Source organism: Neolamprologus multifasciatus, chromosome 3 (genome assembly GCF_963576455.1).
Source record: "Neolamprologus multifasciatus chromosome 3, fNeoMul1.2, whole genome shotgun sequence".
NCBI classification, from domain to species: Eukaryota; Metazoa; Chordata; class Actinopteri; order Cichliformes; family Cichlidae; genus Neolamprologus; species Neolamprologus multifasciatus.
The window spans coordinates 32,107,181-32,395,538 of NC_140441.1; the positions used below are offsets into that span (position 1 = coordinate 32,107,181).

Sequence of the window (288,358 nt, forward strand, 5' to 3'; positions counted from 1 at the left end):
ATCCCTTTATTCATCCCATATTCTACGCACATCCCGCGCGCTTCATCAGAGTGACAGATTAGGTTCTGCCTGTTTCTTCCCTGATAATTTTCTTTATTAAACTCGTTCCCTCACTTTCTCTGACTTCTCTCAGTGTTTGTAAAGAGTTTAGGACTGGGAATACTGGGAATGTTCGCACGCCAACTAAACCCGCTTCTGCTTATTCTCCTCGCGTCTCTCTCCGTGTTGTGTCCGTTCCTTGCCTCATCTCAGAGTTAAAGTTGCTGCACATCTTCCCAACACGCACCTCATCTCGTCTCGTGTCTCCCGCGTAACAATGATTTAATCCCGCTCACTCAGCTGACCTTTTAAAATTGAGCGCCGGGTGGTTTATCTCTTTCTTGAGCCCCCAGAATACAGTTTTATCAATGACACGCAGGAGCGCGAGGATTGGGGGGCGGGGTGGGTTGCGGGAGCTGCTTCATTCCAAAGAAAATGACTGGCTTCAATTAGGTCCGCAGACATTACCTGTTACATAACACGGAGGCAGAGTGGAGACCCTGACCCGCAGCACGGATGCAAAAGGTCATTCGTACAGTGAGGGGGCGCATTTTGCTCTGCGGTCTCATTGTTTCAGGTCATTTATCAAACCACATTTAAACTCTGTTTTCTGTCTTTGCATCTTTAACCACACGTGTGTCTTTTTTCACGAATCCTCTTTTCTCTTCACCCTTTCCCCTCTTTTCTCCATCTCCGAAACCTGCACTCCAGACCGAGACTCACAGAGCCAAACTCTCATTTCTCCTTTCTTTCATCGGGTCTTTCCCCTCTCGCTCTCAGACAGCGGCTTAATGCTGCCGCCTAGCGGAGGAGAATCACATGACCCGCGAGTCAGACATGGAAAGGGGTGAAGAGCAAATGATAGATAAGAAAAAACTGTGTCAAGTTTTTCCTTTCATCGTGAGAGCATCAAAAGTTTAGTCCTGCATCATTACACACTTGAAACTCACTGCTCAGCACGCACACACACGCGGAAATGCACTGATATCTCATAAAATATCTGCTGACAACAGGAAACTTCAAACATGTGTGAGAGGACAAAATGAGTTAATCATTTCTTGAAATCCCAATAAAATGCTTACATTCAGGATCTCAGTATTAGCTTGAACTCATATGTAGGGCAGCAGCAGCTTTATGTCATAAACCCAAAGTCACCACAGTGCTGAATCATTTCACACAGAGATCTGATCCAATAAACTCCAGGAAGACAACAATAAAAACAAAAATAAAAACAGATTTTTGGATTTCATTCTGTTCTTTGCTTCTTCATTTTATTGTGGCGTCTAGCTTCAATGTACAGTTTGGAGAGTTTAAATGCAAACCCATCAATCAAGCAGAAGGTTTGATTTTGACATTTGAATGACATTCCTGAGAAGACTGTTTGTCCAGTTTCTTTGTTTCTGTAACTGCAGCTATTCAAAGTTTCAGTTTCTGTGAGCAGTTTAATAAGTTTCCCCAATCAGCCAATCACATGGCAGAAAAGCACTTAGGCACAAACCTGGAATCAACATTAAGAATAAAGGTGATTTCAGTGACCGTGAATGGTCATGGTTGTTGGTGCTGGGATATTCCCACACAACCAGCAATAGGGGTTAAAAAGAAAGGGCTGAAAAAGAGAAAATATCTGGTGAGCAGCTTTGTTGATCACAGGGTTCAGATGAGAATCAGGCTGCTTCAAGCTCAACACAAATAACCACTTGTTGCAACTAAGGTAAGGAGAAGAGCATCAAACCTTGAAGCAGATGGGCTGCAGCAGCAGAAGACCATTGGATGCATTCCTGCCGCCTATAAATAGGAAACTGAGGCTACAACTCACACTGGCTCAACAGATGAAGATTTCTAACAACCTTTTGTACTCAGAGGGCCTCCACAGTCACAGCCTCAGATGTGTTCAGCAACTTGTTGAAGGTTAGCCATGAAGAATTAAAGCAGTTCAGAAGGCAAAAGGAGCTCCAACTTGGTACTGGTGACGTGTAACTCATGAGTTTTCACAGCACCTTTGGCAGACGAGCAAAAAACATGATTCTCAGAAGGCAAATTAGATTAGAAAGACAAACATTAAGGCAAAACAAGTTTAAATGACACGACTATGCAAGATTTCAATTTTAATAAACACACCCTTATAAATAAACATACTATAGAAGCAATAAGTAAAAATCAAAGCCAGTTAAAGTTGTAATAGAAAATGAAAAGGGGATAAAAACAATATTAAACAAAAAAAGGAAACCAGTTTATACTGAAATAAAGATGAATATAAAAGCATGAGGACAAACGTACGCAGTGACATAAACGTGCCTCTCTGCGTATCTAACTCTTAACAAACATGCCTGAAGGTCTAATCCACACACAGAGTTACAAATGATGCACGTTTATGTATTTGAATATAAAGTTCAGAGGGTTTAAGAAGCTGTTGTGCTGTTACTCTAACATGTGTTTCCTATTTTCACTTGTAGATGGTTTTTATTTCACAGTTGTTTTTCACCTGCCGTCACGCCAGTTTCACAACAAAACACCCGAAATTTGACCTCAGACTGAACTCTAGATTAGAACACCCTAACCCGCATACGATTGCCAAACTGCTGAATCAGAGCTGCTTTGAAACTGACTTTAGGCTAAGTAAAGGGAGTGTCAGCACCATGGACAGAGTCGCAGCACTGCAGATTGACAGGATCAAACGCTTCGTGTTACTTAAACAGCACAGAGTTAAAAAATGGATGGGAAAGTCCGAGCTCACGAGTTTCTAAACAGAAACAGCGAGATCAGTGAACGGCTTTACTTTTAGTCTCCTTGTTATTTCAGCCTGCAGCCAAAACTGGACCGCATGCCATCCATGCTTATTATCTTGGACTGTTTGTTTGTTTCAGTTAAAATTCAGCTTCATATCCCAAGCAGAGATTCCTCACAGTGATTATGGGCAGTAGTGATGTAATATTCACTGCTGGCAGCACAGAGGAAACCACGATAGCACAGAAAAATGCTCCCAGCACATCGTATATTGTTTGAGACAGATGCATGTGTGCTCAGCAGAATGAATTAAGTTTGTTCCTAATTTCAAATCTTCAGGTTTCCTGAAGATTTATGTTTGCATTTTGAAACTCTTTCTGATCACTTCTGCAGAATTTGGCTGAATCTGAGCAGAGAGTATAGCCCAGTACACGACACAATTAGTCCAGCTACACCTGTCAGCAGTCACACCGTCAATAACACTAGTGAGTTTTATCATAATTTGTAATGAAATAACAAGGAAACAGGCATCACCTGGCCCTGAAACTGCTTGTCAGTTAATCATGGTATTCTCACCTCCGTAGTATTATTGATTTTTATAATTGAGCCATTTGTATATATTAGTGCTATTTCCTAAATGTGTAAACTCTGTAAACATATTGTATTATTTAATACAATATGTTATTTCGCAGTAACTCCTAAACAGCGATTGCAGTACTTTAGTTAAATCCCTTGAATTAAAGCTGGAAGTCTGTACTTTCTGAAAGTCTGAACCCACTTAAAACCCACTTTAAAAACCCACTGTGGTGCTGTACAGAGGACAATATGCAAAAATAGGGTCAAACACATCTGGGCCTGACCACATACTGTAGGTGAGTAATTAATTGAAGAGGAACTGTGAGACCAGAGACCTTCCAATTCTGGGAAACCTCAGTCATGTGAAACTGGTTTCAGTATCTCAGGGTTTTTTTAAAAAAAAAAACAGCAACCCTTTCACCTCCACCTTTTTCCACACCTTAAAAGAAAAAAAAGCAGGAAAACAACAACAGTGGTTTCTTCTGTTAGAGTCCTATGTTTTTTAATCCCATCCATCCACCCCAGCCTCCTCCTGGTGTGGACTTTGTGGCTCTAAAATATAATCTGACCTTCTTCTTTGTTGCCGTCACACATGAGTGATCGCTAAGGTGTCTCACTTGACCACAGAGGGTCATTTATGATTAATACATGAGCAAACACACCACACAGTAAATGTCATCATCATTTTTTCTTCTGTGATACAAGTTATGCAATGTAATGATGTCACAAATGCAGTATTATTATATTATTACATACACGAAAATTACACATATATGCCAATAAAGAGAAAGTATTTTAAATCCAATTGACCATCTTTGTAAAGTTTTGGTTGTTTAAAGGAGTTTTTAGAGGGGGAAGAAAATGAGTAGGAGTGCAGATGAAGTTGCTCTGATTCAAAGTTGATTCACAGCTTTGTGGTGTGACTCTGATTGAACACAGTGAGGCAATGAGTGAGGAACGTTGATTGAAATAGTTCCTGAACAAGTAAATCACTGCCCTCCTGAACATCCTCTGTGGGTGACCTCATTCGCTCGACTGCGAGGTCGGGACCTCTTGTATAATGTTTCAGACTTCCAGTGTTTGATTTGGTGCTGCTTAACCCCGTTAAAGCTGTTATGCGTGTAAGACAGATAATTACCCATTTCATGTGGCTGCAGCGTAAGCGTATGTGTGTGTCTTTCGTTGTATAAGCACAGAGGCCTTATCTTTACATTCCACAACTATGTCCATTTAAGCTTTTAACGCTCTACCTAAACACACACAGCCGCTTGCCTCAGTTAGCCCGAGCAGAAACAATGTGGGTGCGCAACATACAGAAAAGTGTGTGTGTAAGTCCTGACGTGTTTCTGCTCAACAGCTATTTTCAATTTCCTCTGACCCTGGAACAACCTTTTACAGCCAAGGTGGCTTTAGAGGGCTTAGCGGGGCACAGGGAGTGAACACAAGCGCCCACACATGCAGAAAAGCGAAGCGGGGAGCAGAATTTTACTGATGTGTACCTTTATTTTAAAACTGTACACAAAACTCTTCTCGATTTCGAGTCTGTCTCAGGTATCTCCTAGAAGTGTTCGCTTCATCATATTCACATGATGAGTCTCTCTTTCCTCATCACATGCACATACAGAGTTGCGCAAAACTCTTGAGCCACCACTCATGTCTTCAAATTTGTGTCCAGTGAGAAAGACTTTCTCGGGGGGTTTTTTTTTGTTTTTGAGAGACTTGAAACTGATCTATGAATCATTCAAGAATAAAAAAAAAAAGGTACCAAACACAAGGGATGAACAGGTGTCATGTCTTTGCAAAGAACTAAATGATGTGTGTTTTTAATTTGTACCTTCAAGCCCTTTCTTACCAGCAGCCCATTGTAAAAGCACATTTTTTTGTTCCCATTTCTTTAGTTGAATCTATGACATTTGACATTTTTCATAGATTCAAGTATAAAAAATATTGCACAATGTGTTTGGTCAGTGTTCATTTTTAAGCTTTCCCCCATTTAGATGTTCACTGTACTCTCAATGATGAGTTTTAACACCAATATATAAATACGTGCGTGCTTTGATGACCATTAGAATCCTAACTGGATTTTTCCAAGTGTGTTGCTATTAAAGTGATCACCTGTGCTAATTTCTGATGTGAACCCAGTCATTTTGTTTTGCAAACAGGCCTGAAATATCACAGAAACTGCTCAGTAGGCATCCAATGGGAAAAGAGTTAAAGCTTTTGGACCCAAAATAAGCAGCAAAACAATGAATTGCAAGAAAAACAGCGAAGGCTTGATTTGTAAAACTGAACATTGACCCAGTATTTTGAAACAGGATAGAGGGGAGTAGAGAGTGAGACTGCAAAGACAGTTTGGAATGACCTCATTTTCTCACATACAAAAACAGAGATAGTCGTTTCCATCACAGCGTTCGCTTCCTGCTGATTAACTTAGCAATGCTTCCCCTTTTCACAAAGTTGAAGAGTCAGTCGGTCTTTAGGTCACTTTGGTAAATTTTGCATTCAATAGAAACAATTTGTCCACTGTATTTAATATGTATAATATATGTATAATGGATGATATAGTGTATTTAGAAAACTATTTGAAGCACTTTTCCATCCAGCTAACTGCAGCTTTTTAAAATTTAACTATATCTGACTTAAAGTTTTCATTTGCCACTAGCATTTTATTGAATCTCTCCATCTTTACTGGTGACTTATCCAGCATTATATTACATATTTAAATTATTTCTCAGTTGCTTTAAGCTAATGTATTTCCTTTTAACTACCTGATCAAACTTTTTTGTTCCATTTAGTGTTTTTATGAGTCAGCGGGGACATGTTTTTTTGTTTGTTTTGTTTTTTGATTCATTTAATTATTTTTAATTAAATGAATCTATTTAGTGAGGTTTCCTGTAGGGGTGTGGGAATGAGTGATTTAAGTGATTAGACATTGGTTATACAAGGACACACACACACACACACACACACAGTGCATATTTATCTACAACGGCACCCCGGGTGACCTTACAAGCTGAATACAGTATCCGTTCAGCAAGCATGACATCACCACTTACTGCCTGCAGACACTCACACAAATCAGATTTACAGTAACCTGCTGATTTACAGGCAACACCGCCAGATTTACAGCCTCTGAGACTTAATAAGGACACAAATAACACCCAGAAACTAACCTGCATTCTTCTGAACATGAGACGTTTGCATGATCCGCTTGTTGTTTGCTGTTGTATTTTTTTATTTTTTTTTTTTGTAATATGTGGGTGTTCAAAACAAAATCAGGGGAGGGAATTACCGAAAATCCCAGCCGGTGAGACTGGTCTCAGCCTTAGGCTTGCTATTATCTGCTGATGGAGCACCAGCTATTTTCGAATTAGGGGGAAATTTAGGCAAGTTTGGCATGCAGAAGTGACGATAGTTTGTTGGGTGCCTTGCCAAAAGATGTTGGATAACATTTAACCTCTTCGGTGCTGACAGACTAGTGTAGGAAGGAGTTTACAGAGAATTTACTCTAATAGAAAATCCAATGGTTTTACATTAAATTCTTTATACAGATGGTACTACTTCTGTGTGAAAAATGTAGATTGCACAAAGTTCCCGGGTTGTTCTTTGGGGCTAAAGAGGGCACATGCTTGAAGATGTGAAGAAACTAGCATCAACTTTCCTTTTTGCAACCATTCTGTATTGGATGGCTTAATTATCTCACAGGTATGGGATAGGTGTGTATGGCTGTTTAGTTTTGCATGTGCATGGGCTGTGTACATAAAAGATGGGTGTAGCTTCTACGTCTGTAAAGTGAGGCCAATCTGGAGGTGTCTAAAATCATATTTTTTTAATGGCCAGCAGGAGATGAACCCTGTAGCTAAAAAAAGACTTCTCATCGTATATAAGCCTTTAATTTTAATTTAAAGCACCACACGAGTGTTTCTATTGGAAAATTCAAGTTTTGAAGGGTTAAACGGGTAAATGAAAAGAACTAAAAGTTAATTTGGGCATTATAACTGTGGAAAAAGATGATCATCGGAAAAGCCTTTATTATATTAATTTTAAATGAGCTAGTAAGCCTTCTGATATGTAATCACAGGCTGTGCCAATTAGCTTTGCACATTTTTTCATCATTTGAACTCTTAGGTAACCTCCATTAACAAAATAAGAGCTGTGTGTAGCACAGCAGGCGGCTGCAGACCTGTGGTAATGGATGAAACAATAAAAGGACCGGGCAGAAGTGGGAAGACAACAACACGGTGGAACAAGCAGAAACAGACAGATTAAAGCTGCTCAGTAGTTACAGATGTGGCTGATGTTCTGTTCTGTTCATTTTAGTGGAGGGACAGAGGTTTTCCACGTGGCACTTTTTGTTTTGGATCTCCATATGAGCGTTGAATCGAATTAATTAGCTATGCTGATAACAAACCATGTCCTCATGTGCCGTTCTCGGTGTTAATAAACACTTGGATGTCACATTAAAGACGGCTGATCCAGAGTTTAAAGTTCAGGAGAGGTCAGCAGTCTGCTTTTTATTACCAAGATAATAATCCAATTTATTAAAAGCACTTTTCAAAACAACACATTCAGATAAGTTGTATTCGCGAGTCAAACACATAACCTTCTCGTCATCTGTTATATATTGAGGACCCAAGCCTTTAAGACGGCTGAAGCTGAACACACGACTGATTCTGGAGACGAGTCTCACAAGAAGAAGAAGAGAACTATCTGTGCTGTGTTTGATGCCTGCAGGGTACAGGGTCAGTGACTAAGTGTGGTTAAACAGTCCAAGGTTTTATGCGGATTCCTTGAAGTAATTAAATACAAAGTGCCCTTCCTGCTCCACAAATTTTCTGGATCGGGACTTGTGGAAGACTTCTGAATAAAACTAGGATGTGGGTTTCTAAGCTGCCCCTCAAGGTCGCTGTGTGACAACTTAATTAGAGCTTCAGCTCATCAGAACTCTAAGCTTCTAGTCTTGGCTGCATATTTGTTAGAAGGGAAGATGTAAAAATCTGCTCAATTCACTTATTTAATACTTTAAAAAATGCCTTTTTTTTAAATCGGAAAGCTGTACATTTGAACTCTTACATTTGGCTGAGGGATGTGAGTGCATGATTTTCTGTTTGTTCAGTCTGTCCTGCTGATGAGCTTGTCACTAATTTATTCACAGTCATATTTAGGGTCCTGCTTGACAGTTAAAGTCAGTTCTAAGTTGGCGGATGCAGATAAAACAAGCTAAATACTCCAGTGGGCAGACTGTACGCATGTCCTTCAAAGGAAAATTGTGACATTAACTCAAAATCCTAACCAACAACTCATCCAACCACTCACTCAGGTCCAGGTCGGTTGAATCATCCATCTGAATATTGCTGGCCACCTCCTCCACTTCCTCTGGGGCAACACTGAGCCATTCCCAAACCGGCCAGGAGACATAATCTCTCCAGCATGTCTTGAGTGCACCCCTTGTTCTCTTCCCATTTTGATATGCCCAAAAACTGTCACCTAGGAGGTGTTCGGGAAACATCCTGATCAAATGCCCAACTCATCGCAACTGGCTTCTATTGATGTGGAGGAATGATGAAGCTCCTCGCAGCTCTCTCTTCAACATATAGGCATCTGTAGATGCAGATGACAGACTCCACACTCACCTCACTCGTGAACAAGAATCTCTTCTGAAGCTTTGTATGTCAGTAGATTGTGAATTTAGTTTTGTCTTTGTTTTGTTTTTAGAAGGTTTATTTTTATTTTTGAGTTTCAGGTTTATTTATTTACTTGGTTGATGGTTATATTTACCACACAATTTTGGAAATATTGATTGTATTGATCAGTGTGATGTGTTATACCTTACATATATAGTGCAACAAACCTAAAGGTTTCTAAAAAAAAAAAAAAAAAAAGTAAAGAAAGAAAAAGTAAAAGTAGATCCCAGCGTTGCAGTACAAAGAAATGTTCATAATGTTGTAAGTCTGCATTTCACATGGGGGAAAAGGACAAAACTTAATGAAGGTTCATTAAGTTTATTATGATTGTTGTGATCCATCTGACATCCAGATGTGTGCAGAAGCCGGTCCAGAGGCAAGTTTGGTAACCAGGATCTGTATGTGAATAATTTTTTTTGTTTGTGACTTTAAAAAAAAGATTTTAAAATAGTTTTGAATTATGTTGAGAAGTACACATTTTAAGTCAAGTGAGATGATTGATTCCACCCTCATACCTAACTGTGACGCTGCAGCCAGCAAACACATGTTTCTAAACAAGGAAATGGCTTGCCTCAGGCCGTTTTCACACATGCACCACAGCTTTGAAGTAGACAGTACCCAGCAGAGCTTTATGTGAAAATGCAGTAGACCAGAAAAAGTTTTTGCTCTGCTAGGTCCCAAGGACAAAGCCCACAAAATGACCCTTGGGTCCATAGTGCAGGGTGTCTTCATGTCACAGTTCCTTTCACTGAAACCAGGCAGTGCTTTTATTACTCTCACTGTAACTCATGTCTGATATGACAAAGGACTATTGGGGACAACGTTACAACTCAGTTCTCCCAGCAGTGTGTTCTTGAAAAGAGCTTTAGTGAACTTCAGTGAGCTTTGAAATCATTAATTATAGGTGCACGTTAACATTTCACAAAACCAGTTTAGCCATTACTCTCTCTCCAGTTTTGTAGCCTTTTTGTGAAGAGATTAGAGAACAGAACTTTTTTCATGTTGATAAGAGCCAGATGATGTAATCTGGGCATCTGATTGGGATGATTAGGCTCTTGGGCACCTTTTTTTAGGCACACCCAACTTGGAGGATACTCCATGATGGACTCAGGACCTTATAGATTATACAGCTCTTGTCACTTCAGGAATCCCCTGAAGTACATCTGGAAAACTTGACTTCAGATAAGCAGAATGGATTGATGGATGGATCCATTAATTAACTGTAACTCTTGACCAATTGCTCATTAAGAAGCACCTCTAATCTCTATGTTAAACACATGAGACTCTTTAATCGTTAAGAATCTGACTGAAACCTCTGATTCGTGCAGAAATACAACATCTGTTGTGATGTTTTGCTGTTTTGAGAAGAGCCTCTAACTTTTTTTGCCGTCGGGAGCTCCACAGGGAGTCTTTATGCTACTGGTCGGGCAGAGGATGGTTTAAATTAACTCAAAGTCGTCTTGTGTTAGAGTGCGAGTGAGAAACAGACAGACCTTAATCCGCCCTCGTCAGATGCCATGGCGACATCTGATGATGCAACAAAAACAGAGGGATTCATGTATTTCCTTTGAAGTGACAAATAAACCCTCTGATGAAAAGGGAGAAGCCAGAGAAAAGAGTGACGCTGGGAAGCCAGAAAGGGAGCATAAACATATTTTTCTGACAGAATAAGTGATCAATGACAAGCACCAACAAGGCGTGGAGGGGAAAATATGACAACAGTGGTGCCATAGAGGGATCAGAACTGAACATGTACTGGAGGTTTCTCTGGTACAGACCAGACTGAGACCAATGAACGAAATTTAGAACAAGAAATGCCAGTGTTTATTCTCTGTCTACCCAGTTTGTCTGGTTTCCTCTAAACTAGTACTTAATCACTCCTCCCTACCATGTTATTTTCTCTTTAAGTCAGCTTTTTTGTGGTGCTTCTCTTTGTATTTTCTTTTCATTTGCATTCCTCCCATGCTGTTTCTTTCCCCATCCTTTCTTCTTTCTCCATCATCTTATCAGCCACTTTCACACAGTCCAGCAAACAGTCTTCCTGCCTCCAGTTTAGAACCCAGTCTCTTTTTAAATAGGTCAAGTTTTTCGAAATACGGACGATTTGTTTAGTTTCCAAGTACCTCTTTAGTCTGGCACCAAGTTAGCATTAGCTGACTTCTGACAGAGGGCACATTCGAGCTGAGGATGATGCGATAAAACAGGTAGGGTTTGCAGTAGTTTTATCTGACCAGTTTTCTCTGCATTCTTCAGGTAATGGGTCATACTGGTGTTTAGCTGTGGTCTGCTCCAGATAAGAAAGTATTCAACGTTCCCTCTTCTTAAATGTTATCTTCTGTGCTGTGAATCAGTGCCTTTGATGCATCATATCATAATAAAAATCCCTCAATCTGTGCTCATGAGAGCTTTAAAGGTTGTGTCTGTGTTGGTAAATGAGAGCAACATAAATAAGTACAAAGTAATGAGTATAACAAATTATTCACAACATCTTTGCAGCTTTTTTGTATATTGCACTACTGTTGGATAATGTCACCAAATCTAGATCCACAGCAGAACTTGCTTCACAGTGCACGAGTACTGTCTGAAACTGATGTTCTGTGCCATAAAAGTGTGGAGCGCCCACTCGGGATGAGTTGCAGCCCTAGATGGGGGAGTTTAAGTATCTTGGGAGTTTCCCAAGTGAGGCGAAAGTTGAGAGACAGATGAACTGGTGTGGTATCAGCAGAGAGGGGATTCTGTAATTGTCTGTTGGTGTAAGGTGATAACTCACCATAAAAAAACAATCTACCAGTTGATCTACATACCCTCCACCTATGGTCATGATCTGTGGATAGTGACCAAAAGAATGAGTTCGCAGATACAAGTGGCAGAATTGAGTTTCCTCTGAAGAGTTTCTGGCCTCTCAAAGTAGAAAAGGAGCCAGGTGAGGTTGTTCAGGGTGTTTTAAGCATCTCCTACCGGGCAGAGGCTCCATAGACCCAATAGTCGTAAAGACTCAGTAGGTAGGAGGTGAGTCTCTCCTTAGAGTGCTGCCCTTGTGACCCAGACCCACATAGGAGGCAGAAGCTGGATGGATGAATACTAACAAATTAGTATGATCCAAAAACAATTACAAAGCTCGGGAATTTTTGGATCATTGTCCTACTGCATAACCAAAGTGAAATCAGGTGTTAGCTTCACACCAAATTTAACCTTATTTTCGTTCATCAATTCACAGAGTATTTCCCCCAAAGTCTTGGGGATCATCAAGATGTTTTTCAGCAAATGTGAGACGAGTCTTTGTGTTCTTTTTGGTCAGCAGTGGTTTTCTTCTTGAATTCTCTCATGGGTGCCACTTTTGCTCAGTCCCCTTCTCACTGTTCAATCATGAACTCTGACATTAAGTGAGAGAAGTGAGGTCTGCAGGTCTTTAGATGTTGTTCGCCATTCTGCTGTGATCTCCTGGATGAGTCAGCGATGCGCTCTTGGAGTAATTTGGTAGGTCGACTACTCCTGGGAAGTAGGAGTAGTGAGTAATGAGAACTCCATTATCCACAAATGGAGTTCTCTCTATTTGTGGATAATTTCTCTCACTGTGGTTCACTGAAGTCCCAAAGCCTTGAAAATGGCTTTGTAACCTTTTCCAAACTGATAAATATCAATAACTTTGTTTCTCGGTTGTTGTTCTAGGTCGTGGCATGATGTGTTGCTTTTTGAGATCTTTTAGCCTGCTTTACCTTGTCAGACAGGTTCTATTTAAATAATTTCTTGATTGTTAATCAGGCCTGTGTTAAAATAAACTCAGCTTTCCAAAATGTGTGGTTAATCACAGTTAATTCAAGATTTAACAAAGGAGGCAATTACTTTTTATACAAGGTCAGGTTTAGATTTTAGATTTTTTTTTCATGAAACATTTTAGGGGGACAAAGATGCAAAGCAAAGCAATCAGGACGGGGACAAATGCTTTTCAGAGCACTTTATATGTTTATATCTTGAGTTAGTCAGGTGCTTATCAGCATCAACTTCCATGGAATAAACAGTGAAGCATCTCCGTGTAATTGTAAATGTTGGCAGAGATTAGAGCATTTTGCTCATAGAGATGCGGTGGACATTTACTGTAAAATCAGCCCCTTGCCATTGACTGGAAATTACAACCTGATTTAAACTTGTAAAATCTTTTAACTAAGGTAAGTTGTGGTCATGGCTCTGTTTATGGAAATGCAATAAATTCACCAAAGACCCGAAATAACTTTTTTATATAAAACTAGTTTTCTCTCACTCTTTCTGGATCCCTCTCTGTCTCTCTCCCTCTTGCTCTGATGGATGGTGTGGATTAGTGTGACAGATCGTCTGACCGCAGACTGGTGTTTTACTGGGCAGCTCCAAAGAGATCGTTACCCCGCTGCTCCACACTGACATATCTGTAAAATGTCTCGGAGTGTCAGATCTCCTGCTGACAGTCGCCCCGCTTGGTGCCAATGAGACGAAACGCACATTGCAAAACTATTAGTCTGCACTGCACAGGGGGTCGCAGTGTGTCCATGTGTGTGTGAGAGAGAGACACTGGGCGTTTGTACAGCCAACAACCCATTTCCCACAAACGTCATGAGTTGCACATGTACACAACACACTCTTTAGTTCTGACACACACTGTTGTTAATCAGCGGTTTATAGATAACACATGTAGCACCAGTTCACCATGATGACATATCGCTGTCAGCTAGAAAACACAGTTCATTAGGTCAGCCTGGTCTACCATCAGGTGAGTTCATGGTAATGGAAGAGTGCGTTTGTGTGTATGTATGAGTGCATTCAATCATTCATTAGTGTATTGTGTGTGGTTATGAGATTGTATTTTGGGTTTTATGAGTGTATCTCACTTAAACAGTCATTCTGGGGGGTTTTAGGTGAAAAGCCGAATCAGGACATCTGGGCTCAATGACTCGCTTTTTGTGCATTTGGCTGCCTTCTGTAACTTTGTTTCTCTGTGATTGTGTTTTAATGTTTATGTCTCACACTTTTGGTGTATCTCATCATGAGTGGTGGGAAAAGTTCAAGTGGATTCTGTCAGGGTTCCTGGGTCGGTGACCCAGTGTTTTCAGTTTTCCCACATCAATGTTTTCACTTCCTGTTTTTTCCCCGTGTCAGCTTGTCTCTCGTGTCATTAGTCAGATTATGTTCAGCTCTGTACTCACCTGTTTCCAATCATTGTTGTCATTCAACCTGTGTATTTAAGTTCCTCGGTTTCACCAGTTCTTTGTCGTGTCATTGATGTTCGTGTGATATTGTCCTTCCCGTGTGTTCTCTTAGTTCAGTCAGCCATTCAGTGATCCAGCCAGTCAGTGTCCGTTCACCCTCTGTTCATCCACTCCTTATAATAAACCTTCACCAGTCTTCACCTACCTGTGAGTCCTGCGTTTGGGTTCCTTCTTCCTCGCCTCCACACAACGCCTGACAGATTCTTTTGATTGCTGTGAAAAAGTACAGAGTTACTGTCAACGGTAACAACAAAAACAGGAAGCTGTTCTCATTTAGAGGAAGGACCAGTTTAAAGAAACCTGTGGGACTTTTCTGAATTTAATCTTGGAATTTTTAGATGTTCACATTAGATGAGGTCAAATTTTCAGATAATCAAATATACGTATATAAAAAAATAAAAAAAAACCTCGGGCTCAAAAGCTCGGACTTGAGACTGCTTTATATGCCTTGGTTTCCAATTACTTTCTATGCATCTGACAGATTTCCTTATTAGGTCATTTACTGCAGATTAAGTACAAGCACTGAAGCCAGGCTTTACTCATTGCCAGGGTTTAAAACAACACTTTAGTCAAAGTTATGTAACTGGTTACATCATTATTGAAACCTTGTTGTCACTCCCAACCCATCATTTTTCATTACTAATGAAGGTATTGATATTGAATTGATAGTGTAGTGAATTGAGTTGTTTAAAATACATATTTTTTTTAAATCCACCCTCTTCCGCTTATCCTTGTCAGGGTTTGGGGGGGCGGGGGGAGGGGGGGGTACACCCTGGACAGTTCACCAGTCTGTCAAAGTGCTAACACATAGAGAGAGACAACCATTTGCACTCTTATTCACACTTATGGCCAATTTAGAGTTTCCAATTAACCTATCCCCACTAACTGCATGTCTTTGGACTGGAAGCAAGCCAGAGTACCCAGAGAGAACCCACGTAAACATGGGGAGAACATGCAAACTCCACAGAGAAAGACCCCAGCCTGATGGTGAAATTGAACTCAGGACCTTCTTGCTGTGAGGCAACAGTGCTAGGTATATTTTTTCATTTTTTTAGAAATGAAAGAATTAGGGGTGAGACTCGATAAAAAAAATTAATTGCAGTTAATCGCACAAGAAAATTTGCCCCAAAGTGCAAATGTTTCTTTTAATTTAAAAGGGTTTTATTGGGCAACAGAATCAAATAATAGACATGGACATGAATATTGTATACTCAAGCACTTTTAATTTCTGGGGGGACTGGAGCATTTAACTTGCATTTCAATTCAAAACAGTAAAACAAAAATAATCCCTGGCCAAAATTGGGCAGACTTAAAAGAGACAATAGAGACAATAGATACAATACCATTTTCAAAATGGTATTGTATCTAAATAATAATAATAATGATACAAATTTCAACATAAAGTGCAGTTTTTCTTAAAAAAACAAAAAAAAACAAGGCAGAAACATGAAAGGTTATTTGACCAGCTTCACCTTTAAACTCTGAGTAACCTTAGCCCAAATTATTTTGTACATTAGGCTAAACCATCAAACATTTTAGTGCAAAAAATATCATCTCTACACTGTTCTTGCAGCAGGGCCTCGAGGCTGGTCCAAACCTCTTCTCACTCTCCCCTTGCAAGACACTTTAAGTTCTTAAAGCGTGGGTCAAGCACAATAGCTATCTTGAGCCACTGATGGTTGAGTGTAGTTACATGTTGATAGGTCCTTTGTGAAGGCAGTCTTAAATTTCACCATGTAGTTTGAGTCATCATCAGAGACCATGGTGTGATGCAGGTGGCAGAAAGCAGGTAAAACCACTGAACATGACACATATGTCTCACCTCCAAAAAGCTCAGTCACAAACCTGTAGTAGACAGTTCAAGAAAGTAATTATTAATCTACACAATAACTGTAACTACAGAGCTTTTTGGAGAAACAGTAACAATAAGTTAAAATATAGTTTTATTTATCTGCATGGCTCAAGGACACTCGCCAGCGTTTGGAGTTTTACCAGCTCTGATGGAGTTAAAATGACTTGTTTGTGCTTTTGTATGTCTAAAGCAGCAAGAACAGCCTCTTGATTCTTTGGTAGACATGAAACCATATTCAGTGTTGCTGGGGTTTGCAGAGGATGGTTTTAAAAAAGAGAAAATATCCAGTGAGGAGCAGTTCGGTTGCTGATGCCAGGAGTCAGAGGAGAACAGCTACAGTACTTTAAGCTGTAACTCAAATAATCACTTGTTGCAACTAAGATTTACAAAATAGCATCTCTGAATGCGCAAGAAAATCAGCTACAGCAGCAAAAGACCACACTGGGTGCAACTCCTGTAAACTAAGAACAGGAAGTTAAGGCTACAATTTACAGAGGTTTACTGAAAATGAGGAAATTTGGTCGATGAGATTTTTTCATTACCGAGCAGTTGAAAAAGGTAAAGGTATGTGGTGAGTGTATGTGATTATACCAAAATCCTGGTACAAAGCACTGCAGTTTCAAATTTTGCATTTCAAATTAGACTTGATGTCTGGCTGTATCATACATTCCTCATGTCCTGGTGGCTAAATGAACAATGAGAGTCAAACGTTAAATTTAATTCAGGTCCAGGAAGCTACATGAACATCTACAAAGTAATCCAAACACTCTGTCTTGTGTTTTGCTGACATTTTTCCAAACACAGCTGATGACTCAAAGACCACTAACACACACTCTGCACTTAATTTATCACAATCTAACAATAATAATAAAACACCACAAATTAGCAATAAACACACTTGTTCTGTGTTCACTAATGCTGCTCATTTCCCAGAAATCATGACGGTAATCAGTTAGTCAGTTTCCCAGCTGGATCGCCGTGTCTCTTTCAAATGTACACACACACACATGTGCACACACACACACATGTGCGCACACACACACACACACACAAACGTGCACATACATTTCCGAAAATTTCCCCAGAGAGGCCTGTATCGAATCAGATCTAAAACGGCAATTACAGTAATGCCGCCTGACACTTTAATGTTTTTTGCATTCACCGTGAATACCAGGGGGAAAATCCAGCAAGCACATACACACACGCACAGACACACACATATTAAATGTATTTGCTTCTTTACGAGGACCCTGCATTTGATATCATGAGTTTATTTATAACCCTAATTGTAACAAACAATAATATCACTGTGAAAAAATGTCCTCTCAAAATCTGAAAATTCTAACTAGTAGTCCTCATAGAGACACACACACACACACACACACACACAACATAACAATCTTCAGAAGCACAGAGCGATCAGGACTCTGCTAAGCCCTAATAATGGGCTCCATTATAATTCAGTTTTCTTCATATGTGGTCAGGAAGAAAAAAGGAATGACAACCTGGCAGGACACCGCTCTCTCTCTCTCTCACACACACAGTAGTCATCTTTCAGCGAAGAGGAGAATTTGCTGGTCAAGCCGCAGCTATTTTTGGGGAGGGATATTAGTAAAACACACTGCAAATGTCAGCTAAAAGAGATGATGAGATAGGAGATGAAAAGACAGAGAAGAATGAAGCAGAGGAGGAACAGGATGGAAGAGGAGCTTCAGAGCAGTGGACCACAGGCATCCAGAGAGAGACAGGGAGACGAATAATGTGGTCGCCTTACATCTCAGGGGACATTTCCAATTTTAAATCAAGTTACTTTAACAAATATTTTCTGGTGTGGTTGTGTATTGTGTCCAAGTCAGACCAGAATATTTTATCCTCATTAAATTAAACAGGCTAGGCTTGTCAGGGGTTGCTGAGTGGAGGCGAGGAAGTGACCCAAACGCAGGACTCGTGGATAGTTAGGTGAAGGTTGATGTTTATTGCGATGGAGTGAACAAACAGAACAGAGGTAGGAAATGGCTGGCTGGCTGGACGACTGAATGAAGGACTGACTGACTGACGGACGGACGGACTGACTGAACAAACGACAACGTAACATCAATGACACGACAAAGAACGAGTAGAAACAGAAGACTTAAATACACAGACTGATGAGGATGATAATGAGAGACCGGTGAGTACACAGCTGAACATAATCTGGCTAATGGCACGAGACGAGCTGACACAGGAACAAACAGGAAGTGAAACAGGCAGTGGCAAAATAAACTGAACATGAACAAAACTGAAAGCACTGGGTCGATGACCCAGGAACCCTGACAAGGCTGGGCAGATTTGAAAAGCAGCAACAAGTAGCGAACTGGATTCAACAGCACCAAGAACACAAGAAGTGTAGAGAAGAAGAGAAGGGCAACTTATTTTAGAAAGATTGTGGGGAAATGAGAAAGCTCACAGGAAAGGACTCGTCTACCAATTTCAGTCAGAGCCCTCATGTGAAATAACAGCTGCAGATAGTCATGTGGCTCTTCTCCTGAGTCTTTCCTAACTGTATAGATGAAACAAAAAGGTTATGGTTGAGTCAAAATTCAATTCAATTTTATTTATATAGTGCCAAATCACAACAATAGTCACCTCAAGGTGCTTTATATTGTAAGGTAGACCTGAACAATAATACATACACAGGAAAACCCAACAATCACATGACCCCCTATGAGCAAGCACTTTGGCGACAGTGGGAAGGAAAAACTCCCTTTTAACAGGAAGAAACCTCCAGCAGAACCAGGCTCAGGGAGGGGCGGGGCCATCTACTGCGACCAGCTGAGGTGAGAGAAGGAAGACAGGATAAAGACATGCTGTGGAAGAGAGACAGAGATTAATAGCTTCTCCCTCCCAGTCTACTTTTAAATACTCTATGAACAACAAGTAAGCCTGCAGTGAAAGAGAACGAAGTGCTCTAATGAGGTGATATGGTACTACAAGGTCATTAAGATAAGATGGGGTCTGATTATTCAAGACCTTGTATTTGAGGAGCAGGATTTTGAATTCAATTCTGGATTTAAGAGGAAACCAATGAAGGGAAGCCAAAACAGTAACTCACAGTAACACTTCTTGTCAGTTTTTCTGTAATAACCTTTTTTTATGTTGTGTGAGAGAAAGACAAAGAATCCTGGGTAAAAATCAGTGTGACAATTATTTAAAAGCAGAGATGCCATTTTTTTAATTGGTCTGTGCAATTAAAGAGTCAATCAAAAGCAGAAGTTGAAAACGTGGACAGCAAAGATTTATGACGGTTTCAGGACTTTTACAATAACAAGTACAAATGTACCTATGAGCACATGCCTGAAACGGCCTGATTTTCTGAAACAAGAGATTTCTATTTTTTTAAGATAATATTTGTTGGTTTCTAAACAACAGATAGTCTTTTCCATTTCCATTCCAGAAAATAGGCTAATGCTAATGCTAACAGTGGTTGAAAACTCCATCTTTAGGTAGCTTTTCAATACCTAAAAACTGTTAAAAAAAATAGTGATGCACCTGCAGACTCTTGAATCAACACACATTTAGTAAATGTCATGTTGCGCATGAGAAAAGGTACATGATATTATCACTTCAAACCAACTCAATAAATAGATCAGTATCAGTATGTTGTTCATCCCAACAAAGAGCTAAAAAACATGCTAGCTTGGGAGTCACTGCACTGAGTGCTCCGATTGCCACTGGGACCACTGTTACCTTCACCCTACACATTTTCTCGAGCTCTTCTCTGAGCCCTTGGTATTTCTAAAGCTTCTCGTGTTCCTTCTTCCTGATATTGCTGTCATTCGGAACCGCTACGTCTATCACTACGGCCGTCTTACTCTGCTTGTCCCCCACCATGTCCGGTTGGTTAGCCATCACTAGTTTCTCCATCTGTATCTGGAAGTCCCACAGGATCTTAGCTCGGTTATTCTTGACCACCCTAGGGGGCGTCTCCCATTTTGACCTCGGGACTTCCAGACCATACTCGCCACAGATGTTTCTGTATACAGAAACATCCCTTTCTTGGATGTCCGCCACTGTAACTATCACCCTGTTAGGGAGGTTGCTGTGTCCTGCTCTTAGCTCCACTAGCGACTGAGGATTGCCGTTATCAATTGTGTCCTTCTCCCAGATTCTCTTCCAGTATTGCGCCGTCTGTAGCGTTGGTGGGGCTGTTCATATTCATATTGTCCCCTTGCCATTGAGAGTACACCATGGAAGCTCAGTGGAGTACAGCTTTATCCTCCTGCCTTCTGTCTTTCTGGTATAGCTCTTCAAGCGGCTGGCCAAGGCTGTGACTCTTTACTTGCACTTTAGTCTGTTTAAATGTACTATTGAAAAAAACTTGACTTGTCTTTAATAGTAGGGGAGGGGCTTAGCAATTAGTTAATGGTTAAACATAAATATTTGTGGGTTTAAAATATGTCAAATGTAAGATGTAGAACTTAGAAAAAATTAACTGAAAGCAACATAAGAATGATGTCTTAATTAAAGGTTTCTGTTAAGCTTCAAAAACATTCTTGCTTTACTTTTACCACCTAAAATTTTTGCAGAATGCTATAAATGATTTATAGGTAAACAATGATTGGAACAAAAATGTTCCAGAAAAATAAAAGAGAACATACTAAAAATAAAAAAAAACACAGAACTTAAAATCACAGCGACAAAGGAGCAAGAGTGAAAGTTACTCGCACACCTACACACAGATGGTGTTTCCTTAACCTTTGACCCCTCAGGCTCATCAATAACCGGGAGGCCAGGAGAAGTGTGTGTGCTGTCTCATCCATCTTCATTAGGCTTCTGTGTGTTTGTTATAGCGGCACTGATGTGCTAACCTTCACACACAGGATTGATTTATACAGGGACGTACACTGACAAAACAAACTTGCAGCCTTTTCTCTGATTTACCGTAAGTCTGTTGCTTCTTTTAGCTTTTTTGGTTATTTTGAAAGCTTGATGGAACTAAAATGTAAAACCAGCTGTGCAAGAAACACACAGACACAGAGATCAACCACATATTGTGTCTGTTTTCTCTCCATATCTTCTTTTTATCGCCTCTCTTTGTTTGGAGGAAGGAACATGAACACACTGATGTCTGATTAACTGATTATTTAACTCAGGATATGCAAACCAGAACCGAAGCAGGAAGAGATAGTGATGCTGAAAGCCATGTCACCACATGCACATGTGACAAAGACTTCCTCCTTTGTTTTCTTTCCTTACATTCAGTGCATTTGACTCACCTCAGACTGAGTCTGAATGACTGCTGCCCAGATTTTTACATCACAAATTGTAAATAAATTAATGAAGAAATTCCCGATCACTGGAAAGAAATGTTTTTCCACCATGATTCAAAATTTTGATGTTTTTAATCTAAAAATATGGAGTTATTAACTTAAATTTTGGAGGTAACCTGTAACTTCCACTTTGGTCACAATTTTTTCCATTTGTGTTTTTTTTTTTTTAATTGATTTTTTCTTCAGTGACAGAAATAAGCTTCAATTCAAAATTCATTTATTAATTTAAATAAAAAAATAAAAAATAAATTTGTTGGTTTGTTGGTAATTGGTTTGTTTTTGTTTGTTTTTATTTAAGGAATGATATTGTTTCACTTTTCAGTGTCAAGTTGGAAATAAATAATGAATCATGGAAATTTTTATTAGAACACCAACAGCATCTTCTTCCAGTCATGTTTTTAAGGCGGACTCGTTTTAATTAAAATGACTCTGACTTCTATGTGCAGCTCACTCTGCAGGGATTGAGTTAGTTTTTTTTCTTGTTTGGTTTTGCTCAGAATTTTATCCACCCTCTTATATATTGTTTTCACCTTTTTCTTTTTCTTAATACATCATTGTGGTTCTCTCACTATCCTTATCTTTTCTTGTCTTGACTACGCGATATCTGTCTGGTAAGATACTCACAGTCTCAGGTTCTCATCCCGGCCTTGCCGCATTGGTCCATTTGATTGACCTTTGTTTTTATTGTTTATTTTATTTTATTTTCAGTTGTTACATACGGGACAGACATGAAGGGAAAGAAAAACAGCCAGGAAGAGGAACGGTGATAAAGGGCACAAAACAAAAAAGAGGTGGGGGACAAAAACTACATATATATATATCAATCACCTGTAGAGAGAGAAAAAAAACAAGCAAAAACAAGCAAAAAAGAGAGTGATATAATAAACAACATCATCGCAATAATCTATGTGTATATAACAGTAAATACTAAATATTGAATATTATTGTACAGCATGTAAGATCGATAGTGCACAGTGTGCTTTGAGGTGTCGTTTGTGTGTGTGAGCACCCGTGTGTACACCTGTGAGCATGAACACGCTTGTATTTAAAAGGTTCCTTGATGTAATGATCTGCTAGAGGGTGTAGGGGCCACAGCCCCGTCCTCCAGGGCATGAAGCAGGTATGGAGGAGATCCAGGCTCCAGACATCCAGAGACCCTCAGAACACAAGAGACCAAGGAAGACCAACAGAGGGGCAGCCGCGCCACTATCCCGGAAAGAGCTGAGGAGAGCCCCAGATGAGGGGTCACTCAGCAGCTGCGGAGCAGAAGCCAGGGGGGGTTGCAGTGACGTGCCCGTGAGCTCCACTAGCATCCAGCTGTGCCAGAGTGTACCGAGCCCCAGGCCCAGAGGCCGAGGGCACCCCACCCCCCGAAGGGGCCCGACCGAGCCACAGGTGCCGGGCCTTGACAAGCAGCCACTGGGAGTGAGCCGGTGCATACCTGAACTTTATGACTGGGAGGGAGTTTTATGATCAAACTGTGTTGTGTGAATAGCATTTCTCTAAAGACATCCCATCATCTTAATTTTCCATGCGACAAACATACAATCTTCACATTTAAAGTATATAAAGAACGTGGTAGAGCACAGGAATGTTTCTCTACTAAACAAACGCTACCCTTAAACTTGCGTTTGAGAGTAGCGTTTGGGTTTTGTGTTGTTGTTTTCAATGCCCCTGGTAAGCTGTTGTGAAGCCCTTTGGGATTTATATCTTGAATGTTGCCATAGAAATAATGTTTTACTTGCTTACTAAGAAGCCTTGTCACGGGATGAGAGGTGGGGTACACTCCCCTGCAACAAGGTACCTGCCCTTTTGCAGTGCTAATGTATAGAGACAAACAACCATTCATGCTCACATTCACACCTACAACCACTTTAGACTCACCAGTTAGCCTTCAGTTGCATTCTCAATCATCCAGGTAAGTAAATCCCCAAAAGTTGATTCTGTTCATCTGGATGTAGCGTTTTCAGTAGGAGAAACGTTTCGTCAGAGACTGAAGAAGTCACTTGGATGAGTGACGAAACGTCAAACATAAGGTCTGGGGGCCAGATTCGGCCTGCCAAAGACGCCAATCCAGCCCACTGGACGGCTTTGGAAAATTCAATTCAATTCAGTTATATAGCGCCAAACAACAACAGTTGCCTCAATGCCCTTTAGAATGTAAAATAAAGATGCTTCAAAAATGTGACAGAGGGCATACATTTTAGTACTGATAAATACACCCTCGCACTCAACCCCGTGCTATTCATACTACACCAAACTAACTTGGTAATAATTGAAAAATTAAAAGACAGACAATTTCCTGTTTTTGCTACTGTAGAAATTTCCATTTTTCTTTAGAGAAAAAAAGGTTTCACAGCTTGTCCTGCTCACAAAGACCTCCTCCATAGGCATCCATGCATCACTAAAGTAATTAAATAATAAATAAAATATTAAAAATCAGAAATGTCCTCTTTATTCACAACCAACTACAGAAATGTATGATTTTTACAGTGGAGTCACAGCAAAGAAAAACAAGGGCATATTCTGCCATATAACAAAAAGTTTTATATAACTACGGGACAGGGTTGGCAAAGAACTACCATAGTTTTCGGGTCATAAGCCGCTACTTTTTTCCCACACTGTGAACACTGCGGCTTATACTGACATGCGGCTAATGCATATTTTTTATCATGCGGCCTAAAACATTTTGCCTGGTAACAGTAGACCAATAAAATTGATGAGTAGTATATACGGTATATATTTTTACCGGTTGTTAAGAGACGTTGTAATGTTGTTTGTGCACTGTTCCATAAAAAAAACATAAGCAACGGAATTTGTGTGTTACCGATACGTACGTATACTTAAAGGTAGCCGTGTTACAGGCACTGTTCGAGGAAAAAAAGCATTTGCAGTATGTATTTTTGTATGTTACCATAACGTTTATGTTACCATGTTGATGTTACCTTACAGATTAAATTAAACGTTAAAAATCCTCACGTGTAATATTTCTGTGTAAATATCCCATATTACAAGTGAAACGCATGGGGCTTAAAATCCGGTGCAGCCTGTACAAGTACAACATTGATTTTCTTTCTAAAATTAGAGCATGCGGCTTTTAATCAGGTGCGCTCTGTAGTCCGGGAATTACAGTAATAGAATTTTTTTATATTACAGTTTAAGCCCAAAGTTGTGGAGACAGATTCTTTAAAATTTACTAGAGCATCATTTCATTATTGTGTAGAAAACTGAGACGTGCTGTTTAAACATCTTTATGTTGACAGAAAGGCAGAAACGTTTCACTGACATAAATAAAATATAAATAAAGGAGGGAGGGAAGCAAGACTTCTTCCTCAGGCTTTCCTTCCTCTCCTCTTTCATGCTCCTGGCTGATTTGTGTTTGGGGGAAGTTATTCTAGTTTGTTATAAAATAACTTCCTGTTTCTATATTTAGCTCTCGCCAATTGAACCTGAGCATCACAGACACAATGTGATCTGATAAAAATTAGTGTAAAGATGAACAGATTGTGCAGCGAAGAGTGTTTGAGAGAAACTGATAACAGATGCTCTGACCTCGTGTGAACCCCTGCTGTCTGTAGCTCTCAGAGATCTGAAACTGGCAGAGAAATGGTAAAAATAAAGAAAAGGTTGATGAGCTGAAGGAAGGAAGGAAAGATTTAAGTAACAGAGATTCAGAGGCCTGACAGAGGTCTCTTTGAAACAAAATAATAGTAGTGTGCAAGAAATTAATGAATAAGTAGGATGAAAGGGGAAACTTTAAGACTTATGAGACCTCCACTTACAACTGCATTTCAGCGTGTTGTGGATTTCCACCACATCAGGTACAAATGATCCAAACAAGAATACGTTAGCATGTTATGAATGACTGTGTGTCCTTTTAATTGCATTTAGATGCAACTAATCTGCAGTACATTTGGAAGGAAATGTGATTAAGGCCTAACTGTGTCCTCCCACAGTCTCTCAGAGCTTTATTAGTTATCCACAAGTCTCTGTAGGTGTCGATGTAAGCGATCTGTCTCTCTAGATGAGATATTATACACTCCAGCGCGGTGATACGTTAGTTTAATCAGGCATGCCATGAGGTGCTAACAGGCCCACCAACAGTCAATAAATAAGACAGACTGAAGAGGTTCCAGTGTTGTCACAACTAAAATGCAGTTGCAGCTAATGAATGCAGGGAAATGTGTGTTCCTTCTGATATATTGCCTTTGGGTCAGTTAAGTTATGTAGTCTATAAGTAAGTTAAGTATGTCCTAATTTTATCTGTTTAATACTATTTGTTTGTTACAACCAACTCTTGGCTTCCTGTCTTTGTTTTCTTAAAAGAAATCCCTGGGTGAAGCAAGTTCAGTGTCCCTGATGGTAACCCTTCACAGGATACTATATATGTGTATGTATATATATATATATATATATAAAATCAGAACCACAACCTTTCCCCCTAAAACTACTCAGTTCTCCTCGACCACACAGGGACAGGGCGGGTCATGAAACGTGGGAGATCAGTTAGACCACCAGGGATGAATATCCTTCCTGATGCCTTGAAGTTTGTGATGCTCTTGACATAATTGTTGTTAAAAAATAATAATAGTTTTGAGAACCATTGTTTCAAGGCCTCATATTAAAGTGCATCTGTTATGCTTTTCCTTATGTTTTTTCACATCACTCCTGTGAAAAAGTATTTGCCCCCTTCCTGATTTTGTAGTTTTTTGCATGTTTTAGGTCATCAAACTCATTTTATTATTAGACAGAGATAGCCCGAGTAAATTAAAAATCAATTTTTAAAACAATAATTTTGTTTATTAAGAAAAAAGAAAGCTATCCAAGCTTCCTGACCCTTTGTTAAAAAGTAATTGCCCCTAAACCTGGTTGTGCCACCCTGGGCAATAAGAACTTTAGTTAAGCATTAACTCTCAGTGAGTCAAGACTTTTGGCCGACTAATCTTTGCAGAATTGTTTTAATTCAGAAACGCTGGAGGGTTTGAGATCGTGTTAAGGTATCTCAATCAGATTAAGGTTTGGTCAACACATCAGCGCGGTTAGCTCGTTAACGCGTTAGCACCGTGCAGCCCCTCACACGAGATTTGCCGCGTTAATGCGGTTTAATTCAGACTAGTATATGTTTGCGTATAGGATTTTTGATGTCATGTTTGTTTTTATAGTCTTTAAATAAGGTGTCCACAGAGATAGATAGTGCTTCCTTAATTGACTCATCATCTGTAAAATGTTTAGTTTGTGCTTTGCTATATGGTGACTCATACAAAATGATGCCTCTATAGAAGCTTTTAGTATTTCTGCGGACCTAGTAAGCAGCTGCTGTTGTGTCTTTAATCCAACTGTAACTCGGTGACTTTGGCGGAGCGCAGAGCGCTTTTAGGCGGAGGTATCCTTTGAATTTTGGGTGGGCCATAGCATGATGTCATTCCAGGTTGCCTTTGTTTTTTTTCTTCAGCGCAACTGCTTGGGTGCAAAGCAGGCACACTGGTCTGTCATTGACTAAAGTGAATTAAAACTCATACTCCCATTCTGACTGAAAGTAGTAGGTTTTAAACTTTTTCCGAACGCCATCTGCCATCTTACGCTGCTACATGGCTTGTAGTTTCAGCCAAATGACCGTCTCTGTATCTTTGCTTGTAAAAAACTGAACATTTAACAGTGTTTCCTGAAAACCCTCTCCTGTCTGATCATTTCCTGATAACATTTACATTTACAATAATTGATTACACAGCAGTGGAGAGTAGACTTTATCAAAGTAGATGTCTTTCTGAAAGCGCTGTAACTAAGTTTAAGAATATAATCCACCCACTGTTATCATCGTCAATGCCCTGTACCAACACAGAGCAGAGCAGCTATCTGAACGCTACCCCAACAGAGGTCGATTATCTTGTTAATAATTTCACCTCCTCACTACGTACGACTCTGGATACTGTAGCTCCAGTGAAAACTAAGGTCTCTAATCAGAAGTACCTGACCCCGTGGTATAATTCTCAAACACGTACCCTAAAGCAGATGACTCGTAATCTGGAGAGGAAATGGCGTGTCACAAATTTAGAGGATCATCATTTAGCCTGGAGAAATAGTTTGTTGCTTTATAAGAAAGCCCTCCGCAAAGCCAGAACATCTTACTATTCGTCACTGATTGAAGAAAATAAGAACAACCCCAGGTTTCTCTTCAGCACTGTAGCCAGGCTGACAAAAAGTCAGAGCTCTTTTGAGCCAACCATCCCTTTAACGTTAACTAGTGATGACTTCATGAACTTCTTCACAAATAAAATTTTTATCATTAGAGAAAAAATTACCAATAATCATCCCACAGATGTAATATTATCTACAGCTACTCTTAGTACCATTGATGTTAAGTTAGACTCTTTTTCTCCAATTGATCTTTCTGAGTTAACTTCAATAATTACTTCCTCCAAACCATCAACGTGTCTTTTAGACCCCATTCCTACAAAACTGCTCAAAGAAGTCCTGCCATTAATTAATTCTTCGATCTTATATATGATCAACCTATCTCTAATAATCGGCTATGTACCACAGGCCTTCAAGGTGGCAGTAGTTAAACCTTTACTCAAAAAGCCATCTCTAGACCCAGCAGTCTTAGCTAATTATAGGCCAATCTCCAACCTTCCTTTCATATCAAAAATCCTTGAAAGAGTAGTTGTCAAACAGCTAACAGATCATCTGCAGAGGAATGGTTTATTTGAAGAGTTTCAGTCAGGTTTCAGAGCTCATCACAGCACAGAAACAGCTTTAGTGAAGGTTACAAATGATCTTCTTATGGCCTCTGACAGTGGACTCATCTCTGTGCTTGTCCTGCTAGACCTTAGTGCCGCATTCGATACTGTTGACCATAATATCCTATTAGAGCGATTAGAACAAGCAGATGGCCGCCCCTCCCTGAGCCTGGTTCTGCCGGAGGTTTCTTCCTGTTAAAAGGGAGTTTTTCCTTCCCACTGTCGCCAAAGTGCTTGCTCATAGGGGGTCATATGATTGTTGGGTTTTTCTCTGTATCTATGAAGCGCCTTGAGGTGACTTTTGTTGTGATTTGGCGCTATATAAATAAAATTGAATTGAATTGAATTGAATTGAATTGAAATCAGTACGGTGACCCAATCAAACATCACACATTCAGACATCATGAGCCAATCAGTCACGGGGACGGTAGAGTGACACATTATAAAGTAAACAGATTGGCTGTGGATGGGAAAAAAACTTGTGGTGAAGTTAGTGGTGACCTAACTTCTGATAGGTTAAAATAATATATCAGCATTCTTAAATGCTTTGCGATCTACTTTGACACAAAGAACGTTGGCAACTCCTGTTATAGTGCAATAACAAAAATCTAGAGGTGGAAATGTCCCCTTAAGTATTTGGAATTTATCCTGAATAGAAAAAGACTGAAAAAGCAGCAACACTGCCTCATTGGAGTATATAATGACTGAAATTATGGTATATTTTCTCTCCTAGTAGCAGCTTTGAAAGGATTTTGTACACTGACACATATATCTAATCTTCAGCCAGCTCCTTTCTCCGAGCTTTTGATGTGGTTGGCTCCTCTTAAAACGACAAAAGACAGCAGAGGAAATGTGAAGATTGTTTTATTAAAGCCTGGATGCTCATGTGTGCGTTTGAGGAAAAGATCTGCTTCTTCTCACACTTGCCAGACCACATGAATCTGAGACAAACCACTGTCAGAGGAGTATTAATGAGATAACACACACTCTCACACACACACTTGAGTTTGCACTATTATCAGACACTCTAGCAAGGTTTAGTGCATGCCCTGCAGAAAAAGACACTGATTGCACAAGCCTGTCCATCTCTTCACTTATTCTGTTTCCTTCTCTTTAAGGCTAATATTTCTTGCCGTTTTTCAAAGCTAAACCCAAACAAAACCCTTTTTTGGATGGATCTTACAATCTGTGAGAAAACATCGTGTTAGCAGGATTACTGAAAAGGTTTTATAGATGGACTGGCACAGGAATTTATTTTACCAGACCGAACTTCAGGAAGCAAGGATTTGTTGGATTTTTTACAACAGTGGGGCAAAACTAGACATTTATTATGATAGCTTTACAATAACATATGAAATTGAACCAAGTAAATTCAGCAATGCTGTCTTGATAGTCTCAACAAAATACCACACACTAATCCAGTTAAAGATATTCTTCTTAACGTGGAGGCTCAGTTCATCCATTCACATCATTGGGAGATTTTTTTGCCTAAGAAAAGCTATGTAGTCTAAAATTGCTTATATTAGAGATCAGGGTCGATTTCAAACCAAGTGAACCAGGGCTGAAAAAGCTGCAGTTCTTCCAGTGACCACTTGAGGCTGGCTACGATAGCCATAAAGTCTCCCATGCTAAAAGTGCCCAATTTTGCAGCATTAAACAGCACAAAGAATAAAGAGTTCTGATTAGAGTCCCCCTTCATTACAACATTTAGTGGCCACTTTGATTGACTACTGGCAGTCATAGCTAGTCGGCATCACTTCCCCAAGCAGATTGACCTTCGAACTGGACATTTTGACTGTTGCACCATTTCTTGTGGAATTAAATGAAAAATAATTAATTTGCTGTGAAGTGCAGAGTAGGGATGTCACAGTACTGGGAATTTAGTAGTCGCTATCAGTACCAGTAGAGTTACACGATTCCTGATACCAAAATAGTGCATGTCCCACATACGTAAACATGAACATCTTCATTAAAAAGTCATTATAAAACACAGAGTGTGGCTAACATTATTTAATGTTAATGTTAGCCACACTCTGTGTTTTATAAACAAACGTTTCAGCCTGTGGATCACAGTTGATTTCCCAACAATTAAACTGCAAAACTAACATTTTACATTCTTATAGCATATTCTGAGTGCTATTAAGTGACCTACTTCCAGCTTGTTCTCCCAGTTGTTCTACTGGAGCTTCTCTTGGACGGCAGGTCTGTGTTTCTGCTGCATGATAATAATGTTGAGCAGGGTATTGCAGGAAAAGAGCATCAGTTTTACTTGAGTGTAGGTAACAATATATATGGACATAATGAAAATTCCACTGCAAATAATAATAATGATCACTTTTCTGACACTCAAAGCCTTTCTGAATAAAAGAACTGATCTCCAGTAGAGTAGATGCACATTAAGATAACCCATACAGGAAGACAGGGAGTATGTGTGATGTGCAAATATAACTGGAAGAAGCTTCAAATGAGCACTTTTGCTCAGAGCCATCTGTGTTTCAACACTTGGCAACCAAACAGTGACCCAAAGAACGCTGCTACAAGGAATCAGAGAGAGGAACTAAAATCTGGAGAGTCAGCTACTGTGAGCTCATAAAACGAAGGCTGACTGACTCAATGCAAAAATCTGCAAATTTCATTAGAAAAAACAGAAGCTGCCTCTTTGTTATTTTGGTTAGGAACGGTTAAGAAGTCACAGAGCGGGAAGGATGAAAAAGAGGAACTTTTCAGAAAATACTGTACGTGCAGCTGAGGAGTGTTCAAGAAGTTCATGCTCTGGAAAAATGTGAATAAACACAGAATGCAGTGATTTGCAAATGATGTCGAATCTATATTTGATTGAAAACAACACAGAGATGATGTGCTGCTGCACCGCCTGTTAATCTAACAACAATGTAAGCACTTTGGACCTCAGGAGACCAAGCACTGAAGCTGGCTGAAGAAAGGATTTCAGCTGCTCTGTGGTTCACAGGCTCCTGATCTAAAACGTTTTCAGCAAGTGAGCTCAAACTCTTTAACTACACAGACTGCTGGATAGAGTGCAGAATGCGGTTTAGCATAGTCTTCCTGAAATAAGCAAGAACTTCCTGAAATGGATGCCTGGATGTCAGTAGATGTCAAAAATTACCAATGCCACGTGCACTAATGTGCTGCCACACAGTGACATGTGCTGGCTTTTGAGCTATGTGTTGACTAGCAGATGTTCTGTCTCTTCCCTTTAGCCCGGAATATTTCTTGATCAGATCACAGGACAGTTTTCTGCTTCTGCCCATCTTAAAACCAGAGATGGACTTAATATACTGAATACACATGCAGCACACATGATCTTAGTGATGATGAAAAAATCATAAAAGCATTTTCAGCATTTTTACAAGTGATGATTGTGACATTTGGAAAGATTTGCATGTGTGCAAGAAAACAGCTGCATTTCTCAATCTTGTTTATGTCCGTTATTTTTTTGTTTTGGTCCTATTTAATTCAGTTCAACTCAATTATTTATACAGCAGCAAATCACAACAACAGTTGCCTCAAGGCCTACTATAATACAAAGAATACAGAGAAAACCTCAACAATCATATGACCCACTGTGAGCAAGTGCTTTGGCGACAGTGGGAAGGAAAACCTCCAGCAGAATTGCCTTAAAGTAAGTTTTAACTTGTATGTGTAGATACAAAATTAAATGGTGTGCACTGATCATGATTTACTGAAGTGTTCTTGAGCCCAAGCGGTGATTTTCACCTCAGAGACACATCAGGTTTTAATGCAGTGCCGCCTGAGACAGTGGCACTGACAAAAAGACTTGTTAACATGTTAAGATTTTAATTTTGAGTGCCTAGAATGGTCACGATTAGAAACGAGCACATCAGAGGGACTGCTCAGTTTGACATGGTTCGGACATGTGCAGAAGACGGATAGTGGATGGTGAAGATGGAGCTGCCAGGCAGCAGAGGAGAGCACAGAGGTGGTTCGTGGTTGTGGTGAAGGAGGACATGCAGAGGGTTGGTGTAACAGGAGGATGCCAAGAATAGGATGATATGGAGGTTGATCACTGCGGTGGGGCCTAAAATTTTGCATCTGTCAGCAGTGCGTTTGTTGTCCTGACTGAGTCGCAATAAGAAGTCTATGTCAGTGAGCAATAATTTGTGAGTAATGCATTTCAATAGGAAGTCATTTTGTATTATAAGCACGTACATTTTTCAGAAAAAGCAGTCACCATCACCATGGCAACCAAGTAAACAAGTTTTTAACAGATGTTGCAGCTGTTATATTTTATTTCAACACAGATGTTTTTTTTCACCCCTAAATGTAATCAAACAAATGAAATTATAATTAATCCTGAAAAAATCAGAAAATGCTGAAGGAGACTGTCTGACCATCAGACCATGCTCTGAAGGTCAGGCTCACTTGGGTTATGCAGCAGCTTTTGGAGGTTGTTTGTTGTTCAGGCATCACTTTAACAGGCCATTCATGCTGAAAAACCTTCCCGTGTGCATGAATTAAAAGAATTCAGCAAAAACAAACCGTCCGGTTCATCCACAGTGATTTCACTCACCACCAGTGTTGGTCAAGTTACTTAAAGTAATTAGTAACTAATTACTGAGGTCAACAATCAGAAACAGACTGCAAAAATGACATCCATGAGAGAGCTCAAGGAGAACCACTGTTGGCCAAGAAGAACACAAAGTCTCAACTAACATTTAGCGAAAAAACTTTTGGGAAAATATTCAGTGGACTGATGAGACAAAACTGGAACTTTTTGTAAGGTTTGAGACCCGTTACATCTGCAATAAACTAAAACAGCATTTCATAAACAGAACATAAAACCAGCAGTCAAACATGGTGTGATGGTTTGAGGCTGCTTTGCTGCTTCAGGACAACTTGTTGTAATTGATGAAACCATGAATTTTGCTCTCTACCAGAAAATCCTGAAGGAGAATGTCTGACCATCAGTTCTGACCTCTAAAGGTCAGGCTCACTTGGGTTATGCATCAGGTTTTGGAGGTTGTTTGTTGTTCTGGATTTAAGTCTGATTGAGATCCTTCGACGTGACCTTTAACAGGCTGTTCATGCTGAAAAACCTTCCTGTGTACGTGAGTTAAAAGAATTTTGCAAAGAGTGAGACGGTTCCTCCACAGTGATGTGAAAGACTCGTTGCCAGTTATCACAAATTGCAGTTCTTACTACCAGGGGTTGCACAACCAGGAACATACAATGAATCAGTAAATGAGAGGTCATGACTATCTCATGAATTCCTGTGGATCTGTTTTGGGATTTTGTGTCTATTCAGCAGTTATTTTTTCTGATTTTTGTTCCTTTTTCCTTTTATGAAAATATTTATCTGAATCATTTAACACCATAACCTGCATAATTCTTATATTGTTAATGTTATAATTCACATTTAAATCACCCATGTTAATAACCAGATTTTTGTTTTTTAATGATTATTAAATGTTTCTGAGCAGATGCACAAGACAAATGGTACTGATACAGTGCTTTATCCCATGACTTTGGTCCACTCTTCTTTACAACACCACATCAGTTCATTAAAGTTCATTCATTTATGCACAGCTCTCTGAATGTTCCACTGCAGCATTTCCATCAGGTTTCTTCTTTTTCAGTCACTCTGCTATAGATTTGTTGCTGTGCTTATGCTGTTGCATGACTTAGCTTAGGCCATGCTTTAGCTGTCAGACAGACGGCTTCAAATTTGAGTCTAGAATATTTCAGTATACAGAGAAGTTTATGGTTGACTCAATGACTGCAAGGTGCCAAGCCCCATGGTTGAAAACAAAGTCCAAATCATCAGACCTCCACCACAGATATCTGTACTTTGGACTTTGGTGTCATCAGTCCAGAAGACATTATTTCACAAGTCTTGTGGTCTGTTCAGATGAAACTTGGCAGCAGAGCTTAAGATTTGCATTCCTTTTTCAAAAGAGGCTTTGTCCTGGAAGTTCGTCCGAAAAGCCTGTAGAGTCGGAGATTGTTGCATTGTAATACCCCCATCAGCCTTTTTACATCTAAGGGGTAAATGATTATGTAGCTTCAAGCGACAAAAGAAACTTGAGCAAACAAAATGTTCAACAGTTTTTCATTTATTCCATATTCATCTGTTGGCATTTGTCATAATTGTATTAGTATTTTGTTTCATTCATTAGTGGTTTAATACAACAGCGTGTACAGTGTCTCAATAACAACATCTGCTTTACAAAAAAACAAATTAGCAACAACATCTGCAGTGCGTGGACTCTGGATACCGATACAGTTTTTAGTAAATTAAAACGGGGACAGTGGCACTAACACAAAAATGTATTTATTATGTCTTAAAGTAAACAATATAAATTGACCATCATACTTTGATTAGCTAGGCTTGACCTCAGCTAATCTGAATGACTAAACTGCACCTCTCCACAGTGTTTGTACTTTCTGATGTATTTTTAATGAAATTATCTGACATATATTTTATGACCTGCTGTGTGCTGTAACATTTCCTGGAAGTTTGAGTGAAGCCTTTTATTACTCTGTTATTTAGCATTATTTATCTCTTTGTCTAATGCTGGCTAGCATTAGCTGTTAGTTTAGCACTCCACCTAGTAACTGGGGAAAAAAAAAAAGAGCTATGTGACTACAAAAAACCCAACATAGTAGCAACTAAATTTTTAATGCTTTCAAATGCTTAGTCCAAAATCAAGAGGTGGTACCACAGTGTCAATGTCCATCTTTTACATACAGTCTATTACAATTACATTAGGAATACTGAGAACTGTTTTGCAGATCTCTTATAGCTGTGAGAAAATCTTTTTTATAATAAAGGTAGTTTTTGTGAATGTAGTAGATGCCCAGCTGTCTTAAATAAAAGAAAATAGCCTTCAGTTGTTTAGAAAATGCAAAGCAGTCATAAACTGTGCAAGTCCAGGGTATTAACATAAAAGCTTCAAAACAGCATCATAAATAATATAGCAGAAAAGAAAGCAGAGCAAACGCAGCCTGGAAAATAAAAGGAAATTTTGCAGATTTTTAGTTAATTTTTTTTTTGTGAAGAATGAAGTGTTTCCAGAGTCCAATCACCACAGCTGAGGACGGCTGCTTTACTGGCAGGAAAAACAACAAAATACAGCAAAAGGCACATTCAATAACGACGGCCTCGTTCCCTTTCTAAAAAAACAAACAAACAACAACAACAAAAACACCCCCCCCCCCCCCCCAAAAAAAAGATACACAGCTAATAATGAATCAAAAAACCTAAAAAAAAAAAAAAAAAAAAAAAAGTATTAAAAAAAAAAGCACAGTGCTGCCATGCACAAGAGAAACAACATACTCATGAGCATGGGAAGGAAGACACTTTTTCCCTTCAGACACCCACCCACACCAGGTTAGCATTCCCTTTATAAATCCCTATGTATAATCCCTATATGATTAACGCACACACACCTGCTGCAGTTTCTTCCAATGTCATTATTGCACCCGAGTTCAACAAAGAAAAGTTATACAAAGAGTGAAAAGACCGTTAGTTTCAAAGACGATCTAGTGTGAAAGGAATTAAGTATTGTGCTTCAATTATTTAAGCTTGTGTGTAAAAGTAGCCGCACTGCACACACTCACACACAGAGCTTGGCATGTTCATGGAAGACACACATCTGTCTACAGCGGTTTATATACAAATCTTTCCAAACCACGTGGCAAGCAAACTACACGTTTTATAGCAAGTTGCAATGTTGAAGCATTACCCCCCCCCCACCCTTTGTTGAGACCTAGTTTTTGTAATACATTACAACAAAGAAAACACCCAAGCCATGTCCCTTCCATTCCAAATCAAGTTTCACTTAAAAGGTAGAGGGAATGGGTTGCCATGTTGGGAGACCCCACCACCATCACTCACTCACACACACACACGCACACACACACCTTTAAATCCCCCAACATGCACTGTGCTACCAAAGGAAATAAGGTTGCCAAATCAAGTTTCAAGTGTCTGCAGGTTGTATATACTAAGAGGGGAAATGGGTTACCAAGCTGCGCCAATATCCCCCCTTTTGTTAGAAGATAAAGGCAGTAACATTCTGTTCATTTTCACTAATATCTTGTTTTTGTTTTCAGTGCTTTTCCAGCTTTTTCACAACCTTAAAAAAACAGAAAGACATTCAGCCATGGGAGGCGACCCTCTGTGATGTACATTCAATGCGTTGTTATCACGCCACAGTGATGGAGAGTGATGCGGAAGACATCAAAGGCCGGGTGAGGATGGGTGGCTTAACCGGCCCGGCTCAGTCTGAGAAGGACTGAAGGGGAAAATGGGAATTGAGCACAAAAATACAACCTGCTTCAACGTTTCTTGTACACAATTCCCTCACAAAACTTTTAAGCCAAAATTAACTCTCATTCCCACTAAGCAGACCCACAAATGGATCGATAGCAACCATCCAGCTACTAGAAACGTATTTTTCAAGCTTCAAAGATGACGGAGAGCATTTGATCTGAGAGCAGTGGATAACAGCATGTGTAGAATTATTTGTAATGTTACATTTTTTTCCTTTTAGCTGCATGATAAAAAAGAAATGATCAATTTCATTATCACTTGTTCTCCTAAAGAGACCAAAGTCAGAATCCTTCCAGGCTGAAGAACATCAGTTAAAGGCAGAAGTTGGTGATGATGTAGATTTTTTCTTGAACATCGTGAGGTTTAAGGCAGAGCCAAAGAAAATACACTAGTTCTCTGTAACTGGGGTTACAGAGCCAGAAAACAAACTTGTAAATATACTTTGTGTTAAGATATCGGTACCATAACTTTTCTGAAACTGTAAAATCAAAGCTGTCAATTTACTGTTCAGTCTCTATTCCTAGCTTCATCTGCTGCCTTGAGCTGCGGAAAATGTCAGAAAGGAGGCAATCGTGCAGAAATGAGCTCCCTTCCAAAGGCTGTCTGCGCTCTCCCTTAGAGACAGATTGAGGAGCTCGGTCATTCAACTACACTCCTGTACAATGAAAGGAGCCAGTTGAGATGGTTGAGCTATCTGATAGGAGGGAGAGTTTGTCTCTCAGCTTGGGAACACGGAAGTGTCCGCCAAGAAGAGCTGGAGGAGCTGGCTGGGGAGAGGGAGGTCTGGGTGTCTCTGCTTAGACCGCAGCCCACATGACCGATTCTGGATAAGCTGCAGAAAATAGATGGATTGACGTTTTCTGGTTTCTGTTTCTACTGACCAAACAGTCTGAAGACAATTAAGCCTTAATTGTTGGACTGCAAACAATGCCTGGGGCAGAGAACATGAAGCCCAGATATCAAAGAGCTACAACAGAAGTCCCAAAAACATTAAGCTTGAAGCCAAAATCGTCAGGTAATAGCTGACGGGCTTCTAGATTTCCTCCTCATCAACGAATACCATGAAAGACCAAAACCAACAATCTATTAATCTATCGTTTGGTAACTAAAGACTACTGAGACGATCATTGGTGGAAATCAGTGGGAAATATTATTGAACTTTAAAAAACACAAGGCTCAGCAGGTTTCTGCCATTTATTGCAAATGGCTCTAATAGACGAGTAAACAGTGTTAGAAAGATGAGTTTGTTTTGATCTTTTTCTGTACTAAAGAAAAATATAACATGGCACCAGACTTCTGTTTATAAGTCGGTAGGACGTGTGGACACGGAATTACATTTTGAGAAGCCTGTATGGTTATCTAACCAGATCCAGATGGCTGGATTAAAACTGAACTTTCAGGATGTACTACATTGCTTTTAAAAGGATGTCATTCCAGCTAACATGCTACTCTGGACAGTTTCTTACATGGTTGTCTTCAGCCAAAATGTAACCACTAACACTACTGCAAGCTTATCATCCAGTGTGCTTTTTCCAGTTTTAGACTGCCTAATTTGTTGTTGCTTTTTGAAGTTTTTTTTTTTTTTTTAAACTTAAGGTGCATACACCAGCCTCGTGGGGTTGTTGGCCAATTGTGTGGCTTGCTTTAGGTGTGGTGCTGCGCGATGAGGTTGCGTAGCTGCTTGATGATGGTGTCGATGAGCTTCTGCCTGTCTCTATCAGTCTTCCTGAACTGGGCGAAGACGTTGTTCTTCCTGCTCGTCTCCTTCATCCTGGAGATGGGATTGTGGGTGGGTGGGTTGGGGGTTGGGGGGGAGAGATAAACAGAGAGGAAAGAAGAGCAAAGCAGAAATAAAAAAGATTTTAAAGAAATCAATCAGGGACAAAAGAGGATCAATATTCACTGGGCTGTTCATTTCATGTAATCAGGAAAACACAGGTTTACGAGCATGCTCAGAACAAGCACACATCCCTGCTAAGGTCGCCTATTTGAGAAGAAAAAACCTTCATTGTCACATGTGTATCTCAGCATGTATTTTTTTTTGTATTTTTTAGCTGAACACTGGAGCGTTACGGACCTCCAGGTCCAAGTTCGGGGGCCCAGCAGACCAGACTAACCCCAGTAGGGTGCTTCCTCATGGGCAAAGAGAGACCACCAGGCCTGGCTATCTGAAGAGAAAAGGCTGTCCCTAATTAAGGTGCTCTGCCGCACAATGAATGAGAACATGTTTGTGCGTGTGTATGACCATTTGTTTTTTGTTTCTTGCCTCAAGTCTTAAAAGTGTGTATTTACTTTCAGGTTTCTGTGTGAAAGCTTTTAGAGGCGGTGATCCACAAAGTCAGATTATAACTTTTTGAGTTCATGCAGGTTGTCTGTGTGGTTATCTTCCCTATTTTCATATCAGCTCGGGCTCTATGATCAGGCCCTACACTGATGGTACACAGATACAGGATGCGGGTGGTGTTGTAGCGATAACATCCTATGGTTAACAGCCATGGCGATAAACATCAGTATCATCACGACATGAGTTTATGTTCTCAGGATGTGTGAGAGTGAGTAATACGGAAGGTGAGATTACCTTCTTCCTTTTAAAAAAGGGTGTGTGCAAACAGCTTTAGTAAACCTGAGTACTGGTCTTGGTGTAAGTACATGCCTCAAACAAGCATCACACACACACACACACACACACACACACACACACACACACACACACACGATACTCACGGCTTAAACAACCTGTCAAGAACATGAAGGAGGACAGGAGACAGAAAAGAGCAGATGGAGGAAAAGGTGGATGAAGTTCAAAAGTTCAATGAGATTTGATGTAGGAATGCTGCTGGATTTCCACTGATCTGAAGTTGGCTTTCTCATTAAAGGAGCTCTGCATAACCCACAAACCCAAAACCCATCCATTAACATACATTGTATTTTCCCACTTCCTCATTTCCAATTTATATTGCATGTTTGTCATACTTGAATATTTCAGGTCATTAGATAAGATAACCACAGTAAATGCAAAATGCAATTTTAAATGATGATTTAGTTTATTAAAGGAAAACATTATCCAAACCTACATGGGTTGTGAGAAAGTCATTGTTCCCCTAAATCTAATAACTGACTAGAGTTGTTGCTGCCAGGGCCAGCACAATCAAGCATTTGTGTTAATTGTCAATGCGTCTCTTCTCTGTGGAGGAATTTTGGTCCACTCTTCATTGCAGAATTGTATGAACATCCTGTTTTAAGTCACAGCAAAGCATCTAAATCTCACTTAAGTCCAAACTTTGACCGGGCCTCTTCTTCATTTTGTTTGAGCCTTTCAGAGGTGGACTCGCTGATGTGTTTTGGATCCTTGTTCTATTGCATAACCCACGTGAGCCTGAGATTCAGGACACAAACTGATGGTTGGACATTCTCCTTCAGGATTTTCTGGTACAGAGCAGACATCGTGGTTCCATCAATTACAGCAAAATGTCCTGAAGCAGCCCCAGACCTTCACAGTACCACCACCATGTATGACTGCTGGTATGATGGTCTGTTTATGAAATACTGTGTTACACCACATGTAACCGGACTCAAACCTTACAAAAAGTTTGTCTCGTCAGTCCACAGAATATTTTCTCAAAAGTCTTGTTTTTTGGCAAATGTGAGACGACTCTTTATGTTCTTTGTGGTCAGCAGTGATTTTCTCTTTGGAACTTTCCTCCAGGCTCTTTCTGATTGTTGAATCATGCAGTTCTTTAGACGTTGCTCTGGGTTCTTTTGTGATCTCATGGATGAGTCGTCATTGTGTTCTTGGGAAGGTTCACCATCATTCCCTGAAATCCCAAAGCCTTGAAGTAGCTTTGTATCCCTTTCCAGACTAACAGACATCAATGACTTTGTTTTTCAGCTGTTTCTTTACATTTGACATTTAAGTGATTTCTCTATTCAACAGTTCTTGCAGTAATTCGGCGTGGGTATGTGAAACTAAACTCAGCTTTCCAAAACATGTGGGTACTCAAAGTTGACGTATTCAAACAGGGTCAGGTAGATCTGGATAGAATTTTTTCCTTAATATATGAAATCATCATTTAAAAACTGCATTTTGTATTTTTGTAATGGGTTATCTTTGCCTAATGTTGACATTTGTTTGATGATCTGAAAAATGTAAGTGTTACAAAAATGCAAACAAAAACATCTGCCTAAGAAATCAGGAAGGGGGCAAAATCAACAGTTTGCCCTTCCAGGTCATCTCCTTGTGCAACTTTCACTGCTGTCTGATCCCATTCCCAACACATGTACATCTGTAACCGGACAAACATCAACTTCTGTGTAAAATCAACGTGACTTTAATACTTATATATCAAGGACAAGGGCTGGTTGTGAGAACTAGGTTTCACTATGAAATACCACAAATGAATGTCAATGGAAGAGTCCAAAATGTCCAAGCCTAATGTTGGGGGTACAGGGTCAGAAATTATTTTTCTTTCTTTTTAGACACTTTTAGGTTTGCGAACTACAAAAAAATAAAAAATAAATATATAAAATAAACAAATGGATCAGACTGTTGTAGAACATGGAGTTGTCTGAGGCACAATCCAGATTTGGCTCCAAGAAACTTAATCCTCTCCACTAAAATAAAACTGTGCTGGGACACTGAAGGGGATCCAGCACACATCACAAGCGCTCAAGCTCAGAGTGGGACCTCCACTGATCTACAACTGCAAACATGCTGGATGTGATGCAGACCTTGATAAGGAAATCAGCCAAATTTGAGCCAGGCAGGGTTTAAATTTTTATGTGTGTGGGGGGGGGGGAGAACTAACCAAAATGTTGACGTTTTATCAATAGAATGAAGTTTATGAAAATTCATAAAACTTAAAGTGAGGGCTTCAACTTTTTTGTGAGATTAATTAACATGAAATTAACAGTAGTATAAAGCTGAGAAAACAAGGAAACCCTCACATTTAAGAAGCTGGAATCAGAAACTGTTTGGTCAGTTAATGGCAAAACAAGGATTTGAGTCATCCAAAAAATGAGGCAACAGAAAAATAGATTAACAGTAATTTGTGAATCCCAGAATGATGAATCACTACTCACTTCTCCAGCAGTGCCAGTGCAGTGTGTGGGTTGACTCTCAGGTATTTGCAGGTGGGTTTGCCGTAATCAGCCAGGTAGGTTGACCAATCCCACTGGGTGAACAAATCCAGTAACTAGAAAAAAAAAGTCAGAGGAAGAACGTGAGATTTAGGGAGTGTTTCTGTTTTACTCATAGGAAGATCTCAGATTTTGGAGATGATAAATTATCCATTGAGCAGTGATGAAAGAAACACCAGCAGATCACTGATTCACTCACTAACCCACCAACATGTTGTGTAACAGCTGGCGCCCACTTCAAAAACCAGGGAAATATGAACCTGTAGCAACTTTGAAGATAAATATGTGGTGTTTTATACAACCACGATGTACTCAGATGGATTCAGAGCCAAAAGTTTGTCTTGTGAACAGATGTGTGGCGCTTCCATAACCACATTTATCACAGCTTTTCTGGCCTTCTTTGCTCAGCTAGGCACCCCCACACCACCCCCTCACTCTCAGCAGTGATAATCACGTTCATCACGACCTTGCTGTCGCATCTATGCCACTAGGTTAGTATATCAGACATGAGTGATACAAGGTATGCTCAGAAATACAGGATTGGGAGTGTAAGTAATAGAGGTGCGGCTCGCTGTAAAAATCACACCAACTGTGCTCTCCTTGATAAAGGCTGGCAGGTGCGATCACGTCTCAATCGCAACTTTCAAAAACTTTACAAAGCTCAGAGGTGTCGATTTCATTTAAAGTAGTGGGTTGGACCAGTGAAATTCCCCTTGGTGTCAGTGTAAAGATTAAAGATTATTAAGACATTAGAAAAGCTGTAAAACTTATGAAAACAGTTTTGAGTAGAAAATTTCTGCCTCCTTCACATTTTATATCTCACATTTGGTGAAAAAAAATCTACATATGTGACACTAAAAAAGAGCACTGCGCACTAACTCCACATTAGCACATTAAAACCTCATCCCATGATTCCACCATGCTGGTGAAATCATGTTTGGAGCTCCTCTGTTCTGGTTCAACAAAACCTAGAACCCCACAGATGACGGTGAACCCGTTAGTCTTGCTGGGTAGTACACCCCTCTGAAGACTGCTCAAAAACCGTGATGAACTGAAGAGACCAAGAGAGAAATGGTCAAAAATTCCCGCTGCCGACCAGCTCCCTTTAGTTGCCACAGGAAACCTCATGATGTTGCTGTTTGCGTCCAGACTGCACTGTGAGTTATTACTCAGTGTGATTAATAAGAACATTAAAAGCACATTTGTTTGTGGGTTACTGCTTTAGTCAGATTATGCTTGCTTGCAAGTGCCACTTGTGATGAAGATCAGTCCGCATGTTATATGAGTAACCACTTGTGAAGTCCTGGTAACTCCAAAGGAAATAGTATTAAGTTCTGGCACTTGCAGCTTGTGCCAACGTAATGCGGATGTTTATGTTTTCAGCACTTAAAAAATGACCAAATCGTCTCAAGAAACCTTTAAGTTCCCCACATGGAGACATTTTTACATTTAGGTAAATAAAAGCAACAAAGCCAAGAAAGTAAATGGCAAACGGGTCAAGGGAAAGGAAAGAAAAGCAACAAGCTGGAGAGGTTGAGTCTTCTTTGGAATGGCCCACATTTCAAACAGTTGCATAACCTGCTGCTGCCCTGCTGAACTCTACCTAACACACACACGCACACACACACGCACGCACACACACACACACGCACACACACAGAGAGAGAGAGAGAGAGAGAGAGAGAGAGAGAGAAACAGGCCCAGGCAGGCAGACCCGTAAGCCTGCAGACATTCACACACGCCGTCTCTCTATCTCTGTCTGTAAAACACACACACATATGAGCAGGAGCCCCAGTGAACTCTGGGTAACACCAAACACAGATCCAGAGAGAGAAACCATATGTGAGCAAGGGATGAGAGAAGAAGAGGAGGAGGTGGAGGAATGGAGTACAGAGAGATGGAGAGCAAAACCACATGTGAGGAAAGGGGGAGAGAAAATGAGGGAGAGTAAAGATGGAAGGAGACACAGATGGAGAGGAATGGATAACAGCGCTTACAGAAAGAGGGAGAGGGTAAAGGAAGGGCAGATGAAGATGGATAGATAAGACTAAGAGAAGGGGATAGACCGGAGTTAGCTGATGAAGGTGCCCCGGCAGGCGACCGGGGAAAACAGAACGGATGACAGAGGACACGAGAGAAATTAAGTGAAGTGAAAAATCTGTGAAAGTCACTGGCTTGTACTGCTGCTTTCTCAGCGTTCACATCTGTAACTATGGTCCTGACGTTTACGAAAACTGTGCTTCACCTCACAGAAACTCCTGCATGGAATCGTTAATCATCCAGTTAGTCCCTATTGTACATAGGATTATTTTTACAAGTTCCCTGGAGGGTCCTTTATCTTTTCTTAATTCTTCTTTATACTCAAGTCAGAGAGACACTATTTATTCAATCCAACACGCATTTTTGTGTTTGTATAATCAGAACGTCGAGCTGTCATGGATGTGCTTTCAGCCTTCCACTGAGTTTAACTCCATTAGATTTCACACACTTAGAAACTTGGTTTTGTACCACTGAACTGTGCGGTGACTTCGTATAGCGCTGCTGTTTGTTATTTTTGACATGAACCTCTGCTGGAGACTTAGAACCCTTCCCCCCATGCAATCCCCGATGGCAGCAGCCTCCTGCAGCAGCCTCCTGCAGCAGCCTCCTGCAGCAGGACAGTGGATTTAGGAAAGATATCAAAGAACCCGAGGCTGTCAAACTCTCTGGATCTCTCCAGACTCTGTCCTACAAAAAGCCCTGGAGCAGACCCAAGATGCTGCAAAGTTTATGTCTCTGGGCTGGTTTGGGAACACCTTGGTGTCCACCCAGACAAAGAGGAGGTGGTCAGGAAGAGGTAGGACTTAGATTCTTGCCCACGCAATCCAAACACACCTAAGTATTGATGGCTGCTGCGGTGCAGCAACGGCACCGTGTCAGACTAGCTAGCAGCTTGTGTTGCTATTATAAACAGTGCTAACAGCAGTACTGTAGAACCACACTGCGCTGCTGACATCTATTTACGTCACCACTCGTTCTTTAACATCGCTGACTGAGAAAGAAAGGGGCGTGGCCCTGGTAAGGGACTGGTGGTGTTGTAACACCTTTGAACCGACAGGTAACTGCTGTTGTACATTAATAAAATAACTCATGTAACGGCAGAGCATTCGTGGTCAGCAACTTCTAAACATTACAACACTGACTAGTCTTGGACATGTCTGTACAGTATTTAACACCAGAGCTGTCGATGAACTTGCTGACTCAAAAATGTGAGTGGATGATGTAACAAGTTGCTACATCTCTGCGATGTGATAAAACGGCCCAAATGAAACAAGAATTTACTGGGTGTTCAGTTACTTCTTTATCTGGGAACTGAACTCATACAATCAAACCAATAAAGACAAGACCAGCTGAACAGTGCCTGCTTCAGTCAGTAGTAAAATAGATGGCCTTACAGACCACCATAAGCCACGACTCCACATGCATTCATACAGGGCTTTACCTTTGACACACAGACTTAAGACTATCTTGGCCAAGGACACTTCAACATACGGACTGGATTGAATCAGTGCTTTTCCAATTACTGGACGAGCCTCTCTGCCTCCTGAGCCACAGCCGCTCGTGCTTTAGACACATGGAAGTTTCCTTTCATAAAGACCCAGAATTTGAAGACTGCTGTGGGATTACTGAGTTATTACAGTGTATTTACTTTCCAATTAAGAATTGCTTTTGTCTTATTTTGAATTCACGCCACCTTTATTTCCAGAGCAGGTTCAGTTCAGTTTTTATTATTTAAAAACACTTTTTTTCTTTCGGTTTCATTATTACTTTGTTTTCCTAATTATTTTTAAATGGAGCATATGTTTTTAGAAGTACAGACCAGAAAAGCTGACAGCACTTTATGAAGCTCACAATCGTGTAAACACCTTGAGAGTGAATCAAGAAATACACCAAATCATCATGAGGTGGGCTGTGATGACAAATTTGACCAACCTGACAAACTAAAGCGAAACACATTTGCTATATTATTATTATTAAATTATAGTGATTTTTGTGAGCACAAATTGAAGTTTTGCTTTAACTTTAACATGCCCGGGTGTGCCACCGAGCTATTAAACAGCTATAAACTAACTGGATCAGGAGGAGTTGCCTAACTAACCACCAAAACTGATTGTTTTAATATAAATATTTATTCTCTTCTACAGCCTGTCAGGTATATGATTGATCTGTTTTATTGATTAGCCTTTCTTTAAGTGTTCCCCTTTATTTTGTGCCATAGAATGTGAGACTTTATCAAAATATGAAGCACTTTGTCACTGTGCTTTTAAAATGCCATAAAAAAGTTATTATTATTATTATTATTATTATTATTTTACGTCATATGTGTAGTAAGTGAAAGTAGTCCTTGAAGCTGCATCTTTATCTGTATTTTTGTTTAAAGGTCATGGCTTCTACCTGACTTCACCTCTTCAGAGTTATTCCTGAAAACAGGAAACATCCTAAATATTTTCTCAAATGGTTCAACCTGGCTTCGCAAGACAAGCGATTCTGTTGGACTCCCCCCTTCCTTTCCTCCCTCCTTTGACCCCCTCCCAACTTCTCCTATCGCTGCTTTCTGCTCCTTTCCTTCCACCCTCTGGCCTTTTCACTTCTGCGCTCAGCTCTCTCTACTTTGTCCCCGAGTTCACCCTTGCACGGCCGAGGTTTGACCTGCTAATCCTCCCATATAAACAAACACACACACACACACACACACACACACACACACACGTGAGGGCAGTTAAAGCACAAATATTATTTGATGATTAGGTGCCGATACAAGTGTGTGCACAGTGTTCACATAAACTGTCTCAGTATTATATAATATTGTTTGTCAGGCTGTTTCCATCTACTTGTGTGCAGGAAGTTATTTGTGCACACGCACCTTGCTTTGTGTATGTATGTCTGCACTGCTTGTATGTCTGTATTTGTGGGGACCGCATGCACACTATTCTTCACTTTAACACAGATGTTTAAAAGGCTTTTTTGGGTTCAAAGTTATTGTTGAAGGTGTTGGAGGATGAGCTTTGTGCTCAAAGACACAGCACATCTGTACTTGTTTCTGAGGAACATACAAGGTAAAAGGCATGTGGGATAAACACATACTTTAGCTGCCTGTTTACAGGAAGTAACGCCCCCCCCCCCACACACACACACAGCAAAGAAGACACACGCCACCATGCATCCATAGATGGATAAGCTGCTGGCTGAGATCCGTGAGATTTTCATTTTATCTGACAGCAAATCACTGTCTTCACTCTGCAATCACGCTCTGCGCATCAGTCTTCCTTTATCTCTTGCTTTCTTCTCCCACCCACTTTCTTTTTTGTATCAGAGATAAAAGGAAAATAAACCTGCACAAAATTTCCTGTTAGGCATGAGGATTGCAGAGGACAAGAGAAAGAAAAAAGCAGTGAGGAGGACAAAGACTAGGAAGGAGAGAAGAACAGGACCACAGACCATACACAAGATCCCACATTGGTTAGCAAAGTCCCTTCAACCTTTCAAACTTTGAGTTCAGGGTTTTTACTGCAGGCACGTTGGTGTGTTTGAAACCTGACATGATGAGGGATCGACCTAAAAGCAATGACACTGTGGGCTAGTTGGCAAATGTATACTGTAAGGTAAAGACCCTCCCCAAGCCTCAGGTTTCTTCCTGTTAAAGGGGAGTTTTTCCTTCCTACTATCACCAAGTGCTTGCTCATAGGGACTCATCTTACTGTTGGGGTTTTCTCTCTATTATTTTAGTGTCTTTTTCTTAAAATATAAAGCACCTTGAGGCAACTATAGTTGTTGTTATCTGGTGCTATAAAAGTAAAACTGTCTTCAGTCTGCTAGTTTTCCACTCATATTCTTTTAAATGCAACAGAAAAAATTAGTATGGGGAGCGTCACAGACAGGATGGAATAAAAATCTGCTGCAAAAACAAACCTTTAGCTTCATCGTAACATTAACAGCTGTGACTTTTTTTAGGCAAAACATCTCATGTGAGGAAGGGCAGCATTTGGGTGCACACGTAAAATTACGGCTATTTGTCTTCAACTTTGGTACCTCAGGTGCTGATCTGAGTAAAATTAAGAGTAGTAATGTGGGATAAAAGGGATAAAAATTAAGAAAAGGGAGAAATCAGGGCAGCAGGGAAAGTTTTTGAGTGAACCTCAGTTTGGATGACAAACTTTATTTATACGTCACTTTTCTTTGCAAATTTGCACCAAGGAAAAAAAAAAACAGTCTAACCCAAACATCGATTAGGGGGGTGACACAGGAGTGAGGAGTGGAGGGCACGAACAGTAGGAGAAGTTCAACAAGAAGGGAGGACAGCCGGAGGAGGAGGCAGATAAGACTGATGAAAATGGAAAAGAGACGGAGAAAGAAAGAAAAAAGTGTGTATGGGGGTGGGGGAGTGTGGGCTGTCAAAAAAACAAAAAAAACGAAACCCAGCCACACGCGAGCCAGCAGGTCCTTCACACACACACACACACACACACACACCTGACCCTTGATTCACCCTAAACACACACACAGAAAACGGCAGGTCTCTCGCTTCACCTCTAGCTGAACTTCTCTCTCCGTCTCGCTCTCCCTCTCTCACCTCGCTGTGACCTCCCCCACGCTATCGCTGCTGTCTCCTCACACACACACAGATTATTGCTTCCTCTTATTCTTCTGGGGGGTGGGCAGAATAACAGTGATGTGTTGCCCTCACATTTCTTGTTTGTTTTCTCTCATTTCTTCTCCGCTAATGGGCTTCTTTTACTTCTCGTAATCCCTCACCCACAAACCCCCTTCCCTCCCTCTGTCTCCACCCCTCCCCCTTTCTCTCTCTCTCTCATCTGTTTCTACAAACTCCATGCCCTCCATCCTTTCTTTCCCTCGTTATCCCTCCTTTTTCGTGTCCTCACCAGCTTTTGTCACTTCCATCTCTTTCATCCTCCTCATTTAACCCAACTTCCATTCTTCACCCACCTTTTTACTCTCCCCATCACTCTCCCTGTGTTCTCCTCCCCTTCTTTCAGCCCTCTCTACCTCCTCAAACTTTTCACTTGCTACTTCAACTTCCTCACATCCATCCCCATCTTTTCCCTTCTCCCTTTCTCCCAAGTTAACTTGACCCATACACTCCCCCGTTTACATCTTTCCTCGATTCCCCTCACCATCCGCAGATTTGTCTACGCTCCCCTCTTCCCCCTCCTCCTCTTCTTCAGTGTTTAGCAGACTTGTTAATGGTTATTCCGGCTGCGGGCAGGATTTATTTGTTTGGGACCGTTGGGGAATTGCCGTGTTCCCGTTGCTAATGGCCAAACGTCAGGGTCACCCAGAATTCATCATGTTTACACACACACACACACACACACACACACACACACACACACACACAGGTTGTGATTATGTAATGTTTCGGCTATGAAGAAAACAAATTTGTGACCCAGCGGTGTGAACTTAGTATCATTCATCTTTACACAGGAGAGGAAAATGAATAAAAATGCACCATCTTGGATAATAAGTAACGCTTTCTAACTTTTCATCCCTTGCTCTTTAAGCTCCAGTGCTCTTACTCCCTCTCCCTGTACACTCGTCTCACAGCTCTATTAGCTCTCTGTGCCCCTCAAAATTTGACAGGCGAGAGGTCAAAGGTTGCTAAAAGCAGGGAAAGTGCACCAGGCTTTTATCAAGAAAAGCAGCCCTTTTGGCACCGTCCATCTCCACAATCCAAATCTACCGCCCTCATCCATCATGCGTCAATCACCCAATGTGAAATCACTCTTGTCTTTATTCCCAGTGAAGTGCTGTTAAAAGCAAGAGCGGCACTGTTGAGATCCCTGTTACAGGAATAAAGTGGAATTAGCATCCAGGCTGCACGTACAGTGCTGGAAAAAAGTATTTACTCTCTTCCAGATTTCATATCTCTTTGCATATTTGTCACACGTGTTTCAGATCAAACACATTTTAATAATCTACAAAGATAACCCAAGTAAATACAAAATGCAGTTTTTAAATGATGTTTACATTCATAAAGGAGAAACAGTTATCCAAACCTACTTGCTCTCTAAACCTAATGACTGGTTGTGCCACCCTTGGCAGCAAGAACAGCAATCAAGCATTTGTGATAACTGTTTTTTCCTTCGACTCATCACAGTGAGGAATTTTGGTCCACTTTTCATTCAATTCAGAGAGAGGGTTTTTGAGCATGACTGTGATGTCAAACTTTAGTCTTGGACTAGGCCTCTCCTTCATTTTAATTGTTTGAGCCTTTCAGAGGTGGACTTGCTGGTGTGTTCCTCCTGCATAACCCAAGGTTAAACTATTAGTTTGTGTCTTTGAGCTTCAGGACACAAACTAATAGTTGAACCTTTTTCTTGAGGATTTTCTGGTGCAGAGCAGAATTCATGGTTTTATCAAATACAGCACGTCATCCTGATTCAACAAAGCAGCCCCAGACCATCACAGTACCACCACCATGTTTGACTGTTGGTATGATGTTCAATCTGTGAAATGCTGCGTTGGTTTTACATTAGAATTAAACTAGATTAGACTCAAATTTTCTTTTGTCCACAGAATATTTGTCAAATTCTTTTGGATCATCAAGATGTTTTTTGGCAAATGTGAGATGACCTCTGTGTTCTTTTTAATTAGCAGAGGCTTTCTCCCACGGACGCCATTTTTGCCCAGACTCTTTCTTATTGTTGAATTGTGATGCCGACCTTATATTGGTAGGTCAGTCACTTCTGGGAAGGTTCACCACTGTTCCATGTTTTCTCCATTTGTGGATAATTTCTCTCACTGTGGTCCATTGGAGTACCAAAGCCTTAAAAATGGCTTTTGGTTTTTCTAGGTCATGGCATGATGTGTTGCGATCTTTTAGCGTGCTTCACTTTATCAGACAGGCTCTACTTAAGTAATTTCTTGATTGAACAGGCAATAAGTAGGCTTGAGTGTGGCTAGTGAAATTAAACTAAGCTTTCCAAAACAATTTGATTATTAACAAACCAATTACGTTTTCACAGCACTATATAATCTCTCTCTCTTATCTGCTTGTGGGAGAAAGTGAAAGATTTTTGTTATCTAACATTTTACTTTCAGCAGATTAAAAGGTCAAAGGTTAGCAAAGCAGAGAAAATGCTTCAAATTGTTCCAAGGCTAAATTGTTTCCTTTGACACCTGTCCATCACCAGCTTCATCGCTAAGTCCTCTTTTCACTTAAAAGTTCAAAGGTCACCATCAGCACACAAAGACCACCCCCACACCTGTCAGTTAGGTCTGTGCGTCCGAAGTATGTTTAAGGTCAGACAGAAGAGAAAAAAGGAGGCGAGGACATGCTGGCTATTTGAGGCGGAAAATAATGAGGGAGCATCTCGACACCTGCCCATCACGGTGGTCGTCCTGTCCGAGAACGCAGTTTTTAACTTCAGCATGAAAAACAACAGCAGCTGTCTGTCATCCTTCAGCTCCTTGCTTTCTTCCTGACACAATCCATATTTTTTGCTTCCACTCTGCACCAGATTTTAGGGTTAAAGGTGAGAAGTGGAGCAGAATTTGGAAGCGCACCCACGGACCCCACAATCCGAGATGGTAGCAATGCACATGATCAAAAACCTTTGGGGTGACTGTTGGTGACGCTTGCACCGATCCTCATGTTCCTCTGGTTGTCTCTGGTTTTTGTCACTTAAGAAATACTCCCAAGTTAAGTGCCACTGTGTCTCACTCTGAACTGCAGATTGTTATTCATACATTTATTGAAATCCGTCGTTCATTTGTTTAAGCAAACTCACTAGAAGGTTTGCAAGTTATTCAGAGCGTCGCTTCGAGGTTACTCTCATGTCACACTGTTGCTAATTCCACAAGGTCATGTGATCAGGGTCTGCTGGCCGTGCAGCTACGAGGCTGAGAACTAAAGGAAGCAGAGCTTTTGCAGTAGCAGCCTCCAGACTCTTAAACTTTCTTTCTCTTCTAAATACAAACAAGTTCAAACCTCATCTTCTTAAACTTGCTTGTGTGTGTTTTTTGTTATAATGATTTTACATTTAGCATTTTTATTATGAAGCACTTTATAATTTTTTATTGTGTCACGTGTGTGACCTTGCTAAGAGGAGAACAAATCCTTGCTTTTAAGTGTTGTATTACTGGAATGTGCTCAAATCGGGAGTGATGTCACTCTCAGCTCCGGCATCCGACTTCCGGATATAAAGCAGCATTAACTGCATTAATAGGCCAGTTATCCCTTTGAAGGTGAGAGTCATCGACCCCACCCTGTAATAACGTTGTGATGGCTAGTGCGACCCACATGGTGTGAATTGAGGTGTGGGTCATTACTGTCACAGGGGCTCAGCAATCTTTAGACATGAAGAAGCCTCCAGAATAAGAGATTAAATTCATGAACCTGAAAGAAGTCCCAGCCCAGGTGCCTTCGTACAAGTGTTTAACTCTTTACACCATGTGCACAACATTTGACGACCTCCCCAGTAACGTTAATGACGTGTTTTGAGACCTCTGTATATATCAATAAAGAGATGGTTTGAAGAGCATTAGAATAGTTTCCAGGTTTTTCCAAGGGTACCTAAATAGGCAGAGACCCCCCCTCACCAACGTCTGGCACAAACCCATTCATTTTATTCTAGGCCTGAAATATGACAGAAACCACTTCAAGGGTTACTCCTAGTAGGCTGTTAAGGGTTAAAACCTTAAGAAAACTCTTAGGCTGTTTTGTGAATGGATGGTTCATTAAATGTGAACATTTTAAAACGTGATTATTTACACTAAAAGAAACATACGTTTAGAGTTGTCATTTGTGCAGTGGGTTTATTAGTTTGGCAGACTTGAAATAAGCCTGCATATGACCCATAGATTGGGAGTCTGGCAGTTCTGCATTACAGCACTAAATGATCACATTTGTGAAGCCAATATGGCTGGAAGCCTTTTTTTTTTTTTGTTCTTTTGCTTTAAAGTGAATAATGATCTATCATCAAAAACACATAAAAGGTTTTACATTCAAACCATGTAACAATGAACATACAAATATCCTGCCGTGGTTGGGTTTTTTTAGTCTGGAAATAATATATTTTCATTATCATTTCGGAGGAAAAATGCTTCTTCTGATTCGTCAGAGCCCAGGGTGATATCCTTCATTTGGTTGTTTTGTCTGAAAAACAATCCTAAAGCCCCCAGAAGATTTCATTGAAATAATTTGAAACAGACAAAAGCAGCTGTGAGAAGCTGCAGGGAGAAAATCTATTGATGATTTTAGCACCAATGTCCCATCCAGTGTGAGAAAGTCCGCTTAGACACCAGCGTGCTCAATCTTATCTGCCACAGAGTCCCACTGACAATCTGCAGGAAAACCCTTAAGTCAGCTCTTGACTTCTGTAAGTAAGAAGTCAAAGGTCATATGCAGAGGTTATACTGACTAGCTACTAGCACCTCCACTTTTACTTATTTAAGTGCCAAACAGAAACTTATTCCTCTTGGTTTCTTTTTTGTTGTCGTATTCAACCAACATTTGTTTCTAACTTCATGTCAGCATGTGAAAGGCCCTCCATCACTGCTTACACATAACCCCGTACCCTCCAGCTCGAACACTATCGCTCAATCTCGAGCTATGAATGGAATGAAGCACACTTGGATGTTTATCGCTTCGCAACAGGGAACTAATTTCACTTTCTTACTGCAGGGCCAGGAGTTAAATTAAAACCAAAAGCTTGTATCTTTGTACATCTGCCTGCTGCTTCATTTCCACAGCCGCAGCACGCTGCTGCCAGTGACCACAACGTAGCACAACCTCCGCTGTGATACTGCTTTGCTGTGCGCACTGCACTTCATTAATCCACTGCAGGTCGACTGCTCGCCATGTGCACGAAGCAAAGTGCAGATAAAATCCTGATACGTTATCACTCCCTGAGGGAAGCTATCTTATGCTTCCCCCACACGCACACAGAGACGCCAGAAGTGTGCTAGAGAAGCTTGCTCAAAAGCACTTTAATCATGCTAGATGTATGCCATACAGGAGGATTTGAATCTGACTGATATTCAGATAGAATATGGTTTAAATTTGGTCAGTGACCCATTCCTGGCTCTTGCCAGTAAATGAATAATGAACAGAAGCCGCAGCAAATGGATAAAATTGATTTTCTGACCTGCTTATCTTACAGAAGATTGATGTACACAAGTATTTTTTAATCAGCCTGCTCATGTTAGCACACTTACAACACTCATATAAGTAAATGAATGCTTGGACTGGAAGTAGTCGATGACGAGGAATATCAATCCACAAATTTTCCACTTTTCGGACACTAACCAAACTAGCAGCCTAGTGAGAAGCTGCAAGTGGCTTACTATTGGTAATCACGGTTCTTACAGCTGGAGGCAAAATGAGATTTTTAAGATCTTCTTTTTTCATGTCACTCTGAATGAAATTTAACATCAACTGCACAATAATTGAAATTGAAGGGGAAAAAAACCCATCAGTGATTAGGGATTTGGATGCCAACTGCTTGGTTTCGTGGTTTGGTCGAGGCTCCGGATAAACATTAACACAACATCAACAACAAGTTGATTTGCAATGTTATGGGCTAATCCGCACTCCCTGATGTAGATCATATCATCCGAAACGCATGCAAATCAGGCTGGGTTCAGTGTCTAAAACTAATCACTGATTGTTGTCGTTTTAAACACTGACATAGAAACGGGTCACAAAGCACGATTGGTGCCTACGGTGAAAGGCAGTAAGCCTGTTCCCTTATTGGAAAGAAATCTCTACAGTTACCTGCCATTTCATGCTGTTTGATGAACAAACATGGATATTTTCTTGAATTAATGAAATTCAACGGGAAAATCTTTATATCAACATTGGAAGGTGCAGGATGTGGGGCACCTTGAGGAAAACTCACTTCTTCACATACTACTCTCCCTGATACTGCTTTTAGTTGGGTGGAACAGCCCTAATCTACATTTTCCCATTTCGTCACTAGGAAGGCAGAAAGGAAACAGTGCATCGGCTCTGGTGATCCCAGTTGCAAAACATAATGAGTGTTGATGGTTCAGCAAACCTGCTTGGTGATATTAATGCCAGGGGCTTTTGGGTAAACTACTTAAATTACTTTGAATGTCTCAGAATTTCTCAAGCCTTAAAAAAGCCTTTGTTTTTTAGGTTAATGAATTCAATGTTTAGGTTTTTCTTTTTTAAAGAGACACAAAAAATATTTTCACAATAATAAAAAAAAAGAAACTATATGAATGAGTCAACTGCTGTATTTGTGTCACAGAGTCACAAGTACTGGAAAAAAATGTGACCAGCATTAAATGGTTTTAATTCACCATTAAACACGCTGTTTGTTCAGACAGCCGTTTCTTTTAGACCAGTTTCAGTAATGTTTTATATCCTTATACTCACTACAAAGACAAATACAGCTCCTAAACATACTGTGATCTGCTGAGGATGACTGTGAAATGCAGTTTTTGGTTTCCTGGTCATGCTACAAGCTGCTTTTTTACTGCACAAGCCTTTACCAGTGAAGAGAACCCTCTGAATGGACTCACTGTGCTTCCACTGCAGGGATAAAGGTCTGCTCAGGGGGATGGTACTTTCTGAAAGTTCAGAAGCATTAAACTCTGGGTGTGTGGCATGCAATCGAGAACATTTCTTAGTGCTTGCAGCATTTCAGCCACTCACTGAATCATTTCCATCATTAGCTGGTAAAAAAAATGTTTACTTTAAGGTATATTGCACAAATTGTTAACGTAAACAACCTTCTAGAATCATTATTGGGTCAGTGAGCCAGCAGGCTGGAGAAGGAGGCCGAGCAGGAGTGGTGGGGTGAGGTAAGGAATGAATGAACAAGAGGGAGCTACGTTAGAGGAAACGAGGAATGGATGCATTGGGGGAAGCTTGGGGTTCGGTATCTTGCCCGAAGATACCACAAGAAATCACCAAGATTCAGATTGGTAGACAAACTGCTCTACTTCCTGAGGCTCAGCAGGCTGTGGCTCAGAGTATTAGGATGATGGTCTTTGTTCTTGGGAGTAAAAGCAAAACCATGGCTGTGGAAAGCCAGCTACTGTTTAAAAAGAAAAACAAACAAAAAAACCTTTCATGCGCAGACAGAAAAGCCAGTCAGTAAAGGGTTGCAGTTCAGAGATGTCCTGATGTAATTTCAGACCAGTGAACAGAAAACTGCTGCAAAAGCACACAAAACACAGAAGAAGCTGAAAATAAATGCAACAAAAGTGACAGAAATTGAAACAAGCAAAGGATTGCACCGAGACACTGATTATCCCCATGTTGATATTGTTCCTGCGTCATCATCATGTTGGTCCGGGACCAACAACAACTGTCCAATCATATTGTTGTGATGTCAGAGTTTCAATGTGGAGGAAAAAGAAAAGAAAAAAAGACTTTGTTCACATAAAAAGTCTTCTGTAACAAATAGCAAACTTTTGAAGTGTTTATTAATTTATACAATATAATAACTATTATCAATTTATGCTTGCTGTTAGCCAAAATTGGGCTACTCACAGTTGTTTCCTAGTGGCAATTTTTAAAAGCATTAGCCAAGTTCTTGGATGCTAACTGAATGCTCAGACAACTTGGTCATTTTCAATGCTGATCCTGGACCAGCATTATTATGATGATGTAGGAAGAACACCAATATGGAGATATTATCGTGCCTGAGACATACTTGAAAGAAGTGTGATAATTCAAGCTAACGTGTGTTCTCTAATGTACATAAATGTTTGCTATTAGTTGTTTGCCGGAGCTGTCCCATCGCGTTATTGTCTCCCCTAAGTCACTTCTGTTGTGTTTTATGAGCTTTTTATGTTTTTTTAATGTGCTTTCGGTGTTTGACCTACTTCCCTTTTGTTTTACTCAACTTGTGTTGCCTTTTGTGTGCTTTTGCAACTAATAAATTACACTTCTGAACTTGAAGTGCGTTTGACCTCCTCGGGCCACCAAGATAGGCAGGAGAAAGCAGAACTTCTGGAGGAAACGCACTGAAGCACAAGAAGAAGATGTCATGCATCTTCCTGCTTCCTGTAAGGCGACAGTGCTGCAGAGCTTTCTCAAGTTCAACAACACAATATAGCAAGAGGAATGGGAACACGTCTGCCAAATGAATTATGCTTCTGAACTCTGAGCTACCCTAAAAGAACGAGCTTTTCAGGATCCGTCCCCTCCTTCCTCTCATCTTTCATCTTGTCCTTGTCCCCACCTTTTCTCTCACCTATTCATCCTCCCTTGTTCTTCGTCAGGAGTGTTAGAGAAGTTGTGTGACCTGCTTTAAAAAAAGTGAGAGGACTCGAATGGAATCACTGCTGGAGAAAAGGAAAAAAAGAAACAAAAATGAGAGAAGGGTGCTGGTGGTTCAACCAGGGGTCTGCGCTGTCAATTAGACACTGCACAGACGGAGAGAGGGCGAGCGAGAGACATACATGGACAGAGATGAAGTGGGGAGAGAGAGCCAGAGAGAGAGAATGAGAGGAGGTAAATGAGAGGGACGAGAGAAAACTCAAAAAGAATGATTGGGGGAATATTACAGGACTGGAGGAGCAAGGGAAAGGAGGGAGAGCAGGAGGTCAGGCGGAGGGTAACTAGATGTTACGGAGGAGGAAGAACGAGTGAGTGAGAAACAGGGAGACGATAAACAAGTGCAGGCTGAAGTCAAGAGGGGCCTGCTGGGAGCTGCTCTGTGCGCTGATAAAGCAAATAAAGACAGAATACTCCAAAACAAACAGGGCTAGAAAAACAGCAGCTTTTAGCTGCACTCTGAGCTCAGTTTAGATTCAGGCACTTTTTCAAAAAGGTCGATTCAAACTCAGCCACTTTCTTAAAGTCAATTTGGGTCCACACACACTTATTTTTAGAGGTTAATCCTGGGTCAGGAGTTCATGTGAGGTTTGTCCATTTATTAGACTTTGATAAGAGTCTCGATACAACGCTGCACTGCAATTCCTTCAAATTTTCTATGCAGACCGAGTCCCTTTAAATGAATTTAATAACATATTTTTACCATAGCTGCTCCAAAAAACAGCATGAACCAACTCTGTGTTATAGCCTGACTAAAACACAGACCCTTAACAGAAGATGGTCCTGGTCTGGTTAAAAGAAAACTTCAGAGAGATTTGCCTATGACAAGAATGTGATCTGCCCTCAATCTGGCCCAAAGACCATGTGTATGCTGCAGGTTTGAACTAAACGTCCTGTGTTAAAGTAAAAAAATTGGAGTTCCTAGCATGCTACACGTAGATTTACCTGAAATATTAATCAAATAAATATAAATCAATAAATCAAATCACTCAATCAATCCGGTGTTTTTCACTTTACAAGGTGTAGTATCCAGGATAGTGGAGGGGGATGGTGGCGAGACATAGGAGACATCTTGTGTTTAAATAGTGTGATTTTCAATTATGAAGGTGGAATGCAGGCTGAATAGTGGCTATCTGACCAAATTCTCATAGGCTACACAATTTCCAGAGTTACCGAACTCCACACGTTATGGAATAAGGTTTCAACACTGACATGTAATCCACTGCAGCTCATCTACTCTTCCCTTATTGGTGCTTTAGATGTTGCAAATGTATCAAATAGTACATTTCAGTATGTTTGGTCTAATAATCATCTCACACCATAGCAGCAGCTACACCCAAGCTGTAACACCTCTCCTCTATAAAGGAAGTTTAAGTTCAAGTGAAATTTCCTTTGGGCTGCTGCAGACATAGTGATTTTATGAATGATGAAATAAGATTACAATAAGTCATAAAACATATCTTCAGAGGATCTTTAAAGAAAAAACCAAGAGGAGTAACATTTTTGAGAAAGGTTTACTAAATTTAGAAGAGCTCATCATGAAAACTCTTCATTTTAGTCAATTTACTCGATAGTGCTGTTGTTTTTGCTGTTATTCTTTATATTAGTCTCAACATTTCTTCATGTCCATAAAAGTTATTTTAACCCGTTTCAGTTAACTTTAAAGCGTCGTCATTAAGGACTTAGTATCAGGACAAAAGTATCTGGTAACATGGTGTTTTTAGTCTAAAAGCAGACAGTTAGGCTACGTTCACACTGCAGGCGAAAGCGCATCAAATCCAATTTTTTTGACCCTATGCGACCCATATCCGATCATGGTATGACAGTGTAAAAACAGCACAAATCCGATATTTTCAAATCCGATCTGGGTCACTTTCGTATGTGGTACTGAATCCGATAAATATCCGATGTTTTAGAAAGCGACTGCTGTTTGAACGGTCAGGTCGCATTAAATCTGTCTTTTACGTCACCGACACAAGACTAGGGATGGGTACCGGTATCCGGTGCCATGATGGCACCGGTTCTGACATAAACGGTAGTAACCAGACCGAAAAGCAGCGCACATTTCGGTGCTTTATTTCGGTGCTTTTTTTCCTGAGCTGTGATACACTTTCTTCTTCCTTACATTTGTATTGGCGGTTGGCAAACAACTGAAAGGTGCATTACCGCCACCAACTGGTATGGAATGATACACTTTGGATTCTAGCCAATCATTTTAAGTTTCCGAGGATAGTAGGCGGGTCCAGGTACGTACGTTCTTTTAGAGCAGAGCTACAGATTAAAAATGTCCAAGGCGAAGCGGTCAAAAGTCTGGCTGTACTTCACAGCAAAAGATGCAAACTCAGCAGCTGCAACAAGTGCTTTAAGCTGATACTGTGATACTGTCAAAGAAGGTAACACCTCAAATCTGATGAAACACCTGGCGACGCATAGTGTTTTTTTTTAAAGCCGAGAAATGCGCCGTATTTGATAGCTTGCTGCGAGACCTCACACCGAGCACATCTACTGCTTGTGGGTTGCCTGTTATCGGACCCGGAATTAGCAACATCCCCCAAAAACCCGAAGAGGAGAGTCCTGGCCCCTAGCCCTGCCAGTGTAGCAGAAATGATGAGGATGATGACGGCAGCAGCAGCCGTTCTTCTCTGCGTGAGTAGCTTAATGTTGTTCGTGTGTAATTTACGTTGAGTAGGCTAACCACGTTATTACATTAATGCATGTAAGGTGAACAGCAAACACCATCATAGCTACATGCAGCTGTCTTCTTGTTTGATGGCAGATACTCCCTTCACCCTGGCCAAAAAGGCTAAAATGACCAAAGAAAAAGTGGAAAACAGTTAAACATGAGAGGTTTTTGGACAAAGTTTGTGTTTTTTTCCATTGTTTAAGCACTGCTTCCAGCCAAGAATGATACCATATATGCCCCATAGCTGCAGAAAAGGCTAACATTGTTATCTTTTTACAAAAAAACAGCTGAACATGAGAGGTTTTTGGACCACTTTTGTGTTTTCCATTCTTTAAGCACCGGTTTGAGCACCGTTTAAGCACCGGCACCGTTTCAAAAGTACCGGTTTGGCACCAGTATCAGATAAAACCTAAACGATACCCATCCCTACACAAGACAGAAGCCAATTATCAGCGCCAAAGAAGCGCCCGAGAAGACATCGCGAACGCTTCCTGGCCATCCAGTGTAGATGTTAGTGAAACTGTTGGGAAGACAACGTTGGAGAAACGTGAACATTTTATTTATACAGTATAATCTGCAGATTCTGACAGAAATCTGCAACTATCCTTTGAAGCACCTCTCCTCTAAAACAGCAATAAGGATCATTATTAGGTTATTTACATTATTATGTAAATAACAAAATAACAAACATAAAGTCCAAAGTCTTTATATTAACGGCCATCTGTCAAACAATATTGTTTGCTCTGGATCTAAACAGAGTGCGTTGTGTGTGAAGTCTTCTTTTGCGCATGCGGGCCGCTTTGAGGGTTCACACTAGAGCGTGTTTGCTGTCGCATTTTATTTGTAGTGTGAACGAGCAGACCAAAAAATCGGATTTGATCAAAAAATCGGAATTGAGCATTAAGACCTGCAGTGTGAACGTAGCCTTTGTGAGGTAGGAAACAAAATGTTAAAAGTATAAAAATAAATAAATATATAAATCTGAGATATTTTAGTCAGCTGGAGCCGCTTCTCCCAAACTGTGAATAAGGAAACCTAAAGGTAAATCTGAAGATGTCCCGACCTCCAAAAAGCCACTGCTGGGTTAAACTGGAACACGTGACAAAGGCTCGCGAGCATGTGCATACAATTAGACAAATTTCAGTGGCCCCCGGACTGGTCTTCAAAAGATGATTTAACTGCTGTGAAAAATCTAATTTGCAGATCCAGGAAAATGAGACTTCACAGCATCACTCTGCAGCTCCCCTCCCCCTCCCCCCGAACAACAGGAAACAGTTGAAAGGTGAGAGCTGTTGGAGGGTTTTTCGGTTTGACCACAGAATGACCGCAGTCGCACTCTCTCACACACAGGAAGGGGTGTAGATGTAGGTCATATCGGAGGAGACTGACGGAGAGGTTGGGACTGATAACGCAGAACAATGACCTGACCGGGTCACAGCGCGGCCACTGTATGTGCATATTAAAAACAAAATATATACAAAAGGCACTTCAGCGTTCTGCGTGTGCGCGTCTGCATCTGTGACTGCGTGCGTGAAGCTATTTATCAAAGTCTGAGAGAGCTCACGGTGTGTTTGCGTTCATCAGAGTTTGAGCCACCTTGACCCCCCCCCCCCCCCCAATTTCTGACCGCTACTTGACCATTGGTCGGAAGTAGAGAGCCAGCGCTCCCCACCCCGTCCAATCAGGTCAGTGAATAGCTCCTGCTGCCGTGACCACTGCCTGACCTGCTGTCACGCCGATAAAGCTGGCCACAGACAGGACAGGAAGTTGAGACAGGGGCCGAGAAACACACGCTCATACACATACACACACTTAAGTGACCGTTCCCAGATAAATAACAGCTTACACTCATAAATCCGCAGATATGGACGCACTCGCGTCTGAGCAGCAGCCGCTTTTTGCTGCGTTATCTCGAGCACAACAGGATCGCAGGCTGCTTTATTATGGTCTGAACCTGTCGGAAGAGGGGAAGAGCAGAAATGTGTGTGCGTGAAGCAAAGAGGCAGGACAGGTGTATACGGCAGACTTTCAGTGTTTGTGGAAAAGGAGAAAATCTGTGTGAGAGACAGATCCATCAGATAAGCATCTTTTGGGGGGGGGGGGGGGGGGGGGGAGGCTGACGGCAGATTCTCGCCCCTCCCAGGCACCACTACTTATCCCGCTGACCTTATATTGCACTTATTGTAAACCGTGTGAATGCGTGCTTCTGTGTTTGACTGAAACATCAGCCCCCATGATGCCCAGCAATCACGCTTTAAGGCAGAAATTTAGAGAAAGTGGAGGAAGAGCAGATGAGACCATCAGAGACAGAGCCAGTGAGAGGGAAATTACTCCTCACAACCGGTGGATGACCTAAAGGTTTAGGGCACTAAAGTAGGAAGACTGTAAGCACCAACTCATTTTGCCTTCAACTGCTATCGATATTGCATGCAACATTTTTTTGAAATCACTCGAAAGTAGAGCTGCAGTCATATTTTGCATTTTCTCTTTTTTTTTCTTTAGTTGTTTTCATGCCAAAAGTGATTTAATCTCCATAGATTTGAAGGCACTTGCGGCCTTTGGGCTTGGAAACTGGTGAAAATAACTTTGTGTAACCAGAGATCCAGCTTTTACAGAGATCTTCCACCAACCCCCGAATGTTTTAAGAAAACAAAACAAAAAAATTAAGGTTTCAAAAAGGAGTCCAAAACCACAGAATCATGTTTACAGCATTAAAAACCACATAACCTGCTTATCAAGTTAATATTTCACAACAAAAAGTCAGCAGATTAAGTTTTAACTTCATAAGATCAGTGACACAAAACATGGGGGAAACATAGGACAAAGTTTCCGCAAGAAAACCAGGACGAGCTTGTGTGGTTACACGGCAAGTCTCTCAAGCTGTTGGCCATCATCACGGAGGACTATTTGCTGTATTTGAGAGTTTTTAGAGGACCAACAAAAGCAACGTTTCAGAGCACCCCCCCGTTTCCACACCCAAGTTTGCACGCATGGATGTCCACTACCAGCAAATGTGTTGCTGCATTTTGTGCAAACTGCTCGCATCCCTGTTTTTGTTTGTGTGTCGGCCTCTGCACGCTCATTCTTCCAAAAGATCGGCAGGCGAGCATTTAGATGTCCGTCTGCTGCTCATCCTCTCTTCGGCCCCTTTCTTCTCCGCTCATCCCGCTCTTTCACCCCTCTCCACTCCTCTATTCATCCCCCCTTCTGTGACCGGTCAAACGGATGAAGAGAAGTGTCAGCCTCCCGATGAGAGAGAGAGAGGGAGCGAGGTAGAGAGACAGAGGGAGAGACCAGTGGAGAGAGAGACCACCCTGTCCGTCCGTTCGACTCGCCGTATCACTTTCACCTGACTGCACTCTTTCACTTGCAATCCCTCGCTTTTTTGCTCCATTCCGTCAACTTTTTTTTTTCACACATTCATGTCTCGTTTTGTCACTCGTTGAGTTCAGAATCGGGCCAGAATGCTTTCTCTCTTTTCCACTTCCATCTCCTCCCGTCATCTTCCTTTGGACTCATTCATCTCCTCCTCATCAAGTCTTGCGCATCAACTTTCCCCCTCATTTCCGCCTTTCTGTTAAGATTTTTGTACTTTCGCCATCTCTGCCTTTTCTCCCACCACCCCTTACATTCATCTTCCTTACGTGCTCGTCCTCTCCTCTTTCCCCATCAGTCTGGGTCTGGTGAGGAGTTGAAAGGTCAGAGGTGAACCTGTTGCATGTGCGGTCATTGCTGCTCAACCCTAACACACACACACACACACACACACACACGCACGCACGCACGCACGCACGCACGGTTCACCCTGGTCTTGTCAGCAGTCCCTTTCCTGACTCTGACCTGTCTCTCTCTCACACACACACACTCTCTTAAAAACACACACACACACACGCCCAAGTTGCAGCTGTCCCAGCGTGACCACAGTTCTTAGGAATGTGATGGTAGCAGATTTTTCTGTCTCCTTCCACTCCTCTGACCTCGTCTATCTCTTCCTGTCCTCATCCTCACCTCTGTCCTACCCTTCTCTTAATCCTTCACTTTCTCTTTACCTTTTGCCTCACATCGCCCTCCCCGGCATCTTTCTCTTGTGTGAAAACATCGCAAAGAGTGAAGAGAGGTCACCAAATAAGCAAGCCTCAGCATAAGACCTGGTAAAACGTTGCAATAAACGTGTAAACAGGGTCAACAGCTCAAAAGTAATTTGAGGTAGGAAAGCGTTGAGTTCATATGGAGTCTTGCTTTTCAGTTTCCAGCCAATGAAGGGTGTCAAAGCAGTAAGCACAAACATTAAAAAGCAAATGGGAACATAAAGCAGCTTCAGGAATGTCTAGTTCCCGTGCACTAGTAGGTCTTTCTTTCCTTTCTACTGTTTCTGTTTGCATAAAATTTACAGCATATAAATTTAACATTTCATATATGATATGTTAAATCTTGTTCCTGACTAAACTAAGTCTTTTTAGTTTCATTCATTATTTTCGTATTTATTTTGTTCTGAATTTGAGTTTCAGTAAGTTTTTATGATTTAAAACTGTCTTTAATTTCTTATCAGGATTATTATTGTGATCAATAATATTTTTGCTCTATATTGCTGTCATTAATTACAATCATCCTTATAACCATTATATCAGCAGCAGCATCAGGATAAAACAGTGGTCAAAAATTTCCAGAATTACAATCACCAATATTATTATTATTAGTAGTAGTTTTAGGATTATAAGCACATTTTAACATTACAGAACTATTACAAACGAACAACACTTGGGTAGGTAGTTTACTCACACCTGACTGTGGTTGACAAATTTGCTCAAAGTGACATGAAACAAAAATATTTAATAAAAGATTTCAGCTTGTCCTGCTTTTCTTGTTGCATCTCCAGCTCCTGTCCTGTTGTTGCTTTGCTAAAAATAAAATTAAGAAAGTAAAATGGAAAACAAAAACAAAAACAATTTATTTCAGTTAAATTGTGTTTTTCCTAAATATAAAACTGAACTAAAAACCATAAGAAAGAAAAAAGAAGACCATCTACCCACCCAATCATCTATCTACCTACCTATATATCCACCTTCATTACTATATCTATCTGGATACTTAACTATCAGCCTACCTACCAACTCACCTACTCAGCGCATAATAATGTAAGAAAACCCCTGCTTTTGCTCTTTCTACCTTACTTGCTCTACCTCAGAACATTTACTTAACCCAACATCATGCGCTCCTTTCCTTCTCTCTCATTCCTCCCCCCATATGGGTGTAGTTTTCAGGTCAACTTGGCTAAAGACAGACTGTGGATCAAACTTCGAGAAATAAATCACACTGACATATTACAGGCTTAGCAGTAGCTAAAATGAAAATCCATTTATCCCCGTCTCGAGGACTGAAGTAAAAACTTTGCCAAAACTAAGGAGAAACCTGATATGATCAACACAAAGTTTCGGGTTAACGATGTGAGCATAAACAAAGTTACTAAGACAATATGGTTGTGAGGGATTATTTCCTGCAGGAGCGTATCACGTTTGAAAGGAAGCGGGAGCGTTAAGTAGCATGTGCACTTCAGTGGGGAACAATGAGTCGACAAACAAACTGTGGTGGAATCAAGTGAAGGCTTCCTGCCGTGTTGATGGACGACCTTGTTCTGTACAAATTGTTTTTCTTACTGATACAACAGGCCTGAATGAGAGCCAACAGCTTTTCTCCGAGGAAGAAACAAACCCTCGTTTTTTGAAACTTCGTGAAATTTAATCCACTACGTGCGGTTATTGTCATGTAGTCGTGCCATGAATAAAAGCTTAATCAGGGTTATTTTCCAAGTCTCCAACTTCTGAACTGGGATAAACAGCGTATGCATTTATAACGTTAGTCAAGCCAGGCTTGGTTTAGTCATCTGTTTTAAAAAAAACAAAAACTTAATTTAGCAAACTTTTTGCTTAATTTAAAGTTAAAGCGCACATTTAAAGGAGAGGATGCTTTGTTTTTCTTAAATGTGACATTATTAGACACTTCAAATCCAAACTTTGAAAAAAAGATGGGTAAAAGAAAACAAGACAGAGGAAAGCAAAACGCAAAAAGTAAGATTAATACAAACAGCTTCATGTATCCGAGATATGAGGTCATGAGGTAATGCTGCAGCATCAACGTCATTTGTATTTTGTGTTTTTTTTTGGAAATGAAAGTCTCTCTGAGGACTTTCACAGTTAATTGGCCTACACAGTTAATTTTATACTGTTATCATTCGCTATCATCTTTAATGGGTTTAATCTTCACGAAAGAAACATAATGACAGCAGAAATTACAAGGACTGCACCGGGGGTATGAGGTGACAGAGTTCCTAAAACTGTTAAGACGATCAAAATAGCAAGTTCAGAAAAATAATACAACTTCTGATACATTCAGCTTGTGTTTTCCATATCTTCGTTTCTTTCCATCACTCCTTCTCTTTTTCCAAACTTCTCTCCCGTCTCCCTCCCACTGCTCTGTCAGTCTGGGTTAGGAGGAGGTGAGATGGAGGTTTCCTCTCCCACTGGGCCTCATTGCCTCCCTTAGCTTGTGTACTGCCTCCACATACACACACAGAGGGGGAGAATCTGCTATCCTGTCACTGGATAATCGCTACTGGCCACGCCAGTCAATCTACACACACACACACAAAGTTGGGATAAGGGGAGCAGTCGTCATGCTGTGACATGTTGCTTTTGGAGAGTGAGGGGGGGACGCCTCGTGAGGTAATGCTCGGGATGGACGCGAGCGTCAGACACAGGGCAGACGGCACTGACAGTCTGCACGACTGTGTGTGTGCTTAAAAAGGGAACTGGGTGATATGTTGACCGCTGAAATCCAGCACGTGAATTGGTGAATTGGCGGACGGAGAGACAGAATAATTTAAGGAAGACGGTGACAAATACAAGGGAAAGAACTACAAGTTGGGGAAGGAGTGAGAAGGACAGCGACAGGGAATGAAGTTAAAGGGAATGAAAAAGTGCCAGTAAGTGAAGCACAGAGCAGATGAAACAAAGAACATCGAAGTGAGAATTCAAATTTTTAGTTAGTAGTTTTACTTAGTCGTCTCCTGTGTTGTGTGATTAATGTCAGCTTTTTCTTATTTTGCCCCAGCTATGTTTTCTCTGGATTAGTCTCCAGTTTGTTTAAAAACCTTAGTTTGCCCTAATGTTGCACATTTTGCTGTTTTCACCAAATAAAAATTTGTTGTTGTTTATTCACTCTAACATCCGAGTCTGTATTTTGGGCTTGCATTCCACTTACATGTGAAAATATAATGTTGCAATGTTGGACTCTCATATGAAACATGACCATTGGACCTCTAAACTGGAGAAACCAAGCAGCCACTCACCTCAGCAGAACATGACTCATCTGCACCTAAAGGTTAAAGGTTACCCGTTTAAGCGTGCCAATGTTCTGGCTCACTGTGAACAACCATCACTGAACAGAGGGGGTGGTACGACACAAACTGTTTTCCACCTACAATCCACTTTTGAGATCCTTTCTCAGGTGCCTTAACCCCCACTCACATTTTGCGTCAGGTGACCTCAATAGGTCGCATAATAAAGTGAGGCAAAGTCAGTTGTTTCACTACGAAACCTCATTTTTTCGAACGCTGGCTCATGCGATCAAGCACATGATTAATAGCGGGTCAGCTACCTTCTAGGGCAGTGGTCCCCAACCTTTTTTGCGCCACGGACCGGTTTATGCCCGACAATATTTTCACGGACCAGCCTTTAAGGTGTTGCGGATAAATACAACAAAATAAAACTAGTACCGGTACCAAAAAAAAGAAGATTTATTCATAACACACGTGAAAAGACCTAGGAAAACCAAGTTAACGATAAAAACGATAAAAACGATAACAAAATAACGCTGAAAACCGATAAAAGCCCTGAAAACCATACATTTCACACCTGAGCCTCAACTCTCGCGGCCCGGTACCAAACGACTCACGGACTGGTGCCTGTCCGAGGCCCGGGGGTTGGGGACCGTTGTTCTAGGGGACAATCCCCACTAGTGTTTAAATATCCGGGACTCTCCACCCTTTTCTTTTAGAACTGAAGAAGCCTCTTGGATGAAAGAAGTCCAGTCTCCTTTTCCAAACTCTTAAAAACACATTAACAACGTTTCAAATCTCTGTGGGGCAAAACCTTAATAGGGTCACAATCAGGGAAGACCCATCTCCTTTTAAACATTTTGGGAGGGGGAGCCAATCAGCAGAAAGCTGACTTAAAAGGAGACAGAGGATGAACTTAAGGCCCAATTATTAAACAAATATGGATGATTTAGAACTGGGAATCATGCAACGCTACATTAGTAGAATCCTAAAATAAAAATATGGAGTTGGTCAACTTTCAACTGCACTGCCCTGTGGCCCCCCCATCGGCGGCTGAACTGGGTAAGCAGTTAAAAAAAAAATGGATGGACAGATGGTTTAAAAGGAAAAAAAAACAAAAGGGGAAAGAAATGACATTTTATTTTTTAAGGAGATGAATGGATGGAATTTGACTGTCTGTGGTCAACCGAAGGAATGAAACCAATCGCACACACACAGACGGGAGAGGGCTGAAGGTGGAAGAATGCATGCCTGGCGTATGAACGAGTGGAGAAGGGGATGAGTGGAACTCCACTGTTGCAAGCGGTTTTTTGGGGGGACGCCACACCGCAACACAAACACACACCAGAGGGCCAGCCAAAGGTTTGAAGCAACCACAGACTTCTGAATGTTCTAAATATAGGAGGATTGATAGGATCTGTGGAAAAGTACAACCTGGGGATTGAATACACACACCAACACAATCAGCCTCCTACGCTCACCAAATTATTTAGCAATCACAGGGAAGAGGAGAAAGCTGCTGACAACTTAGATAAGCTTGTTGTTACAGTGAATCAGCCTTTTTCTAGACAGCCTTGAGTAGTGTGCCATGAAAATGTGAATTCTGGCTGGTGTGACACTGCCCTTTTTTTCCCTTTCTTTTTTTTGGTGATTTTGCAGATAAAAGCATGAACTTGTCTTGTTTGGAGCCTGCAGTGGTTTCACTGTGGGACTCAAAGTTGGAAAATTCTGAATACTAAAAGTGACAGTTTCTTTCTTTGTTTAAGTTAATTTGATGCATAGCTGCTTAAAGAAGGCAATGCACCCAACACAAATCAACCTTATCAACCCAAATCTTTGGGAAAACTCCACCACTGCCTTGTCCCAGGTCCAGGATGAGAGAGGAGGAGGGTTGGGCATGGGACCAACAACCGCACTCTATAAACAGCTAACTGCTACAGAAGCATCGATGACAAACTCACAGCGAAGCGCTGGCAGGCAGCATCGATGGCCTACGCTCCAGGGGGAGGCTAAGGGCCTAACTAACGTCATTGTGTCCAACTTTGCATGTACACTAGCAGCTACAGGATCACACAAACACGTCAGGGTTTTGCCAGAAGCAGGGGGTAGAAATCACCATCTTTGTGGCTGAAATATCAAAATTTCAATTTACAGAGGGCGGATAGTCGATATATTAGGCAAAGGGTGTTGAATATGTAAGAGTCAGGCAAGAGGAAGACCACAGAGAAAATTCATGGATGTAGTGCAGGAAAACATGCAGAGAGTTGGAGTGACCTGGGAGTATAGCAGGGATAGGGAGGGATGGAGTCAGATGACCCAATTTTGTGACCTCTAGAGGGAGCAGCAGGAAGAAGAAGAAGAAAAGGACAAACACACTTACAGGGGCTTCCAGACATATGAAAATGCACAAAAAAGTTTACGATCTATGTAATCCTTTTCTCAAGCTGTCAAATGGAAAGAGTCTTTACCAGGTCAACTTTGGAACCCTGGGTCTTATGTTTGAATCATTTTGCACTGTATAAAGAATAGAAAAACTTTACTTTTCTCATGTTTCTCTCTTCATTTTGTCACAATAAAAAAAGGACGTATTTCTGACCAAACACAAATAACTCGAGACCTCGTGCCTTCAGGAATCAGTAGGATACCATTTAATTTTGGGGGGTATTGACTGAAATATGTCTGCAGCACTGACTATTGAAAAATCCCAAATGCTTATTACTGATTTATTTAAAAAAGGGCCAGCTGAAAACACTTGATAGAGCATATAAGATTATTGCTTCCAGCTAAATTTTGGCAGTCGACAGCGCCTTGACAGGGATCCTTCTTCTCAGATCGGACAAAAAGTTTACACATGTACGTCTATTATATCTTTACATGGAGACTTGTAAGTCTTTTGTCCCACATGGCCTTTTTTTCAATCCTCACAGTGGCTATCTGCTCCAAAATGCAGATACTGAGTTAAAAACAGGCTGTACTTTTAAGAAAATGCTTAATGGTGTTTTTTGCAGGTAATTTTTTGCAGGTATGACATATGTCTGAGCTGCCCGTTTACATCGATTGTACGCGCTCGGTGTGTGTGTCCATCCAAGTATCTAAAAGTGCTTAAGTGTGTGTGTCCTGGGGGAACTCCTGTCTCGGCCCTGTCCCAGGACCCCGGATCCTTCCAGAACACCGGGACCCGACCACCCAACAAACGGACCCGTCAGCGTGATTTATCGGCCATTCAAAAATCAGGTCACACACACAAACACACACAGACATATTGCACAAAGACCCGCACACACTCACAGAGCGCCAACATACGAAAGTCGACACAGGAAAATGAAAAATCGACCCTCGCACAAACACACAAGAAAAGATGCGCTCGGGCAGATGTGTACACACCGATGTCACGTATGAAAGCTCGTTCAGAGCTTTGGGGGGGAAAGGAATGCTCTTTCTTTTGATATAAGAAGAATGGTGAGGAAAAACAAAGGAGGAGAGAGATATAAAAGAGTGAAGGAGCTGAATAACGCTAAAAGAGTCAACTGATTCTGATCACTGACAAAGGAGGAGGATGGAGCTGAAGGAAGAGGACGAGGTAGCGGGCAGTGGGAGCAAAATGGGGAAAGAGCGGAGGAGAGAAGAGAGAAGAAGGAGGGGGGGGGTAGCTGAAGTAAACATCAATGCTGGATGAATGCAATTTTTTCTTTTCTCATTCTCCCCATCTTCCCCCCTTCCTTCTCCTCCTCCGAGTGAGAGGACAAGAGGCACTGCATCATCCCGACAGGCGGAGAAAGAGAAGAGAGGGAGAGAGAAAGAGGGATTGTGACGGAGGGATAAAGGGCTATCCGTCTCTGTCTGTCACCTCATTCATCGTCCCCTGCTCCGTCCTGCCGGCCCATCCGTCATCCGCTGTCACACACACACACACACACACACACACAAAAATACAAACACACACTTTCCACCAACTTTCACACACTCAACAACAACAAACACACATCAAAGGCGAGCACAAACTTTGACTCCCTCTCCGCCCTGTTTCACACATTCACTGGACTGACACACACACACACACACACACACACACACACACACACAGCAACTATGACAAACACGCAGCAGCCAGAAAAGCCACACACAAACTTTTTAGTCGGGCTCTCCGCCCCGTTTCACACATTCAGCGATGACACAGACACACAAACGGCGCTTCAGTTTCACACACTCTGCGGCGACTCACGAACGCGCCAGAGCCTCGGAAACGGCAACGGCAAACACAAGTTTGCGTGCTCTCGCGCACGTACGTGGGCGCCGGCTTGCCAAATGCTTTTTCGCGAAGTTAATATGTGACATCGACACACACACACAACTTTGCCTAGCGTCCTGGATTCTCATCGGGGTTGTCCAGTTCTGTCCCCCGCTCTGTTTTTCCCAGGATCCAAAAACAAGACGCCCACAGCACACAATCGGGCCGCTTCCTGTACTCGACTATTTCTCAGCATCCGGCTCGCGGACCCACTTTATTGCCACAGGGCGCAGTATGAAGGCCGCTTCAGCGACATGTTTTGAAAGTCAGAAACTAGGCAAAAGAGACAACACGGGACACGTCACTAATGCTAAAACCAGCCCTAAACACTGGCCTTGATCCTGACAGCTATATTGTGTGTTCCATCTTCTCATATACACAAACTGAGGCTGAAGTTGTTTTTTTGTGGTTGCAACGGAAGTTTAATTTTTACACTCTACAAAAATGGGACGAACTTTTAATGTTTTTCTTTTAAAGCAAATCGATGAATAGCACACTGGAGCAACTCCATCATATTGATGTAGAGAGATCATTACGGGAGATCTTCAAAGAGGTTAGAGGTTAAGTTAAAGACCAAAAACAATTATAGACAGAAACCCAACAATCCACTGGTCTCCAGTGAGCGAGCATTTGGTGACAGCAGGGACATAAAGAGTAAACAGGAGGAATCTTCAGATCGGGGTCTTTGCAGATAAGATGTTTGAACCTTTCACCACAGTAAAGCATCAGTTGTTCGTTACAACATTCAGCTTTCCCGTTTTTTCTCTCGAAACATCGTCACTTCCTCGCAATGAATGTGTGAGGAATTTGATGAGAGATGAGGCAGCAGTAGAGATATGTTAGATGTTAGAAACTTCCAGATAAGCACAGTAAGTAAACAAAAGGGTGGGAAAAGCAAGGACGACTGGGATGTGGGATAAAAAAAAAAAAGAGAGAGAGAGAAAACGAAGAAGGAATAAAATCAGAAAACCAAATGAAGGGTGAAGATGAAGATGAGGAGGGCTGAGGGGAGTGTGAGGGAGGATGGGAGAAGGATGAAAAGGACAAGGAAGTGGGGGAGGAGGAGGCAGAAAAAAAGATAGTGGGGTAAATAAAAAAATAAAGAAAAAAAAACACACAGAAAGAGAAAACGAAGGAGAGAGGACCACGAGGGAGACAAAGACCTACTTGTCTCAAGTCACTGAAGGCCAGAAGCAACGTGTCACCCTGGAAGCCTGCGACCGGGCCGGCTCTGGCAAAACCTGTGGGAAAATACAAACCCGCCACCCCCAGTCCACCCCCGGAGAGAGGGAAGAGAGGAGGAGGAGGAAAAAAAAATAAGAGGGTGAAAAACAGAATAATAAAAGACCTGGTCGGATTTGCTATGCATCGGGATAGATTGGCAGACAAATGACAGCCTGGAGAGGAGGGGGAAGGAGGGAGGAGAGGAAAGGGGAGGGCAGGGTGTTAGAGTCATGTCGCTAGGTCTTGCTGAAAAAGAGTGTGTGCGTGCCTGTGAAAGTGTGTGTGTTTGGGGTGATGCAGACTTGGTGAAAGTGAAGGAGATAATGTCAGAGTTTTAAGGCTAGCGTGCGTGTGTGTGTGTGTGTGCGCGCATTGCTTGTACAGGGCTTAGCTGTTCGATTTTGAACTCAGACGTGAGGCCTGTGTGTGCGCGTCAGGGTCGTACGGAGTGTGAACTAGGGTCTTGGCGTCAGTTGGCTCCGTAAACAAGCTGAAGCGAGGGAATGAGAGGAGAGGAAAGAGGAGCGCCGTGGTGTAGAGAGGGAGCCAGAGCCAGCCTGTAGCTAATCTCTTTTACCTCAGGACACACACAGAAGCACAAGGCCATACACACTACAGCACTGATTACACGCCCGCCGTCTTCACTGACCCCAGAGACACACACACACACGTCCTGCACATAAACTTTGAAGCCATCGCCTAAGCTAACCTTTTAAACGATTCTTCCATCCAAACTCTGTTAAACTTTCTCTTAATTTCTCTCTCTGCCGTCACTTAACAGGCACTGGTCTTGGCAGCAGCAACAGATCTATTACCACTCGCTCCCTTTTGAATATTTCAAATTAGTGACAAATCAAACCTGTTCTCTATCGCTCTTCAAGGGAAACGAAACAGGAAACCCATCACACCGGCTGTTCCTCCAGGTTTAGTGTTAGCAGACAGCAGTGCTTTGGGTACGTGGAGGCGCAGCCACTCGAGCAAAGCTTTCGCAACTTAAAAAGCCGGCCACAGCCCTGTTTCACACCACCTGTTCAGCGTTTTCCTGCCCAATGCCGCTACACTTTATACAACCAGAGTAGCATGTTGGCTTGTTTTGTGCATTCAAACTTCCACACATCTTTTAACTTGCAATCATTGCTGCCAATGGACACGGGCAACATCTCTTTCACTACTAGTGATAACTGGCATGCAGTGCCAGTTGAACTGCCTCAATGAACCCTTTAGGGCACAGCTGTTGAACTCCAGGCCTCGAGGGTCGGTGTCCTGCAGGTTTTATTTGTGTCCTTGATCCAACACAGCTGATTTGAATGGTTAAATTACCTCCTCAACATGTCCTGCAGTTCTCCAGAGGCCTGGTAATGAGCTAATCATGTGATTCAGGTGTGTTGACCCAGGGTGAGATCTGAAACCTGCAGGACACCGGCCCTCGAGGCCTGGAGTTCGACACCCCTGCTTTAGGGTCTGCTCAAGTCCAAGTGACATAAATTTCATCGTCAGACAGTGAGCACTAGTGTCCTTGTGGACATTCGCATGCCTACCTGTATTACAGTGCACCAGTTATCCACGCACTCCTGGATACCTTCTCAAGCGGACTTAAAGGAAGTACAATCTACGCCTAAGGTGGTGCACTTTCACAACAGAGAGGGGAGTCACTGTACAGCCAACCATCCATCCAGACCTCCACCCTAAGGTGTTTTGTTGTGTCTCAGTGGCTTCCCTGCTCTTTGTTGTTGGGTTCAAGAAATGGTCAGATTCTTGAAAATCCCTGATTCTTCTCATGGTTTTCTTTTAGCGAGTAGATAACCATCCTGGAGGATATAATACATTTATGTTCATCTCAAACATACATTTTAAATACCTGCTTTGAACACGCAGCACCTTCTACCTTTGATTCTAACTCCCACGCTTCATTTGTTTCCTCCTTTCATCTCTGGATGTATTTCCCTGTAATATTTATATCTTTTCTTCGTGTCTTCGCTCCCTTCTTCACCTTTGAACACGTCAAAGCTACAGCATCATTTGTAGTACAAAAAAATGACTTAGTTCTTTAACCTAGGTGCCGTGGCTTGTGCGCTTTACAAAAATGACTGGCCCTCTACATGTCCATGCGCAAACTGGAAACGAACTAAGGCAGCTTGGCGATGGCTTTCGAGAAACTGACTCTTTCCTAACTTGTTCATTTTTGTATTTTTCACCTAGCATATACAAGATAATGGGAAAGCACAAGCCTGCATCCTCCGTGGCTCATAAATCAGGTTTCCATCCTGGGTAGTTTTGAGGTCAGGATTACGGATGCCCTGTTTTTCATCCTCGACTTTAACGTTTTTCATTTTATTCTCACTTTATCTATCTCCATGCTCTGCTTCTTTCTCTTAAGCCCCATCCACACATAAAACAATTCACTCGACGGGATTCACTTTGTAGCTGCCAGCTGGTGGCTGCTGTGGATAAACTCCAGACGCTAGTTTCCCACCCTGTCACACGTCCATCTACAGTACCCGTCCCTCCCATTGGCTTTGCTTCAGGGTAGAAATTAGTTTAACCGATGTCCATCCACTCTGTGGCAGCGACAGTCATTGCAACAAGTCACTGACAGCCTCTGGTCAACGGCTGGGTTTGAACGCTTGCTGCCCGCTGTGCCATGCTCGTAGCTTCACACTCTCATCCTCAACTCTTTTTCCTTCTCTCCATCAATGCTCCTCTGCTTCTCTCAGAATCCGACATCTCCTCCCTTTTCCTCCCCACACTCCCCCGGTGATTGCATTCATTCATCTGTACCTTCCTTTTTCTCTTTATCCCTCGCCATCCTGAAATTCCTCCCTTTATTCAAACTCTAATCCCTCTTTCTTGTGCTCTCTTCCTTCACTTCCTCCTTTTTTTTTATTTAAACCTCACTGTTAATTTTCATTTAATCCCTCCTCTCATCCATGCTTTCTGCTCTTCCGTCCGTCTCATGTGCCCTCCTTCTGATTTTCATTTGATTAATTTCACAGCTCTTCCATTTAATCCCATTTTCTTTGTTCACCTGTCCCTCACCCGAAATCTGTTCTGTCCTTTCATTTTACCCATTTACCCACTCATTATTCCACTTTTTGCTTAAAGTTTTCTTCTTGTTGCTCTTGAACATTTAACACTTTTGTTAGTCATATTCCTGTTTTCACCGCACTCGTGCAGTGACTTTTTAAAAAAGACTTTTAAAAAAAGCTTCAAAAGCTCTAGATTAAGTGTATTTATTGAAACACAATAAAGATCCTTATTTGCCCCCATTTCTTCCACTCAAACTGTCCATGCATCTTAAACTTCTCATTTCATCCCCCTTTCCCGTTCCTCTTCTTCCTTTTTTAGTACTTTCTCCTAATATTTAACCCCCCTTTCCCACCACCGCCGCATCATTCTGTCTTGCATTTTTACTCTCCCACTTAAATTTTTAACTCATCTTCCACTTTCCTTTTCTTCCATCCATCTACTGTACCATCAGCTCCACTTTTTTCCCAGTTTGACTCCCACCCCTCCCAATCCATTCTGAAAAACTAACTCTGTAACCTGCTAACCCCTCCGCAGCACTGCATGCATGTCACTGCACATCACATCACCCACACGCTCTCAGTGACTCTAAGAACCTTGATCATGTAAAAACCGCGCCAGCGACGCGTCTCGCTCTTTCATTCCCTGCCCGCCTTTATCTGCAAGCTCTGCATCTTTGTGGCTCTGAACCAAGGAGAAGGAGAAGGGAGAGGAAAGAAAGAAATGAGGAAGAGAGGGGGAGAGCCAGGAGGATGATGGGAAGGAGAGAGGAGGCTGGAGACAAGGAGGAGAGTAAGGAGACATTCGAGGAAAAAAAAGGAAAAAATTCAGGATTTTTAGAGAAGGGATTATCGAAGATGCTTTCCCTCAACCATGCAATTGGTTGTTCCATAGCGCCCCCTGTGCTCTCAGATGCAAAGTGCAAACATGGCCTACTTCCAGCTCATTTCATAAACGTGGTCTCGTGTGATTAATGTCTTTGTGCGACTCCAAGACTTAGTTCAAAGAAAAATGCACTTCATGTTAAGGAGATGTGCCTCCTCACTTTAATTTGGGTTAAAAAGTACATGTGTGCATTTGTGAGTGTGTGAATGAAAAACAAAGTGGAACAAAGAAAAATGAAAGAGAAAGAAGAAACTGACAAAGAAGAGAACGCACAGAGGTGAAGAAAACAGTAATCTGACAAAACATTTATCTTCTTAATTCGTGTGTCAACATAAATCAAACGTCCAACCATAAACTTTGTAACGTTTGCAGAAAAGTGACATAAACGATCATTCTGAAGAAAAAAAACCCAAAAAGACACAAAACCTTTTCACATATTTCGGGAAAAAAAAATTTCTTCAACACAAAAACCCACTAATGAAATGCCCAAACATCTGCAATGCATCACTCACTCTCACACTCCTTCACGTCGGTGTCGAGCTGGTGCAGAGCGCCCATGGAGATCTGTCGGACCTCCGGGTCAAGCAGGAGCTGCATGAGGGACGTGGAGATGTGCTTACAGGACGACATGCACGCAGTCTGTGCTACTTTACCCTGAGAAAGAGAGAGAAGACACAAGGAAAGAAGAAAGGAGTGAAGTGAGGATGCTGCATTTTCTTCTCTTGATTTCTAACCAGAAATGTAAAATGTGTCATTTTTCACTGCTAAACTGAGCTCTCATATCTCATAACCAAGTGATTGGATGTGCATCAGAAGTTAATGAGGGTGATCTCTGCCTGTGCAGCTACAAAATGTGCCCACAAACTAAACAACTCAAAATTTCAGCTTGTTTAGTATCAGTTTGATCCCAGTTTTGTACAGCAGGTGAAACACTTGTTTTATTTGTGACTGTATGCAAAAACAGAACTAAGGAAGCTGTGATCCACACCGATGCATGGACATTAACAGATGTATGCACAGTTCAGATGCTCTTTGTCACAGGATGTTTTTTTAACATACACCCACACACAGCGACAAAGACGTGTACTAGGGGTGGGTTTTTATAATCGATTTATCGATTAAAATCGATTCTGGCTTGGATAACGTAAAATCGATTCATTAAAATCCTGAATCGATTTTTTAATATAAATTTATTTTGCCCGAAATGCCAGAATCTCTGGTGAAATCTCACAAAATTTCAACAACCACCAAACAGCTAAGACAGTAAATGAGAGCAGGAACACGGATTCTGCACAAAGACTTAAACACACAGCGCGGACCCGCGGATCAGAATCAGTGAGATGTCGCCTTTCTCACAGTCGGGGCTGAAAGCCGACAGTGCGCTGATTCTGATCTGTCGGCGGTCCGCGCTTTGTGTTCACGCCCTTTATGCTCTGATTCTAAAGCTGTTAGTTTTATCTCTCTCCAAACAATATTGACCGAACCAGCAGCAAAAGAAGATCCAAACTAGGCTTCACATAAACAACGTCATGAATTCACTCTGACTTTTATTGTTTTGCTTCGACCATGATGCACAGCTCTCTCTCGCATGCTCGCTCTCTTGCGCTCTCTCTCCCTCTCCCTCTCTGTACTGTTTTCTGAATTATTCGCTTGCTTGTTACGCACAAGTCTACCGTTGTTTACAGCGCTGTCGGCTGACGGGGTTTTTTTTCGTTTTATATACTTCCGAAAATAAAACCTAATTTCTGCCGTTCAATACCGAACAAATTTAAACTTTTTAAAATTATGCAAAATGCAAAATGCTCAGCCTTGTCTCTAATAAAACCGCTGTAACTTCAGAGGTAATGTTCATGTGTTGATTAATGGTTTTCTTTCGTTTTTGATCTACTGCAGAATATTTTTATAAAATCCCAGAACAGAAAAATCACCTTCATGTTTTTCTGTGTTTTATCTTCAGCTACTTTGACACAAAGGCCTCTGCTGTGATGCTCACACCTTTGATAAAGTCTTGGTGTGTCAGCTTCCTTTTTATAGATACAAAAATATGTAAATGTACTGATCTGAATTATAATATTTCTGACTGTCAAAATTTCCCAGATTCAAATCAAAGTGAATCGAATCGAATTAAATCGAATCGAATCGAATTAAATCGAATCGTGGATCGAATCGATTCGGGACCCTGTGAATCGGAATTGAATCGATTCTAGAAATCAGTGACGATACCCAGCCCTAACGTGTACTGCATTCAGAACGATGAAGTGGCATAATAAAAGACAGGGGATAAGGAAGTGCATGACAAAACATTAATATAGAAACAACTTTGACTGGGTTTGATTTTCTGATTGTATATACAGTGGGGCAAAAAAGTATTTAGTCAGCCACCGATTGTGCAAGTTCCCCCACTTAAAATGATGACAGAGGTCAGTAATTTGCACCAGAGGTACACTTCAACTGTGAGAGACAGAATGTGAAAAAAAAATCCATGAATTCACATGGTAGGATTTGTAAAGAATTTATTCGTAAATCAGGGTGGAAAATAAGTATTTGGTCAATAACAAAAATACAACTCAATACTTTGTAACATAACCTTTGTTGGCAATAACAGAGGTCAAACGTTTACTATAGGTCTTTACCAGGTTTGCACACACAGTAGCTGGTATTTTGGCCCATTCCTCCATGCAGATCTTCTCAAGAGCAGTGATGTTTTGGGGCTGTCGCCGAGCAACACGGACTTTCAACTCCCGCCACAGATTTTCTATGGGGTTGAGGTCTGGAGACTGGCTAGGCCACTCCAGGACTTTCAAATGCTTCTTACGGAGCCACTCCTTTGTTGCCCGGGCGGTGTGTTTTGGATGATTGTCATGTTGGAAGACCCAGCCTCGTTTCATCTTCAAAGTTCTCACTGATGGAAGGAGGTTTTGGCTCAAAATCTCACGATACTTGGCCCCATTCATTCTGTCCTTAACACGGATCAATCGTCCTGTCCCCTTGGCAGAAAAACAGCCCCATAGCATGATGTTTCCACCCCCATGCTTCACAGTAGGTATGGTGTTCTTGGGATGCAACTCAGTATTCTTCTTCCTCCAAACACGACGAGTTGAGTTTATACCAAAAAGTTCTACTTTGGTTTCATCTGACCACATGACATTCTCCCAATCCTCTGCTGTATCATCCATGTGCTCTCTGGCAAACTTCAGACGGGCCTGGACATGCACTGGCTTCAGCAGCGGAACACGTCTGGCACTGCGGGATTTGATTCCCTGCCGTTGTAGTGTGTTACTGATGGTGACCTTTGTTACTTTGGTCCCAGCTCTCTGCAGGTCATTCACCAGGTCCCCCCGTGTGGTTCTGGGATCTTTGCTCACCGTTCTCATGATCATTTTGACCCCACGGGATGAGATCTTGCGTGGAGCCCCAGATCGAGGGAGATTATCAGTGGTCTTGTATGTCTTCCATTTTCTGATGATTGCTCCCACAGTTGATTTTTTCACACCAAGCTGCTTGCCTATTGTAGATTCACTCTTCCCAGTCTGGTGCAGGTCTACAATTCTTTTCCTGGTGTCCTTCGAAAGCTCTTTGGTCTTGGCCATGGCGGAGTTTGGAGTCTGACTGGTTGAGGCTGTGGACGGGTGTCTTTTATACAGATGATGAGGTCAAACAGGTGCCATTCATACAGGTAACGAGTGGGGGACAGAAAAGCTTCTTACAGAAGACGTTACAGGTCTGTGAGAGCCAGGGATTTTCCTTGTTTGAGGTGACCAAATACTTATTTTCCACCCTGATTTACGAATAAATTCTTTACAAATCCTACCATGTGAATTCATGGATTTTTTTTTTCACATTCTGTCTCTCACAGTTGAAGTGTACCTCTGGTGCAAATTACTGACCTCTGTCATCATTTTAAGTGGGGGAACTTGCACAATCGGTGGCTGACTAAATACTTTTTTGCCCCACTGTATGTATATATATATATATATATATATATATATATATATATATATATATATATATATATATGTATGTGTGTGTGTGTGTGTGTGTGTGTGTGTGTGTGTGTGTGTGTGTGTGTGTGTGTGTGTGTGGGGTCTCAGTGACAAGCTGTGGCCTCGAGTTTGACCTCTATGACTGCATACCAACAACATGAAGCAAAGAGATGAAAAGGGGGAAGAAGTGGTAAAGGGTTTTTAAAAGAGCAAAAGTTCAGTGGGAACTGAGAAAGAAAAGGGGAAATCTAGAGCTTGAGAAGATGATTAGTTTTCTTGTAATTTTTAAATAAACAATTTGTATGATTTAATTCCTCTTTCCTGAGTACCATCAACATAGTTTTGATGAGATGTTGCTTTGAGAGAACTACTGAGAAAAAAAAAAGGGAAATCAAGTCTATTAAAAGATCATCTTAACCTTGTAAACTCTGAGTGAAACGCCGAGCAGAGGAAGTTTCCCTGAAAGGCCTGATTACACATATTAATCCTGACGTGACTTTGATGTGTCCGGCTGACACCAACGCACTTTAGGGGTGATTAATAAGAAACGCGGGGCCTTTCATTTCAAGCCCTGCATATTTAATTACCTTCATTAATCACACAGTGAAGCTAAACACACATGTATACATGCAGCATGTGCAAATACACACACACACAACATTTATATTTGTGTGAAGCATGAAGGTGCTGGTGTGAACCTAGTGTTTATACAGCTCTAATCACACATGTGACTCTGTTTCCTTGTGTCATTTGCAAATATTTATACACAGCGAATAAATTGTTGATATCTTCCTGCGATTGTTAGCGTGCATTCGATGTCAATTTAATTGAATTTTAGTTGTTATAGCAAAACTCAGGACATTGACCCCCTGACCTCCATGAACACATAAAACATTATGCTAAAACATAAGGAATCACAGCTAGCAGATAGACGATGGTATCAAAATCTACTTTGACCAGCCGGCAATCACACTGTGGGCCAAAACACACTGCAAGTTTTCTCCACTGAATTCTCAGAAACCAGATGAAACATCAGGGCACCAATTCCTGTTTCTATTCCTCTACGCGCCGTAAACTGTTAACCTTGACCGATATATCAGCGGGGGCCGTTAGCAGCCACATGCTGATAAATCTGTATCTGCATTTATAACGGCTCAATTTGTTCCTCCGCTCGTTACCAATAGAGATATTTGGTGATTTAAAAATCCCATGTTCCAATATATAGGCTCCCCCCCCCCCCGCTTGCAGACACACGAAAAATAAACACTTCCCCAGCGCTTGTGACATGAAGGTAAAATTTAGCTGGACTTCACTGCATATGCAATAGATGCTGCACAAAAAAAGGGGGAAATTATTTCATTTAATTCATATGTCAGGAATTATTTAATCAGTAAGGATTTTAATCGGGGCTACATAATCACATTATAATAATAAGTTTCTATGAACGGCCCAAATTACAAATACTTGATCACATCTTTAAAAAAACCCAAAAGACAACACAGCAAAAACCTCAAAGACACTATCGAGGGCTGTCCATGGATGTTCCTGCAGCATGATTTTGTAGAGGGAAATTAACTGGCATCGATCCTTAAAAACATCAGACAACCTGAGGAGCAATTTCAGCAGCAGATCCCTTCAGCCTCGCTGTATGACGACACCAGAGGTCGTTCCTTCCTGCTCATCAGACTCTACACATACTGAACTGGACTCCATCACTTTTTGTACACCACAACGTACATGTGCACCTACAATACCTGTAAAATCCTTTTAGTAACATTAGTGTTAATCTTAACTCTTTATTTATCCCTCCATTTCTACATTTCATTTCATACGGTTGCTTTGTTGTCTGTTTTGGCTGTGTGTACGCCGCTATGACAACTCAATTTCCCTCTAAGATTAATAAAGCTTCTCCGAATGCAAATTTAAGCAGTTCTAAATGTGAGGAAGTTACTCCTGTCAGGTCTCCAGGTCTACTATTCATTTCTGCTTTTGGATAGTGGTTCATGGAGAAAAAACCCTTTTCTTTTCTCAGACGTTGAAAACAGGAGACACTCACTTTTTAAGTCCATCAAGTGGCTTTTGTTTCCTGCAGCGAAGGTAATCACAGAACCAGTTAACCTAACCAGCATGTCTTTGCACCCTGATGCAAACATGAAAACTTGATTCAGAAAGACTCAAATTCAAACACAGGACCCTCTTGCTGTGAGGGGACAGTGCTAACCACCACTGTGTGAATGCTCTCATTTGTATATATTAAAAACAAAAAAACAAAAACGGAAGCATAAACACATTTCTAATCATAACTTTAATATCAGCGTTGTTTTTCTGCACACTGTCCACACAATCTGGCGTCTAGACTGGGATGGAAACCTGCAGCGAATGTCCAAGCATTAATGAATGTACGAAACAAGCAGCACAGCACATTAATTATCCTTTCAATTGATCCCCTAGTAAAAATCCTGAGTAATGGCTGAGCTCCCAGACTTTTCCTATGGCTGAAAATACCCTCCCACTGATTCCCAAATACATCCAGGAAATGTGAAATTAAGGAAAAACAAAATAGAACATTAACAGACACATTAGTTAAAATTATTGGCTGTCATTAAGCAACGATTTAATCAAGACATTTTTATTTTAATGACACACTTTAATACAATTTCCTCTGTTTTCCAGGCAGCAGCTCAACTCACTGCCGCTGTAATAAAACGGTTTCCCCTCAGAGATCCATAAAATTCATCTTATCTTATATAACAAACCCGACAGCAGCAAGAAAGAGAAAAGAAAAAAAGATCTAATTGTAGCTGCACATGAACTGAGGTCCAAGTCAGGAAAGAGTCTGGAGAGCCTTCACCTCACAGGGAAAATCAAATTATACACAAGGCACACACGTGCAAGCACATATGTTCGAGAAACACACACCTACGACTGGCCGGATATCCTCCAATACGACGCTGGCCTCTGAACTCTGCGTGCACACAAACACAGAGATACAGTGTTCGCACAACCTCGGGGGTCAATTATCATCGGGTGAGACTGAGCGTGAAATGAGCTAATTCTATTTACATGTCCTAAGCAAGGAATATCTGACACACACACACACACACACACACACACACACGTAGGTCTTTCTGACAAAAATGGCGTTGCCTTGGACTTCAGTACAGACAACTGGGAACGATTAGCCTGAGGCACAGTGGAGAGGAGGAAGGAGAGGAAAGTATAAGATGGTAAAGGAAAGGGGGTGAAAAGAAAAGGTGAGGGAAAGTGTGGAAGGTTGGGATTAAAAAAAATAAAAGGAGTGACAATTGAAGGGAAATGTGGGGAAAGGAATGGAAAAGAAAGAAAGGATGATTAGAGGTAAGGAATGACTAGGAAAGAAAAGATAAAGGCAGGAAAGAGAAGACGAGCACAGGTGACAAGGTAGCAAAGGGGGAAGGAAAAGTTAAAAAGAAAAAGGGTGGGAACAAAAACAGAAGAAAAACAAAAGAAAAGCTGCTGAAAAGTGACAAAAGTTAGAACAAAGTAGGAAAGGGTGATGAAAAAAGAAGGAAAATAGGAGGACAGAGAAAAACAAGAACAGGTGAGCTGGGGAGAGGAGGAAAGGAACGATTAGGACAGCTGGAAGATGTAAATTTAAATAGATGTGATCAAAGGAAGAATGAAAAGGAGTACTGGTGAGGAAGTAAATGAAGAAGAAAGGGAAAAGAAAACAAGAAAAATGTGAAAAAGTGAAGAATTGAAAGAAATTAAGGAAAGGAAATGCAGGTAGCGAGGTGAAATAAGGCAAGGATGGAAAGAAGGAAAGAAAAGAAGAGGATGCAAAATATGAGGGGAGGTGAGCAAAGGAAAGGTGAGGTGAGGACAGGAATGAAAGGAAAGGATTCAAGAACATAAATATGTAGAGAAGAGGAGGTGGGAGAGAAGTTAGTAAGGAAGGAAGAGAGCCAAGAAAAGGAAATCAGAAAAACAAGTGATGCTTCTCCTCCATCCTCCCACCTCCATCCCTCCTCCTAACTAACGAGAGACGTTCATCAAAGAGCTCATTAAAATCTACTCAGCGCCTAACGGCTGAACAAATAGACAGAAAGAAAGAGCAGGCCAGGTGGAGGGAACGAGGTGAGGGGAAAGGATGGGGACGAGACTGGCGGGGTCAGGCGGAGAGACAGACGACGGGTGGTGGTGAGTAATCAAGAAAGAGGAAGGAAGAGGAGGAATGCACAGTTGAAAAAAACCAAACATCTGCTCGTCCCACTGTTCAGGATATGAAAATTCACCTTCAGGTGCTTTCGCACACGCATTAATCTCCGTCGTTAATATTTAATCGTTTTTATGTGCGGGAAATCTACAAATCGCTCTACGCTGTGATAAACCTGCCGTTTGCTTCCTTCCAACAACTAACAGCAGAGAAAGTGGAGAAAGGCCTAGTGTTGCTTCACTAGGCCTGTGTGAGGGGAAATGATGGGTATGTGACACATGCTAGTGCCACATTAACAATAACACATCCAACTGTGAGTTTGACCACCTGATATTCAATACTTATGTTCACAGCCCTACTGCTAACAGTTTCCATCTAGTCAGGTAATGTCCACCCTAAATGCTTCCATAGGGATTAAGGAGGTAAATAGCAGCCAAGTCCTGCTAATCAATGCATTTAATTAACTGATCATCAGCAGATGTGAGTAGCTCTATAAAAGGTACTCACAGTACACAATGCCACAATATTCCCAGGAACTAGCCCAAGTACTACATCTCTGACTCTAAAGGGCTCAGTTAGCATGGCAAATGTTAAAGTTTGTGACACTACAATTAAAAAATGCCGGACAAATATGGCTTGTTTGAATGGATTGTCAGCAGAAAGGCCCTGCAGCACGACTTAGGCTTGCAAAGTTGCATATGAACAAACTACAAGGCTTCTGGAACAATGTCCTTTGGGCAGAAGAGACCAGACTGGAGATGTTGGGCCATAATGAACAACAACACATCTGGAGAAAACCAAACACAGCATATCAGCAGAAACACTTCATACCAACTATCAGCACGGAGGTGGAGGCGTGATGATTTGGACACCTTGCAGTCATTGAGTAGGCCATGAATTTCTCTCTATAAGAAGTATTCTATAGCAGGAATGTTAAAGTCATTTTACATTGTGAGTCACATGCAGAGCCAGACCAGTAAAACTCCCCAATGTCTGTCTGTCACTGTAAATGCATTTAACTACACATTTAATTCCCCAGAAGTGTTAATATGAGGAAAAGAAGTGTGATTTCAACAGCATGTCTCAGTTTTTCTACACAAATAAAGGTGTAAAAATACAGAACAAAGTTCTGGCAGCTCATATATTTCTATAGTAGAAAGACTATCTACTACTTCACTTTAGTATAGTATGAATGCCTGCGGAGGAGATCTTTATCAATAGGAAAAGTTGTAAAACCTATGAAAAATCTACTAATCACTATGTACTTAACTGACAAATGTACATCTGGTGTCAATACTAGAGACACAGTTATTTGATCGGTGAATATAAATTTATATTAAAGCCCCTAAAAAAAAGTTTAGTTTTTTTTTTTTTTTTTTTTAAATATCTGGCTTATGTTGATTGTCAGCTTCCAGCAAAGCAAACTTGAGAAGAAAGTGCTCAGGTTATTCATGGTCTTGCTTTGTGGGGGTCAATAAATGTGTAAGTGTGGCCACATGTATTACTCCAGCAGTGACTGAGGCAGAACAGGTACCTGAATACAGGCCAAATAAACAATGATTTTCCCTTCATTTAATCTTAGATCGTGTTCAAGCTAAATTTAATCAGTTACTTTTAATAAAAACATTCATGTTTATGGATCTGTTAGAAGAACCAGAGCCTCATATGTAAAAGCGTTCAGCTTCATAGACTCATGTGCAACTCCCCCCCTTTTTTTTGGACAGAGCTTGTTTTTGAAGTGCTCCCATCTGAATTCAACTGCAGTCTCATAATGCTAAAAGCAGGTTGAGTTATAAACACAACAGCACCGTAAGTCAGCGCTTCACAACGCCACAAACGCACTGATTCACAACTCCTGGAACTGATTCGACATGGTGTATAATATGCTCTCCATCCATCCAGAAACCTGTCAATCATACGAACAGCCACGCAGGGCAGCCAAAAGTCAAGAGGTGGGATCACAGCAATAAATAAATAAATAAATAAAATAAAATAATGACACTGCAGAGCGACACCCGGCTGTAGTGCTGCTTCACTTAAATCTGCGACTGGGGGATACGAGATTGAGCGCTCCGGGTAAATCTGAAGGGTTACAGGTGCTTATTCTGATTAATGACCTGAAAAAAAAGACTATAAAAGGGGGAATATACTGATGTGTCTGAGACCGTGCAGGGTGCAGGCCCAGGTTAAGGCTTGTGGAACAATCACAGATTTCTGCACCAGGCAGGTATTTGTTCATGTCACTCAAGAAACACCACAAAAATGAAGTCTGGGCTTTTGTGCATTTTTGTGAGTGATTTTTTCCTTCTTTTCTTTGACTGTAACCTTGACACACAGACACACAGACACACAGAACCAATGCAAGCAGCTTTACTTCAAGGACTACAAACCACATTTGATCTGACAGACACCAGGGTTGGAAATTTCTTTTGTCTTTTGAAGCGGCTGGTAAACACATTCTTCACATTGGCCTTTTCCCTTTGTTTCATTAGAGCCTGTTTTAGAAATCTGAAGAAAGTGAGTACCAGACATCAGGCTTGGGCGGTATCCATCCTTTCATACCTTCCTGACATCACACAGGGTGTTTTTAATGGCACACAGTGGCCTTTGTACAGCTTTTGTACGGTTGTCTTTGTACACCACCACCACAGTGTATTGTAAATTAAACATAATCAAAATATGTGATTGAAGTGCTGACTTTTAGCTTTAATTCAAAGGGTTTTACAAACATTTTGTATCAACTCTTTGGGAATTACACATTTTTTTCTGCAGTTGTTCATCTTTAGAGGCTCAAACTTAATGTGACAATTGACGGGTGGTTTCATGGCCAGGTGAGATATGTTCTCTTGTGATTTTGTGATAAATGAAGCAGATATGACATCTGAAGTTTATTCTAAATGTCGAGTTTGTATTTATAGCTTTTTACTATGATTTTAAATCTGACCGCCGTTAAGCGAAAAACACCCAAATAAACCAATCAGTGAAAACTTCAAAACTGTAATTCCCTGGACTTCGAACAATCATCTATGCACTGCCTTTAGTAAGTCCAGAATGGGGCAGCTCGTCTTTTAACTGGTATTAAAAAGCATGAACACATCACCTCGGCCTCTCACCCCTTCTTTAGCTTCCTGTCTGTTTTAGAATTGATTTTAAGATTTCATTGCTTACTTTTAAGGTTTTCAACAGACTTGCATGTTTGTATCAGTCTGAGCCATTTCACACTGATAAACCTGTAAACGCTGCAGTTATCTTACCAGTTCCTCTAACGCACACCTAAAACCAAGAGGTGATTGAGCTTTTACAGCAGCAGCACCAAATCCATGGAATAATCTACCTCTCCGTATCCACACAGCTCAGACAATACACTCATTTAAATCTTTATTCGCCTTGTCATTTGGTTCCAGTGCAACATCCTTAGATTATTGCATTTTGTGTTATAAATGTATTTTATTTTTATCTTATGTTATTCATTGTGTTTTAAATGTTCTGTTTCGTGCTCAAGTGTTCTGGATTTTAGTGCAATGTTTGATGGTGCTATACAATTTTAATGTACAGCTCTTTGGTTAACTCTATTGTTTTAAATATGGTATATAAATAAATTTGACCTTGTGCAGCAGCCAAACGGCTCATTGTTAAAAAGAAATGAAGGCACTGGCCAGCTGAGCAAATCACTGGCTACACTAAAGACCACAACGGTCAGATTAGACTTTGCTAGAAAACATCTAAAACATGTTAGACAAATGAATCTAAGATTAACTTGTATCTGAATGATGGGAAGAGAAAAATACAGAGGATGACAGAAACAGCTCGTGATGCAAAGCTATACTATGCATCTAACATGGTGAAGGCTGTGTTATGGTGTGGTATGGTATGGTAAGCGTCTATGGCTGTCAGTGGAACTGTGCCACTAGTGTTTATTGATGATGTAACTGCTGATAGAAGCAGCAGAATGAGTTAGTAAGAAGCGATTCTTTCTGCTCGTATTCTACTAAATGCTGCAAAACTGATTAGACAGAGCTTCACAGCGCAAATGGATAACGAACCAAAGCATAAGTTACCCAAGAGTTTCCAAGGCAAAGAAAAGGACATTCTTCAATGGCCTTTTGTTTTTATGTTCTGGCATTTGTTGTGAAGCAGTTTGCGATAAATATCACACAATGTATTTATTCAAATAGAATAAAATTCAATTACTTAGTGCTCCGGACTAAAAAACAAAAAAAGGAAAATGCTTGAATTTCACTCAGCAAAGCTGACACACACTTCTTGGATCGTCTGTACCACACAGCAAGCCATAACGTTAGTCAGCTAACCCATTGGACAGTGGAAAAGCTGGGTGCTTCAACTGGGAGATAGACCAGGGGAAGGAACATCAGCGAGTTTTTCCCAAAGAAACGCCCAGTGCTTAAAACAGAATAGGCTAAGGCGATTAACGAGCATCTTTCACATTACACTCTGACTTTAACAAAATCAACCCAACAGTCAGAAACAACCTTCCGCTGTCTCTCATTGGATGATGATGATTATGATGGGTCTGTGTAGTCACCACCAACACTCGTGCATGTAGAAGGACATTGACCTGTGCCCTGGTTATATAAGGAGGTGTGACATTAAATCATTGCTTGACGGATTTATAATGAATCTCAGAATAATATTATTAATTTATTGAGTCAATGAGGAATTTATACAATAACTCTTTGACCATAACTGATCCCTGACATCATTGTCCATGTTTGATCTCCAAGTCTGTGTCCTCAACAGAGTACAAAACAACTTTTTAAAAGCAAGCAATCCGCACAGCTTCTTCCTTTCTGCCTGTTTGGCTGCCTCACTTTTATCAACTGGACTAAACCCCAAAATACTCCCAAGTTACTGGTTACTAACTTGCAATTGACAACTTTCACAACTTTTTAATACAGGACTGTTGGGTTTTTTTTGGACAACATTGAAGGAAATTACATAACTTCCTCAGGGATTAATAAAGTATGCTGATTCGGAAAACAAACTGCAAATTTCTAAAATTCTATACTAAAATACCTTCTTTACTAATACACATCGATACCGCCCAAGCGTACCAGATATGCTCTAGTCAAGATTGGATAACTCTCAGATAGAGAGTTAACTATCAACTGTTTATACACAGTTATAATACATAACAAAGGTTTCATACTATGACTGAACCTACAACAAAATGACAATTTAACCTGCCAAAATATGTGGTTCAGTAGTACAAACAGAATTGTTCCCCCATTTCCTTCCCTGGTTGGGACAGAGATAACACCGATTCAGGCAAACGTGCATCACTCTCTTTTCATCTTGCATGCTGGTCGATGCGTTCTAGTGAGGAGATTTAAGGTCAGGGTTGAGGGGTTAACAAGGTGAGTCAGGGGTTTGTAAACATCACTCCATCACAACAGCAGCCCAGATACTCACCGGTAAGGTAGCGTGTTCTATGGGTGTTCCCTAAAGCAAGAAACATAAACCAGGATATTTAGCACAGGGCAAAGCATCAGAAGTCATGTGTTCTTAATGGAAGGAGAGAGAAAAAAAAAAAAAAGAGTGGAAGGAGTATATAATGGCTGCCTGGAAACAATCCTCCTTAATCAAATCACTGCAAGGACATTGGCAGCTTTTTCTACCTCAGTGTGTGTATATATTACACACGGGCCCTCGAGATGAAGCTAATCTGGCTTTAACTGGCACTTTGTGCAACGTGCTGAAGCACCACGCAGATCTGGTGGACACAACGGCGGCAGCAGTGGCCAAAACATCGCAGAACACTACAGAAAAATGATCTAAGTGCCCATAAACCATAAAACCGAAGGGTTGTTGGCCCAAAGTTTGCTCTCCAATATTCATGTGACTGTTTTCACTCCAGAGGACTTTTCACGTCGTCCTCCTTCTGCTTTTAAAATTTGAGCCCAATTCGATTATGATCCTTTTTCTAAGTAGACGTAGTATTAGTTTTTGGATAAAGGAAATGCTTTCCTTTCTAGGAACTGAAACTGAGGCATGAGACGAGTAAGTGTAATCTTTCCTGTAGCTGTTCGGGAAATATGAGCCAAGTACCTTTAGAGCCTTTACATTTAATACTAATAGGTTTAGAGCTGTTTAAACAGCTGACACAAGCATGTGCAAAAATATAGCGACCTGATCACTGCAGGAATGTTTCTGTAACATGCTGCTCCTTCACTCCATAAATATCGGATTGGGGTTTGTATGTTTGTGCTGTTTTCAATGTCCTTACTGTTGGCTGTATAACATCCAGGATTTTATATTTGGATGCTTTATTTCCTTCCCATTATCGTCCATCAAATCGTCTGCTTCAAAGCTTGGAAATGGTGCAATATATTTAAAAAAGGATCATTCACAGTATTCCACCAAGTAAAATCCATGAGTGGGAAGCACTGCGAAGCCCTGAACTTGAGTTCATGAGTTGAAGCTGGTCTTAATTTGGTTGATGATCTAAGGTCGTCCAGAAAATTGTGGCTTTGAAAGTGTATGACAGTCAAAGTACAGGAAGTCTGTAATAATCTAATTTAATTAGTTTAACAATTTAATTCAGATTGGCTTTCAGTACTAATACTAGAAGCCATTAAAAGCGTTTTAGATGTTATTTTGTGGACTTGGAGAAGACATTGGACTGCATCCCTCAGTGAATCCTATGGGGTTTAATAGTTGATTGTACAGTATTGGGTTTCATGCTATGTGCTATTTGGTCCATGTAAAAATACAGAGAAAACTGGCTTCACATCGCCACCAATAAGTTACTCATACTGGGCTCATAACGTCTATGGACAAAATTTCAGGCACAGCTAAAGATCAGAGAACATCCTAAAGATCACGTCTGCTTCCTGCAGATGATGTGGTCGACATGGCTTCATCAAGCAACGACTTCCAATTTGCACCAGGATGGCTTGATTGGGATGCGAATGAGCATCTGCAAGTCTGAGGCCACAGCTGTCAGCCAGAAAAGGGTGAAGTGCTGGTTCAGGGTTGAAGATTCAAGTATCTAGGTGTCTCGTTAATGAATTGGGGAAAGTGGTTAGATAGACCTACAGTGATGTGCTGGAAAAGAGCCAGTTGAGCTGGACTGGACCAACTGAGATGCTTCCTTGGTGAGGTTTTTGGGTAGTGTGCAAAAATGACGACACACTCTGGAAAAATCAACAGAAAGCATCTTTTGGCTGCATACCTTTGTACCACCCCAGAAGCAGGAGGTTTAGATATCTCTTTTAAATGCTGCTGCTCCCTACTCGCATAGACCCAGACACACAGTAGGACATGAATAAAGGGGCAGTATAAACGTATTTGTTAATTTATGCCCCTATAAACCTGTTTACGCACTTTAGTAGTATCCAATTCATTTCTGTGAAACCTTACTCTTTCACACAATCACCTCTTAATCTAGGAGGTCATACCACCCAGCATCATAGGTTCATAGCATCTGATCTGCTTAGGAGGCCCCACACTGGGTGTTAAAGTGTGTGCGCGATGGGGTCATGTCCAGGGCTTGTGGGGGTGCAGAAACAGCCTCTTACAAATGCTAGAAAACACTTGGCGCGTACATGTGTGGGTGCTTATGGCCTTGTGACCCTCTGGGATTAAATCTGCGTGCAAAATCACCTTAAAGCTAATGTGTGTGTGTCCATGTGTGAGCGTATTTCTGTGTGTGTAGGCTCTCAAATCTGTTTGTGTGCTTAAATGATCAAAACAGCTGATACAAAATCCAATTTCAGGCTTTAAAATTCAGTTTTTGTTTGTCATTAAAAGCTGAGCGGTTAATCCCACTTTACTTTTTAAATTAACCCAAAACAGTAGATTCAGAGTGGGAACAACATAGCTGGGATATTAAGCTCTGTCCGCTTTTCTGCTCAGCATGCAGTACAATGCCCCTCTATTTTCTTCAGTTCCTTCTGAAGGCTTTGTATAAACGATGAACGTAGCGAACATGATGCCATCCACACATTTTGGCCGTTACCATCTTGTTTATTTGAAACTGGAAAGTGAGCATATTTGGACAACAGTGCAGTGCTGCGACATTAGCACTGATTTGAGGTTTGGCTAGTGAAAAACAGAGCAGACACTAGACCCACTGCTTTTACAGCCTCGTCCAGTTAACCTCGAGTAACTGCCCGTCTCCTGGCATCTCCTCTGCACTCTTGAGACTGTGCAGGGAGACACAGCACACCTTCTTACAACAGCACGTAAAGTACTAGAGAAGCTGAATATCTGTGCAACCTGAATGGGCTTAAGGCGAACTCGTGCTACTAGTAGTGAAAAAGCCACTAACAATAAGGAAAGTTGGAGGGGAAAATGGAAAGAGCAATGATGTGTGGCCACCATCTGCAAACCATTGTCTTTTTTGGAAGGATGTCCTGTCGTCGCCTTTCCAGTCATTGCTGTCACTTTTATTTGCACCAAAGCAACTCAAATGGATTCACAATGGCTTCTGCTTCCTAGTGTGGGACTGGTATGCCTGAACTTTAACCCTACTTAGTGTAGGTTTCACAGTCATGATCAAGCATTCCTTTCATTTTCTTTGAACAGTATAATTATTTCTTTCCACTTTAGAAACACTGTAAAATGTGAAAAATTGCGCTGTGATATCCTGACTTGAAGTGTAATGTCATTAAAGTTGGGGCATGGGGCGATCGTGGCTGAAGAGTTGGGAGTTCGCCTTGTAATTGGAAGGTTGCCGGTTCGAGCCCCGGCTCGGACAATCTCAGTCGTTGGGTCCTTGGGCAAGACACTTCACCTACCGCCTACTGGTGTTGGTCAGAAGGGCCGATGGCGCGATATGGCAGCCTCGCTTCTGTCAGTCTGCCCCAGGGCAGCTGTGGCTACAACTGTAGCTTGCCTCCACCAGTGTGTGAATGTGAGAGTGAATGGGTGGATGACTGGATGTGTAAAGCGCTTTGGGGTCCCTAGGCGGGACTAGTAAAAGCGCTATACAAATACAGGCCATTTACCATTAAAGTTGGGCAGCAGCATCACTAGCCTTAGTCTGTATATAATCTAGTGGTCCTGACCTAACCAGCTCACCCTTTAATAAGCTTAGCAGATCCCATGTTAACGACCTAACCTGTAACAAGCTGATCCTTTAACGAAGTAAAGCAGATTGTGCTGCCCTGTGATGCGTCATGCTAACACGAAGCGAGACGGACAAATGAACACAACAGCACACACAGAGCGTGTAGCCGAGAGTAAATACACCACGTGTGAAACACAGTGCTACTAAACCCCCTTTTTGTAATTTAGAAACATCTCACATTAATCTCACACTGTGAGGCTGCTTTATGATGACCTTAGGACGACCTCATGTCTTGGGCACAGGAAGCAATAGTCCTCTCTTCCTAGTGAGATCGATTCTCGTAATGGTGGCCAAATTCACAGCAGAGCCCTGAACGAGTTCAGTTTCATGATCATTAATATGCAAATTGTTGTTGCCATCGATCTGTGGCCATGACTACTGTTCACAGAGAGTTGGGGACGGCTGCAAGCACAACACTGTAAGACGGTGAGAGATGTTCTCTTAAGGCCTCTCTCTGTTGTACCGTCTGCTTAGCAGGTGGTTGTTTCATCTCTCTGATAAACACTTTAATCACCCACATATTGTGAACACTACAACATCCACCATACCTGCTGCTAAACCGAAGCACGCTGTATACACTTAGGATGTCAACTTAGTTAGTTCTGGCCAACAACACCCAAACCTGCCAGAATCCCCAAGTTTTGTACATTTGTTTCTGTAGCAGTTTGATTACATTTGGGATTCATCTTTAAAAACTTTTTAAGAAAGCTTATCATTTTTACTCCTCACTTAGTTTTTAAAACTTTACATTCTCCGCCTCTTCTTTTACTTAAATTCATTTTAGGTTATAATTTAATCACTGTCTGCTGTAGGACAGCACGATTGTTAGCACAGTTTTATCACAGAAAGAAGGTCCTGGGTGTCTGAGTGGGTTGTCTCGTGGTACTCTGGTTTCCTCCCACAGTTCAAAGACATGCAGTTAGTGAGATTAGGTTCACTGGTGAATCTAAAATGTAATCTTATGTGTGGAATGTGAGTGTGAATGACTGTACGTCTCTCTGTGTTAGCCTGCGACAGACTGGTAACCTGTCAGGGTGTACTGATCTCGCCTGCTCTCGCCCTGCGGCAGCTGGACTCCAGCCCCACAATCCTGACCTGGATAAACTGGATGGAAAATGGATGGATGGAGCACTGTTATAGTTATTTAGTTCTTTATATTTGCAGATTTCCTTAGTTGTGCTTAATGGCTCGATTCTCTGTTCTGGTGTTCCAATGCTGTAAAGTCTATAGTGTGTGTGTGTGTGTGTGTGTGTGTGTGTGTGTGTGTGTGTGTGTGTGTGTGTGTGTGTGTGTGTGTGTGTGTATTCATGTGTTTACTAACAGGCAGATTGGTGAAGACACTGAAGGTGCTCTTAAGAAAAGCAATCAGATCAATCAGGTAGTCGCTGGCAGCCAGATTCTCGCCTCCGGGCACCGCAGCCATCCAGTCGTAATCAGCCAGCTGCAGGAACTGGTCAATCTTTGCATTCAGGCTGGTGTAGATCTCCGCCTCTGCAGCATGACGAGCATCCTGCAAGAGAAGATTGTAACCAACAGAGAATTTAAAAAAGAAAAGGAAAAAAAGGAAAAGTATCATAGAATTTACAAACTGGAGACACGTGTGTGCCTTCGTGTTGCAGACAGACAATGCATGGCACAATAAATAAACTGTGTGGAAAGGAGGACAAAGAAAAGAAGAATGGGGGAATAAAGAAAAAGTAAAACAGCTGGGGAGAAACGAGGAGACAGAGGAAGAAAGAGCAGCCTTACCTTAAAGGTGGAGGTGCCGTACAGCTTGGTAGCATTTACTGTGTCAGGAGGAACATTGGTTATGTTTGATATGAACTCCTCCAGGAAGTGGCAGCTCTGCTCCAGGTGAGTGGTGTTAATGATCACCTGCACCAACTACACAAACAGGACAAACATGTAGCCGGTCATCTTTGGATTCTTTCTCCTTTTGTTGCGTAGCCGATAGTTCTTTTTTCCTCACATTTTTTCACAATGTGTCATCTTTTGCAAGTGGAACACATTGAAAAGTTCGACCTTTTTTTCCAGCATGTGGGCAATTTTTCGATGAAATAGGCCGAGAGCTCGCCAAAGAGCCAAATATCAAACGCACAACCAAATTTAAAAGTATGTCTCCTGTGGACCGTGTGGGATATGTTTGCCACGTTTACTGATATTTCTTAGGTTAAAAAGTACAAACGTTTACTTGATTTATGGCTTTAATCGTGAATTTTTATGCGTTAATCAAATCCAAACTGCAATACGTGCAATGACAGGAGCAAACGGGTGTGCAAATGTATTCACATTCTGCAACAATCAGTCTAGTGACTTCCTCATAAGCCTTAATTTGAACAACAAATAGAGCTTTGTGATTCTTAGATGAACTTGTTTAATAAAGGATGCAGACGTGCTGAATTTTCCATAACACGTCGTCTTATCATTACATCCTGTCCCCGTGAATTAATGATGTTTGTGCTCTAGTGTAGCCGCTGAGCATGAAAATAAACAGCAACGGAAAGTGGAAAATATTAAATCATTACTTCACATCACATTCTGCAGCGATGGGACAACAATAACAGTGGGCCGAAAAGAGGAAATGTCTGTTTTTGGGAAAGTAAATGAGCTGGAAATGCTGAGAATCGCCATTTTGAGTAAGAGAACTACTCTGAAGTTGTGCAAGCGACTTTAGAGTAACATGTTCACTCTGAGAAGGTTATTACAAGTGTCAGGGGTGACAAAGAAAACAACATAATAAAAGATAGAATCAAAAACATAAGACTTCACTTGTTTACTGGCTCACATCACTGCAAAAATCCACCATTCAGAGGCCATTATTGTAACACCTCAAAGTCTAATGAGCATTTGTTCAGTAGATCTCTGTCTCCATCTCTTCATAATTTCACTGTCATTACTGGCAATTATTTGTTCTCTCGACTAGAGCAGCTTTGCATGAGTCCCAGCTCAGAATAATCCTTGTTTATCTTATAGTGGGTCTTGGTGCAGCTCCTCTGTTTATCCTGTCTGACACAAGCTGCTTTAGCTCCTCTTACTTTGCAGACAGCAGGGTGGGCCCCACTGCTGGGACCGAAACTATGTTCAGTGAATAGGGTTTTTCGACCCCACTGCACATGCTTCTGACTGCAATTCAACGTCATCCCTGTTTTTGTTGTTAGATACAGAAATAAAAGACAGAAATTGTTGAGGATGAAGTAAGACTTTTTTTTAAGTTGTTAAAAGTTTCTTACTATGTGAAAGCCAGCTAGGAGTTACTTGAAGCTCTTTTCTGAACCTCATTATAGAACAAAATAACTGGGTGTGCATCAGAAGTTAGTGAGGGTCAGCTCTACCTGTGCAGCTACCCTTCAAAAAAACCCAGAAACTACTGTAATGGTAGTTTCGTTTCTTCTAATTGGCTGCCGGCTCCAAACATATATTGCACAGTCTTTAGTCTACAATAAAAAGTGCTGTGAGGTGAATGTTGTTGTCATTTGACACTATATAAATAAATGTATTCTCTTGTTTGTCAAATTCAGGTAAAAAACTAAACAAAACAAAAAAGAGATGGAAAGCGTCAAAACGCTCAACTTATGTCAACTTTAATTCTGCTTCTATGGTTTTTGGTCAGATGAAAATATTAAATCCAAAGTAGGAGAACAGAAACTCCCCACATCTTCCTCAGTTCAGAAAAATGTCTGACCTTTTGGAGTGACCATTGTGGTTTTATCTGTCCACTTTTTTTGGAAAAATACACACACACACACACACACACACACACACATTACCTCTGCCAGTCCGACATTCTTCTTCTTAATGGCGTACTGCAGACAGTGGCTAAGAGTTCTGGTCAACAGCAGATTTGTCGACTTGCGGATCATATCGTCCACCTCTGTGGAGCTGAGAAAAACACATACATAATAAATACATAAGCGAAGAGAACGCGAGAGAGTTTGTGACTGTGCAGAAGCGATTTCTTCCATTTCTTGCAGAGAGCTGCTACGCCCGAAAGCCAGTACAAACAGTTTAAGTGAATTTCTCTGTCTGCGACTCTCTCCATTTGGGAAAAAGTCTAAATGTCAGCCAACTCTAACAAGTACATTACCATGTTATGAGCTGTCAGGCTCATTAAAACTCTAACGCCATCCTAAATGCCTTGATAAGACTTCAGCTTTAAACTTGCCAACCAAAAACTGGTCATTTAGGACTCATGATTCCTAAATGTATGACCATAGAATATCACACAAATCAAACTTTTTCCTCCAAATTCTTAAAATTCTTAAAACTTTAATAGTTGTAAAATTACCAGCTGTGCTCAGCCAGTGGACCTAACTCTGAAATGAGCTCAAATTTCCTATTAAAATAAATGTTTGATGGCAGAAAAATCAGACCCACTTAACGAATCTCCGACATACTATCAGTTTTGTTATGTTTGAAATGCGGGTGATGTTTGGTGAAGAAACCCAGACAATTTTCTGCACAATTTTGGGGGGTCCAGTAAAGTTTTTTATGGCAGGGTGTCTCTTTCTCTGGCCTCCTGTTTAATAACAACACGTTCCTAGAAACAACTACACAAAAAGTCGTGTGACTTCGGGCTTGGTGTGATAGACAAAAGGTTGCGTGTACAGACAGAAGAGAGGTCGTAACCCATGAGAGACCAGAGGTAAAACACACAGTATTAGAAGATGATGCACGCTCTTGCAGGAAAAGGTCAGGGGAGGTCAAAAACAAGCCGCACAGGCAGAGATAATCACTGTGAATGAAAGCAATCGCTTTCTCCTGCTGAGGGATGATGAACAATCTGTGTTTGTGTGTGTGTTTTATTTTCTGTGTTTGAATCCAGAGCCCTGTGGGCAACAAATACATTCCAACTGAATCAGTAAATTGTCTGTGCTTGGAATTCAACACACATGCACACTGAGTTGCCTGAGGGAGAGCGAAAGCTGGAATTCCAAACTCACTGCTTTTCCAAAAAAGCAGAGGAATCCTAAAAACATTCCGACAATTCGGAGCAAAGGTTGCGGGGGGTGGTGGAGGAAGACAGAAAAAAAATTCCTGGAGCGGCAGAAGTGCCGAGTGGACAGAAATGGTGGAGAGTGGCAAAAAGTCAATGTATGCTGGTGAACTCAACGAAACACGTGCATACATATACAAATATAGACACACCGCAGAGCTGGGATTGAGTTTCATTGTATTTATGCTGCCATCAGTCACAATAAATGCACGGCGGTCTGCGCTGTCAAAGGGAAGCCAGAAGTCTTCAGATGAGGCGTGTTTACAGCACGCCCAGGAGGTATTTTCTAAAAATACACAGGCAGGAGCATCAGCGATGACAACACCGAAAAAAATGAACGCAGTCAGCAGTGAAAACTGCAACGGGCTGAATGCACACAAAACACTGTGGACGTTCAAACGTGTGGCAGTAAGTAACTGTGCCACGTAGCACTCCCTACATTTAATAAAAGAACCAACTGTGGTAACCAATTTGCCAGCCAAGTAAACTCTGCTCTCCCTCTGTGTCTTTCTGCTGACGCGTGTGTGTGTGTGTGTGTGTGTGTGTGTGTGTGTGTGTGTGTGTGTAACCGCCACCAGCGTGCGTCTCACAAACTACAATGGCAAACTAAAAGCATTCCAGTCGTGCTTCACTGGCTCCCCAGCACAACTCTCTGGATCATCCGTCACTGAATCAGCAGATTTCATACCACATTACGTCCCAGCAGCTCGCAAAGCAACCGAAAATGATGCTGAGAAACAGAAAAGCTGCTATGATGTCACCGAGAGCAAAAATCAGACGTGTTTCAGTCAGTCTGATTGTGAACTGCAGCTCAACACACCACAGATATGAAAGTCTGATGAGCTTCTCTGCTTATTAGGTCTCTGCGTATTAAAAGTTGCAACTGTCTGCTCAGGGAGTTGCAACTTTTTTGACATCCAGTCTTGCGTTTACAGCTACACTACATAGGTCATAGGTAATCTTTTCATACAGCACTTATATATTGATGAGGTATTCTGGTTCATAAATAGAGGGTGTCTATCTGCAGAGGTGCGTTTGACACATAAGGTTTTATGCTCTGTATATCGATCCGTCTGTCCATTCAGCAGGCACTGCAGGGGTTTGGTGCCTTGTGCACTAGGCACATGGCCCTGGCAGGCAGAACAGTAGTTGCCAAGAATTTGAAAATAACTACCTTGCTTATATTTTGTATTTATATTCTATAGTCAAAGGAGCTTGCAAAGAAAAGCGTCTGGACTTCTTTAAGTTACTTGAAGACGTTTCACCTCTCATCCGAGAGGCTTCTTCAGTTCTAAGGTCAAATGGTGAAGAGTCCCAGATATAAACCTGGTGGGAGTGTCCCCCCCACAAAGGGACAAAAGGACCCCCTGATGATCCTCTAATCGCCTGAGCCAAGGTGTGGAACTGGGTGTGGGTCCCAATCAGCCAGAGTTTCGGGTGAGTTCATTGTGAAACCTGGCCCCACCTTATCATGCGAATTCCTGAGGTCAGATGGCCCAGGGTGTGAGTGGGCGTTAAGGCGTCTGGGAAGGGATCTCAAAACTGGATTATAGATGGCAGAGAGTTGGTGTCGTAAACCACCGCCTCTGTTCAAAGATGGTCGCTCACAGTGGACATAGATGGCTTCTTTCACTCCTCTTTCAAACCATCTGTCCTCTCTGTCCAAAATGTGAACATTGGCATCCTCGAAAGAGTGTCCTTTATCCTTAAGATGCAGATGGACAGCTGAATCTTGTCCTGTGGAGGTGGCTCTTCTGTGTTGTGCCATGCGCTTGTGAAACCACATACATGCACATACCTTCCCAGAGATTGCACATATATATTATTAGTACAACAAACAAAAGAATGAATGAAGAGACAAACGATTATTAAAGGTCATGAACTGACTCTACAATATATATAAAGAACGTGCTAACTTTAGATTCTGCCTACATTTAGGCCAATAACTACTCATAACTAAATCCTAGTTGGGTTACTAACATTGTAACATAAAAAATTTGACATAAAGTTCCACAGAGATGCTTAATTCTCCCCCACCTAAAGATAAAAGCCAATTATAGCTTGTAACAGCTTGAAGATTGTAGTCTTCTGACATTCACAGTTAATCGCAAATGAAAATCTGCAGGTTATCTGACGACAGTGTTGGGTAAGTTACTTTAAAAAAGTAATTAATTACTAATTACTTAATCAATATTGTATTTAAAATACTTAACTAATTACTGTGTCTGAAAAGTAACTTAATTACTCAATAAGTAATTTAACTAAATACTTCTTAAAATCCCTATAAACCTTGAGTGGACAAACAAGAGAAATTAAACTCTTTAAATAATTTTTTTTTAAAGACGGAGACTCTACAGTTCGCAGCGGTAGCATCTCTTCCACAATGTAGCCTGCAATCATTTTTTTAAGCTCACCTTCAGACGCTTTCTGTGCTGCTGAAGTAAAATCACGTTTTGCCTGCTTAGCAGGAGTTGCCGCGGTGTTATCCATGGATGATGAACAAGGATCAGTCAGAAGTGTTCGTCTATGCTGTCGTGTCAGGCGCTTCAGTAGATTACTCCTGCTATTAACAGCAGCCGATAGTTTTTACATATTACTGTAAGGTTCTTGTCTGCTGGTTTCAGAAAGGTGAAGAGACGGGAATATGTCCATTTCATAAAACAGCCACTCGCTTCAGCCGAGTCCGACATCTTTAGAATACGACTATGCAGCAAACTGGCGCAAAATGACGTGCAGCTGCACTACAGCGATGTTAAAGCGGCAGTTTCCTTTAGAAGATAAATTATTGAAATTAAATAATGATATTCAGCGAGTTTAATTATTTTACAATGTAACGCAAGTACATTGTAAGTAACTGTAATTAAAATACCTAAAAATGAACAGTAATCAGTAATTTAATTACAGTAATGCGTTACTTAATAATGCGTTACACCCAACACTGTCTGACGATATATTACATCTGCTTTCTTTATAAATTTTTTTATGTAACAAACAAGATGGATCTTTTCCATGCTGAAATGCTATCTGGCGATTCATCACTAGGAATTATATCTAGCGTCACTTAGATAAATTTGATTAATTTCTTCTTGCAGGCCTCTACAATTTAGAAAGATTTCCATATAACACCTCTAATTGTTCTCTAATGCCGTGTTACTTCCCACGATCCATTTCACGGACTCTATCTAATTGCATCCAGAAACATTGTCTACATTGTCTACATCTGTTGTTAACACCCCCTGGAAATCAAAAATGGGTTGAGGCAATCCAGACTATTTGCATTCACACATTTGTCACGGTAAACTTCCAACTGACTGATGTCAAAGAACTACTCAGCTCTCCCGGTCTCAAACATAAGCATGTGCTCATGCCTGTTGTTATCGTGCCAGCACTGCTCTGGAAATATTACCACTCTGACGTCCACAGCGGCTTAAGTGTTTGCAATCAAATACCTGCCTGTGAACAAGACTGACATCTACAGCTTAATTTTGAATCACTTGATTGTATTTGTGGGGAAAATGTGGCCAATAAGTGTTGACATTTTCATCTACAATCGCCTCTGTTTTCTTTCCAGTCTTTACCTCAAATGGGCTGGCTGAGCATGCATGCTGTTTCTCAGCAACACACTTGTTCATATTCACAGTTTGACAGATTCACACCCACAGTCTTCTTCCACTGGACCGGCTCATGGGCATCTGTGTGGCAGCAGTTCTCATTTTCACCTTCCAGACTGTTCTCCAACTGGTTCATCATGAGCTCCACCATCCTCTAGCTAACAGCTCCCACTGATCTACCTCTAGGCTACAGGTTGATGTCTTTCGCACATATTTTCATGCCAACATCACCTCATCTCCTTCTCCTCCAAAAACGTCACAAACTTGCACAGCCTTCATCACTCAGGCTCCTGCCAGTCCAACACTCAGGTCTTTGTCAGGCCCATAATTATGTCTTAGTTGTCTGCTTTAGCTACCTTGGCACGATAGACTATACAATCATTTCCAAACAGAATATAAATAATAGAATTTCTGAGGTAGTACTGCAATAGTTCAAACAACAGCCTCCTATACACGTATCATCCAAGGGTCTGACATGTTCAATCCAAAGTGTTTTTTTGAGTTCGACAGACATCCAGACAAAAAGCAAAAAGCCTCTTTGTACCTGATATTACCTGAACAGGCATAATGAACTCATATCTAATAGTGAACGCGAAGAACTTTGGATAAACTGATAAATGGGATTATTAATAACTTGCAGAACTACACCTAAAAAGTACAGCTGCTCCAAATAAATTAGTTCTTAGAGCTTATCATACTTATCTTTGAACACAAATATAATTGTTTTGTGCATGCAAGTCCACTGATACGTGAAAATATACAGAGTAATGCCAGAGAAAATGCTTTCCAACTTAAGATCTCTTAAACACAGACACCAACTGGGAAGACAAAGTAACAAAAAAGAATAGTGACAGAGCTAAGACCATCATTTTTTTTTTTAATGAATGCTGCAGTGAACAGATGCTGCAGATGTGGGATGGAAGATATGACAAACTGGGGAGAAGGTGATGCAAGAGCTTGAAAATCAGCACCAGTACAACGTCAGTCTGTATTTGAGTCATTGGAAAGGCAGGTTTGTCTTTTACTAGATGCTTTGATAACACAGATTGAGTAGTTACGATTCACTAGTTAGTTCTAAAGTCAACAGTGCTAGAAAACTCTGCAAAATACTGGCAACAGCAACTAGGACTCCTCACCCTCCTACCAGATGGTATCCTAAGTGACTTCCTTCTCAAGTAATTGCATACACAAGATTTTCAAATGACAAGTGAACTGACCTTAAGGTCAAGGTCACTGAGATTCAAACAGAGATTTTTAGTAGATATCAATTTGAAACCACCGATATATGTCCACACCTAACACACCGATAAGTTTGACCATATCAGCCAGGGCTTATAGAGAGCTGACTGGTCCATAACAGCTGTGGCTTTTGAACAGTAGGCAACATATTTTCCATCTTGGGGAATCATCAAGATTTGTTTTTGGCAAATGTGAGATGAACTAGGGCTGGGCGATATGACCCAAAATTCATATCTCGATATTTTTTACCTGGACGGCGATATAAGATATATATCTCGATATATTTTTTTAAAGCCATAAAGTAAGAACAAAAAGAGAGTTCTTAGTCAAAGCTGTGTCCCAGATGTCACACAGGCACTTTTATTAACATAGAGCGTAGATGTACATAAAATTTACTCAAAAATAAATTATCAGCATTTATTAAATAATAATGCTCCATAAATAAAAGAAAACAATGTTGTTTTTGTGCATAACAAAAAGCTCACAATTGTGCAGTCAAAATGTAAACTAACAGACGATGAGCATAATAACAAAGACAGATTTCACAGCTGCTCTGTTCCCAAGTTCTACTGCGTGACTGACAGCCTTGAGTTTGAAATCCTCGTCGTAACCATGTCTCTTAACAGGTGCCATTTATGGTCCTTATACACAGTAGGGTAATATTACGTTGAAGCACAGTACGTATCACTCCGCGAGGCTCCTCGGTAGCCGTAATGCTCTGACAATCCATCAACCGGTGCAGCACCGTAGCTTACCAAAGTCGTACTAAAACATTTTTTGACAGATTGCTGAGCGCTGTGTACCACATAAAATCGGTTCGCGGCCATCAAGCACAACCAGAATTCATACATAAGGCGCGCTGTCAGCTTTTGAGAAAATGAAAGGATTTTAGGCTGTGCAGCGCCTCTGGGCTGCATGGCGTTAGCGTGGTTAGCTCGTTAGCGTGGTTAGCTAGCTAACACATTGATGGCGTCCAGCCCCACACACGGGGCGATGCGCAGTAACTCGTTAACGGAGATTTGCCGTGTCCATCTTGTCTCTGCCTGCAGGTGAAGCGATGGGGGAGGAGGGGGAGTTGTGTTCAGTGAAGGAGAGGCGAGGCCGAGTAACGTTGTGTAAAGAGAAAAGTGGACGAAAGAGAGGCAAATTTGCGGCTCCACAAGTATAATTATAACGTAACATAGACTATATCGATATAAAGGATATTGTCACATCTTATATCTCGTTTAAAAATATATCGATATTTTTTAAAAACTCGATATATCGCCCAGCTCTAAGATGAACCTTTGTATTATTTTGGTTTGACAGTGGGTTTGTCCTTGAAACTCTTCCATGGATGCCATTTTTGCTTAACTATTTCAATGTACTAATGTGCAATGTTTTTTTGTTTTCTTTTACAACATCCTGGATAAGTCGTCGATGTTTTCTTGGAGTAATTTTGGAAGCCCATTCACTCCTGGGAAGGTTCACAACTGTTCAACTTTTCTCCATTTGTGGATAATTAATTAAAACAAAGCTCAGCTCTCTCTATTTATTCAGGGGTAAATACTTTTTCACAGCAAATGAACATGTTTGAATTCCTGGAATGCATAGATTTTTGAACTAGTAGGTAATGGTTCCCATGCAAGTCAAATAAGTATGTCATGACCTCAATTTGTTAGTCAGAACAGTCAGTATAGCTCAGTTGTCACCTCCAGGTTTTATAAAACATGAAACAAAATGATGGTGATTGGCAAAATGTTCAAATTGTAGCTTAAAAGAGGTAGTTTCCATAATAGTGAGTAACATCACAGTGGGTAGATCCAGTTTTTATTTAAAGTCTATTGTGCGGAAATGCAGAACTATTGGGTAAATGTTTCGATATTTGAACTTGGACCAAAGTGGTGGCTTTTTACCCAAGGCTAAAAATGTCATCCTTATAGCTACTATGCCAGCTTGCCTGAAACACACAAGTCTAGAACAACAGGAGAAGACAAGCACACATGGAGGCACTAAAGTACACTTGCGCATATGCATGCAAGTGTACCCACTTTCCACCAAATTATAAAAGTGAACAGAGGTTACGGTCAGAGGTCGGAGTGTGGGGGGTGCTTGGGATCAGTGACCAAAATCCTGCACCATCATCCCGTCTGCTTCCGGATCTGTGTATCCATGTATATGTCTGTTTGAAACAGGCAGGAAGGCATGCCACTGCAGTAACCAGATAGCAGGGCACGACCATAAAAAAAAATAAAAAAAATCCAGCCAGGTCAAACAGTGGAGTCATTACTCTGATTGAGAAGAGCGATTAATGCTGTCTCGTCAGCAAGAGACCAGAAAGAAACTTTTACTTGAAAAACATCTGTCGGGAACATTTTGACAGGTTCAGACACAAGAGTCCAGATGTGCACACAGAATCATTTCAACTGTCCAATAACTCTGACCAAAGCAGACTGTATTTGTAGGAACGAGTCCTCAACAAATACAGAAGAATACTACTTCTACTATTTGTGCTCCAGTGAATTCTGCTCATGCTTTCAATTTTTAGCATTTCAGAGAGTTCATATGCTCTAGAAAGTGCCAGAGACACAGGCTTCTTCAGCTTGATTCATTTTCACACAGATCTGTGGCAGAGATCTCTGTCTCTAACACAAACACAAAACTATTTTGCTTTTCTAAACCGATGACTTTAATTAGATGCCTTGGACTTTCTTTTTTCTTTTTCCCCATCCCCAATCATCCCTGCTCCTGCCGTCGTCTCCTTTTTCCCCCGGTCACGGATCAATGGCACCTCCCGAATTCCCAGCCCCCAGGGAGAATCAACTGATGCACACATACGCACAAGGAGCAACTAAACATTCGTAGAGCTTCGTCTACAGAAGCAGACAAGAGCACAAAAATATTAAAGCTATACAACTCAAAGAGTTACAGGTACAAACAAAAAATGTTATTCATTTGGAACGCACAACGCAAATCGGAACATGACTCTAATAATGTGTTTCAAATTGAAGGACCCAGAGTCCGTGTTATTCTGGAAGTGAATGTTCAGTTCTTTGTTCTGCTTTTTCAAGCTCAAAGTGAGGACCTTTAGCTTTTACATTAAGCGGAAAATTTGTTGTGTGTGTGTTTGTGTGTGTGTGTCTGGCTGAGGCCCAGGCCTGCTGAATCCCTCTGGACAGCGGAAGTTGTTTCCTGATTGCTCCTCTTCTCAGTAGAAAAGTAGCTGCATTGTTTTAGTTAATTCTTCCATCAACCATAACCCACACACACGCTTACCATTTAACCTTTTCAGAACAGAAGCTGCATTTGATTGCAGAGTTGTGGCCCTGTGTGTGTGTGTGTGTGTGTGTGTGTGTGTGTGTGTGTGTGTGTGTGTGTGTGTGTGTGTGTGTGTGTGTGTGTGTGTGTGTGTGTGTGAGAGAGCATGCTGTATCCCACACGAGCCAGATCTAATGAGACAAAAACCCCTGGTCAGAATGGAAAGAACCAATCAACCAAACGGTGTCTGCTGTCTGCTGAGTGTTTGTGTGTACGTGTCAGTGGGAATGAATGGGAGAAGGTGTGCAGGCATTGAAGTTTGTGGTCAATCTGAATCGTTTGAGCTGCAACAATTGATCCTGACCTGGTGAAAATATTTGCCTGAATAAAAAAATATATAAATATGAATAATTGCTCACACAAAAGCCCATTTCAATGACTTTTGAACGATTTTTTATAAGTACTACAGACTACAGATAGTTACCCAACTAAATGGTAGAGACTGATGAGTCCGCATCAGTGTGCAGTCATTGCAAATGCAGATTTTGTTATTACTAAAGACAGCTAATACAATCAGCTCTCATCTAAATCTTTTACTGTAAATGATTTTTGTGAGGTGATGAGAGACGACATTTTGTAGGTGAAGTGATGAGTTTTCTGGACATTTATGCTTCAGCAGGAAATTTGCACAGTAGCTACGCTGTAACCACGATCTCCCCTGAAACACTGGGCTATAAGTTGCACCTTCCTAGAAATGTAACTACAACTTGGGTGGACGCAACTCCCAACAATCCCGACTACTTTTTCCCCCCAGAGTTTTGGAATTTTTCAGTCAGAGAATAACAATCATCTCCTCAACATGAGGAATAAGAATCATAGCATCAATATAAGGACTCATAAACAGCAGCAAATTCCTGGGGTGAGATTTTTGAAACGATCAGAACGGACGTAAGTGAATGTAAAAAGAAGTGGAAAACCTAAATATGATTGCCCCCAGGGAACAAAATAAACCACAGCAAAGAGCAATTTCGGGGGGGGGGGGAGTCCTAGCATTCTGTTTGTTTCTATTGTTTCTATTCGTCTAAAGTCTGAATCAAGCTCAAATCAGACCTTAGCGACTGAACAGCTTCAGTCTATTTTTCCATATATTTTTTGAGCTTCTCTTACAGAGTGAATAATGTGGGGTGTAAACTATTTAAATGAATCACAAGGACATCATTTGATAAGACAATAAATTCTTCTTCTTTTGTGCTACCAGGAATGTATAACTATTTGGAATGATGTGGGAGATGATCAGAGCGTAACTAGTGGATATGAAAATGCTGTGTGCGTGAGGTTTAACACAGAGACCTGCATATTTATCTATTTCATTTGTATTTCCTTTTGGGAAGCTTCATTATAGCATCAGATCTATTCGACAATACTGTGCACAAAAGTCTTGAACAACACCTCATTTCTTTATTTTGTGCCAAACAGGGAAAAACGGCTGCACTATGCCAAATTACACAAGAACATTAGTGGCAACAGGTCTTACAGAGGGATGAATTCAAACTTGGGCCAACATTAGTGAAGCAATGTGGGATCATCTTGACAAAGAACAGACCAAAAGTCAGCCAACATCCAAAGAAGAACTTTGAATATCCTTCAAGTAGTCTGGAGAACTACTTAAAGACATCACAAGAAAGCTAAGAGAGTTCAGGCTTTATTGAAGAATAAAAGGTGGCCGTACTAAATATTGACTTTCAAGCTCTTCTCAAATATATACAATTGATACGTGCGCAAGACTTTTGCGCAGTAATGTACATTTAAATGTGTACCAACACAGATTTATTGAAGTGACTCATATCTGGAGCTACAATCCTTTCTGAATCTTGTAAACCACGACTGTCACTGAATGCATTTCACTGTTTGCTTGCTGCCCACAGAAAAATCAGATTCAAGGTGAACAGAACAAATCTATTCACCTTTAGCCTGCTGTCCTTAATCAGTGTTGCCATGCTGTTTATAGAAGCATCTGTAAAGTCAAAAGCACTAAACTCTGACAACAGGACTGTCAGTGGCAGAGGAGTGTATGCATGCAGCGCATGTACCTGAGATGAAGGTCCTCAGAGTATTTCAGACAAGCGTAGATGAACTCTTTCAGCTGGCAGTAGACTTTTGGCACAAACTCTGAGAAGGGAAGCTTCTTTGGGAAGGGAAGCTGGAGGAAATGGTGCGAAAAATAAGAGATTAAGTGAGATTTTACTCAAACTTTAATTCACATACTGCACAAAAGCTAACTTGAGGAAGTTCAAGCACAGAGGTCGTTTTTTCTTGAGAGTTCCTAAAGGGAAGAAGCTTTTGCATCGAAGAAATTAAACTGACATAACTGCACGAAGCAACATGCAGCACTTTTCCTGGTATATTTTCTCTTTTTGCACACTTTTATATTGTCTATGTTCTCTACCTTTTCCAGTTCGGGGTCTTGAAAGGGACACTGGGAAGTGTATTGTCTGTACTCCTCCTCCGTTGAGACTGGGATTGGACTGTAGTTGTCCTGGTCTATCACCTGCCTGCAGAGGGCAAAGAAACAAATAAATCAAAGGTAAATAACTTCCCATCTTCTCCAAAGAGGTCAACACACACCCACACCCACAGAGGATACATATAAACAATCATCCCATTGGGGGTCGTTTTAATTCTTGAGGTTTTCTTACCACCCTGCCCTCTTTCACCACCCCCGCGTCTTTTTGGCACTCCAGAGTTCGGACGTTCCAGCGTTCCATGGAGAGGCCGTGAACCGGAGCGCGCTCTCTCCCTCTCCCCAACAATACAACACAAAATTCCTGTGGCTTCCACGATGTGTGTGTGTGTGTGTGTGTGTGTGTGTGTGTGTGTGTGTGTGTGTGTGTGTGTGTGTGTGTGTGTGTGAGAAAGAGAAAGATGGAGGAAGGAGAGAGGGAGTGTGTGTTTGTTTGTCCGTTCTCACTGCTGCAAGTCCCACTGGTGTCATTGGACAAAAGCGGTGCTGAAACAATGGCACGTTTAGCCCGAATACAAACACGCACTCTCACACTCAGAGTTTTGTAGGGGGTAGTACCCATTGAAGGGCAGAGAATGTTCCGGACGTTGTTTTAAAACACTTCCTCCCTCTGGCTGGTTGTAAAACTTCAAAACCAGGACGTTTCCCACAGACATGCGCTGCTGCACAAATATGTGTGTGTGTGTACGAGCTTCATGACCTTATCGTTAGAGAGGTGAAGGTCAGTGCGGCACACACTGGAGTATTTAGAACCCAGCTACTGAAAAACAGCTATCAGGAGAGCGTGGAAACAAAACGTTCGCTACCTGAAGGTGACATTCCATCTCTTGAGTAAGATTTCTCCGTACTGCTCCCTCATCTCCAGCAGCATGTCAAACAGCTGAGACACAGGGAAACCATAACCCTGCAGAAGGGAAAGAAGAGCAGCTGCATGTGAAACCATGGTAAATGGTCTGGTTCTTATATGGCACTTTTCTGCTCTGAGCACTCAAATGGTTAACACAACTTGCCTCATTCACCCAATTCACACAATATGTTTGTTTTTTTTAACATATGTGCTTCTATCTAATATTCACACACATTCATACTCCGATGGATGCATCGGAGAGCAATTTTGGGGTTACTATCTTGTCCAAGGATATTTCCACGGAGATTGGAGCAGACAGACAAGCCCAAATATTCATGCCTCCACCACTGTGCTTGACAGTTGGTATGAGGTGTTTATGCTGATATGCTGTGTTTGGGTTTCTCCAGATGTGGCACATGTGGTTTGCTAAGATGCAACTTTGCAAACTTAAGATGTGCTGTTCTTTTTAGAGGGAAGTGGCTTTGTTCTGGCAAACCTTCTAAGCAAGCCATACTTGTTTAGTCTTTTTGTAACTGCGCTGTTATGAGCTAACTGAGGCTCGTAAAGTCTAAGCTGCAGCTCTTGGGTTTTTTGCAGTTTCTCTGAGCATTGAACGATCTGACCTTGGGGTGTTTTTACTGGGACATGTTCCTGGGAAGATTGTGACAGCACATAGCTGGCTAACATGGCTGCTGTCTGACAAGACTTCGGTCTAGGAGGACTTTAAGTTGATACAGGTGGATGAGATTAAACACATAATTATTTGATTTTTCAAAACAATATTTTGCATCAAATGTCTGAAATGTCAAAATAAAGACTGATGGAAGGACCAATTAAAATGAGGTTGGAAACCAACATGCCTTCAACATAAGACAGAGTGTGGTATAAAGAAAACCCATGGTATAGTTTCCTCTCTGCTGGAAGAAATACAGAAGAATTCCAAAAAATAATAATAAAATAAAACAGAAACGCCCTCAAACATAAACAATGAGTAGAAATTTAGCCATTCAGCAGCACTTCATCTCTGTACATGAATGACTTTTGGACATCGAACCACACATTCATCATTCGCCGCCTTTAATGTGCCTCACTCTTCTCTGAATGTTTCTCCCATCCGGTTTTCACCCACATCCCCTCTATCTCCCCTTCATCCTCTCATACATCACACTCAATCCATCCAGGCTAGTTCATAAATACAGCCAGAAAATAAATGGATGGAGCGCAAACTGACAGCACATGATTAAGGTCCATTTCTAAAAACGGACGAATTAAGACAGAAAGTCTCTTTTTTTAAGAGACTGGCAGCAGTCTGTTTTTTAAAAACTACCAAACATGCTTTGAACAAGAATCACGGGCCTCTGGGGTCAAATATCTTAGGAGACATGTGCCAAGATAACTGAACAAGAAGTACAAAAACACAACAGCATTTCATATAGCGTGATGCGAAAGGGAACGAGAGGATTTCCTTCCTTTTGAAGTGAAATATTAGGAATTAATCACACACATACCTGCAGAGTATCAGCAAACAGGACAATGAGGTTCTTCAGATCCAGCACCAGGTCAGGGTCGTCACAGTATGACTAAGGAAACAGGAGGGAGGGGTGTGTCTGTGTCATTTCAGACTTTTGTGGAAACATGCATTTCGTATTTAATGAGTGTGTGTGATTCGCCTCACAGAGTGCGTCCTCAGGGCAGCGACTATTTTGGACAGCGCCAACTCCCAGAGCTCCTCTACGTATGCTCTGTTGACCAAACACTGTGTGGTGTGCAGGACGTGATCCTCCACAACAAAGAAGCTGCAAGTGAGGAGAACAGAGAGACAGATGGAATTACTTAGGCAGTTTGGTAAATATACCTAATCACGCTCCTGCCAAAAGTAAGACGAGGAGAACAATACGACTCCTGCTGGAGCCAGGACATGGTTAGCTTAGCTTTGCATAAATACTGAGTACCGGGCTATGTCCAAATCCACCTAGCTCACTGAAGCGCACTAATTTGCATGTTATATTACAGTTCAATATGCACAAAAACCAGGAGGTTAGGTGCCAGAGTGTTTCTACCATTACCATCCAAGAAATAGCTTGGCCTGAAACCTCCAGCGCAACAGCAAATTGTCCTTGTTACACTTCAGATTTTGTACAAATTAAATAAATGAGATATAACTTGAAAAATATTTGAGTAGGAGTGTTTCCTGGATTCAAATTGGATTCGTCTTAGGTGCACTTTGGAAGGGATATACAAACAGATTTAAAGGGACAGTCCACCCGTAAATCAGATTCACATATTTGGCAGAATACTGAGCTGCAGTGACATTTATCCTTTAGACTGTTCTGGAGTTGGCTGCCCAGTTTCTGATATATGTGCTGTAGAGAAGTCTGCCTCCTCTTGAATGTTACAGAACTGAATTGTGCTTTCTGTTTACTCCCCTACGCACCACAAAAAACTAAAAAAAGACCTAAAACCTTAGCAGCAATGTCACAAATCAAAGCCAGTGATACAAAACCTTCCACAGACGTTGTTCTAATCCCTTTTGTGCAGGAGCTACTTTTCTTCTGTTCAACTAGACCTGAAAACCAGTGGAAACGTGCAACTGGCAAAACACTGAAGCAGCTGACGGGAGATGCCACTAATGTTTCCGTGCCATTTCTTACAGATTTTGTTGCGGCAAATCAAATATGACAGTTAAAAGAAGTTGACTTGTTACTATTCAGAACAAGGTCTTTAGAAAGAAGACTAAACATGAAACATGTTCAGCCTGGACAAGATGCTGCGTCTATGGAGACACACGATTTTAAATGTCACATGGAGTAAAGTCAGTTTCATCAACTCCCTCCAATTAGGACAAGCTGGTTCATCAGGTGGCAACACATCTCACTGTATGGAAGTCTTCCCAATACCTGTTTAATTATTTAGCCAACCGATAAAGTTCAAAGGTTACATGGATATTACTGGTGTAAGCTCTAGAGATGTCACCAAAACTCATAATGAAATTCTAGTACTAGTTCCTTTTGATAAGGTATACAGCAATTCTCTTCGGACGGAATACGGCAGCACACGGTGTTCTAGGTTATCCTGTAGACGGCGAAGACAATGACGACGGAAAAAGATGGAAAAAAAAAAAAAAAGAAACAAGACAAGGACGAGTTAAGCAGCTGGAGACTAAGCAGATGAAAAAAAAAGGCCAAGAAGACAACAAAGATAAAGAAGAAGGCCAGAAAAAACTACTTGTGGAAGACGACAACAAGTCCAGCTGTGTGTTAGCTGTACTCAGACTCATTGGTAAGAAAGACCGAGTTGGCTTTGGAACTATTTTGTCTTGGAGGATCGAGTGATACTGATTCTAATACTGCCTCTTGCAAATATAACAGTACTGTCATGTTTTCCGGACCAAGGTTAGAAATACTTTTACATAAGCGAAGCAGTTAAAAGACCAGGATCTAGATTAGGTTTCAGTTTATTAATCCATCTGCTGCTCTTGACAATAACTGTATTTTCCATCATGTCAAACAGAGAAATGTGAAATCTGGTTTTCATAAAAATAAAGCTGCTGATCTTTTCTATGACAAATGGTTTTCTTTGGTTCATCTTTCTCTTTATGATCCATTTTTTTTCTACAAGATGTTTTTGTGGGAAACAATCCTTAAAATCAACTGCAAAGTGAATTAAAAATAATTAGGCAATAGGAACGCAAATGAAAACATGTTTCTGGACTGCAGAGGAAATGACTGTTCAGAGATATCACCAATCTCAAATAAAAGAAAAACACTTGTGTGGCTTATTTTCACCTTGAGATTACTTTGGGATGGTTCGAGTCAATTCTGACAACTTTTCCAGAAGAGCTGCCATGTTTCTCCGATTTAAAATCATTTGCAAGTGCAAATGACAGCCAGGCAAACGGCACATTCGCCCAGCCAGGCGTGCGAGGATGCTGATATCTGAGCACAGCAACAAACCCGTCAGTCACACGTTGTGCTGCTGTCTTGAAATGATGCCTGTGTGAAACGGATCAAATCGCCTGCAAAGTGACTTTGGTTTACATCCACTGACAACACGTCTAACTCAAACCAGTGCCCACCGAGCATTGCCAGGCCACAATGAGCCGCACTGTGGTCGGATCAGTGGCTATGCATGGTTACTTTTCTCTTTGCTATTACTGAAGGGAATAAATATGATGAGATTCACTCTTCAACAGATTTTTACTTTTTCCAGCTTTTTCTTTATGTAAGAAACTAAAAGATTTGTGCACTTTTTTATGGAAGACCAAGCAGCACCGTCTACCTGTTTTGTACCACAGCGGAACAAAGCACAAATTTCCCTAGAAATTCAACTCATTGAGAAATGCTTTAAAAGCATCAACCAGAAAACACTTTGGTACAAATTCTGATTTTAAATGTACCACATCCATGAAAGTGATTTAACCTGATTTAGACACGCAATTATTAGGTCAATCCAACTTACATATTCGATTTTTTTATCCCGTCCTATGGACAACTTTCTCCAAGCTGTTCCTCCTTCCATGAAGGAAAAGATGATGCTGCAGCTGCTGGTATAAGCCCTTTTAAGCTCTACTCATGTAACTGCCCATCTACTGGTATCTCCTCCTCACCTGAGACTGTGCTAGCAGAGACAGCAAACTTGTTGGCATGTAAGCATGTGCAACCTGTATGCCCTCCTGGTAGCAACTCATGGTAGCAGCAGGGAGAAGGACACTAATACCAAACCCAAGATAAGAAGATAAGGACAGTGACTGTCCACCACCTGCAATCCATTTTCTAGAGGATTGTCCTGTTGTTACTTCTCCAGAGCAACTCTGTCACTTTGATTTGCTCCAAAGAAGCAAAAAATTGCCTCACCATACTTCAAACTTCTTAACAGGACACACTGATATCGCTGAATTTTAACTGAGTTATTGTTGCACTCTGATGATCAGGTGTTGCATTCATTTTTTTGAACAGCGTACATACGTTTTTATTAGTTGACCCATTTTTTAACTTACAACTGAGTTCATTACATTAATATATATTTCTCTGTTTGCTTATTCATTGGCTCATCAGTGGACGGTATCATTTTCAAATGGATGAGCCGAGCGCCTCTGCTCTCTAATGAGTGTCTCCTGGAGGCAGCCATTTATATTGTGAGAAATCTTCAGTTAGTAAATTGGAAGACAAACATGGCATGAAGATTTTTAAAAATAAATTTTGATGTAATTTAATGCATCCATTTAATCTTTTTTGTTGTTGTTATTTTGGCAGTTTCAGCCCCCATAAGTTTCCTCATAAACACGCAGTTACTAATTAAACATATATAATAACTCTGGTTTTGTGGACATGCACAACTATTACATAAAAATATAAATGCAGATATTAAAGGAAGCTTAGTTGGAGTTATTTTGAAGTGTTTAATGTCAACAGAGAGAGCAGATGAAAGAATATTTGGGTGGGAGACATGGATGAAGAAGCACTAGTGGATAACAGACAAAGGATGGCACTTTCCAGCACTTCAGATGGGAATAACAGACCTGAGGGTGAGTGCATGAGCCTGAGCTGATGTCCAGTGTTTATAGAAGCGTCTGCTCCAGCAAGACAGACAGAAGGAATAACAGCAACACGCCAACCGCCATCACACACACACACTATCAATCCTCACTGCTGCGTGCATGTGAGGGAGAAAGAGCGGACGTGTGTGTAGACGCAACATAGAAGTGGGACGGAGTGACGGATGAGAGGACAGTAAAGAAAAGGAGGAGGATGGGGTGTGAGTGGGAAAAAAAGGGGGCAGGAATAACAGCTGGAGAGGAGGGAAGATGAAAAGATGTCAAACGGTCAAAAGTCACTCAGAAGAAATGAAATGAGGTGCTGTTAAATGCTGAATGTTTGCTTTCACTCAAACGTTCCTCCGCCTCTGCCAAGGTACACAGAAATCTCACAATGACCGGGCGGATGGTTGGTCGGAGGAAATCTGTTACGAGCCATTTTGAAAATATTTACAAATATTTCTAAACAGACGTTTTCATTCTGATGTTTTGGCAAAAGTTCACTTTCAATTAGGGTGAAATTAAAGAAGGAAATTAGAAAAACTTCAAGGGGTAGGAAATAAATAAAAGCGGGTGGACGAACTTACCCAACAATCTGATTGAAGTACCGCCGGTATCCCTCCAGAGTTTCATGCTAGAAATAAATAACAACACAAAGGCCAAACAGAGGGAGAAACAGGGAGGGAGTCCAACAGCAGAGGAAATAAAGTTACTAATAATGTGAAAATATACAAATATCAGAATAACAGGAAACAAACTTATACCAGAGAAAATCAACCGATTACTCAAATATATGCATAAATTCTTTGTTTTCATCTGTTCATCATTTTCAAGTGGCAGAGACATTGACTGTAATTCTATGTGAGGTTGTCGTATTTTTCATCATAACAATTTTGTCCAACCACTGTTTATCTACTTGTTTACAGGATAAAGGGTGCAGGCTTTATAATAGAGTCCTGCAACAGGAGGGTAATTACATTTAATTTCAGTGTATTTAATGATCGCCTTCAAAATAAAAGCTACAAATCTTGAAACCCTCCGGTTGTAGCAGTAAGGCAAAAGCTTTACTTTGAAGGTGAATGTTCTCAGTTTCTGGTTTGTGTTGCACTTTCCGCAGTTTCATTTCGTTGGGCAAGTATTTGCCTTTTGTTCTCAACACTAAACAAACTCATCAGTCCTCAGTTTATCATGTTTCTGTGATCTTTCTACCTTAAGCCCAATTATAAGGTGTCCAAAACAATCATGAGAAGGTTTTTTGACCAGTTTAACCAGTAGAGTAGTATTTGACCAGTAGAAAGTCAGCCACCACAGGCCAACATGTTGGGGTATATATTGGTGGTTGCCAGGGGGTCACTAGCCAGTCTAGTCCTGTGTGACTGAGGCCTTGGCTGCTAAAACAGCTTGAGAGTGTGTGCAGGGCTAGGGTGGAGTCAGTGTAGTTAGGAGTGTGTGGACATAACAGTGCATCGAATAACACACAAAGTGAGGGTGCGGGGTCATACCATGTTAGAGTGGGGCTGCAGTACGAGACGGGCCTGTTTCCTCCTTTGCTTTCTGTAGTAGTTCTCAAACACATCACGCAAACCCTAAAAACACAAACTGGAGGTAAGAACGGCTGCACGGATGGACTGCAAGTACAGCCTGTGAAGCGCCAACAACAGAAGCATACAACCCAGTGTTTCAGGTTAATCGAGGTTGGTAGACAACAGGGGAAGAACTCATGTAATGAGGTACAAAATCAAAAGGGTAGACCCACATGAGGATGGAGAAGGTCATGTTAGTGCATACGTGAGTAAGAGAGAGATAGGGAAGCTGCCTTTGATGGCTGGCTAGCGTCACCGCTCAGATATCAAACTAAAAAGTACCCACGCAAGAGACACAGAATCGGCTGTCTAAACTTGACCATCTCGTATCTGTTCCTCCCATTTCACTGAAGCTCTCTCTCCCTTATCTCTGTTGTGCTAAGATAGACCACAAGTCTTTCTCTCTTTCTCTCACACACACACACGTATCCAGATCCCACAGTAACCGGTGAGCTCAGAGATAAAGGCCCAGGAGTGGGCAGATAACATGACAAGCTCCCTGAGCTACTGACCAGACCAGCGCACGTATATCTACCCAGCTGACGTTACTGTTGTAGGAGATCAGATACAGGAATAAAAATGCACCACAAACACAAAAACACCACTGTTTTACCAACTTTGACATTTGTCAGCTTCAAAAATAAATGAATACACTTTGTCTTTAATTATGACAACACAACTGCTCTGTTGGAAACATAGGGTGCCAGCATTGCTCATGGCAAAAAGCAACAGCGTCACCAGGCAGTATAATATGCTCCATCGTAAAATAAAACCTGCTCAGGAACAGCTCTGTGAGCACCGACCCAAATGCCACAGAGCATCTATTGGATACCCTGGAACAAGTCCAGTCCTCGAGGCCTAACCCCACTGCCAATCACCTGGTCCCAGAAAACACACAGACTGAGTGTGTGCTGTGTTGATGCTAGCCCTCCATCTGGGATCAGACAAACGATGTTGAAGGCGTCCCTCCTCACGGTACAGTTTCTTTTGAGAAATATGAAATTTGTAAATTCAGAAATTACATTTATGTTCATGTTCCCTGCAATCCATTGCCCCAGTTATTTAAAGAGATAGGAATTTAATGATCAATATCACGATTAGCTTCCAACGTTATACTTTAACCAATTCTCTAATGCTGCAGTCACATTAGTTGTGATCTCATCATATTTGAAACAGCCGCTTTGAAGACAGGTCTGCAACAACTGCCACCTTCAATCCGATTTCGGTGCATCATGACGGCAATGAAATGGCGACAAGAGTCAGTCTGCTGTTCGTTTCTGATTGGATGTGCCACTGCCTTAAAAGTAGCGATTAAAATGGTCGCCACAATTACCTGCGATCAGTCGCCAAATATGAATATAATACGATGGCCGTCATATTTTGACTCTAGTGTCACTGAGCCATAAAGGACAGTTTCCTTTCTTGCTCTCCGTCTGTTGCCCTTTTGTATTTCTAAGGTTTGCAAACAACCTTGTCCTTCATGCTGTATCTGTCCGTGCTCCTTTTCAAAACTTAAAGAAAAAAGAATATCAACAAAAAAGTATTTGTTAAAAAAAAAATTAAGATCTAAAGTGCTGTATGTGAAAAATCGAGTGGATTTTGGCATCATGTTCAGCTACACTCTTTAGTCGTTCCCTGGATTAAACCGTGCCCTTTGAAAACAAAGACACCAACAAAACAATGTGGTGAATACAGCTCTCCCTGGTAGTGTGTCAGAACTAGGTTGAGCTTGTTTGGAGGTGACAAAACTGTGTTTTTTAATTCCCAGTTTGACCCTCAGTGGAACAATGTGTATTCAACAAATGAGAGGCATCAAACCGCTGTGAACTCTGCATTATACAGCGCTCGCTGTCCCTGAGAGAGCGTGAGCACGGGGTGAGAAACACGGGCTGAGATCAGTACGTGTGTTTGTGCGACAATATAACATCACCAGAGAAGGTGAGGAGAGAGAAACAAAACAGAGAGGAGCTGAAAGAGAGAAGAACACCAGCAGGCGGAGCTAGCAGAGAATCAAAGAAAGAACGGATCAGACGTGAATAAATTACAACAACATGAACCCGACCAAAAACCTGCTAACAAAGAAAGACAGAAATGTTTCTAGTAACTGCTCACAGACTATTTATGTTCATGGCACCAGCTTTCTTCTGATTGGCTGCCCCACACAAACAGAGGGTGTGAGGAACTGGTGGGTGGGGCTTGTCTACTCCTGGCTCTATACTGTCTGAGATGACCATACTGAGAATGTACCTGTTCACACACCAACTTCATTATGTGAATCTTTGTTTTATATGCACATCTGCCAATCAGCAGTGTAATTACAACAAAAAAGTATAACAAGCAGGTTCCCCTCATAAATAAACTACTACATTCTCCCACTGGACTGAGCGTGACTGAGCACAAGTTTTCCACCTTTACTGAAGTAAACACATCTGCTTGCTAAAGGTCAAGAAGTCAGTCTTTTTTCACCTTTTTGATCTCTTTATAGACATTTTCCTCCACTATAGCCCAACATCCCATCACCCTGACCCCTTTATTTGAAACTTCAGCACATGTTTATTATTTATTATTAAGTATCCAACACTAAGAGTGTATACATGAAATAGACTTTTCATTTCTTTTTAAGTCTTTGAGAAAACACTGTTTGATTTCTAGTCTCAGTCATTAGTTTTATATCGTATTCAATACAAAAAAAATTCATTTAGCAAATGTATAGCTCTTATCACAGTCAAATTGCCCTCTACACCCCTGTCTCCCTTTAAGAAAGGTAAAGAAGAACGATTTTGCAACTTTACATCTCTGGCAGGTTTTTCCAAACCGGAGGGGTAAGAAAGAAGGGAATGAAGCTTCAGCAATCTGTGAGAGTGACCGAGTCGGACCGCAATTGTTGGAGAGAGGCTAACTTCCACTGTGTGATTGCCAATCGGCGCTCAGAGGTTGAAGGCGTTGCATGCTCAACCTCCACAACTATTTGGTGGCACCAGCGTAGGTAGTAGGGCTGAGCATGTGACCCAAATGCTGTGAGGCTATTGCAGAGGCCTGGATGTTTTGATGCGTGCAACAGCTTTCCTGTCAACTCAGAACTGTCCTGTCAAACTAAAGGCTAAAAAGTCCAGAAAAAAATACTTCAATCTCCAAGCAGCTACATGTTTTTCCTAGTTGCAAAGAGGATGCTCGACTATTTTTACTTTATTTAAGAAAAACAAGCTGAGAAGGAGCAGAAGTAGTTGGTTAGAAGCAAGGGAACTTTCAAAATAAAAGACCTACTAGATGAATTGCCTGTATATGTTAATGCTCTCTAAAATAGTTTTTTTTTTTTTTTTTTTTTACAGACTCAAGGAGCAGCTGCTTTGTTCCAGCTGTCGTGCTGTAGCTCAGAGTTCCCAGTCTGACCGGTTTGATGGACTGGCTGCTACCGCCGCTCACCTCGCCTCTCCTGCCCCTCGTCTCTGCCCGACGCGCTGGGCTTCAGGCCCGTGTTTACATCCATCGCAGCTCTGCCCACATTTGTCAACGTGCGGTACGTGTGCAAGTGTAACAAAGGAGTATTGTTCGGGCTCGCCGCTGCTCCACAGCGGGTGGAAAATTGTGGGCCTTAAAAGTGGAAAAGGGAAAGAGGGGAGAAGAGTGGATAGTGGAGGGGGGGGTAGGTCTTGATTGCAAATGGGATTCCACGTCCAGGTTTGCTAGAAAAATAAATGAAAGTGCTACAAGCGTGTGCCTGTGGAAGTACAAGACATTCTCAAACATTTAACAATCAGACTGTGTGTGTGTGTGTGTGTGGGGGTTATTTTCTGATATTAAATCCACATCTCCACCCGACAGCTTGTCATTCAAAGCGCCGCAACACAGCTTATTTTAACACACAAAACAGTTTGAGTGTGTCTGATCTTGTGTCCTTTCTGCATTTTAATAGAAACGCAAACAAAATATCATCAAATGGCAGCAGCAGGAGGAGAAAGGAGAAGGAGGGGGAACATAAATGACTAAGAGTGTGTGACCCCGAAGGTTCAGGGGTCAATCCTTTCAACACCTTCCCGAGCAGCAGCGTGCTCCTTTCCTCCCCCCTTTTTCTTCATCTCGAGTGCTTCATTCCTCCTTTCTCATCCATCCTCCCCTCTCTTGTCTCACTGCATTTTCACCCTCGTCTTCCTGTTTTTGCCCTTTTAACCTCCCCGTGACCTCCCTCTGCTCCCTACTCTCTGCAACAGCTTATCTCCAATCAGCTGATTGAGGCCTCAGCAACATACAGCAGGGCTGGTTCATATGCTGCTGAGGCTCTAATGACTGAGATTTGTGGAAAATTCTTATTTCCTTCCACTTTTCACTCCTCCTGCTTAGCCTCCACATCTCAATGCTCCCTTCTTCCCTTCCTGTGACCCCCACTCTTCTCATAACCTTCCTCTCTGATTGCCTCTTCCACATCATTAAGGGTTCAGTTCAGCTTTAAGGGGTCAGTAAGATGAGAAAGATCACCATATGGTAGTTCTCCTCCCTCCCCACGGACCAATAACACCTCACCTGTTACTTGATTCAACCAATCAGATGCCGACCACTCCCTCTAGAAGCAGTATATTTTATTTTGGGGAATTTATTGAGCTATTTATGCCACAGATCCACTTTATTGTACTTTTCTACCATTATTTATTTTGTTGTATTTCTTATTTACCTATACTTCCTACATTTGCTGTATTTTCATATTGATTTTACTCATTAAGCATTTTCACTTTATTTGTTAACTGAATTTATTTTACTTACATTGTGTGACTGTCCCTATAAAGCACCTTGACGTGAGCTCTGTTTATAAATTAATTTTGTTTTGTTGTATTCTGTTCTGTTGCCCAGTTCTATTTCATTTAAGCCATTTCGTTGTAGGTTGTGTTTTCATTTTGGCCGCTGTGACACAGCAAATTTCCATCCTCAGCTTGGCATCAGATTTTTTTTTTTTTCAAAAGATGGAGATTTTTCTCCAAGTCCTCCTCGTCCCTCAATCTGTAGCATCTTTTGTTGCAACAACTTTCTGCACTCCATCCATGAACCTCCTCTGAGGTCTTAGTCATTTCATCCTGCCTGGCAGCTCCATCTTCCAATAAATACATCATCCTTCTGCCTCTCTAACTCCGTCTCCAAATCCATCAAGTTGTCCTTCAGTTGTACTCATGTCTTGTTCATTCTGGTCACTCGGAGTGAAGATCTTGGCATCTTGACCTCTCATCTTTTTGTCAGTGCCACAGTCTCCAAATCATACATCATAGCGGGAACAATGATACCGTCCTGTAAAAAATAGCAGCAAATCACCCCTCAAACTCTTCTCTACCCATCCCACCCTGCCCGCACTCTCTTTTTCATCTCTCTTGTGGACTGTTCCTTGGTTTGCATGGCTGACCCCAGCTATTTAATCTTAATCTCTTAATCCCCCCCCCCCCGGAAAGCTCAGCTCGGTGCCATAAATGAGTGGTTCTTACACCTAGCTCATTCTTCACAGGGTCACTGATATCTTTCAGTTTTACTTTATACACAGTTATTCAGATTTTTTCCACATGTGGTTACATCATTACAGAAACTGTAGATCTGTAGTACAGCACTTCATGCAAATACACTTTTCCTTACCTTGTCATATACACACCAGGGCCAAAACACACAAATCTGTCCTACACAGTGGCTCGGGCAGTCACTGATGGGTGATGTGATTTAACGTGACGATCGAAAAAAAAAAATTGCTAATTAGGTTTATGCAGCCCTGCAACACTGACTACAGAAACAAAAAATAAATGACAGATTTATGAACCTATCCAGCTCAAAATACACGAACCAGTCTGTATACATATACATTTTAAAAATGTATGTAGAGTAAAAAAAACCTGCAGCAGTCCACTTGGCTTCCCTATTGTGCTACATTATATATTTTATATATTTTTTCATGGCCTTTCCTTCTTTACTTCTGCTGCAGGTTTTTCCTTAAAAGGGCCCTAAAAAAACAAGTTTTTAGAACTGTAATCTTTGCCTTAAGGGGACATGCAGTGTTTTAAGTTAAATGAGGGAAACCGTCCAGCTTCACACAAACATTTAAAGCCAGAAAAGTGTTTGTGTGTTTATACTTTCTTCACCCACATCGTCACCTGTCTAAACCTTCTGTAACCTCTCTCTCTTTGTTTCTCCTCCACCATCGTGCCCTGCTTAACCTTTCTTTAACCTCAGCCTTGCTTTTCTACTCCCTCACTCTTTTGCCCGTTCACTTTCTCCTTCCTGTCAGAGTTCATGCACTTCCTGTCCCCCTGTCATACCACGACCCTCTGGCTGTGCTGGCCTGATAACGTCCCCTACAAAGTCCTACAAACTCACAAATGCAAACAAACGCACACTCACACAGAGAACCTGAATGCACAGCTAACCCATTCGTGGCACCTCCACCCATGTCACTTTCACTCTAAGTGAGACGAGACACGCAGGGTTCTCTCTGCAGTCTGGTTGGAGCGAAGCCAGGCTCGAGCTGGAGGCCCCGTCGTACCGAAGTCGTTTACCCCCTCTGTGCCAGGTCACCCTCAGAGCTGGGCACAAGCAGATTCTGACATTTAAGCAAAAGAAGCGGGCCTCCTCATTATCGCTGGCTGTAGTAGGCGATGAAGAGGATGATGCTGCAAACCACTGAGCAGGGCTGAATGATGTCAATAATCACATCTCATGAATATATGGAGAAATACATGAGCCAAACATGATATTTGGAGGCTCTGTCATGTTTTGGAGCTATGCTTCAGTCAGTGGTGTAAAATATAAAGAAATGAAAGTAGGTTTAATACTTTTGCACAATATGATGAGCTGAACACAGGGTAGGAAAGAAAAGGAGAAAATTCAGCCCCGATCTCATGAGGCCAAGCACTGCTGGTCTGCCTCTGGTGACAGAGTCAAAGCTGACTGTCACATGGCACTGACACTGGGCCACTCTGGAGTCAAAGGCAGCTGTTAATAATCCTTCTCGAGCTTCATCTGCAGAACCTGTGTAGGTTTGACCTCCTTTATGTGGACGCTGTGGACCAAAAGCTTCCTTTTAGTCATGTCAGCTCGAGCTGAACTAAACAGCTAGTAGATTTAAGCTTTTAGGGAACAACGTGAGCCCAGCGCTCCAAAGGAAAGGAGTGAGCTTTGTAACCAAAGGAGAGCAGAAAAGCATCTTGTTTTCATAAAGCTAAAACCATAAATCACCCAGCCCTGATGTAGGCAGAACAAAGTCAGTATAAAGGATGCAACAAACAACATTGTTACTTCAGTCAATCACATGCACAGGGAACACAGGCAGATACACCTTTACGAGCTGATCAGAAAGGAGTTGCGGCTTCACTTAAGCTGGAAAACTGAAGCGCTCGTGGATGGAGGAAAGAGAAACAGCTCTGCATCTTTGATTTGAGAAAAAAGAAAAAAAGAGCACAGAAGAAATAAAACAGAAAATGAGAAAATGAACTCACCAGCACAGTGTAGATATGCAGACAGCGGTAAACTGGAGAGAAATCCACCAAGTCCTGAGCTCCTGGGACCTGCAGGGGGGAACAATTTGCACAGTTCACATGTTCAGTTCATAAACTGCAATCAACCAGCCCGTCTTCAGTTGTCTTTCACAAGTTTTGGCAACACCTGTTTTGGTTAAAGCCAAGCAAAGTAAAACCAAACCTGAGATTCTAACCAGAGAGAAAGCGAGAGACAAAGATGGCAACGAGGGGCAAGACAGAGACAAATGATTGTGTTTGTGAAACAGACGAGGGAAATGTGAACGGCAAGAATAAAACAGGCCGCGTCCCTAATAATGAACAGCCTCCAACCTCAATAAAACTTAAATGGCAGAGCAAAACAATTAATTAGTTACCAGGCTGCAAACACATTTACTTCTGCTATAAAGCTGTTAATTCTAACAAAGGAGTCAGTGGAGATGATTTTTGTGAGCTGGCCTCAAGTGGCCACTAGAGGAACTGCAGGTTTTGGCATGTCTCAATTTTCCAGACCTGGAGGCTGCAACTTTGCTTTAACAGACACAGTATCTAATTTTTTTCCTCACTGTAAGATTAGACAAATTTAGAATATAAGTTTTAGGGTTTTTTTTATTAATTTAATTTCATTATATTTTCTAAGATATTTTACCTGCACAAAGGGTAAAACAAACAGTACAATTGCTCATTGAAATAACTTAATGTGGAGGATCATCACGGAAAGATTCAAGGTGGTATCAGTTGTGCTTAAACAAGGATATTTATATTTAAAACAAACAAACAAAACAAAACAAAACAGGCACTTCCTGTGAAACAGACTGAATAATTCACAGCCATAAGTTTAAAACTGATCTCAGAGCTTGCTGCTCCATTTGCTTGAAGTTCTCTAAACCCTGGACTTTGTTCAGCTGTGCTTCCCCCTGCTGCCATCCATGACTCACTTTATTCATCTTTTATTAAACTACATATTCATCACAACTAGCCACCTCTGGTTCATCTTATATCAGCCTTCATAACAAAAGACAAATAATGAATAAGCCCATTTTAGGAAAAAGCCATGAAATATGAATTGACACAGTTTCAATTTACCAAAGTCAGATGATTTTTAAAGCAACCCGTTTGGCGTTTCTAGTGTTAGTGGCACTGGATACTGGAGGTTTTAACTATCATGGAGTGGCTGTGACTGAGGAGATGGTGCAGGTCACAGGCAGGTTGGTGGTTCGATCTTTGGCTGCTACAGTCTGCATGCCAAAGCATCCTTGGGCAAGATACTGAACCCAGAGTTTCTTCCAATGCATTCATCAGAGTGTGAATGAGCCATTTTGTTCTACTTTCAGGTGAAAAAGTGCCAAATAAGAACCGGTCCATTTACTACTCACTGACAATCACTGAATTATTCTATTTGTGCTGGTTAGGATGCTTTTAACATCATGCAGATTAGGTTTAATTAACAGAACTGAGACAAAGTACGGGTATAAATACTGGCAGAAACAGATCAACACTCAATTCAAACTTCTCATATGTCACTGCCATCTGAAGTAAACTGAAGCTTTCAGGGAGTCTTCTGTTACGAGTTACTCATACCTCTTTTTCTTAGCATCTATCCCTCGATCTAACCATCATTCCAGTCCCTCCTCCCTGCCCACATCCTCTGTCCCCTGCCCTTTTGCATTCTGTAAAAATCACTAGAGGAAAAGCACAATGCCAGCTTTGATGTAACCGCACACAAACAAGGGTCCCAAAACAATAAGAGCAAGAACAAAAAAACAAAACCAAAGAGTTGTACCATTTAAAGACAAAGGAAGAGCTGAGAATTAGAAGGGGGGGGTGAGAGAGAGAATACAAACACAGGCAGGTAAAACGTAAAGACAACCAAAAATGACTCAAAAGGCAGAGGTGGAAAGAAAAAGAGGATGAACAAAACCAGTGGAAGCAGATGAAAAACATAAAGGTGAGAAACAAGCCAAAAGAAACAAGAATTAGAAGATAAGGTAAAGGAGTGAGAAACAAACATGGGGGATGGTTGTAAATGAAGGGAAGTAGAAGAAGTGATGCAGAGGCAGGGTTGGCGTGAGGAGACGTGACACTGATGGTTGGCATCGCTGCAGCCAGCGGCGCCAACGCGGTCGTAACCCTGACGGCCACGGGGTCAGGTCTTTGTTCGAGCCAAGGTTTTCCTGTGAAGAAGGTTGAGTCAAGTTTACAGGACATAAATAAAGCCAAGGGGACGACAGGGACCTTAAAACAGAATGGCAGCACAGGGGTGACAAGTTCAGCTCTATTCTCTCCTTAACCTCATTGTACTTTATTTTCCCCGAGCAAGAACAACAAAAGGCTCCAAAAAGGAACTCTGATCCCGCGAGGGATGACTTGAAGAGTTCAGTGTCAAAATGCTTTGTGCCCGCTTTGCTGCCCTGACACGACTTCCACAAGTTCATAGTATTTGAACATTTTTCTCCAAACGTAACTGTGTGCCGGCGGGTTTTTTGTTGTACGATATGTGGACAGCATGAGGAAGTCCCCAGTTCTCAATGTTTGTAGCTCAAAAATGAAGGTGTGTTCCCACCATTCCTATAAGGGCATCTTCACACCTTCACAGCTCATTTACTCCGATCTGAATCAGTTGATGGGTTTGTAAACTTGTAGCCTTTCACTGTGCTTTGTTTTCTTTTCACACAGAAAAATCCAAGTGAACCTTAAGCGAACGAAAATGCGTCACTGAAAACAACGTGAGAATGCTCAATCAGCTTACTGTCCAGATGTGCCTGGACCGGAGAAACAAAAGTGAATACATTCGGATGGTGCTGTGTTCTGGACTTTTGGAGAACATGAATTTCACAGCTAGCTGCTAGCCTGTACAGACCTTCTTTCTTTCTTTTTTTCCCCTGCAGACTCGGCACAAGTAAACTGCACCAAGGGAGACAACGAACCAGAGTTTAGTTTAAACCAGGAGTGGGGAACTCCAGGGCCTGCCACGCAGGTTTTAGATCTCACCCCGGGTCAACACACCTGAATCACATGATTAGTTCATTGCCAGCCTCTGGAGAACTTCAAGACATGTTCAGGAGGTCATTTAAATCAGCTGTGTTGGATCAAGGACACATTTAAAACCTTCAGGACACCGGCCTGGAGTTCCCCACAGACTAAGAAAAACCCACACACCTTTACATGTCCCAGCCGACAGAATAAAATGGAATGCTGAGACATTTTTTCCTCCTTCCTTCTTTGTTGTGTTCATATTTTTTTCCAGCAGCAAACATATTTGCTCCTGACGTTTTTCCACTTTGTTGTACATTTTAGTAGTTTCAGAAATCACCCACCAAGAATTTGCTGTGAGTCCTTACATTGATGCTATGGTTCCTTATATTAAGATGGTAGTTGTTGTTCTATCAAAGATTATTTCAAAAACTGTGTTAAAACATAGGTGGAAAAGCACAGCTATAATCAATAGTACTGAACAGGCTACTCAAAATAGTGGCGGGCTGCATCGACCTGATGTGCAGTTACATTTCTAGGGCGATGCATGTCAGATCATGGTGTAGCTGCAGCATAGATTTCCCCCTGAAGCACAAATCTCCAGTCTGTGAGTCCCACCCAATTTTGTTTTGTTCTTTTTGTATAGTAATAAAAAAAATAAGAATAAAATATCCAACACCAGTTTTTGTTTCTGTTACTCTGAATAACAGATATTAAACTGGTGGACTAAAACTCTAAACTATCATGTCTCATACATATATCTCATGATTTTAAAGCTCAAAGTTAGTCACAGATAGAAGGGGAAAAAAACAAAAGAAACTTTGGCTTTTGTTTGTGAGACTTTTACTTGGCGTGAACTGCGTGCGTGTGGCTGCACTTTTAAACAGAAGTTTAACAAGTTTTTTACCCCTGAAAATTTCATATGGCTGTCATTTCTGCAGGAAAAAATATAGAAGTAAAAGAGTCGTATTTCAATCCAACCCCATCTAATTTGGAGCATGGAACAATTTCACAGTCTGACAGTAATATACTGCACGGCTTCACTAAATGCACTTAAATACACTTAAGCTGTTATACACGACAATCAGGTGATTCTGAGGCAGCCAGATGGGAACTTTTTCAGATTTGCCTAATTTCATAAGGAGTGCCCTCGCTGTGAATTAACATGTCATTTGTTCCGTGCTCGGGTGGGAGGATAAGCTGGAGACATGATCTAGCCTGTTATGGAGCTGCGATGTTATGAAACTGCGTACGTGTGGCAGAAATATAAAAAAGCTTTTCAGACTTTATTTTAGGGCAAAGTCATCTAACTTTTAAAGGTTTGGGGTTTTTTTGTTTTTTTAAATCAGATCTGACTGCTGCTTCTATTCAAAAATGCAGTTATGTTTTGCTTCCTCTTCACATAAATAGGTTGCCTGTTCTTGTTAACCTGAAATAAGCGCCTGGAGATGTTGCCAAGATGGCTGCCAAGTGGCGAGACGCGCGCCTATGAGGAGACTGTTTCGAGTGTCTCAAGCTGGACACACACTTAATGACTGTCGGGCCAATTACAGATGCAATTTGGGCGCACTGACTGACCGGTCGGACCGGGTCTGCTCCAGCTGGGCTCGGTCACAGTTTACATTCAGATGATCAAGTCATGATGAGTGAGTGTGTGTGTGCGTTTGTGTGTAGACTATTCTTAATTCTTAAAGGAGTCACTGCCAGCTGTCAGCATTAAGATGTTTATTTAGAGCATGTTTAATATTGGCGACACAGTCAAATGTTCAATGACAGCGTTGATGTGTTCCTTCCTCGGCCGCCTGTCCAGAGCTTTTATTTACAGGCGCTTCAGCAGTTAGCAGAAGCTTTATTCTTATTCCCTCAACAGATTTAAGAAGCCTTCAGCTGATATACTCCCTTTTCACTTTGTTTTTCTAAACAGGCTTTTTTTATCTTCTTTTTAAATATCATGTAACAACTAAATTGTTACCGAGGCTCTCGCCTTTTTAAAAGGTGCAGCAGTGTCACCTTTTATCTAAACAGACACGAACACCCGCAAAAAAAATAAATAAATAAATAAATAAATAAAAAACCACACACACACACACACACACACACACACACACAAAAAAAAAAAAAAACAGCTCTTTAGTGGCACTAGTCCTGTATCAGGGTATGCTGTAACATCACTCGCTCCACCTTTAATGAGCTTCAGGAACTGTATGAAGCGAAGGCCCTTGCAAGATCACCCTCCATCATTTGGACCCTCTTCGTCTTTTACATTCCAGAATTCCAGATGCTTCCATCAAGGACAAGATTTGGTTTTCCTAAATGTAGGACTAACAGATTCAGATATTCATTTGTTCTATCCACTGTTGCTCTTTAAACAGTGGATAGAACAAAACCATGACAGCACTTCCGCCGTGTTTTACAGATCAGATCGCTGTAGATTCTCACTGTTGTAACTTTGATCTCATTCAAATATACTAACAGGGATTTGAACCTAAAACTTTAAATTTGAATTCATCAATAAGACATGTTGTCCTTGATTTTCAGTCCAGTTCTTATGCAATTTGGCAAACCTCAGTCTTTTTTCCCTGTTCCACTTCCTTAAGAATTCTTCTTGACAGCCATCCTTCCGCTGAGACCATTCCTGATGAGGTTTCAGGGACCAGCAGACAGATCAACGAAGGGCCAGATGGATCCCTCAGGTCCTGTGTCGGGTCTTTGCTGGATTTTTTCCTGTTTCTTAAGGACATGACTTCCAGATACTGTTCATCTGCTGAAGACATTTCTGAGTACGAATATTTCTTTTCTCCTTCATTTGTCCAGTTTTCTTACATTTGTTTTATGACACACTGCATGCCATGTTGACATACGCCAAGTTTTTAGCTAATTGCTCTTTGGGAATCACCTTGGTGTGCCTGTCAGACTGTTATCTTTGGCATTTTTGTAGATTCAACTAAAAAAAATGGGAACAACTGATTTGTTTTTACAACAGGCTGCTAGGAACAAAGTGCCGAAATTTAAAATTTAATTTTCCTAAGTTGTCATTTTTGGTTCAACAAACAAAAAGCACATTCCTCTGAAAGTTGTCAGGTACAAAGACTGGACTGAAAACGACTGAAAAAAGTTGAAGGCCAAAGTCCAAAGAACTGCAGAATTATTTCTCAAGACTTTAAAAGCTTACAAGCATCTCTGGATCCTTGGAAACAACATAAGAAGAAATGAGGCATGGCCGAAGACTTTTGCACAACACTGTCTGTCTGTATTTATTATGTTGGACTTCTACAAAACAAGCTGCCATGGGGACATTAAAGTTTCACTGTACTGAGGTGTAGAAAGTCTTTAAGCTTCCGAAAATTACTTTTGTACACACAGCGCAACACAGATTCTAAATATCAGAACACTCCAGAAAACAATCACTCTCAGGCCAAACAAGACTTCAGTGTCGACATTAACCTTAAGATCACAACTTCCAAACCACGCAGCAGCTCTCCTCAGCCTTGTAAATATGCACAGAAGTTACACATAATTGCAAAAGCTGGGAGAAGCACCACAGTGATCATCTTATTGGAGACCAAAGAATTTGAACTATTTTAACTCTCAGTGATCCGTCTGTGTTTGTTTGCTTTTAGGATCTAAAGAAGCATTTGGATTCGGAAATCTCTAAAGGCATTAGACTTAACAAGCGGACCACAAAACATCCAGCTGCATTTTCACAGTAAATGTTGGCTCTTATTATTTATTTGTTGGTTTGCCCACTGGCAGAGAGCCCAGTCATTACTTTATGATCTTTCAGCAAGTTTTTTTTTATAAATTGTTTTTATCCTCCGCTGTTTGATTTGCGCTCCTTTCCCTTTCAAAGACTAGAATCTGCTCCAGACCATGGGAACAGTCTTTTGAATATGTTGAATACTTTGGTACAATGTTTTGAGCAGTAGTTGTATTTGAGCGTGCGCCCAGTATAAGCTGGTTTATGTGGGCTACGTGCTGCAGTGGGATGAATGTTCGCTCTCCGGAAACATCAGAAATGTCACCTGGGCCGGACCTAATGACTTCAGACTACTGGGACTGAAGAAACATTTGCAGTCAATGTGGAAGGAAAAGGAAATGAATGGAAAGAAAAAGAAGACAAAAAAAAAAGAGAGAAAGAGTCACGTAGAAAAAGCGGCATAAGCCTTGGGCGAGAAGAGGACACATGGAAGAGATGAAAGGACAGAAAGACTAAAAACTGACTAACAACAAAGAAAACGCAGCAGGAAGCAAGTAAAACTGAGGCCACACTGAAGGATAATCAGACTTCAAACGAAATTGGTCCAGCCTGCCAATCTTAGGGGAAACCCACGGTCAGGATTGGCAACAATTATCTGACTGTTTAAGGGGTTTTAAAAATGAATGTCAGCTCGCTTGGAAACAAGTCTGAGCTGCCAGGCGACTCATGTACCCCGCCATGGGGACGAGATCAGAGACGATTCTGGACCAATCTGAGATGAATGGGATGCACTGGATCTACAAACGTATCAGTACAGAGATGTTTGTTTCATCAAATAAGGTGAAGCCAGATAATTGGAGGCTGCGTGTTGTCTTGATTTAGTGTGTGTGTTTGCAGTTTTCTCACTTCATCTTCCTCCTCTTCATCCTCCACATCCAGAACTCCCATGTCGTGTTCTGACAGCAGGTTGACACCCATTCCAGCCCGAATCGCCGCCGGTGCCGCCTTTCTGCCGCGCCGGCCGAGTAGGACCCTCGGCTGAGGAGAGACGGAGCTGTCCAGTGAGCGCTGTAGCTGGGCCTGGAGAACAAAACAGAAAAGCAGATGAGAACTCCATGGAGGGTCAACGGATTATTTTAAACCTGCATTGTTTGGTTCATTTCAGTTACTTCCTACATTTCCCAGAATCTCTTTTAAGTCAGACAGACGAGAATTTGCATTTAGGCGCTGGCGCAACTTCAGAGCAAAACAATGGAAGCTCTTTGATTTTCACGCTCTGACACCAAAACCAGATGTTGTCTGATAACACTCTGTCTGCAATAAGACTCCTCACGTGCAACAACTTTTATAGGGGACTGAGCAGAAAACAAACCCAGGAAAATTTCAAAAAACACAAACTGCTTTCAGACACTAACGGGGAAATGGTATTAATCCAACTCAGCATGTGAGCAATAAATGCTCGGTTGATTGCTCACAGTACCCCCCCCTCGTTTTAGGAACATTTCGGGAAAAATGTCAGAAATTGTGGACGGTGTTGTGAGGTCACCGGTTTAGACCTTTTGAGCCACTCCTCGTCCCATTGGAAATGGCCAATAAAAGTGATCTACCAAAGCAGCCTAAGAATACACAGGAGGGAAAATAGCAGGCCAGGAAGGGAAGGACAGGAAGGATGAGGAGTCGATGAAAACAAAGCACGTAAAATTAGTGCTCGAGACATAAAAGTGCAGACAGGGACAGATTACATTTCTGACCTGTGCTTTTGCTCGACAACGCCTTCAATTCAGCTCTTCCTTAAACTCAAGCTTACCAAAAAAATAAAAAATAAAAAATTTGGAGGACAAAAACGGTCCGAAAAATAAAACAGGAAGGACTCCGAAAGCACAAATCTTCTCTGAGCAGCATTTACTTCTAATGAAATAGTATTTCATTTTGCATGTATTCCTTTTATTTTCCTTGTTCTCTTTAAATACATGCACAAAATACCAAAAAAACCAACCTTCTTGTTACAGGTAAGGGATACAAAACTGATATAGAAAATACCCAGTGGCCAGCAGATCTCTCTGCAAAAATGCTTTGTTGATACAGGAAGAGAATGGCCCGATTTGTGTTTCTGTCAGCGCAAAACAAAGTAACTCAAATAAGCTCTCAAGACAACCAAATACACAAGAGCATCTCTGAAAGCACAACACGTCAAACCTTGAAGCTGCGTCTAGCTTTGTGACCTACACACAAGTCACAAAGCTCAGGAACTGGTTTCTTGAACATTACAATGAGTTCACGCTATTCAACATGGCTCCGCAGTCACCAGATCTCACTTCAACAGCGAACCTTTGCAATGTGGTAGAACAGGAGATTCACATTAAGGATGTGCAGCATGATGCTATCACGTCTGTATGGACCAAAATCTCCGTGGAATCTTTCCAGCATCTCCTTGAACCTCTGCCACGAAGAATTAAGGCAGCTCTGAACGCACAACTCAAAAACTATACCTAATAAAATGTCCTGTGAGGGTCACATTACTTCTTTTGTCAGTGCAACACAAACACACACGTGTGCAGCATATACAGCTGCATTTGGTTAATGTCCAACTCATCCTGTCATTTAAGTTTCTCAAAAACGTGGTCATTTAAAAGAAGGTGGGGTAAAACAGAGCAGGAAATGGAAAAGTCTACCTGGAAAGATTACCAAACAATGCCATGTGTAATGTCATTTCTGATGCTAATTGTGTCCTGCGTCTACATCGCTGTTCGGGGATTACTGTGGGAAGTGATACATTCATCTCCCTGAGCGGCAGTGCTCGATGATGAGCTCTAAAAATAAAAATACTAAAAAACAGGAAGTTTTAGTTAGAAATTAATGGAAGCTGGTCTCCATAACAGAGTGAAAACAGAGCCGCGGTCACTCCAGAGGTGGCCAAGTCTTTGTCAGGACCACGCTGGTAGGAGATCATCCTCTTGCACTTCCACATACAAATAAAACTGATCTGAGGTCTTTAGTCATTTATGTCTACATGGGCCTGATGTGCATTTTGAACTCTTTAACATGACCACCAATCGCCTTTCTTCGAAATCCTCCTCCAGTCGGGCCTCGGGCGCAGCATGGTCGCCAACATTTTTCTGTGGGAAAACCCTCAGAAATGAGGTCAGCATGCCTTTCCATCCACACCCAAATCCGCATTGGGCTACTTTTGAAAAACCTATGCAAACACCTTCCTTGATCACTGGCGCCAACACGTAGGCTGCCTTGTGCGCTTAAATGTGTCGAATGGAGCGTCAATAAAGACGTCATACACATCAAAATGCTTCGTTTTGGGATGTTAATGCAAGGTTAATGAGAAAAACTGTTGCGGACACGAGGGCAGATAGGCACAAACCCAGAAGAGCACAATATCAGAGATGCTTGTGTATGAACACAATGCCATCTTTGATCTAATGCCCAAACACAAACAAACACGCACACACACACACACACAGAAGACAAGTGAGTCATGGAGGACAATAAGAACAAACTAAATCAGGAAAGTGTCGTTCGGCTGCAGGAGGAGCTTAGGCCTAACGCTGAGGAATGTGCCGAGCTCTGAGTGTTTTCTCTAATTACTTTACATCGAATTAAATCAAAATGCTGAAAGAACAACAGGATGAGAAACTCAAGATGGCGAGAACCGCAGAGTGAAGAGTCCTGTTGCCTCTGCGAATCATTTCTTTATAATTGTTCAAATACTCAGAAATGTACAACTTAACATAGCTCGACCACAAAAGACAGCAACCTGTGAATGGCGGAGAAAAGAGAAGAGGTTTTCAGCGACGTCAGCACCTGCGTCAAAGTAACTCGGCGCGGCGGTCGAGTCGGGCTCCGGAATTCTTCAGCAGGTGCATCCATGCCCGCTAACATTACTGTATACACACTCACCCGACCATTCACTCTTAACCGGGAAGCCTTTTTAACCCCGTCTTTTGTTGTGTTTTTTTCTTTGGGAACGGAATTCGGTACGGCGCTTGAAGCACAAGTGTGGGAATGTGCGTCATCTGCGGCGCAAAAAAGCCATGAGAAACTGGGACGCAGTTACAGGAGGGAAACATGGGAGGCATGGGGAGTGGAGCAGATGGAAAACGAACAGTAGGAGTTGGGAAGAAAAGGATAGAGAAATGGGAAAGGTGGCGAGGAGGAAGACAGGTTTGGAATACATGATGGCATTGGAGTGAGAAAAAAATAAAAACTGTACAAAAGGAAGGAAGCACAGCATTTGGGATCAGCCACACTATAATGGTTTAAAGTAAAATCACTTTAAATACTTTTTAAATGATCGGAAATTACTCTGTGGAAACGAAAGGAGGGCAGTCCTGACTTAAATATGTGGCTGAGGTGAGTCGATGTCTCTGAGTGCATTTGCAAACGAAGTGGGCAAACTGAGAAACACTGTAAGTGAAAGAGCAAAGATGCTGTGATGCGTTTGGTGACAAGTGGCTTCAACGGGTTGTTTGTTGTGGGGGTGGGCCGAGGGACATGTGTGTAAAATCTACATTGATTTCTCCCACAAAAAATGTAACCAAAGTGACGGCGCATGTTTGGAAAACATGGTCGTATCTACAAAAAAATAAAAAAATAAACAATCACTGAAAATGTAAAAGTAATGCTGTTAACAATAAATGTAAAATTGTTTCCAAGATTGCTCGTTATCCTTTGAAAAATGTGTTTGTGGGATCCAAGAAATCTTTAAAAAGCTCTGAATGAAGCGCTCTCATAGGGAGCATTTAAAGAGCAGCTAATGGAGCCGCTTTTAACTGACCAATTGTTTGATTGCCTGAACGATCCCTTAGTTATGCAGCTAATAAGGTCTGTAAAATGTGACAGTGTAGAGTCAAGTGAACAAGGCCCCAGTTACTAGAGACCAGTCTGCAACAATCTGGCAACCACTAAAAATATTCACTCCCCAACCGCCTGGAGAGTGGCAGCTGGAGGTTGATTGGAAACAGATTGCTCAGTGACCCCAAAGAAGCCACCAGTGCTAGGGGAGAATCTGCATCCCCCAATCAGATGACAAAAACCTCCTTGTGACTGTTTTACCATGGGCAAGTGTGGCAGCTTGCTTGGTTTGCGTGGAACAAGGCATCTTATCTGCAAACACTCATAAGCTACTCGCCGAGCTGTGGTAACACTTGAGAAGCATGTGGCAAACTGGAAACTGAAACCATTCGCCTTCAAAGTAAAGGCTGTCTCCTTTGAAAAGTGTTGGCTGCAACTCTAAGGCACAACTTTTACTCCAAAGACCAACAGCCACCAATCCCAGTTTCCCACTTTTTCCAAGTTTTACTGCTGCTCAGGTAGCAGTTAGCGAGTATTTGTAGTCAAACTACCATCATCCACTTAAACTACAGCTGACCACAGCGAACATAAGGTGGTTTTTGATGCAGCACCTTGATTGCGACCAGCGTTGGGTGCAACGCATCCCTCCTAACATGTTCCCTTTTCCTTGCTGCACAAATGTGATACAATGAGCTGATGTCATTTCGTATGCGGAGGAAGAAAACGGTGCCGTGATCCACATAAGTGGCGATATGGACAAAAGACAAGAGCGCAATAGTAAAGTGTGACATGCATCCTGGACCCAAAAAGCTGCATTACACTGGTAACAAAACTTCGGCTGTTTGCAAGCACCTGCACAGATGGCATGCTCTGTGTTAGCATGCTAACACAGAGCTAGCCAAGAGCCCGGGGCTGAGTGTTCGCCAACAGTGATGTTGGCAGTGATGACTAGTCAGTCTCGTAGTCTCTATTTCTACCAGATATATGTGTAGGACATCATACAAAACATCTCTACAGGCTTTCAGTAACAGTTTCTTCTCGAATCCCTCCCCTTTCAACAGGTCACGGCAGATCACTGCCCCTCCCTGGGCAAGGTTCAATTGGAGGTTTGCCCCCCGTTGCAGGGCAAGTTCTTCCTTCCCACAGTCACCGAGAGCTGTGCTCACAGGGGACATCATTTCAATATTGAACTAAATAGTTTTAAAGGCTACTGAAATTATGAAAAAAACTAGTACAAATCTATTCAAAAGGACCTCCAAACCTCACTAAAACCACATTAAACTTGTTTATTTTTATTTGGTTTTGGTGAAGAAAAGCTGGCAGGCTTGCCGCACAGGAGAAAGTCTGAAAATCCAACCTCAAACTTCACAAAATGTACCCATCGAATTAAGTCTAGAGAGAATGAGTATCAAAAGGTTAGAGTTAAAAGGAAAAATTGAGCAAAGATGAGCAGGAAAAGTTGACGCTATGATAACATTTTACTAATCCTTTTTTTTAGTATTCATTTGGCATTTTGTTCAGTATTGGAAAAACAATCCTGATAATACTCAAAATAACATAAGAATCAAATTGCTACTCTGTACAGAAAAATACTCCGTAACAAATGACTCGGATAAGGATCGAAGCTAAAACCTGACTGGGGCATCCCTACTATAGATCACTTTTTGGCAGACAGTCGGCCAGCCAGAAATAATGGTGTCTGATGGCAGTGAACTGTGGTGCATTATTCGGCAGACAACACACACACACAGGGTCCAGACTGGGTGACACAGCAGCCCATAACAGTTTATTTTCGTTCCCCTTGTGATGGTTCAATACACCGACCCAGCGTGCGCCCTCAGCCACCCTCGTTGCACGCACACGCATGTGTGTGTTCAGTAACTAGATACAGGTAATCAATCTTCTTCCACTTCACAGGACCAGGAATCTGTTTCCCATTAGTGTGTACGAGTGTGTGTGCGCCTACTGAATACACAGCAGAAGCTTCAGACTCGTCCTCTGTTGAAAGCGAACACAAGAAACAGAAAAACAAGAGGAACAAGAGAATGAAGAAGGGAGGCAGGGAGATGGAAAGATGAGGAGGTGGAAAGAAAGGACGAGAGACAGACATGGAGATTTTGAGGAGGAAGGGTATGATGGGACAGCAAGACAAAAAGAGAGACATGACAAATGACAGGGGAGTTATGGGAGAATGACAAAGGCAGATGATTCTGGCTAATTCCACTCCCTTGGTTCTCTTTTAAAAGGACCTATTATGCTTTACTTATTTTCTGTCATATACATGCTGTTATAGTTCTGATGCTCATATTAAGCTCACAGTCACTACTGTTTTAGACTTTATAAATAGAAATAAAGAATATTCTACTTATAAATATACACTTATTATTGTGTAGTTAATGCATTCTCATGAACTTAGAATTAATCCATTAACAACTGATCCCGTAGGAGCAGGTCGAGACGGACATCGCTGTTCCACCTGATCACGTTTTATGTACATGGCTGAAGATCAGCCACAAATATATTATCGATGTTGCCATTATTTATCAGCAGATTAAACATGTGATTCATGTCTCCCCATCTCCGCACAACTGACAAAATAACTAGCTAAAAAAAAAAATCAAATAAAACCAGCAGCTAGTTATAAGCTATAGTTGTGTCAACTAATGTTAGGCTCATGTCCTAAAAAATAAAATATTTCACTTTACCTCAAATAAACAGTTTGATTACATTATCACATCTTGTGAAAGTTTGCTCAACAGGTGTCCAAACTAAACAAGACCTACTTCAAAGTAAGTTTCACTAATGCTAGCTATCAGCAGCTAACAGAGGCTAACAGAGGCTAGCAGCAGCGCTTGCCGACAGAAAACTTCAGGATACCCTAAACTAGGGGACCCTAACCTTTTTTGCACCACAGACTGGTTTGTCCGACAACATTTTCACGGACCAGCCTTTAAGGTGTTGTAGATAAATACAACAAAATAAAACCAGTACTGGTAGCAAAAAAAAAGATATTTATTCATAACACACGGGAAAAGACCCAGGGAAACACAGTTAACGATAAAAACGATTAAAAACCTAACAATTAAAAACCCCGAAAACCATAAATTTCACACCTGAGCCTCAACTCTCGTAACCTGGTCACAAACGACTCATGGACCAGTACCAGTCCATGGCCCCGGTGTTGGGGACCCCTGCCCTAAACTATCATTAGACAAAAGCGAGCTTCGCTGACTTGTATCGCTTCTCACCTGTCAAACTGACAGCTGAGGTAAACGATGGACTGAAAGCCTAAACTCACTCCCAGAGATTTTGGAAGTTATTTGAAGGTAAAAGCATAAAGTACAGCAAAAAGATTTAATTGTTGCATATCCTTTGTCACATTTGACAAAATTTCAGACTGCTCTACGCACTAATTTTTCCCCACTCCTGATTTTGTATGACATGCGATTGAGAGGGATACACCGTGTAAACCCTCTCTTTACAAGGGCTTCCAGCGAGGGAGAGGAGGGACAAATAAGGATTATTTGGAATTGTCAGTCATGCAAAGCTACTCTACAAGATTTAAATCAATCTCTGGTGTAAACAGCGAATGGACTGAATAAGTGTCCTGCTATTTGATGTGTTTTGACTGCATACGCAGGTTCAAAACTTGAAAAGGTCCATCTTATATTTATAGAACTCCAGGCTTCAGTGAAACGGCTTCACTAAAGGCGTGCTTTTTGTAATGAAATACCAATTTTTTTGTCCCATCTTCCTCAGTCTCTCGTCAGCTTCCTGTCATCTTTTTTGGCTCTCAGCATCCTTCTGCTACTCTTTTTCAGATATCTCCCTTACCTCTTCATCTCCTCCTACTAACTTCTACATCTTTTTTCCTGCCCCTCATCCATCATAATCACTCCCGATAATTCCCCACTTTCCTCTTCTTGTTTCTATACATCTAAACCCCCCCCCCCAACTTTATTCTTCTTTAACCATCTTCTACTTTTTTCTTTGATCCTCCCTCTTCTTCTTCTTTCCTCTTCCTCCACTTCCATGGGCATGTGGCAGCAGACAATAGCTCCATTGTAAGCCATTTGCACTCCTCAATCTCCTCCACCTCTTCTTTCCCCCCAGATCTATTTATTTTCACATCCTTGGTTGAGGGAGTTGTAACGACGGCCGCGTAGAGAGCTGGAGCTAATTTGGAACAGAGCGCAGCAGAGAGACACACTGTCTGAGGGAGAAAGAGATGGAGTGACAGAAAAAATGGAAGCAGAACAAGAAGAAAGAGTGAAGGAGAGACAGAGGAGGAAGGGAAGGAAGGGAAGAACGTCTACTTTGCTTGTGCACATTCAGTCCCAAACACACACACAGTTACGACTGAGGGTGTGTGTGTGTGTGTGTGTGTTCTGAGCCAAACATTTGATACAACAACATAATCCCAGTATCAGTATCAGTTCTGCTGGACTGCTGGGGTTTCCATAATCTTCCTTGTAATTAGTGGTTAGGGGAGTAAGTGGTTAGCTTCTTCAGTGACTGCAAGTGGATTTTCTACGTCAGTGACTCTCAAATTGTGGTCCAAGGACCCCCCACCCAAAGGTCACTGAAGGGTTGTTAGCTGGCAGATGTTATAAATGGGGACTGCTTGTGCGTAATCATAATTTCTATTTAATGTCCATCACCTCCTTCCTCAGAGAGAAAATAAATACGTTCTCCCACAAAGATGTGACAAATTGAAGGAAAACTACTATAAAAGGTTCTTTGTGAAGTGCTGGATCAACAGCAACATCTTTCCACAGCAATGGCAGCTGTCTAAAAGGTCACTCTGAAAACTCAAGTGAAGTTCAAATAGTTTGGAAATCCTCAGACCATGCACTGACCCCTGTGACCTGCTCTGGGTGTTTGTTGTTGTTTTTTCTAGATGGTAACCTTTAAAACTAACTGCCAACCAGAAGCAGCAAGATTATGAAGCGAGATCCTCTAGTGACATCTAGAGGACAAAAAAAGTAAATAATGTATGTTAACTCCCCCCCCCCAGAGGGCTTCAAACTACCACCTAATACATGCACAGTAAGGTGTCTGTAAAACAATGTGAACATCTGATAGCTTCTCACCTGTAGGAAATGTTTAACAAACTCTCTGAATCTTTTTTTCTTCCCAATAAGAAGCAAATATAGCCTGCCTGAGTGCATGAGTCTTTTCAAGTAATTTAAAGTCAAATACTTTTATAACACAACTTTATTCTTGTAGTGATTGTTGTGAAAAAATGATTTCAGCTTCATCTGCTGTTCTTTTTATCCAAGAGGCTTCTTCCCTTCTTAACATACTGACTGCCCCCTGTGCTACCACTCGTCCATTCAGTAGACTCACCTATGGCATCAATTCGTAAAGCTCACTGGTATTCACAGTCTGATTCTTTTGGACACTAGCCACAGGTCGAGGCCATAAAACGTAGATGACAGGTTAATCTGCAGCTTCGCTTTGAATTTCAGCTCTCTCTTCACCACAACTGGCTGATAAAGCAAACACTGCACCTTACTTCCCTCACTCCTGAACAAGACCCAGAGATGCTTTAACTATTCCACTTCAGACAGCAAAACATTCCCAACCCAGCTGAGCCAAGCCAAGGGATATAATCCATCCAGCGTGTCCTGGGTCTACTCTGGACCCAAGTAACCAGCAGAAAACCTAAAGCTGGGTGCCATTGACTGATCTTTGGTAAAAATGGCATTTATCTTTGAGATTGTAGAGAACTTAGATTTACTATATAATATTACATTTACTGTTGAATTGAAATACATCTGTGGGTATCTGTATTTAAGTTGCAGGTTGATTGAACGGCTGCTGTTTTGGATGGGCCGGCAGAAGAGCGGTGCACCACTGCTGACCAGCGCTAATGAGGGAAGTAATTATTAGAATGTAAAACAGAAGCAAATGTGCAGCGTGCTTTTCTGAGCCTCCATCCACTCGTACGTCTGTCGTGAACCACTCCTTCATCATTCCCATCCCTTCCCTTTATCCTGCACTTCCATGGAACAACATTCCCCAAATAATGGAAGCCCGCAAATAAACAAGGAGGCCTTCACTCTGAGCTACGGATACCACAAGAGAACATAAAACACACAGACATATAGAACTTCCTTAGCCTTGAAGAAAAACAAAACAAAACAATGAGGTAAGTGGAGAAAAGCTGCACACACATCTTTGTGCGTGCATGTGTGCGTGCATGTGTGCGTGCATGTGTGCGTGCATGTTCCTTGACAAGCCAACGTACTTGCTTACTGGCAGTGGAACCACAGAGCAACACGCGCACGCACAGAGGCTGCTTCCAATTATCAGACAGAAAAGATGAAAAACAAAAATCAGTTGTAGGATGAAGTCAGTTAGACAGGCAGTACATACAGTCTTTATCAAAAACACCAAACGACGTTACACACCAGACGATTTCACAAAATCTGTGAAATGTTAAGAACATTCATATTTTTGGACTTCCCTACCCTTAATGCAGCCGCTCACACCGACCACATACTGTCACAGGATAAATATAGTTTTTTCCCATCAAGTTAGATTTTTTCAGATTTTCACGTGAGAATAAAACGATCTGACCAATCAGATCAGTGCATTTGGCAACAACTGCATTCATAGCATGCAGTGCTGAATGTACGACGTTGTGAAAATACTATTTTACCTCAGATACACAGCTAGATGCTGCTCTGGGTCAATCGGCTCTCTGAAATCCTTTCTGTGCCTCCTTAGACGTGATCAGTGTGTATGTAACAAGTTCACATCTAGAAAAACTGTGTTATTTCTTCACAATATACCCTGTGGGTAAAGGCCTAAACCACATTTTATTCAAATTTCTAGCTGTTTGCACCATGTGAAACTTTTGCTACCCAAGTTTGCTCTTTTGACTAAGTAAATGATTTATAACCTAAAAACTGAGCCTTAACTATCAAACAGGTCTTGACATTGAAAGCCTATTTCAAGGTGAAGACAGGCTGAATGTCCTCACTTTGCCAAAAGATTTTGAAAAGCAGAGTTCTGTCCACTTTTGGCACATTGCTGTGCTCTGTTGTTAGCTCCAATATCTCCTGAGCACCAGATAAAGCCAGAAGATTAAGTTAAGGTTTAAAAATGGTCCTCAAAAACACACCTGATACAAACCCTAACCTCTGAAAACAATTGTTGAAAGTGTCACCTTTTATATTATGTAACTCGAAAACAGAAGCAGATCTCTAAAATATGATGAATATAGGCAGATTTATTACCCCTGTTTCACTCATTCCAGGGGTAGTCCAAGAACACACACAGCTCCTGTAATACCCTGTACTCACCTTTACAACATTTATCTGTGTGAATCTTGAACTTTAAGATGTCAAACTGACTGCTCCATCAGTTTAATAATGATAAAAACTCCAATAGGCTTCCAAGAAATGGTCAATCCATCACAACCCACAGAGCGCTACCATCACAGCAGAGTGAAGGTTTCTGGCACAGTTCAGAACCCACTAACAAAACACATCTAGTTTGTGGCTGTTTGGCTGCTGTAATACATTTTTCTGCTCTTCTCTCTGTATAAGTAGATGTATCCCTAATATGGTCCTCTCAGTCAAAAGGCCACACCCATCTGTAGTTTAAATCTTTTGTTTGGGAGGGGCAGCCAATCAGAATGAAGTTGGAAAAGAGAAAGAGATGAGGATCTCCACCAAGGCCCAGAATGAGATAAATGAGGATTGCTTTGAACTGTAAATCACGCAAAGCTACTCTAACACAGTGCAAGAATAAATACACAGAGCCACATTTAATAAATCTGTCATCTCCTGTGAATGAGAGCATGTCAGCTGAACTTTCTCAGCCCAATGTGTTTCTGGGTGCTTGTGTACCTGTTTCATGGCGGTCTGGCCTATCTTATCCGAGTGTTTCCGAATGCTCTCCAGGAAGTCTCTCAGCTGTGACATGGCCGTGTCGCGGATCTGTATCCTCAGTTTGGGGATGTTTTCAGCCATGATGGAGCAGAACCGGTACTGACCCGCTTTGGGAAGACACGTCTGTTCCAGCTGTTCTAACGTTCGCAGCGCGGGGTAGTACCTACAGAGACAAAGCATTTGGAAAAGTGCAGTCAGCTTGTTTGTTCAATCACTCAGTGAGCTGGTTTGAAAGTTCAGGATGAAGTCTGACTCGTCTCAAGCCAAACTTTGTTTTTTTTTTCAGCTTTCACGCCTGAACGCAGCTAATCTGGTTTCGTTTTGAACATCTTAATTTCCACTTGCAAAACTGACAGACACACAGATGCATGACCAAAAAACACCCAACCCAACAACCTAGGAGTGCTCGCACACACAGAAATAAACACACTCCGATACACCTCACGGAGATTTGGCAGCACAGAAATCCCCCAGACACTTCAGCCCACTTCACTCCACTGCATCGCTCAAACACAGGCTCTCCCTCTCGAGGAGCGTTCGCTTTTGGCTGACCTCCTCCTGCTCTCTGAGAGCCCAGCAGCCGCGGGACAGGGAGACGGGGAAAAATACACAAACAAAATGACAAATTTATGACCAGCCAAGACTCCTATCTAGAGGCAGCCCGAGGACAGAGAAGGGGAAGAAAGAAGCAGAGAAATTGTCTCAGCTGCTCAAGGAAGTGCTCTGGCTCCATCTTGTGGCTGCCAGCAAGCAAAAATCTACATGATCCAAGAAGGATGTGAAGTTATACAGATATATACTATACAGTAGTAGCTCTGACAAAACAGCAGTTTTCCCCACATTTGGAATGAGAACAGCACGATACCTTTAGAAAATATATTCACATCAACAAAGAAAAAGTCTTGATGATTACCGTTTGGCCCTCATCTGCTCCTGAAGTCTGCTGTACATCTCAAGAACTGGAAGGAAAGAAGGGAAAAAAACAGTAGTCCAAGAAAGGAAACTCATGCTTAATCACCTCGGGAAGGAAATCTCAGGAAATTGATTGCATCCATTCAAATGTAGCATCATCCTGACATTCACTCGTGAAAAATAGGTTTCACAACTCCGACAGTAAGCCCACATCAGTGCCAATAACGATGAAGTCATAACTGGAAGTAAAGACTTTGAAGAGTGGTTTTTATTTTTCCAAAAAGAGCTTTCAAACAGTTGCTTACCTCCCTCTACATTTCAACTGTGTATCTCTGAGCTTCATTAACATGGAAGCAAAAACTGACACAATCGTGCACTTGGGGTTACAACTCTGCTGCGGTGCCGGCAGATGTGACATCATTATCACCACACGCTGCCAGTAAGCACGCAAGCGGTGAGAATACTTGCGTTTGTATATGTGCATATGGGAGAAATTTGAAAACACTAGAACAAAACTTCCCGGTTGTGCTCAGGGCACGACTCCTGTGTTAAACCGAACTTCATATGTGCACAGGAAACCAAAGCAAGGGAGCTCATCTTTTGTTATTTGTAGCTGGGGCTGCAAAGCCATTTGCTCCCCTCATTTTGGGTGAGACCTAGAAAACCCACACATTTTCACCCGACCTAATGTATGTGCAGAAATTTCAAGCATGTTTACTGACTCAAAACTATGATTAATCTTCTAAAACAATAATAAACAGAGCAGATACAATAAAGGGGGATTCACACCGAGTGTTTGGGTGTTACCTGGTAGACAGTGCGTCAGTTTGTCTATCGTGGTGGCGATGTTTCTCTGTTGCACCCGACACTGTCTGAGCTCCTCCATGGAGGTGGTGAGCTAAATAGCAGGAGGAAGATGTGATGAGAGCAACATCAGTGAGGACGTAAGCAGAAGCCTGCAGGACTTCTCAGTGTGAACCTGTGAGCTTTTACCTCTTTGCCATTTTCCTGAAGATGCCTGTTAGTCTCAGTCACCTGACTCTGAGAGACACAATGGAGGAAGACATTCATTCAGATGCTTTACAGTCAAGTGCTCGCCATCGTACCTGTGACGCAGACCTCACCGGCATGCCTTACCTTCAACTTCTGCGCCTCTCCTCGCACTTTCAGCAGCTCCGTGATGGAGTCCACGAACCCCTGGAAGTGATGGTTGCACATCTTCTCGATCTCTCGGTCATGGTTCCTGATCCGAGCATCCAGCTTCTCCATGAACAGGCCATGCTCCTGACCATCGTACACCGACCTGAAGACGAACAAGAAGAAAAGAAAAAGAAGACTGCTGGTAAGAAGGACCGCAAAATATTCTGTTTATTTTTAAAGTCATTTAAGTCATTTTAAATTCTAAGAGTACTTTTATTTAGGACCAACAGTGACACAAAACTTTGTTTTTTTAATAATCCTCCTGCTGTAACCTGCTCCCTGAAGGAGTCACCACAGCAGATCGTCTGCCTCCATCTCACCCTATCCCACCATCCTCCTGTCACACTAACCCTCTGCATGTCCTCCTTCACTACAGTCTTCTATCCAAAGCATAGCTCCACCTCTCTCCACAGAGACTCCTGCCTGACCTCATCTGTCAGACTTTTCATCATCACTGCAAACAAGGAGGAGCTGAGAGCTGATCCCTGATGTAATTGTACCCCCACCTTAACCCATGTAACACACCACTCTATTGTCTCATACATGTCCTGCACCACCCTCACAGTGAAGCTCCTTCTGATCTGCTCTGCACTTCTCCATCAACAACTCACCTTTCTTCTTAACCTAGCTTCAACAAACCTTTCCTACAGCGTCTGTGGCTCATCAGTTGATGATGACACATTAATATTGTATTAAAATAATTAATAATAAAGTATTAAATGATTCAAAGTTTGCCTATAACGGAAAATGAAATGGGATAGTCAATAGTAAGGGAAAGTCTACTAATACAGATGGAGTTACATAGAGTTAAATATAAATTTACATTTCAGCTAAATTTATTTATCTCTAAATGTATTTTTGGTATTATTCTCAATTAATTTAAATAATTCATTTACCTGATTCTTTATGTTTTGCAGTATTGTCATTCATACATTTTTTGTGGCTTCACTGATCCCAAGAAATCAGGTGCTCAGGTCACATGATGTTGGAGATCAACTAAACACATCATCCTAGTGTTTATCAGACTCGCCATGAGGGCGCTCACCTACACAGCGCAGTGTTGGCAGCAGAGCAGCTGATTTTACAAAGAAACACAAACCTGATAAAACCTGGAAGAGGTTTCACACACACACACACACACACAGGCTCTAGAGTGCAACCAATGGTCCAACTAAAAAAAAAAAATCCTAGCTCGCACCGGTGTGACCAGCAGCTGTTCGAGTCTGTGTGGTCAACAACATTACACCCCTATCGTGGTCTAAACCAATCAGAGATAGTCAGGGGCGGGAACTCTGATTGGCCGTGTTCCAGATATTCCTGTAGTCCTTCGTGTGTATGTTTGAAAGTGCAGGTAGATAGAGAGAGGTGAGTAGCTTGAATAAAGCGATATCGATTCATTAAATCCTGAATCAACTTTTAAATATAAATGTGTTTTGCCAGAAACGCCAGAATCTCAGGTTAAAGCTCACAAAACAACTTCAACAACCACCAAACAGCAAATGAGAGAGCAAGTAAACAGATTCCACACAAAGACGCATCAGAATCAGCTTTCTCTCAGCCCCGACGGCGTGTCCGTAGGGTGAGAAAGCCAACAGCTCACTTATTCTGATGCGTCGGGTCCGCGCTGTGTTTACGTCTTTTTTGCGTTACATTCTGAGCTGCAGGTTTCGTCTCTCTCCAACCAAAATTCACTGAACCAGCAGCAAAAGAAGCAGAAAACTACGCTTCACATTTGATAACATCATCATTAATTCCCTCCTACTTTTGCTGTTTTGCTTCCATCACGATAAAAATCACACTTCCTGCACAGCTCTCACTCTCTCTGTGTACATCAAGAACAGTTTCCCGTCTCAAATCTCTGTTTTCCGCATTATTCATTCGCTTATTACCCACCAGTCTACCGTTGTTTACAGTGCTGTCAGCCGCTGTCTATTTTTTTTATATATACCTCAAATGACCTCCGACAGGAAAGCCTGTTCTGCTGTTCAGTACTAAAGAAATTTAAACTTTTTAAAATTATGCAAAATTGCAGAATATTTTTAAGGTTATGTGCTATAAAAAGTCAGGCCAGGAAAATCTCCTGTTTATCTCGTCTTTTTCCGTTTTATCCTCAGTTACTTTGACACAAAGGTATCTGCTGTGGTGATCACACCTCTGATGAAGCCTCACATGTATCAGTACTGATAAGTAGGGATGGGTACCGGTATCCGGTGCCATGATGGCACCGGTTCTGACATAAACGGTAGTAACCAGACCGAAAAGCAGCGCACATTTCGGTGCTTTATTTCGGTGCTTTTTTTTCCTGAGCTGTGGTACACTTTCTTCTTCCTTACATTTATATTGGCGGTTGGCAAACAACTGAAAGGTGCATTACCGCCACCAACTGGTATGGAATGATACACTTTAGATTCTAGCCAATCATTTTACGTTTCCGGATAGTAGGCGGGTCCATGTACGTACGTTCTTTTAGAGCAGAGCTACAGATTAAAAATGCCCAAGGCGAAGCGGTCAAAAGTCTGGCTGTACTTCACAGCAAAATATGCAAACTCAGCAGCCTGCAACAAGTGCTTTAAGCTGATACTGTCAAAGAAGGTAACACCTCAAATCCGATGAAACACCTGGCGACGGATAGCGTTTTTTTTAAAAGCCGAAAAATGCGCCGTATTTGATAGCTTGCTGCAAGACCTCACACCAGCGCATCGACTGCGGGTGGGTTGCCTGTTATCGGACCCGGAGTTAGCAACATCCCCCAAAAACCCGAAGAGGAGAGTCCTGGCCCCTAGCCCTGCCAGTGTAGCAGAAATGATGACGGATGATGATGGCAGCAGCAGCTGTTCTTCTCTGCGTGAGTAGCTTAGTAGGCTAACCACGTTATTAAATTAATGCATGTAAGGTGAACTAGCAAACACCGTCATAGTTACATGCAGCTGTCTTCTTGTTTGATGGCAGATACTCCCTTCACCCTGGCCAAAAAGGCTAAAATGACCAAAGAAAAAGTGGGAAACAGCTAAACATGAGAGGTTTTTGGACAAAGTTTGTGTTTTTTCCATTGATTAAGCACTGCTTCCAGCCAAGAGTGATACCATAAATCCCCTATAGCTGCAGAAAAGGCTAACATTGTTATCTTTTTACAAAAAAACAGCTGAACATAAGATGTTTTTGGACCAATTTTGTGTTCTCCATTCTTTAAGCACCGGTTTGAGCACCGGTTTGAGCACCGTTTAAGCACCGGCACCGTTTCAAAAGTACCGGTTTGGCACCGGTATCGGATAAAACCTAAACGATACCCATCCCTACTGATAAGTGATTAGAATTATAATATTTCTGACTGTCTGAGGCAAAATCGAATCAGCAAACAGGTCGTCAGAGGAGGCAGAGATGATGATTAAGTTTAACATCGTCTACAATACTACCACAGAGTGCCAAAGCACCTTTTCAGTAACGTATCTTTCTTGTAGAACTTTGCTCCAAATAAAGAACTTTAACTAACAATCTTGTTAACACAATCATTTACAATGATTATCTTTATGGACAGCAATAAATAAAATCCAAAAAGAAGCAAGCATCCTGTTTGAGAATCCCTTATTGAGGCTTAAAATTTATCTTAAATGTGTTTTTAAGAATCTGTTTCTCCCCGATGCTCAGGAGGAAAAGGCCCCGTTGCCATGAGCAATGCTATTTTTTTACATCAACAACCAGATCATTTATATCCCCTAACAAATCCTCCTCCAAAGCAGGTCCAACCAATGAATAACCTTCATAACACGTCGAACCCACAGTTAAATCTGAACTTAGCTCACTAAGCCTGAAAGCTTCAAACGTGCACTTTTTCTTCCCTCTGTCTCTTTTGATCTGAAAACTAATTAATCCTAAACCTGCCAACCTTTATCGGCTATGATAGCATTCAGGAAAGAATCAAAGCATTAACCGTGCACAGGTTCCTGCTTCTTCTAAAAGAAGAACAGTAAAGAAAACAACTGCATCTCCTCTAAATCTCCAGTAGAGGTCGCTTGTAATCCAGCATCATTCACAGCTGGGGTTGACCATAGCAGCTTCCAGTTCACCACATTGCTCCAGGGCTTATGGGCAGTCTGTGCTGTGATTTTTAGCTCAAACAGTCAAATTACTGATAAATTCTCCTCATATGCATAAAATGTTTTAATCATGTTTAAAAAAAAACGACACTAATGTGGGCAGTTTGCTTAATGTACTCACCGAATATATGTCTTCTGTCTTTGGACTGCTGGTCAAACAAAAACAAAACTAATAACTGCATGTTTTCTATTTTATTCCCATGTGTGATTGTTGGGAAACTTTGCAGCTTCACTGTGCAAACTGTATATTTTCCATTTACCATGCTATTCACTCTAGAAAAATGACACAGTAACTGTGCCCCTGATTATACTCATTATTAAAGATCACACAGCTATTAAACGGTAACTACCCAGTTTTTCTACAGTCAAAGCAGTTCAGCTCAAATGTTGTTTTCAGCTCACTACAAACTAAAGCGGTGCTGGCAGTGACACAGGAGGATTAATAAAGCAAAATACCTCTTATCCACACTTTGTTTTCCCCTGTAAAGGCAGGGCGCACAGCATGGAAGGCTCCAAAGACAAAGAGTTGGGCTGAATGCTGTGATCATTTCTTTAACAACATGAAAATCCTGAAAAGCCACACAAAATTTTTGCAAGATTTACACGATGACGTACTTATCCTGAAAGTCTGGGACAATGCTGATGTTTAAATCACAGGCTGTAAATAAAAGAGGACCAAAGCCAGGGGTGCACATAAGTGGTCCGCAGGTGCGCATGAGCTGTCAAAATAAAAATAAAAAACGTGCACCCGATAAGAAGTTGCAACGCGCGTTTGCGTACATAAGATTTTCTGGAGGAGGACAGACATTTGTTTAGAACTCTTGAAGATGTTGAAGAAGCTCCTTTAAGCAATTACTTTGGTGTTCCTCCACCTCCAAAGCAATGTCCAAAGGAGTCCGAACTGCAAAAGAAGCGCGTGTGGTGTGCGTTTTTTTGGGGTTTTTTTTTTTTTTTTTGGGGGGGGGGGGGGGGGGGTGTTTGACAGCGCATGCACAACTGTGGACCACTTATGTGCACCCCTGACCATAGCTCTCAGGTTTTATAAGTGGATGAAATCTACATCCTCTGTAATGGTCAAGAGGGGGCAATTTTTGTTAAAGCCCTACCTGGCCCCCTGGCTAAACATTGCTAGACCCGCCCCTGCACAGTTAACAGCTGTCAGCTACATAGAAAAGGATCCTGGTGTAGAAAGTAACATTAAATAAATTGTAGCAACAGCTTATCAAGCGTAAACGTGCTGCTGTTGTTCAACTGCTGGTTTCCTCTTTCTGGCGCAATGTGGGCGATAAACAAACAAAAGAGACGGACTCACGACAGAAAAGCCGTTCAGCTGATCATTGATCAGTTTCATGATTGAAGTAGCAGCAGGAGAGGTAGAGAATGAGAGGCTACATATCAGTTGTGAAGCTTAACATGGCAATGCTTCACAAACATTCAGAGATGAACTTACACACTTGCTTTACTTCTCTAGGATAACTTTCTCAGAGATTAAAAGCCGGTTTGGAAGCACGTAGCGAGGCTCCAAATGCTCAACCAGACCGCCGACAGGTCTCGCACACCACAGCCGCTCTATCACGTGATGCATACTCTTCTGACGTGCTACGGTTATGAGCTGGGTCACACTATGTCTGAAGTTTTGTGAGGTGCTTTTCTGATAGTTAATGTATACGATTTCCGATCCAGTAATTTAGGTCAGTGTCAGACGGATACATAAGATCAGATCGGTCCATCTATAATAAGAACACAAAGTTTCAGTGAGCATCATCATGTCATGAGACACTTTATAAAGCAACCTGTTAGGTATTAAATCGCTGCCATCTATAATTCATCATTAATGTTACGATATATATAAGTTTAATATCTTCTTCATTTTACATGCTTATACTGAACAAAAAACGACATTAGCAAATTTGTTATGTTAATTGCAATGCAATTAAAAATAAGAAAAAGTAATTTATTGATCTAACAACAAAAGAGAAGGAATGGAAATTTAGCCATTTCAGAAACAACGAAGTAAAAGAGAATTTTTACAAAAGACACAAAAGGAACTATAAATGTTAAAATGAAAAGTGACTTGACAGTGAAGAGAGTGAACCTGGCATGTTTGATGGAGATTTAGCGCAGCTGTTCAGTTCAGAAACAGAGGATGAGGACTTCAATGGGTTTGATTGATGACGATTACCGATAAAATAAATGTGAATACCAAACTCAGTTTTGCTCCCGCTCTATTTTTAAATACGCACACTTGTATGCTTGTGTGTGCTGTTGTTGTAAGGCGGACGTAGTAGAGGACACCACGAGAACGTTAAAGGGCGAAGTGTGGGCGTAGATTGTATATAAAACCCGCGCCCTATAATCAGGTGTGCCTTATGTGTGTGTGAAATACAGTAATGGCACACATAACTGAGACTGCGCCTTTTAGTACGGTGCGTCTTATGGTCGTGACAATACGGTATAAATGTTAAAATGAAAAGAGCAGATGATTACGATCTGTTGTGCAGTATCATATTATAAAAAGTCAATGCATAAGGTATGAAAGACTTCCTCTATCCATCCTTGGGGCAACTGTTAATACAGATTTTTGGCAGATATTTCAATGAGTTTGAAATAAAATAAATAAATAAATACTCAGATTACTACCAGGAAACCAGCAAATGCGTGCCTTTTTTCCTGTAGGTCAGTCAGTACATGTCTAGCTTACATTTTATACAATCTAACTACAGCCTGCAACAAACCACACAAAACCATAAAACTGGATTCATAGATTTAAAATGAAGCACGCCTCCATTCGCCCGACCTCAAGAGGACAGATGTAGAAAAATCTCATGTTATTTCTGTGTAATAATGAACAGCACTTCCTGTGTTTTTTCCCCTTCCTGAAGCAGCAAACACAGACACACACACACAAACACACCTGTGTACAGCTAACAATCCCCCTCCTTCCTCCTGCAGACCAGGAAATGCCCAGCATGTACAGCAGGGTCTGACGTCACTAACTGCTTTCTTTAGATGCACTCATACAAACATAATAAAGCCCTGCCTTTGGCAAACACTTAGGCAAACTGCCACCTCCTAATGAAACCAGAGCAGAAAACAAAGTAAAAACAAGGGCAGTGATAAATAAACAGACTGCTGAGGGTAGATGCAGTCGGAAGGGAGGACATTGGTCCACTCCTAGTTTTTCTACCTTGGGGATGAGGAAAATCCCTTCGGCCTTTCATGTCTATAACTCACATATTTGTTTTTCCTCAGTGCTTTGGGGGGGGGGAGGCAGTTCACAAGAACTATAACACAAGCCACAGCAGCATGTGCCCTTTTTTTGGTGGCAATAGTGGAAAGTTTTCACTTTATGCTCTTGTGAATTCTCCAAACAATGGCTGGTTTCCTGTGTGTACAAACTAAGATTAGCATGTTAGCACATCTGCAGTGCCTGGTTAGCACATCTGCAGTGCCTGGTAAGAGTCTCTCACTCACTCATTGCCTGGTGGTGTCCGCCGAAGTCACTGATTCATCAACATCAACAAAAAAGTTAATTTTCTCTGTATTTCTTTGTGTAGAAATATTTGATTTTCACCTCTTTAGGTCCCTTCAGAAAAGGAAAACTGGACACTTCCAACATGATAAGCTTCTAAAACCACTTAAAATACTCAAACACTGGCTACTTTTACATTACATAGTTCTCATAGGACAATTTAAGTGTTCCTTTTTTAATCTACTCTGACCATCATAGTTAACAGCTCAAAACGACACTACCACCATAACCTGTGATGGAGGAAACAAGTACTACTTCATTTTTGGTGTAATCTGATAGAGCGCAGCACGTCTAACACTTCCCTCTAAATCGTTCGGGACTTGAGTGTCTGTATCCACATTACTGTGCATCCTGATATCTTATCTTAGTATTTTCATGTATTTGTGATGACATGACATGAAGATCTTGCGATGGCCAGGCTCCATCTCTGTTATACCGCTTCCTTTATCTGACAGACATCCATAAATGCTCTGATGTAATTCATTTCAGTGCATGAAAGGTCAGAGCTAGTCTTGAGGCTTCCGCAGGTCTGTTAGTGATGTTTCACTACAAAGCAATGTAGTGATTAGAAGCAAGGATTCAATATAATCTATGGTGTGACTGCTCTCTCTCTCTCTCTCACACACACTCTCACCTCTGTTTGGGCCACTGACCGTGTTTCCCAAACACACTGGCTGTAATGGACCCTCAATAATGAGTAGCACAGCTCTTTTCACATTAAAAACAACAGAAGTGCTTTTACCGCCCGTGTGGACAGTTTTACTCAGCAACACCACCACATAAATTAGGAGGCCACTTAAAAATAAATGAAATAAATTAGCTGTCTGTGCATTCCTGTGAAAAACATTTCACAGGTTTCTATGCATAAACTGAGTCCATGTTTGCTGCTGTTACAGGAACTAAGAGGGTGCTAATCAGATGTACTTGATTAACTGATGAAAGTGTAAGCACCTCTTTAAAAGCTGAAGTTTTGGTAGTTTACTGGTTTGGAGCATTCAGCTGTGTTAACAACACCGCAGTCTTCTCAGGAGTGGATTTCATTGGAAATTCAGCCAAAGGCCAGACTGTGCAATGCTCAGAGAGACTGCAACAAACCCAAGAGCTAAGAACAAATAGCTCATACCAGCTGTCAAGCACAGTGGTGGAGGGGTGTTGATTTGCTCTGCAGCCACAGGACCTGAACACCTAGTAGTTACTGAGCTGACCATGAAATCCTGTCTAGCAAAGTATCCTAGGGTCAAATGTGAGGCTGTTTGTTGTTCATGCAACAGTACAATGACCCCCAAGCACAGCAGCAAATCTACATGAGAACGGCTGAAAAAGAAGAATCAAGGTGAAGGATTGAAATGCTGTGCTGGGACCTTATGAGAGCTGTGCATAAATTAATGCCTGCCTGCACAGAATCCTGTGAAAACTCACTGAACTGTATGCAGATAAGATGCCAGCTGTTTAAAAAAAATTGAGATTTCTTGTAACCTTTGCTGTGACATGGGCTCTCTCTCTTTCTAACAGCAGTACCTGCAAAATGAAGGGTGTCGTCAGCATGAAGGCATAACAGCACACCACATTTAGTTATTCAGTTATTAAATGACTTACTAATAGTTTTTAAATACAAATCAACTCATACATTAGTCTGCATTCTTCTAAACGTTACGTTGAGCCATTGTAAGTGGAAATTGACAATTAAATTAATCCTATAATGTTAAAAATACTGTAACATATCACATGCAAGTTAATATGCATTTGCTGCTGCATCAGAGAAACCATTACCCATTACACTATGAAGAGATGAGGGCTGCTCATATAGATGCAAATTATAAGAGGCGTACGCAGAGTGAAAACAAGCTCACAATAAAGACGGGGAAAAGGGAAGCTGTGGTTCCCAAAGCGTAAAAGTTTGGTAGAAGTTCAACAAAGCTGCTCTCAGTTATGACATCATTGTAAACAGCTGCTCTGTGTGTGTGTGTGTGTGTGTGTGTGTGTGTGTGTGTGTGTGTGTGTGTGTGTGTGTGTGTGTGTGTCTTCTATCCAAAGATCTTTGGAGAGGAGTTTGCCGACTGCTCGACAGCTAGCTAAATAGGATCTTAACCCACTTAAGACGTGCAGCAAACCCCTGATTGTGTGTGTGTGTGTGTTTCAAGTGCAGAATGATGACTCAGCAGGGTGTGTGTGGATCCATGTGTACATGATCTAACAAGCTTGTGGTGGATTCCTCCCACTCTTCTCTGACTAGTTGAACCCTTGAGACGGAGACTTTCTCAGAGTGTGTTAGTTTTCAGTGGAAGACGTTAGTGAGGACACAGAAAACAAACAGATGACCAAGAACGTCTCCTCCAGAGAGCTTTCACTCCTTCCCAGTATGAACTACAAGCCACACAATAGTGTTCAGTGCCTCTTTTCCACACACAGCTTTTATTTGGGCGGGCTGCCCAGGTATACTAACACTGGCCCAGGGTACGTTTGGTGACTCATTTTTCCTTCTTTTTTCTCATTTCCCCATCTGCAGTAGATTAACTGGTGTTCCTCATATTTCGAAAGCTCAGTTGCTGCAGCTGCAGCTAGCTGTGACCCTCTCTAGAGCACACATGGCCAAAAGACGACCATCTTAATCTGACTTCTGACATCATGAAAGGGTCATCCCATCTTAAATGACCATGGCCCTTCTGCTCAACCATCTCAGATGATCTCAGATTAATTATGTTAGTAAATAACACTAAACCTACTTTGTGACAATAAACAACAGTGTGAATATCAGATGCTCGTCCTCCCATGGACGGACTTAAATATCATCAGGGCTTTGTCCAGTGATAATCTGACACAGATGGCTTACAGTATCTGCTGGCATTGTGTTAAATTAATAAGCTGTGTTCCTCTTTGTGAGGAACAGACTGGCAACCATTTATTTTTATGTATACAATGTTAACATGAGGTTTGACTTAAACAGTTTTCCTAAATGTTCAAAATAAAACAAAAATGCAAAGAACGTTTATTTTAGTAAAATAATAAATGAGAACAGGACGAAAATAATTAAAAGCATTAATGAAATTCTTTTTCAAAATAAAAGCTGCTGGTGAAGTCAGACCGAAGCTGCTGACAGTTTCCTGTTTGAAACCGGTGCACTGCTGCCAATGAGAGGCCTTGTAAATGAACAGTTTTCATCACAACACCTCGAATGAGCATCATTGCAGATTTTATTTTAGCCCAACACCAACACAGCTGAGCCAAATGTCGTTTGGCGCTGTAGTTTAACATGCAGCTCATGCAGTCTCACGGCTGAACATCCAGCACAAAGACTGAGCCTCTCTGTCATATTTGAAATAAACACCTGCAGCCCAATAAGGAAAAAGCATTTTCCATGACTTTACAGTAGGAAAACCACAAAATGAGCACATGTGTAAAGGTTCCCTGTCATTAATGGCTAAATCTGACAAACCTCCCCACCGGCATGCTGTTAAACACAGGGTGGAGCTCAGCACACATACACGACTTTTTAAAAGCCTCTTCAGCTCAGGATGAGCTGGACAACTCTCAGATGCACTCAGCTGTTTCTGAAGAAATAAACATGAGCAATGCAACCTCCACGGGCATTGAACACACAAAAAAATCTGCAGAAATCCAAGCTCAATATTCTCAGCTGACGCAGACAGAAACTTAAGACTTAAATTGACTGCAGTGCTATGTAATCTGTTTATATGAGCTCCTGATAATCTGAACAGATTTAATGAGGAACAACAATGAACTTGAACAAACTTTTGTGAAAAAACACAAACAAAAGAACAAAAAGGCTGTTATTCAGTGTGTGTGTGTGTGTGTGTGTGTGTGTGTGTGTGTGTGTGTGTGTGCGCAATGTCTAATGCGACGGTCATTGCATTAGAGAAGAGCTCTGTCATGATACAGCAGCACTTCTACACAATGTCACTCATTCATTAGCCTCACTTTAACCTTTTCATAGCCAGCGCTGTTCTTGCCCGTCTGTGTTTATGCAAGTTGTAAAGCAAGAGTGCATCCCAGCATAACTGCCTTTTAGCAAGGCAGGAAATCCCTCACTGAGCAAATATGCAGTTGGTGCATAAAGCCATTTGCAGACATTTAAATACGGCTAAAATTCAGCTGAACATCATTATAGTGTTGATGTCATTTACTGTAAATCTGATACTAATTTAACCAACAGCAATGTAGGGGAAAAATTCAACACAAGCAAAAATTAGATCGGGGAACATTGTTTTTTTATAAAAATAAATCAATCAATCTATCAATAACTGAAACTTAATCTGGATTTTGGTACGGTGATAATGACCTTTTCCCAGGTGCCAAAGTGACATTTTTAAATCTGTTCTGGCTAACAGACAGACATCAACAGTGAAAGTGATGGAAATGTTCCTCTGTAACAATCACAAAGTCCCTGAGGGGGGTGTTTTCACGCATCAGCACAGAGAGTGACAGCCTAACAGTCACAGAAATCTCTCGGGGTTTCCACCAGCACACAGCAAGCCCTGCAGCGCCAAGCAGCTTTCTTTTAAAGCTACACTTGTTTTTAAGCTACAATTTAATGTGAAAATAGTTGGACAGTTCACCAGTGACATCTTTAAAATGTAAACACTCTCTAGGAAAACAGCAAGGTGATATAAGTGCTCTCTACCCTCAAGTATAGCAGGAGAAAGTTCACTGATGTCGGACAAGAGGGTCTGGCTTGGTGTGGGCCCTTCAGGCTTTTCTACACTTAACTCATCACACCGTGCATCTATGGGCATTGCTCGGTGCACTGGGGCACAGTCATGATAGAACATTAAATAGACTTTCCCCATAGTTTTCCCACAAAGCAGAGAATTGTTTACGATGTCTTGATTTCCTTTCGCTGGACCTCAGGGAGCCCAGACCCCCACAGCTCCGGTCGAGCAGGTAACCTTATCCTAACATTTGCCAAACCCAGGCTCCTCCAACTACCAGATAGAGGAGAGAGCTTGGTCAAGTCACAGAACACAGGACCACTGCGTTGGAGTCCACTGCCAGCATGTTTTACACTGCTCCACCTTACATTTGGCACCCAGCACCCTGTTTTTGTGCTGATGTTAATGCCAGAGGAGGTTTGGAGCTCTGCAGTTCTTGAGTCAGTAGAGTGTTGATGACACACACACTCTGAAAGTTGCAGTGGTTCCTAAATGCCTCCACTTTGCAATAATAACACTTACAGCTGTTCATGGAATATCTAGGAGGGAAGAATTTTCACAGACTGACTTGTTGCAACAGTGGCATCTAGGGCCGGGCCATATCATACCGTTCACGGTAATACCGGTATAGTGTTGGGCAACGATAAGAAAATGAAATATCGCGATAGAATATGGGTAAAACGCGCATGTGCAGTGCCTTTGTTTTCATATGCACATGGTGGAAAAAGCAAGGTGGCAACGGAGAATGAGAAGGGTAAAAGCAGATCGTTGAATGAAACAGATGAACCAGAATTGGTTTCTAAAAATGCTGCAACTTCAGTGGTGTGGAACTGGTTTAGCTTTAGAGCATGCTAGCAGGCCGTCGTTATTACCGTCTTTTTTGGAAAATACGGCACACTTAAAATCAATCCTTTGATTTTTCTGAAAATTGACAGTGGCCCTTATAATCCTGTATGCCTTATGTATGAATTCTGGTTGTGTTTACTGACCTTGAAACGATTTTATGTACACAACGCTCAAAAATCTGTCAAATGTTTTAGTACGACTTTGCTAAGCTACGAACCCGCACTGCTTGATGGATTGTCGGAGCATTACGGCTATCGTAGGTAGGGATGGGTACTGGTATCCGGTGCCATTATGGCACATAAACGGTAATAACCAGACCAAAAAGCAGCGTACACTTCGGTGCTTTTTTGGTGCTTTTTTTTTCCTGAGATGTCATACGCTTTGGATTCTAGCCAATCATTTTAACTTTCTGAGGATAGTAGGCAGGCCCAGGTACGTACGTTCTTTTAGAGCAGAGCTACAGATTAAAAACGCCCAAGGCGAAGCAGTCAAAAGTCTGGCTGTACTTCACAGCAAAAGATGCAAACTCAGCAGCCTGCAACAAGTGCTTTAAGCTGATACTGTGATACTATCAAAGGAGGTAACACCTCAAATCCGATGAAACACCTGGCGACGCATAGCGTTTTTTTTGTTTTAAAAGCTGAGAAATGCACTGTATTTGATAGCTTGCTGCAGGACCGCACACCGAGCACATCTACTACGGGTGGGTTGCCTGTTATCGGACCCGGAGTTAGCAACGTCCCCCAAAAACCCGAAGAGGAGAGTCCTGGCCCCTAGCCCTGCCAGTGTAGCAGAAATGATGGCGGATGATGATGGCAGCAGCAGCCGTTCTTCTCTGCGTGAGTAGCTTAATGTTGTTCGTGTGTAATTTACATTGAGTAGGATAACCACGTTATTACATTAATGTATGTAAGGTGAACTAGCAAACATCATCATAGCTACATGCGGCTGTCTTCTTGTTCGATGGCAGATACTCCCTTCACCCTGGCCACAAAGGCTAAAATGTCCAAAGAAAAAGTGGAAAACAGTTAAACATGAGAGGTTTTTGGACAAAGTTTTTGTTTTTTCCATTGTTTAAGCACTGCTTCCAGCCAAGAGTGATACCATATATGCCCTATAGCTGCAGAAAAGGCTAACATTGTTATCTTTTACAAAAAAAAAAACAGCTAAACATGAGAGGTTTTAGCACAAAGTTTGTGTTTTCCATTGTTTAAGCACCGGTTTGAGCACCGTTTAAGCACCAACACCGTTTCATAAGTACCGGTTTGGCACCGGTATCGGATAAAACCTTAACGATGCCCATCCCTAATCGTAGGCAGGAGCCTCGCGGAGTTATACGTACTGTGCTTCAACATAATATTACCATACCATAGGATAACCTCTTTAAGTTTTGTGGATATTCTACATGGTTATGCTGAGGACATGTCAGCCAATTTCCACTGGAAATGCCTTTTGGTTAAACTGTCAGCAAGGAATTTGCATTTGCACTGTTACATTATATATAACTATACTATATAACTTTGATGCACATAAAAAACAGCTGCTTGTTTAAGTGCAATTTCATTGATGGGGCTTTTTGCACTAATAAAGTTGTGGAGTTGTAAAGTATTTTGTCTGTGTGTCAATTATATCGTCAGTTATATTGTTATTGCAAATTTTTAAATGTATATCGTGATAAATATTTTTGGTCATATCGCCCTGCTCTAGTGGCATCCATGCTTAAATTCAGTGAGCTCGTTAGAGCACCCCACTCTCACTGACATTTGTAAAGGCACACTGCATGGATCTTACTACTTATCTTATACACCTGTGACAATGACACTGAAAACACCTGAATTAAAAGATGAACTAGTGTCGCCCAATACCACACTCCATAGAGTTTATATCCACAATACCCAACACTGATAATCAAATCCTGATTTTTATTTTTTTTTTAAGTGATTAAATACTTTCTGTTCAAGCCATGGGTTAACTTATGTTTCACATTTAAATAGTTCTTTAATAAACACACACCGCCAGTGTTTGACATTGTCCGCAATATTCTGCCCCTTTCTAAACGTTTCCTGTTTTTGTGCGTTTAGACGTGGTCACCAGTTCTCATCCCATTTCAATGCTTTCATATCACACATTGTGACACAACCTCAGCAAGCTCCCCGAGCATTCAGTAAAGCTGATACTTCATATTTAAAGTAAGGAAAAAAGTTTAAACCCCAAACGCCCTCAAGAAGGAACATAGAAGCCTCAAAAGAGATTTTAAGCCTTGGATGTCATTTACAAGCTGTTTGAGTCCATTGTCCTTTTACGGCTGTCAAAAAATATTTTATATTAAACTGAAAATGATGAGGAAATAAGGAAAAAAATATCAGCAATAAAAATATGAAGCTGGATACCCACGAGCAAAATTACATCGCTGCTGGGGTGGGATTAATGGAGTGCAATGCACCTGCAACACAGCTTAGTGTTTATGTCAAAGTCAAATGGGTGGAGCGATCACTGACTCAGACACACAATGGGCAGTGTAAGGAGAGACGGAGGGAGAGGTGTGAATGACTTAGCCTGACATAATTAGAGAAAATAAGTGAATGGAGGTCAGCTAAAGGTAAACAGTTGATTTTTTTCTTGTTTGAATTTTCTTTTGTTCTACGAATGTTTTCACATAGTTTTAAATGGGCTAATTATACACATGAGATAATTATCCAACTGTGATCAAAAGTTGATTGCACAGGTCGCCTGATAGGAGGCAACTTTTCTGCAAATCTCTCAAAGAGATTGTCAATGGTTCGTAAATAATTGTGTCAACAATAATAATATCCAACATGCTGCCATCAGTCTGAACGAGGACGAGCACAACTCGAGGGGACTCGACTCAGCTGGCTGCCACCTGGTTATATTTCTATAAAGCGGGAAGACTGCCAAGCCCCTACGTGAGCTTGACGATTTATCACATTTCATTGCTGTATTGTCAGAAACAGATTGGATCTAATTGCCAACTTGACCCCTTTCAGTAAGCTCCGCCTCATGGCAACATTTATGGCATGTTTTAGTGACAGTGCTGGCGTGCTTGAGAATCTCGTTTTGAAAAAAACTGACGTGAAATAAATTTGTGTTATTGTAGAAAACCGATACAGACATAGTTTAACTTTGAGAACATAATTTGCAGTTGAAAAAAAAGGTGATAAATAGTAATGTGTGTAACTGCAATACTCAGAATATCACAAAATGTAAGAAACTGCAATAACGTCATATTCGACGTGTCTGAGGATTCCCAACTTTAATTTTATAACGGTCCAGTTATGTGTGTTTTGTTTTACAGTTTCTTTGCTTTAAAAATAATTTTTGAAAACTTATTTTGGAATCAATTTTGACAGCACTGCTTTCCCAAACTTCTTTCAACCGCTGGGGGCTCCAAAAATATGCTTCGAGAGGCTCAAAGTACATTTTAGGGGTTTGGGTGGGGGTGGGGGGTAAAGAAAAGTATTTACTAGAAAAAGCAACAAAGTACTCTGAGAAACAACGAAGAACAAACGATACTTGGGAGCTTCCTTTTCACGCATCACTCTTTAAGCTTTCACCTCATGGTCAAGGATGCCAGCAGAAGCTACTGAAATTTTAATAAAGGCAGCTGAAACACTAAATGAGATTCCTGGCACACAAAGTGGGATTTCTACCATGAATTTTGAGCTTTTGTTCCACTAAACTTTAATAAAATCTTCAAGCTATACAAACAGTTGCTTTAGCTGATGTTGTAATTTATTAACAATATCAACAATCTTCACTGTAATGTCCAGCCCAGTAGTGGCCACAACAACCTCAATGAATATTTTGATTGGACTGTCTGGGCTTCACTAACCCATTAGCATCAAGGTTAAACAACCACCCATCGATCTTTTTAAGAGCTCATCCAGTTCAGGGTCGAGGATGAGCCGGAGCCTATCCCAGCTGTCACAGAGCAAAAAGCAGATTGAACAGGCCTAAATACGCGCACACACACACACTGCCAGTATTTTAGTATTTATCCACAGCATTTCAGTCTTGAGTGAATGTTGTAACCTGAGGGAGTTGTCTGGTTGCTCATGGTTGCTCCAGTCATATTTATGCTGTCAGGGAGGAATACTGCAGCTAGCCTCGACCTGCACACAAGCGCTGCATTCACACACGCATGCACACACTCACGCACACACAGACACACACTCACGCACACACACCTCTCACTGCCAATCTGATTTTTCCAGGCTCTTTCTGGGGATTTTAATCCTGGGAAAGTTAAGTGGAGGCTGAATAACAGCCAGAAGTTAGAAAAGGTTGCAGAAGATGTAGCCCAATCAAAAGTTTAAGAAGTTTACTTTTCAAAACTGAATTAAGAGATTAAAGTAATAAAGCCCCAACAGATTTGTCGACATAACCGACAGTCCAATAGTTCATTACCAGATGTGGTAGGTATCTTTTACTGTTTTATATCCCTTTTTAAAAAAAAAAAAAAATCCCTGTAGAATATCTGCACTTACCAAAAACAAAATGCTTCTTTGGAAAGTTTCATTTCCCACTGCATACATGCAAACTTGACAACTTCCTTCCTTTGCATTTGCAAACAAAACTCCCTCTTTTAGGCATCTCTGGACTAAATTTAACTCGCAATGAATACAACAGCTCCAAAATTAGACTGTGCCGGTGTATTTTCAGAGTGTTGAGCGCACACAAGTTGAAGTGGAAATACTGAGAAGTCGGACACAGGAGATGAAACGTCACCCAGGAGGGAAAAAAAAGAATATAAAAAGGCAGACAAACGCGGCAACCGGAGGTGTCGCACAAAGTTGCCAAGTCATTTTAGCAACAGGATCTGGAGAGGACTGATAAACACACATGCTCTTTCTCTCTCTCTCTCTCTCTCTCTCTCTTATGCACACATACACAAACAAACAAACAAACAAACACACACACACACACACACACACACAAACACACAGCGGAGGTGCCCTGAATAACAAGTTTAAACAGGACTTGTGATGACCAGAAGAGCCCAACGTAGAGGAATAAGAGGGGAAAAACACCTTTGATAAGCCTTTGGTAGCCTGCAGCATTTCCCCTCTTCATTCACTGCCTGTTTCCTCTCTGGACAATCAGGGCAAACACCACTGGTCAGGAACAAAGCTGCTTCACAGAGGCCACTCAAAGGCCACATTTTGTAGAAGATCCCTTATGGTCTCGTTGTGTTTTACACCTCTAATCTGAAAGCTGAAGAAACACGAGTGTGTACCCATTCCAGGTGCAAAATGAAGCATCCTCCTCCATTCCCTGCTAATATGATTGAGCAAACCAAAACAAAAAGGGGAGCAAGGTAATCTTTTAAGTGTAGCTTCTACTAAATTATTGATAAAGACACTAAACGGTCAATAAGAAGCATGACAACCATCAGCACGTGCCTCTCTGTTGCTCGGGGAGGGTTTGGACTGAGCCTCTGTCTTCATTCATTGACACATGCTGGGTTTGTCACGGCTGCTGCACTTGACACTCCTTGATAAAGCTGCTGCTAACAGCAAAGGGCAAAAACACTCACCCCCTCCATACAGAATAAAGTTTACTAACCCTGCCCTGACAAGTTCACAGAGCCACACGGGTAACACGAACGGTTCGGCCACGGGAAAACAGGCTTGTGCCCCCGTGTGTGCCGAATGTCAATTAATTAGCACAGTTAGCTTAATGTTAGCCAAAGTTGTTGAAATTCCTGTGGACGACTTGCCGAAACTTCTGCAACAAAGCCAAACAACCCGCCTTGAGAAGAAAACGTGAAGCCAGTAAAGACAGCCGGCAGTCAGGACTGTTCAGGTTCACACGCTATATGTTCAAACTGCAAATTAGCTAGCTTTAATGTTTGCTAAAGTTAGCCGGCTAGCTGTCCGATAATGGAAGCAGACGGGTTAAAGTTTTGAGCAAGCTCCGGGAGTCTCTGGATCAGCGCTAGTCGCAGCCAGCTAGCCGCGGCTCCCGTAAGCTGAGTGACGCTGCTGCTCCCCCAGCCGTGGAGTGGGGACTGACTCACCGAAGTGTCGGTCCGATACAGTTGGTGTCTGTGCTCTCGATTTCCCGCAGGATACGTTCGTGCTCAGCGGCTGTCTCCAAACTCGCCATCCTGCATGTTGCTCCGGACGGTTCCGAGCTGAGCTGAACAGACTCGCCGGGATCTGTGCGTCACGGCAGGAGGAACCACAGGGTTGGCTTGATATTTTAACCGAGCAGCCCGAGTGAGCGGAGCTTTCCTCTTTGTCGGGAAGAAGGGACGTTGTGTTGTGAGGAGCGGCGACCTGTAGAGTGTTAATGTTGTTAAAAGAGTTTAAAGAGTGACATTTGCGGTTTTAACTAAAACAACCGATTTAAATCGGTTAAATTGAGCACTGGAATTTTCAGTCCCCTACTTGGTTTGATAAAATAAACTAGATTTTTACTCCCCTTTTTAAATGTTGTTTTACTTCTGATTCAAGATTGAAGACTCTTTGTTGTCATTATGTAAACATAACATAGCATAACAATACAATAAATAAATAATAACAATCACTTTTATTTGTTGGCACCTTTTAAACCCCTCACGGTCATCAACATTAAATAAAATTTAAAATCGAAAAATGTGTTTTGAGCATTCATCTCCAGTTTGGCATCTTAATCAAAAATAACAATAATGTGTTGACTGTTTTTTAACTTTTGTAAAACAGTCAATTTGCAGGAAATCAATAAAAATAACCAAAATTTTACTATTTGACCAAAATGATCCATTAAAAGGGTGAAAATTGCAGTGAAGCCATTTATTTGAGTATAATGGCTATAATGTTTGACACCCCTGATCTAGGACAACATGGCGATAAGATATACTGTATAAGACCTTTCACCTCTAATGCGGGTAGGATCTGAAAATGGCTACCTCCATGAAGTACATCGTGATGTTTTATGTCGTGTGTCGCCTTCAATTTCACATTCAGTTCGTCAGTATCAGTCCCTTCTAGAGGCTACCTGCAAGGACATGTCTTTCTTTGTCTTTATTTATACATCCCAGACACTCTTACTGCAAAGCTGCATTGCTTTAGGACGGAGGACAGGCCTTGGGATTACATGGAGAGTGAAGAGTATATTGAAAGGTATGGAAGCAATCTAGTGTGGGCTGACTACAGGAGGAACCACAAAGGAGACATCCCCCCTCATAAGACTTGTAATACTTGCATTAGAGGTGACAACATATGCGGAAACCCCTGCCCAATTTGTTGTGATCCAAACATTCACCATCAGAATGTCAAGTTGTTGCAGCAATTCATTAGTCCCCACACTGGAATGGTGTTGGATTCCACTCGAACTGGTGTGTATATGAAACAGCAGAAGAAGCTAAATGAGGCAATTAACACAGCACAAGATCACGGCTTACTTCCTTTTCAGATTCAATATGTGGGATTTTTTAGGGGAGGACTACTCCAATTCCCATGATGCTGTGGGCTCCACACCACCACCCCCATCCTTTACTTTAGATGACAATTGGTATAAATGATATGGGGAAATACTTCCTGATGAGAATGAAGTGGCTAAAGTCAAGAAGACATATAAGGCTTAATTAAAGTGATCGAGGCACTGATCATGCTGTCACAAAGAGACCTATTGCAAAACTTATTTGGTTTTTAGCCCCTGAGATGTTTTTTCTACAGGTGTGCACAAAGTTGTACAATAAACCACAATGAAAAATTGAAAAAAAAAAATACTGTATAAGTTGTAAGTACGCCCACTTTCGTTGACCTAAAAATAATAATAGAACCAAATACAAAAACATTTTAACTTTATCCATTCCTCCTTACACATGAAAATTAATAAATACAACAACAACTACAATAATAATAATAATAATAATAATAATAATAATAATAATAATAATAATAACTGATTACAGCCACATTTTATTATGTGGCAGATTCAGACATATGCACATGCATATCTTCTTCAGTGATATCATGTGTTGGCCTCTTACTTCTGTTAATTCTGATATTGTTTCTTTCTTGCATTTCTATTGTTTGATTGTTTGTTTTTTAAAGTTCCTTTATTTCATATTTCGCTTTGTCTAATTTCACAGGAACGTATGTGTGACTTATTTATACTATATGCCTTTATTTCTGAGGGGTTTTACATCTAAGTGACCTCATATGTAATTTCCTAATATGTGTTTGTGCCTGTGAAGCCCTTTGAACATCCATATATGACAATGGCCTATATACAAACGAAACAAACTGAAAACTCAAGTTTTAATAATTTTCCCGGAAACAAAAAGGTGGGCGTGACCACCGTGTCCTTTCTCGAGCTTAAACCGAAACAAGACTTCCTTTGATATTTTCAAGATAAAACCACAAGTATAGTCTGGCCTCGCATCTTTTAGCTCTTTTATTTAATTTCAGTCTAATTTTGCTGTATCTCCAACATAATGCAGTTTTTAAGCTTTTTTGTACTCCACGGTCTATATGTGTGCTTTTAAAAGGGGGAGCAATGCTTTTATTTTGTAGGCATACTTGCTTACTCAGACTGCAGGTGTCAGTCTGAGTAAACCTTTCGGATCTGACGCTACTCATTGTGCCTGCTGTCGGAAGAGTGAGGGAGCGAGAGAAGTTAAGATGGAGGTAAAAAAACAAAAAAAAACAAAACAGAAGAATAAAGACAATTTGAAGCGATCTGTTTGAATACGAGTGAAGATTGTCCGGTTGATAATTTGTGTTAACATGAAATGTCAGTGGTTCGCTAGGCTGGATGAGCCCGCAGCACTTTGCACATGGATCAGAGTCCATGCAGCGATAACGGGAACAAGCTGTGAAAACTCAGCATTTTAATTGCGCTGTTGTTGCAAATAAAACTTTAGTTTGTTTTTAGTTTAATTGTGCAGCTTTTGCCAACTTTATTTTAACTCGCGCATACACATAAACACAGGCGGCGTGGATCTGCTTGACTGTGTCTGTGCCACCTGCTGAGGGCAACTCTTGGACTTCAATCATTAAGACATTTGAATAGCATTTCCACAGATTCGCACGCATGCCTCGTTTTGTAGCTTGTATGAGGATAAACGGCATCTCAGTTGTGTCTTTTGAGGCTGATCAAAAACACATATTCTATGTGGGGTTTTTTTTTTCATTTTTATTTTTTATCTCTTTCTATTTCAGCCCCAGAAGAAGTTGATCAACTCAGCAGAGAGTTGCGTGGACGACGCCCTCCTCGGCCTCGTCAGGGCCTCCGCAGGCCTCTCTCTGCTAAAGGGCCACAGGGTCGTGCTTCGGTCTGACCTTGAAAACCTCAAGGGAAAAGTGGCCCTCCTCTCTGGAGGGGGATCGGGCCACGAGCCCGCACACGCAGGTAAGACTTTATTCCTTTACACATATACATGAGATGCTTCTGATTACCTCAGCTCTGATTTCTCCTCCTTGTATCCTCAGGTTTTATCGGAGCAGGGATGCTGTCGGCGGCTGTTGCAGGAGGAGTGTTTGCATCGCCGCCTCCTGGCAGTGTCCTTGCTGCCATTCTCTCCTTGCACAATGCAGGCAATGTGTCCTTCAGTTTTCCATGTGTGTGTGTGTCTGTGAGGGTTGGTAGTGCATATATAATCACTGATCTTATCTGTTTAATAAAACCAGTGCTTGCAAAGTGCAGTGTGGTGCAACTCTTTAAAAAAAAAAAAAGTCTAACTGTTGATTTGATTTGAAGTTTGACCTTTTACATTTGATCCTTTTGCCAAAATGGTTCACTGATCTCGCCCTGTGACAGTGCTGCACTGTTGCCGTCGTTAACGCTGCACCTTATAAAAATTTGGTGGCCACTTCCTTTCAGTGAGGAAAAATCTGTGTCCATGGTGATTGCATTATTTTTGTAAGCAGTCACAGAGGGTCCAACACCTTCACCCACCTGGTGTGAAGTAACCTGTCTGCAACGGACAGACTCAGACTGTCTTCAGTCAGTCTCACAGTTTGCAAATAAGTGCATGCAGATTGCCAGCATGTTGCAGTAGGGTGGCAGTGGTGGAATCGACTCAACTGGATGCCAGCTGGTTATATTTGAGTTATATTCCTGTGCAAAATCAAAGGTTACTGAGCACCTGTGTTAGTCTGCAGATAAATTACTATCCCGCAGCAACTACTGGGAGGCAGAGCCTTCAGCTTTCAGGCCCCTCTTCTGTGGAACCAGCTCTCAGTTTGGATGCAGGAGACAGACACTGTCTCTTCTTTTAAGATTAGGCTTAAAACTTTCCTTTTTGGCAAAACATAGAGTTAGGATTGCAACAGGTGACCCTGAATCCTTCTCCTAGTTACACTGCAATAGGTGTAACCTGCTGGCCCCAAAAAGAAGGATAAGGACAACAAAGTGATGTTGGTGAGAACAGATGCTCGTCATAACCCCAGATCAGCTACGGCTGTATCTGGCAGAAGGGAGCAAAGACTGTATATAAAAGACTGAGACACACTTTATACTAATGGTTAGCAAGCTGGAGTTGTGAGTGCGTATCTGACTGAGAAACTGAGGATGCTGTTCATAGGGTAGCGACCCATCAGTCACAAACTAGAGAGTCAAAGCCATAACTAAAAGTGTTTGCTGAGGTCAGAGGGTTCGTTGTGCAGCCAAAGCAGTTGTCCCCTGGTGGCCATTAGAGAGAATGCAGTTTTTAAGATACATAGACCTAAAAGCTATGTCCATCTTTTATATACTGTCTGTGGCCTGCTGCAAGCTTTTTCTTTTTTTTTTATATTTTTTTCAATATCCAATGAACTAACAACAGTCTTCCCACCCAGGAGCTTCTGGGGTCCTTCTCATTGTGAAGAACTACACAGGTGACCGCCTTAACTTTGGATTGGCTGCAGAGCAAGCTCGTAACCAGGGCGTTGCTGTTGACATGGTGATAGTTGCGGAAGACTGCGCTTTTGACCAACCAAGTAAGGCTGGAAGAAGAGGCTTGTGTGGCACTGTCTTCATACATAAGGTACACAACAACAGCTTAATAGAGGTGTTATTTACTCTGGAAACAGCTCAACTTGGACCAGTACAAGTGTATCCTGAGTTAAAAGGGTTATAATATTATATCACTGTGCTCATTTTTTTATGGTACAAATGCTGTTATAAAGCTGCATGAGGCAGATTTGTCCTGTCTGCCGGTTCATACATGCCAACCTTCCCTATTTTTCTGGGAGAATTCTGAATTTCAGTGCCCCCCCCCCCCCCCCCCCCCCCGAGTCACCATTCTCCCGAATTTCTCCTGATTTTCCACCTGGACAACAAAAATGAAAAATCATATCCCAGAATTCATAGCTCAGCCCAGCCAATTCCAGTTTCCAACAATGGTGGCAGCTACTTAGTTTTAATATTACTCTTATTATTCTTTCTGGGTCGCAAAATAAACTTTTAGCATATTTTCAGGCGAGAATGTAGCTGTGTAAACGTCAAATAACTGAGTGGCGAGAACAGCAAACTCCCGGCACGTTTTCAAGCCCCTGCGGTCTTTCGCTACTCAGGTTAAACATGATATATAAGTCACTTTTAGATAACCTAAAAATGTTATTGTTTGACTTTTTTTTCAGTGTTTTATTTGTTCCTGAGAAAATCCATTTGGCTGAGATTAAAGTTACTAGATTAGATTAAATAAAACTTCCTCTGGGGTTTTCACATAACTGAATAAACGTCAAACACAAAACTGACTAAACAGAAGTGTGAGATGGTCGAGAATTTACGCCAGCATCCAGTTATATTTAGATAGCAAGGAGCAGACGGCAGTTTCACTCCACCGAGAGAGCTCGTGACGTAATTCTGAAGGCTAGACCGTCACAGTTGCTCACTTCCGGCCTACCCGGCTTTTGGAGGACCCGGCCCACTGTGACCACGAAGGCTGGGTCCTCAGGTGGATGCAGCCTCTCAATTTGGACAGCCCCAGCTGGGGGACAGTAATAACAGTGACATTTAACTTACTTTAAATAAATAATTTAATATAAATAAACACTGTAAAATTCAAGTTTTTTTGGATATGTATATATATATACACCAACACCCCCCCCCCCCCCCCCCCTTTGGCTCCCTAATTCTGAGGTCTCAAGGCTGGCAAGTATGTGCTGGTTACTGATCTTGCAAAGAAGAAACTGTGAAACTGTTCTCTTAATAATAATTTTTTTTAAAAAAAGGAAAAGCAAAAACAAATCTTAAAATGTATGGAGGACTAAAACTGCCAACATCAAACATGAATTAAATGTATAATATGCCCTTAAATGTGTCTAATTTAATTAAAAAATAATTAGGCAATAATTCATTCATAAACTCTTTTTAATTTACCCTGTAATTATTCATTTTTCCCACGTAATTATTTTTTGTAATACATATTTTTATTAGAACCACAATAATAATGTCACATTTTATTAAACCCTCCATGTTTTTTTCTACTGAATGAAGCTCTTTTGTGTATTTCTCTTTATATATTATTATTTGTATTTATTTATTTTACCTTTATTGTTGTGAGCAGTGTTGGGACTAACGCGTTATTAAGTAACGCGTTACAGTAACTACGTTATTATTGTGGTAAGGAGCACGGTAACTAGTTATTATGCCAAAATCAGGAATGCGTTAGTCATTACTGGGATTTACATAGGGTCGTTACTCGTTACTTCGTGTGGTGGTTATCACGGAGCTTCCACAGATTCTGTAACATTAGCAAGTGTTGGAGGCAGCAGGTGGATGAGGGAAAGGGGACGCAGAATGAAAAGAGACCCGAGGCAGCTGCAGGTCCGAGTGTGAACTGAACTTCAGGTAAGAAGTTATGACCTGCAGTCTATCTGGGTCAGATATAAACCAAGTTTAGGTGGAGTTTATTTTTGTTATTCTGACTTTTTCCGTACTGCGTACTAGCTAGCATGACGGAGTTTCTATACAGCTGGGTGGGTGCTATGAAGTTAATGATGTTGAACTTTACTTTGTTCATAAGTTATTAGAGTTGCCAACAATCCCATCTGGTATTCAGAGAAAATATTACGCGTTTCTTATTGAGGTGAAAAGGAACAGTTTGTCCCGTAATTCAGCTACAGTGAAAAAGGCACAAAGCTTGAGTTATTCTGTGTCTTTGCTGCACAGCTGCCTCTTCTTCTTTCATTCTCCCCCCTCCCTCTCCCGTTTCTACTTCAATCATGAAAACTGATCAATGATCAGCTGATCGGCTCTCTTGTTTGTTTATCGCCCACTTTGCGCCAGAAAGAGGAAACCAGCCGATGTCGCGTTAAACAACAGCAGCACATTTAAGCTTGATCAGCTGTTGTAAGAATTTATTTAATATTAATTTCTAGTATCAGCTGATGTTTGCTGGAGCCACAGCTGTAAAAGCTGCTGGTCATGATGTCGGCTTGGTTATCTGGTGAGAGGGAAACATGAAGATGAAACCAGGAGATGTCCTTACTGAATCATCACAGCTGAACAGGTGATGGAGAAACAGGTTTACCTTTTAGGTGACATGAATGAGTTGAAGGGAAGTTATGAACTGTTTCTGAGAGACAGATAACCCCAGGATCCTTTTTTAGGTAGCTGACAGCTGGTAACTGTGCAGGGGCGGATCTAGCAAAGTTTTGCCAGGGGGGCCAGGTAGGGCATTAACAGGGAGAGGGGGACACAAAGAAATACTTTTCTTCCTTATTCTCATTTAAAATGTCTAGCTTTTAAAAAATAATTATCTGAATCTTACAACAAACGATTGATAGATTGATACATATATACCATCAGAACAGTGTACATCACTGTCACAACAGCGTTTGTTTTCATTCAAAGGCTTTATGATTTTTCCTATAATGGTGGGCCGGTCTCTAGTCAGAATGCCTGGGCCGATTTTTTGTCCCCGTCCAGCCCTGTATGCAGCTCATCTGCAGTCTGGTGTTACCTACATCTTCCTATTCAGAAGGCAGAATTTCAGAGTTCTGAGTACAATCAAAGCACCACGACTGCAGTTTTTGTGTTGGATGTAAAAAGAGCACATGACGCTGTGACGTAGGCTAGAATCATGGCAGCGGTCAATGATGGTCCAGGCGTGGGATTTCTCTTGTGGAAATATGCACATTATTTTTTCCTTTCTATTGGTAGGTGGCACAGTGCACTTGTGGCAAGTAAGCAAGCTAGAAGACTGGCAAAGTTATGGAAGCAACACATTAACAAAAGAATTCTGAGTAAAACCAAAGTTACTTTCCCTAGTAACTAGTTACTTTGAAAGTAACGAGTAACTTGAAGTAACTGAGTTACTTTTGATAGAAGTAACTAGTATGTAACTAAGTTACTAATTTAAAGTAACTTACCCAACACTGGTTGTGAGTCATTTTATGATATTGTATTTTGTTGATCTAGGTTGTTGGAACAGGAAAGTAAACACCATCTTATGAACTTAAGCAGAAACCATGAATTTGTATATTTTGCACCAGCCTCGTGTCATTGATGCTTTTATTAGATTTTTGTAGTATTTTTCTTGCCTTTAAACATGTGGTCTCTCGCTCTGTTAGCTGGCTGGTGCTTTAGCAGAAGAGGGCTGCTCATTGGATCAGATTGTTTCCAAGGTGACGGAGATTTTAAAGGGGATCGGTGAGTCGCGCTTTCTTTTGTTTGTTTTTTTTAATACATTTAATACTTTCTGGGAACACTGGAATACTTTTCTTAATGATGTTTCTGTTTTACTCCAGGCACTCTGGGGGTGAGTCTGTCTCCATGCAGCGTTCCCGGCTGCCTGCCTTCCTTCGATCTACCGCCAGGAGACATGGAGGTCGGGCTGGGTGAGGGATGATTAGAGGAGGATGGAAAAGGTGGAGTTGTGAGAGCAGGAGAAAGAGAGTGGCAGAATATGGAGAGCAGCCTTTTGGGCTGACACCAGTTATCTAGACTTTTATTTCCAGAACTAAACTTCCACCCGAGCTAATGAATACTTTTTACATTTTTTTTTTTGTGACAAATGATTTAAAACCAGATCATCGTTAGAATGGCCAATCTCCATCTTTGACTTTCTCTGCAGATGTGAGATCATGTTAGTGATATTTTAGAGAAAATGACTGAATTGCACCATCTAGTGGTGTGCAAGAGCAGTTAAGAGCAGCAAAATGGTATAAGTGAAGCATAAAATAGTGTTTCCAAAGAATTCATTCAGTCAAATGGTGAGACGGGGGTGTCAGAATTTCAGCATGTTAAAAAACTCAAGTTGGGTGTCTTTAATCTGAGTGGAGTTTTCTATTCAATTCATAAAACTGGAGGAAATTCACTTGTAACAGCTGAGAAAATGATGGAAACTCTTATCGAACCATTCTAAAGATGCACAGATGGACAGAGCACAGGAGACGAAAATGAAATAACGGCCAGTGTTTTCTTTATATTTTCAGGTATCCACGGGGAACCTGGAATAAAGAGGTCAAAGGTGAGTCGGATTTGAACCTTAACAGCCTGAATGTGCTTTTAACATCAGGCTGTATGGCTCAGTTTCTGTTGATCTTCTCCCTCAGGTTGCCTCTGCTGATGAGGTGGTCAAGACAATGATAGACCACATGACCAACCCAAGCAGCCAATCGCATCTGCCGCTGAAATCAGGTTCACTAAATGACATCGATCATGTATCATGCTGACCGTTAGTACGGCTGCTCTCCATGTGTGTGTTTTTTCCCTCTTTCCTACAGGAGACAGTGTGGTTGTGTGCGTGAACAACCTTGGAGCTCTGTCTTGCCTAGAGATGGCTGTGGTGACTAGATCGGCGATCATCTGCCTGGGTAAGTGTGTGTCTGTGTGTGTGTGAGGTAAGCATTTAACCATACCTAGGTGGGTCCTACTGTGCTTCTCTCACATGATCACCATTTTAACTTCCGAAAACATTTAAACCTTGATGTTTAATATACAGGAAAATAAATACCTGCATCTCACTACACCCTGTGAGCTAAAATATCATCCATGTAAAACATAACCTTGTCTCTTTTATTTTTCATAGTTCACGAATGGCAGTTTTTGTGAGTAGCTAGACTAACTAAAAGAAACCACAGTGGAACTGTTAATAAATGCTGTTTAATAACATTTTTTATTAGCACTTAGCATGAGCTAAGATGTAATTTGATTGGCTGGTTTTGGTGGGTGGGGGAACAGCACGATCATTCGATAATCTGGAATATGATTGGTGTTTTTTATAGAAAGCCGTGGAGTGGTGGTTGCCAGGGTGATGTCTGGGTTGTTCATGACCTCTCTGGAGATGGCAGGAGTGTCACTGACCCTGATGAGGGCTGACAAGGAAACACTGAGGCTGATAGGTAAGTGTTCAAACACATAGCTTTGTTTTTCTAAACTTGTGAGGGCCTTTGTCATAACATCACAGTGTATTTAGAGCTTCAGAACTTCAAACTTCAGAAGCTTCAAAGTGAATGCTTACATGATCGACATGGCAGCAGCAACCAGTTAGTCAGCTCTTTGGCATGAACAGCAAGAGGCAAACAACTAATCCAGTGGTCTAAAGAGCTTGGAAAGAAGCTGTACCAACATGTACCTACTTTCTGCATCTTTGAAGCAAGGAACTACTACTGGGCAGGAAAGATAACCGAGTGATGTATGACACAAGTTGGGATGGTCTCTTGGAGGTGTTTTCAAAGAAACTTCAGATTCAAAGATCATTAGCTGAAGTTATTAGGCTGTGTCACCACTTTGCCAAAGTCTGGAGGAAGACCCTCTGTCACCCTCACGAGACTGATTTGGATGTTCAGGAACAACCCAGAAATCATCAAAGCGAGTTATAAACTGGAACCTGCTGGAACACCAGCGTGTTTGTCCACAGTGAAGCGAGTTTTACATCTTCATGGATTGAGAGGGTACAGCCCAAGAAGGAAGATCCTGTGCCAAAATTTACATCTTCAAGCTTGACTGAAATTTAAAACTACCCAAATGGACAAGCCAAATGCCTTCTGAAGAAATGCCTTATGATTAGAAGAGGCAAAGATTGAGCTATTTGGCCACAGAGAGATGTTTGGAGGAGTAAAGGTGAGGCTTTCAAAGCTTAAAACACTGTATGACACTATGACATCTCTGAGGGTGTTTTGCTACTGGTGGTACTGGTACATTGGATAAAGTGGATGGAATAATGAAGAAGGAGTACCTCTAAGTTCTTTAACTTCCCTTCAAATTGACAGCTAGGTGGTTGAAACTTGGACACAGTTGGTTTAAAAATTGGTTTAAATTGATAAAGCAGGCTAAAAGTAAGCTTTTGGAGTGAGCTTCCCGAAGCCCCAACCTCAGCCCTGTTGAAAATTTGTGGACTATGCTTGAAAGCTGCGGCCATGTCAGGAAACCAACCAATTCAAATGAACTCCACCAATTCTACCAAAAAGAATGATCAAATATCATGCTAGAATTATGCCAGAAGCTTGTTGATGGCTACTCTGAGTGTGAAAACCCAAAATACCCAAACCCAACCCAAAAATCACGATGTCATAAGTCACTGGACACTGTGAACATCCACGGTCACCACTTCATGCATAATGGACCTTCCATGTGTATGGACATGTGCAGGTATATATGTATGTATATGTATACATATGTATATTTAGTGTGTACGTGTGTGTGTGTGTGTGTGTGTGTGTGTGTACATGTCTATACATAGGAATAGTAGTGGTACAATAGTTATGTCAAGCTATATAGTTTATGTCTTGCATATTTCCAACCATATCCATAATTACATACTGTGTATGCTACCATTGTATATAGTGTATTATCTTCATTTTTTTCATTGATTGTACTTATTTGTATTTTTGTATTTCCTTCTGATATCTGTACCTGAGCTGAGGTGACGCAAAAATTTCCCCGTTGTGGGATCAATAAAGTCTTATCTTATCTCTCTCTTAAATAAATTCAGACTTTTGCACCCAGTTCTTGATTTCTCATTAGATTTAAATTAAGTTATTAGATTTATGCTGTACAATTATTCTACCCTGGAAAAGGACTGTTTCAAAGTAATCATTAAATCCAAACTTAGCAGGACTTTCATCCCCAAGATGAGTGAATTTTAACTTCTGATAGAACCACATAAATAAGCACTCTCATATGGGTTCAGAGACACAGATTTAAATGATAAATAAATTTGTTACTAATGAAAAAAAACACACCTCCTTTGTCCCATCAAGATGCTAAGACTACTGCCCCTGCCTGGCCAAACCTCAGCAATGTGTGTTTGAGTGGACGCAGCTACATCACAGAACCACAAACAACCATCAAACGGCCACAAGATGAGAAGCACTCTGAAGGTTAGTTCATGAGCTTTTTGTGTATGTGTATTGCAATCAATTATTGTAATGCATTACTTATTCAAGGCTTATAATTGAACATGTTTAAAACTTGTTTATCTGCATGAAATTGAAACAGGATGAACAAGAGGAAACCAACAAATTGTGACAGACAAACACATCTGTGCATGTAGTGCTAGAAAATCCTTAGTATTGTAATAACAGAAATAGATGAGTTCAATTTTAGTCCTTTTACTATTTAATAAGGGCATGTACGGGCCATTAGTAGAATGTCAGCTAAAATGATGATGTCTTTTCCCTCTTTTAATAGAGGGCTTTATATGTTGTAGAGGTGCTGTCAGAGAGGGCATATTGGACATTCCAGTTAGGACACATAACATCCATTAACTTTTACTCTCTAGCCCAGTATATAATTTCTGATCTATATATTAATAAAATAGTTTTGGCTTTTTTATATGGAAGTTTGTTTTGTTATTCTTGTCAGGACCACTTAGTCCTGTGATGCATAAAGCCTTGGAGAAGATTTGCTCCACTCTGTTGGAAAAGCAGGAGGAACTCAATTCCCTTGATCGTGCTTCCGGGGATGGAGACTGTGGTAATACTCACGCTCAGGCTGCTAGAGGTAAGAAACTGTGATTACTATCTTCAGTAGCCTAAAGAGGAACTTGTAAAAATAGTGAAGATACTTGTTCAGCCATTCAGGAGTGGCTTCAAGGACATGTGGTCCCCGGTTGCCCCGGGAAGCTGTTATCGGTTGTTGCTGGATTGGTGCAGGAGAAAATGGGCGGGTCTTCAGGAGCGGTGGGTTTATTGATTTAAGTGGTGTTTGATTGCAGTATTCTGTCTTAATCAGCACAAGCACATGTACTAATGCTCAGTTTATTTCAGTTGTACAGTCTGTTCCTCACTGCGGCAGCCGGTCATGTGACCGAGGGGCGGAGCAATGCTGCAGCCTGGGCCACTGCTATGAATGCTGGGACAGAAGCAATGAAAAAGTAAGGGTTGGTAACATTTTCATGTCTGTATTTATTTCAAAGTCCACTTTTTTTTTTAGTCTTCTTCATATGGCCATTTAACTGCTGTTCCAGAGTTTTTGATCTTATGATCAGCACTGTTGGTGTGCTGCTCTCCAGTTGGTTTAAAAGAAACTTCGTTTATTCATTACTACAGTCGCATCATCAGCAAAGGCTATACTTGCCTTCCAGTCTGAAAGCTCTGGAATATCCTTACATTTAACTTTCGAATTAATGCTCTCAGGTCCCATATTATTTGCCAACCTGGCAGGTGTGCGGTAGCCTTTCAGTGTCATGCTCCTCCAAAAGTCCAACACTGAGTTGACTTCATCAGGTCTTTCGCCTGATGAAGCTTTAAGTTACAACATTCAGAACATAGTTAATATTAGCAGGGAATTTCACTACATCTCCTGGTTTATAACACAATGCAAAAATACCAAGTTCAGTTCTGGATTCATGTAAGTCACTTTATCTTGTATCCTCTGCAAAAATCCAGTATTCTTCCCTGTCAGATTTGGACAGCCATTGTCTACAACAACTGCAAGTTTCTTCCTTTTCAGACCCAGCTTATCCCAGCATACAGTTAGGTCCTTGAACAAACAAACAAATGACTAGCTGTCATAGTCCATTTTTGCATTGCTGCTAGCTCCTGTTATCTCAAAAGTACAAAGATGAATAAGTGGGCTGTTAGTGTATGTCACAACTCAAGGAGAATAAAAGTCAAGGAAGAGATATGTGCAAATTGTCTGCATTGTTTTTCAACCAAACCTCCAGATTTCTGTGCAATGGCCAGGTCGGACTTAAATGTTGACTTTCTTGCAGATATGGTGGTGCCGCCCCTGGAGACAGAACAATGGTAAGATTTTTGTCCCCCAAATCTCATTTAATCTGAATTACCTAATTTATGAAAAGTGTCTTTAACAGTGAACTTTCTTTGTTTCTCTTACCTTGTAGCTGGATGCTTTGTGCCCTGCAGTTGATGAACTGATTAAGCTGGCCACAGCTCCATCTGGTGGAGACATGGCTGTACTGCAAAGTGCTGTGAAGGTATGGTGCCACCTGGTGTTGATGTGGTTGCACTGCTCACTCAGCAGATTTTTCTACATAATGTTCCTTTTGCTTCGGTCTCCACAGAAAGCTGCTTCAGGAGCGGAGGCAACTCGTGACCTTAAAGCAAGGGCTGGGAGAGCCAGCTACATCTCACCCAACCTGGTTAGCCTGCCAGACCCTGGTGCTGTAGCTGTGGCAACCATCTTGAAAGCTATTCTGGAGGTGCTAGAGGGGCGAAAGTGATGCAGCCACCAGGATAAGAGTAGAGGGCTAATGCTACCTAAACAAAACTGTGATGCAAGAGTGATTATCATTTAAAATATTTTGATTTTGTGATGCATATTTTACATTTTTGGAAGCTATTTTTCACACTATACACAAAGTAAGTCATTACAAGCTGTTAAACTGAGTTTACGAAACAAAAGGATGTAACAAATTATGGCAGCAGTGCAAAGATGTATAGCAAAAATCAAGAAAAATAACTTGGGTATTGTCTCTAAAACATATTCCATTGAAAACTGAATCATATGAACAGCAGGAGACTTTTGTAGCAGAAGGGAATATTCATAGTTTCTACTAATAAAGGAAAAATCTATTAATAGATTGGTGTTAGTGATTTTGGTATTTGTTATTAAAAAAGCAAGATCCATTTATCCATTTTTCTGATCTGGGATCACAGGGATTACTGGCATTCCAGAGAAGCCCTACTCTGAGTCCATCTCTTGAAAGGCCAAACTCTTCACTCTGTCTCTAAGGGAGAGCCCAGCTTTTTTCACTTTGTGATCAGATGCTCCATCACCGTTTCTTCCTGCTGCAGCGATGATCTTTGTTTGTGTGATTGATATCAGTATGATTCAGATAATTAGTGAAGATAAATGTTTGGGAAATTCTTCTGTTGCATTTCCTGCTATGTGATGTGCAGTAAAGATAATCCTAAAGGCTGCAATACAGCAGCTTTTAAAGTGAGGCCACAACTCGTGCACACTAAGATGATCGCTTTCATGCAGCACATAATCTGTTGCCAGGTCTGTAGACCTTTTTATTATTGTTCAGATACATGTTTGTTCTTCACACAACACAACTTTTATAGCAGCAGCATTCATAGTTCATTGGTGGGTTTAACACCTCCTATGGTTAAAGGTTCAAAAGGTTCAGGATGTGATGATATGAAAGGAAACTATTATTAACATGAAGATGATCTGCATTCATCTGTGCATGCATTCATGCAAACATCCATCATCCATGCATGCATGCAATCATCTACCCATACAATATCCATCCATGCATCTCCATAGTAATCCATGTATCCAACCATGTATGCATCATCCATCCATCTACACATCTATCCATGATTCATGCATGCATCATCTGTCTACCTACCTATCCATGTATCCATCTACCCTTTGATTTCTGTCAGTCTGTTTGTCTGTCCGTACGGTGTTATCTTCATATTCAACTCTGGGTCCTGAAGGGAGTTGGAGCAGCTGCTTCTTTTATATATTTTTAATTTTAAATATGAAGCTCTTATCTTTCTTGTTCCACTGTGTGGCATAATACAGATTAAATGTAGTTTAGATTCCAGTGCAGTAGGACAGTCCTGATATAATAAAGTAACTGAGACATATTATGTGTACATATAGATATAATGTGTGCTTTAACAGCACACACCCACTCCCTGTCCTCTTGCACACAGTGAAAATGAGTGGACATGGTTCAACAACCGTCTCGTGACTCTCAGTCTGTAAAGATTTTTCTCTTTGATGATTAAAACGTGCAGATAAAGTCTTTTTCTTGTCTTCCTTGCTTCCTTTCAAACTTCGTTTCACACTGTGTCAAAGAAAAAAACAAAACAAAACAAAAAAAAAACCCAGCTCTGCACCGACTTCCTGACACACATGCACAAAGTGTTGCTGTTTAGACTTTGAACACGCCCACACTCTCACACACATTAGAAACATGCTTCATGAAACGCTTTCAGTTTGAGCGACACCGCTGCACTCAGACCGCTGCAAAGGTATTTCTTTTCTTATTGTATTGTGTGTGTGTGTATCCACGATAAAACTATTGTTACAGCTTTTATTTTCAGGCGTGAGTCGTGTATTTTTAATTTAGCTAACTTTTGATTAAATGTTTTGGACTCAAGTTTCCAAACGTGATATTCACCTGCTTTATCCACTTTTCAAAATTGAATCTATGTGCAAGTATGTATAAAGAATTCATTTACTAACAGATACAACAGATGGGATTAATTTGTCGTTTAGGAAAACAGACACCCACTGGATGCTTTATTAGCTGCACCAGTCCATTTACCTTCATAGTAAATGTATACAGTAACTGTTCTACTCTACCCGAGCACTCAAAGTGCTTTATATAACGTGCCTCATTCACCCTCACCCCACATTTTAAAAAGTGCTTTCTATCAAATACTTTCATAAATTGATGGTGAGCAACATAGTATCTTGCCCAAATATATTGGGCATGCACACTGGAGCAACCAGGGACTGAACCACAAACCTTCCTATTAGTAGATGACCTGCTCTAGCTCCTGAGGAACAACCATCCCACTGGGTTGGGCACACTCTTGTCCTTTAGAACAATTTTAATTGTTCATGGCACAGATTCATGAAGATGCTGGAATCTTCATGAATCTATGATGTGAATCTCCTGTTCCACTACATCTCAAAGGTGCTCTATTGTTCTCACATATGGTGACTTTGGAGGCCTCTTGGGTACAATGAACTCGCTGTAATCTTCAAGAAACCAGTTTAAGATTATCCTGATCTTTGTGACATGGTGTATTATTCTGCACCTTGCACCTTTAGGCAAGTGTAGTTGTGATTTGGTGTTATATAAATAAAATAAAATTGACTTGAAAAATTGAATTGTCCTGGACACAGGCATCAGAAGAGGGGTGCAGTGTGGTCATAAAATGATAGGCATGGCCAGGAATAATACTGATGCAGGCTGTGGTTTTTAAATGATGCTCACTTGGGGCCCAAATGTGCCCAATACCATTATACCAGCACCACCAGACGGAAGTATTAATACAATGCATCGATCTGTGCATCCATGTTCATGTAACACCAACTTTTGACTGCCATTTGAATTTTGCCACAGAAATCAAGACTCATCAGACCAGGCAACATTTTTCCATTTCTTATTGTCTGTTTTTGGCGCTATATAAATAACATTGAATTAAACCTGCTTCAAGGTTCCTTGTTAATTCAGAAATGCTCTTCTGCATACTTTGGTTGTAATGAGTGTTTATTTGAGGTACTATTGTCTCTGGTCATTCTTCTCTGACCTCTGACATCAACAAGGCCCAGAGAACTGCTGCTCACTATATATTTTCCCTTTCAGAGTATTCTCTGTAAACCACAGAGATCACTGTGCAGTAAAATACCAGCAGATTAGCAGTTTCTGAAATACTTAGACCAGCGGTCTCCAACCTTTTTTGCGCCACGGACCGGTTTATGCCCGACATTATTTTCACGGACCGGCCTTTAAGGTGTCGCGGATAAATACAACAAAATAAGATTTATTCATAACACACGTGAAAAGACCCAGGAAAACCGAGTTAACGATAAAAACGATAACAAAATAACGCTGAAAACCGATAAAAACCCTGAAAACCATACATTTCACACCTGATCCTCAACTCTCACGGCCCGGTACCAAACGACTCACGGACCGGTACCGGTCCGAGGCCCAGGGGTTGGGGACCGCTGACTTAGACCACCCTGTCCAGCACAAATAATCATACAACATTCAAAGTTTCTCAAATCACCTTTCTTCTTCATTCAGATGCAGTTTAGCAGCTTTACTGAATTAAACTGGGTGACAGGTGTATCCCACCAGAGGTCCTTTTTATGAAAGGCTAGAAAGTAGTTCAGGTACCCAACTGATGCAAACCTTGAAACTAACCTGCAAAAGCTGCAGAAACTCTGCTGCACATGTGTGAAGTATGCAGCTCAACTTGTTTGGTCCCGGTTGCCAAGATCGACCTATTTATAGAGCAACCTGGAGTGATTTAGAGAGCTGATAACCTCTGAGCATAACTGAGGTTGTGAGGTTTAGGGAAGCAAAAATAAGGAAATGATTTCCCGGGCATGCACAACTTGCTGTGTGAAAATGCAAATAAGCTCCTTAAGTAATTTAAGTGAGAGCATTTGCTTATGTTGACTCATTAGTACTTTTTGCCTTCATATTGAGCAGCACAGAGGTGCCGACCTCTGTCTTTTGTATTTTATTTGCTGTGTGTTTGTGTCACAGGAATAGAGAAAACGCTGTCTTACTTGCTGTGCATTCTTGACTTTCTGAGTCAGGAGTACTTGTAAAACAAAGCTTGTATAAAGTGGAGAAAAGGGTCAGACTTTGGTGTGTTATTTTAAGTTGTTGTTTACGTTATCGTCCTTTAATTATAGCAAGCTCAAAATAAGTATAACTCGACCCTCTTGGGTTGATGTGACTTTTTTTGAAGCAATGAGTTTGCATAAGTAGAGCTAATGTTGCGGTTCAGCCCGCTCTTGTTTCAAAATGGCTTTCAGCGAAAACTCAGTATGTTTCTAATCCAAATGCTGTCAGAACAAAATGCTCCAGAGATCTTCAGGATTTTCTACCTACAATCTAAAAAAAAACCCCTTTAAATCTCTGTGATGGTGAGTAATTCATAGCAAAATGCACAATTTCATTTCTAAAGTAAAGCTCGTGTGGTTCGTTTTAGATTACTTACGTTTGAATCTTTTTTTGAGAGCAAATCTTGCTCTTAAAAATGATACCTAAGATTACCTTCAGTTTTTTTTGATGACCATGAACTATAAGCTCACCATGACACAGTAAAAACCTTTCCTTTTAGAATCTTTTTGAGTCCCTCTGCTCTTAAAATGTACCTGGTTAAAGTTCCATCTGAAAAAAGCAAACAAAAAAAAAAAAAACAGCCAGAAAAAAGACACCTTTAATATAAAGCAACTTTAATGTAAAAAAAAAATTCATGCTTAGATGAGGATTTCTGGTTGTCATCAGTGCAGATAGCTGCTGTCTTGATAAACTGAATGTCTGCTTCGTGAATAAATTTGGAGGAAACATGGTTCAAAACAGTTCACAACATAGAGCTGTGAAAATATGAAGAACACAGAAAAATGTGAACTTTTAAAATTTCTACTCTTCATGTGCTGAAATCAGACACAACAACAGTATGGCTAGCAGCTGCTATACACTAAAAACAGTTTTTACCTTTAAGTCTTAAAACTTTCCTTTTTAAACTTTTCCAAAGAAATTTTTGAAAATAAACTGACTGACGTCGTCATTTTCATTTTCTGGGTGTAACATGGGGTGCACAATCTAAGGATCATGAACTTTTAATGATAAAAAAAATAGAAATTGCGCACATTTTTATTGTGAAACAAGAAAGAAGGAAATGTTCTCAAAACATTTGTCTGAAAACATAAATTACCATATTTATCTGACCAATCACTCTGAGTATCCACAGAGTCATCCTTAGTTTTTCCTTTTTGCTTTAGTTAAGGTCCACGTAGAAGAAATTTAGCTGGTCACTAAAGTACACGTCAAAAACCTCACATTTCTCAAGGCATCGTGTTAATCAGCAGCAGGATAGTGCAGTCATATCAGGGCAGGGCGGTGCAGCGGTTTGGCTGTCGGCTCACAGGAAGCCTTTCTGTGTGGAGCTTGCATGTTTTCTCTGCAGCTTCTCGTTGGTTTCCTTCAGGTGCTCCTTCCTCCTCCCACAGTCCAAACACATGCATGTTAGGTGCTTTTTGGGTTTTTTGCTTTAAAATAATGTGCAGGTTTTTATTTTATAGGCTTTTGAGATCATTTTGGAGTCACATTAGAGCTGTTTGGGGGTTTTGGTTGGGGGTGTGAGATTATGGTTTGACCTCTTTAACACTCATTAGTCTGTAGCCTGCTCTGTGACTGCCACCATGCTCTGATTAAAAACAATCTAAATCTGGTTAATAATTTAACAGTTCTCAGAACTTTAAACCATTTCATTTCCTTCACGTTGACCTCAATGGCATTGGCTCTGTGCTCTAGTTTCAGTGTCTGCAGCCATACTTCAAACAAACAAACCAAACCTGAAGAAAAATGCAACTTTTATTCCTTCTTCACATTCAAGAAGCCATTACTTCTCATGTTTTCTCATTTCTTCCCTGTTCTTATAACAGGAAGTGTTTTACTGAGGCACCTGTTAACAAGAAAAATAACCAAACCAAAGGAACAGCTGCTGTGGTGACAACGCACTGACAATGCCAGGAAGCTCGTCTACCATAATCATGAAGCTGATATGTCAGCTTTTCTCGCTTTCTTTGTCCCCATTATCTGATTCATTTGTCTCTTAAAGATAAAAACCCAAAGAGATTGTGGGTCTTTTAAATGGTGTCGCAATCAATTTAAATTAATATCTGTGTGTTGCAGATGGAGTTTGCTTGCAGCCATGTTGTTTGCAACTGGAGTCCAGATGGACCAGGTGAGTTTCTTAAAGTGTATCTTCGCCAATGTGACAAATAATGCTCATGCTTGCTTTAGTTAGAACTTTTCAAGTACATTAAGCCGGTGAAATGTTGACATCTTTGACCCCGAGTTGCAGAACAATCTGCGTCTGTTTGTACTAAGTGCCACCAAAAAGGAAGAGAGCGTGCATAACTGCTTAAACCTGTTATAACGAAGGGTTTTTCCTCCAACTACAGGCGTTTTTCCTATGGGGCCCGAGTATGACAACATAGTGCCAGTAAAACAACAAGCAGGTAATTTTCTCACTCATGCACTTGCAAAAAATGTGCACAAGCATGCAGCTCTCATCACGCTGATGGTGATGAACCGTTGCTTTTTTCTGGCCAGAGCGTTGATTAAATTCTCAAGAGCATTGCAGTGAAATAACAGGAAAGCATATTAAGTAGTAATGTGTGTGTGTGTGTGTGTGTGTGTGTGTGTGTGTGTGTGTGTGTGTGTGTGTGTGTGGGCATGCTTGCAAATGCAAGACAGACAAAGAGACGAACTGTGTAGGAGATGTAAAGATAGAGGTTCAACAAGGGAAAGTCCACACAGAGAAAAAGATGTCAGATAGCTCTAATTACCAAGTGTGACAGTTAATGCTGATAAAACTAAAAAATCAGTCCAAATCAGTCTGGCTCCACCCCCATTGCCAGTAAAATTGCATTTCTCACCAACACAAATCAATTTCAGTGAAATTAATGTAAGAAATAAAGTAAATATTCCACATATCAAGTATTAACGCAGATCATAAAAAAAGTCAAGATTTGTATTATTTGTTCTGCAGATAGATAGTAAATGGTTGGATAAGCACAACAGAATGGATGGATGGTGACAGATGGCCTGTAGAATTTTTTCTGAGTTCCTCAGCCCTTAAAATGTTGTTGGTTGAAGTTCAATCAGAAGAATATAACTAAAAGACAGCATTTATTATAAAACAGCTTTCATATTTGCAGATAGATAGATGGATGGATAGATGGATATTAGGTCTCACAGTGAACGCTTTTATGACTTTTTGGCATTGATGTCACATGACTGTCAATGGTTTGGATCGTTTTGCAATGGTTTATGTGGTTCTTATGGTCCAGTGTGGTCCAGTGTGGTCGCAGGCATTCCCCATGTGATGGCCACTGATGACAATTTGCATATTGACGACTGCCAAATCTACGCCACGGCCCATTGTTAGTGGTGCTAGGTTCAGATCATTTTGCAATGGTTTATGTGGTTGAGGAAAGCTGCAGTCAGCTGAGATGGATGCAGTCACTTGGATCAGTGAAGAAATGTTGAGGCGAAAAGAATAAACTTTCTGGGATTTCCTTGCCTGGATTATTGAGCATGCATTAAGACATTATTACTTTGGATTGTTTTCAGACTTCATGTTGCATTACTTCTAGGATTAATTCTGATTTCACTCCCAGTTTAGTTTCACTTTCACTTAGTCTTTGGTTAGGTAAGGGAACCAACATTATATGATTAGATTGGGGAAAAAGTCCCCTCTACTTCACCAGACTGAAAATCAGCAGCATGAAGTTTAAACTTTTTGGTTCAAATTTACATCAATAGGTATGGATAAGGTACAACACTGAGTGTTTCTTGTCTTGTGTTTCTACGGTGTATTGACAGACATACAGGCTTGTGCTGGGGTGTTTTTTTCTGTTCTCAAACTGTTCTCCCATTAGCAGCTCAGTCTGAGTGGAGTTTTTTTCCCTCTTCCTCTCACCTCATGTTATGAATTTTGTTGTTTTTTCCTATCAGCCTACCTCTCTGACATGTCTTCCCAATGTGATGTTTGTGTAAAGTTTGGTCAGAGGGCTCCTTTGTAAGTGTGCATGCGCCATTAGCGTGCTGCCTGCTGTAACCTATAATTTCCTTCGGGATTAATAAAGTATTCTGATTCTGATTCTGATTTAAAATCTGTAAGACAGGGTGGAGGCTCAGTCATGGTTTGCGGCTGTATATCAACCAGAGGTGTTAAGCTCATTTTCATGCAGAAAAAAATGAAGCCGCTGCACGTCAGATGCTATCCAGAATGTACTGCATGTGCATCTTGACAGACAACAGAGCAAAAGTGAGCCAACATCCAATGTTCTTGAGGAAGACTAGAGAACTATTCCAGAAGAAATGACAAGAAAGCTCAGAGAGTTCACACTGTGTTGAAGAATAAAAGTGGCCACACAAAATAGTGACTTTCAAGCTTTTTTGTACACTTTGCACAAACCCTATTTTTGCCTTACATCAACAGGAATAAATCATGGCTTCTGTTTCTGTTTATTCAATTAAAGATAAAGGAAATAGTACTGAAATTAGTACGATTACTGTCAGCTGATTAAAAAGCTCCTGGGTTTCCTAAAAAGGACTGACATTCATGCTAATATATAGCTGACAGTTAGTATACAAGGAATAAACAATACAGAGTAGAAATGTGATAACTAAACTAAAGGGCAAGTGTGACCACCTGACTAATGTAATATTTTTGTTTGTTTGTTTGTTTGCTTGTTTTTAAGGAGAGTGAATTTTAAATTTACAAATCAAAATTTAAAGACACAAAATCAGCTGTTAATTTTCACAATCTTTGATTGGATCAGCTGTAGCCATTTCCTTTAGGTCCATGGGTTGGTGGAAGTTTTATTCTGATAGACTTTTAATGTTTTAAGACAAGTTTTGAAAGAAGATTTTAAAAGGATCTCACATATGCACATCAGATAATGACTGCAGTGAGGTAATAAAGCCATAGCCTGGACTCTCCATGTCCTAGAGAATGGGTCACTTGATACGTTTTGCTTTTGTAGGCTATTTATTTAGTGTTTCCTTGTTACTTCAGATGAGGTTCCTCCACCGCTGCCCCCTCGTCGAATGAGGAAACCTCGGCCTACTTCTCTTCCTCTTTACAACAATTCCTCCCTCGAGCCTCCATCTGCTCCGACCTCCCTCCCTCCTCCTGTTCCTCCCAGACGTGAGTTTGATTTGCCTGTCTTTCCTTATGTTTTATATTTGATATTTAATCTTTCTCTCTCATTTCCTTTTCGTGTTTCATCAGTTGACAAGCTGGAAGGATTAACCAGGTTGAAGGCCAACGTCAACGTTGTCTCACTCAATGTTGGAAAACTGGTTGACATCAGTCAAGGTCAGGGGTCACACACATGCAAACACACTTCCTTCCAAGTTTTTTTGGGCTTTTATTAATCTCTTTTCTTTCTTTGCTTATCAGACTCAGGCATGGAGACTTTTCAAAGGCCAGTGATTTGTGGGAAATGTAGTGCTGCTTTGTCATGTCTCAGTTCATTACAGAAGAACGTGAGTGGTAATTTAATTCCCGAATTTTTTATTTCTTTGGACTCAACCAATTGATTAACTGGTTTCCACTGGACAAAGGTAGTTGAAACAAACAAAAGCAAATCCTCTTCTTCTTGCGCAGGTTTGGCGATGTGAGTTCTGTGGATATGAAAATAGTGTAGACGAAAGTTTAGCTGCTTTGTGCATTGGCCAGCGAGCCGGTGTGCGCAGTGATGACCTTTACCTGCCCAGACAGAGTGAAGACGACTATCAGAACTTGGAGGACACGCTAGTTGTTTTCTGCGTGGACACTTCTGGCAGCATGAGCGTTACTACAGAGGTGTGTGGATTGCGTTATTCAGACACACTACGGGTAAAATTCCTGCAGTCATTGTTTATCAAAAGCTGGAGGCTACCCTTGTGGTTGATCTCGTCTGTGCAGTCTTGTCTCTGCCAAGTCTTGTTTTTTGCTCAGATGCAACTTTATTTACTTTTTATTTATTTATTTTTTTTAGACAGAGAGAGAGAGAAAAGGGTTTCTTCTGGCAATCCTTCCAAACAAGCCATACTTGTTCAGTCTTTTTCTAATGGCACTGTCAAGATTTTTTATATTTAACATGCTAACTCAGTCTGAGATGCACCTCTCGAGTTTCTTGCAGTTTATGTAAGCACTGCACAATCTGTTCTTCGGGTGAACTTACTGGGACATCCACTCTTAAAAAGATTGGTAACATATAGCTAAATACCAAAATGTCTGCTGTCATCGAGGTGCCTACACTCACTTGTTATCAGTTAAACAAGTGTAATTAATTAGCAGCACCTGGCTGCTACTTACCTTCTGAATACCTGTAGTAGCAGTAAAGAGACATTCAGTTTTCCATAGTTGAAACCTCTTTTCCACATGATTGTAGGTTAATTAAATCACAATAAAACTCCATTTGAAATGTTCAGTCTTATCATGTTTGCTCTGCTTTAGGTTCCATCAAGCAATGGATCTGTAACATACGTATCCAGACTAGAGGTGAGAGGATAATTTGTTGTGGTTTGATTGGCTGGGCTGCATTGACATAATCATTTTGTTTTAAAGTTTGTACTGTTCACAGGGTATGCAGGACGCCCTCTACAGGGCACTATTCACCATAAAGCAACGGTCCCCTCATCGGAGGGTGGCTCTGGTGACATTTAACGATGAGGTAGGAGATGTAGCAGTAGTAGTAGTATTAATTATAACACTGATTCTTGTATGCTGCTTTTTTGAATCTTTCTTTTTTTTTGTGACCATTTAAATACAAATATAAGTGTTATCCCATCCAACTAGCATGTAGTAAAAGATTGTAAAAGGTGTTTAGTATTCATTATGTCTTTGGACCCCAGAAATCACAATGAGAACAAATCATTATGGTTGATTCAGACTGAACCTGGGGTCCTTATCAGGAGTGGGGATGCTAAAGCTTTAGATATTTTGCTGTCTATATTGCTACCTTAAAACAACAACAACAAAAACTTTTTTTTTTTTTACCTTTTACTCTACTGTTACATTTTTGGTTTTAGTTCCATGCGATCTTTCTCATTTTTTGAGTAGAATAGAATAGAAAAGCCCTTTATTGTCTTTCCTATGGTTTTGTCTTTTTTTGGCCAATTTTAATCTATATGAATATATAATCGTGTCACTCAAGATACAATGAATATTTAGTTGCATTGCTCTATGTTGCTATAACTAAGTACATTGCTCCAGTTTTACCTCAATGTTGTAAAATAGAAAAATCAGTGGAGCAGATCATAAGACGTCCTTGTTCATAGAACCAGACTTATAAAGTCCATTGAATCCCTTATTTATCACTACATGAGAGAATTTTAAATGTTTTCCTGTTTTTGTCCCCTTTGGACATTGCATAATTGACAGTTATGTAGCCTGCCCCACAAAAACAAGAGGACTTCCTGTTTACCATGATGAACTGTCATGCTCTGTAGAAGATGGCTCTTCAGCAGACAGGAGGGAGAAGCAATCTGCCCTCATCTGCCAGAGAATTTTTTTTTTTGTCAAAATTTGAATTAAATGTTGAAGACATTAAATAAAGAAGACCTTATAAATCTCCCGACCCACCCTGCAGTACTCTAACTATATTCTGCTGGTTTCACAGGTTGTAATATATGGTGATGGTACTAGTGCTCCTATCACACTCAGGGATTGGGCGCTAGTTGACTACGACCATATATGGGAAAAGGGTGTGACTTACCACATCCCACACTGTATCGCTGAGACCTACAACCACCTAATACAGAGGGTCAAAGAGTAAGTGTTAGAAGTGTTTTAGAAACATGGAAGAATGCTCTGTACAGTCTGAAACACTCTTTGTTTTCTCCACATCTCTGACTCTAGACTCAGGGAACATGGAGCCACGTGTCTCGGTCCCGCAGCATTAGCCTCCGTTGCTATGGCTTCAAGGTACCCCGGGTCAAAAGTGAGTAAATGTGAAAGTCTCTAAATGAGTGGTCAGATATTTTACTACGGTGTGATTGGGACGACTGAGTGGTGTGACTGTCACCACTATTAACAAGAACCTTGCGGCTGTTGTGATTTACAGGTCATTTTATGTACTGATGGCAAAGCAAACATCGGACTGGGAGAGATGGAGCAAGCTCCCTCTCTGACTCCTTCTGCCTTTACTCCATATTTCTATACTCAGCTGGCTCTAGATGCGGTACAGAAGGGGTAAGGGCTCACATGCATGCACAAAGTTGTTGAGCATTTGTCACTGTTTAATTGCGTTAACCATGTCTCTGGTGAACAATCATTTACCTGCCACACAAGAGTCTGCCTTGAAGTCAGACAGGCACCACCTCTGCTCCTAAACACAGCAGCTGACAAGAATAGTCCTGTTTTGCTTTGCAGATTTAAGTGTAAACTTCATCCTGTCCTCTTCGAGTATTGAAATTGTGTGGTATTTAGAGATATTCCTGTCAAATATTGATCGTGGGTGATTGTGGCTCAAGAGTTGGGAGTTTGCCTTGTAATCAGAAGGTTGCCGGTTCGAGCCCCGGCACTGACAGTCTCGGTCGTTGTGTCCTTGGGACAGACACTTCACCCGTTGCCTACTGGTGGTGGTCAGAGGGCCCGGTGGCGCCAGTGTCCGGCAGCCTCGCCTCTGTCAGTGCGCCCCAGGGTGGCTGTGGCTACAAAGTAGCTTGCCATCACCAATGGGTGGATGACTGGATGTGTAAAGCGCTATACAAATACAGGCCATTTACCATTTCAAATCTTTTACTTTTTTCTGTTTACAGAGTATATTTGTTTTAATTTTAATTACACAGTCCCGACCAAAAGTTTATGAACACTTGAAAAATGGCAAAAAAAATCATATTTTGCATGGTTGGATCTTAACAAGGTTCCTGACAGAACAGATTCAAGTGCAGACTGTGTAATTAAAGCAAAAGATTTTTATTTTCAACACCACCTGTTCATAAGTTTAGGACCGCCTGCCTTTAAAAGGCCAAATTTGTGCAAAAATGTGGGTTCATTGTCATTTTCCGTCAGATAGTCACACTGTCATGATGTTCTGATGGCAAAGGCAAAAAACTTCCCTTTTTGAACGTGGTCGGGTTGTTGAACTGCATAAGCAGGGTCTCTCGGAGCATGCCATCGCCTCTGAGGTGGGACAGTCATTTGGAATTTCTTAAATGATCCTGGGGGTTATGGAACAAAAAAATCAAGTGGAAGACCCAAAACAATTTCACCAGCACTGGATCCAATTGGCTGTCCGTCAAGACACTGGACAATCCCCGAACCAAATTAAGGCCGTTACTGGTGCCAACTGCAGCCCCCTAACCATCAGACGGCATCTAATTTGAAGGGCTTCAAAAACAAAAAACGTTTTCAATGGTATCGTCTCCTTGAATGCCACAGAACTGACCATGTGGACTTTGCAAGAGAGAACCAAACATGGGACATTGAAAGGTGGAATAAAGTTTTATTCTCTGATGAAATTTTTTTTTAACCTTGATGGTCCTGATGGTTTCCAACGCTACTGGCATGACAAGTAGATCCAACCTTAGATGTTTTCTATGCATCACAGTGGAGGGGACACAATAATGGTCTGGGGTGATTTTTCCTTCAGTTTAACAATGGAGCTTGTGCAGAGGCATCAAACGGCCACTGGTGGCCACTGATTTCTGTTTTGGGGGCAATTACAGTTTTTTTTTTTTTTTTTTGGAGGTGTGGTCCTAAACTTTTGATCAGCTGTAAAACAGCCTTTTTCAGTTTAAGCATTGTTTTCAATAAATTATGCATATTCAAAAAACCTCCCATTTCTTCTTATTGCATGTTGAAGCTCTACTTGAAACCTTGTTAAGATCCAGCCATGCAAAATATGATTTGTTTTGCCATTTTTCAAGTATTCTTAAACTTTTGATTGGGATTGTAAAAATAAAACCGTCAGTCAAAATAAAACAGTGGAAAAACAAAAAGAAAAAAAAGATATGCTTGTGAGCGAGAGGTTCACAATGACCAGAATCTGGAACAGAACAAAGACGTCAACATCTGGTGAAGTTTAAGAGCCTTTACTCCAGTGCAAATCAGTTGACTTGTAGGTTATCAGCACAAAAAAGTCACTTTGTTGGGATAAACAAAGTAAAAACTGGAAACATATGCTTTGTTCTGGAGTAGAAATGGAGAATTACTACTAAGACTTGGTTCATTTTACAGCTACATGCTACAGTTTGTACACTCTTTTGTATACTCTTTGCACAGGTACTCTACAGCATTCCAGAATTCAGACTCACCTGGCTACAGCAGGGTGTCTAGCTCAAACCTTTGAACTTTTCACATCTGCATAAACTGAGCACATCAGCCACAAAACCTGTCTAATTCTGTGAAAAACATATCTCTTTCTTTCCTTTTTCAGAGTCATAATATCAGTAATGACTTTTGAAGGGACAGACTGTCGCCTGGCTGATATTGGTAAACTGGCAGATGCTACGGGAGGAAGAGTGAGATAGACACAAATTAATTCACACAAGCAAACACAAAGAAGAACATATTGCTGTAACTCTTGCTCCTTGGCTTGCACAGGTAAATATTGTCAGCATTGGCACGGTAGCAAGAGAGATTCAATCGGTCTCCGAAGATAACGTCCTAGCTACAGGAGTCAAAGCAACCCTGCTCGCTTCTGATGGAGTGTGAGTGGCAACGTAAAAACACTGCCACATAAACATTTTACATACTCGATTGCATGTTAGTCTAATAACAATAATAATATAGAGTGGTGCAGTGGTATCCAAAATATTAATTTACTTTGTTTCCTTCTTTTATTTTCACTCTTCTCTCTCTTTCACTTTAGGTACTTTCCATATGAGGATGAAAACAATCACAAACTGGTAAGAGAGATTGGGAATGTCACCAAAGGTCTGGAGATCACCTTCCAGTTTGCTGTAAAACCTGATTTTATGGAATGTAGGTCAACTCTGCTGTATTATTACTGCTTAAAAATTATTTGTAGTGCAGAAAGCATTTAATAAAATCAACCAAAGTCTAATGTATTTTGTATTCACCAGTTTTTCTCCAGAAAGGAACGCTTCCATTCCAACTGCAGCTCAGCTTCAAGACCAGAGACCAACACAGAATCACTCGCATCCTCACTGAACAGCGACCAGCAACTACCTGCAGGTAAAAAGCTGGAACTGGGTGTTAAATACTTTTAGAATCATTAACTTAAATGTGTTCCAGTTAATCATAAAAGATATTTATATTTATTTAATTTCATCTTCTTTATCTGTCTGTCTGAAGTCGGATTTTTGCAGGTAGACTTAACATGGCAGTGCTCGATGTTCACTGCGCACAGCTCTGTGCCAGTTTAACCATGGAGGGTAAAGTGCAGGAGGCACAAAGGCAGCTGAAAGCACAGCAAGACCTGCTACAACAAGTCAGGTATGAGTTTTGTAGAGGATACATGGAGAAAAAGGTAATAATGAATGCACATATGAGAGATTCAGTAGCCGGCTATTAAGGCCCTGATAATGTATGCTGCATGCTATTGTTGTGATGAATCCTGTAAAAAGTCAATTTGGTGAATTGGGTCCTAAGTCAGTGAAAGCCAGACCGAAATCTGTTTTTACTTCAAGCATTTTTATTATTATGTTTTATACAAAATTTATAACAAATGTGAAGAAGTAGAGTAAGTTCTACTTTGTAGAAGTGACAAAAAGTGGTTAAAACAACTCTATATAGATCCCAGATAATATAGCTACTGTTTTCTGCAACATTTGGCCACACAGTGTTTCAGGAATTAAATTTGAGACACCACATGCATAAAATGGTCATTAAACTTTATCATACAGAGAAAAGGAGCTCGAGTTCTCCTAAAAACAAACTAACTTACCTTAGTATTCTCTTATATAGACCAAACGTAAAGTGTTATACATTACATTGAGGAATAATTATGCAAATGATTTACATTACATTGAATGGGGGGATCTAGACCCATCAGTTCACCTGTACTGTGGGGCCACTGAGCCACCACCTGCTCATTTTACGTTAACGGTTGAAGTGAGGGGTTAGAGTTCAAGTGTGTGTGTGACTTTACTGTGTTGTAGGCAGTAACAGTGCCTCTTTCTAAACTACAGCAAGTGGAGGCCAATCCAAAAGGAAGAGAGTATATATGGTAACTGGATGGAAACCATGACGACAATTTGTGAGGACATTACCACGGAATCCCAGGTATTCATACACTTTTTAAATGAAGACAATTAGATGAAATATCACACAGTGAGTTGTATCATTATATAAACCCTTTGTTTATGTAACATGAACATTTTGGAAGTATTCATTTTTATTTTATTTTTACATGTGCCAGATGTTGTGTTTGTCTGTGACTGAGCAGGCAAAGATGTGGAAAATTGTACTTTTATACAACTGCCAATGAAGCAGCACAAGAATTCATGAAACATTAATCAGATGTTGTGCACTCTCGTAATCTTTCTTTTTTTATTTGTTTTTTTGTCTGCTCATACATTGCAACAGATCAACAACAAAGTTAATACTAACTTCTAACAGTTGTAAATATGAAAATATAGCCCTCACCCTATAAATTTTAACTTGAGTAAATACTAAACTCAGAGTGAGAATGAGCTTATTGAACTCCATCACAGCCCCTTAATGGTCAGCACCTTTCAAGCAACCACAGTGAATAAAGTTTTTATAGCCACTTTTTGAACCTCTCCATAGACGAAAATTTTGCAATTAGTGCAAGAGTACAAGATCCACTGGAACAAGATATTAGATTTTGTTTATTGGTCTTTTTATGAGTCTGTAAAAAATAGTTATTCACAGATTATCAATTTTTTTTACATCTATTACAGCTGACTCTTTCTGATGAAGCAGCTAAGGTGGTGTACCAGATGAAGAGAGCCAGCAGTGTCAGAAACAACAACAACAGCAGCAACACAGTTAATGTCCAAAAGAAGACCACAAAGAAGAAAAAGGCTGTCATGGAGGCTGTGTAAATTAAAAGACAAAACTGTTTATTAAGCAATTAATTTTACAGCAGAGAGAACCATAGTTTCTTTTTATTTAAGAAGCCCAGAGTATAGACAGGCAAATGTGGACATCATTCAAAGAGCTGTATATGACTAAAAATCTTCTGTGTCTGAGATGCTGTTGTACAATAGATTCAATAAGAGCTCCTACCCCTTTGCTTATTCCACGCCTAATTATTGAGCTGGAAATGGATACAATATTTCCAACATTGATCTACTCTAGAAAAACTGTACGAGGAGAAGGAGTTTTATCACATTTTTAAACGCAAAATCTCATAAACTGAAGAATTTAGACTGGTTGTAACTGACTTCGTAGAAGCTGTTACGATTATAGTTTGCTTTGTATTGTAATTATATTTCTTAATACTCTACAACAGAGATGGGCAGTAACGAATAAAATAAGGGATTAATACTGCAAAAAAGGTAATTAGATTACTGTTACTTTCCCATAAGCACGCTGCGTTACTGCGTTACTCTCACACTGCGTTTGCGAGAGTGTCTCATGACATTGACATAAGCGAATGCGACGTTCGTGGCAACTGTGTGCAGATCAACAATGGATAATATAACGAGTGCAGGAGTGAGTATGAGGTGTAGTATTTAATGCGTGGAAGTACTGACCTTACTTTGAGTTTGATTCTGTAAAAAGTGACAAAATCATCAGCGTCTGCTGCTCACTGTCTGGGAAGAAAAATTATTTTTACAGGGAAAAAACCCTAAACTTCAGAGCAAGCACCGAGTACGCTGCCACGGGAATGTGAAATCCAAAGAAAAACTCCCGGATCCTTCCTCTGACATGACCACTGCGGCACACCTGCACCAGGGCAAACATCCGCCTACCCCACTTTTTTATTTATTTTCTGCTGTGTTTTACTTGCATCTATTTGAAAGAGTGAGTATAAACACCAAAAATTGTTTTATTTTATGTGCAGAAAATAGGTTTAAATGTTAAACAAATTTCTTCCAGTCAGAGAATGTTGCATATAATTTAATTTTTGCTTGATGCATTAAGTTAAAATATTAAAACTAATAAAAAAAATTATTGGCCAAATTGAAGTCAAATTTGAAGTGTGATTGCAACAAATAATTCTTTTGTTGAATTTATCATATGTAGACCATACAGGTTTTTTTTTAGTATCAAGGATCAGGACTGTTGTTTCTGAATTAAGACTGACAAAAAGTTCATGAGACCTGCCTTAAATCAGTCAGCAAAGAAATGTAGCCAGACAAATGTGCTTTTATTTGATTTCTGTTTTAGAGGAATTTTTGTAAAACAAAATGAAACAGTTTTCTTTGTTTCATGTGTAATAAATGAACGTGTTTGACATTTCTAAATTAGTCCTGTTTTTATTATATTACAAGAATATTGTTTTTAGTAATGCGATAATAATGCGATTTCATGTGGGATTATTCTGATCTTTACTGGAATTCACATCTGTGACATCAAGCAGTAAAATTTATAATGACAAAAATGTATGAATAACAGCAAATTCATTATATAGTGAAGCACATTTAAACTGATCTATGTTTGATGATAGTAATTTGTTGCGGGATTTGCCGGCTTTTTTGTGGCTGGGTGCCCTGTGAGGACTGTAGGTGATGTGTGTGTGAGCATGCGCGTGAGGAGACGCTGTGAGCGCAAAAAATGTCGCAGGTAGAGACGGTGACCGGGGGCAGCGTTCTAACGGGCTACAGCCTATGCAGTGTGTATTTGAATGTGCAGTACCGTTATTAAAGTCTCATCCCTTCAGTATCTCAGGTGTCTTGGCTAATTTCTGCCTGCCTCACTACTCCACAAAAGTGAGGGGATTTAACCCCAAAGTAGGACAAAACTTCAGCCTTTGAGGAAGTATCTCCCCTTGCATCTCCCGACCACGGTCAGGGGACCGAAAGTGAGGAATGGTTAGCAATTTTACTCCTATTTGATGGGCACAACCAAAACCAAACAGTTCATGACAAGCTTATGTATCAGTATGTTTTTGCTGTTGTAGCAAAAACGGTTTGTCTTTAGATAGTGAGTCAGGCTTTACTTTCTCAAACTATATAATACTAAAAGACAGAACGAAAAATAACTTTAACTTTACTATGAGATGCAATCAACACATATACAGTTATAAGAGGTAGAAAGGATTGTTTTTTAATTAAGAGACATTATATTCTGAAACTACTATAATAGTTTTTTTCAGCCAATACCAAAAAATGGCTTCAGAATACTATTTAACTATTTAAAAAAGTTTGAGATTTAAATTTTGATTAAACAAAACAAGCACAGTAATGATGTTGCTTTGAGCTCTGGATAACTGTAACTTGCATTTGCTGCTATTTTATGATTTTTGTTTTTCTCAAACACTCATTTTATTAGTTTTAAACTCATATGAAACAGCTAAAAGGTAGTTCTATATTAAACTACTGCAAATGCTTCATGCTTTATGAGTAACACTGATCTAATGTTATTATTTTTAATACTGTAACACTCACCCAGAACATTTTCATAATACAGCAAAAAACACAGAGTCATCACAGATTTACAGACCAGCTTGTTGCAATGCTTAAGCCTTTTAATGTTGTATAAGACAAGCTGACAAAACAAAGTTCAGTAAAAACTCCATCCATCCATCCATCCATCCATCCATCCATTCACTTCCGCTTATCCTTTTCAGGGTCGCGGGGGCGCTGGAGCCTATCCCAGCTGTCATAGGGCGAGAGGCGGGGTACACCCTGGACAGGTCACCAGTCTGTCGCAGGGTCAACACACAGTAAAAACTCCATAGATCAAATATCTATTTTATAATCATAAAATGTCACATGCTGAGTTGTGCTTATCTTTGAAAAGAAACTCTCATTTTTCTCTTTTGCTCGCCTTCTGTTTCCTAAATTCACAGTGGAACCTATACTGTTCCTCAGTCCTCTTGAGCGGCCTGCTCACATCTTTGTTTTCTCTCTGTGTCTCTTCTTTCTCTATGCTTGTCTTGCTTATCTGTCTGTCTGTGGGTGGAACTCATCGTGGGTTCCCGCCTCTGTCAGAGCATGTCTGCACCAATCAACCACCAGTTCCAGATGAGCTCATCAGGAGGCCACTACTTCATTGGGTGACTGGGTGTACATGGGAAGTACATGGGTGTACCAAATGCTCAGTGAGTGTACATATTAAGCATATGTAAACTCTACTCCTTCAGTTCACAAATTTATAAAGCTTTGTATAACTAGCCCTGCTTTGTTTTATCCGATCTGGTAACCCCATTAGTGACCTTGGAGTCAACAGGTTTATTCTTGTAATGAGTGAATAAGCTCAGCAAAAATGGTAACAATGTAGGCGTTCAGTTATCAGTTGCCAGTTGGCACTGCTATGCTTTTTACCAAGAAGTAACAAAGATGTGACACTGTGGAATGTCCATGATTGAAAGTTCTGATTGTACAGATGATTATTAAATACTGGAAACTGAACTGATGTTATATCGTCTATGTGGTTCACGGTAAAAGAACAGGAAAAGAAAAACACTTCTGAGTATCAAAGCACATCCATCCATGTAAGGTAGTCCAAAAACAATTCCAAGGTTGTTTGTGAATATTTATTGGTATTGACTGATTCTTATATTTATTTGTTGTGAATATCTACCTGAATACTGAAGTACTGAGTCATGTGTTATCTAGCTACTGACAACCTACATGGGTTAATGCTATATGTGCCCATCAATCCATATAAAGTATGAGAAGACTAATCATTTTATGATAATTAATTTTAAATGGAATGAATTGATAAAAACAGTCTTTCTGAAAAAAGAATTAAAAAAGAGAATTAAACGGGACTGTAGTTTCAGTGACTTGGCTGACACTGCTAGAGAGTATTTTACATATTAGTGTAGGAACTTTACCTTAAAGTATAAAGCACCTTGAGAAAGCTGTTCTTGTGATTTGGTACTGTATAAATATAATGGAATGTTTAACCTGCTTGCTTACCATAAATTGCCTCAGCATGTTTTGTTTTGAAAAAGCGATTTGTACCTCCTCCCGAGAACAATGTAGGACTCCTCTTTTAAGGAAAATGTATAAACCATTATGCTATGAAGACACATTTTCTTTGCTTTTTGGATTTAAACTTGTTTGTTTTTGTTTTTCTGGGAATTGGTTATGAAGGTTAAAACTACTGTTTTGCAACATCTTATTTGGGTGCACACTGTCAGAGTGTGCTTATCTTTCTCTCGGTGTAAATGTTTCTCAGCAGAAAGGAATGACAAGCTTGTGAAATGTTACTGATTCAGATGCAGGAACTGAAAAACCCCCCAAATGATTACTAGAATAAAAAAGCACATGCAGAGCAGTTGAAAGGCATCCACAGTTGGCTCCTCTACAGCAATGAATCAATTATAGACTCCTACAGAGAGACGGATGAGAGAATAAGAAGATCTAATTTTATTCTTATTCCAGTACAGAGTCTTGACCAGCCAGAGCTGTGCACAGTGAAGTTGTTGTTAATGTCAAAATATTACAAATATTACATAAAAACAGTGATATGATGAACTGCAGAGAGCTTTCTCTGAAGTTTGCATTAATTTCATAATTCAATGGAAAAATAAATGACAGCCTCCCTCACTAGAAGTTTTATAACTTTGCTCAAAAAAATGTAACTGGTGTCTTAGTCGCTTCATCCGACATTCTCACCATAATAGTCACACACCAAAAATAGTGGACAACTGGCCTTAGTCTCCTTTTATTTTGAACATATTTTATGCTTTTGTTATCTGGTTTCACTAGTTTCTCATTTAGTTGTGTACATTTTTTTTAAAAATTGCTGTACTAATCTCAGGTGACCTTGAGGTTTTGAAAGGCACCTATATATAAAAATGTGTTATCATCATCATCATCATTGTTGTTGTTGTTGTTGGTGGTGGTAATAGTAGTATTAAGCAAATGTGACATGGTTAGAAGTTACTTGCCTTAAAAACCTCAACAACAAAATATTCTTAATGGAGAGGATGATTAAACAGCCTGCTGTAGTGTCGTAGCACAACCAAATGATATGAAAATGTACTGGTCATGTGCAACACTTAAAAATTATGCTGAAGTTTATAGATCTTAATCCATTTTAAAAGAGTTATACAAAAAATAATCACATCTCTGGTAAAGGAGATCCAGCAGCCACTGCAAGATGATTTCTGTGGAGTGATCTTAAAATAGCAAGCATGCTGAAAACAGCTCAGATGTGCACCAGATGAGGACCTTAAATCTGATATAGGCCAGATTTAACGCTCAGAGCAGTTCTATCACACACAATGGCAAAAAACAAAGAACACACCCTATATCACAAAATCTCAAAATAATCCTATATCACAAATTTGTTTTACTTATAATCAGTAATTCATAATACTTATGATATGTGATACAGTCTCACAGGCTGTATCACAGAGTGTTACTATAAACATATGCAGAGATAAGATCTGATGTCCTCTGACCTAGTTTTTCTTTTTTCACTATCTTAACCAGTCCTGCCACATTTACAGAGAACTATGAGAGGGCGTGGCAGTACTTTCTTGAACACACTACTTATGCACGTACACACACTGAGACACCTCATAATTGAGAGTGTGAGCTGCCAAGATACCACCAAGGTGGGACATCTCTGGATTTCTGTGCTGTCCACCTTACCTGCATTAAGGTATCACATTTTCCTTTTGTTATTATTTTGTGTATTTCTTGTAATACGAGGCTGTGCTTGTTGTTTTTCTGGCATATGTTGATTAGTGAGATTTAGGAGTAAAATTTAATAGTTTGGGTCACTCATCAAACAGCATGTAATGAATCTTGGAGCCATAATGGATTTGGATTTTAAATTTAGTAAACAAATCAGTTCTGAGTTGCAAAAAAAGCTTTTTCCAATTAAGGCAAAGCTTAAGCCAATTTTGTCAGGGCATGACTTTGAGAAAATAATACATGCCTTTATCTCAACTCGCCTTGACTATTGCAATGCACTTTATGCTGGAGTCAGCCAAGCATCCCTCTCACATCTTCAGCTTGTTCAAAATGCTGCTGCCAGTCTCTTAACTGGTACACAGGCATGGAAATATCTCACCTTTCATGCCCTCCTTTAACTGGCTTCCTGTTTATCATAGAATTAATTTCAAAGTCCTAATGTTGACTTATAAATGCTTAAATGGTCTTGCTTCTCCATACTTTTCCGATGTACTTCCCTCGCAGGCCCACAGATCAGCTGCCTTTGGTTGTCCCAAAAACTAGGCTGAAGCTTAGAGGAGAAGAAGCTTTTTCAATTGTGGTTCCAAAACTTTGGAATGCATTGCCTGTAAATAATAGGCAGTTTTTAAGTCTCTTTTGGACACACGTCTTTTTTTCTTTGTGGTTTATTCTGTGGATTTTAGAATTTTAGCTGAGTCATATTATGGCTGTAATGTTGTTTACTTCAGCTACTTTGTGCTTTGTGGGGATGACCTTCTTAATGGAAGTTAAAGATTGAGCATAATCATGATAATTGTGCTTTGTAATCATCTCTTGGCTGCAAACCAAGATGATGAACACACTTTTTTAATTTTGGATATAATTCCTCTTTTGTTCCCTCTTCCATAAGAACCCCTGACAAATGTTTTAATGCCAAAATTAGGAAAGTTGGCAAAGTAAGTTATACGTTTATCTAGGAAACGTGCTAAGAGGATTTTTTCAAGCTTTTGATTTTTGTCCTAAATGGAGCCTGTGATCTGCATCTTTCCTTGCTCATATAACAATTTCTAGTAGTAAATCATTATCTCAATGCTCATGAATTGAGCACGATTCAACTCATGGTTGATTACTCAAGCAAAAAAAATCTAATATTTGACAATGGTACTAGTTTCTTTTGACAAATAACTAGCTCTCTTTAACCTGCAGGATTTCACACTTGTGCATGTATTTCCCTCCCTCACAAAACAAATACCTGACCTGCATGTAGTAGCTGTGGGACAGACAGATGAACCATCCTGGGATTTCCACACATTTAACTCCAGAACAATAACAATACTCTCCAGCCCCATACAACCCTGAAACAGGATAGGCTAGCATGAGAAGTTTACACGAGTCAGAATTATGCATGGCTTCCCGTGAAAGTATTTGTGAAATGTGTTGCTCAACATGATGTTACCTGTATAAAGATAAACCTGTACCTGTGGGTTCTGAACAAAATCTCGATCAACTTCATTCCTAAAATCTTCTGATCATACTGTTCAGATTTTAGTCATCAAAGAGAGATATGTGTGAGTCTGTCCTTTGTCTCTCATATATTCAGCTTGCCTGAACCTCTTAACCCTGTTATTTTGTTGCTAGACATTTGATACACTAAATTTAAACATGACTTCTATGCATTGATTCTCATAATAAATAAATAGCTTGTTAGATAACTGCTTCATGACTCTTTGCTCCTCTCTTGGGTTTCACTTGTTTAAAAAAGTCAGACAGCACTCACATTAAAACACACCAAACACCCAAAGTACAACTAGTATCTCCTAGTGTTAAATTCAACCTGACACGCTGATCAGAGCATATGACACAATAAGACAATTTTGTGTTTTCAGGGACTGAGCACAGTTGCGGGACAAAAGTTACGTTACAGAAGCCTCAGTTGTTCTCTGAAGAAAGTCTCAATGAAGTTGTTATCAGTGGTTAGTGAGAAGTCCTCCCAGCAGCTACCTGAGGAGGAAGGTTATCACCTCAGATAACATGATGAGCTTGATTATGAGCAAAAGTGTTTCAAAGGTCAAGTGTGATAGTAAAAGTATCACACACACAATTACATATTCAATCAGAAAGTGACACATGTAGAAAAAAACTTGACAGCTGGATATTTAGAAGGCTTCCCTTTAACATGCTTTGAGTGAAGAGAGGAATTAAAGCTTAAAGCTGGAGAATAACAAATACTTGAGCCAGTAGGGGGCAGTATACTCTGTCAGAATTGATGTTTTGCTGTTTACGCACATGACAATCTGTGAAGGTTTTATTTCACTACTGTAAGAAATACCTCGGTTAAATTGCATTAAAGGATCGGGAGCTACATTTGATCAGCTTTTATGATTTTACTACAATCCAGCAGTTTTTTATTCCAAAGTTGAAAAACGAGTGACAGCTGGGAGTGACAGATCTGTTCCTCTGACATGCCTTGACATGGTTTGTCAGAGTACAAATGCCAAAGGACATCTTTTGTGTAAAAGACAAGTGAAACCTTTGACGAAGTGCATCAAGTTTACTTGTGTGAACAGCCAGATGAAATACCATGTAAGGTGCACCATTATCCCATCCTTTATTATGTATGCCACCAATAAGATTGAGAGCATACAGCTGTAACCTTCTCCAGTGACTACTTAGTCACTGAAATAAACCAAACCAACATAAACCAAATTAGCTATGTGGTTTATGTTGCTTAAAATCACAAATGTTATCATCCATATGGTGAAACTTTCCTAAAGATTGTTTGTGTCTCTCTTTTGCTTCCAGAAAGATGTCTCTATATGACAGTTTTTTATGTGAAGAACAGTTCCAGTGCTCCATATGCCTTGATGTATTCACCAACCCTGCATCCACACCATGTGGACATAGCTTCTGCATGCAATGCATCACCAAATACTGGAATGGAGCTAAGGTCTTATTTTTAAATTTCCTTCATTTTCAGCTTTTTCATTCCCTTGTTGACGTTCAGAGAAGTTATTTAACATATTTTCGTCATTCCTGCATCTCCGATGTCTTTTCTGTTTCTTTTGTTTCCATCTTTCCTTCCAGGTTTTCAAGTGTCCTCTGTGTAAAAAGAGCTTTGAAAAGCGACCGGACCTCCAGATTAACAGAACACTACGAGAGATCACTGACCAATATAAATCCATGAAAAAGGGAGTAGTAAAGAATAAGAGTGGAAGAAAGGGAAGTGGAGGGCATGGAAGCCCGTCAAGCCATTTATTTGATGAACTGAAGAAAAAGCTGCATCACCCTGTGCGAAAGACTCACCAGACCTTTTCTCGGAGTAAGAAAACATCTGTGTTTCCATCTGTAATAATTTATAGAGTACTTTTCAAAGCTCAAGTACAATCTGGAGGAGTTCTCAGATTTCAGAGTAGGCAATTCAGAGCACTTGGTAAATGACTGTCCTGTCATAATTATGTTGCACAGCAGCAAACGTATACAAGACTACGAGCCTAGAGAAGTGCCCTGTTAGGTTTATCTAGGCACAAACCTATTTTGGTTCTGACAGAGGTTTCTTCCTGTTACAAGGGAGTTTTTCCTTCCCACTGTTGCCAAAGTACTTGCTCATAGGGGGTCCATATGATAGTTGGGTTTTTCTCTGTATGTATTATTGTAGGGTCTACCTTACAATATAAAGCGCCTTGAGGCGATTGTTGTTCCGAATTGGCTCTGTATGAATAAATCTGAATTGAATTGAATTACATTTAATTAAATTGAATGTGCACTTTCACCTTTTGTGGATTAGGAAAGATGAATGCTGAATAATTATTCCACCCAGAAAAAAACAGCAGTTCAAAGAAATCATCATTAGCAGAATGTTAACATGTGATTCATGCCCATGATGAGTGTATGTAAACCTCTGACCACAACTGTACTTGAACAAAGATCTAGGGTCAATGAATGGCTCTACAAAATGTCAGCATTGTGTACCCAAATAGATATTTGACTTTTCACTAAAGCGACTGACTAACCTGAAAATCCCTGATATTTTTTTCATCTTCAGGCTTGGAAAGTGACTCAATCTCAACGTCCTTTCCTCCAGTCAAGAACTCACGAGCATCCTCAGTGCCAAACCACAGTTTCAGTGATGCATTGAATGAAACCTATGTGGCAGGTCCTCCGGTTTCCCACCGACCACATACCCGGAGGAGGAGGTACACACTGAGTGGGACTGAGATGAGCCACAATGTCCCTCTTTGTGAGATCCACAACAGGCCAATATTGGTAAAACGTTCACCTTCTGCACCTGTTGAATGAAGTCCTTAAAGAAGATCATATAAAAATCATATGCAATGGGCTTCAGATTTTCTGTAGGAGTGACCAGGTGTGCATTTGTCCTGAATGCGAGATGGAGGATCATCCAGACCATGACACAGTGACCGTTGAAACCGAATGGATGGAAACCAAGGTTTGAAAATTAAAACAGAAAAAGATAGAGACAAAGGACAGATGGATTAGGTTAGGGAAGTTTCCATGAACATTTTCTTTAAAGGAGTAACAAAGAATTGCTAAAAAGCAGGTGATAACTGACATGTGATAGCATGAAGTTCTGGCATGAACAAACTAGACCATTTAAAAAAAAAAAAATCTGTTAAAAATGATTTAACATCTGAGCCTAAATTCTTAGACAGTGGAGCAGTTTGATAACAGAAAATGAGTCAAATACATAGAATCTATGTTCCTCGACAGCAGGGGTGGGCAACTCCAGGCCTCAGTGTCCTGCAGGTTTTAGATCTGTCCTTGATCCAACACATCTAATTTAATTGGTTAAATTACCTCCTCAACATGTCTTGAAGTTCTCTAGAGGCCTGGTAATGAACTAATCATGTGATTCAGGTGTGTTGATCCAGGGTGAGATCTAAAACCTGCAGGACACCGGCCCTCGAGGCCTGGAGTTGCTTACCCTTGCTCTACACTGTTTCTATTCAATATATCATTTTTAAACATTTGGTTTCAGGTCATACTGCATAAAATATGAAGTTATGTAGTGATTATTTGTTTCCAGAAGGAGGTATTTTGTAAGATATGCTCATTGACTACTGTCTGACATACATTATCACAACCAGATCCACCCTTGTTCCCCACGTCTGTTTCAGAACACCAATAGGCTAAAGGTCAAGTGAAGTCAGCACTGTGTAACATGAATGTTTGTGTATTTAGACACTGCTGACTGTGTCAGAGCGGGCAATCCAGGACATGATTATCGAGAGAATCAACAAGATCAAAGAGATAAATGTGTCAGTGACAGACCTGGAGGTAAAACACAAACATATTCTTGTGTAAGACGACAGGTGCATGTTAAAACCTGTAAATCCTCATATCACTTCAAGGTTTTTGTTAAACCAGCAGTCCCCAACCTTTTTTGAACTGGTTTAACGTCACACAATATTTTCACTGACCGGCCTTTAAGGTGTCAAGGATAAATGCAAAAAAATAAAATTATACGACCAAGACAAAAACTGTGCTATTTAGCGAATTCAGTGTGCATTTGTGTAACTTTATTAGCAGCGTCCTCCTGAAATGCGCCAACAACATTGAGAGTAACATCCTCCTTTCTGCCCCTTAATGCTCTCTGGTCACTATGGTAACACGTAAACATTTCTTTCAAAATAAGACACACAACTACAACATGGGAAAAGACCCAGGGAAACCGAGTTAATGATAAAAACCCTGAATACCATAAATTTCACAGCCTCAACTCCCGCGGCCCGGTACCAAATGACTCATGGACCAGTACTGGTCGTGGCCTGGGGATTGGGGACCGCTGTGTTAAACAATTTCTAATTCAATTTCCCTTTTTCTGTTCGCACCTGATGGCTGCCCTTCCCTGACCCTGGTTCTGCCAGAGGTTTCGTCCTGTTAAAAGGGAGTTTTTCCTTCCCACTGTTGCCAAAGTGCTTGCTCATAGGGGGTCATATAATTATTGGGGTTTTTCTGTGTAATATTGTAGGGTATACCTTACAATATAATGCACCTTAAGGCGACTGTTGTTGTATAAATAAAATTGAATTGAATTTTTCAAACTTAAATTATGTATTTCTACATGTTGGGAGCTTATTAAACAATATCTATAGCCAATTTTACATAAAAGTGCAGGTGTATTTCCCTGATCTACAATTTATATCTGATTACCAAATCCACATATTACATTTTAAGTTAAAACTATATATATTTTTCCAACATTATGTTTTTCTAAACAACAAAATCATTTATGAAACACTCTCAATTTTTAATTACATTATTCAAACTTTGGTAAAGATTTTATGTTTCTTGCAAAGAAAAGCGTCTGGACTTCTTTAAGTTACTTGAAGACGTTTCACCTCTCATCCGAGAGGCTTCTTCAGTTCTAAGGTCAAATGGTGGAGAGTCCCAGATATAAACCTGGTGGGAGTGTCCCCCCACAGAGGGACAAAAGGACCCCCTGATAATCCTCTAATCGCCTGAGCCAAGGTGTGGAACTGGGTGTGGGTCCCAATCAGCCAGAGTTTCGGGTGAGTTCATTGTGAAACCTGGCCCCACCATATCCTGCGAAAAGAGTGTCCTTTATCCTTAAGATGCAGATGGACAGCTGAATCTTAAGGATAAAGGACACTCTTTCTTTCCAAGTCTTTCTATGTCTTAAAGACATAAAGACTTGGATGGCCACTAACTTTCTGCTTCTTAACTCAGATAAAACTGAGGTCATTGTACTCGGCGCTGAAAAGCTTAGAAATATGGTATCTAACCAGATTCTTACTCTGGATGGCATTACCTTGGCCTCCAGTAACACTGTGAGGAACCTTGGAGTCATTTTTGACCAGGATATGTCCTTCAACGCACATATTAAACAAATATGTAAGACTGCGTTCTTCCATTTGCGCAACATCTCTAAAATTAGAAATATCCTGTCTCAGAGTGACGCTGAAAAACTAGTTCATGCATTTATTACTTCCAGGCTGGACTACTGCAATTCATTATTATCAGGATGTCCAAAAAACTCACTGAAAAGCCTTCAGTTAATCCAAAATGCTGCAGCAAGAGTACTGACAGGGACTAGAAGGAGAGAGCATATTTCTCCTGTTTTGGCTTCCCTTCATTGGCTTCCTGTTAAATCCAGAATTGAATTCAAAATCCTGCTCCTCACATACAAGGTCTTAAATAATCAGGCCCCATCTTATCTTAATGACCTTGTAGTACCATATCACCCTATTAGAGCACTTCGCTCCCGCTCTGCAGGCCTACTTGTTGTTCCTAGAGTATTTAAAAGTAGAATGGGAGGGAGAGCCTTCAGTTTTCAGGCCCCTCTTCTGTGGAACCAGCTTCCAGTTTGGATTCAGGAGACAGACACTATCTCTACTTTTAAGATTAGGCTTAAAACCTTCCTTTTTGCTAAAGCATATAGTTAGGGCTGGACCAGGTGACCCTGAATCCTCCCTTAGTTATGCTGCAATAGATGTAGGCTGCCGGGGGATTCCCATGATGCATTGAGTTTTTCCTTTCCAGTCACCTTTCTCACTCACTATGTATTAACAGACCTCTCTGTATTGAATCGTATCTGTTATTAATCTCTGTCTCTCTTCCACAGCATGTCTTTATCCTGTCTTCCTTCTCTCACCCCAACCGGTCGCAGCAGATGGCCGCCCCTCCCTGAGCCTGGTTCTGCCGGAGGTTTCTTCCTGTTAAAAGGGAGTTTTTCCTTCCCACTGTCGCCAAAGTGCTTGCTCATAGGGGGTCATATGATTGTTGGGCTTTTCTCTGTATCTATGAAGCGCCTTGAGGCGACATTTGTTGTGATTTGGCGCTATATAAATAAAATTGAATTGAATTGAATTGAACTCTTTCGAGGATGCCAATGTTCACATTTTGGACAGAGAGGACAGATGGTTTGAAAGAGGAGTGAAAGAAGCCATCTATGTCCACTGTGAGCGACCATCTTTGAACAGAGGCGGTGGTTTACGACACCAACTCTCTGCCATCTATAATCCAGTTTTGAGATCCCTTCCCAGACGCCTTAACGCCCACTCACATCCTGGGCCATCTGACCTCAGGAATTCGCAGGATAAGGTGGGGCCAGGTTTCACAATGAACTCACCCGAAACTCTGGCTGATTGGGACCCACACCCAGTTCCACACCTTGGCTCAGGCGATTAGAGGATTATCAGGGGGTCCTTTTGTCCCTCTGTGGGGGGACACTCCCACCAGGTTTATATCTGGGACTCTCCACCATTTGACCTTAGAACTGAAGAAGCCTCTCGGATGAGAGGTGAAACGTCTTCAAGTAACTTAAAGAAGTCCAGACGCTTTTCTTTGCAAGCTCCTTTGACTACGATGACCTGGATGACTGAGAACCTTCACAGACATTTTATGTTTCTAACTTTTTACCTTGCATTTTAGGATTTCTAGACATTTTGCATATGTTCTTAGATTTTTAGTTGTAGCAAAATTTATGTTCCTTACACTTGAAATCTGAGCTGCAATTCACAGATGCTGCATATTTCTATGTGATGTGGGAATTTTTCTTTACAGGGGAGATTAATATATATTTTAAACCAAAACAAATTAAACAATTATGTATCTCATATCACTCTGTCTAACTTTCCAGCTGGCAGTGGACCGAGAGACGGCGGGCAGCATTTCTCTATTCTCGAGTTTGGTTTGTTTCATTGAACGTTCCCAGGCAGAGCTGGTGGAGACGATGGAGATCAGCCGGAAGGTGGCACAGCGCCATGCTGAATCCATGACAAGGCAGCTGGAACAGGAGATCGAAGAACTAAAGAAGAGACAAAGCGAGCTTTCCAAGCTTGCCCAATCAGATGATCATTTATACTGTGTGAAAGTGAGAATTTAAGGATGAATGTGAAGATGCTAGTACACGCCCATGTTCCAATACTATTTGTTCTGTGCTGTTGGCAAACTGACATACTAAATCAGACTGAGGAAAGTAAAAAAGTAGAGGTGGTAAATGTTATTTATACAAATAAATAGCAGATAACCACAGAACTGACAAAATGTTCTTATACATCAAAATGCATTTGCATGTATCATTAAGGCATACTAATGCACTCATTGGTCAGACACTGGCCAGACCCATTAAGTATATAATGAAAAATTGATATGCATGATTTGTTTATCTAGAATATAGTAAAAGATATACTATATGGGTGTATACTTGTATGGCTTTTGGTTTACCTATACATATACATAACATGCATGTGACAACAATCTGTTTAAGGTCAAATTCACGTGGATTGAAATCCTATTACCTTAAGTATATTTATACTTTTACTGAAGCAAACATTAAACTACTCATATAGTTTCTAAATAAAGTAAACTTGACTTGATAAGTTAGGGTGAAAAGAGATGTAATGTACACTTCACAGATTGGGGATATCAAAAATGATTATATTTAATATTTGCCAAATTATATGTCACTGACATCAAATGAGTGACACAAAGCTTTTGTAAGCTTTTATAAGAGCACATAAGTGCCCGTTTGTTGTGTAAGGAACATTTTAGTCTATTATTAGGTGGTTGCTTGGCAACATGACGGTGACTTAATGTCTGATAAGCTTTGATGCTCAACTCCTGATCCTGTAGGAAGAGTTGGCATTTTGGTAAATACTGACAAGAAAAAAATTCTAACATTTCTTTCCACCTGCTCCCTAGACATTCCCAATTCTGTCCAGCCCTCCACCTACCAAAGACTGGTACAAAGTGTCTGTGAATTCTGACCTGGGGACAGAGTCCATTTACATGTCTATATTAGCTCAGGTGGAGAAGTTTGCCAAAGAGCTGAAGAATATCACAGAAAAAGGTCAGTGTAATGAAAAGCATTCAGCTGGTTTACACATATAATATACAAAGAAGACACAAAATCTGCAAGAACAGAGAACAGGGAATTTTTAATTAGTTCAGACTCAACATAAGGAGCAAAAAAACCAAACAACTCTCAAAACAGAAATAGGCGATAGATAACCGAGTCTGGATGTTATATAAAAAAGAAACTTTAAATAAATTTCTTGGCTGATGCTTTTATGTTTTTCTTGAACTGCAAGTGAAATGCTAAATACTCAGGTAATGCTGGTCTGGGTAATAAGCTGCATCCATAAACTGTACCAGTGTAATGCACAGATACCCATATGTTAATTAATGCTAAGTAGTAGAACAATAGAATACTATAATTCTGATCAACAAAATGCAGACACAAACTTTTTATGACCCATACCACACATCGGGGTATATTCAACAGACATTGGACAAGAGAGGTGTGGAAGAGAGTGCAGGTAGAGTGGAGTGGGTGAAGACAAGTGTCAGGGGTAATTGAAGATGTTAAGATTTCTATTGGGCATGAACAGAATTAAAAATGAGTAGATTAAGTGCAATCTACAATCTAGGATCTAGACAAGCCCAGAGAGGCAAGGCTGAGATGGTTTGCACATTTGAAGAGGAGGTGGGTGGATGGTGGGTATACTGAATAAAGGATATTGAAGATGAAGCTGATAGGGAGGAGGAAGAATATCCCCTAAGAGAAGATTCATGGATGTAGTAAAGTCGGTTAGTGTGAGTATAATAGAAGAGAATGCTAGGGGCAGGGTGAGGTGGTGGCAGATGATCCGCTGTGATGACCCAAAAGGCACCAGCTAGAGGTCAGATAATCTTATTAAAAACACGCAAGTGAAAAAAACTCTACTTTAAGAGATCTTTCACATAGAAAGCAGCGTGGAGATTCAGCAAATGGCTCCAAAACCTGTATTGAGCTTTTTCACTAATTTGCATGTACTATGCAATTGTTTTTTATTGGCTATTCATGGTCTTCTTGTGTACTATATGCCACTACTTCCTGTGATTCCCTTTCTCTTCATTGCACAAATGCACATTACACTGTGGCATGAGCATGCCCCACTGGGTGCCCATGCACTGTGCTTTGCATGTCTAGTCAATAAACACAATAAACCTGTTATTTGTCCAATAATTCCTCATCAACACAGAAGTTGAGGCCTAGCAGCCCTCTCAAGAGTATGCCCTCAACTTTAAGCCTTATAAGTTTTCAGATGGATGAATTATAAAATATATTCACACACCATAAAGTTCTTATGATGGGAGAAACCCTTAAACTATCAATGACTGTCTTTCTTGAGCAGGCTATAAATTGCCACTAGAGGAATTTTTTTAAGTATTTTTAAGTGTTCAAGCCAGACAGTACTACAGATACAATCATTAATCAATGAAATACTCCCCCCTGGTGGTGCAGGTTTGTATTAGCTGTTACTTCTATTTCTGCTGGATTACCAGACCAAACAGTAAGGTAGGTTCATGTTAGCTCCTTACACCTGTTGTCTTGTTTCTGTTCAGGTTTTCCTGCACAAACACTGGATCCCAGTCCTTCTCGATCACAGCCCAGTGAGTGTCCATGTCCTCTCCACCTTAACAAGTGCTCTTTTAATGGTTACACTGTATACAACTTCATCCACTTTAACCTTGTTGATAATTAAGTTCCAAATGTATCTGGTGAGTTTTAACAGCAGCACTGTATTTTGTTAATAATATATAATATTAATATATAATATTAATATATAATAATAATATATATATATATATATTAAATTATATATATATAATTTTGTTTGTCTGCAGGGATAAAGGGGATACACAAATATGCACGTAAGTGACATTCATCCAAGCTAAAATTAATGAAAGCAGAATTACCAACAGAAAATGAAGTTCTTTACATCTTCTTTCAACACAGTGGATGTAACTCTGGACTCCAATACCGCCCATCCAAGACTGGTGCTGTCATCAGACCTGAAAAGTGTGAGGCTCCTGTTCAGTTACTAGACCATTACAATCATGCTGAAATGACTTCCTGTGTCCTCTTGTCTCGGAGCCTCTCTTTTAGCATAAAGAGAGAACAGTAGAAAAAGAAGATGTAAAATCTCCATGAAATGAGCTGTAATTATAAATTGTATATTTCTGCAGGTGAGGTGTGGAGATCGACACCAAATGGTGCCAGACAACTCAGAGAGGTTTGAAAAAGCTGTCTGTGTTATAGGGAGGGAGCCAATCTCTTCTGGAAAACATTATTGGGAGGTATGAGGGTTTGCCCTTTCTAAGAGTCAAAAGTCTTGAAAATCATTGCTCATATATCATAATTCAGTTCTTTATCATTGATTAAACTTGATTCCATACTGCTTTCATTACAAGATACAATTGTGTGATAAATAAACAAATGTTGGCCAAACATCTTGGCTTCTTCAGACTTACATGCGTTTCACTATTTGAGTGAAGGAATGTGGTTTGTTTGGTTTGAAAAGGTGGACGTGACCGGGAAGACTGACTGGGACCTGGGTGTGGTCAAGTATTCCGTCAGCAGGAAGGGGAAGATTGAATACACCCCAGACAATGGATTCTGGTTCATCAGTTTAAGAGACAAGTGAGTTAAACACATTGTTGAAGAGTTCTCCAAATTATTGGTCGTTGTAGCTGAAGGAAAATTTCCCAACTGGTTGGCGGTGGTTCCCAGAAGCATGCTGCTTGTTGTCACTTTGGTTGCTAGCAGATTGCCACAATTGCTTGCAGATTTTCATGTGTTTCTGCAAGTATGTGGTTAACTACTTGTGGTAATACAACATTATGGTGTGACACAAACTGGAAAGGGAGAAGGTTCACCTTCAAAGTAAAAGTTGTACCTCAGAGCTACAGTCAACATGTTTCATACGGTACAACTTCCACTTTGAAGGTGAATGGTCTCCATTTGCAGTCTGTATATATATTTTTAGTTTCAATATAGGTCTGAGCGAAGCTAAACAGTATTTGTGGATAAATCGTCACTTAGTCACTTCCATTTAATTATGACCGCAACATATTGTCCAGCGCAGTACTGTAGTATAGACCTATTTAACACCATATACAGTTTACACAAGGCAATTTTATTTCTTATATGAATTTTATTTATTTTAACGGTCATAAACTGGCTGTGACATGTGACAATAATAACAACTGTACTCCATTAAAACATTCACAGCAGGTGGTATATCCAATCTTTAAATGATGACCTGCTTCTGGGTCCAAACTACTTTGCGTTTATTAAGGCTGTTGTGTCTTTAACATGTTTTAATGCTTTGTATCTTGTTCTATTTAATCTGAACAGCCCCCTAAAAACAGCCAGTGATCGCTGTTAGCCTCTCTCAGCTTTTATTATCACTGTTCATTTTAAAGCTCAGTTTGAAAACCTTACAATGTAACTATAGCCCAGTTTAACCAGAGCTTCTATGTACCCTCCGGTGGACCAGTTCTAGGTTTGTGAGGTAGTGTTAAAGGGAGAATGGTTTACAGGAGGCAGGTGAGTTGAGGAGAACACTGTATTATCACACAGATGATAGCACTGCAACATAGACACAACTATATCTGGCAAAACAATTTATAACCTAAACAATCTCAGTCATAGAATCACTGTTAAGGGTCTCTGAGTCTCCACATGGGTGTCAGTGATACAAAGTCTCAAGTCAAGAGTCAGAAAAATAAGTCAAGTCAAGCTCGCTTTTTCTTGGAGAAGAAGATGAGAAAAAAATCAGAAAAGAAGATTTAGTGGGTGCACCCTCAGGTCTTTTTCTACTGTCAGCGCTGTTATGTGGTCTGGGCGTGTCCTACCAAACCGCGAATCTTCAAATGAACTAAGGACGATCATTGCGGCAGACAAATTCTAGGGTCTGGGATGGCTCGACATCTCCTCTCAGAGGAGAGTTCCAACATCAGAAATCCATGAACAACCACAAATGGGATGGAAGGGAAAAAAAAACCCAGCCTGCATGACAATAAAAACCTTTATTACATACAGCTTTGGAATTCAGCTCACACACACATTTGTGTATTCAAGTATGTTAACCATATGGACATTGCATCATTTCAATCCTTATACAAAATGAAAATAAACCATTGAACTAATAAAATAGTATAGGTTTGCACTGAAAAACACATTACAGTGGACTTTTCTTTTTGGAAATGAAAGAACTGATTAAGTCTTAATTATTGTTTATGGAGTCTCATTATCTTTAACTAGAAAGTTATCAAGTTTTTCTGACTTGTACTCACCTTACAATATAGTTTTAATCAGCATTTATTTCTAAACAAATTTTCCACATACAAAACCATATCTTTATATGGGATAGGCGCTGGAGCCTATCCCAGCTGTCGTAGGGCGAGAGGCGGGGTACACCCTGGACAGGTCGCCAGTTTGTTGCAGGGCTAACACACAGAGACAGACACCCACATTCACGCCTATGGGCAATTTAAATTGATCAATTAACCTAACCCTACTAACTACATGTCTTTGGACTGTGGGAAGAAGCCAGAGTACCAGGGGAGAATATTTGTGTAATACTCCTTATCCTGCTACGGGACTTCAATCACATTTTACACATTGCCTGCAGCAGAAGCAGTAACATTTGCATGCAAATAAAGAGGAATAAAAGTGGAATAAAGAGGGCTTAGGCAGGACTATCACATGGTTAACTTGGACATAAAACAAATTTTTATTAATATTATTTAATATTAATAAAAATTCAGTCATTCTTATTAATAAGAACGACTGAATCCTCCAAACACTGTTTTGAAAACTTCATCAGTGCCTACCCAACTTACCCACACACCGATAGACTTGAGAAGAGGGCACCATGCTCGCTACATCAGCTAGCAATGCTAACTTTCACAACACTCATCAAGACGGTCGGAAGTACTATAATTTCCGTATAAACAACCTCCGGTTTTCTAGGTGATTCCGTTCTGCTCCTTCTGAACCAAATACCAGTTACAGGCTGTTATTTTTTTCCACTACAGAAAGTATTTTTCCTCATTAATCAGGGATTGTTTGTTTTAGCCTTTCGCTGTAGCCTCATCTACACTGCACTCAGAATGTCCTTCAGTAAGCATGAGGAGGCAGGATCTACTTCTCCTAGCCAATCACATGCAACAATGTATGGTTTAAGCCAATAAGGTGAAAGGATGGCAAAATAAATTTGATAGACATAGATTTGAGACAATAGAGAATAGGTTTGGCAAAGAAGAGCAAATAAACTATAGTGAATTATAAAATATAGAATTATAAAAATAGATTAGACAGAACAGGAAAAAGAAGAACTGTGGAACCTCAATTCCACTGGGCTACACCAGCCCATGCAGCAGTATATTAATGACTAACCTCGTATTGTAGATGGATTATCTCAGTTGTTCTCCTGACTAAAGTTTGGTCTGTTTACAGCATCTTGCCATGCGATTGTATTTGTCCCTAACCTTCGGGAACCCTCACGTTAAATTTTATCAAGTGGGAAAAAGTTAGCGTTCGGCGTCCAGCTTCACTGTGTTTATATATGCTAACAATAGCGGTGTAGCTAGCCACCATGTTGGCTCATCTTTATATACCAGCTAACCCTACTTCAGTAACCCTACAAACACCATGGCTGTTTAGTTTTCCTTCTTCATTTATAGCTGAGCTGTATGTTTCAACTTTTGCTGTGGCTTTTAAGCTGGCGGATTTTTGGCTTCACCCCCTCCTTCATGGTTTGTGCACGTTGAAGTTTTCTTTTTTTTGGCCGTTTTAGCCAACAAAACGAAATACCATCATGTGGTGGCCTTACTGGATCTGCAGAGGGTCGTGTGATGACCATCCTCCGGGTTCCCCCCGCCCCCACCCAAGGGAATGACACCACTCATTCGCTACTCCCTCTCTGATGAAGAATGGGCTGAGAAACTCCTCTCTCTCTCTTCGGCCTGGATGATGGCCTCTCAAGCTCATGGAAAGTATGCTATCCTTGCTAGGAATGGATGATGATGTATTCATCTTCACTTACGTATTCCTCCAACAGTTGCTGGCTCCAGCGCAAGCTGGCCTCGCCAACTCCCTGTCTCTGGCCGAGCAGGATTACCGCTCACTCACTGAAGAAATGGATCACATTCTCCTGGCTATTAGGAGCTTTGGTATCCAGACGATAGTTCCGACGGGATCTCCCGTGACCCCCACGATTTTCCCAGGGGCAATCCGACGCATTGATGGTGGGTGGGATCACTGTGATTTTACCATCAGTGTTTTGGCGTTGCAGCATGGCCGCCTTGCAGTTTTAAGGCCGAGGGAAATGAGGCTGCCAGCACTCTGTAGCAGCCGCGACCGCTGACATAAGGAAAGGCTCCTCTTCATAGAGGACTCACTCAAGAAGACATTTTCTAGTTGACTCTAGCTTCCAGAAGAGCTACGGGAACTCTTGTGTCGTCTTTGCATACATTCACATTTAGCCAATAATGAGACAGAAAATTCAATTAGCAGAGGATGAAGACCAAACAGAACTGTGAGACATAACATTGTACTTGTATAAATGAAAAGGACAGAAACACTCCAGATTGATGCTAATGTTTCCCAGCATTTGCTGAATGTAAAAATAAAGCAATGACATGTAAATGTTGGGTTTAAAAGCCAGTCTTTTTAGCAATCCCCCACAAAGAATGTTTTCAGTTGTTTAATTTTTCCCTTTTACCTGATAGATGTCTTACTTTTTTAAGTTCCTTAAAAATGCATGAAAATGCCATGCTTTTGCAATAATGCAGATTAAAATGTAATCAGACCTACTGATGTTAGAAGAACTTTTTCGTCTTTAATTTCCTTTCCCTTTGTCATTTCTCCCCACAGGAATAAGTTTGGCTTTCGATCTCAACCCTACACAGATGTCCCAGTGAACCTTGTACTTCATAAGATCGGGATATTTGTGGACTTTGAAAATGGACAGGTGCGCAGGTGTACATGATTGGAATTTACCTGTCTCATAAAGAATGTGCAAATTGAGTCCCCCTTTAATTTCAACTTATTTAGCTACATATAGATAAATATTATAAATATACATATTTTCACTATTGTCTTGTTTATGTAATTTTACTTTAGGTGTGTTTCTCTTCTTTGCAGGTGTCTTTCTACAATGTTGATGCTAAGATGCACATCCATACTTTTAATGACATTTTCAATGAGACCCTCTACCCTTTCTTCAGCCCCTGCACCAACAAGTCAGGAAGGAACGACTTACCACTGATCATCACGCCAGTGAAGATGACCGAGTGACACCTAAAAGTTACATAATATTGTATTTCTTCCTCTCAGTTTTATTTTCCTGCCTTTGCACTTATGTGCTCTCCATACATATAAGCTTAGTCAGTTTTTTCCCCAATTGTGTATCTATCTATAAATATTCCCTATTGATTTAAACCTCGCAGTTGTCAGACTGTTATACAGATTAAATGTTTTTATGTATTTTGAAACTGATAATCTATTAAACAAATATCTTACATTTGGATGTATTGTGGAAGTTTTCCATTTAATAAAGCCTGCAAACAAGCGGTGAGTGGTAGCTAACATGCTTTACCCCTCTGGGGTCCAGGGTATAAATGACTGTTTTTGACTACTTTTGATTTTACCTCTGTATTTCACCTTTAAAACAGTTTATCTTGCCTTGTTTGGTATCATTATTTTCAGCATAACCTCAAATATCTGAAATTGGAGGTTTCTTTTCATTTTGATTTTTTTTTTTTTATTCTTAACTTTACCAAATGGACCATCCTGGCCTTGCTGTATTGGTCTTTTTGATTCACCTTTGTTTTTATTGTTTATTTTATTTTCACTTGCTACACACGGGACAGGCATGACTGGGGGAAAGAAGGAGAAAGAAAGAGAGGTAGGGAAAGAAAAACAGCGGGGAAGAGGAACGGTGATAAAGGGCAAAAAATAAAAACCAACCAAAACAAACAGACAAAAATATATATATTTAACAGGTAATCAATGGATCACCTGTTAAGAAAGAAAAAAGAAAAAAGAAGCAAAAAAGAGAGCAATATAATAAACATCATCATCACGATAATCTATGTGATTATAACAGTAAATACTAAATATTGATTATTATCAGCATACAGCATCAGACCCCGATCCAAGCTTTAAAACCCTGCAATTCCTGTGCCCAGAGGAGAGACACAAAACCTATTCCAGTAGAGGGGAAGACCAGGGCCAAAGGTGAGGCACATCAAGCACAGAATAATAATTGTAATCTGAGGATAAAATGCACGTATTGAGGCTGAAAAAAGCTTCAGTGCTCTCCAAAGACTAAAAAGATGGCTAAGGTCCACCAGGAGAGACTGGACAGTATAGATGTAAAACAAATATGCCAGCAGTTTATCTCAGCTAACAAGAGGAGCAGGCATGTGTTTGGCTCCTTCACATAGTGGACATTGAGTTGTTGTGTGGGGCACCAGTAGTCCATGTCTGTTGCTGTAACAGTAGTTCATGTTTAGAATAAAAAATCCCAGCTCACTGATTTGATTGGGGCAACAGTGCCTAAACTGTTGCATAATGTTGCTGAGAGATCTTTTACTTTGTGGTAATCTTAGATGAGTAGTTTTATGGACAAAAACCACCAGGTCAATCAGTGTTCCCTTAGTGCCAAAATATAACAGATGTTGGTGCACTATAACTGAAGTAATGTTGTTAAGTCCTTAAAGTCATATTCTTTTATTGTCATGACTGTATTTGAAGCTATTTTTACTTTTGTATGATACCTGATTCATATAGATTATGGCTGAAGTAAACTAAAGCCTAAAATACTTAGTCAGTCATTTGTTTAATAGTAATTTAACATTATATAATTCACATATAAAACTATGAATTGTGATTTTAAATGGTTTAAAAGCATGTAGAATAGCATATGTAGGCAAGTATATTCCTCATCTTTTTATTAAGAAGCAAAAACAAAAAGGAAAAAAAAAAGAAACAGGGCAGGGTTCGGTGGTTGAATCATCCGTCCCCACCAATGCCAAAACCAAATCTACGCCCTTGATCTAAACGTATTCTACGCTAGATTCGACACAGCAAACACCATGAGACCGGACAGTGTGCACACCGCGGATGACGTCAGTGCGCACACTGTGTCTGAGGAGGATGTGCGGAAGTGCTTCAGGAAGGTGAACGCACGCAAAGCTACTGGTCCGGATGGGATTCCTGGCCGCATCCACAAGTCATGCGCGGCTCAGCTGGCTGGAGTGTTTACACACATCTTCAACCTTTCCCTCTCTCTGTCTGTAGTCCCAGCCTGCTTCAAAATGGCTACCACCGTCCCTGTACCCAAATCCTCCACCATCTCTTCATTGAACAACTGGCGACCTGTAGCCCTGACCCCCATGGTGAGCAAATGCTTCAAGAAGCTGGTCAAGGACTTCCTTTGCTCTGCACTACCCGACTCACTGGACCCTCTACAATTCGCATACTGGCACAACAGGTCCACTGATGATGCCATAGCCCTGACACTACATACTACCCTCTATGTAAGAAAAATTGTGTATGTTTCTGTTCTGTGTCCTGTGTACTGGTTGTTTGTATATTAGGGGTGGGGGGAAAAAATCGATACTGTGTAGTATCGTGATATTTTGTTTGCTAATAATGTATCGATACAGGGACGGCGGAAATCGATATTTTGTTACAAAAAAGGTTTTGTGGACTGGAACATGCTCTGACTTCAGAGCATGTTGATCCTTTTTCTGAGCAAGAATCCTGACATTCCTTCACTGTCCAAATGTGTTTAACTTTTTTTATGGCAGCAATAAACATGACAGTTTACTTATTTTAATTTAAGACAACATATTTTATTTTATTCCAATTGAAAAAGTTTTTTTATTTAATGTATAACTATATTGTCTTAATTTTACAGTAATTTACTTTCAAATTCTTTTGTTGCTGAAGGGGCTGCATAGTTTTTACAAATTTGATGGTTCGGAATACCTATAATTGTACCTTTGTCCCCAAATGGTTGCATTCAGTTACGTTGGACTAGACTGTGATACAAACAGTTCAGTTTGTCAGCAATAAAACTGACGGAAATTAGAGAAACAATGAGTGTTTGACTTTGTTATTACATAAAATGAATAGAAAAAATGTGACAAATCACAATATATTGTATCGCAATACTCAGAGTCTGGTGATACCCACTTCTAGTGGCCAGTGGTGTTAACAGCCAACCTCCCTGAACAGGATCCACGCATCCAAGAAAGGGTCTCAAGCATAAAAACTTAGACCACAGGTGTTGAACTCCAGGCCTTAGGGGCCGGTGTCCTGCATGTTTTAGATGTGTCCTTGGTCCAACACAGCTGATTTAAATGGCTAAATTACCTCTTCAACATGTCGTTCTCCACAACCCTGGTAATGAACTAATCATTTGATTCAGGTGTGTTGAAACAGGGTGATATCTAAAACCTGAAGGACACCGGCCCTCGAGGCCTGGAGTTCGACACCCCTGACTTAGACAGCCATGACATGATTCACACCTACTGGCTAAAGAAGCTAAATGCACGCCATGAGCATCAGGTAGCACAAAGAAGCAGTTTCTGCCGAAGGAAGGAAAATCTTCCAAATACTCCAGAATGTTAAGAAGAGTGATCAGATGAATTGCAAAGTTCTTTGCAAGTCCTTTGCCATAAAAATTAACTTAATCCCAAAAAACCTATTTCCACTGCATTTATCACTGCCATAAAAAGACATGCTGAGATAATTTCAAGAAACAAACACTACAAACAATAGAATGTTGACGAGCACAAGGCTGAAGATTATTACGTTATGCTGACTGAGTTAGAATAATAGTGAGGATTATGCTTGAGATCGTTGCGCTTCCTGTTAACCATGGTTATCTGTGTAGCTGTTGCTGTTCTGTGAGTCTATTGTGCAAGTGGTGTGATATGCCCATGTAGAAAGGACAGCACTGCAACGCTGGACTTGCCCTTACTCTGGGCTCCCTCTTTATTCTGGCAACTGGTACAAAGAAAACAGCACACAGTCTTCATTAACAGTGTGTAAAGCAACTGCAACCTTCAGTTCACCAGCTTGGGAGTTTTTTTTCCTTTTTCTTTCCAAACATAACACTTAACAAATGAATAAGATATATTTATACAACACAACATCAACAAAGTCTTTCTTTTAAAAGTTCTAGCTGAAACCAAACCTGTGATCGTATAGTAGCAGTATTATTTATTTATTTTTCTCCTTTTCCCTAAACAACAACAACAATAACATATAAAAAAAAGCTTTTCTATTATAAAACAATCATCATTGTTCATCTTTTTTTTTTTCCTATGCAACAGCATCAATTAAAACTTATACTTAACAGCGCCTACCTGGTACAAAGAAAACAGCACACAGTCTTCATTAACAGTGTGTAAAGCAACTGCAACCTTCAGTTCTGTTAAAAAGAATTAGAACAATTACAATCTCATAGAGAAACATTAGAGCTGAGTGCAAGTCAAAAAGCACCTGACTAGCTAACGAGTATTAGCTTAACATGCTAACTAAAAATGCTACTCGTGAATAAAGTTACTACCCATGCATCAAAATGCCTGTAACTTTCAGGATACATGCTAGTACTGCTTACAATCAAAATACATGTTGACAATTACCACTATAAGAATGTTTTCATTAATACACATACAAAATTGACAACAGTATCGCTCACAAGCACCTACCACCAACTTGGGAGTTTTTTTTCCTTTGCTGAGGCATGCGCTGTGCAGCAATTTGGAACTTTAACAGTTGCAATTGCGGTATTTGTCCACCAGGTGGCTCCAACTATTCACAAAGCACATTAATTTTGAGGAAATTCATTAAGCTATTTTCTAACTCTGTTACATCTGCAATGCAACATCATTGTGTTGCATAAAAGGGCTTCACAGGCAAGGATGTTGTTGCTACTAAAATTGCAGCTAAATCGACCATTTATGGGATCAACAAGAGCTTTTAAGAAACAGGTTTAATTGTTGTCAAGAAGGTTCAGGGCGCTCAAGAAAGTCCAGCAAGGCTTAGAACGGTCTCCTAAAGAGGATTCAGCTGCGTGATATAGGTGCCACCAGTGCAGAGTTGCTCAGGAATGGCAGCAAGCAGGTGTGAGTGCATCTGCACACACAGTGAGGCAAAGACGTTTGAAGGATGGCGTGGTGTTAGCTGAATGGGAAGAATAGGATCCAGGCAATTAATACCTATACCCCTGCTGGGATCATCAGTAGGCTAAAAGAAGAGAAAGAAGCCACTGGCATCAAGATAAGAAAGCTTTTTGACATGTATGGAAAGTTTCAATCCAAATCCAGCACTCTGAGACTTTACACTAAGTGAAATGAAGGTGGCTGCAGCCTACTGAGTGTTAGAACCACTATTCAGGATGAAACAACAAACATCCATGAATACATCAGCAGTGTTGGGAAGGTTACTTTTAAAATGTATTCCATTACAGATTACAGAATACATGCCCCAAAATGTATTCTGTAACGTATTCCGTTACGTTACTCAATGAGAGTAACGTATTCTGAATACTTTGGATTACTTAATATATTATCATGCTGTTTACAACTACGTGAATGTATTATTGCTGTGATTTATTACTGTTACTGAAGGTCCGCGGCTCCGAACCTAGTAAAGGGACCTCTGACTAATACGGTGGGTTCTGTGTCGGGCTCGTAGCCGAAAAAATAGCTTTACTTTGTTGTCTGGGTCAACTTTGCTTGCGAGAGACAGAGAGAGGCGTTGAAAGGCTGCTCCAATGGAACATATTGTTTTTGGAGGAAAACACGAACACGGTGTAAAGTCGAGTCTTAATAGCTTACTTACAACTGGGCTTGTCAGGCACTCTTCTTGGCTGCAGTGGTTATTATTATATTTACATGCTTCCAGCTCCCGTTTTTAATCGATGACAGCTCGTACTTTTCCTTTTTCTCCCTCCTCGTGCTCACAGACACATAACGGGTATGGCAGTCCATTCTCCCTGCAGCACGGACTACACTGCCTATGATGCTACATTCTTTAGAGCTATACCGGTAGCATTCTGCCTATTAGCTTAGCACAACAACAACAAAAGGCGCTCTCTCACCCAGGAAACACGCAGAGAGAGAACGTCGCCCTGTAACCATGGCAACCGTAACGCTGCCGCCTGGAACAGCAGAACATAGCTGTCAAACAAAACCCAAACAGTCCTGACCCGCGACAATATGAAACAGGGAAGTACCGCCGTGTAATCCATTTATTTCAACAAAGTAACTGTATTCTAAATACCACCTTTTTAAACTGTAACTGTAACGGAATACAGTTACTCATATTTTGTATTTTAAATACGTAACGGCGGTACATGTATTCCGTTACTCCCCAACACTGTACATCAGCAAGATGGCCACAAATGATAGTGTGTTTGGGACAGCCCTAGTCCTGTGGCACTTTCAGATACAGATGGACAAAGGTGATGGCTTTAACCAGCTTAAAAAAAATGCAATAGAAAATAACAATTATGATGACTGGCACGTCTTCTTCTTCTTCGTTTATTGGAGCATTATTGCCACCAGCTGGAAAGGAGTGTATCCCTATTAATGCCAGTATTTGTTGAATTTCTAATAAAAGGTCTGGTCCACGGTCTTAACGCTGTTTTTGAAATGAAATGAAGTTTAAATGCCCCATTTAACGCCCCATACCTACCACTATCAGATGACACATCTGATTACCTGTATGTTTTGTTCGTTTCTTCTCCTCTCCTTTCTTTTTTTTCCTATACTGAGCATCTGATGACACTCAACCCGAGAATCACCATAACATAACCTAATAGACCTTGACCATTTTATAGGGTTTTATTTTATTTCTGGGATTTCGCACAAACCACAAAAAATAATCAATGCACACTGGGCTTGGATTGACAACATTATGAATGAAATGTTCTTTTTTTGGATGCTTCCCGCCCCCTTTCCCTTTTGACAGGTTGTGTTTGAGACTTCAGCGCAGCAGCAGCAAGCAGGGACACTGAGGGCTCTTGCGTTCACTTTTCGCGTATATGTGTGTAATAGAATTTAGAAAACACAAATTGTGCAAATTATAAATCTATATCATAATGTCTGGTGTTTTGTGTTTGTTGGTTTGTTTTTATTATGTTTTACTTTGAGAGCTGGTTATTAGTGGCATGGTGTGAATGACTGTAAAATTGTATATGCAGGATAAATTACAAGGTATTATTTCATCTCATTATAGGGTGTCTTCCTCTCTCTGCTGTTCACGTTTATTAAAATGAAAACAAACATAAGACAATCTTGACGGGAGGGGCCATGGGGGAGCCTCAAATTTTAGAGCTGGAACGCAAATATGCAAAACAAGCTACATAAAGCAGTCAAATTGATATAATGATACTATTCACTAAAGGAGAAATAAAACAGTAATTGAAAAAAATCAAGTGAAGATGGCAGAACAGTAAAGATGAAAGAATTCGCAGGAGATTAGTGTCCCCTATCAACACTCCTGTGCAGGTGGTGGCGGTAATGCACCAGAAACGTTGCTTGCCAATCGACATTAAACAAGAAGAAGTAGTAGCGCTTGTAAAAAGTAGTGATGGTAAATTTGATTCTTTTTACTGAATCGAGTTTTAATGAGTCACTCACCAAAGTGAATCGGGTTTTTTAAGTCATTTGATTCACTGAGTCAGTTGACCAGAGAGTGCAAAAAATTTACATTTTCACTCAAACTTAATTTGTTTCTCTTTTCATGTAAATCCCACTGCTAAGATGAATGATTCTAAAAAACCCAACTATTTTATAGAGCAAAAAAGCTCTGAGCTGTGAGCCAGGGGGCGGTAATGCGCCTTAACATTGGTTGCCAACCAAGAAGAAGAAGAAGCTGTGAGCCAGGAGGGAGGGGGTGAGTGAGTGATTCGTTCGCTCTATGATTCAGCACAGGAGGGAGGGGGTGAGCGAGTCCTGAGTGATTTGCTTACGCTTACGATTCAGCACAGGAGGGAGGGGGTTAGTGAGTCCAGAGTGATTCGCTTACGCTTACGATTCAGCACAGGAGGGAGGGGGTTAGTGAGTGAGTGAGTGATTCGTTCGCTCTATGATTCAGCACAGGAGGGAGGGGGTGAGCGAGTCCTGAGTGATTTGCTTACGCTTACGATTCAGCACAGGAAGGGAGGGGGTGAGTAGCTCAAATGTGCTGTTAGCATGTTAGCAGAGCGATGCTACTGTGAACCGAGGAGCTATTTTCTTGATGTGAGCTTCTACTCAGGGTTTTTTCTTCCAGTTCAGAGCAGAAATGCTTTTGTTAAGAAACTGGCTGTTGCCCCCCCCCCCACACACACACACAATTTTAATTATAAGCTAGATATATTTCTACTAAGCGAATTAGTTTGCTAACAGCAACAGGGATGAGTCAGTGAGTCAGTTTGGCTTGTGAATCATGACTCACGAGTCAGTAAAGTGATTCTCGAGTATTGAACGATTCGTTCACGAATCGTACATCACTAGTAAAAAGCAGAACGTAGTCGTAAGGAAGTAAGAGTATAACTACACATCAAAATGTTCATCTTCCACGAGGCGCTTTAGTTTTTTAAGCCGTCTAAGGCAAAGATCATGTGGCTGTGCTGAGCTTCCTTAAATGCTACCCCTCTGGTCTCCAGCAGATCGCGTTTCTGTTTCTGATGCGTGATTGGAAAGCGCTCGTTGATCGTTGTAAACAAAGAACGTGTACTCGTGCTGACTGACGGGAGTAACATGCCGGAAAAAGGAGGTCAGTGAGCCCACTGCCTCTACTAGTCGTAGTCCAATTACAAAATCGGCACGCTTGCCTCCTTCTCCCCTGGTGGATCTTTAATTCGGGTTACTCAGAGAGGGATCCACAGTGAGTAAATTATAACTGCATTGGTTGCCTAACTCCATAATAGTCTACAGGGTTTCTCTCTTAGCTAATTTGTGTTTTTGTTTGTACTTTCTGTTTAACCTCTGTCGGTTATTTTATTCCCTCTGTTGATCGCATAGAGCTTCTTTTGTTTACGTCCTCTGCACAATGTGGCTGCTCTGAAAAAGAAGGCAACAAATCAGAGAATCTGGACTCCCTGGAAGAACTTATAAGTACACCTACACTGAAGACTAATTTAGAAGATCTTCTTTTGACCTGGAAAAGAAAAAGCCTTCTTGAAAGTAATGAAATCTTAGTAAGTAATGAAAAACCGTGAACAACCTCAGGTTTCTTTTCAGCGCTGCAGCCAGGCTGAGCCAAGTGTACTGTTTGTCTTTCTATCTTAGTACAGCACTGGTCAAATGTTTGGACACAGCTTCTCATTTAATGCCTTTTCTTTCATTTCATGACTGTTTACATTGTAGATTATCACTGAAGGCATCAAAACTATAAATGAAGAAATATGGAAATAGGAAGTAAAAAAAAAAAATCAAAAATAATTCATGTCTTATATTCTAGACTCTAGCCACCCTTTGGTTTGATTACTGCCTTGCACACTCTTGGCATCCCTTGATGAGCTTCACAGGTAGTCACCTGAAATGGTTTTCCAACAGTCTTGAGTACTTGCTAGCCCTTTTGGTCCGTATGATCCCAAACCAACTGGATTGGGTTTAGGTCGGGTTACTGTGGAGTCCAGGCTTTCTGGCGTAGCGCTCCATTTTTGGATAAATGGTCAAATTAGCCCTTACACAGCCCGGAGGTGTGTTTGGGGTCATTGTCCTGTTGAAAAATAAATGATGGTGCAACTAAACACAAACCAGATGGGGCGGCATGTTGCTGCGGGATGCTGTAGTAGCCATGCTGGTTTAGCGTGCATTCAATTTTGAATAAATCCCCAACAACATCACAAGCAAAGCACCTCCACACCATCACACCTCCTCCATGTTTCACAGCGTGAACCGTTCACCTTTTCTGCTTCGCCCAAAGACACAGTGGATGGAACCAAACATCTCAAAATGTGACTCATCAGACCAGATTTTCACTGGTCTAATGTCCATTCCCTGTGTTTCTTGGCCCAAACAAATGTCTTCTGATTGTTGCTTTTCCTTAGTAGTGGTTTCTTAGCAGCTATTTGACCATAAAGGGCTGATTCACAAAGTCTCCTCTCAGCAGGTGATGTAGAGATATTTCTGCTACTGGAACTCTGTGTGGCATTTCTCTAGGCTCTAACCAGAGGTGCTGTGATTTCTGAGGCTGGTGACTCAGATAAATTTATCATCAGCAGCAGAGGTGACTCTTGGTCTTCCTTTAATGGGGCGGTCACTACGTGAGCCACTTTTTTGTTTGTTAGCGATTGATGTTTTTTTGCGACTGCGCTTGGCGACTACATCATGAAGCTCATTGAGAGAAGGCCAAGGGATTGCAGCGCTGTCAACAAAGGAAGGGGTGGCTACTTTTAGATGTCTAAAATATATTTAGAGTTATTTATCTTTTTTCTTTGCTAAATAATTCACATATCTCTTTTCATATATTTAATGTCTTCTGTTTGTGTCTACAATGTGTCTCTATATACGTTTTTTTTTTTTAACCTTTTAACGATGTTAAACTGAAACTGAATTAAGGTTTTAAGAATGTGTCATAATCTGTACACTTTGTAGGTTTTGTCATTCTATAACCACATGTCACTGTTTTGTTTCTTTGTCATTATAGTCAAAAGAAGGGAAAGCATCAAACAAAACAAAAACCAACCAGTTCCAGCAAGTAAAGATGAACCAGTTGTGAACCAGATGGAAAAGACTTTTACCACTATGAAGCAGCCCAGAAGACGCCAGAGCATTGACAGTGGGGACAAAAGCTTCACATGCGATCAGTGTGGAAAGACTTTCACCCGGCATAGTTGTTTAAAACAACATCAGCTCATCCACACTGGATTTAAACCATTCAGCTGTGATCAGTGTGGAAAGAGTTTCACCAAGAGTGACGGCTTAAAAAAACACAACCTCATTCACACTGGATTTAAACCATTCAGCTGTGATCAGTGTGGAAAAGCTTTTACTCAGAATGCCAACTTAAAAAAACATCAGCTCATTCACGCTGGATTTAAACCATTCAGGTGTGATCAGTGGGGAAAGTCTTTCACTTCCAAAAGTAACTTAAAAGGACCTCAGGTTATCCACACTGGATTTAAACCATTCAGCTGTGATCAGTGTGGAAAGTCTTTCACATCCAAAGGTAACTTAAAAGGACATCAGGTCATCCACACTGGATTTAAACCATTCAGCTGTGATCAATGTGGCAGGACTTTCACTCAGAGTGGCAGCTTAAAAAAACATCAGGTCATCCACACTGGATTTAAACCATTCAGCTGTGATCAGTGTGGAAAGTCTTTCACTTCCAAAGGTAACTTAAAAGGACATCAGGTCACCCACACTGGATTTAAACCATTCAGCTGTGATCTGTGTGGAAAGTCTTTCACTTCCAAAGGTAACTTAAAAGGACATCAAGTCATCCACACTGGATTTAAACCATTCAGCTGTGATCAGTGTGGAAAGACCTTTACTCAGGATTGCAGCTTACAAAAACATCAGCTTATCCACACTGGATTTAAACCATTCAGCTGTGATCAGTGTGGAAAAACCTTTACTCAGGATTGCAGCTTACAAAAACATCAGCTTATCCACACTGGATTTAAACCATTCAGCTGTGATCAGTGTGGAAAGACCTTTACTCAGGATGGCAGCTTACAAAAACATCAGCTTATCCACACTGGATTTAAACCATTCAGCTGTGATCAGTGTGGAAAGGCTTTTACTCAGAACGGTCACTTACAAAAACATCAGCTTATCCACACTGGATTTAAACCATACAGCTGTGATCAGTGTGGAAAGACCTTTACTCAGGATGGCAGCTTACAAAAACATCAGCTTATCCACACTGGATTTAAACCATTCAGCTGTGATCAGTGTGGAAAGGCTTTTGCACTCAAGAATAGGTTAATAAATCATCAACTGATCCACCCAATCATCCATCCATCTTCTTTCGCTTTATCCGGGGCTGGATCGCGGGGTTGGATCGCGGGGAACACCAAGGCGTTCCCAGGCCAGCCGAGAGATATAATCTCCCTAGCATGTCCTGGGTCTGCCTCGGGGCCTCCTCCCAGTGGGACATGCCCAAAACACCTCACTCAGGAGGCATCCTTGTCAGATGCCTGAATCACCTCAACTGGCTCCTTTCGATGTGGAGGAGCAGCGGCTCTGCGACTCTGAGCCCCTCCCGAATGGCTGAAGGAGTAACAGATGGGTTGAAGGTGGGGATGGGATTACATCAATTCTGAGCCCTTCTTGTTTTCAGTAGCAACGGACAGACTGACATACGAAGTCAGTTAAGAGTCTCTGTTGAATATGTTGTTTGCAGATGATATTGTAATCTATAGTAGGAATAGGAATCAGTAGTAAGAGAACCTGGAGAGGTGGAGGTATACTCTGGAGAGAAGAGGAATTAAGGGAAGGGAAATAACATGCCTATCTTAAGCTGGCAGCCAACCAGAAAGACTTTCTCTGAATTGTTGATATTAGTTTCTTACATTTTCTGATTTTTAATCAAATGGTCTTTTCAGAAACTCCTGATTGTTGTTTCATAAATGTAATGGTTATTATAAATGGGGTGGCTGTAGCTCAGGCGGTAGAGCAGGTCATCTACTGATCGGAAGGTTGGTGATTCGATTCCTGGCTTCCCCTAGTCTGCATGCCAAATATCCTTGGGCAAGATATTAACCCCAAATTGCTCTCCGATGCATCCATCGGAGTATGAATGTGTGTGAATGTTACTTAGAAAGCACTTAGAACAATGTGCTTGTGCGAATGGGTGAATGCACAAGTTGTGTAAAGTGCTTTGAGTGCTCAGAAGAGTAGAAAAGCGCTATATAAGAACCAGTCCATTTACCATATTTACTTTACTAAATTAAACCCATGATTAAGAGTGTTAATAAAATATATATTCTTAGAGCTTATTTTCTGATTATATTGTTTTTTTGTACTTTGTAGTAAGGTCTTTGAGGAAAACTAGGTCAGAGGGTGACTGGTCGCCTTGGCAACAGAGACTTCAGTAAGGCGAAGTTAAAAAAAAGAAGGAGAAGGTAGGGTAGAGTTGCATAGGCATATTAATAAAACGCAGGAAACCAGACAGAAAAGCGGAACTAGTAACACGAGTTGTTTATATCGAAACTATGTGTGTCTGACGTATAGCAGAACTATAAACGGAATTTAATAAGAGGCCACAATGCACAAAGGCTTAGAAATCTATGCACGCCTCACAAAACAAACTGTTCATTGAAGATCAAATTGAGGAAAAGTTTGTCACGTTTAAGTCACGTAAACATTGAGTTTATCTGTTCTGTGCAAACATCTATGTAATTGTAATGTATTGTCATCATGTGATCACAAAGAGAAGCAGAGCATCTAAACAGATCGCCTTCTAGGTCAATCTGAAAGACCTGTTGCTGTTTAGTGGGCTGTTCATCATGAGATAATTAGTGAGGTCAATGCAGCGCTGTTTCTCTAATGTAGCTATTTGAAATGTGGTGAAATGTGTTTTGTTGGGATTTGAGTGTAAACTAGGTTGCAGGCTGACAGGAAACTGTCAGCCCTAAACAGAGCACAGGAGGTGCAGACAGAAAGTGAAACTAAGCAGAGTGTTTTGATCCAAACTTAGAGTGTGTGACGCGCTGCAGAAATATATATATATGACCATGGTGGCTGCTGCTGCTTTCAGACCTGAGCGTGTGTTCGTGTGTTCAGGTCTCCATTCCCGGGAATGTAAAATAAAGATCATTTTTTGAGCTTTGACCACCCCGTGTCCAGTCTTTCTTTGCCGCCAAAAGAATTCAAAGAACAAAATTTAATAGTTTTAAATGATTTCTGTTGTCTTAAAACATGATGTGGGTCTGTTTTGTTGCATGATGAGAAAAAGAAACCTGTCTTTTTTATGTTGCATCAAACTTTTTTATTGTATTTCATCAGTTTGTCATTTTGACCAAAGGTATGTGTAAAATTAAATATATCCTATAATTATTAAGATATATAAAACTTATAATGTATATTTCTTATTTTCTGTGAACTTATTTACACATTACTTAAAAGTTATGTCACTGTAATCATTTTTTGTATTTTCTCTGTAAGAAACAGACTTGCTAACCCTTTATTCCAGTGTACCTACTGTTAAGTATTTGTGCATAAATATAATTAAAATGCCAATTCAAAGAGAATAATTGAAATATCATATAATTACAGAAGAATGGCAGCATTTATCACAAGACCACACTCCGAATCCCCCTGTAACTGTATTGTCATGTGACGTGTGCAGTGTAATAGGGCAGCCTTTTGCGGCTGGATTTATTATGAGGCAGACCAAGACAAATATAGTTGAACAAGGGGTATTTATTTACCATACAGCTCACAAACATTGCATCTAATAACAACTGACAGTCTTAAATACTTTCAGCTGTCACAGTTTAAAGCATTATTCTATTAACAGGTGAGTTCTCAAATCCTGACCTTCCACCACATTATCACATTATACATCAACTTCAATAAAAATATATATAAATACATTTTACATTTTCATATTAATGAATATTTTAAACTTTATCCTTAAACCATACCCCTTATTGTAAAAACACCAAAAAAAAAACAACCCCAAGCACAAAAGATTTCCCACGCTCCTTTAACTCATGGCCTCTCCTGGAACCTTTAAATGTGTCTGGACCCCCAGGAAAACATTTGCCCAAACACCCTGGAGTGAACACGGGAAAGAAAGGTGAGTATTAACATCTTACGGTCACTTCTTTGCACCACCTTTATTTCTAGACTTTCACACACACTATCATTAGTTATCCTTACTGGTAAACTTTATTTGCTCTCAATCACAAACTGTCTTCTTCACAGACAACCACCACATTTATTGATGAGGAGCAGGACCTGGAACAAAGGCTACCAACTGATTTTTAAATACACAATAAATACTCAATGAAAAATCCAACTTGTGTGCAAATATTCTTCCTGTGCTAGGCTTAAAGTGCGATGCTGAATAAAGTGCTAGATAAGGTTCTTTTAATAAAGCGAAAGGTGCTCCTAAAGTGATATAGAAATTATAATATAAGTGGTAGTAAGGGAGGCCTCTCCATTACATGCAGTAAAGCCCACTATTAGAATACATCGTCTGGACCATTTCTCACCACAAATGCACCACAGTGGCTTCACCACATTTTGTACATGACAATATACCATTGTTGAGCCAGTGGTTAGCATTCTGCCTGTGTTCGGTGTGTTCACGTTTGCCTTCCATATCCTGTTAGTCTGTATTAATTACAGCGGCATTCCCTCCTATTGTTATCATGTGTGTATTTAAGTCCTGTGTCCTCCTCTGCTCATTCTTGTGTAACGTCCGTTAGCGCTGTTTCCCTGCGTTCCACCTTTATACTTCCGGTTCTAGTGTTTTATTGTTGTTGGTTTTTTTTTTTAGTATTGTTGTATTTTGTTTGAGTATTTTTTTTCTACAGCAATAAAGGTGGCTCTTTGAGTTTATTACCCTGTCTGTGACTCCTGTGTCCTGCCTCCCACTCAGTACCATCATGACAATACTAACTCAAGACAACTGTATTCTGATGTGATGTCGTCTCTTAATAAACATTATGGAAAACCACACCAGTTTGCTGTGAGATGTAAAGCAGAAGTGATGGAAGCTCCGAACATCCACATGAATAGCACGAGTTTTTAAGGGGCATGCATGCATGTGTGCGCAGGCACTACTGGTAATGCTTGAGCAGCCTGGAAACAGTGGCCATGTTGAGCTTCATTGTGGGTTGCTGCTAAAGCTATCATAAGATATAAGAACTGAGTTTAAAAGATAACTGTACTGTAGGTTTTTATAACGAGAGAAGACAAATGTGCTCCAATTAGAATTTTTCACAATTTATTATCGAAATGGTTAGAATTTTAAATTCGTTTTACATGGTGCCATGGACCTCCTTTTACGGGCAGAGGGACAATAGGCTGTCACAAACAGGCAGTAAACACTTTTTTATTATGTGTGACAAAGAGTCTACTAAGGTGAAAAGATTGTTTCTTCTTCTATAATTTTCCAAGCATCTCCTTATTTGGAGATGACCCTTTTGCAAGCAACGCTGCCATTACCATGAAAAATGCCTCTTGTGCTCCAGTCTAGCCTGTAGATTTAAAGACAGGGGAAGAGTGCATTAAATAAGAGCAGATTTATGGCTGAGGCCACATGTGAGGGCGTCCTCTCAATGTTTATGATTGCCAGTGAATCCAAGACTATTCAATTATACACTGTTTAGAGTAAAATACAAAATAGAAATATGTGATGGTAATTATGAGATATAAGCGTCTGTCAGTGCGCCCCCTGGTGGTTGTGGCTAAAATGTAGCTTGCCATCACCAGTGTGTGAATGTGTGTGTGAATGGGTGGATGACTGGATGTGTAAAGCGCTTTGGGGTCCTTGGGCAGTAGTAAAGCGCTATACAAATACAGGCCATTTACCATTTAAAAGTTGTGAGATTATTATATTATCTTATGCCATGTTATACCCCTAATTAAAGATTATGAAATTATTTTGTAGTTTTAGTTTGCATTATTCTCCTGAAGAGGTGATAACTATTAGATTTATTAAACTGATTTGTATTACATTAGACTGCTGATTTATTGTGAATGAATGATATTGTTTTATGATGCATTATACTGCTGAGTTATAAGAAATACTGTTTTTAGAGAGTCATGGCCTTAATTGTCTGATTAGAAGAGAACAGAGCATACCGGAGAGGTTTTCTGCCCCATCTCATCAGGAGGTACGGTGGCCCCTAGAGACAAAGCACGTACAAACTCCAAAACACTTGCAAACTCCAAAACACATGCAAACTCCAAAACACTTGCAAACTCCAAAACACTTGCAAACTCCAAAACACATGCAAACTCCAAAACACATGCAAACTCCAAAACACTTGCAAACTCCAAAACACATGCAAACCCCAAAGCACATGCAAATTCCAAAACACAACGGAAGTGCTCCAGGACGCTAGGGGCAGTGTTGAGCTCGATTTGCAAAATAAACGGCAAGTTTGTCTGTATGGGACGGTCTAGTCTCTGTCGCGCTTCCCAGGTTGCCTAGCAACCATGATACTAACCGCTGGTAACGTGTCATACAATTTTGTTTGACAGAAATGAAGGAAAACATATTTTGTTCATTTGTTTGTTTGTTTCTACAAGAGCTTTGTGTGATTTGATAAGTATCTGAGGTTGAGACCACAGGACAGTAAAACATGATTTTTGGGCTTCATTTCTGTACTGAACAGTCATTTAAGATTAGTTAGTAAATAACAATTAGCTAATGTTGTTCATGAGACTAAAGTCATATCACTTTGGTAATGTAAATATAATATGGCCAATATTATAGTTATTATATTAATCATTATTAGCTATTACAGCAGTGAACATGAACTCTGTGTCAAATACTGAGCCACAGTAGATTCAAGTTGCAGTTATTTATAGGTCTTATCACCTTAAATCTTCACTCAAAGACAAGTATCTTTGACAGTGCATATATAGGTGTATCATATATAAGAGAGAAATGTTGTTCCTTCAGTATGTTGGCATTACTAAATTTGGCTCATTGCTTACATACGTGTGTAAAAAGAAATTATATGAGCTGTGATAACTGTTTCTGATAAAATGAAGAGTAGACTGATCTATTCAATATTCCTTTATTGGGTGAGAAAATCAGACCATGTCATAACTGCTTTAAGTCATACAGAATAGATATCAGAGCCTTAAACAGGCTGACTTCTGCTAAATGGGTCAAACTGGGCAGAAAGTATACAAACACATAGCATCATTATAGAATATGATGTAACACTATAGATCAACTTACCTCAGAATATATAAAGCATATAAACAATTACAGCAATATGATGCAACAAACACAGCACTGCTACTAATCCAAAATACTCAAAGCTTCACAGAACTGAAACAAACATTTATTTTTAGGTCCATTCAGCTGCTGATACATACTTTAGGTTTCTGAATATTAAACTTGTTTCTTCCTTTCATAGTGTGTAAATTGAAGGCCCTGAGTACTTTCTCCCACACTGAAAACACTGGAATGATAAAATTATTTGAACATTACCTAATAAGACTGATTCAGGACAGACAATTAGTTATGTTAAACTTTCCTAGCAGTCCTTCACAAACAGGGAACAGTCTGTCTATTCTCTCCATCTGTCAGCTGCTGCTGGCTCTTCCTCCTCCTCTTCCTCACACACTGCTGAGTCCTGGTGGATCATCAGGGGTGCAAAGCCTCACAGATGATGTGCAGCAGTGAGTCCCTCAGTCTGTCCTCACTCTGGACACTTGCAGTTGTCACACATGGAAATCAAATGCGTGATAAGCTGCAGGATTCAAACACAAATGTAACTTATAAATACATGTTCATACTTTTATTACACAATCAGAGAGAAAGAAAAAGAGAGAGAGTGCAGGACAGACAGACAGGTGACAGTCTCAGGTGTATACACTGCTACAAAACAGCACAAAAGAAGGAGGACTGTGTTATTACGAAACAAGAAGAGTTCCCAGATGGTACAGTGGACACGTGTGTGACTCCTGTGATTAAAGCACCTTTCTTTCAGCTTAACGAGTGAACCGTCAGCTCGTTCAAACACACGTTAAAGTCCGTTTGGCTCTACACCACCGAACAGTGGCAGCAATATAACATAGCTAACATTAACAGTGCAGTGAATCCTGCTTGTGCCGTGATATTCAGGACTGCAAACCGAGCAGCATCACTGACTTTCAGCCTGTTGTGTTTGTGGATATATGACTGACTTTAATTATCCATAAAATCATCACATTCTCTGTAAGATTAAAGTCAACTATTGAACGGCGTATATTTTGGAGTAAAGGCTTTAAAACCAAGTTAGTACAAACATCGCTAATGTCACATAACTTTCCCGACATGTGGCCAACAGTAATGTTTTAATGTTCTTCATTATAAAAAACATTTGCGCATAAATGAGTGACATAATATTCAGTACTTACTTCTGAAAGTTTACTCTTGGCGGCTCCGCTTCAGCCGTTTTTTTTCGGCAAAATTATCCACACCACAGGCGAGCTATGAAATCTGGGATATGTTGGGCCATGAAGGCTACAGCGACCCATTCTTAAAATTCAGGGAAATTAAGGACGCATTTGAGGGCCGCATTTCGAGCAGCCTTTGAATTGGGACAGCCTTCGTCGTGTCGCTGTGACGTAATCGGCCTTAAAATGCGGACTTTAAGGCTGCAGACCCCAAATCCGGTCATTGGTACATCCTGGCTTGTGTAGTTACTAGGTAACAAAAGCTCAACACTGCCCCTAGCGTCCTGGAGCACTTCCGTTGTGTTTTGGAATTTGCATGTGCTTTGGGGTTTACAAGTGTTTTGGAGTTTGCATGTGTTTTGGAGTTTGCATGTGTTTTGGAGTTTGCAAGTGTTTTGGAGTTTGCATGTGTTTTGGAGTTTGCAAGTGTTTTGGAGTTTGCATGTGTTTTGGAGTTTGCATGTGTTTTGGAGTTTGCAAGTGTTTTGGAGTTTGCATGTGTTTTGGAGTTTGCAAGTGTTTTGGAGTTTGCAAGTGTTTTGGAGTTTGTACGTGCTTTGTCTCTAGGGGCCACCGTAAGGAGGAGATAAAACAGGGAGCCAAAGCCATCACTTAGGCGTAAGAAAGAAAGAATGTGAATGTTTAGGTTTTTACAACTAGGTGGGGGCCACCAGAGGCTATAAGAGTTTGTGTAACTCTCCACCATTTTCAGATTTTGCTGTGACCCTCTTCATGCATGTCTCCCCATCCGGATGGTTTATGCTCAAAGTGTTGAATTGTATTGAATAAAATAATTGTTGATTGAGCATTTATACACCGAGTATTGTCCTTCTTTCAGCCCAAAGATCAAAAGAACTGAGAATTTAACAAGGTAAAAACAAATCCCAGCAATACCCTCAACATATCCACATCCCCACAGTTGTTAGACTATGAGCTGGGGATACAGAAATCTGTGTTTGAAACCCTTGGAGATGCTGTTAAAGCAGATAGGGACCCACAGAAAGACTGACGCAAGGATCAAAGGCCAAATTTCTCCACTATCATTCTCCACGGTGCTGATCTGCCAGTAGGTGTCACCACACTGGAGTTCCCTTCACCATCAAGCAGCAACCAAAGGAGCTACAAGTGTATTGTCCTTACTGCTCCAACTCTGAGCACTATGTGACGCAGTGAGACAACTTTGGATATTGGATCATGGATTTTCCAGATACCTGATACCCTGTGAAAATATATGAATAGCTGAAAGAGTTGCCTCTGATAGCATTCAGTCAGTTTTAGCTTGTGGTCCTGTTTTTCTACTATTGTCCACATCTCATTACCCCAATGGAGCCATTACAAAAACATGTGAATGTTGTAAAAGCACTGTGACTGAAAAAGAGAAGTGCAAATTTAGGGAAATTGTGCCGTAACCACATATTGCGAGGAGTGCTGTTTCCCTGTGATTTTTTTCTATCTTTTCTTTGGGAAAAGAAAAACAGTTATAAACTCCTCTCTATAAACACTGAGCTTAACAGTGAAGTTATGTTTCTGCAGATACCTGTAAACACTTTGTCACTGATGTAAGAGGACTGAAAAAAGGTGTAATAGTAAGTAAAACCAAATATGTTAATTGAGTAATTTGATTTATTCTTACATGGAAAATTATTTGCTGCCTTCTTTTTGTGAACAACATTTTCACTTCCGGGTGACTGTTGGTGTAATTTGGCGAAGTATAGATAAAACTGAATTGAAACTTCTGCTGTACAGCTCACTAAGGAGTCCTCTCATGGACAGTGTGCAATGACACAAAAGAACAACTTCAATGTCACCATAAGCCTTACTGGAGATCAGTTTGGATATGTAAATGACACTTTTGTACATTAGTCTGAGATCAGTGCTATGAGAGTGACTTTAAGATCACAACCTGATTCAAGACAGAATCTTGGTCCTGGAAATAGCTCTAAGATATCAACTGAATATGCCAAATGAGATGACAGGATCAAGGAACATCAAAGTACCACAGCAAAGAATAAATGCACATATGAAAGAGCAAGTATTACTGCTATGGAGATTTCTTGTTTTGCATACAGACTCAGGACTGCTGGTCTCCTCTTGGCATTTTCTTATATAAATATTTTTGATTTTGAACCTCAGAATTTAGCAGCACAACACTTCAATTCGTTTTTCCATCAAACATTTCATTCAGCCACTGCTCTCCCCAGGTGTGCTGGATTAGATTCAAATGCAGAGTCTTCTGTGCTGGTAAAAGAGGCTCTTTGTGAGTTCATAAATTTTTTTTAAACCAAGAGCGATGTTTCAAAAAAAAAAAAGAAGCTCACGTGAGTGTGGTGGCCACAGAAGAGGACCGTACCAAAGAGCACTGCTAAGACAAAGTGATTCGGGCCAGTAAAGCAGTTGCAGAGCAGCTGGTCAGGACTTTTTTTTTTTTTCCTCTGGAGAGTTTGCAAAATTGCTTTGTGTGATTTCAAAAGATTTTAACATCAGCTATGTTACTCATTGACTGAAGAGAGTCATACTTCTCCATCTAATAACTCTATTGACAGTCGACAGTACATTTTTAATTGATAATTGATAAATGTTAAACAGTTTTAAATGTTATGCAGTGAGTGGGGAGCTGAGCAAAGAAATGAAATCAGTAACTAAAAAAAGGTCAGTGCCAGAAACAGTACGAAGAAGAAAGAACTGACCAGTGGCTTCATAACATTCAATGAAAGGAAGGATGAAATAAACATCTGACTAACAATACATTCTGTAAATTGGGGAAACATGGTAGATGGAAATAAGACTTTTGTTTTCAATAAGAGACAATAGCACATGTTTTATTTTTCTGTTCCAGTTGGTGGCGGTAATGCTCCAGAAACCTTGGTCGCCAACCGCCATCAAACAAGAAGAAGAAGAAGGAGTATCTCCCGGCGCGTTTAAACAGCAGAAAGTTGGCTTAAGGAATAAAGAGTATAACCACAGTCATCATACGTGTTGTCTTCCAAGGGGAACTTTAGGTTTTATTTTCAAGCCGGCTACGGCAAAGATCGTGTGGCTGTGCTGAGCTTCCTTTCTGCTTTTCCTCTGTTCTCCGGCAGACCGCGTTTCTGTTTCTGATGCGTGATTGGAAAGATATACGCTCTCGTAGCTCACACAGCTTGTTCTCTCTGCAAGGTAGCCAGTAACATGCTGGGAGGTCAGATAGCCCACTGTCTCTACTAGTCCTACTCCAACTACAAAGACCACGTGTCTCCTTCTCCGCTGGTGGATCTTTAGGTCGGGCTATTCTGAGAGGATCCAGAGTGAGTACATTATAACTACATTGGTTGCCTAACTCTATAACTGTTTACAGGGTTTCTCTCTCTTAGCTATTTTTTTCGTTTGTTCCTTGTGTTTAACGTCTCGGTTTGTCTGCCTGGAGCTTCCAGCAGTTCGGGACTTAAATGTTTAATCATTTGAGTTCAGCTATTTGTTTTACTTCCTATGAAGGTGGTGTACTGAAAACTACGATTATATGAGGTGGATAAAATACGACATAATCCACAATTAATAACAGAATCACCAACCAGTAATACGCCTTGATGCATGCTCAATTATCCAGGTAAGTAAATCCCCCAAATTTGATTGTGTTCATCTGGACGTTTTCAGTGGGCGAAACGTTTCGTCAAATTGGATGAGTGATGAAACGTTTCTCCCGCTGAAAACGTCCAGAATAAACTTTCAGGGACCAACCAGTAATGTGTCTTTAAATTGGCACTGTCCTAGTGGCAGCCTGTTGTAGCAGCTCCCTGTCTACGTAATGTTCTTTAGTTTCTTTTGCGGTTCTGTCTTTTTTATTTTCTTTCTGTTTAATCTTACTATTTTGCTTTCAATAATTTTGCTTTTTATTTATATATCTCTGTATTTGTCTTAATATTGATCCATCATAACTGTTTCTAGGCTCATTTGTATGAATGCTTGTTCTTTGTTGCATATTTGCTTCTATGACAACTCAATTTCACTCTGGGATTAATAGAGTTTCTCTGAATCTGATTCTAATGTTGGTACTGAATGTATGAGGAAGAATAATTCTATACAATACAATGCTCTTAGGTAGTGCCGTACAATAAATCACTGAATAGAAAAATAAAGATCTGTTTGATGATACAGGCGACTGACGGGAGGAGGAGAGTCTGATGGAGGAGCAGCTCAGCCACTGCAGTGAGAAACATCCGTTCTTCATAAAAGGTGACAAAAATAAAATCACCACCATTATTCTACAGACATTAAGCTGTTGTTATTATGATTATTGATAGTAATAATAACATTTATTCTGCACACACTGGAATTTTGCCAGTTTATACCAAATGTGGGACAAATCATTGCTGAAGAAAAATAATGTAAAGCAACTAGTATTCCTTAATCTTTCTAATCTTTCTTTTGTCACCAAAATACTTCAAAAACATTGCTTCTGTTTAAAAAATATATATTTGTGGTACATACCCACACTGAATGGAAAAATGAATATCTATTTGATGTCACTTTGAGTCTAAAATATAAGACATAATATATTTTACAGTGGTTCATTATTGTTTTCTTTGCCACATAATTCCTTTTATCTCGCTTCATATATTTGACAAATATAGCTATAAAGTAGAAATTAGTAAAATAAAGCAAAACCATTAAATGAGCGTGTGTGTCCAACCTTTGAGTGGAAGCGTACCCTACCGGTCAAAAGTGGTAGAACACCCTAATTTTTGAATTTTTTTTTCAATTGAAAATTATATAGCTTAGTGTTTCATTGCACTCTGAATGAAAACCATAGTATAAATAATGAGTTGGAGTTAAACAAAGAAATCATGGAATCAATTTATAGGCCTGGAAGATAAAACAGCTGAACACACCTGTTTTATTCTCTATATTCTTCAAAATGTTCTTTCCATTTGTGCTGCATAAGTTCTGTGTGATGAACCAAAGATTTAAAATTTTGATTTATTATACCTTCCAGTCTTCCATAGTTCAATGGCAGTGTTTCATGGCTCAGGGAAACCTCTTATACTGAGACATCAGAATAAGAAGACTCAGTATAAGAGGTCTTGATGCATTCTCAATCATCCAGGAAAATAAATCTCCAAAAGTTGATTCTGTTCATCTGGACGTAGCGTTTTCTGGGAGAAACGTTTTGTCACTCATCCAAGTGACTTCTTCAGTCTCAGCTGACTGCAGGTTTCAATCTTATAAACAGTACATTTGCATAATGACTGAAACCAGCCCACTGAAGGAAAAATGGGCTGTGAGGTCAGTTCCTTAATCATAATTATGCAAATTCCCAGCATCCAACATCACCATGGAGGAGAGGAAGGCACTCACATCACTTAGTGATGACAACAACATTATCATCCTTCCGGCAGACAAGGGTAGGTGCACAGTATTGCTAAACCAGAAAGACTATCATGAGAAGATTTTGTCACTACTCAGTGATGAAAATACTTATGAGCCCCTGAAACGAGACCCAGGAAGTGGCTACAAGAAGAGGGTGATAGACTGTCTGAAGCAGTTAGAACAAGACAAGGCTATTGACCGGACCTCATACCACAGGCTGTACCCAGGGGAATCTACACCAAGTCTGTATGGTTTACCAAAAATACATAAACAGGGTGCACCTTTAAGACCGATTGTCTGCATGATCAACTCTGTCACCTATAACATCTCCAAGTTTCTGGCTTTGATCCTCAACCCGCTGGTGGGCAGCTCTGAACACCACATCCAGAACACCCTGGATTTTATTGAGAAGGTGAGAGATGTCATTATGCAGGGAGATGAAACCATGGTCTCGTACGACATTACATCTCTCTTCACTTGCATCCAAGTCACGGAAGCGTTGGAGGTAGTCCGTAAGAGATTACAAGATGACCTCAACCTCAGCAACAGGACCACTCTCAGCATCGACCAAGTGTGTTTGCTTTTGGAACTGTGTCTTCATTCCACCTACTTCACATACAAGGGTCAGTTCTACAGGCAGAAACATGGATGTGCCATGGGTTCCCCAGTTTCACCCATCGTGGCCAATTTGTACATGGAAGAAGTGGAAAAGAGGGCTTTGCTATCCTACCCTGGAACACCACCAAGCCATTGGTTCAGATATGTGGATGACACCTGGGTGAAAATCAAATCTCAGGACGTACTACATTTCATGGATCACATTAACTCGGTGGACTGACACATCAAATTCACCAGGGAGGATACGAAAAGTGGCAGGTTAGCCTTCGTAGACTGTGAGATTTCCATCAGTAATGGGGGACATCTAAAAGCTGACGTGTACCGTAAACCTACACATACGGATCAGTATCTAAGGTTTGACTCTCATCATCCACTGGAACACAAAATGGGTGTCATCAGAACGTACAACACAGAGCGAACACCATCCCCACAGACACAGCGGCCAGGGAGGCAGAAGAACAGCACATCAAAAAGGCCCTGAGTAAATGTGGTTATCCCAGCTGGACTTTTGTCAAAGCTGGAAAGGCACCTAAAGAAAGCTCCAGCCGATCCAGGAGAGAAAGACAACCGCTGCCCAAGCGAAAACCTGTAGTGATCCCGTGTGTGTCAGGAGTATCGGAACAATTGAGACGCATTTTTTCGAAACACCGGGTCTCTGTGGCTTTTAAACCCCAAAACATGCTGCGCCAAAAATTGGTCCACCCCAAGGATCGGGTCCCCCGACACAAACAGAGTAACATAGTGTACGCTGTTAAGTGCCAGGAGGATTGCCAGGATTTATACATCGGGGAAACCAAACAACCTCTGGCGAAGCGGATGGCACAACACAGAAGAGCTACCTCATCAGGTCAGGACTCTGCAGTCTATTTACACCTACAGGCTAGTGGACACTCTTTCAAAGATGAGGATGTACACATCCTGGACAGGGAAGAATGCTGGTTTGAGTGCGGATTCAAGGAGGCCATTTACGTCAAAAGGGAAAGACCATCTCTGAATTGAGGAGGGGGCCTAAGGGTACATCTTTCGCCATCTTACAATGCTGTGATTGCAGCCATTCCCCAACTCTCTGTGAATGGGACTCATGGCCATTGATCAGTGGTCTTTGATCAGTGGGTTTTGGTCAGTGGTTGTTGATCAATGGTCATGAGAATTTGCATAATTATGATTAAGGAACTGACCTCCCAGCCTATTGTTCCTTCAGTGGGATGGTTTCAGTCATTATGCAAATGTACTGTTTATAAGATTGAAACCTGCAGTCAGCTGAGACTGAAGAAGTCACTTGGATGAGTGACGAAACGTTTCTCCCAGAAAACGCTACGTCCAGATGAACAGAATCAACTTTTGGAGATTTATTTTCCTGGATGATTGAGAATGCATCAAGACCTCTTATACTGATTCTTCTTATTCTGATGTCTCAGCATTGGCTTTCTTGCTGCAACTCATCCTATCAAACCTGCAGCTTGAAGTCTTCTCTTCACTGTTGAAACTGACACTTGATTACTATGACCACTATTTAGCTGTGCATGAAGCTTTTGTCCTGTGACTCAGCTATCACACAACCTGTCAACTCTCAGAAACCTGTCCTGGTATTCAGTTGTGGCTTTGGGTCTGCCAGACCTCTTTCTGTCAGAGTTGTCCCAGTTTCTGAGGGCTTTTGAATGGTGAAGGAAACTGTATTCATTGACCCCTTGACTTTCTTTGCAATTTCTCTCTTCTAGAGTTAACTGCCTTGTTCCTCACATTTTTTTTGTGGCAAAACATCACTTTCTGCAGTACAATAATGTTCAACTGATGCTCATAAGGATATCTTACTACAGTGTGTTCCAACACTGCTTTTATGCAGACAGAGCAGTTTGTAAGTAATTCAGAAAGGTTGGAACACCTGTAGGAGTTAGTCGCACCAGGTTTCAAGGCTTGATGATGGGTGGTTTGAAAAAATAAATTTCCCTGATTGAAATGTATTGTAGTTTGAATAACACAATAATGATTAAAGAGCAGGCAAACAGATTCCGTCAAAATATTTAAATATAACGCGCCGACCTGCCGTCTGGTGCTGAAAGCCGACATCTCACAGATTCTGAAACTACAGGTTGTATCACTGTCTGACTAAATTCACTGAACCAGAAGCAAAAGAGCATCAAAACTATGCTTCATGTTTGATAAATATTGTCATGAATTTCCTCTTGCATTTGTTGTCTTGCTTCCACCACTAATCACACTTGCTCTACAGCTCTCTCAGTGTAGTTCAAGATTAGTTTGTCATTATAAAAAAAATCAGTTTTTTGCATTATTTGCTTGCTTATCATGCATCAGTCTACCGATGTGTACAGTGTTGCTGCCTATCGTTTTTGTTTGTTTGTTTTTAAAAGTGCCATCTGACCAGAAAGCTTAATTTCTGCTCATTTCTACTAAAGAAATTTAAACTTTTACAAACGATGCCAAATTGCAAAATGCGTAGCCATTTCTCTAATAAAACCTCTTCAACATTGCTCTACTTCAGTTCAGCAGCATCAGGTAATGTTCATATGTCGATTCGTGGTTTTCTTCCTTTTTGGATTTACTGGAGAATATTTTCAGGGGGTTATCTGCTATAAAAGCCAGGACTTTTTTTTTTTACAGAGACCTAAATATAGCACAGGGGGTAAAACATAGCACCAAAAAAAGAGATGACCAAAATATTGCACAGAACGAGGAAAGACTAAGATATTGCACATGGGATGGCAGCAACATAGTCAATGAACAGCAGCAAGAGAGTTATTGTATGGAAGAAGTTTGTTCACGTTCTTAGTTTGCATTGCAAGTTCTGACAGCCCACGGGAAGAAGGTGGTTTTTAGTCTATTGGTTTTGCAACTGATGGAGCACCTGATGGATCTTGACTATAAGATAACAGACCTCAAAATAACAATATATACAAGTGACAAATGGTAAATGAATTCAGTCCTAGCCACTTTGTCACACACTGCTAGAATAATAGAAGGTTTTTTTTAACAGGGTTGCACACAAACGCAAAGCAGACGTTGATGCATTGCCAGATATGCTTCCAAACCAACTTCCTTCCAAGCCAATGACTAGAAAATAACGACTAACTACTCCTGAAATGTTGGAGGTTTTAGCTCTTCATACAGTAAAGTTACAGGAGAAAAAAAAAATTATCAGACAAAATGTCCTTTGTTAAAATAATCCCGTCCGGTACCTCGTGAGAACAATAAATATATAATTTTCTGTTGTAAATCTCAAACTGAATGGTAATGTAATCCACTCATTTTTTGCTTCATCACAAAACTCAAACATCACTACTTCCACGTCTAATTGTTTGTAATGGAGGCAGAGTAAACTGGATCTGCAGTCCATGCCTGATAGGTTTGTAGCTTAAACCGCTGGAACGTTCAAGAGAATATACTACACAGCAAAAGCAAGACACGAGTAGGCAAAGTTCTTTGTGTTACTCATGCATGAGGGAGACCTGCCTGGAGCCAAGTGTCGTTCCACCCACTTGACCTCCATCAGACTCTCAGCCAGGTTCCCCATAGCACTCCTTTTATTGTGGTTACATGAATATGCATAGGTTCATTAACATATGACGTTTCATATAGGTATACATGTGGACAAAGAATACCTTGTGTGTGTGTGTGTGTGGGGGGGGGGGTCAAGATGTGACCCCATGAAGACTCCCCAAAGCTGGTGCCAGGAGTCTAGCGGTCCATCTAAACAAAAGGCTCTTATACTTAACCAGATACAGAGTTGGTGTCCTTCTATACCATAAATCAGTAAGAGCAGATATGACCTCTCTCCTGACCTTAAGTTGTATGTGTATGCCAGAGCGCTCTGGGAGGCACACAGAAGGATCAAACCTCTACCAACATGACATTGATTATAAAACTCTAAGTATATATGAGTAGATACTTCTAAGTGTAGCCAGATGGGCTACTCGCCTTTCTTTTTCTCTCTCACTCTCTCTCCTGCGCTCGCTCTCTCCTGCGCTCGTTCTCTTCGCTGCGCAACTAGGTTAATTGGGAACCCACCTGCATATTGATTGCAGGGTGGCGTTAGCCCGTATAAAGCTAAGCCAGTGTTTTTCTGGATCATTCCTCCCGATCATTCCTCCCGTGCATTCGGCGCAAAGCAGCAGTAAATGCTGGCACACCGCGACGGACTGATCAGCAAGAGCAGATCATATGACAGCTACAGGTATGCTCTTGCTTAACCTCAGATTCCCTCCGAGTACTGGAATTTGTGTTAATATAGTTTTTGCGGCCCGTTGTAGCGCGGCAGTTTGTTTTATCCCGACGTTGCGGAGAGAGGTGCTCGTGTTATCCCCACCAGTGAGAGTATAGCGCCTCCGGTCCTGGGGTAAGCCGTTAAAACTACTTTTATTAGCATTCATAGCTATAAGAGTCTAAGGTTACATTTATCTGTTGTTTTAAGGTTTGATTGCTGTATTCACCTCTCCGTGGCAAATCGCCCAACCTAAATCGGAAGAGTGAAATGCCTTCCCAGCCGCTGTTGTGCGGCCTCCTTTTATTCCTTTTACCTATTTTTCTTAAATATATTTCCTGGGGGTGAAATTCCCCTAGGTGGCGTTGCCATTTTATTATTTCCTTTTATCTAACCCCGCCGACCACTTGGTCACATACTTGGCGTTGGTCGACAGGATGCACATTTGAGGTAGACGTTTGGTCTTGTAAATTGTTTTATTTTTGCAAAGATCACAGTTCACCTGTTTGAAGGCTCTATTTGTTTTAGAGTGTGATTATAGACAAGACAGCAGTATCCAGGTTTAGGAGGAAGAGTAATAGGATTTTAGCACCTTGCTGATTTAATTTTCCTTTTTTTGGTCAAAATTTATTATGGAGGAAGAATTGCAGCAACTTAGAGACTTGGTAGCGCAGTTAAAGGCAGATAATGAGCAATTGCGCCGGGATAGGGGCGCTGTGCTAGAGTGTGGTGGTGGTGCCGCGTCGGCCTCCTTCGCACCAGCTGGTTGCATACCAAACGTTGGTAGCCAGGCCGCCGTTACCGAGCGTTTGGTGGTGGTGCCTAGGGACCGTAAATGTCCCATGTTCAATGGCAGAACGGGCATCAATATAGCTGAATGGGTCAAAGAGGTTCAAGCGTGCATGCGTGCCCGGCACCTGTTTGTTGCTGATCAAGCGTTCTTTATTTTTGACCATTTAGAGGGAGAAGCAAGGGAGGAGATCAAATTTCGCCCTAATTTAGAGCGAGGGGATCCTGCTCGGGTGTTGACCATTTGAAAGGAACTGTATGGTAATGCGCAGTCCTATGTCACTCTGCAGCAGGCTTTCTTTTCGAGGAGACAGCGGGAGGGAGAGACTTTGCAGGAGTATACCTTAGCGCTAATGGCTCTGATGGAGCAAGTAAAACAAAGTGCACCTGATGGCATACGTAATGCAGAGGTGTTGTTCCGAGACCAGTTTGTAGAACATGTTGTTGACAGTGCTCTCCGCAGAGAGCTTAAACAATACGTTTGCCGTGTGCCTACTGCCACCTTGTTAGAGGTGCGCGGGGAAGCAATTAGATGGGAAAGAGAAGGGTTTTCAGGCGGTGTTCGTGACCGTGGCTATTCCCACCCATCAGCGTATGGTTTCCAGTGTGGGGTGCACACTAGCCCTAGGTTTGCTCCTGTTGGTACACCCGAGTCCGAGTGGCGTGAGCTAAAGGAACTCCTAAAGCGCCAACAAGAGCAGTTAAATCAGCTCACTGAGACAGTGGTTTCTTTACAGAACCCCCGAAGAGGTGTTCGGCCTTCACGGGCTGGCTCGGTGATTTGTCGCCGGTGTCAGCAGCCAGGGCACTTTGCTAGGGAGTGCACTGGGGAGCGGGCTTCACGCCACCCCAGAGCAGGTTCTGATTCAGGCCCTCCTTATACCGCAGTTGGCAATCATCTTCCCGCTACCCAGTCGGAAAACTAAAGCCCTCTGAGCTGCAGAGTCACAGTTCAGGTGGGGAGTTCACTGGCTCACAGAAAGATAGGATTGGCAGGCTAATTTCATCGTGTCCAAAGATAGATGTGCTGAGTAGTGGGGTGACTGTCCCTTGTTTGGTGGATACTTGGTCCATGGTTTCCACCATCACAGAAACTTTCTTTTTGGCACATTTTGCCCCTTGGGGACAAGAACGCCTTCAGTCATGCCATTGGTTACAGCTTCGGGCTGCCAATGGGCTTGCCATTCCTTACATTGGCTATTTGGAGCTCAGTGTACTCCTGTGTGCCAAGGAAATGCCCTCTTGTGGGATCCTCATAGTGAAGGACCCTTCTAGTGCCACGCCCTCTGTTCCTGGTATTTTAGGAATGAATGTAATCCGCCGCTGTTATCAAGAGCTGTTTGGGGCTTTCGGTGGCTCCTTGTTTAATTCTCCTTCTGTGTCACAGGCACCGAGACCAGTTTTGGAGGCCTTACATCAGTGACACCAGTCTGCAGCCCAAGCCCCAGAGGACCCTGTCGGTACCGTTAAGGTACACGGCCCGCGGGCTGTGCGGATACCTGGTGGTGTCATGCAGCTGGTGGCTACCACCTGTGTTCAGCAGTTGTCAGGTCAGGCTGTGCTTTTTGAGCCTTTTGAGTCTGGGTTGCCAGTTGGGTTGCTGGCCTCTCCATGTTTGGTCCAGGTGGATAAGGGCGTTGCCTATGTCCCAGTCACCAATGTGGGGACAGCTGAAGCTGTTCTCCACCCGTGGACCCGTTTGGGAGTGATAAGCAAAGCTACTGTTGTTAGCCTCCCTGCTGGTGTTAGCGAGGAACACTCTTTTCCCGTTACCGTTTCCTCCCATACAACCAGCAGCCCTGCTCAAGAGATGGTGGATGCGATTGACCTGTCTGCTCTCGCTGAGTCAGAGCAACATGAGGTACGGTTACTTTTGCAGAAGTACCGCTCTGTTTTCTCCACTTATGAGGGAGAATTGGGTTGCAAAAACCTCATTTCGCACGACATACCGCTGCTCGATGACGCACCCGTCCGGCAGAGGTACAGGCGAATTCCTCCTTCTGATTATGAGGCTGTCAGGGCCCATATCAACCAGCTACTGGAGGCCCAGGTAATTAGGGAGAGTAGCATTCCTTATGCCTCTCCCATTGTGTTGGTCCGCAAGAAGGTTGGAAGTCTCCGTCTGTGCGTTGACTACCGTTTGCTGAATAGCAAAACGAGGAAGGACGCCTTCCCTTTACCTCGCATTAAGGAAAGTCTGGATGCCCTTGCTGGCGTACGCTGGTTTTCTACCATCGACCTGGCCAGCGGGTACAACCAGGTGCCAGTTTCTGAGCAGGATAGGCCCAAGACCGCTTTTTGCACGCCATTTGGCCTGTTCGAGTGGAATCGTATGCCGTTCGGGCTGTGCAATGCTCCTGGTACCTTCCAGCGCCTAATGCAGAGGATGTTCGGGGATCAGCAGTGCCAGTCGCTACTGCTGTACCTAGACGACATCATTGTGTTCTCCTCGTCTGTCTCTCAGCACCTGCAACGGCTAGAGATGGTGATGGCAAGGCTGCAGCAAGAGGGGCTCAAGGCTAAGCTAGAAAAGTGTGCCTTTTTTCCAGCAGAAGGTTAACTACTTGGGCCATGTAATCTCTTGCGAGGGTGTCTCCACCGATCCAGCCAAGGTCGATGCAGTAGCCAAATGGCAGTGTCCTCGCTCCGTGTCAGAGTTGAGATCCTTTTTGGGTTTCGCCAGCTATTACCGGCGCTTTGTGGAGGGGTTTGCCACGTTGGCGGCTCCCCTGCATCAAGTGGTGACTAAATTGGCTGGCACCAAGACAAAGAAGGGCTCGGGACAGAGTTTGAGTGCTATTTGGACCCCTCAGTGTAAGGAGAGCTTTGAGGACCTGAAAGCAAAGCTTGTGTCTGCACCTGTGCTGGCATATGCTGACTTTACGCGCCCATTTATCTTGGAGATTGACGCCAGCCACAGTGGTTTGGGTGCAGTTCTCTCCCAAGATGTAGAAGGTGTTGTTAGGCCAGTGGCTTATGCTAGTCGAGGTCTTCGGCCACATGAGCGCAACATGGACAATTACAGCTCCATGAAGCTGGAGTTTCTTGCGCTCAAGTGGGCCATGGCCGAGAAGTTCCGGGAGTACCTGCTGGGGCAGAAGTGTGTGGTTTACATTGATAATAATCCACTCAGTTATCTCTCTTCAGCTAAGCTGGGTGCCACCGAGCAGAGGTGGGCCTCCCAGCTGGCGGCATTCGATTTTGAGATTAAGTATCGCTCAGGCCGCAGTAATAGGACCGCTGATGCTCTCTCTCGACAGTATGAGACGAGCTCCAGCTTGGCTGAGGGTGTGTTGCCTGGGACTCCTGTCCCAACTTCACTTCAGCAGGCTCAGTGTCCAGCAGTTTTGCGCTCCGTTACTCAGTTGGAGATTGGGGCCTTTCCATCTCACTCTCTGGGGGATATTCGTGCTTTGCAGGAGGCTGACCCCCTCCTCAAGGATTTCTTGGTATACTGGAGGAGGCACACCCAGCCCTCTTCGGAGGAAAGGAGTCAGGTCCCCAAACCAGTCATGGTTCTGCTGCGTCAGTGGGATCGTCTGGTGGAGAAGGATGGCATCCTTTATCGCCGTATTTTGCGTCCGGGTGGAGGTGAGGAAGCCCTCCAACTTGTTCTTCCAGACGCTCTGAAGCCTGAGACCTTGAGGCAGCTGCACCAGGATCATGGGCACCAAGGTATTGAGCGTACCACTGAACTGGTCAGGCAGCGTTGCTATTGGCCCGGGATGTCCTCTGACATCAAGCAATGGGTTCAGCGTTGTGAACGCTGTCAGGTCGCAAAGGACTCAGAGTTGGGGTCTCATAGCTATATGGGTCACCTGTTGGCGTCTAGGCCAAATGAAATCCTGGCCATAGACTTCACGGTGTTGGAACCTTCCCATAGTGGAGTTGAAAACGTCTTGGTTATGACTGATGTTTTTAGCAAATACACTGTTGCAGTCTCTACCCCGGACAAGCGGGCCTCTACTGTGGCCCAGGCCCTGTTAACAGAGTGTTTTTTTAAGTTTGGCGTTCCTAGCCGCCTCCACTCTGACCAGGGTAGAAACTTTGAAAGTTTGGTGATGCAACAGCTATGCGAGTTGTATCGGGTAGCCAAGTACAACCCCTTACCACCCAGCGGGTAATGGGCAGTGCGAACGGTTTAACCGAACCCTCCATAACCTCCTCCGGACCCTGCCATCATCTCGGAAACGCGACTGGGCTGCATGCTTACCGCATGTGCTCTTTTGCTATAATAGCACGCCACATCAGGGCACTGGAGAGTCGCCGTTTTTCCTGATGTTTGGCAGGAATCCTAGGCTGCCTATTGATTTCCTTCTAGGCCGCGTTCAGGACCCAGTGCCTGGAGAGGTACAGGACTGGGTGGCCGAGCACCAAGCCAGGTTAATGGTGGCTTTTGAGGGAGCTCGGGCACGGTTTTCACTGGCCGCTGACCGTCGCAAGGAGCGGCATGACCAGAGAGTCCACCCTGTTCCTTTAAAGGTCGGTCAGCTGGTGTATCTTCAAGATCACAGCGCCCAGGGCCGGCACAAGATCCAGGACCTGTGGAGCTCTGTGGTCTATCAGGTGTTGAGGGCACCCCAAGAGAATGGGGCTGTTTATACCATTGCCCCCGTGGGAGACTTGGAGAAGGTTCGACATGTCCATCGCGACATGTTGAAGGCACAGGTCAGCCTAGGGCCTCCTACACCTGGTCCACAGGTTCCACCCCCACCTGTGCCTGCTGACTCAGAGCAGACCTCTCTGAGTGACGACGAGTTGTGGCTCCTTGTCCCTGAGGTACCCTCACACCCTGTAGCACCTGTGGCGTCACTTTTCGATGCCTCTAGAGTTCCATCGGTGGAGCTCAGGTCTACTCCCAGTGTGATTGTAGCACCCTCGACCTCTGCTCCCCCAGATTCTTCCTCAGGCTCTGTTGAACAGTCTGAGGTGAGTGGGCCACACTTGCAGAGAACAGCACGTTCGACAGCTGGTCAGCACTCAAATGTTCATCACTTGCCATGTCCTGTTGAATCTGCACCAGTCGCTAATGCTCAGCTTGCCGTATTCAGGCCATGGTGTTAGGTTCCTTGAGTTATTGTCCGGGCGCCAATACATAAAGGGGGGGTAGATGTAGCCAGATGGGCTACTCGCCTTTCTTTTTCTCTCTCACTCTCTCTCCTGCGCTCTCTCTCTCCTGCGCTCGTTCTCTTCGCTGCGCGACTAGGTTAATTGGGAACCCACCTGCATATTGATTGCAGGGTGGCGTTAGCCACGTCCTCCCGTGCATTCGGCGCAAAGCAGCAGTAAATGCTGGCACACTGCGACGGACTGATCAGCAAGAGCAGATCGTATGACAGCTACAGGTATGCTCTCGCTTAACCTCAGATTCCCTCCGAGTACTGGAATTTGTGTTAATATAGTTTTTGCGGCCCGCTGTAGCGCGGCAGTTTGTTTTATCCCGACGTTGCGGAGAGAGGTGCTCGTGTTATCCCCACCAGTGAGAGTATAGTGCCTCCAGTCCTGGGGTAAGCCGTTAAAACTACTTTTATTAGCATTCATAGCTATAAGAGTCTAAGGTTACATTTATCTGTTGTTTTAGGGTTTGATTGCTGTATTCACCTCTCCGTGGCAAATTGCCCAACCTAAATCGGAAGAGTGAAACGCCTTCCCAGCCGTTGTTGTGCGGCCTCCTTTTATTCCTATAATCTATTTTTCTTAAATATATTTCCTGGGGGTGAAATTCCCCTAGGTGGCGTTGTCATTTTATTATTTCCTTTTATCTAACCCCGCTGACCACTTGGTCACATAAGCATAAATGACAATCAACAATACAAATCTAACTGTGCCCAGCGAATGCTCACAATGCAGGGGGCACAAATTTAGTTGGTGATACCTACCTTGGCACAGCACTGATCCTGTGACAATTTGTTAACCCGGTGCAAATCATGGACAAACAGTATCCCACAGTTGTTTGTGTTTTTAAACCCATTTTGCACAAAGACAATTTTTGAAAAATGTATTGATAGCAGTGTTGAATATTCTTACACTGTAAAAAAAAACAAAAAAACAACTATATTCTTTTTTTTGTAGGTTTTGTTGTTCCATAACTGCATGTCACTATTTTGATTCTTTGTCATCATAGGCAAAAGAAGGAAAAGCAAGCCAAAACCTCGGCACACTGATGACCTAAAAATAACCCACCCAACGCCAACAAGTACAGATAAACCAGTTGTGATCCCTCTGGAAAAGACTTTTACCACTATGAAGCAAGCCAGAAGACACCAGCGCACCGATAGTGGGGACAGAAGCTTTAGATGTAATTGTTGTGGAAAGTCTTTTACTCATAATAGCAGCTTAAAAAGACATCATCTCATCCATGCTGAAGTCAAACCCTTTAGCTGTGATCATTGTGGAAAGTCTTTTTCTCAGCATCACAGTTTAAAAAAACATCAGCTCATCCACACTGGATTTAAACCATTCAGCTGTGAACAGTGTGGAAAGGCTTTCACTTCCAAAAGTAACTTAAAAGGACATCAGCTCATCCACACTGGAGTTAAACCATTCAGTTGTGACCAGTGTGGAAAGTCTTTCACTTCCAAAAGTAACTTAACAGCACATCAGCTCATCCACACTGGATTTAAACCATTCAGCTGTGATCAGTGTGGAAAGGCTTTTACTCAGGATGGAAGCTTAAAAAAACATCAGCTTATCCACGCTGGTGTTAAACCATTTAGCTGTAATCAGTGTGGAAAGGCTTTTACTCACAAAAGGAACTTTAAAGAACATCAGTTTATCCATGCTGGGGTTAAACCATTCAGCTGTGATCAGTGTGGAAAGTCTTTTACTCGCAAAAGTCACTTAAAAGGACATCAGCTCATCCATGCTGGAGTTAAACCTTTTAGGTGTGATCAGTGTGGAAACTCCTTTACTCACAAAAGTCACTTAAAAGAACATCAGCTCATCCATGCTGGAGTAAAGCCTTTTAGGTGTGATCAGTGTGGAAACTGTTTTACTCACAAAAGTCACTTGAAACAACATCAGCTCATCCATGCTGGAGTTAAAGCATTCACCTGTGATCAGTGTGGAAAGGCTTTTAATCGCAACAGTCACTTAAAACAACATCTGCTCATCCATGCTGGAGTTAAAGCATTCACCTGTGATCAGTGTGGAAAGTCTTTTACTCATAGAAGTCACTTAAAAGATCATCAGCTAATCCATGCTGGAGTTAAATCATTTGTCTGTGGCCAGTGTGGAAAGTCTTTTACTCATATTAGTAATTTAAGAAAACATCAACTCATCCACACTGGAGTTAAATCATTTGTCTGTGGCCAGTGTGGAAAATCTTTTACTCATATTAGTAATTTAAGAAAACATCAACTCATCCACACTGGAGTCAAATAATTGTTTTGTGATCACTGTGGAGGCTTTTACTTATATAGACACATTTAAAAAGCACCAGATCATTCACACTGGAGTTAAAGCATTTGTGGTCAGTGTGGAAAGTCTAGTTTAATCATCTAAAAAAAATAAAGATATCAACCATATTAAAATTAAAACACTGAAACCTGAGTGGGGTGGAAAGTCTTATATCCATAATGCAAACTTGTTCAACTGACAAAGTGTCGCTCTGTAACAAAACTGGCAGACTGTCGTGACAGTACTCTGACAGAGTTCTTTTGGACAGAGTGAGAAACACAGCTGATCTGAACAAATCTTCTGTATGCCTGGTCAAATTTAAAAACTTGATCAGGCCTGACAGAATTCAGCTTTAATCTCCTGTTCAATGCTACTGCGAGAAAGTCTGTTATATCAGTTAAGACCTACATGGTCTCTGGTGAAAGCGAGTGTGGATAAACTTTGACAGCATTGAGCAAGCTAAGTATTAGAAAGACTTAGGACCAGGTAAAATGAGCAAGTAAATGGAAAGAGATTTACAGATGTGATGTTTGCTTTGAGGGTTTGATGGAGACTGTCAGATCTTCACTATGTCTTTGTGGATCTGGTGGTCCAGGACATGAAGACACAATGGTGAAATGTGTGGTAACAGATTGATTGAAGGTGGGGGTGGGATTACATCAATTCTGAGCCCCTTCTTGCTTCCAGTTGTGATGGACAGGCTGACATGCAAGATAAGTTAACAGTCTCTTTGGATTATAATGTTTGCAGATGACATTGTTATCAATAACCCACTGATCAAGGTTTTGGTCAGTGGTTGTTGGTCAATGGTCATGAGAATTTGCATAATTAAGATTAAGAAACTGACCTCCCAACCCATTGTTCCTTCAGTGGGCTGGTTTCAGTCATTGTGCAAATGTACTGTTTATAAGATTGGAGAAAACTGCAGTTAGCTGAGACTGAAGAAGTCACTTGGATGAGTGATGAAACGTTTCTCCCACAAAACGCTACATCCGACATCAACTTTTGGAGATTTACTTTCCTGGATGATTAATGCATGAAGAAAAAATATATAATTGTATTATGTAATTGTAATAATATAGATTAATAATGATTACAGGACATCAGACTACTTGTTCATATTGCTTAATAATGTAGAATTATCATATAGAAATAAAAAACTTGAAATTGTGCGCTATTTGAGTATGTTGCCTGCCTACAGCACTAAAGGACTCTGCGAGAGACGCCTATCTCGCCCTAGCAGCACCTGTCCCTCTCCTCCTCTTCAGTTCGCCTCATCATATTCTGTGATATGATTGACCCTAAGGTGTTTGACGAGGTTAGAGGTGTTGCCACAACACCTCACTCTCTTTCCCCATGTATCGCAAACCGCGTGTTGGCTGTTCGTGGAGATAAAATGTGTCCACACATGACTGTTTACGCTCAGCCATTGTTGTGAGTGCGCATGCCAGGGGCTGCGACACATTTATACAGCTGTATTTCGCATATGATTGTGAAAGGCTGTATAGGAATTTCTTTTATTTATGCATTAATCACATTATTTTATTGTATAATGCCTTGGTGCCACTGGATTTAAACATGTTCCACACTCATACATTAAGACAAATGGTGGGGGTGTAGTAAGGAAGTTGGGGGAAGCAGACCACTCCACAGGAAGAGTTTTTTGTCTCTTCGAGGACTCTGGGAGGTAGCAAGGGAGTGTGAACCTTAAGGTGTGAAACAGCTGTGTACTGCCTTTTGTTCCTGAAGAAGGTATTTAACTGAGAGCCATGCTAGGCTCAGGGAGACTCTGCTGACCATCTGCCCCGCGGTCATGTAGGCTCTCCACAAGCTTGGTTTTCTGTTCTTTGTGTGTTTGGATTAAAGAATGTTAGCTACCGCTCACCGCTCGTCTGCAGGCTTTATTTAATGGAAAACTTCCACAACAAGGCGTAATAGGAAGTATGTCTGTAATAGGAAGTAGTTCCTTCCAATTTAGATCCGAATGATACCCAAAGTACTAAAATATTGATATTTTAATATGAGAATCGATTCTAGAACATAAATTACTGGTATCGGAAGAATAGATATTTCAATATTGCGCTAGAAATAACATGCCTATCTTAAGCTGGCAGCCAGCGTGTAGAAAGACTTTCTCTGAATTGTTGATATTAACGTCTTAAATGTTCTGATTTTTAATCAAACTGTTCAATAAAAACAGCAGTCTTTTCGGAAGCTTGTGATTGTTGTTTTCATAAATGTTTATTAATTTTTAATGTCTATTTATTAGAAACCTAAATTAAAATAATGATTAAAAGGCCACTGATGCACCAAGGACTAGAAATCTATGCATGTATAACAAAACTGTTTAGTGAAGATCGAAATGAAGAAACGTTTGTCTTATGTTAAAATCATGCAAAAACTGTTGACTTTATCTGTTCTGTGGAAACATCTATGTGATCTTGCAGACCAAACATTATTACCATGTGATCACAAAGAGAAGCAGAGTGTCTAAACAGATTACCTTCTGGGTTGATCTGAAAGACCTGTTGCTACTTATCTGGGTGTTCATCATGAGATAATTAGTGAAGTCAATGCAGCGCTGTTTCTCTAAGGTACCTATTTGAAATGTGTGTTAAATGATTTCTGTTGCTTAAAACATGATGTGGGTCTGTTTTGCTGCATGACGAGAAAAAGAACCCTGCCATTTTTATGTTGCATCAAAAATGTTTTTATTGTATTTCATTAGTTTGTGTCATTTTAACTGGGCTATATGTGTAAAATTAAATGTATCCTATAATTATTAAGATATATAACAGTTACAATGTATATTTTTTGTGAACTTAAACATTACTTAAAAGTCATGTCAGTATAATCATTTATCATTTTTTATTTTCTCTATAAAAGTAAAATAATTACAGTGGAACTGCAGCATTTAACACAGGACCAGACTTACAATCCAAATCTCCCTGTAACTGTGTTGTCATGTGCCATGTGCAGTGTAACAGGATGGCCTTTTGAGGCTGGATTTACAGTGAGGTAGACAAAGACAAGTATAGTTGAACAGGGGGTGTTTATTTACCTACCATACAACTCATAAACAATTCACTGCATCTAATGACAACTGGCAGTCTTAAACACAGCTGTCACAGGCAAATCCATTATTCTATTAACAGGTGAGTTCTCATGAGTTATTTACAAGTTTCTCTTTGTTCACAGCCATTGACATGTCGAAGAGGTTAACTGGTGAACTCAGTAACCGGGTCATTGCAGCAGATTTCAATGCAAGACACCCTGCGAGTTAGCAAACTGCTTGCCAAGTTTCATGAAACTGGTTCAGTGTTGGATTTGCCAAAATGCACACGTGTCTATGTGTGTGTCGTTACATCTACACTTAGGTTTTGTTGTTCCATAACTGCATGTCACCATTTTTTGTTCTTTGTTATCATAGGGAAAAGAAGGAAAATCATGCTGAAAACTCTGCACACTGATGACATGAACAAAAACCACACAACGGCAGCGAGTACAGACAAACCAGTTGTGATTCCTGTGGAAAAGACTTTGAATACTATGAAGCAAGCCAGAAGACACCAGCGCACTGATAGAGGGGACAGAAGCTTTAGATGTGATCGTTGTGGAAAGTCTTTTACTGATAATAGCAGCTTGAAAAGACATCAGCTCATCCACACTGGAGTTAAACCATTCAGCTGTGACCAGTGTGGAAAGACTTTCACTTCCATAAGTAACTTAAAGGGACATCAGCTCATCCACACTGGAGTTAAACCATTTAGCTGCAACCAGTGTGGAATGGCTTTTACTCAGAGTGGCAGCCTAAAAAGACATCAGCTCATCCACACTGGATTTGAACCATTCAGCTGTGATCAGTGTGGAAGGTCTTTTACTCAGAAAAGTCACTTAAAACAACATCAGCGCATCCACACTGGATCTAAACCATTCAGCTGTGATCAGTGTGGAAGGTCTTTTACTCAGAAATGTCACTTAAAACAACATCAGCTCATCCACACTGGATCTAAACCATTCAGCTGTGATCAGTGTGGAATGGCTTTTACTCAGAGTGGCAGCCTAAAAAGACATCAGCTCATCCACACTGGATTTAAACTATTCAGCTGTGATCACTGTGGAAAGTCTTTCACTTCCAAACGTAACTTAAAACAACATCAGCTCATCCACACTGAATTTAAACCATTCAACTGTGATCAGTGTGGAAAGTCTTTCACTTGCAAACGTAACTTAAAAGATCATCAGCTCATCCACACTGGATTTAAACCATTCAGCTGTGATCAGTGTGGAAAGTGTTTTACTCAGAATAGCACCTTAAAAAAACACCAGCGTACCCATGCTGGAGTTAAACCATTCAAGTGTGCTCAGTGTGGAAAGGATTTTACTCGGAATAGCACGTTGAAACAACATCAGCTCATCCATGCTGGAATTAAACCTTTCAGCTGCGATCAGTGTGGAAAGGCTTTTACTCATATTAGTAGTTTAAATAAACATCAACTCGTACACGCTGGAGTTAAACGTTTTGGCTGTGATCAGTGTGGAAAGGGATTTACTCAAATCGGTACCTTAAAAAATCATCAACTGATCCACACTGGATCTAAACCATTCAGCTGTGATCAGTGTGGAAGGTCTTTTACTCAGAAAGGTCACTTAAAACAACATCAGCTCATCCACACTGGATCTAAACCATTCAGCTGTGATCAGTGTGGAATGGCTTTTACTCAGAGTGGCAGCCTAAAAAGACATCAGTTCATCCATGCTGGAATTAAACCTTTCAGCTGTGATCAGTGTGGAAAGTCTTTCACTTCCAAACGTAACTTAAAACAACATCAGCTCATCCACACTGGATTTAAACCATTCAACTGTGATCAGTGTGGAAAGTCTTTCACTTACGAACGTAACTTAAAAGATCATCAGCTCATCCACACTGGATTTAAACCATTCAGCTGTGATCAGTGTGGAAAGTGTTTTACTCAGAATAGCACCTTAAAAAAACACCAGCGTACCCATGCTGGAGTTAAACCATTCAAGTGTGCTCAGTGTGGAAAGGATTTTACTCGGAATAGCACGTTGAAACAACATCAGCTCATCCATGCTGGAATTAAACCTTTCAGCTGCGATCAGTGTGGAAAGGCTTTTACTCATATTAGTAGTTTAAATAAACATCAACTCGTACACGCTGGAGTTAAAAGTTTTGGCTGTGGCCAGTGTGGAAAGGGATTTACTCAAATCGGTACCTTAAAAAATCATCAACTGATCCACACTGGAGTTATATAATTTTTTTGTAATCACCATCCATCCCCCCTCACAGGTGTGGCATGTCAAGGTGCTGATTAGACAGCATGAATGTTGCACAGGTGTGCCTTAGACTGCCCACAAAAAAACGCCACTCTGAAATATGCAGTTTGATCACACAGCACAATGCTACAGATGTCGCAGCTTTTGAGGGCAAGTGCAACTGGCATGCTGACTGCAGGAATGTCTACCAGAACTGTTGCCTGTGAAATGAATGTTCATTTCTCTGCCATAAGCCATGTTCAAAGGCATTTCAGAGAATTTGGCAGTACATCCAACCAGCCTCACAATCACAGACCACATGTGACCGCACCGGTCCAGGACCTCCACATTCAGAATGTTCACCTCCAGAATGGCCGACCAGGTGGAGACCAGCCACCCAGACAGTTGCAGCAACAATCGGTTTACATAACCATAGAATTTCTAAAGAAACTTTCAGAAACCGTCTCAGGGAAGCTCATCATCATGCTTGTCGTCCTCATCGGGGTCTGGACCTGACTGCAGTTCTTCACTGTGACCAACTTGAGTGAGCAAATGCTCACATTCAATGGCGTCTGGCACTTTGGAGAGGTGTTCTGTTGACAGATGTTTTTAATGTTCAGGGCAGATGGCAGACAGCTTGTGTTGCATCGTGTGGATGACATAAACGTTGTGGATCGAGTGGCTCATGGTGGATGTGGGGTTATGGACAATGAACACGAGTGCATTTTATTGTTGGCATTTTGAATACACAGAGATGTGTATGATGCATAATGTGAGATCCTGAGGACTGTTGTTGTGCCATTTATCCATGACCATAACCTCATGTTACAGCATGATAACGCATGACCCCATATTGCAAGGATCTGTACACAATTCCTTGGAAGCTGAAAACATCCCAGTTCTCGCATGGCCAGCATACTCATCAGACATGTCACCATTAGTTTGGGACGCTCGGCTTAGTGTATATGACAGCATGTTCCACTTCCTGCCAATATTCAGCAACTTTGCGCAAGTATTGAAGAGGAGTGGACCAACATTCCACAGCCCACAATCAACAACCTGATCAACTCTATGCCCATTGCACACCATTTGCCTCACAAGGTGCAACAGATCTCCATTAGATGTGTTGGACTGTGTGAGGAAAATGGTGGCCACACCAGATGCTGACTGGTTTTGCGACATCTGTAGCATTGTGCTGTGTGATCAAACTGCATATTTTAGAGTGTCCTTTTATTGTGGACAGTCAAAGGCACACCTGTGCAATATTCCTGCTGTCTAATCAGCACCTTGACAATGCCACACCTGTGAGGTGGAATGGATTATCTCAGCAAAGGAGAAGTTCTCACTAACACAGATTTAGACAGATTGGTGAACAATATTTGATAGTAATGGGTCCTTTGAGTGTGTAGAAAATGTTTTAGATCTTTAAGTTCAGCTCGTGAAAAATGGGAGCAAAAACAAAAGTGTTGTGTTTATTTTTTTGTTCAGTGTATATAGTCACATTTAACAAGCACCAGGTCATTCACACTGGAATTAAACCATTTGTGGTTAGTGTGGAAAGTTTTTTACTGGTTGCATCATCTAAAAAAAAAAAAAAATCAAGGTATTAACCATCTTAAAATTAAAACACTGAAGCCTGAGTGGGGTGGAAAGTCTTATATCCATAACACAAACTTGTTCAACTGACAAAGTGTCCCTCTCTAACAAAACTGGCAGACCATTGTGACAGTACTCTGAGTTCTTTAAAATCTTTTAGCAGCATTTATATATTGATTGTAGCAGTACTTTCTTTGAATTGTTGATATTAATTTTTTACATGTTCTGATTTTAATCAAACTGTCAAATGAAAATTAGCAGAGTCCTTTCATTAACTCTCGATTCTCGTTTCATGAATTTATTGGCTATTTACTAGAACTCTAAGTAAAATTCATGATTAAAAAGCCACTGATGCATCATGGGTTAGAAATTTAGGCATGCATAACAAAAGTAACTGTTCGTTTGACACAACTTGAGGAAATGGTTGTCATGTTAGTATCATGAAGAAAATGTCGACTGTATCTGTTCTGTGCAAATACCTGTGTGATCATGCAGACAAAACATTATTCCAATCATGTGATCACAAAGAGAAGCAGAACGTGTCAACAAATTTCCTTCTGGGTCGATCTGAAAACCTGATCCTCTTTATTTGCCTGTATATCATTAAGAAATTAGTGAAGTCAATGTGGTGCTGTTTCTGTTGTAACTTCCCCATGTGAAATGTGTTTTAAATGGTCTCTGTTGTCATAAAATAGGATGTGAGTCTGTTTTGCTGCATGACGAGAAACTAGAAACCTGTCATTTTTATGTTGCATTAAAGATGTTATTGTATGTTTTAAATTTGTGTCATCTTAGACAGGTTGTATGTGTAAAATTACATTTATCCAATAAAAAATAAAATGTATAAAAGATAAGATGTATCTTTTCTTTCCTGTGAACTTACTTAGAAATACTTATACATTCTGACATGTCTGTGAGGGTCACATGTAATGAGGTTGCTTCTGAACTACCACAGGATACAAGAAGTGTGTGTGATGCCAGGTATGTGTGGTAGCGGAGTTCACTGAGTCCCCCCTCCCAGCAGGTTGAAAGATACTCAACATGAGAAGTCAGAGTCCCCGTTGCTAACAAGACCAGAAATCTTGAATGACCAGTTGGAGGTTGATGGGATTCAGTGTTATGCCACACAGTTACCGAAGGTAAAGCTTTGCAGAGAGACAGTCCCAGGTATCTATAAGTGTCAGGTCCTCCCTTTCGGAACCACCAGTAGCCTGACTCCTGGTAGCGCTGTCACTTGGTGTTCGCTTTCTCTGCGGTAGAGTATCACTTCCCGTTCCTGCTCAAACACAGTGGTGTTTCTGAGTAGCTTATCTGCTTAGCAATTTAATTAACACCTTTTAAATACATTTGTTTCTCATAGTATAATCTTCACGTGCTTCATCCAAAGCACACTTTCTGTGTACTGTTAAAACCTCCCAATTCTTTTGATCTTTGGGATGAAGGAAGGACAATACTCGGTGTATAAATGCTCAGTCAACAATTATTTTATTCAATACAATTCAACACTTTATGAGCATAAACCATCCGGATGGGGAGACATGCATGCAGAGGGTCACAGCAAATCTCAAACTGGAGGAGGGTTACTCAAACTCTTATAGCCTCTAGTGGCCCACATCTAGTCGTAAAAACCTAAACATTCACATTCTTTCTCTCTTCTAAGTTATGACCTTGGCTTCCTGTGCAGTATGTTCTGTTCTTTTCTAATCAGACAAATAAGGCGATGACTCTCTGAAAACAGTATTTCTTATAACTCAGCAGTTTAATGCATCATAAAACAATATCATCCATTCACAATAAATCAGCAGTCTAATATAATACAAATCAGTTTAATAAATGTAAATTATCACCTTCTTCTAATTCAGGAGAATAATGCAAACTAAAACTGCATAATAATTTCACAATCTTTAATTAGGGGTATAACGTGGCATAAGATAATATAATAATCTTACAGTACTCACTACCGAATTTAAAGTATTCAGTCACTGTGTCTGTACTGTTTCACTAGCTTAGCTTAATTCGTAGCCGACTCGTTTGCACCATGGCTACTTCACCTGTTCCTCCTGCACTTTTCTGCTCATTGTGTCAGATGTTTAGTTACTCCTTGGCCTCCTTTAGCAGTAATGATACTTGTAACAAATGTAGCATATTTGCAGCTCTGGAGGCCAGGATTACTGAATTGGAGACTCGGCTTCACACCCTTCATTCACCCATAGCTAGCCCAGCCCCTGTAGCTATTGCAGCCGAAGATAGCATAGGCCCCGCTAGCTGTTCCCCGGCAGACTCCAAGCAGCTGGGGAAAGAGGGCGGCTGGGTGACGGTGAAGAGGAAGCATAGTCTTAAACAGAAGCCCCAGGTACACCACCAACCTGTTTATGTGTCTAACAGTTTTTCCCCACTTGGCGACACACCCACCGGGGATCAAACTCTGGTAATTGGTGATTCTGTTCTCAGACATGTGAAGCTAGAGACACCGGCAACCATAGTCAATTGTCTTCCAGGGGCCAGAGCAGGCAACACTGAGGGAAATTTAAAACTGCTGGCTAAGGGTAAATGTAAATTCAGTAAAATCATAATTCACATCGGCAGCAAGGATACCCGGTTACGCCAATTGGAGGTCACTAAAATCAATATTGAATCGGTGTGTAACTTTGCCAAAACAATGTCAGGCTCTGTAGTTTTCTGTGGTCCCCTCCCTAATCAGCCCAGGAGTGACATGTTTAGCCGCATGTTCTCCTTAAATTGCTGGCTGTCTGAGTGGTGTCCCAGAAGCAATGTGGGCTTCAGAGATAATTGGCAAACCTTCTGGAGGAAACCTGGTCTTGTTAGGAGAGACGGCATCCATCCCACTTTGGATGGAGCAGCTCTCATTTCTAGAAATATGGACAAATTTATTAAACCCCTGTCCCGATTCGTGATTGAGGTGAGAGACAAACGACCACAGGTCCAAGTGTGTCAAAACAATGATTTTATTAAACACATGTGTGGAGGAAAAACACTGTCACAATCCTCAGCATAAATCCTCCAAGAAAGCATACTTAAAATGTTTTTATACGTCAGGGTATCACGCCCCTTCATGCGTTTAAGTGGATACATAACATGTATAAGTTACAATAACCACAACTCTTCTGTTGACAACCTTTGACACATTCAAAAAGACATTTTCACCGTCTCCACGCCAGGTGCTTCCTGTTGATCTTCTTACTCTCACTTATCTCTGGAACATCAGAAGCACATCCTACAAAAAAACTGTTGCTTATGCAGGCACAAAACGCAGTTACAAGCAAAATATGTCTTAACTCTTACCTAGAAATATTTTTTCTTATACATATTTTTTTTATGGCTTGTGCTATTATTATGTTTTTATTTTGATATGCCTTTTATATTACCCCTGTGTATTAGTGGCATTAACCTGTGAGTATATTTGATACTTTGCTAAGGCCTTATAATACTCGTGTTACTTCTCTGTCTCTTATGTTAAGCACTTTGGTATACCGCTGGTTTTTAAATGTGCTCTATAAATAAAGTTTGTTGTTGTTGTTGTAGAAATGAATCTATATACTGTCTGTGTGTGCAGGCAAACTGTCTTGACCTCACTGCACTCTGTCTCACCTCACACCTCACCAGATAAAGCTGGTAACCTCTTACCAGACAGAAGGCCAACTCTTTTGTAAGCACATTTTGCAATATGTGTAATAACATAATAATATGTGTAATATATTGAATAAATGTTTTAAACAAATGCCACTACTCAAAGCTTAATCAAAAGGATATAAAAGAATAAACATGATATTAAAATGATATAAAATGATATAATCCCCACAGTTCAAATTCCTAAAATTTGACACTTTGTTTGAAGATCCTCGGGGTAAGTGGTTGACTAAAGCATGCATGCATGCAATTATGCATTGTTATTGAATGTTAATTGATTGATAATTAGCCACATTCACAGCTGTATTGACTTGTTGTGGATGCAGTCTACTTCATGTTTAAGTACTGTAATTAACAGATCAAAAATAGTGAGGGAAAGACAGTGGGAAAAAACTGAGTGACAAATGTGAAGTTCATATTAATACAGGTTTTGTTTCTAGGCAGTTCTGCAGATGCAGGCTCTGGGCGGAGCCAGGAGTTAAACAAATTAACATAATAACTAAACTGATTTCATTCCCCAACACAGGATGGCAGGGCTGGAGCAATGATACTGGAGAGGAGAATTTCTGATACTTTCTGAAGATATGATGTCACTAACCTTTTCTTTTAATTTCTAGCTCCGATGAATTGACACATGGGAGTGTGTCAAAAAAGGGGGAAGTTGAGTTTAAACATCAAACAATGGTTTTATGAACATTTTATGACTTTATTTGTGTGTTTAATAATTTAGGTGAGAGATAGACTTTATTTGTCAGTTGCAGGTCTTTTGCCCACAACCGAGATGACAGACCTTGCCGACCGTACATACAACACACAAACATCACATTGGGGAGACAGGTCAGGCTAGGTAGCAAGGAAAAAGAAACATCGAAATGTGTAACACAAAAGGATAATACAGGAATGCACAGATATCAACACACCATAGCACAATAAACACAGACAAGCAACATGGGAAAGTGTTCCAGTGTGTACATCTGATCTGGGACCGCTGCAATCTTCGACTGCGCCTCCAGCTGACCCGATGTCCACATCAGAGGGGAGGTAAGCGTTGGAGGTGGCGTTGGATCCCGGGTAGGGAGGGTGATGCATCAGTGAGTGCTTATCAGTATCAGTATATGTATGTGTGTGCGTGTCCATAGTTCAGCTGAGACAGTGTCCTACGCCCTGCCAGGCTAAGTAAACAGTCTTCCAGCCAATCCAGGTGGCCTTGCATGGAATGGGAAGGAACAGACTCAACACAGTCGTTATCAGGGAGTTTTTGTTCGGCTCCAGCCTTGAGCCCACAGCTGGCGCCGAAGGGGTAGCCGGATTATGATGGTAATTTTTCTTTTGCAACAACTCATGAGAATTTCAAAGCTGTTCTTTAACACTCCGACACTGGTCTCTCAATCTCCCATTGGAGAACCGCGAGCTTCCCCATGATGGTATCAAACTTGCTGGTGTTGTCATTCTTTTGCTCAGATAGCCGATTCTGAGATCTCACGACTGCAGTGAGCTGTTCTACGATGTAATCCAACTTTTGCTCAGAGGTGTTATTCTGAGTATTCACGGCAGCTGTAAGCGTCTCCAAGGTCTTAACCATGCTGCTTTCAATAGGTATGGTAAAACTTAAGCTTATAATGTGTTAGAATTGAAAATGGTTAATTTGTTTTTCATTTCTTTTACTAAAATAAGTGGTTATAATCATTTTCATACACACATTGCAAATGTGCTCATAATCAGTTGGCACTCAGTCTTTTGAAGGTCATAAGCTTCGTTCGGCGTGATTGTCCGGACTGATATATTGTAGGTATTGGCTTTGAGTGCAGAGTGCTAAATGCAAACATACTTACACACATAGATTATGATTAGAATAAGTCTCTGCGTCAGAGAGTCCTGAACATGATATTCTAAACCAAATTTGCATCACTGGAAGAACAATGGATAACAACATTAGATTATCAAGGCTAGGGAGAGAGGTGTTTTGATTTTCTGACTTACAGAGAAAGGAACAGACACCAGACGAGGTCACGGAGATACGAGGATCCTTCGTAGCAGAGACAGAAACAGAGACTGCCAAGACAACAACTGGGGTCAAGTGTCATGCAGTTTGGGCTCCTGCTAGTCACCTCAAGAGGATGAATCCCATAAATACAGCAATAACCATGAAGGGGTTGGCGAAAACCCAGGAACATCAGACCAACGAGGTTCAAGAGGCTCTTGGTAAAAAGGGGGACATGGTTGTGACACCAGAATACACAGATCATTGTTTGAAAATAGGGGCAGAATAATCCCCTGATCTGTGCAATGACTGAAGGGTGGTCTAACCCCTGAGGTCGAAGAAAGAAGAGGAGCAGAGAATTACCTGACTGGAAGACACTGGTAGCTGCAGCAATAAAATAAAGTTTAAAGCTCCTTACACAGAGGTTCTAGTCTGAATACGTTTGAAAGGTACAAGGTAACACCAAGATAAGGCTGGGGAAAACGGGAGCACCAAAATAAAGCTGTGGGAGAACTGGAGAGTGATGGGAGTGTCATCTGTAACTACTGTTGTTGTTGTAAATATAGTTTTTCTTGCATCTGAACTGTGCAAACACAGAGGTCATCTCACATATGGTCCACCCGTTAAAGGGGGACAGAGGGCCTCAAGGGCAAGAAGATATGGACCTCGTAATGTTGGATTGCAAGATGTAAGTGACCTCTCTAAAAAAAGATCAAAGGGGGAATTGTGAGATTATTATATTAGCTTATGCCATGTTGTACCTCTAATTAAAGATTGTGAAATTATTATTATTTCTTTTTTATTATGTAGTTTTAGTTTCCATTATTCTCCTGAAGAGGTGATAACTATTAGATTTATTAAACTGATTTGTATTACATTAGACGGCTGATTTATTGTGAATGAAAAATATTGTTTTATGATGCATTATACTGCTGAGTTATAAGAAATACTGTTTTTAGAGAGTCATGGCCTTATTTGTCTGATTAGAAGAGAACAGAGCATACCGGAGAGGTTTTCTGCCCCATCTCATCAGGAGGAGATAAAACAGGGAGCCAAGGCCGTCACTTAGGCACCATAAGAGAGAAAGAATGTGAATGTTTAGGTTTTTACAACTAGGTGGGGGCCACCAGAGGCTATAAGAGTTTGAGTAACTCTCCACCATTTTCAGATTTTGCTGTGACCCTCTTCATGCATGTCTCCCCATCCGGATGGTTTATGCTCAAAGTGTTGAATTGTATTGAATAAAATAATTGTTGACTGAGCATTTATACACCGAGTATTGTCCTTCCTTCAGCCCAAAGATCAAAAGAACTGAGAATTTAACAGTCTTTGAGAGTGCAGTACCTGAAACACACACAGACAAAGTTCATTTAAAGACAAGAACCAAGGCCGACATGAATGTTTTTTATCTACTTTATCATAAACGTAACAAAGTGTTCAGAAAGTTAGCACATACATGTAATTCTTCATTTTTTGTGTATCCATCTATAGAACGCTGCCTGTTCTCTTTCAGAAACCTGCCTGCAGAAAATGAACCTAAAGTATGTAATGCAAGGATGTAATCACTTTCAAGATGGAGAAAGCATAAAGTGACAATTATGAATCACTTAATATGATAAGGAGATTCTGCAGGTCATTAATCAATGTATAAAATAAAATGTATTTTTAGTGACACAGGACACAAACACGGAAGCAAGGTGTATAATTAGAATTATTTATAATAAATATGAATAAATAATTGCAATTTACTTAACCATAAAGAATAACTAAATCCTTCAGTACAATGTAGCATCAATGCACTGAACACACTATGTTATCCACCTAACAGAGCCTCCACATGTTCTCACTGTAATTTTCCCCTCATGAATGAATTTATGCTGCACTAATTTGAATGTTCGGAGGGAAATCACACGCATTTCACTTGCAGTACTCAAGCTGACTTACCTTTGTTTGAATGACGACTTGTACGCGCTGACTCCACAGACAAGGTACGAAGATATGTCAGGCTACGTCAATAGCAGTAGGTCTTCAGGGTTTCTACTCCACGGTCGTATTTCATACGGGTCCACATTTCCAATGCACGCTATTTTCTGCAAGTACCACCGCTTCGCCTCTGGACGCAATCAGTCTCTATTAGTGATGCACGAATCATGAACAAATCGTTCAATACTCGAGAATCACTTTACTGACTCATGAATCATGATTCACAAGCCCAACTGACTCACTGACTCATCCCTGTTGCTGTTAGCAGCAATATATCTAGCTTATAATTAAAATTGTGGAGAAAAACACAACATCCAGTATCTTAAAAAAAAAAATTCTGCTCTGAACTGGAAGAAAAAACCCTGAGTAGAAGCTCACATCAAGACAATAGCTCCTCGGTTCACAGTAGCATCGCTCTGCTAACATGCTAACAGCACATTTGAGCTACTCACCCCCTCCCTTCCTGTGCTGAATCGTAGGGTAAGCGAAACACTCAGGACTCAATAACCCCCTCCTTCCTGTGCTGAATCGTAAGCGTAAGCAAATCACTCAGGACTCGCTCACCCCCTCCCTCCTGTGCTGAATCATAGAGCGAACAAATCACTCAATGGCTGTATCCCAATTCAGGGTCTGCAGCCTTAAAGGCTGCATTTTAAGGCCGATTATGTCACAGTGGCGCGCCGAAGGCTGTCCCAATTCAAAGGCTGCTCGAAATGCGGCCCTCAAATGCATCCTTCATTTCCCTGAATTTTAAGGCTGTGGTAGTGTAGACTTCGTGGTCCCATATATCCCACAATTCATAGCGCGGCAGTCGGTGTGGATAATTCTGCCGCAGATGGCAGAACCGGAGTGGCCGAAGAGTAAACTGTGAAAAGTAAGTTCTGATTATTATGTCACTTATTTATGTGCAAATGTTTAATAATGAGGAACATTAAAACATTACTGTTGGCCACATGTCGGCAAAGTTATTTGCCATTAGCGATGTTTGTATGTTCAGCTTTTACTTGCTTTTAAAGCCTTTAAAATATAATAATACAATAGTCGACCTTAATCTCACAGAGGATGTGATGATTTTGTGGATAATTAAAGTCAGTCATATATCCACAAACACAACAGACTGAAAGTCAGTGATGCTGCTCGGTTTGCAGTCCTGAATTCACTGCACTGTTAATGTTAGCTATGTTATATTGCTGCCTCTGTTCGGTGGTGTCGAGCCAAACGGACTTTTGAACGAGCTGATGGTTCACTCGTTAAGCTGAAAGAAAGATGCTTTAATCACAGGAGTCACACATGTGTCCACTGTACCATCTGGGAACTCTTCTTGTTTAGCACTCGTAATAACACAAACACTAAATCCTCCTGTTTGTAGCAGTGTATACACCTGAGACTGTCACCTGTCTGTCTGTATTTATAAGTTACACTTGTGTTTGAATCCTGCAGCTTATCACACATTTGATTTCCATGTGTGACAACTGCAAGTGTCAAGAGTGAGGACAGACTGAGGGACCCACTGCTGCACATCATCTGTGAGGCTTTGCACCCCTGATGATCCACCAGGACAAACTCAGCAATGTGTGAGGAAGAGGAGGAGGAAAGCCAGCAGCAGCTGATAGATGGAGAGAATAGACAGACTGTTCCCTGTTTGTGAAGGACTGCTAGAAAAGTTCAGAATAACTAATTGTCTGTCCTGAATCAGTCTTATTAGGTAATGTTCAAATAATTTTATCATTCCAGTGTTTGCAGTGTGGGAGAAAGTACTCAGGGCCTTCAAGTTACACACTATGAAAGGCAGAAACATGTTTAATGTTCAGAAACCTAAAGTATGTATCAGCAGCAGAATGGACCTAAAAATAAATGTTTGTTTCAGTTCTATGAAGCTTTGAGTATTTTGGATTAGTAGCACTGCTGTGTTTGTTGCATCATATTGTTGTAATTGTTTATATGCTTTATACTTTCTGCCCAGTTTGACCCATTTAGCAGATGTCAGCCCGTTTAAGGCTCTGATATCTATTCTGTATGACTTAAAGCAGTTATGACATGGTCTGATTTTCTCACCCAATAAAGGAATATTTAATATATCAGTCTACTCTTCATTCTATCAGACACAGTTATCACAGCTCGTACATTTTCTTTTTATACATATATGTAATGCTTACATTACCAAATGTAATAATGCCAACATACTGAAGGAACAACATTTGTCTCTTATATATAATACATCTATATATACACTGTTAAAGATACTTGAGTGTCTTTGAGTGAAGATTTAAGGTGATAGGACATATGAATAGCTGTAACTTGAATCTTTACTGAAGCTCAGTATTTGACACAGAGTTCACTCACATGTGCTGTACCAGTGTACCTGCACATGTGATGTGACAATAGAAGTGATTTGATTTGAGAGTTCAAACTCACTGCTGTAATAACTAATAATGATTAGTATAATAACTATAATATTGGCCATATCATATTTACACTGACTTTAGTCTCATGAACAACATTAACTATTTGTTATTTACTAGCTAATCTTATATGACTGTTCAGTACAGATATGAAGGCCAACAATCATGTTTTACAGTCCTGTGGTCTCAGCCTCAGATACTTATTAAATCACACAACGCTCATGTAGAAACAAACAAGCGAACAAAATATGTTCTCCTTCATTTCTGTCAACCACACGTTTCCAGCTATCATGGTTGCTAGGCAACCTGGGCAGCGCGACAGAGGCTAGACTGTCCCATTTCACAAGCCTCACACTTCCGGCCTTAGCGGTCTTTGAGTATGCGGCCCTTGAGGACCGTTGAGGCTGCGTACTTTAAGGCTGCAGACCCTGAATTGGGATACAGCCTGTTTCTGATGCGTGATTGGAAAGATATACGCTCTCGTAGCTCACACAGCTAGTTCTCTCTGCAAGGTAGCCAGTAACATGCTGGGAGGTGTCGGATTATAATATTATTTTATGCCATGTTAGACCCCTAATTAAAGATTGTGAATTAATATGTAGTTTTAGTTTGCATTATTCTCCTGAATTAGAAGAAGGTGATAACTATTACATTTGTTAAACTGATTTGCATTATATTAGACTGTTGATTTATTGTGAATGAATGATATTGTTTTATGATGCATTATACTGCTCAGTTATAAGAAATACTGTTCACAGAAAGTCATCGCCTTATTTGTCTGGTTAGAAGAGAACAGAGCATTCTGCCCCATCTCAGCAGGAGCAGATAAACAGGGAGCCAAGGTCGTAGCTTAGGCGCTGTGTGAGAGAAAGACTGTGAATGTTTAGGCTTTTATGATTAGGTGGGGGCCACTAGAGGCTATAAGAGTTTGATCAAGGCTCCACCATTTTGAGATCTGATGCTGTCTGCTGTATGGTGTCCATCTCCCACGCATGTGTTCATTAAATCATCGTTTGACTTGACCCGGCCGGACCAGTGTGGTTATTTGTGGTTTTCCTCCTGTATCCATCCCCAATATTTGAATCCGTAGCAGTTTTGGGGGCTCGTCCTGTGGTATTGGGGTGGAAGTTTTGGAGGCTTGAACGGTCCGAGGTGGTCAGACGGGCAGACATTATCCGGCAATCGAACTGAGTGGACAGGCGCCTTTATAAAAGAGGCAGGCACAGGCCTGTTGATTTTATCCGAAGTGTGCTGAATTGGATGATAAAATTAAATGTCTATTCAGTAAAAGTTGCCGGTGAGTGTCTGTTTTGATTTTGATGAAAAATCTCATGAGTGTTGAAACTTGAAGTAAGCTTATAAGTTATAATACTGGGTTCGAGTCCCAAGATAAAGAAAAATAATACTGGGTTCGAGTCCCAAGATAAAGGAAAATAATACTGGGTTCGAGTCCCAAGATAAAGGAAAATAATACTGGGTTCGAGTCCCAGGTAGTTTGATAGGGAATTGGTCATTTTGTGAGTTAGAGTCTCCATTGGTCTAAAGATTGCATCTGTGTTGGTCATTTTGCGAGTTAGAGTCTCCAGTGTCCATAACGTTGCATCTGCCTCAGTCATACTCTTGTTTTTGAGTGTTGTCTGTTGTTTAAAAGTATTATAAATTTTCTGAGAACGGCAGGTGGACTGTTAAGAGGCGCATAGCCCGGAGGTTACGCTCCCTCCTGGCCGCGGAGGCGCGACCTTGACTTGACCAGGGTTAGTTCAGTTGGCTTGACTGTGGGGTACAGGGCATCCTGGAACAAGCTAGGAGTTAGAGGCTTCTTACCGTGTTGAACGGTATCTGCGCTTTTTTGGACACTTTAAATTGAGTTAGGGACTTTAGAGATGAGGCCAGATACAGTTAGAGTCTGATACTGGTTAATTGATTACAAAAAAGTTGGACTTTCTTTGGTTGGACCCGTTATCTTAAATTTGTCAAAATTGTGTAGCCGCTAAAACTTTCAGGCCTGAGAGTGATTGTAAATATAAGGCGTCTTTGTAAATATAAGATAGAGAGTTGAGTGTGAAACGAGGCTGTGTGTGACGACAGCGCGCTGCAGCGCTGCGAGCTATTTTTAGACAGTGTGTGAACATGCAAATGAGGTGGCTGCTGCGAAGCCCACAGAGGACTTCCTGTTTAGCGTGTTATTGAGTTTTATAATTATGATTTGCAAACAATGATACATGCCTGTAATTAAAACGCTGATTTTGCTGATTATAATATTACAAATAAAGTTTTGAATGACTACGGTGAATGTTTAATGTTTGGCTGGGTTTTGATATAGGAGAGATGGCTTTGCAGCAGCTGGGGATGAGTGACCGAAAATTTGCATGCCCATAAAAGGCAACTGCCTGACTGTGTGAACTATGCACCAAGAGAGAGAGTAAAATCTAGGCAGATGAACCAAATGGATGTTGTAAGAAAAATAGTAATTGAATGTTTTAGTCTCTTAATACAGGTGGATTTCTCTCAACCTGGAGACCTGAGTACAGCGGCAAAAGGATAGATTAACAAAATTGGGACGACAGACAGGCCAAGCTCTGGCTCAAAATTTTACAGCTTGACCTCTCACTTTGTCCCCACCCAAAAAAGAGGCTTAAAGGACATCTTCTCCTCCAGTTATCGGTTACCATCACTGGAAATTTTCAGGCAAGTTTTTTGCTGAATTGTTTTTGGCACCATGTGTCCCTGAATCTCACAAGCAAGCTCTAATTCCTGGCTGAAGACATGGAATGCTGTTATTTAAGGTGGGAAATCAAAATTTGGGAAACAAAATTAAAAACACACACAACTAGAGAAATGCCTTGTTTGAGAAAAAAGTTAAAATATCCCACCCACAAATGCACACACACGCAATGAAGAAACAGCTTACATTCATGAACACGTGAAAATTTTCCTGCAAGGTTAAAGCAGCGAAACTTAACATACACCTGTTGTTAAATGATAAAGTTTATCCACTACTAACAAATAAACTCTCTGGGTTGCAGGACAACAACTTGACTTCAAAAAGAAAGACACTGGTATGACAAACCAGTGATGAAACAACAAATTTAGTGGTTAAAAGAGTCAAATTGTGACATGTTTTCCTCTGATTGATTAATACATGTGATTACTGAATGAAATAAAATTCCTTTTTGAGTTATTAAACATGATTTTAAGAATTTTAACATGTACCTGTGTTGTCCTGTCAACTTGGTGGGTTATGACTTGATTATATGGTGAGAAAAAAAAAAAAAAAGAGGGGCAGAGAAGGCTGACACAGGGCCTGGCCCCTCTCTGAATAACACAGCCAAAACAACATCATTTTCCTGTTCATCTGTTTTGTTTGTTTTGTTTTTGTTTTTTCTCTTTATGCTTAATTACAGGCTGCTTTGTCGGCCCGGAAAGCCGAGGCTGACCTGGACTCCTGATCTCCCCTCTACCATCTTGGCTCTCCCCTCTACCATCTTTGATGTGACCCTGACCAAATGCTACAGCAGCTGGACCCACAACAACAGCCTGAGAATGTCAACAGTGCTGCAGGAAAACGATCTCATGCAGCGGAGATGGAGAACGTTAAATCCAAGGCCCGTTTCACTACACGGGGGAGAATTCCAGACAGCTTCAGCTGACAGAGCTGTGACGAGACACCTATTAAGCCCGGATGAAAAGTGAGGCCGAGCAAAAGAATGCTGACCTTAACAACTTTGCATTAAAACTGTGCAGGACAGTGACGGACCAACACGGATGATCGGGCAGCAAAAAGGGCGTGCCAGAGACACGAGGAGTAACTGAGGTCAGGAGGCACCTCAGATTGGACAAAAGCACCAGAAGAACATAAGCTGAAGGCACAGGTGTCGGGGCTCGGTCAGGAGCTGACCTCTGAGAAGAGCCGAACAGCAGACCTGCAGAAAGGCCGTGGAAGCAAAGCAAGGAAAACATCAATAAACTTCAATCTGACGTGTACGGAAAAGACTCTGAGGTTTCTCCCCTCAGTAAGAGCTCAAGGCATCAGAGCAGAAACTGAGCATGGCTCAGGAGGAGCTGACTGCTAATCGAACCCATCAGTCAGGCTTAGAGTCCCAGATACAGGACTTGAAATCAGGCCGGAGCTTGCTGGAGCAGGAGGTTGCCATACCTGACGAGAAGCTCCAACAGCAGGAGCAAACCCTGAAGGAGCTACAGAAGCAAAAAGGGTCAAGTTAAGGAGGAGCTGGACAAGGAGAAGATGCAGGACACTGGAGAAAAGGACTGCCTCAACTGGGGTCAGAACCAGTATGGACAGAACTTTGGGCAGCAGCACCAATGGACGCAAACGGACTGAAAAGGAGGAGGGCAGGACCCCAGGGGCTTCAGGCCATGGTTTACCCAGAACACCAGAACAGGAAAGTGATGAACACAAACACACACAAACACACACATCTACATACACTGACTCAGAATGAAGAGAAACACACATATGAACACATATGCACTCGTTGATTGACTGAGAAATGATACACACACACGCACACAAATCGAAATGCTGATTCAATTCATTGAGAAGTGATACACACACACACACACACACACACACACACACACATACACATATGTTTGTGCAATGAAGAGTGATACACACACGCTGATGCAATGAAGAATGCTTTACTAACAAATGCTATGCTGATACGCAAAATGCTGCACACAAACGTCCAAATACAGAATTTGTTACAACAACAAGAAGCCATTGATTGTTAATTGGTTAAATGCATTTCATGTCATCCAGAGGGCATTTGTGTAGATTTAGGGGACAGGGTCTAAAGCAGTTTGGTTATGAAAATAATGTCTGTGAGTGATGTCTGTTTATGGCTTAAGGCCTCGACTGAATTGTTTACTGTGCTTCACACATCCTGATAAGGAGCAGTGGTACAGAGTGAAAATGATGAATTAACGGTGTGAGCCTTATTTCGGAGCGCCACATTTTTGTGATTGAGATTTAATTGAAGGAGGAGCACACTGAAAAATAAAAAAAATAAACAATAAAGAAAAGGGGGCCAGCCCTTGGATTTACGTAAGCATCCCACGTGTATTTAACACAATTGCCTCAGGCTTTAAAGATCTGTACAAAATTCAACAACTCAATTTGTTCTCATTGAGATGACACGATACAATCTAGTAAGAGTGGTTAGTTGCTGAACTCACGGAATTCACAAGACCGCATAAGATTTCAAACTGCAGGAAAATCACTGGAGTTATAAGAGGCAGACAACGACACACACACCACATGCATGCTATTGCTATTTATTGTGGATTAACCTGTCAAGGGCAAGCACAAAATAATTCTGCCTCAAATACAGGAAATCATAGCTTCCCTGTATTTCCTACATTGTTGGCATGCTGGTGAGTGCTGTTGCTACACGGTAAGAAGGTCCTGGGTGCAAGTCCACAGTCTGGCTAGTTTGCAGTGGTTTCTCTCTGGGTATTCTGGTTTCCTGCCACATTGAAAAGTCATGCAGCTGTTAGAGCTAGGTTAATTGATGATTCTAAATTATCCGTGAATGTAAGTGTAAATGGTTGTTTGTTTCTATGTGATAGATTGGTGACCTGTCCGGGGTGCACCCTGCCTCATAACCTATCACTTTAGGGTTATTTCCAAGCCCTCCTGCAATCAGGATAAAGATAGGAGGATGGTAGTTGGTGTAGACCCATTCAATTTTTATGGTAACCAGAATCTAGACTTTGTTGAACCGTATGCAATATAAAGACAACATGTAGCATTTAAGGGACCAAGTAGAATTTGGATAAAAGTTATTGAATAGTGTTGAAATAAAATGACAGAATTGTGAAGGATTAAAATATTCCAGGAGCTCAACTTACTCCATCTGAACATGTTTTAATCGTGTTTATGAACACAAAATGCACAGGTTTACTGAATATGAAAAGGTTGTGTTGATTTAACTCAGTTGTTTAAGTTTCTACCAAAGCAAAACATTTGTGTGCAACTAGTGTCCACTATTGAATCAAATAAGTCCAACATGTTTTTTTGTCAGTGCGAAAAGAAGTTACGGTACCAGTATTCCTACACAATATTGTCCCGGGACGGAGAAAAACTTTCTGGTGAAGTTTTGGTTGATTTTGGGTTTTGCTTAACACTAGGTTGATTTTATCAGTGAGGTTTGGATTGTTTTCTTTCTCTAAGAGAGAGAAAGATGGTTTTATGCTTGGACATATTTGCAATGGGCCCCAGTATTTGTTATTATATGAGTATTTTATTGGTTACGTTTGTTTTTGCTTTTGTTACAGTGCACTGAAATAAGAACATCTGAGAGGAGTGATCCACCGGTGGTGATATTTTGGTATTTTGTGAGTTCCTGATTTAATAAATCAGCTCTTTAATCCAGGCCTGAGAGATTGAACCTTAAAGCGCTATAAAACATTCTTACTGAAAACAGCTGCAAAGTATTTTTATCCATGATTATAATGGGCTTGGGAGAAATTCACTTATATGGGACATTGATCACATTAGAAGTCCTGAGCCTAAAAGGATTGCAGCGAGTCATTCCAGTCCAAAAAAAAACAAGGAACTGTTTTCCTTTAAAATGATGACGTCATCTTGCTGGTGATGGAGCCTCGAATAGGTTGCGTGTGAGACTCTATGAATGAGTGTGAATGTATGCATGTGACTGGACTGTGATGGACTGACGACTAAAAGTTTTAACTGACTTGATACTGAGACAAGAACGGTACCGACTTTAGGATTAGTAAATGCCCACAAACAATTTACCCTAGCCTGTAAAATAAGGGTGGATGTTTTGTCTTGCTTTGTTTTGTTTTTGCAGGAACAGAAGGATGGCAGAGACTAAAGGGGGAGGCTGTAGCTTCACATGAGTGTGAACTGCAGACTTAACCCTTTGGTTGCTAATTTTGAGTTACTGATGTTTGCATTAAGAAAATTGTGTTTTATTAGCTGTGTTTCGATTAATGTATCACATTATATTGTTGGGAATGTTAAATGCTAAAGTGAAGAGAAGCTTTGATTTCACTCATGATTGAACATGTTATTATTAACCATAGCAGGCCACTGTAAAGAGTCGATTAACTTTTATAGAGGAAAAAAGCAAAAAAAAAAAAAAAGACTTCTATTGATGTCTATGAATAACAGGGGAATGATAGACTTGTCACATTCAAAATAAAGATATGTAATGACAAACACTGGTCCATGTCATTTAGGTTCTCCATTGAAATAGTCAATAATTTAGAAAAGTAAGATAGAACCGACAGGGGCATGTGCTGAGATGTGGTGCTGCACAAGAACAAGAGCAAAATAAAGAAAATTATTGTGTTTAGCTTTGATAAATTTAAATTAAAATGTACCATTACACTCAGAGGATCAATATGGAATTCAATATATGCTAATTTTGTATGAAGTACATGACTGATAACTGTTCTGTCCTGAGCTTTTGTCTTTACAGCACCCACTTGACCACACCAACAGTTTCTCGCCACCAAAAGGGGGTGTTTTACTGTTATTTTAGCATCAGCATTATTGTTACATCAGAATCATATAACAAGCATTGCATTGAACATTTATTGAAGCTATTGACATTACATTAATATTTCTATTACAGTGATTGTTATAACCTCATGTTAATCTTCTATTTACAGGTGTCAAAAGTAGTCAACAAGTTCATGTGGAAGTGAAGTTCATATTAATACAGGTTTTGTTTGTAGACAATTGTGAAGACGCAGGCTCTGGGCGGAGCCAGGAGTTGAACAGATCTAACATGACAATTAAATTGATTTTATTCCCTAACACAGGATAACAAGACTGGAGCAACGACACTGGATAGGAGAAAGTCTGATACTTCCTAAGATATGAGGTCACTAACCTTTTCTTTTAATTTTCTAGCTCCGTTGAATTGACACATGGGAATGTGTCAAAAAGGGGGGGGGAAGTTGAGTTTTAACATCAAACAAGGGTTATATGAACATTTTTATGACTTCATTCGTGTTTTAATAACTTAGGTATGGTAAAACTTAAGCTAATAATGACCCAAAAGGTTTCCAGATTTTTTAGAGAACCCGTGAGAAGCATGAATCATTATTTCCATGTTTAAGCATTAATCATTGAAATGAACTGAATAGCGTATAGAAGATAAAATGCCTGTGTTCACGAGAAGCTGAGTACCACACTGGAGAGGAAACCGTGGGACGGTAGGCGGAAGGAAACACATGATTTTTGTGAAAAGGGGGGGACACATGTTAGAATTAGAAATGGCTAATTTGTTTTTGATGTCTTTTATTAGAATGAGGGGTTTTAATCATTTTCATACATATCTTGCAAATGTGCTTATAATGAGTTGGCACTCGGTCTTTTGAAGGTTATAAGCTTCGTTCGGCGATAGTCCGGACTGATAAAGTGTAGGAAATGCCAGTGCAGCGGGCTAAATGCAAACACGCTTACACACACATACATTATAATTAGGATAAGTCCCTGGGACATTCTGAATATTCTAAATCAATTCTGAACCACCAAAACATCAGTAGACAACAACATTAGATTGTTAGAGCTGGGAAGAGAGGTGTTTTGGTTTTCTGTCTCTTACAGAGAAAGGAACAGACACCAGACGAGGTTACAGATATACGAGGATCCTTCGCAGCAGAGACAGACACGGTGACTGCTGAAACATCAAGTGGGTTCAAGTGTCATGGCATTTTGGGCTCCAGCTAGTCACCTCAAAAGGATGGATCCCATAAACACAGCAATAACCATGAAGGGGTTGGCGGAAATCCAGGAACACCAGACCAACGAGGTTCGAGAGGCTCTTGGTCAAAAGGGGGACACGTTCCTGTTCCTTTTTCTGGGGAACATAGCTGTGACCCCAGAATACACAGATCGTTGTTTGAAATTGGGGCAGAATAATCCCCTGATCTGTGCAACGACTGAAGGGTTGTCTAACCCTTGAGGTTGAAGAAAGAAGAGCAGAGGATCACCCGACTGGAAGACACTGGTGCCTACAGCAATAAAATAAAGGCTAAAAGCTCCTCGGACAGAGGTTCTAGTCTGAGTACGTTTGGAGGGTATAAGGTAGCACCGAAATAAAGCTGTGGGAGAACTGGGGAGTGATGGGAGTATCATCTGTACCTACTATTGTTGTTGTAATAATAGTTTTTCTTGCATTTGAACTGCGCAAACACAGAGGTCATCTCACATATGGTTCACCCAACAGGGGGACAAAGGGCCTCAGGAGTAAGGAGAAATGAACCTGGCAACACTGGATTGCAGGGTGTAAGTGAGCTCTTTAAGTCTAAAGAGCTCATCAGGGGGAATTGTTGGATTATAATATTATTTTATGCCATGTTAGACCCCTAATTAAAGATTGTGAATTAATATGTAGTTTTAGTTTGCATTATTCTCCTGAATTAGAAGAAGGTGATAACTATTACATTTGGTAAACTGATTTGCATTATATTAGACTGTTGATTTATTGTGAGTGAATGATATTGTTTTATGATGCATTATACTGCTGAGTTATAAGAAATACTGTTCACAGAAAGTCATCGCCTTATTTGTCTGGTTAGAAGAGAACAGAGCATTCTGCCCCATCTCAGCAGGAGCAGATAAACAGGGAGCCAAGGTCATAGCTTAGGCGCTGTGTGAGAGAAAGAATGTGAATGTTTAGGCTTTTATGATTAGGTGGGGGCCACTAGAGGCTATAAGAGTTTGATCAAGGCTCCACCATTTTGAGATCTGATGCTGTCTGCTGTATGGTGTCCATCTCCCACGCGTGTATTCATTAAATCATCGTTTGACTTGACCCTGGCCGGACCAGTGTGGTTATTTGTGGTTTTCCTCCTGTATCCATCCCCAATATTTGAATCCGTAACAGAGGTCAGATAGCCCACTGTCTCTACTAGTCCTACTCCAACTACAAAGCCCATGTGTCTCCTTCTCTGCTGGTGGATCATTAGGTCGGGTTATTCTGAGAGGGGATCCAGAGTGAGTACATTATAACTACATTGTTTGCCTAACTATATAACTGTTTACAGGGTTTCTCTCTCTTAGCTTTTTTTTTTTTTTCGTTTGTTCCTTGTGTTTAACGTCTCAGTTTGTCTGCCTGGAGCCTCCAGCAGAACAATTTGGCAATTACCAGAGGGTATTGCATGGCACTGCAGAATGCTGTGGTAGCCTTTGTGGTTCAGGGTGCCTCTCACTCTTTACGAATCACTGACCATGTATCCAGCAAAACAGCTCCATATTATCACACTTCCTCCTCCATGTTTGACAGTTGATTCTACACACTGTGAAGCCATCCTTTCTCCTATTCAGTGGTGTACAAAAGATCCATGCCCAGAAGATCCAAAGCCACTTACACAATACAAAGGACTCACACAGTTTATGGCAGGCCATTTAGGCCGTCACACAGTACAAGCCCGCACCAAGCAGCTGTGACGGAGATACCACACTCCCTGAAGAGCTGATTAGGTTCTACACATGGTTTGATGCACTGAACAACACGTGAGTGAAGAAAGCCACGCCCCCCACCACCGACCAGACCATCTCTCTGCCTGCAGCCGACCTGATGAGAACTTTTAAAAAGGTCAACCGACCGAAAGCTGTTGGACCAGACAACATCCCGGGTCGTGTGCTGAGAAACTGCGCTGATCAGCTGGCTGATGTCTTCACAGATATCTTCAACTCTTCACTGAGCCAGATGATCGTCCCCGTGTACTTCAAGTCCACCACCATCATCGTGGTGCCAAAGAAATCCTCAGTATCCTGCCTAAATGACTATCGTCCCATTGCCTTGAGCCCCATCATCATGAAGTGCTTTATAAGACTTGTCATGGCACATGTAAAGAGCAACCTCCCCTGCTCACTGGATCGCTGCAGTTTGCATACCGGCCGAACAGGTCGACCGAGGATGCTATTTCCACTGCTCTTCACCTCTCCCTCTTCCACCTGGACAAGACAGACGTAAGAATGCTGATCATAGACTTTAGCTCAGCATTCAACACTATTATCCTCAAAAACTGTTTGACAAACTCAGCAAGTTGGGACTGAACACCTGTCTCTGCAACTGGATACTACATGTCCTGTCAGAGAGGCCTCAGTCCATTTGAATCGGTGACAACATCTCCAGCACCATCAGGCTGAGCACAGGAGCTCCTCTGGGCTGTTCTCAGCCCGCTATTGTTCACCCTCCTGACACACGACTGTACCACTCTGCACAGCTCTAACACTCTAATCTGTCTCTCTTCTGTAGTTAATTGCATTTTTTCACCATTTTTGTAGCAAAACATTTTCTTTTTTTTTGTGAAAATTCTTTATTTTCAAGAAGTGGAGTACAACATAGTGTGTCAATAACATTTTGTCCCAATATAAACCACTTTTACCTTTCACATTTTGGGAACAAAGAACAAGTGTAGAAAGAAAGGAAAACATCCATCATAGGGCTCAAAAGGGGATAAGGCATTGCACTCTAGGTTTCTAAACAGGAGAAATTCTCTTTTTAAGATGTATTGAGAATGTAATAGCTTCCATTACATAAATCTCATTCACAACGTCTTTCCACTATGATAGAGTTGGGGGGCACATGAAGGAGCCAACATCTTGTGACAGCCTTTTTGACTGTGGTTACCAGAATTGTAAAAAGATATTTATTTACTATGCCCTGCAAATGATCAAGATTAACTAAGAATATGGTAGAGAATTGTAAAGGTATATTATTTACCTTAAATATAGTGAGTAAAGCTTTGTCCAGATGTGCCATCTACTTTGGAGTTATGAAAAAATGCATCAGACATTTCCAACTAAAGTCCTGCCATACATTTGAATTTGTATATTTCCATGAAGATTTACATGCATCCAGCCATTCATCCTTCGATATAGAAATGTTTCCTTCCATTTCCCATCTTTCTTTAACATAGCATGTAGAGTGAGGCTTCCTGGTCAATAACCCCTTGTAAAATTTACCAATCACACCTTTAACTAGGGTGTTTTCATCAGCCCTCAGAAAAATTATTCGATTGCATCATCTAGGTCGGTTTTGGTGAGAAGTAGTTCCTCAGTTTGATGTATCTAAAATAGTTTACATTATTAGGCTGGTAGTCCATCTTCAAATGTTCAAAGTTTTGAACTGTTGACAACAGTTGCCTCAAGGCGCTTTATATTGTACAGTAGATTGTACAATAATAGATACAGAGAAAAACCCAACAATCATATGACCCCGTATAAGCAAGCACTTTGGCGACATTGGGAAGACAAAACTCCCTTTTAACAGGAAGAAACCTCCGGCAGAACCAGGCTCAGGGAGGGGCGGCCATCTGCTGTGATGCTGCTACCATTGAAGTATCTGAATTTTATTATTTATTATTATAACTTGTATTCTCCTTTTACTTTATCCCATATTTTCCACTGAGCTTTGATCCATGGACTTTGAATCCTTTTAAGGTGCATGTCCAAATTTGTGTGGGCCAAGATTGCTTGTATTGGTAGGTCTTTAATTATTGAGAGCTTGTTGTCCTTCCATCTAGCGTGGAATTTTGATTCTCAGAAATAAATAAGAGGCTTGATTTGAGCCGCATAGGAAGGCTAAGGTTTGGTAAGGCTCAACATCCCTCTTCTTTAGGAAGTTGTAATGTTTTATATTTAATCCTAGCTCTCCTGCTTTGCCAAATAAATTTGGAAATGATTTTGTCAATTACTGAAAATTCTTTCTGGCTGATTTCCACTGGGTTGCCTGGAACAAATACAGATACCGCAGAAGTATGTTCATTTCCACACAATCAATTCTGTGGCTCAGATTGAGAAAGAAAGTTGAATTCCATTCCATTCTTCTTATATCTTCTTCAGTTTTATTGACTAAGGGTTAATAGTTAACTTCAGCCAGTCAGGAGATATCTTTTGGCAAGTTAATGCCCAATATTTCACTGTTTGCTGGTCCCATTTAAGAGGGAATTTTCCATGAAGTTGTTTTGGTCGATTGTGGTTGAATGTTAAAAGTTTCAGCTTCTGTACATTTATTTTACAACCTTTCAACTTCGAGATAGCATGATTCAGTAAAAGGACTAGATGTTGTAGTCCCGGATAATGCATTACTTTAAATGGTGAGAATCGTGAGGGATGGCTTCTATGAGGAAAGGCAGCCCAGAGACTTTACCAGCAGCACACATCGTTGTGTGCCTCAACTTTTGGTCATTTACCCAAGCTAGTCTGACATTTTTTTTTTTTTTTTTTATTTATTTATTTATTTTTTTTTTTTTGGGGGGGGGGGGGGGATTAGAGATCTGATCTAGATTATTGTATGGGACACATCGTCAGTAGTGGACCTTGGATTCATCGGGTGTTTTGGCAACACGTTCTCACTCCCAACTCGTCAAATGTGTGACACATGGTCAGGCTCCCTCTGCTTCACTTATCGACGCGCAGGGTACCCCCCTTGCATCGAGAATTGACGTGCAGGGTCCTCTCATTGAATACTATAGAGCTCCCTAAACGTTGCTTATTGACGACAAGAGATTGCCGCGGAAGAGCCTGTTGTCCGTATATTTATATATTTCTGAAATCACATTGTAGTGACGTATACTGAACACAATAAATTATATAATGTAAGCAACTACCTGAAAAACAGCAGATACAACAGATAAATGAATTATAGGCTATTACTTTTGTATCGTTTATTGCATTTATGGAGGGAGTGATGTATGCTGGGTAATGGCACAGCTAGTGACTGGGTGACTTTATTCACCCGCTTCGGCAGTTATCAGTCCATTACAATGGGCATTATTAGCACAAATCAGTCCCATAGATATGGGCCATCTCCTGCTAGATTGTTCAGAAGGTTGTTATCATCCATTCAGATGGAGGATCACTAACAGCAGCGTGGGAAGACTCCAGAATCCACTCTGGCTGGAATCCGGTATATACAGCAGTGTTTACAGGTAAGGCCATTTAAACGGACAGCATTTATAGAATGACTATTAAAAGTCAGCCACATCAATAATGTTAATGTAGTTATGTTAGTAATATGCCGAGTGCTAATATAACAGCTTTAAGATGCATTTGTAGATATTATTACGTGTTTTACCGTCTTTATGGTGCTAGCTTAAAGTTACAGTGTAAACGTTAGCTTATATTGTAGTAAAGCTGTTGCTGTTTAAACGATGTTAGGACAGAAATATTAGCTTCTGTCATGACTGATGAAGTTACTAGTTAATAAAGTTTCCAGTAAAGTGATTAATCGCAGCCACAGATTGACAGCAAATTAAGACGCTGTCTTAATTCTCCGATAAGCCAGGGCCAAGCCAGCTCCGATCAGCAAGAACCCTGTTATCATGGTTCCGAATAGGTAGATATCTTCAGCGTCCTCGATCGACAGTCCCGCCAGGCACACGATCCTCCATTTCTGCCACCCATCCATCGTGTATCCGGCAGGGAAAGTCCCTCCAGGGCACTCGGGCTCTCCCGAGCCCAGACTTCTCGTTGAGAAAAGGGTGTCAATAGCATTCAGAGATTTGATCAACTGTTCTAGTTGATCAAATCCATAATTCTCTTTTAGGTTTTAGAGAACGACTGTGAGAGACTGTTCCAGGGAAAGTAA

General features: G+C 40.9%; 8 protein-coding genes, 2 long non-coding RNA genes and 2 pseudogenes across 16 annotated transcripts; 8 read left to right on the forward strand and 4 right to left on the reverse strand.

The window, feature by feature from the left end:
• Positions 1-34,232: 34,232 nt before the first annotated feature.
• exoc6b (exocyst complex component 6B) lies at positions 34,233-165,529 on the reverse strand. 2 transcript variants are annotated; one of them, XM_085153507.1, is made up of 23 exons: positions 165,332-165,529; positions 146,093-146,258; positions 145,949-145,996; positions 145,763-145,853; positions 144,957-145,002; positions 144,002-144,206; positions 132,243-132,416; positions 124,649-124,717; positions 117,111-117,194; positions 116,196-116,242; positions 111,751-111,871; positions 111,584-111,655; positions 110,035-110,132; positions 109,154-109,259; positions 108,798-108,907; positions 97,395-97,506; positions 95,377-95,511; positions 94,949-95,137; positions 89,967-89,996; positions 76,871-77,012; positions 72,393-72,466; positions 41,552-41,664; positions 34,233-38,243 (listed from the first exon to the last, which is right to left on the reverse strand). In XM_085153507.1, the coding sequence occupies exons 1-23, from the start codon at positions 165,418-165,420 to the stop codon at positions 38,117-38,119; spliced, it is 2,448 nt and encodes an 815-aa protein (XP_085009633.1). In that variant the 5' UTR covers positions 165,421-165,529; the 3' UTR covers positions 34,233-38,116. The 2 variants fall into 2 exon arrangements, with proteins under 2 accessions (XP_085009633.1, XP_085009634.1); XM_085153508.1 differs by lacking the exon at positions 89,967-89,996 and having other exon boundaries at positions 165,332-165,528.
• On the reverse strand, positions 51,696-72,386 carry LOC146522599 (uncharacterized). The gene is made up of 2 exons (XR_014873014.1): positions 67,591-72,386; positions 51,696-67,253 (listed from the first exon to the last, which is right to left on the reverse strand). It is a non-coding gene; the product is annotated as an uncharacterized LOC146522599 (long non-coding RNA).
• A 67-nt stretch (positions 165,530-165,596) lies between the features above and the next one.
• Positions 165,597-167,129, forward strand: LOC146522600 (small ribosomal subunit protein mS40 pseudogene; annotated as a pseudogene).
• Positions 167,130-167,804: 675 nt separating this feature from the next.
• tkfc (triokinase/FMN cyclase) lies at positions 167,805-180,194 on the forward strand. The gene is made up of 17 exons (XM_085153523.1): positions 167,805-167,930; positions 168,465-168,654; positions 168,735-168,839; positions 170,082-170,269; positions 173,802-173,880; positions 173,979-174,068; positions 174,666-174,700; positions 174,786-174,870; positions 174,957-175,046; positions 175,458-175,574; positions 177,435-177,554; positions 178,039-178,176; positions 178,249-178,355; positions 178,443-178,549; positions 179,390-179,423; positions 179,522-179,614; positions 179,702-180,194. Exons 1-17 carry the CDS (start codon positions 167,925-167,927, stop codon positions 179,858-179,860), a joined length of 1,743 nt encoding a protein of 580 aa, XP_085009649.1. The 5' UTR covers positions 167,805-167,924; the 3' UTR covers positions 179,861-180,194.
• Positions 180,195-181,489: 1,295 nt separating this feature from the next.
• On the forward strand, positions 181,490-202,579 carry LOC146522602 (circularly permutated Ras protein 1). The gene is made up of 19 exons (XM_085153515.1): positions 181,490-181,631; positions 186,050-186,101; positions 186,322-186,378; positions 188,946-189,077; positions 189,162-189,248; positions 189,333-189,418; positions 189,540-189,737; positions 190,374-190,418; positions 190,501-190,590; positions 191,539-191,690; positions 191,778-191,859; positions 191,983-192,110; positions 194,299-194,383; positions 194,466-194,572; positions 194,734-194,846; positions 194,948-195,059; positions 195,180-195,320; positions 196,016-196,109; positions 196,751-202,579. Exons 1-19 carry the CDS (start codon positions 181,581-181,583, stop codon positions 196,892-196,894), a joined length of 1,956 nt encoding a protein of 651 aa, XP_085009641.1. The 5' UTR covers positions 181,490-181,580; the 3' UTR covers positions 196,895-202,579.
• On the forward strand, positions 202,458-221,432 carry LOC146522603 (E3 ubiquitin-protein ligase TRIM21-like). 2 transcript variants are annotated; one of them, XR_014872996.1, is made up of 15 exons: positions 202,458-202,580; positions 205,397-205,541; positions 205,679-205,913; positions 206,637-206,857; positions 206,937-207,041; positions 207,794-207,889; positions 211,215-211,448; positions 212,279-212,426; positions 213,965-214,012; positions 214,247-214,273; positions 214,359-214,423; positions 214,589-214,699; positions 214,924-215,042; positions 218,206-218,656; positions 219,285-219,381. XR_014872996.1 is itself a non-coding variant. In XM_085153516.1 (15 exons), the coding sequence occupies exons 1-15, from the start codon at positions 202,471-202,473 to the stop codon at positions 219,705-219,707; spliced, it is 1,914 nt and encodes a 637-aa protein (XP_085009642.1). In that variant the 5' UTR covers positions 202,458-202,470; the 3' UTR covers positions 219,708-221,432. The 2 variants fall into 2 exon arrangements, 1 of the variants encoding a protein (XP_085009642.1); XM_085153516.1 differs by lacking the exon at positions 218,206-218,656 and adding an exon at positions 219,555-221,432.
• Positions 221,433-221,546: 114 nt separating this feature from the next.
• On the reverse strand, positions 221,547-224,314 carry LOC146522604 (uncharacterized). Its single transcript, XR_014873023.1, has 2 exons — positions 223,793-224,314; positions 221,547-223,430 (listed from the first exon to the last, which is right to left on the reverse strand). It is a non-coding gene; the product is annotated as an uncharacterized LOC146522604 (long non-coding RNA).
• Positions 224,315-227,234: 2,920 nt separating this feature from the next.
• On the forward strand, positions 227,235-234,101 carry LOC146522605 (uncharacterized). 5 transcript variants are annotated; one of them, XR_014872998.1, is made up of 2 exons: positions 227,235-232,721; positions 232,807-234,101. XR_014872998.1 is itself a non-coding variant. In XM_085153531.1 (2 exons), exon 2 carries the CDS (start codon positions 230,150-230,152, stop codon positions 231,572-231,574), a length of 1,425 nt encoding a protein of 474 aa, XP_085009657.1. In that variant the 5' UTR covers positions 227,235-228,618; positions 230,073-230,149; the 3' UTR covers positions 231,575-234,101. The 5 variants fall into 5 exon arrangements, 4 of the variants coding, with proteins under 4 accessions (XP_085009657.1, XP_085009655.1, XP_085009658.1 ...); XM_085153531.1 differs by having other exon boundaries at positions 227,235-228,618; positions 230,073-234,101; XM_085153529.1 differs by having other exon boundaries at positions 227,235-228,305; positions 228,443-234,101.
• An 8,537-nt stretch (positions 234,102-242,638) lies between these two features.
• On the forward strand, positions 242,639-260,145 carry LOC146522606 (uncharacterized). The gene is made up of 2 exons (XM_085153536.1): positions 242,639-242,716; positions 255,598-260,145. Exons 1-2 carry the CDS (start codon positions 242,665-242,667, stop codon positions 256,854-256,856), a joined length of 1,311 nt encoding a protein of 436 aa, XP_085009662.1. The 5' UTR covers positions 242,639-242,664; the 3' UTR covers positions 256,857-260,145.
• A 173-nt stretch (positions 260,146-260,318) lies between these two features.
• On the forward strand, positions 260,319-263,948 carry LOC146522607 (uncharacterized). Its single transcript, XM_085153519.1, has one exon. It carries the CDS (start codon positions 260,319-260,321, stop codon positions 262,146-262,148), a length of 1,830 nt encoding a protein of 609 aa, XP_085009645.1. The 3' UTR covers positions 262,149-263,948.
• LOC146522608 (uncharacterized) lies at positions 262,571-263,227 on the reverse strand (annotated as a pseudogene).
• Positions 263,949-264,807: 859 nt separating the features above from the next.
• Positions 264,808-272,407, forward strand: LOC146522609 (uncharacterized). Its single transcript, XM_085153566.1, has one exon. The coding sequence runs from the start codon at positions 265,783-265,785 to the stop codon at positions 266,758-266,760; it is 978 nt and encodes a 325-aa protein (XP_085009692.1). The 5' UTR covers positions 264,808-265,782; the 3' UTR covers positions 266,761-272,407.
• The last annotated feature ends 15,951 nt before the right edge of the window (positions 272,408-288,358 follow it).

What these genes read in the sequence shown, in the direction of transcription:
- exoc6b (XM_085153507.1), bottom strand. Translation starts at nt 165,420, where the DNA reads ATGGCGAGTTTGGAGACAGCCGCTGAGCACGAACGTATCCTGCGGGAA. An exon ending in ACTGACGCACTGTCTACCAG is followed by an intron (nt 145,003 to 145,762) that starts GTAACACCCAAA and finishes CTTTCCTTCCAG; the next exon opens with TTCTTGAGATGTACAGCAGA. An exon ending in CTGCCCTGAGGACGCACTCT is followed by an intron (nt 111,656 to 111,750) that starts GTGAGGCGAATC and finishes CTGTTTCCTTAG; the next exon opens with TCATACTGTGACGACCCTGA.
- tkfc (XM_085153523.1), top strand. An exon ending in TCACGCTCAGGCTGCTAGAG is followed by an intron (nt 178,177 to 178,248) that starts GTAAGAAACTGT and finishes ATACTTGTTCAG; the next exon opens with CCATTCAGGAGTGGCTTCAA. An exon ending in CCCCTGGAGACAGAACAATG is followed by an intron (nt 179,424 to 179,521) that starts GTAAGATTTTTG and finishes CTTACCTTGTAG; the next exon opens with CTGGATGCTTTGTGCCCTGC.
- LOC146522602 (XM_085153515.1), top strand. Translation starts at nt 181,581, where the DNA reads ATGAAACGCTTTCAGTTTGAGCGACACCGCTGCACTCAGACCGCTGCA. An exon ending in TCCTCCTGTTCCTCCCAGAC is followed by an intron (nt 189,078 to 189,161) that starts GTGAGTTTGATT and finishes GTGTTTCATCAG; the next exon opens with TTGACAAGCTGGAAGGATTA. An exon ending in TCAGTTCATTACAGAAGAAC is followed by an intron (nt 189,419 to 189,539) that starts GTGAGTGGTAAT and finishes CTTCTTGCGCAG; the next exon opens with GTTTGGCGATGTGAGTTCTG.
- LOC146522603 (XM_085153516.1), top strand. Translation starts at nt 202,471, where the DNA reads ATGCACGTACACACACTGAGACACCTCATAATTGAGAGTGTGAGCTGC. An exon ending in TCCACCTTACCTGCATTAAG is followed by an intron (nt 202,581 to 205,396) that starts GTATCACATTTT and finishes TTTTGCTTCCAG; the next exon opens with AAAGATGTCTCTATATGACA. An exon ending in TCCACAACAGGCCAATATTG is followed by an intron (nt 206,858 to 206,936) that starts GTAAAACGTTCA and finishes AATGGGCTTCAG; the next exon opens with ATTTTCTGTAGGAGTGACCA.
- LOC146522605 (XM_085153529.1), top strand. Translation starts at nt 230,042, where the DNA reads ATGTCACTGTTTTGTTTCTTTGTCATTATAGTCAAAAGAAGGGAAAGC.
- LOC146522606 (XM_085153536.1), top strand. Translation starts at nt 242,665, where the DNA reads ATGGAGGAGCAGCTCAGCCACTGCAGTGAGAAACATCCGTTCTTCATA. An exon ending in ACATCCGTTCTTCATAAAAG is followed by an intron (nt 242,717 to 255,597) that starts GTGACAAAAATA and finishes TTGTCATCATAG; the next exon opens with GCAAAAGAAGGAAAAGCAAG.
- LOC146522607 (XM_085153519.1), top strand. Translation starts at nt 260,319, where the DNA reads ATGCTGAAAACTCTGCACACTGATGACATGAACAAAAACCACACAACG.
- LOC146522609 (XM_085153566.1), top strand. Translation starts at nt 265,783, where the DNA reads ATGGCTACTTCACCTGTTCCTCCTGCACTTTTCTGCTCATTGTGTCAG.